This window comes from Stigmatopora argus, chromosome 2, assembly GCF_051989625.1.
Source record: "Stigmatopora argus isolate UIUO_Sarg chromosome 2, RoL_Sarg_1.0, whole genome shotgun sequence".
Classification (NCBI taxonomy): domain Eukaryota; kingdom Metazoa; phylum Chordata; class Actinopteri; order Syngnathiformes; family Syngnathidae; genus Stigmatopora; species Stigmatopora argus.
The window spans coordinates 22990748-23242983 of record NC_135388.1 but is presented as its reverse complement, the minus strand read 5'-3'; the positions used below and the strand labels follow the sequence as shown (position 1 = coordinate 23242983).

Below are 252236 nucleotides of genomic sequence, written 5' to 3'. Positions count from 1 at the left end.
TAATAATAGTAATAATAGTAATAATAGTAATAATAGTAATAATAGTAATAATAGTAATAATAGTAATAATAGTAATAATAGTAATAATAGTAATAATAGTAATAATAGTAATAATAGTAATAATAGTAATAATAGTAATAATAGTAATAATAGTAATAATAGTAATAATAGTAATAATAGTAATAATAGTAATAATAGTAATAATAGTAATAATAGTAATAATAGTAATAATAGTAATAATAGTAATAATAGTAATAATAGTAATAATAGTAATAATAGTAATAATAGTAATAATAGTAATAATAGTAATAATAGTAATAATAGTAATAATAGTAATAATAGTAATAATAGTAATAATAGTAATAATAGTAATAATAGTAATAATAGTAATAATAGTAATAATAGTAATAATAGTAATAATAGTAATAATAGTAATAATAGTAATAATAGTAATAATAGTAATAATAGTAATAATAGTAATAATAGTAATAATAGTAATAATAGTAATAATAGTAATAATAGTAATAATAGTAATAATAGTAATAATAGTAATAATAGTAATAATAGTAATAATAGTAATAATAGTAATAATAGTAATAATAGTAATAATAGTAATAATAGTAATAATAGTAATAATAGTAATAATAGTAATAATAGTAATAATAGTAATAATAGTAATAATAGTAATAATAGTAATAATAGTAATAATAGTAATAATAGTAATAATAGTAATAATAGTAATAATAGTAATAATAGTAATAATAGTAATAATAGTAATAATAGTAATAATAGTAATAATAGTAATAATAGTAATAATAGTAATAATAGTAATAATAGTAATAATAGTAATAATAGTAATAATAGTAATAATAGTAATAATAGTAATAATAGTAATAATAGTAATAATAGTAATAATAGTAATAATAGTAATAATAGTAATAATAGTAATAATAGTAATAATAGTAATAATAGTAATAATAGTAATAATAGTAATAATAGTAATAATAGTAATAATAGTAATAATAGTAATAATAGTAATAATAGTAATAATAGTAATAATAGTAATAATAGTAATAATAGTAATAATAGTAATAATAGTAATAATAGTAATAATAGTAATAATAGTAATAATAGTAATAATAGTAATAATAGTAATAATAGTAATAATAGTAATAATAGTAATAATAGTAATAATAGTAATAATAGTAATAATAGTAATAATAGTAATAATAGTAATAATAGTAATAATAGTAATAATAGTAATAATAGTAATAATAGTAATAATAGTAATAATAGTAATAATAGTAATAATAGTAATAATAGTAATAATAGTAATAATAGTAATAATAGTAATAATAGTAATAATAGTAATAATAGTAATAATAGTAATAATAGGAGGAGGAGGAGGAGGAGGAGGAGGAGGAGGAGGAGGAGGAGGAGGAGGAGGAGGAGGAGGAGGAGGAGGAGGAGGAGGAGGAGGAGGAGGAGGAGGAGGAGGAGGAGGAGGAGGAGGAGGAGGAGGAGGAGGAGGAGGAGGAGGAGGAGGAGGAGGAGGAGGAGGAGGAGGAGGAGGAGGAGGAGGAGGAGGAGGAGGAGGAGGAGGAGGAGGAGGAGGAGGAGGAGGAGGAGGAGGAGGAGGAGGAGGAGGAGGAGGAGGAGGAGGAGGAGGAGGAGGAGGAGGAGGAGGAGGAGGAGGAGGAGGAGGAGGAGGAGGAGGAGGAGGAGGAGGAGGAGGAGGAGGAGGAGGAGGAGGAGGAAGAGGAAGAGGAAGAGGAAGAGGAAGAGGAAGAGGAAGAGGAAGAGGAAGAGGAAGAGGAAGAGGAAGAGGAAGAGGAAGAAGAATGACGATGATGACGATGATGATAATAATGATGATAATAATGATGATGATAATGATGATGATAATGATGATGATAATAATGATAATAATGATGATAATAATGATGATGATAATAATGATAATAATGATGATAATAATGATGATAATAATGATAATGATAATGATAATCGGACATAGGCGTTTTCATCATCATTGACTCGACAAAAGCCTAATTGTCCTCATACCCAGCTGCGTATGACGAAATGTGAAGTGCTTCTCCACAAAGTGCGCTTTCCGACTTAGAAGCTTTTATTACAGAATATTCCGGGCGCAAGTTAACTACAGGCAAAGGCTGTCGTCTACAAATGCGCACCGACAGACAATCATCTTTATTCTCTCAAGAGGGTGGTACCGAGAATCTGCTGAGGTTGGGATTTTCCACTAAAACAGTACGCTATTGTTACTTCAATATGCAGACAATATTGTCAGAAGATTTAAATAGTTTTGTGTGGAGTAATGATAAACCAATAATCGGTTGGGGCAATTATCGGGGCCAATATTTGGACATCTGAGCTATCCGATGATAACATGTATACAGCTGTATCAGCCTTTTTTAAATCCAACCGGCCGATATGAAGAAATCAATTTAAAACGGTACAGACGCTCCCCTACTTACGAACATTCAACTTACGAACAACGGTACATACGAACATGTCTGTAAATTGCGTTTAAGTCGAAAAATGTTCGTAAGTCCAATTTTGTATTTTTTTCCGAGTAGTGCTTCTTTCCGCCGCTAATACCGACGCCTGGCGCTGTGAGGGCTCAGCTCACCCAGCATCTACCTTCTTCGTTGCAATGCGGAAGTGCGTGAACGTATCTCCAGTGGGCAAAGAACCTTTTTCATTTGTATCATTAAATATCTCGTGCATCCTTTATTGAATATGGTTGGTAAAAAGCGAAAGGCTTCTATTGAGGGAGTTGCAAGGAAGAGGCAAGCCATTTCATTTGAAACGAGTGGCAATAATAACGAAGCTTGATGCGCGTGAGAGTGGTGAGCGTTGCACGGTCAGTACCATTTATAAACATAAAGATCGAGCAGCAGGACCCAAATATTGAACGTTGCACAAAGTTTGCAAATCAATTGAATGATGCCATAGAGTGCTACCGCATCATTTATGATGAAAAAAAGAAGAAAACTGTGCAATCGTCGTTAGATCGCTTCTTTCGGCCAGTTTCTAATACATAAATCTCTCTCTCTCTCTCTCTCTCTCTCTATACAGTACTGTACATATTCTCTCCATTTTATTAAATGTTTTTTTCAGTACAAACCAATGCGTGTTACTTATACAAGCCTTAAACATACAAATGCACTTATATAAACCTTCAATATACTTATATAGGCCTTAAACATAAATTATAATACAAAATATAGCACTGAATCAACTTACAAACAAATTCAACTTATGAACAATCGCTCGGAACCTAACTCGTTCGTAAGTAGGGGAGCGTCTGTATACGTAACGTGGGGGTCAGGACCCGTGAGGTCTGTAGAAAAATACAAGCCGATGGTAAAAAATGCGGGGGCGTAGACCAATGTTCCCTCTAATTTTTTGTTTGTCTGAGCAGAAAGACAACCTCCCTGAGCACACGGAGTACCGGTGTGAGTAACATCATCATTGCTCGCTATGGGCACACACCAGTATCACACCTGCCATAAGCAGGTGTATGTCTACTACACAAATGATTTAGTAATAATAAAATGTAATGATTGATATCTATGAATGGGCAGCCCGGCGGATGAGTGGTTCGCACGTCGGCCTCACAGCTCTGGGGTCCTGGGTTCAAATCCAGGTCGGTCCACCTGTGTTGAATTTGCATATTCTCCCTGGGCCTGCGTGGGTTTTCTCTGAGTACTCCGTTTTCCTCCCACATCCCAAAAAGATGCATCGTAGGCTGATTGGACACTCTAAAATTGCCCCTAGGTATGGATCTAAGTGTGCATGGCTGTCCGTCTCCTTGTGCCCTGCGATTGGCTGGCCACCGATACAGGGTGTCCCCCGCCCCTGGCCCAAAGTCAGCAGGGATAGGCTCCAGCACCCCCCGCGAGTTTAGAAAATGAATGAAAAAATATCTATGAATAAAACATCTTCATAAATGCCATTAGAATATGCACAAATCCGACTTAAATGTGACCTTATTTTACACATCTGTCCTCACTTCTCATTCTTGTTCAAATGACTTTCCTGCTGAACGTGTCACTTGAGATAGTCAAGTTTCCATTTATATGCAATATTTTTCCATGATTTTGCTTTGATTTATTTAATAAGGGATAGCACATATTAATGAACATATTTATAGTCATGTTAATGAACATATATATAAGATTGTAGACAAGGGCTAATTTCCATTTACTATAGTCCATTGTGTAGGTTGAAGACAAACGATCACACACACTACTATTAATATCTATGAATGGGGGGCCCGGCGGATGAGTGGTTCGCGCGTCGGCCTCACAGCTAAAAAAAAAAAAAATTGGTATTTTATTTTGTGCGCTCCATATGATTTGCTGTGCGCAGAGAAGACGAGAGTAGTGCGCAATTGCACATGCGCGCAGCTTAGAGGGAACATTGGCGTAGACGTGTCGGAGATCAGGCAAAAAGAACAAGAAGTAACGCAAGAAGATACTGACAGTGAACTGCTTAAGACAATCCAGTGACATGGTCAAGCTTATCTTAAGTAGGTCAGTGAGGGTGATGAGTCACGCCTGGTGTTGCTTGACCAGGCAAACTGCGGCCCGGGGCCACATGCGGCCCGACAAATGTTTTAATCCGGCCCACTGAACTTGATAATATTACTTTAATAAATCTTGTTAAATTTTTATTTTCCCTGCAATTATATTTTTGTCCACTAAATATCACTGGACCAGGAGCAGATGGATGGATTGCTTTGGTAGCCCCACCTCATTGGAGAAAAAAAATACACATCTTGGGTTATAGAGAAAACGTGTGCTTTAATTTCAAATGAAAATGAAGATAAGCATTACAACAAAATATCTGACTTTGGAATGAGTTTTAAAACACTGAAAATCAAGTGAATAAAATGTGCCTTTTTAAAATTACTAACCATTTCTATTTTAAAGCACGGAAAGTTCTGTTGTCCTTTAGAGAAAACAGTGGCAGCAGGTCAATCACTGGAGTGGAATTATATTTGAGGTTTTCAGTTTATTGCGTTCATGGAGGAAACTGATGCGGATCATCAGCACCTGCTTTATCACTCCCGTGTGCGCCGGTTCAGAGCAGTGTCTTTGACATCATTGCTTTCATCCAGCGCTAAAGAATACAACGTGAATGACTCCATCTTTTTGATTAGGATGCTCTTGATATTTTCATCTATTAGTTCCACATGCCGAATCACTGTCCGCTGAGATAAACTGATTTTCTCAAATTTGTCTATGGTCTCTGGGCACAAAATACCTGCTGTCTCCACCATACATTCTTTTAAAAACTTGCCATCAGACAGTGTTTTGCTGGCCTTTGCTATTTTGAATGAATGTATAAAACTGGCCTTGGTACTTGACTCTTGAATGGCAGTCAGGCGATGAAAAAAACTTTGTTGAGCCTTTAAATTACCTGGCAACTTCTGAGCAGCAGCTTCCCTTTCTTTTGTTGACAGCTTGCTAGCATAGTTAGCATGCTTTGTAGCAAATATATATCAGTGGCGGGCCGTCAGGGCCTTCAAGGCCTTCTCTGCTGGCCTAAGAAATATCTGAATCATATTATATTTTGTCCATCAATATGTACTTATTATTCCAAATGGCCTGTTAGCTTCCTTTCATTGCTTTTCCCCCTGGTTGCACTGCTTCCCGATGTGTGTTTTCATATTGAAGCATTTAACCAATCACATTTCAGCCATTATTTGTTGCCAGATCAGATCTGCCTCAAAGCCTGCACAATCAGTTATTGCGGGCTCTGCTGCATTAAACTACACTGTTGCTTTTAACCAATCAGATTTCGAGTTGGCAACCCTACAATGATTTTTCATAGGCTTTAGCATTTTGCTGGCTGGGACATGTCATTGCTTTCACAAACTATGATTGGCTAGTAGGCGGGCCAAAGCAGTACCGAGGCAGCCGAGATCGCAAACTCCACCCACTATGGCCGACAGAAGCAAAAACAAATAGATTCTGTTTGCTCACAAAGCTATTTTCAAGACGGACTTTTTCAGGAAAAAATGGACATCATTAAGAAAGGGCGGTCAACTCCGAAGCTAGCAAGCCTGTTACAGCCGGGAAAATGGTGTGTGCGGCAGTGTGCTAACTTAGCTCCGCAAGCAAATAGTATATTGTTGTTTTGATTTAAAGCCATTTTCAAAACGGACTATGCCAGAAATATGACAGGACAGGCTCGACTTTCATCATTAGCTTCGATGGCGATAGGAAAGAAGGAAGAAAGAAAGGAGGATGGATATTGTGTAAAAAGGATTTTTGGTGAGTAAAATATTCCTAAATAATATTTCAATTGTGGGCCAAGTTCTGATATCTGAAAAGCTCCATTGTTTGTATTTAATCACAAAATGCTGCTAGGAAGTGGATTTTACCCGAGTTTAATTTTTGGCGTTTCACCGTTGACGTCCATCGCTGTCTTTTCCCAGGAAAAATCACCCCCCTGGCCTGGTTGTAATGTCTCAAAAGCTCCAGTATTTGTATTCAATCAATAAATGATGCTAGGAAGTGGATTTTACCTAATTTTAGTATTTTAGTGCATTTTTGTCATTTCATGTATGGACGTATCGACGTTCATCGCTGTCTTTTTACCGGGGAAATGATACTCCGGGCCCGGTTCTGATGTCTAAAAAGCTCCAGTATTTGTATTTAATCAATAAATGCTGTTTTCGGCTGGATTTTACCCCATTTTCGGGCAATGTTTGGACGTACGCCATTGACGTTCATCGCTGTCTTTTCCCGGGGAAATCACCCCCTGGCCTGGTTTTAATTTCTGAAAAGCTCCAGTATTTGTATTTAATAATGAAATACTGCTAGGAAGTGGATTTTACCCCATATTTGTGCATTAATTTATTGATTATTTTTTGTGTTGCAGCTGTAGCTGCAGTAGAGGTTTTATAGCCATAAAATAGTTTTTGAGGGTTGGTTTGATACGTTGAAGGCGCTACCAGAAACGTTGAAGGCGCTACCAGAAAATGCACCACCCGCCACTGATATATATATATATATAAATATTATAATATTAGCTTTATATATATATAGCAAATATTATAATATTGAAAACCTAAAGTTTCTTGGCATCATAGGCAAACAGCAGATGATCTGTGTTCAGTGAAAAAATATTTAGTTGTCCACTCCGTACTGAATACTCGACATTCTTTGTCCACTTTCTGTTTCTTAGGTCCGCTCATCTTTACCGAAGGGCTGATGGATCGAGATGTGTCTAAAGAGAAAAAACAAACATGGAGTAAAAAGCCCTACGCTTCACATCAACAAAGCCAATGCATCTACAATTCCATCTAGTGAACAAAACAGAATTGCATGGAAAATAAAAAAAATAACAAGGTTTATTAATGTAATATTATCAAGTTCGGCGGGCCGGATTAAGACGTTTATTGGGCCTGATGTGGCCCCCGGGCCGTAGTTTGCCCATGGCTACCCTAGACCAGTCTCCAGTCAGCCGTAAGGCACACAGATAGACAAACGATCATCCGCACTCCCAATCATACCACCACCAGTGCGAGCCAGCACTTGCCCGCACTGAAGTCAGGCGACCGAACCTTTATACCAGGGGTCACCAAACTACGTATCCGGCCCGCGGGCACATTTGGACCGGCCCTCTGAACAATACCAGAGACGCTATCGGATTTTTTTCCTATTTGGCCTTGAAGACTGGGACGTTTTACTCTTGTGTTTTGTTCATTGCACCCCTGCTGAGCCCACAAATCATCCCAGTGAAGCGGGCCTTCGCATTGCTCCTTTGGTGACACGCGCGGGGAGAGTGTTTGCCTTTGATGCATGCGGGCACTTCCACCGTTGCATGCGTGAGCAGAGTGTTAGCGAGACATCTGGACGATCGCAGGTGAGGGCGGAGCCCTGGTACCATCGCTATTGCGATGCTATTCAAGCATATAAAAACTGTGCAACCTGAACCTGTTTGAGAACGGAATAATGGCGAAAAGGTTAGTTAAGAGAAAAATTGATTCAGAATGCAGGGTATTTAACCTGCAGTGGACAAACGATTATTTTTTTGTTCAATGCAAAGAAAAGGCTGTTTGTCTCATCTGTCAAGAGACGGTGGCAGTATTCAAAGAATACAATCTTCGCCGGCACTATGAATCCCGTCACAAAGACAAGTACGATAGCGTGCAAGGCCAAATACGAGCAGACAAACTCTCAAAGCGAAAAGTTGGACTATTATCTCAGCAGACTACATTTCTACGTCAAGCTCAGCTGAAGCAGGCATCCGTTCGGGCCAGCTTTCGGGTTGCTAAACTGATAGCAAGCAACGGTAAGCCTTTCACTGACGGAGAGTTTTTTAAGAAATGTATGGATGTTGTCGTGGAGGAAGTGTCCCGAGAAGAAAGATGCATTTAATGCCGTAAGTCTGTCGGCGAGTACAATCACGAGACGCGTTGAAGAAATCTGGAGTAATGTATATGCCCAGCTGCAGCAGAAGACGAAAGAATTTGACTTTTTTTCATTAGCACTGGATGAAAGCACGGACGTGCAAGACACAGCGCAACTGCTCATTTTTATTCGTGGAGTTAGCGCAAACTTTGAGATATGCGAGGATCTGGCAGCCCTCCAAAGTCTCAAAGGGACCACAACGAGAGAGGATATTTTTGACAAAGTGTGCCAAACCATGGAGAAGTTGGACCTGGACTGGTCAAAGCTGGCTAGCATCACGACTGACGGGGCTCCTAGCATGGTGGGCGAAACTCGCGGTTTAATAGGACGCATGAACTGGGAGTTGGAAAAAAGGGGTCTCACCGCCCGGCTACGAGTCCACTGCCTAATTCACCAGCAAGCACTGTGCTGCAAAGTGTTGACGTGGGATTCTGTAATGAAGGTTGTGGTGTCGTGCATAAACTTCATCAGGGCAAAGGGAGAAGAGTGTGCATGGCACAACAGAAAGTTAATGTTCCATGGCTTTTTTTCTATGAAGAACCCAGAGAGAGTTATTTAGATATTATTTATTTCATAAATAGTGTTATTTCTTTCCTGTTTTTTCTGTGAAGAACTCAGAGAGGGTAATTTAGTTATTATTTATTTTATTAATATTGTTATTATTTGTTTCCTGACTTTTTCTGTAAAGAACCTGGAAAGGGTTATTTGGTTATGTGTGGCTTTCTGGAAAACAATAAATTTTTTAAGCTTCCCTACGATCGTCACACTTCTGTTACAAACTGACACCGCCGGCCCCCCATCAGAGAAGGGAAAAGTTATGTGGCCCTCACAGGAAAAAGTTTGGGGACCCCTGCTTTATACAATAAGGCGGCGTGTTAAAATATATTCAACCAATTTACTAACTCACAAAATTATACAATATAGGATTACATGAGACCAAAAATCAGGAGAGTTAATATTAATATATATTGGAGTGGAAAATGCACATAGTGAACGCATGATGCTGTCTGCCACAATAGGTGTTATCTAGATTAACGGACCCCTCAATATTCCACAATATATATACATAGTAAGTACATTTAAATGTAAATTTGATCTGAACTGAAAACTGATAAAATTTGTTTTTCCAACTGTAGGGCATTGTTGTTATTCCACAATGCTCTCCCATGCAAACGTGAAACTTTACCGGGGTCATGAATGAGTAGGTTTTGTCTTTGGTGGATGAGCTGCTCAAGATTTTGAAGATCAACTTGGTTATCGAAATTTTTATTTTATTTTTTTATTTAGATTAGATTAACCTTTATTTATCCCGTATTTGGGAAATTCAGTTTGTAGCAGTAGCAAGCACATATGCAGGAAAAGACAATGTAGACCTAGATAAAACTGGAACCACACACAGGAAGCCCACACAAGGTTGGGACGTTCTGCTGACTGAGGCTGAGGTTGAAAATATGCAGAATCCCTCTTCCAAGCTGATCTGCACAGTCCCGCAGTAGTCTGGAGCTGATCATCAGGACTGATAGCCTTCCTGGACTGAATGGTTCCAAAAAACATCCAGGACTAGCATAAAGAAACTAAGCTGATAGAAGAATGACTGCCTCTCACACGCAATGGCTGGAGTCGAGTCGTAAAGGTCATGAAAACATAAAAGTCAAAGGTATAAAGTACAAAGTAAAATATAAAGTAAAGTATTAAGAAATATCAAAATGTAATAAAAAAAGATAGAAAAACTATAAAATCAAAGAAACGAGTAAGAGCGGACGGAGCGACTGCCACCGGCTGCCACTTGAGCGACGCCATCTTGGTTGCAGTAGCAAGAATGGATACAGACACAAGAAAAAGAAATTGTAGAGCTAGATAAAACCACACACGGGAAGTCTTCCACAAGGTGGGGACCTTCTGCAAACTGAGACTGAGGGTGAAAATATGCAGAATCACTCTTCCAGGCTTATCCGCACAGTCCCTCAGTAGTCTGGAGCTGAAAAATCAACAGTAACAGAGTACAACACTCCTGATACTCCCTTTGCGGGCTGGTAAGCCCCGACAGCTCTTCCATATTATCGGGGAGGGATCTCACTTTCCCCATAATATTAGATGGAATAATTGGTCTGAAGCGTCGCTTCTTCTCCTGGCAGTTTTGTCCAGCTCTTGATTTCCAGTGGCATCGAGGTGTTGCTCTTTTTGTTGTGCATTGTTCACAGCTGATCCCATGTGTATGACAGCAGACGCATAGCTGAATGGTTTCAAAAAAGAACTAGCAGAAAGAAACTAAGGTAATAAAACAACGAAAGTTGTAAAAACATTAAAGTAAAAAGTATAAAGTACAAAGTAAGGTAGTATCATTTTCTCCTCCATGTGTTCGTATGTTCGCTTTTTGCCTTGTGTGTCCCTCCTCGCTTGCCCTTTCCTATTGTGTCGAGCTGCGCGTCATTGATAATTAATTTCGGTCTTGTCTATTTAAACCTTACGGATTGCTTTATTTGTCGGATAGTCTGATTTACACTGCTTTGTCTCCACGTGTCCACATTCGATATTTCTAAGTCCCCTCGTGTTTGCTCCGTCAGGTTTGAGTTTACTATTTGACGCCATGTCTTTTGTTACTTTCTTTGCCTCCTATTTAAATTATTAAAGTTTCATTTGAGCACTCATTCCTTCGTCCATTGCCTGCTTCCCTGCAATTGGGTCCAACTCTGCATTTCCACCCTACGACGTCGCTGAATAGACGTAACAACTTTTGTAAATGTTGAAAATTTAGTCATTTCTGTTTAAGTTTCTTTTAGTATTTTAAATCCTTTGTTTTTACTCATTCAATCTGGTATTAATCCTTCTGCCAGTGCACTGTACCTAAAAAACGAATTCTAGTATTGTTAGGACAAATGTCTCTGCTGCACAACTAATCACAATATACAACTCTTTTCATCAGTATCCTGTCTGTCATCCCGTCACAAAACAGGTATGATGTTGTTGTGAATGATTATGAAGTTACATCTATGATACACACATAGTGTATTAATTATAGTCTGAACATATATTATAAATATATAAAAAAGGTAATTGGGGAAGATAATTTTTTGGACTTTAATTTTTTTCCCGCATTAAAGACTTTCTGATCAACCGACCCCAGCATGTGAAGCTGGGTCGCCACCTCTTTGCACTGGCTCGCCCCAAGGGTGTGTGCTGAGTCCACTACTTTACTTGTTCTACACACAGACCCACGCACCCTGAGAACGTTTCTGTGAAATTTGCGGATGATGCAACGGTGGTGGGGATGATCACAGAAGGGAATAAGACGGCCTACAGAGATGAGGTCCTTAGACTCAGCAAGTGGTGCACTCTTGCGGCTGAAGATTTCCAGAACCAGATAACTCATCCTGGGCTTCCGGCGGAACGAGGCCTCTCTGTTCCCCCAGTATATCAACGGCGAATGTGTGGTGCGAGTGGAGACTTTCAAATTCCTGGGGTCCATATCTCTGCTGATCTTACTTGGGCAGCAAACACCACAGCACTCGTCATGAAGGCACAGTAGAGGCTAGATTTCCTGAGAGTACTCAGGAAGGAGGAACTAAACAACAACCCGCAGAGGGTGATCAACACAGCCTAAAAGATCCTCAACGGCCCCTACCTCCCCTGTCCACCATCTACGAATCCCGGTGCCTAGGAAGGGCAAAGAGCATCAATTTTTAAGTCCATCGGTGAAACTTCCTAGCAGCTACGACCATTCCCCTTTTGTTCCGGCACCCTTAACGATGCCAAAAAATGTACGCACAGATAGAGAAGGAGAGGTTGCCATCAGTTTGGGTTTATAAGACAGATAAATCCAGGGTTTTGGTTGTGTTCGATTACCAACTGACCATTAGCTTCGGTGCCGCTGATCAATACATATGATATTGATGAAGCGCCTTCGCGATGCTAAACACTTTTATTGTGTCTCATGAGATTTAAATTGACAGAGGAATATGTTTGTTCCGGTGAAACTGCCAGTGGAAGATATATTGTCGAGACACCCACTGAAGAGAATAGACAATCCAGAATGAGACAGTGACATTTAAGCTTACGTAAAATCAATTTTGAGGTGTAAGCCTATGAAATCAGCCCAAATTGAAGAAATTTGTAGAGCTATTCAGAATAATCTGAAGTGAAAGAAGTAATCTTCTACATTAGGAATGGCTAGCTACATATGTTTGGAGTGTCGTGACCCCTGCGGGCACTTCCCCTGGCCAGAGTCCATCTTTCAGAAACTGATGGTCTAGTGTGGTACCAAGATTTCATCGTGATCCACACGGAATTTAGATCAGACATTCTGGACCAGCCACCCAGGGGTTAACCAATTGCAAGCAAGCAAGAACTATGGATTAGTGGCCGGCAATAGAATTCCAAATCACAACAACGTGACTTACTGTGACTTCTGTATTGAGCATAAACATCGGGGATGAGTCCTCTGCCAGCTGGTTCGTGACAGAGGATTGCAACCAATTTGTTTGAGCTGGATGGGAAAAACTTTCTTTTGTGATGGATTATTACTTCAGAGACATTGAAATTGCTTTGCTTACTTCAACGTTTGAATTGGTAAGCGACAACACTACGCAATTCGCTTGTGGAAAATTTCTGGACTTCAGAAAACAGTATGGATTCTTCCCCATTACTTCCAGTTGTCATTGTTTTCCTCGTGTGCTTGACACCGAGAACCCAGGATGCGAGACAGGAAAAAGGTGACGAAAGTGCTAGTGCACAACTTAGGGTTTTTAATAACAAAAATGGTCAATACAGAAGTGACAAATACACAGAGAAAGACGCACACCAACAAAGAGGCAAAACAAGACTTACGCTTACTAGGGAAACACGAGGTACAAAAGGTAATCGAGACAAACGGTAATCCAAGGTACACAGGGTAGTCACGGTAACAATGGAATACTCCCACATGACGTCACAAAGCGTCATGTGTTAAATACACGTCACACGGGCTAATTAAAAATACGAGACATGTGGCTTTGAGAGGAACGGAAAACCGGGAGGGACACGAGGTGAGACGGACAAATCACCTAGAAATCACACACAAGGGGTACTCGGATGATTCGCCTAAAGACGTTTCGCAGACGGACGTTTGACAGACGGACAGGTCGCCAAATGGACGTTCCACCGAACGTTCATTCGGCCGAACGGAGGTTTCGCCGAAACGGGATTCGCGCGCTCGCCCCGCCCCTGGATGTACAATTTTTTCAACCTCGGCCCGCGGGCCATATACGGCCCGTTAAGATTTTTAATCCGGCCCGCCGCCGGCGTTGTCCAAATTATAGTAAAAATCAATGATTTATTTCCCTTTGCCACTCATAACTCTCATTTTATTAGTCTACCGTCAATGGCAGCCCGGGAATAAGCACTCTAGGGCGGGCATGTCAGCCCGGGAATAAGCACTCTTGGGCGGGCAGATGTAGCAGAACCAAGCCGTGAAATGACAGCAATCAGGTCAAATCCATCCTAAAACAGCATTTAATGATCAAATACAAATACTGGAGCTCTTTGGACATTAGAACCGAGTATTTCATACTAGTATTTTATTTAAAAGAAGACAAAGGAAATTCACATATTCTTCGTCGTCTTCCTTCTTTTTTTTGCTTGGTATTCCCATAAGTATCGTGTATACAGACTAGATTTCCGATGCGCGTTGTGAGGCAACGGAGCGAATGGACGTGTATAGACGTTTTTTTGCCTTATCGCGACATTTTACCGGGAAATTTACTTCCATGGGCTCGGTTCTAATGTCCAAAGAGCTCCAGTATTTGTATTTAATCATTAAATGCTGTTTTAAGATGGATTTGACCCGATTGCTGTCATTTCACGGCTCGGTTCTGCTACATCTGCCCGCCCAAGAGTGCTTATTCCCGGGCTGACATGCCCGCCCAAGAGTGCTTATTCCCGGGCTGACATGCCAGCCCAAGAGTGCTTATTCCCGGGCTGACATGCCCGCCCAAGAGTGCTTATTCCCGAATTTGCTAAAATTTGAAAAATGTCTGGAGCTGCAGAAATTCGGCGGGGCGTCGTCCAACCCAGTCCGCTCACGGTGCACTATTCTCGGATAGGCTCGGGGGGAACCCCCGTCGATTTTTAAAGTGCTCAAACTCGGGAAATAAATGGAGCTCGATAATGAAACTCAGCATGTGTCATTAAAATCCGCCCACGAAGCACAGTTCCCGGGGAGAAACCCCTCCGATGACCGTAGGGATATGATTTACCTACTCGGCGGGCCGGATTAAAAATCCTAACGGGGCGTATATGGCCCGCGGGCCGAGGTTAAAAAACTTGTACACACACGATCCGGGGGCGGGGCGAGCGCGCGAATCCTGTTTCGGCGAAACCTCCGTTCGGTGGAACGTCCATTCGGCGACCTGTCCGTCTGTCAAACGTCCGTCGGCGAAACGTCTTTAGGGGAATCATCCGGTCACGCACACAAGGAGAACACACACGCACAACTCCACCCAAAACCCCAACAAAACGTGACAGGAGTCCACACTATCACAGGCCAACTGTGCAGCAGAAAGAGCTGTTGAAACCGCAAAACGAATAGTGAAGCAGCCAGATCCTTGCCTGGCCCTAATGTGCTATCGGGCAACGCCGACAGCCGCGACTAGCGTCAGCCCGGTCCAACTCATGGTGGGACAACAAATTCGTACCACCCTTGCCTTGAAGCCATGTCCTGTTGATCACATCTTGGTCCGCCAGAAGGACAAGCTGACAAAGATGTATTTCTACAATTGACAACACAGTGCACGTCAACTTCCTGGCCTGCTTCCTGGTCAGAGCATCAGAGTCAAGATTGACGGGGAAAAAGAATGGAAGACACCTGATACAGTTGTTGCCAAGTCAGCTAAACTGAAATTTTACCAAGTTGAGACTGTTGAGGGGGCATCTATTACGTCGCAACAGACGACATCTGCAACTACTTCCAGGTCCACCTGTAACGAAAGAGGAACAACAGCAGACCAGATGCAGATATGTCACACCCCAACAGCTTTTCAGATCACAGATAATGGAAGGGGCAAATTCAACTGAGTCATCTGTGAGTCACTACCTAATTACGAGCTACTTTGGGAGCTGGTAACCCTGCCTATACCCTGAAGGAGAACGGCAAGTGGTTGGGATGTTGCCTCTCAAGTAATAAGACTGATGGGCAGTTCTGCCAAGGAATGTTCATGGGTTCATTCATTCATTTTCTGAACGGCTTATCCTCACAAGGGTCACAAGGGGTGACAGAGCCTCAAGCTTGAGACAACCAGAGCTTCAAAAGAAGAATTATGAGTCATAGAATAGGTTGAATTTGAAGAACAACGCAGCACTTTGTTGAGAAGCAGCTACAAAGATTAAGGATTAAAATATAAGTGTATATACATTTGTGATTTGAGTTATAATACAAACAAGATACATAATCAGTGTGAGTAAAGTGAAAGTATAAATTTAAATACATAACAAGAGTCCCCCATATACAGTTTGACCAAATGCTAATGGGGACCAGTTTATTCCAGTCCCTCTCCCCTTTATGCCATAAAATTTTATTTGGATCTAGATAATGGTTACCTAGATCCAAATGCAATTTAAAAAAATGATTGCCTGGCAATCAATTTTTTCCCACATATAAGCCGCACCCTTAAAATTGCCTTAAGATCGTTGAATTTTACAATTTCTCCCCCTAATTCACAATTTTCACATCCATATTCATAGTTTTAATAGGGAGTACAAATGTGTTACTTTGAAGGGAAAATATTAAGAAAAATCATCGCACATGGTATTTCTGAGATATTGTATGAATCAAAAGCACATTATTAGGGTCAATATCATAAGTTAATATTCCTGTCTTTGTAAATGCAAAATATCAAAATATTCAATTTGAAAAAAGAAATAAGAATGTTGATGATAACCTGATGCTTTTTAATGACAGAAATTACAATTTTCTTATCAGAAGTTTAAGATAGTGTGGCGACTGAATTGCTTCTGTCAAAATATCTAGATTTTTTCTATGCTTCATATTACTGCAATAGATGTCACTTTCGAACAAGACATAAAAAGAAAAAAATCTAAGCAGAATTTTGTTTTATTTCATAATCACAAATGTACAATCATTTCTTTTCTGTGTTCTGAAAGGGTGTTGCCTGCACGTAGACAAATTCAGAAAATAATTCACAAGTACATTCAGGAAGTGTCCATAGCGGTCTACTTTTCACCAAAGTTTGTGGGTGCAATAATAGCATGAGATACACATTGCGCAGGTATAGTGGGGCAAATAAGTATTTAGTCAACCACCAATTGAGCAAGTTATCGGACTTGAAAAGATTAGAGAGACCTGTAATTGTCAACATGGGTAAACCTCAACCATGAGAGACAGAATGTGGAAAGAAAACAGAAAGTCACATTGTTTGATTTTTAAAGAATTTATTTGCAAATCATGGTGGAAAATAAGTATTTGGTCAATACCAAAAGTTCATCTCAATACGTTATGTATCCTTTGTTGGCAATAACAGGCCAAACGTTTTCTGTAACTTTTTTTACACACTGTTGATGGTATTTTGGCCCATTTCTCCATGCAGCTCTCCTCTAGAGCAGTGATGTTTTGGGACTGTCATTGGGCAACACGGACTTTCAACTCCCTCCACAGATTTTCTATGGGGTTGAGATCTGAAGACGGGCTTCAGCAACCCAATCCGTCCTTGTGAGCCTATCCTCGGATAGGCTCGGTGGAAAACACCGTTGATGTGTGTGGTGCTCACACTTAGAAAAATTTCTGGAGCTCAGGATTTCAGCGAGGGCTTCAGCAACCCATATCCGCTCATGTGAGCCTATCCTCGGATAGGCTCGGGGAAAAACCCCGCCGAAGTGTGTGGTGCTCACACTTAGAAAAATTTCTGGAGCTCGGGATTTCAGCGAGGCATTACAAACCCATATCCGGCGAAACCTCCGCCGCCCAAACCTCCGGATGCCCAAACCTCCGGGCGGCGAACTATCCGGACGCCCAAACATCCGGGCGGCGAGCTGTCCGGCGCCCAAACGTCAGTCGCTCAAATGTCTTTCGGCGATTCGACCGGCCACGCAAGAAGTGCACTCAAAATTGTATGTGACAGTCCTTTGTCTTCATGTTTTTTTTCCTCCAAGTCTTCTCACAGCTGTAATCTGATGTCTGTGATGTGAGTTTATTTGTTGCTATCAAACTGGGCCAGGAGTCTTTCCCTCTATCATTATTGTTGTTGTTTCTCTTTTATCGTGCTTAAATCTGTGTGGTACGGGAAAGACGCAGGAGTGAAATGTATGACGGAAGAGGATTGTCATAATTCTTTACAAATTTATCTAATTGCGGAAACTCTTTTTAGCTGTGAATATTATTTATATTGGCATTACGGCAGATAAACCAACACACTGTGTTGTATGAGTTGGGTCAGGTTATGTTTAGGACGTCAGCACAAATTTAGTAGAGATTGTCTGTGGAAGTGAAATATGTGGGTGTCAGGAAGTAGAAATCAGTCCTCAAACAATTCACAAAGAAAAATCCCTTCCGTGAAAACATTACATCAAATGGTTCTAGACCAGGGGTCTCGAACTCAAATTACCTGGGGGCCGCTAGAGGCCGAGTCTGGGTGAGACTGGGCCGCATCAGGATTTCCACAAGAAAAGCACTGATAAAACATTCCAACGTTATCAAATATCTTTATTTTTTAACAAAAAATAATGAATTAAATAAATTAACTTAAAGATGAATAAAAAATAAATCAATCAGTAATACAAAACCAAATAATACTATTGAGCATACAGTAGATATACACTGGCTGGCTAAGTAGAGAAAATGAATTATTTTTATTCCGTTTCAAATGTCTGTATTAACAGCTCTTTAACCTTTAACTTTCTGAACTTGAATGGAACATTGAACATGAAATATTCTGAACACGGCTTCTCTTGCCTACTCCTTGCTGCTAGAGACCTGGCAGCGCTTCTTCTCACATAGTCACATTTGGCTTGAGGGAGGAAGCAGTGGAGACCCTCAGTAGAGCTTGAAGATGCTCATCAGTAAGTCTGGACCTGTACTTGGACTTATTGAAGTTCAAGGTGGAGAAGAGCTTCTCACACAAGTATGTGCTCCCAAAAAGGCACATGGTCCGCTTGAACCTTCGGGAAAGTTCAGGGAAGCTGGGGGTCAACTCTCTCAAAAATTGCCCAAGCTTGTCTGCTTCTCCACTCACCTCCCTGAACTTGGCTTTGAGTGCAGAGTTGCACTGCAGGTCAATGAGCTCCATTTGAAGCTCAGGAGGGGCATCTTGCACATCAAAGGAGAAGGGGTCCGCAAACATTTGAAATGTGGCTTTGTGTGTCTTGAAGTCTGCAAATCTGTGATCAAATTCCTCCTGTAGCTTCGAAATGGCCTCAACATACTTCTCACCACTGAATGGTGTGCCTGCATCCACGAGAGCCTTGCATGCTGGGAAATGGCAAAGGTTTGTCTGAGAGAGCTGGGCTTTCCATAACACAAGTTTAGTGCAGAATGCTCTCACGTTGTCATAGGCAGCACTGACAAGTTGCCCCTGGCCTTGTAGCTTCTTGTTCAGTACATTAAGCTCATGTGTGATATCAACAAGAAAAGCCAAGTCCATGAGCCATTTGGGATCACTTAGCACAGGATCAATCAACTCACAAATGGCGTAGCTAGCTTTGACTGCTGCATTACTGTCTTTGGTAGCCTTCTTGAAGAGATCCTGTTGCCTCAGAAGACGTGTTTTAAGACTGGCAACCTGGTTGGCTCTCTCATCTCCCTGGTATTTTTCGTACTCCTCAGCATGTCTCGTAGTACAATTACGTTTCAAATTGTATTCCTTGTGCACCACAACTTTTTCAGTGTAAATGAGACACGTCGGGGTGCCCCTGTGTTCAACAAAGAAATATTTCACTCCCCACTTTTCTTGAAACTGTCTGTGCTCATCACCGACCTTTCTCTTCACGGCAGGCTTTGAAAGAGACATCTCTGGGGCTCTGTAATATGTTTTTCCACTTGGAATGAGTCTCGGGTTGATCTTTCACATTCAGTCGCGCGGGTTTGTGGCGCATGTGCACTTTCGCTCTTCGTTTCAATCGCGGAGATGGCTACAGACACTGACACAGGCTGGATCACGGATCATAGCGCCTCATTCAGTTCTATGCTGAGAGCAGCGGAGGAGTGTGCGCGCCGAGCGGAGTGATCGGCCTCACGGCTTCTCCTCCGCCCAGCTGATTGGAGGAATGAATGAGTGAGTGAGCGAGGCACTGGACAGCCCGGCCGATGTCCCGCCCTCCAGAGCCGTATACCTCACCGTGATTGGTTCATTCAGCTCCGAACCAAAGTTCCCTCTAATTTTTTGTTGGTCTGAGCAGAAAGACAACCTCCCTGAGCGCACTGAGTACCAGTGTGAGCGACATCATCGGTACTCGGATGATTCGCCTAAAGACGTTTCGCCGACGGACGTTTGACAGACGGGCAGGTCGCCGAATGGACGTTCCACCGAACGTTCATTCGGCCGAACGGAGGTTTCGCCGAAACGGGATTCGAACGCTCGCCCCGCCGGATCGTGTGTATACAAGTTTTTCAACCTCGGCCCGCGGGCCATATACGGCCCGTTAGGATTTTTAATCCGGCCCGCCGCCGGTGTTGTCCAAATTATAGTAAAAATCAATGTTCGTCTACCATCAATGGCAGTCCGGGAGTAAGCACCCTTGGGCAGGCAGATGTAGCAGAACCGAGCCGTAAAATGACAGCAATCGGGTCAAATCCATCCTAAAACAGCATTTAATGATTAAATACAAATACTGGATGATATCGCGATGGAGGCAAAAAAACGTCTATAGACGTCCATTCGCCAAACGGCTCAAAATGCTCTCAAATTCGGTCAAATCCAGCTGAAAACAGCGTTTAATGATTAAATACAAATACTAGTATTTGTATTTAATCATTAAACTAACAAATACTAGTACGACCTGTCCGTCTGTCAAACGTCCGTCGGCGAAACGTTTTTAGGCGAATCATCCGGTCACGACATCATCATTGCTCGCTATCGGCACACCAGTATCACACCTGCCACAAGCAGGTGCATGTCAATGTTCCCTCTAATTTTTCATGTAAAACATGCTGTAAAACAAGAAAAACATGAGTGGACAGAGCTACTGCCACTGGCTGCCACTTAAACGGCGCCATCATGGGGAAAGGGGTAAAAAAAAAAAAAAAAAAAAAAAATCGATCTTTCATATTAAGAAGGGGGCCGCAAATTATCGTCCCGAGGGCCGCAGTTGGCCCGCGGGCCGCAAGTTTGAGACCCCTGTTCTAGACATTGCTAAAGCAACCTTGTGTGTGAAGAAAAAAAGTTTTTTGCTATGGAATAAAGTTGTGCTTGCAGCATTTTTGAGATTATGGATTCTCGGCAAATTAGGTGATGACGTTGGAAACCGGATGAGAATTTACCTTACTATGGACCAGTGGCGGTCCGTGCATTTTCTCGGAGCGGCTTCAACGTGTAAAATCCACTTCCTAGCAGCATTTAATGATTAAATACAAATATTGGACCTTTTCAGACATTACAACCGTGCCAGGGGGTGATTTCCCCGGGAAAAGACAGCGATGGACGTCAATGGCGAAACGGCAAAAATTGCACTAAAATGGGATAAAATCCACTTCCTAGCAGCATTTAGTGAATAAATACAAACACTGGACCTTAAATACAAACACTGGAGCTTTTCAGATATCAGAACTTGGCCCACAATTGAAATATTATTTACGAATATAGTCATATTTTACTCACCAAAAAATCCTTTTTCACTGTACACAATATCCATCCTCCTTTCTTTCTTCCTTCTTTTATATCGCCATCGAAGCTAATGCTGAAAGTCGAGCCTGTCCTGTCGAATTTCTGGCACAGTCCGTCTTGAAAATGGCTTTAAATCAACACAACAATATATTTGCTTGTGCAGCACCGCTACAGATACAGTTTGGTAGCTAATCATAGTTGGTGAAAGCGATGAGGTATCCCTACACCTGCGACAATACATTGTGGTGTTGCCAACTCGAAATCTAATTGGTTAAAGCAACAGTCTTATCGACACTTGTTTAATGCAGCAGAGCCCGCAGAACTGATTGTGAAGGCTTTGAGGCAGATTTCTCACCCTGGCAACAAATAATGGCTGAAATGTGATTGGTTAAATGCTTCAATATGAAAACACACATCTGGAAGCAGTGCAACCAGGGGGAAAAGCAATGAAAGGAAGCTAACAGACAATTTGGAATTATTTAATAAGTATTGATGGAGAAAATATAATATATGATTCAGATATTTCTTAGGCCAGCAGAGAAGGCCCTTAAGGCCCTGACGGCCCGCCACTGCTATGGTCTAATTGTAGTCTTCTCTAAAATGCAATACCCAGCTAAAAAAAATGGGATTTCACACACTCGCTGGAGAGGCATTTGTAAACAGAGAAAAACATCAAGGAATTTATGACAGATAAACTGTGTGTGAGAAGAAGTCTAAAGCTCACAGTTAGCGGCTAAGAGCGCGCTTCCGGGGAATATTTCAGAATAAGAGCAAAACATGATCTGCAGGAAATGCAGGGCCCTGCAGTTTAGCATTTCTCGGATTCTACACGAGAATATCTTTCAAGTTACTGTAATCAGTTATAAAACATTTAATTGGGGAATGACTGGTTAATTTGGCTTCTAAATTGGGAACAGAACAAGATAGTGCTTTTTTACCAATTTGTTGATTTCAAAGGGCGCTTAGAAGGAGTGAGCATAATTTACATTGGGTTTTTCACCTATTTCATATTTAATGACAAAAGTAGCTTTTGTGGATAAAATATTCATTAATATTGGTTTTGAATGGGAGGCGCCCCGGCGGGGAGTGGTTAGCGCGTCGGCCTCACAGTGGGAGAGCTGGGTTCAAATCCAGGTCGGTCCACGTCTGGAGTTTGCATGTTCTCCCCGGGCCTGTGTGGGTTTTCTCCAGGTACTCCAGTTTCCTCCCACATTCCAAGGACATGCATGGTACGCTGATTGGACACTCTAAATTGCCCCTAGGTATGAGTGTGAACAAACGTGAATGGTTGTTTGTCTTCTTGAGCCCTGCGATTGGCTGGCCACCATTTCAGAGTGTCCACCGCTTCTGGCCCGAAGTCAGCTGCGATAGGCTCCAGCACCCCCTACGACCCTAGTGAGGATAAAGTGGTTCAGAAAATGAGATTAAATGAGATTTTGAATGGGTGGTTTATTAAAAAAATACTTTAACATTAGTGATTAGTTGGTTAGAGAGAAAAGGAAGAGAAAATTTAAATTATTATCGCTTATTGGCAACAATTGGTGAGTCATTTCATCAAACACTAAATTTATCATTGGGACATGCCTAGTGAAAGGTTATTTTGCTCTAATTTGCTTATTGTTGGCTTAATTGTTGTAACAACGAGCTACAGAGTATGGCTCCTATCTTATGTAAACAGTCTCTTTGGTCAATCAATCAATCAAAAGCCTTTATTGTCATCATACACAGCTGCGAATAACGAAATTGGTGGTGCTACTCCACAAAGTGCGTTTTCCCAGTACAAAAACCCATAAATAAGTAATATAAAAATATAAAAAGTCAGATCCTGGCAAGGTGACTTCTGAAATATTGCACAATCTAAGATATTGCAGACACAATCTCAGAAGGGATTGTGTGTCGTGCTAACGCAAGTTCAGAGTCCTGATGGCTGTGGGTAAAAAACTGTCCCTAAGTCTATTTGTCCGTGCTTTGTGAGACCTGTAGCGTCTGCCAGCGGGCAGCAGCTGGAACAGGTTGTGACCAGGGTGGTATGGGTCCCTAACAATGTTCCCGGCTCTGCTGAGGTAGCGAGGGCTGGCAATGTAATCCAGTGAGGGCACAGCGTACCACACTGTAATGCAGTATGCCAGGATGCTCTCCACAGTGGCTCTATAGAAGGTTGCCAGAAGCTTAGTGTCCAAGTTTCTGATAACCTTCTATAGAGCCACTGTGGAGACCATCCTGGCATACTGGGTGGGGGTGAGACGACTCGGTTGCAGGGCAATTCAGCCAGTGATTTCCCACTCCTTGGGTAGGTCAAAACGTGAATCACAGCTACTGGCATTGCAGTCCTCGACTATTGAATCCCAGGTGGTTTCCAACCTTATAGTGTGGAGTATGCATGGTGTCCCCCGAGAATTTGTGGGTTTTCTCTAGGTACCAGTTTCTTCCCACAAACCAAAATTATGCATGCTAGACTGGGCTAGGCCTGTAGGAATGTTACCCAATAGAATGGGAGAAAAGAAATGAGGAGGTTAAACAGAAATCGAATTTTCAAAAATGCTGCCTGCTGGGTTTGTGGAGAATTGGGTCATATATCGCGTGATTGCCCAAACAAGAAGGCCTCTAAAAATGAGGCCCAATCAGCATCACTAGCCGGCATGCCTGCTCAAGAGGAATTGAACGAAGACTTTCAATATGAAGATGTTGAGCTAAATTTAGCGGAAATACTGGCATTTGATATGGTTAAACATGAGATTACATTGTTTGTACATTGTTTGTGAATGGAATTCGATTAGATTTTTTTTGTGTGATACTGGAGCTTGTAAAACTGCAATTAGAGTGGATATTCCAGGTGCTTGGCGTACAAAGCTCAGGGTTTTTGTGACAAAGGCGGGTGGTCAGGTTACCGCCGTTTCGGAAACAATTCCAGTTTGGATAAGAGATCCAGATGGAGAGACGTGTAAAATGTCTGTTAGTAGTACCTGAATGTCCTTTCAATTTACTGGGAAGAGATGGCCTATTGCAGCTTGGCCTGGCTTTGATCCCCTCCGCTAGCGGGAATATGGTGGTTAAAAGACGAAGAGAGATTCAAAACGGCCAATTAAATGTGTTGCAGAGTTGCCAGTTTGCGTTCTTTTATTATACTCTAGACTTGCCAAATAATACACCGACTGCGGTGGGGAGTGCCATGTTAACTGTGGCTGCTGATTTAATTGAGACGCAGGAGAGTGTTGAAAACCTGAACTCAAAATGACTGAGGGGCCTGATGAGGCCTATGAAGAAAAATTAGCTCGTAAATAATTTGGATCCCTTCCGTGAAGACATTACATCAATTGGCCCTTGGGGTTGCTGAAACGAACTTGTGTACAAAAATTGTTTTTTGCTATGGGATAAAGTTGTGCTTGCAGCATTTTTATCTTATTATGGACTAATGGTAGTGTTCTCTAAAATGCAATATTCACAGCTAAAAAGCGACATTTCAAACATGATACCTCGCTGGGGAGGCATTTGTAAACAAAGCAAAACAATGAATTTGTGACAGATAAGCTACAGTTGTGGTCAAAAGTTTACATACACTTGTGAAGAACATAATGTCATAGCTGTCTTGAGTTTCCAGTTATTTCTACAACTCAGATTTTTCTCTGTTAGTGATTGGAACAGACACTACTTTGTCACAAAAACATTCATGAAGTTTGGTTCTTTTATGACTTTATTATGGATGAACAGAAAAAAAGTGATCAAATCTGCTGGGTCAAAATATACATACAGCAGCGCTAATATTTGGTAACATGTCCCTTGGCCATTTTCACTTCAATTACCGTATTTCGCCGTTTAATATACCCGGGTATATTAAATTATTTTTGCTTTTTTGAGCCTCCCGTTTGTGCGCCATTTAATATACCCGGGTATATTAAATGGCAACTGAGCTTTTTTGGCAAGATTTGTATGGTTTTCATGGGGGCATAATTATAGATACTTAAGTTCATTAAAATTCCAAGTCAGACTTTATTCAGCAGAAAGTAGTAGTTACTTGTCGGACAAAGACTCCGAATCGCTGTCAGCAACAGACTGTCTCTTACCCCGTCACGTCATAAAGTGGATCACGTAGTGGATCGTACCTTGCCGTTTGTGCGCCATTTAATATTCCTCTGCCGTTTGATATACCCGGGTATATTAAATGGGGGGGGGGGCATATTAAACAGCAAAATATGGTAGGCACTTTTGGTAGCCATCCACAAGCTTCTGGTTGAATCTTTGACCACTTCTCTTGACATAATTGGTGCAATTCAGTTAAATTTGATGGCTTTCTGACATGGACTTGTTTCTTCAGCATTGTCCACAAGTTCTCAATGGGGTTTAAGTCAGGACTTTGGGAAGGCCATTCGAAAACCTTAATTCTAGCCTGATTTAGCCATTCCATTACAACTTTTGATGTGTGTTTGGGGTCATTGTCCTGTTGGAACAACCAACTGCGCCCAAGACCCAATCTTGGGGCTCATGACTTTAGGTTATCTTGAAGAATTTGAAGGTAATCCTCCTTCTTCATTATCCCATTAACTCTCTGTAAAGCACCAGTTCCATTGGAAGCAAAACAGCCCCACAGCATAATACTACCACCACCGTGCTTGACGGTAGGCATGGAGTACTTGGGGTTAAAGGCCTCACCTTTTCTCCTCCAAACATATTGCTGGGCATTGTGGCCAAACAGCTCGATTTTTGTTTCGTCTGACCACAGAAATTTCCTCCAGAAGGTCTTATCTTTGTCCGTGTGATCAGCAGCAAACTTCAGTCGAGCCTTAAGGTGCCGCTTTTGGAGCAAGGGCTTCCTTCTTGCACGGCAGCCTCTTAGTCCATGGAGATGCAAAACACACTTGACTGTGAACACTGACACCTGTGTTCTAGCAGCTTCTAATTCTTGGCAGATCTGCTTTTTGGTGATTCTTGGTTGAATTGTCACCCTCCTGAACAATTTTCTCTCAGCAGCAGGTGATAGCTTGCGATTACTTCTTGATCGTGGCAGTGACAAAACAGTTCCATGCACTTTATACTTGCAAACAATTGTTTGCACTGTTGCTCTTGGGACCTGCAGCTGCTTTGAAATGGCTCCAAGTGACTTTCCTGACTTGTTCAAGTCAAGGATTCGCTTTTTCAGATCCATGTTGAGCTCCTTTGACTTTCCCATTGTAGCATTTGTGGGCGTTTGCATCCAATGAACCCTATTTAAATGGCCTCAGAGAAGTCACCAGCTTTAGTCACTGATAATCACTCACAAGAAGTTAAGAGGCCATGCTATGAAGCTCATTTCACTGACACAACTTTATAAGTCACCAAAATTGCTAATTCGTGTTGCTGTATGTATATTTTTGACCCAGCAGATTTGATCACTTTTTCTGTTAACCCATAATAAAGTCATAAAAGAACCAAACTTCATGAATGTTTTTTGTGACAAAGAAGTATCTGTTCCAATCACTCTATCAGAGAAAAATCAGAGTTGTAGAAATAACTGGAAACTCAAGAGAGCCATGACATTATGTTCTTCACAAGTGTATGTAAACCTTTGACCCCAACTATGTGTGTGAGAGGAGAAATCCTGCTTTTGCAGCGAGTCTAAAGCTCACAGTTAGTGGCTAAGAGCGTGCTTCCATTAAACATTTCAGAATGAGAGCAAAACATGGTCTGCAGGAAATGCAGGGTTCTGCGGTTACTTTTGCATTTTTCGGATTTTACACAATAATGTCTTTCAAGGTGAGAGACAATCTGTTTGGTAAAAGATTGGTTAGTTTGGCTTCGAAATTGGGAATACAGCAAGATAGCCATTTTTGACCAATTTGTTCATTTTGAAGGGCTCTTAGATAAAGAAAACTAGCCTTTGGAGGATAAAAGATGATTAATAATGTTTTTGAATGGTTGGTTTGTTCAAAACACTTTTACATGAGGGTTGGTTGGTTAGAGAAAAAGGGACGAGAAAATTGACAATATTATGACATATTGGCAACAATTTGTGGGTCCTTTATTAAACACTGAAATTTGTCATTATTAATGCGTACTTTTGTCTAATTTACTTATTTTAGGTTTTAACTGTGGTAACAGTGAGCTACAGAAAATGGCTTTTATCTTAAGTAAACATCGTCTCCTTGGTTGCGGTGAGACGAGTCGGTTGCAGGAGGAACTCAGCCAGTGATTTTAGCTATCCTTGGGTAGGTTAGCAATATGGGGGTGATTTGCGAATTAGACCTTAAGTATTAAGAATTATTTGGTTGTTAATAATATCAAATATGAAAACAACAATGCATAAATGGCATTCATCCCAAAAAATAGGTAAATGGTACCTGGCTGGTTTAGATAAAATAATTGATTTAGGATAGGCATAATTTCCCTAGGACTGAAGAGGGCATGGAGTGTTTTCAGTGCACGGAAGTCATTCCCTGTTCTGTTCTGTCCTGGGCGGGTGGAATATTTGGCATGGATCATATTGATGACTATTAGAATATTATGTATTGCAAACATCCAGGGTACAGACATTGAAATCGTGGAGAATTTTAAGTACCAGGATGTTCACCTCAACAACAAACTAGACTGGTCCACAAACATAGATGCCCTGTATAAAAGGGGCCAGAGCCGCTTCTACCTACTGAGGAGTCTACGGTCCTTTGGAGTGTGCCGGGCACTGCTGAGGACTTTTTACGACACTGTGGTGGCATCTACAGTGTTTTATGCAGTGGTCTGTTGGGGATGCGGGAGCACGGAGAGGGACAGGAACAGGCTGAATAAGCTGGTCAGGAGGGCCAGCTTTGTTCTGGGCTGTCCTTTGGACTCTGTGGAGGAAGCGGGAGAGCGGAGGATGCTGACCAGGGTGATGTCCATCATGGACAGCACCTCCCAGCCCCTGCATGAGTCTGTAGAGTCCCTCCGAAGCTCTTTTAGCAATAGACTGTGGCACCCTCATTGCAGGAAGGAGCGCTTTCGTAGATCCTTCCTCCCATCAGCTGTCAGGCTCTTTAACAAAAAAATGGCTGAGTGTTAAGACCTACCGTATGCATGCATGTACATCTATGTGTATGTATATACATATGTGCTTGTGTGTGTATGTATATGAATAGGTGTATGTACACGTATGTGTATATGTATGAGTATGTGTATGTGTATATGTTTGTGTATATATATATATACTTCAGTGACATGCTTATTTATTTATATATTTATTCATGTATTTATTTATTAACTTACTTATTACCTATCTATTTATGTCTAAAATGCCTTTCCCATTTCTGCATCCTCACCCTCTTGCTACTGTGACAACGAAATTTCCCGAATACGGGATGAATAAAGTTATCCAATCCAATCCAATCCAATCGAACAATTGATGTCAACCAAATGACGTTGCTTTCTATTGCTTTAAAGGCATACAAATTAAGAGAACTTTCGCTTAAAACCTACAGACTTGGCCTTGCAATTATGGGGTTTAATTCAGTTAAATGTTAGAGTACAGAGATAACGATTGGCAAGGACAATCTTAGATAAGTGGGAAATGGACAATTCTCCAAGTTCCAAAGTCTAGCTAAGAAACAGATTATGTTTGTCGCTTTGGGTTTGACCAGTGGCGGGCCGTGCATTTCACACCTAGGCCTTCAGTAGTGCTACTTGTGAATCAATCCAACTTTAAATAAGTATTTTATAGCTATAAAACCTTTACTGCAGCTACAGCTACGGTGCCACTACACAACTTATGGGTTGTTTTCTGAGATTTTTGCAGACCATGCTTAACCTGTGCTCGGCATATCAGTGCACGATATGGAATTCCAAAGAACCATTGATTTATAGTGATAATGGCATCCAAATTTGTTAACAAAATAATTGAGGGGATTGGCAAAAGGTTCCATATTTCATTATGAAATCATTGTGCCTACATAACGAGTTCAACAACATTTGGAAATCCTATTTGAATTCCTATTTTAGACCATACAAAACGCCATTATTCACTGCACGATTGGAACTGGATGATGAGGCTAATCTAGCTGACTACATAAAAAGAAAAAATATTTAAGAAAACGCATTGAATTTGGGTTAGCAGAAGGAGACTGTGCTTCTCAACAGGAAATGGACTGGACCAACGGTGTTGCCAGGAGCCTGGGTGCTCAACCTGCAATATAAAGCACTAGCACGCCGAGAGGGGGATGTGGAGCCACCTTTTGCACTGTAAGAAGGTTATCTCAGTTGAAACGTTTGAGGAGACCGGTAAGATAAACTTTCTGACCTAATATAATGAAGCGGCAACCACTCCAATATTGATTGGAAAGATTATTGCTCAGGGACCAATGCCATTAACCATGGGGAACTTTTTGTATTGGTTTTATTGTCTCCATATGCAAACAAGGTGAAAGCGTTGCGTCGGACGGACGTTGCGTCGGACGGACGTTGCGTCGGAAGGACGTTTCGTCCCCGGATTTGCTCGCTCTCAAAATTATAATCATGAGAGAGAGAGACAGAGAGTTTACTGTTGAAAGCGATCAACCAGGTAATCTCTCACTCTCAAAATTATAATCATGAGAGAGAGTGAGCAGTGACTGCTGGGAAATATAGTTCTTTCACGCTACACCCACACGCTAAAAACATGTTTTAAAAAGGCAACGGAAGCAAAACTGAGTTCGGTTGTACTTTATTTAGACATTTTACAACTCACTCACATCATCATCACCTACAAATCCCTCAAAGTCCTCATTTTCTGTGTCCGAATTAAACAATTGCCCAAACGAGCCTTCCAAAAAGCCGGGTCCCCTCTCTTCGTTCTCAGAGTCACCGTCATTTCCATCAATCCATTCACAAATCGTAGCGTAAGAAGCCCGGCGCTGCCTGCCACTTTTCGTGAAGCCAGGCATGGCATATATATATATATATATATATATATATATATATATATATATATATATATATATATATATATATAATTTATGGAGGATTATCGAACCGTAATAGCGCTGTCTACGAAAGCAGCCACAGACGCTATTTCCGGTGCGCAGTGACTGCTGGGATAAATAGTCCTTTTGTCAATACACCCAGGTTGACGGCTGTGATAACTTTGCACTAATAATATCAATATACTACAACGGCGAACACACTAATTTGGTGCTACATGCACCAAATGCACGCTACTCCCGCACGCTAAAAACATGTTTTTAAAAAGGCAACGGAAGCAAGACTGAGTTCGGTTGTACTTTATTTAGCCATTTTACAATGTACTCACGTCATCATCACCATCAAAACCATCAAAGTCCTCATTATCTGTGTCCGGATTGAACATTTGTCCATCGAAAACGCTGTGTTTAATACGTTCGTCCAGGCGGCCACAATTCATTCCCAAATGGTAGCTAGCTAGTAGCTAGCGTAACTATTCCAAGGCTGTCTTCCATGCTTCGCAGCTGTGTTGATGGCGATCGCCAGGCCACAATTCGTTCACAAATAGTAGCTAGCTAGTGTTGATGCCGATCGGCAGGCCACAATCCATTGGCTGTATTGACAAAAAAAAACTACATATCCCAGCAGTCACTGCGCAGTACTTTATCTACGGGAAAAAGTAGAGTCGGGGGCTGATTGCCATAGTTGTACTATCGACAGATTTATTTTATTTTATCGTGATAACAATTTTAGTACTATTGGTCTATCTATAAAGAGCACTGGATTATAAGGCGCCCTGTCTATTTTGGAGAAAATTTCAGACTTTTATGTGCACCTAATAGTCGTGAAAATACGGTAGTTTTGGGTGGGTGATAGGTTCACCAATAGGCATTCCCAAATGCACGCACAAATAAAACAGACATCAGACCCATCTGAGGTGTTCTTGCGAGAGAGAATCCAACCTGACGCGTCTTCGTCCCGGTTCATCCTGCCGTTCGACGCCTCTCTTGCTTGTTTATTACATAAGATTTTACAACAGGCATCACAGAAGTCAAAACAATTGAGAGTCCTCCGGATCTTAGCAAGGGAGCGGTATGAACCACCCTGTGAGAAGTCAAAACAATTGAGAGTCCTCCGGATCTTAGCAAGGGAACGGTATGAACCACCCTGTGAGAAGTCAAAACAATTTAGAGTCCTCCGGATCTTCTCAAGGGAGCGGTGTGAAGAATCTTGTGCGAAGTCCAGCAGGAGAGAGGAGTGACCTTCCCGTTGTTTAGGCTAACTCAGGAGCGAGCATTTACACAGTTGCAAGCAGATGTACTAAAATGACTTTTCTAATGTTAATAAGCGAGCAAATATATAATAAAGTAAGACTAATAAGCTAAATAAAACAAAGCGTTCTTCATTGCCAGCAAATATATAATAATGTAAGACTAATAACCCTAACAGTGGGTGTGGTTACAGAAATCAATGAAGCCCCCTTGAATTTTTTCTTGCAATTTTGAACAGCCATAACTCGGCTGTAATGCAACGTATCTGCGCCTAATTTCCTTAACTAATGCAAAGTCAATTCCTGAACAGGCCTTATTTGCTAAAACTGCACATCAACTAGCCGCAACAAAAAGTCACTCTTTTTTTCCTTACGCAGGTCCTGATTTTCAATCATTAGGGTCAGAAAACGTTTGTCATATTACCTTTTGAAGACTGTGTCGGCGTCTGTTGTGATGGCAAGCCAGTGTTTGCCATGAACAGGAAGTAGTCTTTTCTGGCGGCCTGGTACCCCACTCCTGTGCGCCTGTCCTGGCGCCTCGCTCCATTGCGCCCATCCCGGCACCCCGCTCTTGTGCGCCCGTACCGGCGCCCCACTCCTGTGCGCCCGTCCCGGCGCTAGCCGGCGAACCAGATGTGGCGATTCTCAAGGCAGGGGGACCTTTGCGCTTCCCAGTCGAGGTGGCCTGCGACCATTCATGCTTCCCAGTCGAGGTGGCCTGCGACCATTCATGCTTCCCAGTCGAGGTGGCCTGCGACCATTCATGCTTCCCGGTCGAGGCGGCCTGTGAACCTTCATGCTTCCCGGTCGAAGCGGCCTGCGACAAAGCCGTCGTTCCACCAGAGATGGTCCAGGGTTAGGTGCCTGGCTTCTGCCCAGCGGGACTTCCCGGACGATCGCCAGACGAGCCAGCCAACAGCTTCCTAGCGGGTCAGCCGGGACGACTGCCTGATTGGCCAGCTCGCCTCTTTTTGCATTTGGACAATGCACTTGCCCTCCTCCGGGCCCCCTGCCGCTTTCCCTTTTTGATGAGAATTGTTTTGTTTTGGGACGCCTGGGACTCGTCCCTTTAGGCCCTTAAGATACTGTCACATTTTGTTGGGTTTGGTGGATGGATGTGGATGGGTCCCTTTTGGCTCTTCTTCCATCGTGTAACCCAGGTGTTTGCGATTATCATCAACCCATGTCTGTGTAATTAAACTCTGTGTTTTGGTATGTCTTTCCTGTTTCCTGTTCGTGTAAGTAATGTTTTCCTGTTCGTCGGTGTGCATCTCCCCTGTTTAGTTTGTATTTTGTTAATTTTGTCCCAGTTTTGATTATTTCTATGGTTATTCTTTCATCAAAAGTCTTAAGTTGTGCATCAGCATTTCCCTCTCGTTCGCCTCCTTCCTTCACATGGGCACTCTTTGGCACCAATTCTCATGATTTCTGTTGAGGTATAGCGTGGGATAGGTAAAATCACACCAAGGACCTTTATTCAAAAGAACAATGCTCAGGATCGGTTAAGCTCATTTAAAGAACCCATTCCCTTCATACCAGGGCTTTGCTGACTGCAATGGGTATGTATAACTACACCAACAACCACAGTGACACCCCTGCTCAAATTCAATGTTTGATTCTATGCCAATTTGTATCAATCGTGTTAATTCACTTTGACAGGATCCTAACCTTTTGTTTAATTTGACACTGTCAAAATGCTGAATTTACTGAGCTAAAGAACTGCAAACAGGAAACTGGAACTTTGTTTGGCTTTAAAGTAAATTCCTTTGCTTAGATCTTGGAAAAATGAAACAATATGCAGCAAGTCTATACATGTCTGTTTTAGAATGTCTAGCTCAACAAGTACTTGGTTCTAAAATGGAAATTGTGCAGTTGCAGGAATACAGTTAAATAAAATTATATATATATATATATATATATATATATATATATATATATATATATATATATATATATATATATATATATATATATATATATATATATATATATATATTTAAATGGTCCTACAGCAATATCCTTTAACAGTATGTTTAGTATGGCTTATTGTAGGACCTGCATAGTTTAGAATTGTTTAAGTGGAGTTTTATTTTCAGGCAAATATCCTCTGACATTTGGCCAATCAGCTACTCCCTTGCATAGTGCTGTGTATATGTGGGCGGAGTACTTTACTTGGGGAGACATGAAAAACTTCCTCCTCCACCCTGTCTGTTCCAGGCGAGGGAAGCGCTACAGGTAATAACCAGAAATATTGGCTTCATTTTTGTCCAATAATTGGAATCTTTTAGCCCTCCTTTGGGAGATGGTAAAGTCTCTGTTTACCTATTCTTAATCATCTTCTAAGTAAATTAATTATCATCTAAATGACATTTAAATGAAACAACATATGATCCATGAATTCTAACATAATGTTTTGATGAAGTTTGGTGATGTCAAATGATTGCATTCTGTATAATCCAATTGAAGAGTAACATTGTCATGTTCAAATAAGGACCAGAATATTACTGTGTTGACCATTAAAACATAATGTTACCAGCACAGAAGGGTGTGCTCTCACATTTCTTTCTTTGCTTCGTTCAAACACAATGAAGTTAGGTTTGGGGTGTTGAAGTTGAGTCTTGCCACAACCATCATTACCAAGCCTACTAACCACGCCGCACACACGGGTCATTGAAATGCTTTTTCTCCCCAGGATGTGTAGTCGACGTGAGAGCTTTTACACCTTGATGTCTGAAACACCCACACTTGCGAGGGCCGTGATGGTCATTCCGTTGTTTATATCATTCCCTATTGTGAGTGGGTGCCCTGGCTGGCGTAGTGATGCACACTGCAGCATTTCATTAGATAAAATACTACAAACACCTCCCATAATATTGATCTGATACTAATTTCTTTTCAAATACCCATGTTAGCAAATTACTGAAAGGTCTAGACAATTCCAACTTATTTTTTCCGGAGGGATTACTGTTATAATCATTATTCTCCTTACAAAAATAAAGTATTCACGGGCGGCCCGGTGGAGCGAGTGGTTAGCACGTCGGCCTCACAGCCCTGGGGTCCTGGGTTCTAATCCAGGTCACGTCCACCTCTGTGGAGTTTGCATGTTCTCCCCGGGCCTGCATGGGTTTCCTCTGGGTACTCCGGTTTCCTCCCACATTCCAAAAACGTGCATGGTAAGATGATTGGACACTCTAAATTTCCCCTAGGTATGGGTTTGAGTCTGCATGGTTAGCCGTCTCCTTGTGCCCTGTGATCGGGTGTCCCCTGCCTCTGGCCCGGAGACAGCTGGGATTGGCTTCAGCCCCCCCCCCCCCCGCGACCTTAAAGAGGCTAATGCGGTTCAGAAAATGAGAAATAAAGTAACCTTTCGAACATCAAAAATGTACTTGTTTCCCCCCCAAGAAGCAAGGACACAAGAAATTGTGTTACAACTATAATATAATTTGTGTCAGATTTTGGTAAATATAGGAATTCCCTTTTCCAATGTTGTCACATTTATATACTGTGATTATTATTATTATTATTGTTGTTGTTGTTGCAATTCATTGCATTGTTAACATTCATTGTGAGTCTGGTCTTTGCCATCTGACATCGTTGGTAGTAACCAGTCATGGGTGTCTGAGCAACAACGCAGGCAGTAACTTGTGTGCACATATGCAGTCTTCACATTACAGTTGAGGAATATTGATCTAGTTTGAGTCTTTGGTATAAAGATGAGAGCCTAATATTGCATGTGCAATAGATTGTCAGGCGGTGGAAAACTCAATTTGCCAAAACACAACAGAGGGTTTTGGTAACAGCACATTATAAAATATATTTTTTTAGGTTAAATTTCCGTTGCCTCGCTGATGGTGCAGTGGTTCATTCCCCAGAATTTGTTGTGCAACTCGCAAATATATGCTTTTTCTAGAGATAAACTTATTCAACTCTTCTAAATGTTGCAATGTTTGTGCAATAATTGTTGATCAGAAAAGGCTTTGTCCGTGGATACAAGATGAGGCATTTGAAATGCATTCAGGCTGGCTACGTTGTGACTCAAGAGACGGCCAGGAGACTGTTGAAAATAGTGAGCCAATACGCATGCCAATAAGAAGCTGGAATCGTGTACGGCAGCAAGTGTCCTCCAGTCTAGAATTTGCAGAACGCAGTTCGCACGAGACTTTTAAGTATCTTGATATAAGCTGTTTGGTTGAATTTTTAATATTTTTCTTTCAAGCTGGAAGCCACACACAGGAAAAAGTATAGAAAAAAATGTTTTAAAAATTATGAAAAAAAATTCTCAAAATAATTTAGAATCAGAAAAAAAGAGAGTTGATAAAAAATCATTAGAAAAACCACCCTAAAATGAATTACTCAGAAAAGTGGTCTGTTTTTTTTTTGTTCTGAAGTGAATGCAATACACTTCAATACATTCTCTTTTGGCCGACAAATTTATTTTGTATACAATCTTAAAACTGTTTTAGGGTAAACTCTAACCTCAAATTTCAGACAAGAGGGTTTTTTTCACCTTCATCTCATGTTTAGCCTACAATTGTTTAGAATATAAACAAATATTAGCATTTTGATTTCATGAATTAACTGAATAAACAGCAGAAAAAAACAAAATTACGTTTTGTATAGCAACAAAAAACGTTTTAACTCTGACAAAAAGACATTTTAGGTAAAAATAACAAAAACTCTATTCAGGTCAAGAAGGATGACCTATTGCCGCAAGTAGATAAGTATCTTGTGTTCTTGTTCATGAATGAGCAAAGAATGAAGCAGGGGTTTAACAGGCAGACTGGTCCACCAATAGCAATCATGATTACGTTCCTACCTTCACTTTATGTCACGAGCTGTGGGCCATGACAGAGAGAATAAGATCTCTGATACAAGTAGCCGAAATGATTTTACACAACGGGCTCACTCTTGGCAATTGGTCACCCAAAGTAGAGTTGTTGCTCCTTCTGCATTGATGGAACCCAGATTATCGAATCAGATTTGAGTAAAAAAAGATTCAAACAAAACTTTGTAATTGCAACTGAAGCAAACTAAGTTCTTGGAAAATTAAACATAACACTTACAATATTTCTGTTCGCTCTTTTTTTTACGTTCTCGCTGCCTAAACTTTCACTATCAATGCACGTCAGGCGGCAGCTGGTGGCAGTAGCTCTGTCCGCTCTTATTAGTTTTTTGTGTTTTACAGCCTTTCTAGCTTTGCGACTCGACCCCACCAGTCACGTGGCTTGGTCTGTGCTTGCTACTGTCCTGCTACTGTAACCAAGGAAATTTCCCGAATACTGGATGAAATAAAGTTCTAATCTAAAAATCTAATCTAAAACCTTGCCATTTGCACCAGCTGTCTTTTTGCTTGCGAAAAAGATTTTTCTCTCTTGCTGCCTCTTTTTTTCCCTCATGCGCTCCTACTTACTAGGAAGTGAGATAGAGAGAAATCCGTTTCGAAAGCAAATATAGACAGGTGGTGCAAGTGAGAAGTGTGGCATCAGGAGACAATGTAAGGTTTGAGTTTTAGTTTTCTGGTGTCTTTGTTTGCTTGAGTTTCTTTATGTTATTTAAAGTTTTGTTTTTTGGTTGCAACTAGCAAAGTTTTGTTTGATGCCCGAAGATTTGTTTGAAACTTCTTTGACACAAATCTTATTCCATAGCAGATGAGGTGACTCACCGATCCTTTTAGGATGCTTCCTGATCTGTTCCGAGCACGTATGGCCGAAGCAGGTCAAAGAAACGGCCGAGGATATGCCCTCAGCATGTCAGTTTTATTGGCTGGTCTGTGCATTGTGATCTTCCATGGTGGGTGGCTGGGGAGAGGGAAGTCTAGGCGTTACTGCTTAAGATGCTGCCTTACCTACACAGTGCTGTTGAGAAAGTGATTCATGGATATATTATAACAAACAGACAGAAAAGGGCATTGCTTAGCTCCTGTGGTTCTCATCAGCTTTATTACATGACACTTGGAAAAAAAATCCAGCAACAGCATATACCATCAACAAATAATTTGGGCCCAGTTTTCTGTGCTAAACTGGACATACCGGTGCAACAAGATTGTGTATTTGAAGACACACCCAGAGCAAGTGACAATGAGGTAGGCAACACTACCAAAGTGTGCAATCTTTAAAACGGGAAACCTTGCTCTTAATGGTTTTGACTAAAATTGCCGTATTCATGCAAAGAGAGGCATATGTCCCCCATATTACCGCTGATTGTTTAAAACACCCCTTTACTAGTGTTGGTCTTGATTTTCATTTTGTATTATTATTACATTCTGAAGGCCTGTCAAGGTGCCATTCAAATATTTATTTTTGTTGTTCTTGTGGAGACTAAAGTTAAGATCCTACTCTGCCATCAATCTTGAACTGATTGTCTTGAAATTTGACAGCTGTGCACTATGGGCCAGAATCTATCAACCCTTAGAGCCTGATATTTTGTATTGGGATGATTAATTAGTAATTGCATACTTTTGATGAAGATGCCTGTGTTTCCTCTAGGTTATGAGTTAGCCATGTGTGCGCAGCCTGTAGTGTCCTGACGCACACTTCCTTATTAGGGGTCTTTCGAGCAGTGCGGGTTCCTCCTGTAGTAATTGTAATAATTAAAAGTGACTGAAAAATATTGAGTTTAGTAATAATGGTACTGGAACCAGTTTCATGCTGTCTTCAACCAGAATTATTGAAGAAATTCAATATTGACTTAATTTCTTTGTGCAGTGTTTGGCAAAATACATTCCAAAGAATCTTGTTTTGTAAACCTTTATGCTGCCGTTTGTCCACGGACATTTCTTCATTTTGTGAATATTGCTCTGGGATCTGTATATACACACCTGTCAATCCATAATGATTTTCGTAATTCATACAGATTAGAAAGAAAAAATAAACACGACGGCCATAGTGCTAAAGTCATACGGATTCACATTTTTTTGCCAATGATGTTTATTTTTTATTTTTTTATTTTATTTATATCACTGTTGCCGTATTTTGCCAGATTTACCTAACTTCGCTTTGGTTTTCCACAAACTCACTTCGGTATGTGCACTCATGGCAATGTTGTGGTATACTTGGACCGGAAGTGAGAAAATTGCCAAACTAAAGGAAGCTCTTATAGACTCTATAAGAGCTTCCTTTAGTTTCGTAATTCCCCCACTTCCGGTCCTGGACTGAATGTTGCGTCCAAGAGTATTTAAATGCTCTTTCTTGTATGTGCTGATTCACATAAGGATACTGGAGTCCATATAAGGATTTTTGTAGCCAGTCATACAGATTTATGCAGTGGCGGGCCGTCATGGCCTTCAAGGCCTTCTCTGCTGGCCTAAGAAATATCTGAATCATATTATATTTTGTCCATCAATACGTACTTATTATTCCAAATGGTCTGTTAGCTTCCTTTCATTGCTTTTCCCCCTGGTTGCACTGCTTCCAGATGTGTGTTTTCATATTGAAGCATTTAACCAATCACATTTCAGCCATTATTTTTTGCCAGATCAGATCTGCCTCAAAGCCTGCACAATCTGTTCTTGCGGGCTCTGCTGCATTAAACTAGACTGTTGCTTTTAACCAATCAGATTTCGAGTTGGCAACCCCACAATGATTTTTCATAGGCGTTAGCATTTTGCTGGCTGGGACATGTCATTGCTTTCACAAACTATGATTGGCTAGTAGGCGGGCCAAAGCAGTACCGAGGCAGCCGAGATCGCAAACTCCACCCACTATGGCCGACAGAAGCAAAAACAAATAGATTCTGTTTGCTCACAAAGCTATTTTCCAGACGGACTTTTTCAGGAAAAAATGGACATAATTAAGAAAGGGCGGTCAACTCCGAAGCTAGCAAGCCTGTTACAGCCGGGAAAATGGTGTGTGGGGCACTTTCAGCGCGCTAACTTAGCTCCACAAGCAAATAGTATATTGTTGTGTTGATTTAATGCTATTTTCAAAACGGACTATGCCGGAAATAGGACAGGACAGGCTCGACTTTCATCATTAGCTTCGATGGCGATAGGAAAGAAGGAAGAAAGAAAGGAGGATGGATATTGTGTAAAAATGATTTTTGGTGAGTAAAATTAATTTATAATAAATAAATAATTAATAAATAATTTATTGATTATTTTTTATGTGTCGCACCTGTAGCTGCAGTAGAGGTTTTATAGCCATAAAATAGTTTTTGAGGGTTGGATTGATACGTTGAAGGCGCTACCAGAAAATGCACCGCCCGCCACTGGATTTATGTAGTCTTAGGTTGGCAGGTATGTGTACAGTTTTTGGAAGTTGAAAATATTTAATCTCTTGCATATTTTCTTAGTTAGCAAAATGTGTCATGTTATTGGCAGAAAGACAGTAAAGGGTAAAAACCTGGTATGAATGTCTACCACAATGACACTTTTGTCTGTTCAACAGTGGTGCAAATTATATTCCTGTCTTGAAAATATCACTTTTGGGTCCAGCCTCACAATGGGACATTTTTTAAATGCCATTTTTCTAAGTTTCCCATTGGTAATACACTGTTAATTTAAAATCATGTATAAATGACTCTGGGCGGCCCGGTGGGGCGAGTGGTTAGCGCGTCGGCCTCACAGCTCTGGGGTCCTGGGTTCAAATCCAGGTCACGTCACACCTGTGTGGAGTTTGCATGTTCTCCCCAGGCCTGCGTGGGTTTCCTCCATGTACTCTGGTTTCCTCCATGTACTCTGGTTCCCTCCATGTACTCTGGTTTCCTCCCACATTCCAAAAACATGTATGGTAGGCTGATTGGACGCTCTAAATTCCCCCTAGGTATGGGTGTGAGTGTGCATGGTTGGCCTTTGTCTCCTTGTGTCCTGCGATTAGCTGGCCACCGATTCAGGGTGTCCCCCGCCCCTGACCTGGAATCAGCTGGGATAGGCTCCAGCACCCCCCATGACCTTAGTGAGGATGAAGCGGTTCAGAAAATGAGATGAAATGAGATGAGATAAATAACTTGCATGTTTTATTAAAGCTGATAGTATTTTGGCCAATCATGTATAAGCATCCCAAATTGGCCACCCTTCCTCATTACTTCATTCATACCCATTATGACATGCACCTGTGTATGAGTTTATCAGTGTTTATGTCTGAGGGTATAACTAACATCATGAAATGGCTGTCCCTGTAAGTGGTGTTATATTCTGCTTAAACATAAAAAAATACAGACGCTCCCCTACTTACGAACGCAATTGGTTCCGAGCGATTGTTCATAAGTTGAATTTGTTTGTAAGTTGATTCAGTGCTATATTTTGTATTATAATTTATGTTTAAGGCCGATATAAGTATATTGAAGGTTTATATAAGTGCATTTGTATGTTTAAGGCTTGTATAAGTAACACGCATTGGTTTGTACTGAAATTTTTTTTTTTTAATAAAATAGAGAGAATATGTACAGTACTGTAGAGAGAGAGAGAGATTTATGTATTAGAAACTGGCCAAAAGAAGCGACCTAATGACAATTGCACAGTTTTCTTCTTTCTTTTATCATAAATGATATAGTAGCACTGTATGGCATCATTCAATTGATTTGCAAACTTTGTGCAACGTTCAATATTTGGGTCCTGCTGCTCGATCTTTCTGTTTATAAATGGTACTGAATGTGCAACGCTCACCACTCTCACGCGCATCAAGCTTCGTTATTATTGCCACTCGTTTCAAATGAAATGGCTTGCCTCTTCCTTATAACTCCCTCAATAGAAGCCTTTAGCTTTTTACCAACCATATTCAATATTGGATGCATGAGATATTTAATGATACAAATGAAAAAGGTTCTTTGCACACTGGAGATACATTCACGCACTTCCGCATTGCAACGAAGAAGAAGGTAGATGCTGCGTGAGCTGAGCTCTCACAGCGCCAGGCGTCGGTATTAGCGGCGGAAAGAAGTACTACTCCGAAAAAGGCGAAATACAAAATTGGACTTGCGAACATTTTTGGACTTAAACGCAATTTGCAGACATGTTCGTATGTACCGTTGTTCGTAAGTTGAATGTTCGTAAGTAGGGGAGCGTCTGTACCAACCCCATTAATTTATTAATGTTCACCATGCCTTGTTCAGATCAAGGTTGTGGGGTGCTGGAGCCTGTCCCAGATGACTTTGGGTGAAAGGTGGACTATACCATAGACCGGTCGCCAGACAGTTGCAGTGCACACATACGGACAGACAAATATTCACATTCATAATAGTTATAATACTGAAAAGTGACATAAAAATGCTGATTTTAGTAATATTGGGACTGGGTCTTAGCGAGTACAAAGTCATTAGCGAGTACCAAGCCAGTTATGAGCTCACTTGCTGATTGCAAACCAATTGGTTGTTGGCTAGCATGCAAGATGACCAACAAACCACGAGCACCAGCATGGTTGTGGTTTTAGTCAATAAGGGTTAATTATTTTCTTTTTACTGTAGAGAAAATCTGTTCATTGATCTTAACCGGTTAAATACATTCAATAGGCAACACGCACAGTTGCCCTTTATGATGTTAAATTCGTCTCATCTCATCTCATTTTCTGAACCGCTTTATTCTCACTAGGACTCGCGGGGGATGCTGTAGCGTATCGCAGCTGACTTCGGGCCAGAGGCGGGGGACACCCTGAATTGGTGGCCAGCCAACCGCAGAGCACAAGGAGACAAACAACCATTCACGCTAACAATCATACCTAGGGGCAATTTAGAGTGTCCAATCAGCCTAACATGGACGTCTTTGGAATGTGAGAGGAAACCGGAGTACCCGGAGAAAACCCAAACACGCCCGGGGAGAACATGCAAATTCCACACAGGTGGACCGACTTGGATTTGAACCCAGTTCTCGCACTGTGAGGCCGACGCGTTAACCACACCACCTTATCCGTTATTTTACTTTGAAAATATTGTCGCAGATGCATTGATTCTCGTTTTAGAAGCTCTCATTGGCTGTCTCACAACAACCGTCCATTTTCTTTAACCCATTGTCTGCTTAAATCAGTGGCGGGCCGTCAGGGCCTTCAAGGCCTTCTCTGCTGGCCTAAGAAATATCTGAATCATATTATGTTTTGTCCATCAATACTTATTATTCCAAATGGTCTGTTAGCTTCCTTTCATTGCTTTCCCCCCTGGCAGTGGCGGGCCGTCAGGGCCTTCAAGGCCTTCTCTGCTGGCCTAAGAAATATCTGAATCATATTATATTTTGTCCATCAATATGTACTTATTATTCCAAATGGTCTGTTAGCTTCCTTTCATTGCTTTTCCCCCTGGTTGCACTGCTTCCCGATGTGTGTTTTCATATTGAAGCATTTAACCAATCACATTTCAGCCATTATTTGTTGCCAGATCAGATCTGCCTCAAAGCCTGCACAATCAGTTCTTGCGGGCTCTGCTGCATTAAACTAGACTGTTGCTTTTAACCAATCAGATTTCGAGTTGGCAACCCCACAATGATTTTTCATAGGCTTTAGCATTTTGCTGGCTGGGACATGTCATTGCTTTCACAAACTATGATTGGCTAGTAGGCGGGCCAAAGCAGTACCGAGGCAGCCGAGATCGCAAACTCCACCCACTATGGCCGACAGAAGCAAAAACAAATAGATTCTGTTTGCTCACAAAGCTATTTTCAAGACGGACTTTTTCAGGAAAAAAATGGACATCATTAAGAAAGGGCGGTCAACTCCGAAGCTAGCAAGCCTGTTACAGCCGGGAAAATTGTGTGTGCGGCACTTTCAGTGTGCTAACTTAGCTCCACAAGCAAATAGTATATTGTTGTTTTGATTTAAAGCCATTTTCAAAACGGACTATGCCAGAAATATGACAGGACAGGCTCGACTTTCATCATTAGCTTCGATGGCGATAGGAAAGAAGGAAGAAAGAAAGGAGGATGGATATTGTGTAAAAAGGATTTTTGGTGAGTAAAATATTCCTAAATAATATTTCAATTGTGGGCCAAGTTCTGATATCTGAAAAGCTCCAGTGTTTGTTTTTAAGCTCCAGTGTTTGTATTTAATCACAAAATGCTGCTAGGAAGTGGATTTTACCCGAGTTTAATTTTTGGCGTTTCACCGTTGACGTCCATCGCTGTCTTTTCCCAGGAAAAATCACCCCCCTGGCCTGGTTGTAATGTCTCAAAAGCTCCAGTATTTGTATTCAATCAATAAATGATGCTAGGAAGTGGATTTTACCTAATTTTAGTATTTTAGTGCATTTTTTGTCATTTCACGTATGGACGTATCGACGTTCATCGCTGTCTTTTTACCGGGGAAATGATACTCTGGGCCCGGTTCTGATGTCTAAAAAGCTCCAGTATTTGTATTTAATCAATAAATGCTGTTTTCGGCTGGATTTTACCCCATTTTCGGGCAATGTTTGCCCGTACGCCATTGACGTTCATCGCTGTCTTTTCCCGGGGAAATCACCCCCTGGCCTGGTTTTAATTTCTGAAAAGCTCCAGTATTTGTATTTAATCATGAAATACTGCTAGGAAGTGGATTTTACCCCATTTTTGAGCATTTATTGATTGATTATTTTTTATGTGTCGCACCTGTAGCTGCAGTAGAGGTTTTATAGCCATAAAATAGTTTTTGAGGGTTGGATTGATACGTTGAAGGCGCTACCAGAAAATGCACTGCCCCCCACTGGCTTTAATGTATTTATCCTTGGGGGAGCTGTGGCTGAGTGCCTCGACCAGAACCGCAGCCTTAGGTGGGCGAAATTGTGTCGCGGGGGCAGGCGATGGGCCGTGTGGTCAGTAATAATGACGTTGACGAGTTAGTTGGTCGATGTGCACCAAAACGGACGCATGCGTAAGGCAACACACAAGGAATTCAACAAGAAGGCATCCGGGGAGGAAGCAGCCACCATTGCAACAGCACAAATCAGAAAAAAACGGGGGACAAACGAACTTTCCGACTTCGTGAAAAAACATCCTGAACGAACTCTCAACGGACGCATGAGTAAATGCAACTTTCTGCAATACACAAGGATTTCAACGAGAAGGCAGCCGAGGAGGAAGCAGCCACAATCGTAACAGCACAAATAAGAAAAAAACTGGGGAGAAACGAACTTTCCGACTTCGTGGAATAAACAGTCTGTATAGTTTTTTTTCTTCATAATGTTCGTCAACCAGCACTGCAGAAGCAGGGAAGAAACTGTTGTGACTTATAAAATGGGTGTAAAATTATATTTCAAAGAAATAATAAAATGTTAATATTTGTTGTTGATTAATGTTGTTGTTTGAATTCTTAATGCTGTGTTTATTAAATGTGTGTTCATGTTTGTGTGCTATCTCTATGTTGCATCCCGGTAGCTTTCTTAATAAATAATTTTATGATAATTTTCTCTCATTTTGCGTGTTTCTCACATCTTTCTTACAAAATTAGGACATGTTGACCAATTTAAAGGGTTTAGTTCGTAGTTGTGCGAGAACCGTGGAACGAATTAGAGAATTTACATATAAAGTACAGACGCTCCCCTACTTACGAACATTCAACTTACGAACAACGGTACATACGAACATGTCTGCAAATTGCGTTTAAGTCCAAAAATGTTCGCAAGTCCAATTTTGTATTTCGCCTTTTTCGTAGTACTTCTTTCCGCCGCTAATACCGACGCCTGGCGCTGTGAGAGCTCAGCTCACGCAGCATCTACCTTCTTCTTCGTTGCAATGCGGAAGTGCGTGAATGTATCTCCAGTGTGCAAAGAACCTTTTTCATTTGTAGCATTAAATATCTCATGCATCCAATATTGAATATGGTTGGTAAAAAGCTAAAGGCTTCTATTGAGGGAGTTATAAGGAAGAGGCAAGCCATTTCATTTGAAACGAGTGGCAATAATAACGAAGCTTGATGCGCGTGAGAGTTGTGAGCGTTGCACATTCAGTACCATTTATAAACAGAAAGATCGAGCAGCAGGACCCAAATATTGAACGTTGCACAAAGTTTGCAAATCAATTGAATGATGCATACAGTGCTACTGCATCATTTATGATGAAAAAAAGAAGAAAACTGTGCAATTGTCATTAGGTCGCTTCTTTTGGCCAGTTTCTAATACATAAATCTCTCTCTCTCTCTACAGTACTGTACATATTCTCTCCATTTTATTAAAAAAAAAAAATTCAGTACAAACCAATGCGTGTTACTTATACAAGCCTTAAACATACAAAGGCACTTATATAAACCTTCAATATACTTATATCGGCCTTAAACAAATTATAATACAAAATATAGCACTGAATCAACTTACAAACAAATTCAACTTATGAACAATCGCTCGGAACCAATTGCGTTCGTAAGTAGGGGAGCGTCTGTACTGCTATTCTTACAACATTTTCAAGTTACGAAAAAAGTTATGGCACCAATTAATTTTGTAATTTACGAAATTAATTGTCTCCTTGTGCCCTTCGATTGGCTGGCCACCAATTCAGGGTGTCTCCTGCGTCTGGCTTGAAGTCAGCTGGGATAGACTCCAGCACCCTCCATGACCCGAGTGAGGATAAAGCAGTTCAGAAGATGAGATGAAATTCATGTGGCTTGGCAGATGACTGATTACAGTTTTTTTTGTAATTGTATTTCATTGTCAAACACAATCCTTGAACAAGTCCAATATGAACTTTTTGTTGAGTAGTTAACTGACAAAATTCAAATTCCTGTTTTCAGTGTTCTGAAAAACATTGAGTCTTTTCAGCAAGGAAAGAATCACAGATGCAACTTTTTATTTTTTGAATAGTGAACTGTAACTTGCTTAAAATATTTAATTTGCACAATCTTTCTGTATGATAAATTTATTTTCTTAATATTTGCATTGAGAAAGGAAGGAAGGATTAGACAATGACACCTGATGTTATTCATTATGACTGGCAGTGGATAAAATGATTGCTTCTGATAGGTTCACCAATAGGCATTCCCAAATGCACGCACAAATAAAAGAGACAGGAGACTCATCTGTGGTTTTCTTGCAAGAGAGAATCAAACCAACCCGTCTTAGTCCAAGTTCATTCTGGCGTTAGATGCATCTTTTTCCTGTTTATTAGCCTCAAGGATCAAGGACCCTAGTTACAATAGACAGTTCTCAGACTCAGCTCTCAAGGGAGGGGTGTGAAAATAGGAGTGAGAAGTCAATAGAAGTTTTAGCTCTCAAACAAATGAAGGTCATGTTGAGCCGAAGGTTCTTGTCACCATTCCAGTAGTCCAAGATGATTCAACCTTCATTTGTTTGGTCTAACTAAGGAGCAAGCATTTACATGGTTGCAAGCAGATATTCTAAAATGACTTTTCTAATGTTAATAAGCTAAGTAAAGCAAAGCGTTCTTCATTGCGAGCAAATATATAATAATGTAAGATTAATAACCCTAACACTTCTTTAAAGCCATCAATTTTTAGAATACATGTTTGTAAAAATCCAACCCTAACTATTGATAGTAGAGATCAGCGGTTGGGAGATCTCTTCTCAGTTTGTTTATGCATAATATAACGTTTGCGGAACAAGAGTACATTGGCATACAATAGACCAAGTCCGCCAGTCTTCTCCATTTTTCTTGTGACCATCTTTTGGAGTCACTGTTATTTTTTTTCAAGTAAATTGTTAAAGAACAGTTGAGAGTATTGTTCACTAATGACCGTTTGTGCAGCATTCAATATTGCAACTTTTTTCTTTGAGTAGTGTACTGTATGATACGTACACAAGAGTAGCAAGGGAGACTGAAGTTCTGTGCACCCATACTTAAATACATATCTTGTCACATTATTTTTTAATAGCGTGAATGAAAACTATCTTCTTGTTGTTGAATTTTATCAAATAAATATCCTCAGGAAAGTTTGACTACTATTCAATGTGTCTTACCATATTTTCCGGACTATAAGTCACACTTTTTTTCATAGTTTGACTGGGCCTCCGACTAATACTCAAGTGTGATTGGTGTATAACAGCTTGTTATGCAATTTTTTAAAGATTATAGCTCTTTGAAAAATTTACATTAACAGCGGCCCAGTGGGTGATTGGTTAGGGTGTCGGGCTCACAATTCTGGGGTTGAGGGTTTGATCCCAGGTTGGTCCTCTCTATGTGGAGCCTTTGAGTCACCCTTGACTTAGGTTCAAGTACTCCCTGGCACCTCTTTTTTTTTAGACTAAACAAGGCTTTCGGGAACAAAGCAATGCAAGAAAGTAGTTGTACCTCTGCTTATGAGATGTAAGAAGCAGAAAAAAAATAAAGAAAATGATATGAAGATTATTTATTCATGTATGAAAATGAATAACGGCAGCCAGGCGGCTGAGTGGTTAGCTCCTTGACCTCACAGTTGTGGGTCCTGGTTTGTATATAGGTCGGTCCTCCTGTGTGGAGTTGCATGTTCTCCCTGAGTAGGTACTCCTGTTTCCTCCCATATTCCAAAGACATGCAGGGGAGGTTGTTTGAACACTCAAAATTGCCTATAGGTATGAGTGTGAGCGTGAATGCTTGTCCGTCTCTTCGTGGCCTGCGATTGGCTGGCCGCCAATCCGCATAGTGCCTGAAATCATCTGGGATAGTCTCCAATACTCCCCGTGACTCTTGTGAGAATAAAAGAATGAATAGCAAGCATGCAAAACATGTTCTATTCGTGCAGTAGTACAGTAGAGCAAGGAGGAAGCTAACGTTAGCACACGAACACATGCACATGCACACACATCTAAACAACTTCAAATTTGTCAGGAGCGGCCCGTTTGTGCCTCCTGGCGTGCCGTCAGGGCAGTGCGGCTGCGGTCAATCTGTTGATTGCTTCCTGAGTTGGTATTTAAGCACGAATGACTTTTAGTTTCAGTGTCGGATCGTTCCTGCATGCGTCCTGCATGCTCCTGCATATTCCTGCGTGACACCCTCCGTGTTACGGCACACAATCGCTACAAGGTCATATACCCCATGCTCCCATTTTGTTCCAAGCCTTTGTTGTTTTGTAAAGCCCTTTTGAGTTATTAAAGTTGTTGTTTTGAAGCTAATTGCCTCGTCCTCACATGCTTCCCCGCGACTGGGTCCTAATCCTTTCCCGATCGCGCCACGACGACGCGGCGCGATCAAAACAAAATTATGAATTCAAAACAACTTAGCATTAAATATAACTCCAAAGGACAAACAGTCTCTCCAACTCGTCATCAGTACAGAGTGGCAATGCCAAGGAGTCGTCGCTTTTAATGCTTCCTTCTGCATCAATAGCGTAGTGATGCTAATTGGTGGGTTACAGCCAACCTGTATTGCCTTGCAATATAAAGAACCACATGACGACAAATGGCCGCCTCGTGGTGTAGAGGTTCACTCGCCTGACTTTGGTGCGGGCAGGCGCTGGCTCAATTCTTGCTGGTGGCGGAATGATTGGGAAAGCGGATGGTCGTTTGTCTCTCTGTGTGCCCTGCGACTGACTGTTGACCAGTCTAGGGTGTAGTCTGCCTTTTGCCCCAAGACAGCTGGGTTAGAGTCCAGCAACCCTTTCGAGGATGGGCAGTATGGAAGATGAATGAATGAAGGACAACAAATGGCGGTCAAAAGATAGTTGTTCTTGTTGTGGGAGGCTCCAAGTGTGTTGCGGTCGTGGGTGGAGGGCTCCGAAGCAGGCAAACAGATACAAGCCAGACTTGGAGCTTTCTGTTTATTTTGAGTGTCAGGCGAAGGTTCAAGGGGAGAGGCAAAGTGGAGTCGTCTTGCGTAGCGTGTAGGTCGATAGCAGAGATGTCCGTACACGGGTCCAAAGCGAAGGTACACCCACACACACGCGCACACAGACACACAAGTACCAACGCAAATTAAATCCCTTCACCCTCTGTTGGTTGGATTGTACACTTAATAACACAGCAACATATGTTGTAAGAATATTCAATATATTTCTCAATAAATATAGGGGTAGAATTGATCATTTTGACTTCAGTTCAGGGCATGCATTATTAATTACCTATTTTCACACCATTTTTTACTCTTTTAATGCAAATGATTTATTAGCTTCAAATATCGGTCATCGCCTCCTCTAACTACTAATAATCGGCATCAGTCTTGAAAAACCCATATCAATCGATCACTAGTCTACCATCATGGCACAATTTTATTAAATATGTACTATGAAATTAAAACCTGTTCAGAAAGCGTTTTTGGCTTAAAATGAAGAAATTTTAGTCTAAATTACAATTAAGAAAACAAAGAAGTGTTTTCCAACCCTCCATGAGCTGAGGCATACTTTTGCAATGTAAGAAATCACATCACCAATCGAAAATCTTACGATTTTGAAACTATACCTTATAATGTCAATCAAATACAAGTATTTTAATTTATAATCCTTCACGACGGCCTTACGTTGTCAAAAGTTAAATCTGTATACTGCCGATAGACATCTGCTTGAGGTAACATAAAAATAAGGAATGTAACGATTTAATATATCTTATTTTTAGAATTTGCTTCCCCTAATACTTGTTCAATTTCCTAATATTACATAGGCCTAAAAAGTTGAAGCTTGTAAAATGAAACAACTTCCGGTTCATTCATTCTCATCTCTTCTCATTTTCTGAACCGCTTTATCCTCACTAGGGTCGTGGGGGTGCTGGAGCCTATCCCAGCTGACTTCAGGCCAGAGGTGGGGGAAACCCTGCCGATCGCATGGCACAAGCAGACGGACAACCATTCAAACTCACACCCATACCGAGGGGCAATTTAGAATTCCAATCAGCCTACCATGCATGTCTTTGGAATGTGGGAGGACCCAACCTGGATTTGAACCCCGGACCCCAGAGCCATAACCACTTAAGCCGCCGGGGTGCCCAACTTCCGGTTCATGTGACACAAAAAAACAACAAAACAACTTTAATCTGATAATTTTATAAGTTTTCTCTTTTATTATAATTTAAATCTTGTATTATGACAATGATTGACTCAATTCTCATAATATTACGACTTTAATCTTTTCTCACGGAATATTACAATGTATGACTTCTTGGGAGATATTTTCGCCAGGCACCAGATCATCTGTTGCAGATGCTGGGAAACAATGAAACAAACCACAGTACCTGAAGAAAACCAAACAGGCCTGGAAAGAACATGCAATCTCCAAACAGGTAAGGCCAGACCTGGAAGTGAACCCTCAATCTCAAAACTGTGAGGTGGATGAGCTAACTACTCTACTACAGGTAGATGAATGAATAGTTGTGTTGTGTTTGGGTGATCTTCATACGCATTTCATCAGGCTTTAAGGTTGGATGCAATTGATTTCTCAAGGCACTTATAGTGTTTGACATTGGAGCTCATAAATAGGGTTGTTGTTCTATGTACAACCATGATTGCTGTTCTCTGTTTATTGTACTAGGAGTATTGTATTTGGTATACTAAATAATAATGTTGTAAATTAGGTGTGGCGGCCTGGCGGATGAGTGGTTAGCGCATTAAACTCACAGTTTTGGGGTCCTGGATTCGAATCCAGGTCGGTCCACTGGTGTGGAGTTTGCATGTTCTTTATGGGCCTGCATGAGATTTCTAACGGTATTCCGGTTTCCTCCCACATTCCAAAAATATGCTAGGCTGGTTGGACACTCTAAATTGCCCCTAGGTATGAGTGTGAATGGTTGTCTGTTTTCTTGTGTCCTGCGATTGGCTGGCCACCGATACAGAGTGTCCCCGCCTCCAGCCCGAAGTCAGCTGGGACAGGCTCCAGCACCTGAATAAGCGGTTCAGAAAATGAATGCATTAATATATTAGGTGTGCCAAGCCTTCTGATTTATTTTTCTTTAAATTAAAAAGGCTTATTCTGTTTTCCTGATTCTTAAATAGAATTTTGAGACAGCTTAATCGAAAGCTTGAAATCCTTTTTTTGACTAGGTTTAAAAAGGGTAATCGAAAACAAATAATTTTTTGGGCAATGTTTTCATTTTAACTGTAACTGGTTGGTTTGCTGAAACGAGTCTCCTTACCAACATAGCACACCTAATTGAAGCTGTGCAACATGGATTATATATGCATGTTCAAAAAAAAGTGTGAGCATTGCGGTTGTACATTACAATGTCATTGTACAAACGAGATATTGTTCAGTCCTGAAGGAAACCTTACTCTCAGGTGATCTATCACTAGTTCCACGATCCTCACAAAACTACCCACTAAACCGTTTAAAATTAATCAAAATATCCCCATTTTGTAGAAAAGATGTGAAGACACTCAAAAATGAGAGAAAATGATCATAAAATGATGTAATAAGCCATTAAAATCAATAATAAACATAAAAAATCTATTCGTGTTGAAGTGCAACTGCACAAGTGTCAGGAAGCTAACAGGAAATGTATTGAGTTTTTGTAACCTGGATTATGTTTTCGCATCTTGAGGCACTCGTTTGCATCTCAAAAGGTTTCGTAACCTGAAAATTTCGCACCAAGAGGCATTCGTAAGTAGAGGTACGGCTGTATTTTGATATCTGTGTTCATTAGTAAAATTGGTGAATAATTTGCCTTTTGTATGGGATTCTTGCCTGTTTGCCAATATTCTGTATATATGGAGGAGATCCTTAATGTTGTCCACTAATTACTAGCATCACCAAATGAGTTTAGGAACATTCACACCTTGGAAATTGTCCTGCTATAACTCAAGATAGTTTCAGTGAAACATTTGTGAGTAGTTTCAAGATTCTTTTTATTTTTAGAATCAACGAGCTAATTTAATCACTCTTTGGAAAACACACTTTTTCAAAACCCATGTCTCTGTACCTTTCAAAGGTTGTCCTGCACAGAGGACTATCAGCCACAAAGAAGAGGACCACTGCATTATGAGAAAAAGTAACAACTATTGGCCAGTTCCTAGTGAGGAAAATCAGCTGGATATGGACAACACCAAGGACAATTCCATAGTAGGAAATTTCATTTGTCTTCACACAATATATTAATATGAAACTCTAAATCCTGGTAAATACTGATGACTAATATGAAATGTAAATAAACAATTTTATCATAATACGATATTGATTTTTTGGACAATTTTACGGTCAGCAATCAACATCCAAAAGACAACAATCCATTTCAATTTAAGTCTTCTATCAATTTAATAGGATATTATGCAGCAAAATTGAACACAATTTGTTAGACTATACCGAAAGTAATACAAAATACAGAGCAAATTTGACTTTTTTGTCAACTTTGTTACTCAAAGATTTTATAGAACTAAATGAAAACTGTCTGGGTTGTGCTAGTTTATTGAATCAGATTTGGGTCTGAACGATTCAAGCAAAACTTTTGGCATCAAACTAAATTTTGCAAGCAGCAACCAAAAAAATAAGACTAAGCAAATATAGAAACTAAAGAAAACCAAGTTATCTAAAAATTTAAACCCCACACTTTCAATGTTTAAAATTCCCCTTTTTACGTTCTCGTTGCTCAGACATTTGTCTTGATGCAAAATTTTGTCGGTTGCGCCACCTGTCTTGCCTACAAAACACATTTGTCTCTCTTTGCTACATCGCTTTTCTCATGCGCGCCCGTTTTTTGCGTTTAGAATATTGAAACAAACATTACCGGTGGGCGGGCTTTAAGGGAAGTCCTCATTGGTCAAGTATAGATTTTCCTTGCCCCCAGAGGTTATTATGGGCTTACAGCTCAGTTTTTTGTCCCCATATCTTTCTTAATTGCTTGGAAATGGGCAACAGAAGTTGCAATTACAGGGGTGTCTAATCTTTTCAAGTAAGAAAACTTGCATAATTGGTGGTTGACTAAATACTTATTTGCCCCACTATATATATATATATATATATATATATATATATATATATATACATATATATATATACATATATATATATATATATATATATATATATATATATATATATATACATATATATATATATATATATATATATATATATATATATATATATATCAGTGGCGGGCGGTGCATTTTCTGGTAGCGCCTTCAACGTATCAATCCAACCCTCAAAAACTATTTTATGGCTATAAAACCTCTACTGCAGCTACAGCTGTGACACATAAAAAATAATCAATAAATTAATGCACAAAAATGGGGTAAAATCCACTTCCTAGCAGCATTTCATGATTAATACAAATACTGGAGCTTTTCAGACATTAAAACCAGGCCAGGGGGTGATTTTCCCGGGAAAAGACAGCGATGAACGTCAATGGCGTACGGGCAAACATTGCCCGAAAATGGGGTAAAATCCAGCCAAAAACAGCATTTATTGATTAAATACAAATACTGGAGCTTTTTAGACATCAGAACCGGGCCCGGAGTATCATTTCCCCAATAAAAAGACAGCGATGAACGTCGATACGTCCGTACGTGAAATGACAAAAAATGCACTAAAATTAGATAAAATCCACTTCCTATCATCATTTATTGATTGAATACAAATACTGGAGCTTTTGAGACCTTACAACCAGGCCAGGGGGGTGATTTTTCCCAGGAAAAGACAGCGATTTACGTCAATGGTGAAACGCCAAAATTTAAACTGGGGTAAAACCCACTTCCTAGCACCATTTTGTGATTAAATACAAACACTGGAGCTTAAATACAAACACTGGAGCTTTTCAGATATCAGAACTTGGCCCACAATTGAAATATTATTTAGGAATATAGCCATATTTGTAATTTTACTCACCAAAAATCCTTTTTACACAATATCCATCCTCCTTTCTTTCTTCCTTCTTTCCTATCGCCATCGAAGCTAATGATGAAAGTCGAGCCTGTCCTGTCATATTTCTGGCATAGTCCGTTTTGAAAATGGCTTTAAATCAAAACAACAATATACTATTTGCTTGTGGAGCTAAGTTAGCGCGCTGAAAGTGCCCCACACACCATTTTCCCGGCTGTAACAGGCTTGCTAGCTTCGGAGTTGACCGCCCTTTCTTAATGATGTCCATTTTTTTCATTTCTTTGTGAGCAAACAGAATCTATTTGTTTTTGCTTCTGTCATAGTGGGTGGAGTTTGCGATCTCGGCTGCCTCGGTACTGCTTTGGCCCGCCTACTAGCCAATCATAGTTTGTGAAAGCAATGACATGTCCCAGCCAGCAAAATGCTAACGCCTATGAAAAATCATTGTGGGGTTGCCAACTCAAAATCTGATTGGTTAAAAGCAACAGTCTAGTTTAATGCAGCAGAGCCCGCAAGAACTGATTGTGCAGGCTTTGAGGCAGATCTGATCTGGCAACAAATAATGGCTGAAATGTGATTGGTTAAATGCTTCAATATGAAAACACACATTTGGAAGCAGTGCAACCAGGTGGAAAAGCAATGAAAGGAAGCTAAGAGACCATTTGGAATAATAAGTACGTATTGATGGACAAAATATAATATGATTCAGATATTTCTTAGGCCAGCAGAGAAGGCCTTGAAGGCCCTGACGGCCCGCCACTGATATATATATATATATATATATATATATATATACCGTATTTTCACGACTATTTGGCGCATCGTATTTTACGCCGCAGTGTCAGTAACGAGTGCTATTTCTGTATTTTAGACACACAAAGCACGCACCATTTCATTAGACGCATATATATTATATATTATATATGGATGAACCTCGAAACGCAATAGCGCTGGCTACCGGAAGCAGCTTATTTCCGGGTTCCGGTGCGCAGTGACTGCTGGGAAATATAGTTCTTGCGCGCAACACCCACACGCTAAAAACACGCTTTAAAAAGGCAACGGAAGCAAAACTGAGTTCGGTTGTACTTTATTTAGACATTTCACAACTTACTCACGTCATCATCACACACAAATCCATCAAAGTCCTCATTTTCTGTGTCCGAATTAAACAATTGCCCAAATGAGTCTTCCAAAACGCTGGGTCCCGCGGTTGTAGTTCTTAAGCCTCCGGGAATGACGGCAAGCTCCGAGTTATTATATATAATATATATACATAGTTCACAGTCTAGCTTTGAATGCTCTGTTGACGCCAACATTTAGCGGCAGGATTTCTTTTGTAAATACAGCCGAAATGACGGCCAGCACCAAATTTGTGTGGTCGCCATCATACTAACTGTATTGAAGAACTGGGTGTATTAAGAACTCTATATCCCAGCAGTCACTGCGCAGTACTTTATCTACGGGAAAATAGTAGAGTAGGGGGCTGGTTTCCGTAGTTGTCCTATCGACTGATTAATTTTATTTTATCGTGATAACAATTTTAGTATTGGTCCATATATAAAGCGCACTGGATTATACGGCACCCTGTCTATTTTGGAGATTTTTTTTTACTTTTATGCACGCCTTATAGTCGTGAAAATACGGTATATATATATATATATATATATATATATATATATATATATATATATATATATATATATATATATATATTGACAGTTGCTCCTTCCTGAGTACTCTCAGAAAATGTAGCATCTGCTGCGCCTTTCTGATGAGTGCTGTGGTGTTTGCCGCCCAAGTGAGATCATGTAGACTCCTAGGAATTTGAAAGTCTCTACTTGCTCCACACGTTTGCTTTTAATATACAGGGGCGACGGAGCAGCCTTGTTCTGTCGCAAGTCCAGGATGAATTCTCTGGTTTTGGAGACGTTCAGCGCCAAGTTGTTGAGAGCGCACCACTTGCTGAGTCTGAGGACCTCATCTCTCTAGGCTGTCTCATTCTCCCCGGCTATCATCCCACCACCGTTGCATCGTCTGCAAATGTTACAATGATTTTCTCAGGGTGCGTGGGTCTGCAGTCGTGTGTGTAGAGCGAGTAGAGGAGTGGACTCAGTACACAGCCTTGGGGCGAGCCGGTGCTGAGTGTTCGGGCAGGTGACAGGTGGCGACCCAGCTTTACGTGCTGGGGTCGGTTGGTCAGGAAGTCTTCAATACAGGAGCATGTGGAAGGCGGGATCCCCAAGTTGGCTAACTTGGGGATAAGAATGTGCGGTCTTATGGTGTTAAAGCAGGGGTCACCAAACTACGGCCCGCGGGCACATTTGGACCGGCCCTCTGAACAATACCAGAGACGCTATCGGATTTTTTTCCTATTTGGCCTTGAAGACTGGGACGTTTTACTCTTGTGTTTTGTTCATTGCACCCCTGCTGAGCCCACAAATCATCCCAGTGAAGCGGGCCTTCGCATTGCTCCTTTGGTGACACGCGCGGGGAGAGTGTTTGCCTTTGATGCATGTGGGCACTTCCACCGTTGCATGCGTGAGCAGAGTGTTAGCGAGACATCTGGACGATCGCAGGTGAGGGCGGAGCCCTGGTACCATCGCTATTGCGATGCTATTCAAGCATATAAAAACTGTGCAACCTGAACCTGTTTGAGAACGGAATAATGGCGAAAAGGTTAGTTAAGAGAAAAAATGATTCAGAATGCAGGGTATTTAACCTGCAGTGGACAAACGATTATTTTTTTGTTCAATGCAAAGAAAAGGCTGTTTGTCTCATCTGTCAAGAGACGGTGGCAGTATTCAAAGAATACAATCTTCGCCGGCACTATGAATCCCGTCACAAAGACAAGTACGATAGCGTGCAAGGCCAAATACGAGCAGACAAACTCTCAAAGCGAAAAGTTGGACTATTATCTCAGCAGACTACATTTCTACGTCAAGCTCAGCTGAAGCAGGCATCCGTTCGGGCCAGCTTTCGGGTTGCTAAACTGATAGCAAGCAACGGTAAGCCTTTCACTGACAGAGAGTTTTTTAAGAAATGTATGGATGTTGTCGTGGAGGAAGTGTGTCCCGAGAAGAAAGATGCATTTAATGCCGTAAGTCTGTCGGCGAGTACAATCACGAGACGCGTTGAAGAAATCTGGAGTAATGTATATGCCCAGCTGCAGCAGAAGACGAAAGAATTTGACTTTTTTTCATTAGCACTGGATGAAAGCACGGACGTGCAAGACACAGCGCAACTGCTCATTTTTATTCGTGGAGTTAGCGCAAACTTTGAGATATGCAAGGATCTGGCAGCCCTCCAAAGTCTCAAAGGGACCACAACGAGAGAGGATATTTTTGACAAAGTGTGCCAAACCATGGAGAAGTTGGACCTGGACTGGTCAAAGCTGGCTAGCATCACGACTGACGGGGCTCCTAGCATGGTGGGCGAAACTCGCGGTTTAATAGGACGCATGAACCGGGAGTTGGAAAAAAGGGGTCTCACCGCCCGGCTACGAGTCCACTGCCTAATTCACCAGCAAGCACTGTGCTGCAAAGTGTTGACGTGGGATTCTGTAATGAAGGTTGTGGTGTCGTGCATAAACTTCGTCAGGGCAAAGGGAGAAGAGTGTGCATGGCACAACAGAAAGTTAATGTTCCATGGCTTTTTTTCTATGAAGAACCCAGAGAGAGTTATTTAGATATTATTTATTTCATAAATAGTGTTATTTATTTCCTGTTTTTTCTGTGAAGAACTCAGAGAGGGTTATTTAGTTATTATTTATTTTATTAATATTGTTATTATTTGTTTCCTGACTTTTTCTGTAAAGAACCTGGAAAGGGTTATTTGGTTATGTGTGGCTTTCTGGAAAACAATAAATTTTTTAAGCTTCCCTACGATCGTCACACTTCTGTTACAAACTGACACCGGCCCCCCATCAGAGAAGGGAAAAGTTATGTGGCCCTCACAGGAAAAAGTTTGGGGACCCCTGTGTTAAAGGCTGAGCTGTAGTCGATGAAAACCATTCTGACATACCTCCCTCTTTTCTCAAGGTGGCTCAGTGCAGCGTGGAGGGCGGTTGTTATTGCATCTTTGATGGATCTGTTTGACCGATATGAGAACTGATGTGGGTCGTAGATGAGGGAAAGACAGGCGTTGATGTCTTTCAGTACCAATTTTTCAAAGCACTTAGTAATGATTGGTGTGAGAGCTACTGAGGTGGTGGCCCAGATTGTTAGTGGGTGACTTCTTGGGTACTGGGATGATGGTGGCCGATTTCAGACATGCTGGGACGGAGGCTTGTTCCAGTGAAAGGTTGGAAATGTCCGTGAAGATCTGCACCTCAGTCAACATGAATTGGACGTTTACCGCCGTCAATGGCAGCGTATTGATAATGTGTTTAATTTGGGACAATAATAGTATAAAAGAGGCAAGTTTGTCTATAGTGTAGACAAACTTGCCTCTTTGGTGGGCAAACTTTTTGACTTGCGGGCCAGAATGGATACTAAAATTTGACAGGGGCCGGCCGGGCCAGGAGCATTTCGACACGCAATTTAATTTATCAAACCTGGGGATTGAAATGTAAGAAAAAAGACACAATTGAAGGTGAAAATTTATTTTCAAATTTACTTTCAACATTAAGAACATATTATTATACAATGAAAGAAAGCAGTCTTTAAATTGAGAGTGATGAGTGGCATGTTGTTCTCCAGGTTACACTCCAACAAAGGTCTAGACTAGTGCGTCCTCTATCGGGGAAACGAGGGTATTGCAGGGCAAAGGGAAATGAATGAGGTCATTGATTTTTACTATAATTTGGACAACGTCGGCGGGCCGGATTAAAAAGCCTAAGGGGCCGTATATGGCCCACGGGCCGTAGTTTGAAAAACATGCACACACGCCAATACGAGCGAATCTGGGAGCGAGCGAGCGAATCCGGCGACGAATAACATGTACACACGCCAATAATATGCAATTTATTGATAATTTTGAAATAAGATATTTAGATATTAATGCTCTTACATTGTCAATGCAATTACAAACTCACTCTCTCTCTCATGATTATAATTTTGAGAGCGAGAGATTACCTGGTTGATCGCTTTCAACAGTAAACTCTCTCTCTCTCTCACGATTATAATTTTGAGAGCGAGCAAATCCGGCGACGAATTGTCCGTTCGACGAAATGTCCGGAGGCAAATCCGTCGACCAAACGTCCGTTCGACAAAACATCCGTTCGACGAAACGTCCGTTCGATGAAACGTCCTTTGGACGAAACGTCCGTTCGTCGAACTGTCCATCGACCAAACATCCGTCGACGAAACGTCCGGGTACCTAATCACAAAAGTGTGTGTGGGGTAAGAAAAGTATAAATGTTAATTGCATGCACAATTACTCAAATTCTTTCTTTTCCTTTCCTTTTCTTTTTCCCTTTTCCTTTCTTTCTTTTGCCAGGCAATGAAAAGTCTTAATGCTGATGACAGAGCGCTATTGTACCCTAAGTTAGGCCCATACTTTGAGGATGGGCAACGGCGAGTCGACTATGTGCTTACTTACCAAATAGCAAAACCCACAAATATTTGGCAAAAATCACCCAAAATGAAAGAGAACAACTTCATCCGCCAAATTCAACGTACTTTGAGCATGAGAGGTAGCCGTGCACCTTTACAGCCAAAAGAAGTCCCAGATATTACCTCCGATGAAGATGACAAGCAAAATAAGCGGGAAGAGTTTGAAAAAAACCTACTAGAGACTGGTTTGGAATTGGAAAAAGCTGACGAGGTAAGAACTTGTTTTAATGAGTTTAAAATTCACATTATGCATTATTGTTATATGTCTGATTCATATATATTAATTACAGATAAAGTATCAAATTGGCATCATTATAAAGGGGAGTGGACATATTATGGAAATTTGCCATTTTGTAGAATTGTTTAATGTATTAATATGCTTGTGTCTCAAATAACTGCCCAGCCATCAAGTGTGACATTAAACATCCATTCATTCATTTTCTCAACCGCCTTATCCTCACTAAGGCTGTGGGGGGTGCTGGAACCTATCCCAGCTGACTCCAGGCCAGAGGCAGGTGACACCCTGAATCGGTGTTCAGCCGATCGCAGGCTGGGTATGAGGAGACGGACAACCATTCATGCCCACACGCATACTTAGGGGCAATTTAGAGCGTCCAATCAGTTGGCTCCTGCTCATTGCTCATTGCCAGTTCCTGCTCTGTTCTCAAGCGTCAAACTCTTGTTCATTGTTCTCAAGGGCCAGTTCCTGCTAGTTGCTCTCAAACACTGTCTCCTACTAGTCGCTCTCAAGTGCCGGCTCCTGCCGGTTCCTCTCAAGCATCGTCTCCTGAACATATGTCCAACTCCGCTCCGCCACCCAGCTTCATAACACTTTATATCCATCTTTCAGACACAACCTACTTCTGGTGACCATTGGTGAGGAAGGTATATTGGCCGGTAAATAGCGATACAAAATCTGTTTCGTAGAAGGAATTCCACGTTCTTCCGGCCAACAACCAGGGTCTCAGTTTCGGAGGTTGTGATTCTCAACTAACAGCTTCACACTTAGCTGCGAAACACTAAAGTGAGAGTTGAAGATAGCGTCCTGATAAAGCCAACAGATCCACATTATCTGAAATAGATAGGATGTATTACTGAGTCACTATACCAAACAACCTTCATACCTCAGCTGCACGTGTATAGTCTGTATGTAAAAGTTATTAACATATTAGCTGACAAAGAGCACCATTGGTGGAGTACAACCTTTGTTGGAAACAAAACTTTGTTTACTGCCAGCAGTGAGGCCCAAACCCTTAGACCAGCCGTACAGTGACTGAGCCGCTCACATGAGGGGACCCGATACCCTATATTCCCAGAACACTCCCCACAGGAAGCCTTAAACACGTGATCGAAGTTGAGTCCAGAAAACAAGTGGTGACTGTTTGGGTGAAATTTTATGCCTTAACGAGTATCTTGCTGGGGGTGTGAAATTATGCTGAATATTGAGTAGTGAGGTAGAGCCTTCGTCCTATTCACATAAATATGGCAGTTGTGCTATGTAAACCTCTACCTACAATTTCATTACATAGTTAGTATTGTTGTAAATTCAACGTACAATGGGGCCCAACAAAGGATTTGGCAGATACCGAACAATTTGGAAAGATGAGAGAGCCTTGTTTCTACTGAGCAGTGCAGTACAGGTCAGGTAGTATTGCATAAAGTTTCCGTGCCATGTCCTAGAAATGTAATGCGTTTCCATCGCCAAAGTTTTACCATTTGGCTAGGTGGAGGATGTTGGCAGTTGCATTAGTTTGACGTAATGTAACTTCTGCTGAGACTGACAGATTTCAATTGACGAGTGTCTGGAGTGGCAGCCCTCACATCCAAATACGCTGCCTGACTTGCAACCTTTGCAGCCCACAGTTTCAAAGCTTTTATTATTTTGGGGCCCCCATAGTGAAGAATCACTCCCGTTGATCAATATGTAAATACTATAATTTGAGCATAACACAAAAATCTCTCTCATCTCATTTTCTGAACCGCTTTATCCTCATTAGGGTTGCAGGGGGTGCTGGAGCCAATCCCAGCTGTCTCCGGGCTAGAGGCGGTGGACACCGTGAATCGGTGGCCAGCCGATCGCAGGGCAGAAGGAGACGGACAACAATGCACACTCACACCCATACCTAGGGGCAATTTAGAGTGTCCAATCAGCCTACCATGCATGTCTTTGGAATGTGGGAGGAAACTGGAGTACCTGGAGATAACCCACACAGGCCTGGGGAGAACATGCAAACTCCATACAGGTGGACCGACCTGGACTTGAATCCAGGATCCCAGAGCTGTGAGGCCGACGCGCTAACCACTCGCTCCACCGGGCCGGCCCATTTCAAATTGTGTACGGCATATAACAATTTTTGTACAGAATTTTTTTTTGTAGGTTTTTTTTGTAAAACCGTTCTCGTTTTACCTATTTTACCTGCTAATATTGTCATGCTTTAAGCATGATATGCCCACCCGCATTCCCCTTTCACACGTCCGCTTTTGCACTATATAAATATAGCGCATCAGCAAGCAATGTACCCAGACAGTCAAGCTGTCAGCATCATACAGTGACCTCTACAGAATCTTGAATTTAGTGCACACTGATTGGGCACCCTCTCCACTTTGGAGAAAATTTGAGACTTTTTAATGCGCTCTATGTGACTAAATATGTGCCACGTTGCATTTCTACAATTTTTTACGCTTAATTAAGGGAATTGCAATCATTAATATGGGGAACAATTGGCGGAGGTTGACAGTTATGATAATATAAGACAGTAAAAATATACGTTCGTCTTGCAAATGTCACTGATTTTGAAATCAATTCCTTTGAAAATCTAAACAGTGTAAAATCGCCGGAATTGGGTTTTTGAAGATCCATGCCCCTTGGGCTGTTCTGTGTCGGGAAGCAGAGTTCATGAAGCTCAAGATGCCAACAAACAAGGTAGACACAAATAAGTCCATTTGCAATTGTTTATGCAAGCACCGATTTCGATCCTTATACATGAGTGTGTTTTGTTTCTTCGTTCTTGGTTATGTCCGATTATTATTATTATTATTATTGTTGGCTGGTTATCACATTACTCAGATTTCACCTTTTATCAGTCTTCAGAATTCAGCATGAATAAATTGTAAAATCAGGGGACTTATATGTAAATTCATGAATAATGAAAAAATGTTGTTGCTAAAGTTACATAACTCTTATCGTATCCTTGTAGGTTTTTGAAGTAAAACAAGCAAGTAATATTGTTGAAAAGATCCGGATGTTCATTCATAAAGTCACATCTCCTTTGCACCCAAAAGTGAACACCAACAAGCAAGAAAGTGTGAAATCACTCTGCCACCCTTTTTCAACAAAGAAAAAGCACCTGTGAGTAAAAGTTTCAGTTGTATTAAAATACTGAGAACATCTACAATAACATTTGGTTTAAAAACTGTGAGAAGTCAGAATTACTCAATTATTAGATTGGGCAAAAGAAAAAAAACAGCAACATTTTAATGAATGAAAACATTGCAAAACATCGAATAAAAATGAAAATGAAAGTGTCAAATGTCTGTCAGTAAACTTGGTTCGTGTCTGTCGGCAAGTAGCTTGTTTCCTATGTCCACAAAACTCATTATGGGGTTGTGGAGTTCTCGCATGTTATCGTAATAACTGCGGGCCATGGAGGCAACAGTGAGAGAGACCCGGAGTCCGGAGACAGGGAGTGGGCCAATGAACTGAATCAGTTCTTTAACAGATTCAGTCCTGCCCCTACTCCCCTGACCCCCCACACCAGAAGCAACTCTCCCCCCTCGTTCTCCTCCTCCTCCTCTTCCTCCCCCTCTTCCACCGGTCTCTGTTTTACTGTCGATCAGGTGATAAAACAGCTAAAGAAGATCGAGGCAAGGAAGGCTACCGGTCCAGACGGCCTCAACTCCAGACTACTGAGAGAGTGTGCGGATCAGCTTGGCAAAGTGATTCTGCATATTTTCAACCTCAACCTCAGTCTGCAGAAGGTCCCCACCTTGTGGAAAACTTCCTGTGTGGTCCCAGTTCCAAAGACTGCTAACCCCAGGGAGCCAAACCACTTCAGGCCGGTAGCATTAACCTTATCACCTGATCAAGACATTGGAGAGAATCATCCTCAATCACCTCAGCCCCCTGATGAATGCAGAGCTGGACCCTCTGCAGTTCGCCTATCATCCAGGCATTGGTGTGGAAGATGCTACCACCTACCTGATGCACAGGTCTCTTTCACACCTGGAGAACACTGGAAGCACGCTGAGAATGTTTTTTGACCTCCAGTGCGTTCAAAACCATTTAGTCGGTCCTACTGAGAGGGAAACTGGAAGAGGCTGGAGTAAGGAACCACCTAGCCGCATGGATCATCGACTTCTTCACTGACAGACCACAATATTTGAGACTCCAGGACTGTACGTCTGATGTGGTAGCTTGCACCACGGGGGCCCCACAAGGCACAGTGCTCTCCCCACTCATCTTCTCCCTCTACACATCAGACTTCAAACATAATACAGACACCTGCCACCTCCAGAAGTCCTCTGACGACACGGCTATTGTTGGACGAGTGACGGACGGGAACGACCTGGAGTACAGGGGAGTCATCACAGCCTTTGTTGACTGGTGTAGGCAAAACCACCTCTACATCAACACCAGGAATACAAAAGAAATGGTCATCGATTTTCGGAAGAATCCTCAACAGACCACTCAGGTGAACATCCAAGATGGCACCGTTCAAGTGGCAGCCAGTGGCGGTAGCTCTGTCCACTCTTGCTCGTTTTTGTGTTTTTGCTGCTTTTCTCTCTTAATGATTTGATTTGGTGATTCTTAATGATCCCATTTACTTTGATTTGCTTTGTACTTTGTGCTTTTGCTTTGTTGTTCTGTCTAATCACCCTCTTGCTACTGTCACAATGAAATTTCCCAAATACGGGATGAATAAAGTTATCCAATCCAATCCAATAAAACGCACCGTGTGATAGGGCGCAGTCTCATTTGGGGGTGTATTTTCTGTTTTTGTCAATAGATTGGGTGCTTCTTCAGAAAAGGCGCTAGCATGACACTAGGCTAGCGTATGTTATGCTAGCCGCTAGTGTACCTATGTTATAGTAGCTGCCAGCATATGTTATGCTATCCGCTAACGTATGTTATGCTAGCTGCTAGCGTAAGTTAGGCTAGCCGCTATCGTGTTTTTTTTAAGGACAGCACGAGCAAAACTAAGTTTGATAATGCTTTATTAAGGTAAAAGGTACACTGATATAAAGAGTTCGGCGTTCAACATGCTAGGCTCCAATGTCAGTCAGGGTTGTGTATTCTGGGAACTTGATTCCAGCTTTGGAAAAGCTCGAACAACAGTGCTTGCCGACACTTGAGCCCAGTCATCCACAATCCAATTTAACTCGTGTCATGCATCACACCCAAGCCTTTGATTCTCCTTGCTGTTATATCAGCATCGACAATTCATTCCCAATCATCACGTAACTCGTGCGAAACTGCCTGCCCGAACTACTACGTTGGCCATCCGATAGCAATCCATTAGCAAAGCTGTTAAATTGTGTTCGATCCATGGCTTCAGTCCATTTTCCAAGCGTTCACACCCGCATTCTATTGTCATTCATGTCAGGCATTTCCTCTGTATAGCTCAAATATGCTGTTTTGAGTATTGAGAGTGTTTTTGAGGGTTAAGAGCGCTGCGAGCACACAGATATCAGATCCCTTGCCACTCCCCTGGGATGTTTTGAATGGATTTACCCTAATGCTTGGAATGCACGGGGAGGCTATTTTTAGGGTGAACGTCTGCTTGGTTGATCGTAACATGCCGGCAAGAAATAAAACCAGTCACTCAAGCGGTCAGGGCCATACAAAAATTGAATTTAGTGCACAGACAAGGCGCACCGACCGTTTGGGCGCATCGACCATTTTAGAGAAAATTTTAGACTTTTAATTGCGCTCTATAGGTGTGAAAATATGGTAAGTTAAAAGTACACGCGTGCAAAATCGAGTTGCTAATAATACTACTAATACCGTATTTACTTGCATATAATCCGCCTGCGCGTATAAGCCGCACCCTGAAAATTGCCATAAATCTTTTTAATTTTACAATTTTTCGCATATAAGCCGTCCCGATTCCCAATTTTCACCTGCATATTCATGGTTTTAATAGGGAGTACAAATGTGTTACTTTGAAGGGAAAATCTTAAGAAAATCATCACAAGTGGTATTTCTGAGATACTGTATGAATCAAAAGCACATTATTAGGGTCAATGTCACAAAAGAAGTTAATATGCCTGTCTTTGTAAATGCAAAATATCAAATTATTCAATTTGAAAAAAGAAATAAGTCTATCTTGATGAGAACCTGATGCTTTCTAATTACAGAAATTACAACTTTCTTACCAGACGTTTTAGATGTAGTGGCAGCCGTATTGCTTCTAATGTCAAAATATCTAAATTCTTTCGATGGTCCATATTACTCCAATAGTTGTCACTTTCGAACAAGAAATACAACGAAAGAAAATCAAAGTGGAATTTTGTTTTATTTAAAATCAAGGCTATAAGCGTCTCGCCAGTCAGAGCATGTTTAACTAGGTTTAGACTGTGCCCCGAGCGAGCAGTGACGGGAAAGTGAGTTTTTTCACGTTTTATGCAATAAACATGCGTTTTTTTTCTTGAAATTCATAGACGTCAAAATAAATGTTGTTTATCGTTTTATCTGTTTATCTTTTCTCTATTTTGAAATAAAAGAAAGTATCGGCCGCATTCGCTTGCGTCATGACGTCATGGCGCCATTTTCCAACAGCATCAAACTTTGACTTCACTATTATAGTTCAATCAGCTCCATTTGGAGCTTGGTTGGTACTTTTTTGCCACATCCATTGCAAAGGGATTACTAAGAAGTTCAAATCTAAGTTTCTGGACATGAAAGTCGCCAAATCGCCAGCTAAACTCAGTGCCGAACGTTGAACTTTTCAGCAAACTGTGCACACGCGACAGTAGAGATCTGCATTTTTATGGTTTGTTACGGTGAGGCGAGTGCGCTAGCCAATCATCCACTGGGCCGCCCACAGATATGTGATTGATCAAAAATATCTTTCTTAACCAAACAAACATGCATCAACGCGCCGAGTTATGTCGTCATTCATATAGGCAAGTGGCATGTTACTTTGGGGTGCCGGCTTCTAAGTTACGTTCTCTGAAATTTGAAAAAAAAAGTGTATACACTAATCCATTAATTTTCACAGAATATGTAGACCAGACATGGGGATAATCGAAAAAATGCGAAGTAGGATTACCCCTATTATTAAGAGCATATTACATGTTTTCGTGCCTATGCAAAAATAAGAGTACTCAAGTACAATTATCAAGAAGTGTGATCTCCTTTTCTGAACTGCTTTATCCTCATTAGGGCCGCGGGGGGTGCTGGAGTCAATCCCAGCTAGCTCCGGGCCAGAAGCTGGGGACACCCTGAATCGGTGGCCAGCCGATCGCTGGGCACAAGGAGACACAACCATGCACACTCACACCCATACCTAGAGGCAATTTAGAGTGTCAAATCAGACTACCATGCATGTTTTTATAATGTGGGAGGAAACCGGAGTACCTGGAGGAAACCCACACAGGATCGGGGAGAACAGGCAAACTCCACACAGATGGCCATGACCTGGATTTGAACCCAGGATCCCAGAGGCCGACGCGCTAACAACTCGCCCCACCGGGCCGCCCTTTATCAAGAAGTGTATTTATTAAATATTACAGTTACAAATTAGCATATGAAAACACTGAAATGCATTAATATCTAAATCTAATGTACCGTATTTTCTCGCATATAAGCCGCCTCTGCGAATAAGCCGCCTCCGTGCATAGGCCGCACCCTTAAAATTGCGTAAAAATCATTGAATGTTACAATTTCTTTCGTATAATACGTCCCGATTCACAATTTTCACCTCCATATTCATGGCTTTAATAGGAGTACACGTGTTACTTTGAAGGGAAAATCATCGCACATTGTATTTCTGAGACACTGTATGAATCCAAACGATCGTCTGCTGGATTGCACATTATTTGGGTCAATATCATAAGGAAGTTAATATGCCTGTCTTTGTAAATGCAAAATATGAAATTATTAAATTTGAAAAAAAAGTCTATCTTGACAAGAACCTGTTGTTTCTTAATGACAGAAATTACAATTTTCTTACCAGAAGTTTAAGATGTTGTGGCGGCTATATTGGGTCTAATGTCGAAATATCTATTTGTTATTTTTTACAGTCTATTTGTTATTTTTTACAGTCTACAGACGCTCCCCTACTTACGAACGAGTTAGGTGCCGAGCGATTGTTCATAAGTTGAATTTGTTTGTAAGTTGATTCAGTGCTATATTTTGTATTATAATTTATGTTTAAGGCCTATATAAGTATATTGAAGGTTTATATAAGTGCATTTGTATGTTTAAGGCTTGTATAAGTAACACACATTGGTTTGTACTGAAAAAACATTTAATAAAATGGAGAGAATATGTACAGTACTGTATAGAGAGAGAGATTTATGTATTAAAAACTGGCCGAAAGAAGCGATCTAACGACGATTGCACAGTTTTCTTCTTTTTTCATCATAAATGATGCGGTAGCACTGTATGGCATCATTCAATTGATTTGCAAACTTTGTGCAACGTTCAAGATTTGGGTCCTGCTGCTCCATCTTTCTGTTTATAAATGGTACTGACGGTCGAACGATTGAAGTTGTATGCCCGTGAAACAATCACCACTCTCACGCGCATCAAGCAGCTTCGTTATTATTGCCACTCGTTTCAAATGAAATTGCTTGCCTCTTCCTTGCAACTCCCTCAATAGAAGCATTTCGCTTTTTACCAACCATATTCAATAATGGATGCACGAGATATTTAATGATACAAATGAAAAAGGTTCTTTGCCCACTGGAGATACGTTCACGCACTTCCGCATTGCAACGAAGAAGGTAGATGCTGGGTGAGCTGAGCCCTCACAGCGCCAGGCGTATTAGCGGCGGAAAGAAGCACTACTCGGAAAAAAAATACAAAATTGGACTTACGAACATTTTTCGACTTAAACGCAATTTGCAGTCATGTTCGTATGTACCGTTGTTCGTAAGTTGAATGTTCGTAAGTAGGGGAGCGTCTGTATTTGTTATTTTTTACAGTCTATTTGTTATTTTTTAGTCTATTTGTTATTTTTTACAGTCTATTTGTTATTTTTTACAGTCTATTTGTTATTTTTTACAGTCAACGGTTAATATAGCTTGTTCTTGGCCATGTACAAAGACCACACTCCTGTGAGTCTATTTCATGTCTATTTTAAGAAATGTGGTGAAGTTTGTTTCTGTTAATATTTATGCTTCAAGAGTTGAACCAGCCAAAGCGATGCTAATTTTTGTTTGCACTTGAACTATGGATTCCAGGGGTCGGAAACGTATTGCTCCGGAGATGCAGATTGTATGTAGGCATGCTTGAGAGCTTGCCTTCTGAAACTGAGCTTTTTAGCAAGAACTCATCAACTTCTCCTGTTAGCTCATTCTCAGTGGTGACTCAGTAACTTGCTGCCTGTAATAAAGTCAGGCTGAACAGCCACTGCACAATCGGGCAGCCTATCCCAGCTAACTACGGTTACTCTGCATGTTTTTGGGATGTGGGAGGAAACCGGTGGACCCGGAGAAAACCCACGCATGCCCGGGGAGAACATGCAAAGCCCACACACTGAGGACCGGATCGAACCCTTGACTCCAAAACTGTGAGTCCGACACTGGGCTGCCGGGTAGACATCTGAACTGCTATTTGTTTTGACTTTCATCTCTAGATTTGATTTATCTGACCGAGAACATTTCTTTGACAGCAAGACAAGGAGTTCAATAGTAAGTATGATCATCATCATCTAGTTGTAAGAAATTGTAAATTCACTCAAAATATTTTACTTACTATGCAAGCTCACATACCAACATAATGGTTTCCATCCATTGCCAGGTATATGAATTGCTTAAAAGGACAAAATGCACCCAAAAGGACCCAATGTACTCAATGGGTAAGAATTTTTTTCCCTACTACAGTAATACCTTGAATATTGCGGATAATGTACACCAGACATGACCGCGATAAACAAATGGTTAGCACGTCGGCCTCACAGTGGGGGACCTTGGTTCAAATCCAGGTCGGTCCACCTGTGGGGAGTTTGCATGTTCTCCCCTGGCCTGCGTGGGTTTTCTCTGGGTACTCCGGTTTCCTCCCACGTTCCAAAGACATGCATGCTAGGCTGATTGGACAGTCTAAATTGCCCCTATGTATGAGTGTGGGCGTGAATGGTTGTTTGCCTCCTTGTGCCCTGCGATTGGCTGGTCACCAATTCAGGGTGTCCCCCGCCTCTGGCCCGAAGTCAGCTCAGGACAGTCAGGACAGCTCCAGCACCCCCCACGATCCTAGTGAGGTTAAAAATTGTACTCTTTTCGGAGCGGAAAGCATGGTCAGTGGACGTTTAATTGCGGCGACTACGCATGGGTCCATAAAACAGTCATCTCCCCCTGTGTCAGTCAGAGCAGAAACTCTGAAATGATTCTCCCCAAACAGCACTACCCTATGTACTTGCAACCTAATACGTAGTCTCCTGTCGTCCTGATTCTTTTAACAAGCCGCGCTGGGATTCACATGAAGGGGTGAAGTCCTCAGTGGTCTTTGTCCTTTCTCCTCCATTGCGAGAAGCCTTGTGGGGAGTAGATAGAAGCATGGTGGCGCGAGGGCAGCGCGTCACAGGTGGCCACTCGGTGGCCCGTCAAGCCGCAATATAGGCTCACGCCAGCTCATCTCCTCCGCTCTCTGCCAATGAGAGACGTCCCCCCGCCGAGTTACATGGGCTCCCCTCTAGTCGTGTCTGGAAACCGCTCCATGGAGATGCGGCGGCGCCATCCACCCCCGCAGCCGTTGTGGAGCTCTCCGCAGGGGGGTCTCTGACGACTCCAGCGTTCCCCGGCACGCTCTCGCTCGCGCTCCCGTAGACGATTATCCAACCGGGTGGCCACCGACAGGCCTTCCCATTAGGAAGCAGAGCCAGGGAACTCTGGGGTGGACTCTCTTATCTCTAGGGTTGAAATCACTGAGGTGGTTAAAAAGCTCCTTGTTGGCAAGGGCCCGGGGGTGGATGAGATCCGCCCGAAGTTTCTAAAGGCTCCGAATGTTGTGGGGCTGTCTTGCTTGACACGCCTCTGCAACATCGCGTGGACATCGGGGACAGTGCCTCTGGATTGGCAGACCGGCGGGGTGTTTCCCCTTTTTAAAAAGGGGGACCAGAGGGTGTGTTCCAATTACCGGGGAATCACACTCAGCCTCCCCGGCAAGGTGTCTTCCGGGGTACTGGAGAGGAGGGTCCACCGGGAGGTCGAATCTCGGATTTAGAAGGAGCAGTGTGGTTTTCGTCCTGGCTGTGGAACAGTGGATCACCTCTACACCCTCAGCAGGGTCCTCGAGGGGTCATGGGAGTTTGCCCAACCAGTCTTCATGTGCTTTGTGGACTTGGAGAAGGCGTTCGACTGTTTCCCCTGGGCAGTCTTGTGGGGGGCTACTCTGGGAGTATGGGGTTCCGGAACCCCTGTTACGCGGGGTCCGGTCCTTGTATGACCGGTGTCAGAGTCTGGCCTGTGTAGCCGGCAGTAAATCGGATCCGTTTCCAGTGGGGGTTGGACTCCACCAGGGCTGCCCTATGTCACCCATTCTGTTCATCACTTTTATGGACAGAATATTTAGGTGCAGCCGTGGCGTTGAGGGGGTCCGGTTTGGTGGCCTCAGTATTGCATCCCTTCTTTTTGCAGATGATGTGGTTCTGTTGGCTCCATCAGGCCGTGATCTCCAACTCTCGCTGGAACGGTTTGCAACCGAGTATGAAGCGGTCGGGATGAGATTCAGCACCTCCAAATCTGAGACCATGGTCCTCAGTTTGAAAAAAGTAGCATGCCCTCTCCGGGTCAGGGACCAGGTCCTTCCCCAGGTGGAGGAGTTTAAGTATCTTGGGTTCTTGTTCACGAGTGAGGGAAGAATGGAGTGGGAGATCGACAGGCGGATCGGTGCAGCGTCTGCAGTGATGCGGACTCTGCACCGGTCTGTCGTAGTCAAGAGCGAGCTGAGCCAAAAGGCGAAGCTCTCTATTTACTGGTCGGTCTACGTTCCCACCCTCATCTATGGTCACGAGGTGTGGGTCGTAACCGAAAGAACAAGATCCCGGATACAAGCGGCTGAAATGAGTTTCCTCCGCAGGATGTCCGGACTCTCCCTTAGAGATAAGGTGAGAAGCTCGGTCATCCGGGAGGGGCTCGGAGTAGAGCCGCTACTCCTCCGGATCGAGAGGAGCCAGATGAGTTGACTCGGGCATCTGATCAGGATTCCCCCTGGATGCCTACCTCGGGAGGTGTTCCAGGCACATCCCACCGGGAGGAGGCCACAGGGCCGACCTCGGACACGCTGGGGAGACTATGTCTCCCGGCTGGCCCGGGAACGCCTTGGGATACTCCCGGAAGAGCTGAATGAAGTGGCTGAGGAGAGTGAAGTCTGGGCTTCCCTGCTGAAGCTGCTGCCCCTGCGACCCGACTTTGGATAAAGCGGAGGAAAATTAGATGAGATGAGATGGGGTTGCCAAAGCGAATAGCTCCTCCATCTTGGTTTTGTCATCCCGAGCAGCTGGAAGAAAGTCCACGACGAAAGATTCCGCATAGTGCCGCATCGTTAAATCCACATTTCACAGCCAATATTCGAAATTGAATCGTTAAGGCAGCCACTGTCAGATTTCCATGAATAAAGTCCAGCCAGTTCCCAGCTCCTGACCAAGTGATCAAAAACCTTGACAAACTCCGCTTTAAAAGCGTCAAACAAGTCACAGATGGTCGCTCGAGCATTGTTTACTGCAATGGCCCAAGTGGATGCCCTACCGTCGAGAAGACTCATCGGGCGCGATCAACCGAAAAGTTAAGTGACTATTGGTCAAATACCAAGGAGCACTTGTGCAAGAACTTTCTACAATTGCCGGGTTCTCCCTCGTAACGGCGGGGTTGCGGTAAGGTCGGCTCCCAAACAAGCGCCTGTGTGCTCAGAGGAGCTGTAGTGGGCTGGCTGGGTGCCGCAGGGGAGTTAGTCAGTTCCTCCAGGTACTCTACCACTATTCATGTTGACTACTTATCTATGTTGGCTACTTAGATATTTATTATTTATGTATTGATTGTTTATTTATTATTATTTATTGATTGTTTACTTATTATTATGTATTGATTATTTATCTGTTTGTTTTATTACTGTTATTTATGCCCTTCGTGGTGAAGCCTTAAATCTCATACTTGTATAATGACAATAAAAGCATTCAATTCAATTCAGTTCAACCTTCAGCACAGTATAGAAGTTTCTCCTTCCGTCAGAGAAAGGAAAGAAGGATGAAATGCTTAGAAGTGTGAGCAAAAGCCTGTCTTTGGCACCAACGAGCAGGCTTCTTTCCATTATTTTTAACTGTTTGCTGGCACAGTTCATTCTCTAATAATAATAACTGTGCCAGCAAACATTTAAAAATAATGGAAAGAAGCCTGCTCGTTGGTGCCAAAGACAGGCTTTTGCTCACACTTCTAAGCAATTCATCCTTCCTTTCTTGCAAAGTTCATGCTTGCGTTTGTCCATAAAATTAACAAAAACTAATCTAAAAGGCAGGCAGCCCGGCGGAAAAGTGGTAAGCGCGTCAGCCTCACAGTGGGAGACCTGGGTTCAAATCCAGGTCGGTCCACCTGTGTGGAGTTTGCATATTCTCCCCGGGTCTGCGTGGTTTTTCTTTGGGTACTTTGGTTTCCTCCCACATTCCAAAAAACATACATGGTAGGCTGATTGGACACTAAATATCCCCTAACTATGAGTGTGAGAGTGAATGGTTTTGCGTCTCCTCGTGCCCTGCAATCGGCTGGTCACCGATTCAGGGTGTTCCCCGTCTCTGGCCCGAAGTCAGCTGGGATAGGCTCCAGCACTCCCCGCGACCCTAGTGAGGGTAAAGCGGTTCAGAAAATGAATGAATGAATAATCTAAAAGGCCATTTTGCTTGGTACTAACTTATACTGGTTAAGATTTTGACAGCACAAGAAAATTGGCCCACAACATGCAGGCCATTGTTCAACACACTGACAACTCTATTTTTATTGACAACTTGAAATGCCATGTTTTGGATTATAATACTGATTTTCGCAGGTCTTTCCAGTCTGCTTGACAAAGATGTTTATACATCTGCTTATCCTCCTCATGATGTAAGTGTATCACCATCAACTTCTCTGTAGATGTAAAATGTACAACTCTACAGGCCTTATAAACTGCAAATATATCTAGTATTTTAGCCAATGTGTGCCATTTGAGGCCAGGAACTGTCGTGATATAGATTGAATTTAACAGTTTTTGAATGTTACAGGGAGATATAGAGGGTGTCCAAGCTGTACCCAATGACAGAAAGGTAACCAACACCCACGCCGATACATTTAATCAGTTTAATTTTACACTACTCTTTCTTGAGTACAATTTTTCGCTACTGTACCCAATTCTTGGTATAGAGCATTGACAATATGATTGTGATCTTAATCCATTACATGACCACACTCAAAACACAAAGGTTGAATCAAATAAACTAGACACATCTTGTTTGTTGAAGATTTTTCACCTTTAATATGAAAAGATGTTTTGCAGATAATAATAGTTGGATACAAAGAATTAAAGCTCTCAATTAAAATGTTTACTAAAAAGCCTTTTTTTCCAGATCTAACTCTCTTATATTTTAGTATTTTTTTTCTTGTTCTTTCTGTTTTTCTCGTGCAATTTAGCAGCAAGCCCTTGAAAACTTAATTCTGCTAATGTAGTGAAGGATAAAGCTGGTACATTCTATGATTATTGATGCAGCTTTTTGTCAGAAATCAGCTACTAATTGACATATTTGGTGTAACGCATGCCCAGATTGTCATGTATGTAACCACAATAGATAAACAACTTCAGTTGTAGCTAATACATCACACAATTGTATATTTTCATCTTTTCACTGAACATATAATTTAAAATAATATATTGTTACTTTTCGGGTGCGAGGTCGAGCGTGGAACGTAGTGTAGGACCCAAATGCAGGGAAGCAGTCAAGGACTTGGAAGGAGTGCGCTAACAAAACTTTAATTACTTAGCGCAGGAATCTTACAAAAATAACAAGGACTTAGAAATCAAATCACCAAATACAAACCTGACAGAAGACATGGGGAAAACGGGGAACATGGAACATGGCGTAGTAACATGGCATGGAGTAAACAAAGCAGAACGATCCGACAAAGACTAACAAACACACAGAGTTTAAATAGACAGACAAGGGGTTATTACCAAGTGCACGCAGCTGGTTACAAGAGAAAGGGAAGCCCTGAGGGACACAACCAAAACCCCAGCTAACCCTAACAAATATCAAAATACAGGCTGGAAAAAGTATGTGAACCCCTAGTTCAATACTTCTCCAAGCGCTAATTTGAGTGAGGTGTAATCTAATATGGAGTTCAATTCGTTTGGCAAGTTTGCAAGGGACGCATCAAGCTGCCCTGTCCTTTAACTGAGACACACTAGTTTCGAAATAGCTGTTCGGAGGGAGCATTGTCTGATGGGATCCACGCCCAGTACCAAAGAGCACTCTGAAGCCCTGCGAGCAATAATTGTTGAGCTACGTAAGGCTGGCAGGGGATACCAAAGTATCTCTAAAAGGCTTGATGTCCATTTCTCAACAGTTAGACAGATCATTTACAAATGGAAGGAATTCAAGACACTTGGCATTCTCTTCAGGCGTGGTTGTCCTGCAAGAATGAAGCAAGAACAAAGTCCAAAATGTGCTTTGGGGTGAGAAGAAATCCTTGAACATCAGCCAAGGACTCATTTTGGCATACCTCCACGATACATAGGTGTTAACACGGGAGGAGACCACGGAGGAAACCTGCTGATAAAAAAGATCAATTATGCACGTCTAAAGTTCGCCAAAGACCATCTTGATATTCCACATCAGTTCTGAGAAAACATTTTTGGGAAAAATGAAACAAAAATAGAGTTACTTGGAAGGAACATACAAAACTCAGTGTGGAGGAAAAGTGACACAACACACCAGCATCAGATATATGATGGAGGGAGCATCATGGTTTTGTGTTGTAGGGCTGTTGCCTTCGGGCCTTGACAGATTACAGTCATCAATTAAAATTTGAATTCAAAATGTAGCAAGATATCTTGCAGCATAACATAAACCCATCGGTCCAGCAGCTGAAGCTCAAACTAGGATGGGTGCTGTAGACAATAACCCCAAAGTAAATCAATAACAGAATGGATCAAACTGAATAAATTACACCTTCTGAAGTGGCCAACTCACATTTGTCAATCCAAAATATTGCTGAACTGAAACAATTCTGTGAAGAGGGATGCTCCCAAATTCCTCCTGGCTGTTGTCCAGATCTGATCTGCAACTATAAGAAACATTTTGTTGAGGTTATTTCTGAAAAAGAAGGGTAAACCAGTTACTAAATGTTAAGGTTTGCATACTTTATCTACCCTTTGATGGGATTGTTAAAAACTCCTGTTCAATAAACAACAATCGGAACTTTTTTGTCGAATATTACTTGAGGAGAATGTTCAATTGTATTTATGACCAGTTAATGCAGAAATCCAAGAAAGCCCAAAAGGTTCACATACTTTTTCTTACGACTGTATGAATGATGGTGACGATTGGTAATACATATAAAATTAGAATCACAAAACAAAAGGAGAGGGGTAACATATAGCTAATGATCAAATTGGTTAAAGCATTTTGTTATAATCGGCACGGTTCCGGAGCAGAGTGGGACCAAGATGCAGGAAAACAGGCAGACAAGGGAAAATGCTGGTGCCAGAATGTAAGGTTTCATAGTGAAACAACTACAAAATAAACATTACAAACTAAAAACTGGAAAAAATAAAGAAACAAACTGAATGGGGAAGCACGCAGATGGGGAGACGAACACTGACAAAAGGCAACATAACGGCAACAGAAAATAATTGCACGCCTGACATATGAAGACACAGGGTTTAAATACACAGGCAGGGGTTGATGAAAATCAAAAACACCTGGGTCACACAACCTCATTAAACACCACGAAAACAAAAGAAATAATCCTGGACTTTCGTAAACGCAGCACAGATCTGGCCCGACTCTTAATAAATGGAGTATGCGTAGGGAGGGTCCAGTCCTTCAAATTCCTGGGGGTCCGCGTCACGGACAACCTCTCCTGGTCTACCATCACCACGGCAGTGGTGAAGAAGGCCCAGAAGCGACTCCATTTCCTGAGAGGAGGGACAACTTGGGCACTAAGCTTCTGGTAACTTTCTATGGAGCCACTGTGGAAAGCATCCTGACATACTGCATTACCGTGTGGTACGCTGGAAGCACGGCAGCAGACAGAAAAGCCATGCAGAGAGTGATCAACACCGCCCAGAAGATCATCGGCTGCTCTCTGTCCTCACTGGATGACATTGCCAGCCCTCGGTACCTCGGCAGAGCCGTGAACATTTTCAGGGACCATTACCTCTCTGGTCAAAACCTGTTCCAGCTGCTGCCCTTTGGCAGACGCCACAGGTCTCACAAAACACGGACAAATAGACTTAGGGACAGTTTTTTCCCACAGCCACCAGGGCTCTGAACTTACATTAGCACGACAGACAATCCCTTCTGTGCAACAACAATGTGCAATATTTTAGAATGTGCAATATTTTAAAATATTCTACGTTTTTTTTTCTATTATCTTGCCCAGACGTGAGTCTTTTTAATTACTTATTTATGTTTTTATAGAGAAACACGCACTTGTGGAGTAACACCATTAATTTCATTATACGCAATTGTGTATAATGACAATAAAGGCTTTTGACTTGACTTTGACTTGACTTGGAAGGAGAGCCAGAAAGGACACAGCAGGTGACACCAAACCCCAACAAAACATGACAAATTTCTTTCAATAAAGCATTGAATCCCAAATGTATACACTACTATACTGAAACTGTTCACAGTCATACAATACTATGCCAAAAGCATAAAATCCTAAAACAAAATACCTGTTACTAGCCAGTGGCACGTTAGAGAGTGGTTAGCACGTCCATCTAACATTTCTGAGATCTAGAGTTTAATCCTGGGCTCTGGCCTTCCTGTGTGAACTTTGCATGGTCTCCCCAATGCCTGCACAGATTTTCTCCAGGTATTTCTGTTTCCTCCCACATTCCAAAGCTGCTATACTGATTGGACACTCCAAATTGTCTAGTGGTATGAGTAAATAGTTATTTGTGTAATTGTTTCCTGTGATTGGCTCGCAAACAATTCATTGTGTACCCAGCCTACAATCCACATTCCAATCACATTGTATGCAAGTATAACTTTGACGTCCAGAAGGTCATGAGTTTCTTCAGGTGTAGGTGTAGCACGATGGAACAACGGTTACAACAATGATTGCGTTTGCGCAACACAGATCTGGCCCCACTCCTCATAAATGGAGTATGCGTAGATAGGGTCCAGTCTTTCAGATTCCTGGGGGTCCACGTCACGCACAAGCTCTCCTGGTCTATCAACACCACGGCAGTGGTGAAGAAGGCCAAGAAGCGACTCAATTTCCTGAGTGTAGTCAGGAGGAACAACTTGGACACTAAGCTTCTGGTAACCTTCTATAGAGCCACTGTGGAGAGCAGACTGGCATACTGCATTACAGTGTGGTACGCTGGAAGCACGGCAGCAGACAGAAAAGCCATGCAGAGAGTGATCAACACCGCTCAGAAGATCATCGGCTGCTCTCTGCCCTCACTGGATGACATTGCCAGCCCTCGCTACTCAGCAGACATTGTTAGGGATCCATACCACCCTGGTCACTCACAGCCGTTTCCAGCTGCTGCCCTCTGGCAGACGCTAAAGGTCTCACTAAACACGGACAAATAGACTTAGGCACAGTTTTTTCCCCAGAGCCATCAGGGCACAGCTCTTAGGCCAGTAGCAGTCTTAATACAGTGGAATACTACTTATAAATATCTCTACATCTGAAATATTCTGATTAGAAAAAGCCTCAATTGGAAACTTTTGTCTCTACGTAAGAGAAATTCAAAGTTACGAAACATAAGGGCTAAAAAAATTCAAACTGACTCTTGTAGCATCTTGTATTTTATTTTGAAATTGCTGTGATAAGAGTTGCTCCCATTGGCTATTAGCAGAACAAATGTTAGCTTTTACTTTGAGAATTCGGGCTCCCGATGGTGCAGTTGTTCTTCCGCCTGACTTTGGCGTGGGCAGTCTGGGTTCGATTCCCACTCAGTGGCTGTGTGCATGGTTGTCTGTCTCTCTACGACTGACTGGCAACCAGTCTAGGGTGTAGTCTTCCTTTCGTCCGAAGACAGTTGGGTTAGGCTCCAGCAACCCTCGCAACCCTTTTGAGGATGGGCGGTATGGAAGATAAATGAATGAATGAATTACTTTAAAAATTCATGTTACAAAAACCACTCCTGGAACAAATTAATAACCTAAGTAGAGGTACCCATACCACTACAGTATATGGAAGACGAGTGAAGACAGTAGTTTAATCAGAACAGTAAACATTAAATGCTGTGTTCGGGAATGTAACAATATCTCAATTGTACAGTTATTAATGTTAATATGATTATTCCCATACACTCGTAATTATAATGGTAACTGATTTTCTCTTTTGGCAGACACTGTATGAGGAATGGGCCAGCTACTGTGTCTTCTATAAGTACCAGCCCATTGGATTAATTAGGTAAGTTTCATTTCTGTGGTGTAAAGATATACATTACATATATAAAATAATTTGGTCAACAGTTTAATTATTGAAATACAGTGGTGCCCGACTTCGCCGGTCCCACCTGCTTGTTTAGAACCAAAAGACAGTTGTTGTGCTATAAACATTTCTCTTTTGAAAAATGGGTTAGATGAGAAATGAAAGTTTCTGTTACACGCATAGCACAGCAAACATTTATATACAAATATGTACAGGTATGATACAGAAATTCATCATCTCAAATCAATCAAGCAAAATGTACAGATTAGATTAAAACTTTATTTCATCCCGTATTCAGGAAATTTCCTTGGTTGCTGTAGCAAGATCGAGTCGCAAAGGTCGCAAAAAAACAAAGCAAAATGCACAAATTACAAAGTAAAGTATATGGGAAAGTGTTAAGAAATATTAAAATGCAATTTAAAAAGATGGAAAAGCTGCAAAAACACAAAATGAGCAAGAGTGGACGGAGCTACCGCTACCGGCTGCCACCTGAGTGGCGCCATCTTGGTTCCAGTAGCAAGAACGGATACAGACACAAGAAAAAAACATTGTAGAGCTAGATAAAACCGTAACTACACACAGGAAGTCTTCCACAAGGTGGGGAACTTCTGCAGACTGAGACCGAGGTTGAAAATATGCAGAATCACTCTTCCAAGCCTATCCGCACAGTCCCTCAGTAGTCTGGAGTTGAACAATCAAGATCAACAGAGTACAACACTCAAGATACTCCGTTTCCGGCCTGGTAAGCACCAACAGCACTTTCATCTTAACAGGGAGGGATCTCACTTTCCACATAATAATACAGTCGTACCTCTACTTACGAAATTATTTGGTTCCAAGAATTTTTTCGTAACTTGAAAATTTCGTAAGTAGAGGTGTACTTTATATGTAAATCATCAAATTCCTTCCACGGTCCACACACAACTACCTACTAAACACTTTAAAATTGGTCAAAGTGTCCCAATTTTGCATGAAAGATGTGAGGAAACACACAAAATGAGAGAAAATTATAAGGAAATAATTTATTAATGCCTTAAAATAAATAGAGCGTATGAAAATGTGCCCTGCGCCGCTGAAATATCTCCCTCCGCGGCCGTTATTGATGTAATACCCGCGTTTGTCCGTCAGATAGCGGCAAGAGCCCGTTCTAACAAGGCCGAAAGCCGTCCACTTTGTAGTACATTTTAGACCTTTACGTGTGCCCTCTGCATGTGTGTGTGTGTGAAAATATGTGCCACGTTGTATTTGTACAGTTTTCAATCGATTAATAAGGGGAATTCAAAATAAAATAACGGATAAGGAAATGCATTTACTTTTTGTGGGATTTCGTAACTTGGATCTTTTTCATATCTCGAGTCAGTAATTTGCAGTGGTGGACCGTCAGGGCCTGCAAGGCCTTCTCTGTTGGCCTAAACAAATATCTGAATCACAGACCGATGTTAATTATGTTTTGTCCATGAATACTAATTAAATAATTCCAAATTGTCAGCTTCTTTTCATTGCTTTTCCCCTGGTTGCGCTGCTTCCAGATGTGTGTTTTCATATTTAAGCATCTAACCAATCACATGGAATGGTTGGTCTGAAGCGTCGCTTCTTTCCCCGGCACATTTGTCCAGCTCCGGATTTTCAGCGGCATCGAGGTGTTGCTCCTTCTGCTGTGTATTGTTCACAGCTAATCCCATGTGTATGACAGCGGAGGCATGGCTGAATGGTTCCAAAAAAGAAGTAGCAGAAAGAAGCCAGGCTAACAGAACAAAAAAGTTGTAAAAACATTAAAGTAAAAAGTATAAAGTACAAAGTAAAGTAAAAGGGAATGTATTAAGACATTAAAATGTAATTAAAAAAAGATAGAAAGGCTGTAAAACACAAAAAACAAATAAGAGTGGACAGAGCTACTGCCACCGGCTGCCGCCTAACGGCGCCATTTTAGGATGGCTATAGTTATATATAGATATATAAAGATATAGTCCACTTACGTGGGCGGGAAAACACAAGGTGCACGCGGTAATACTCCCACAAACAGTCCCCTTAAAGACACGGACAAGGGCTAATTATGAACACGCGCAGCTGGTTAACGAGAGGAAGGGAAGCCATGAGGGACACAAGAGGTGAAGACACACACATCACCCAGACAGCACACAAGGAAAACATGCACACACACACACACACACACACACACCTCCACCCAAAAACCCCAACAAAACATGATAGCTATAAACCCCAAATTAGTTGGGATAGGCTTATCCAACCCTGATGTGCATATGCAGTGTTGAAAATGAATTTTTAAACAACTAAAAAAAAGAACAATTAGCAAGGCATCGTTTTAAGTGTAATAGCTATTTTAAAAAAATGTGGTGTGGAATCCAAAACTAATTTGTTTGATTCTCTCCTCTATGTCAGGGTTTTTAATTATAGGATATCCATGTTCTTACAAAAAAAGAAAAAAAACATTGTACTCAACATGAACAGATTTCATAAACATTTTCAAACACTTAAATAAAAAAAACAGGACTGACTGCAATGTTTGCAATGTTTATCATTGGTACAGTTGTAGGCAGAGAACCCTGAAATAGAGAGAATGTGAAGAGAATGTGTGGAAATATAGTCTACTTGTAGTATAAGTACGTGTACTTGTACTAAAAACACATGTACTTGGCATGTACTAGTACTACAAGTACAGTGGTAACTCGACATACGAGTGGCCCAACATACGAGCAATTCGAGATACGAGTATAATTTCGGGCAAATATTTATCTTGAGATATGAGACAAATTTTGATATATGAGCAGACAGCGGACGCGAGATGCTGCTCATAAGAACATCATGGGCACTGTCTCTCTTCCCGCAACTCCCTGGTGTAATGTCTCTGGTAGCAACTCCCTCTTTGTGATGTCTCTGCGAGCACTGGGCGGAGGGTTGCATTTTTTAAGTGTTTTTTTTCCCCGTTAGTCAATGCGAATGGCGTATATACTACTTCTCGTTGGCAAGTGGTCATGCGTTATCCTATTGTGAGGATATTTGTGTGCATCATTTTGGGAATATTTTGAAGGAAATACAAAATCAAATAACCCTCGATATTGACTGAAAGTCAGTGTGGAGGTGGGGCAAAAAAAGCCAACCCGGGAGAAGAAAGGTATCAAAATGTCAAACAAAATTAGAATTAAGTTTAGTGTTATTGTCGTGCAAAATACAGTCCCCCCCCCTCTGTCCGTCTCTCTCTCTCCCCCTTCGAAATCCGTATAATTTTAGTACTATTAAACACATTTTAGTAATATTTAACCACTAGTTATGTGTTACTTTGTTAATAGATGGCGAATTAGAACAAATAAAACATTTTTTCCAATCCAATATCCTGTTTTTGGTGTTTTTTCAGAGGGTTGGAACAAATTAATTTGTTTTTAGTTCATTTCAATGGGAAACGTTCGTTTGAGTTACGAGAATATCGACATTTGAGCTCAGTCCCGCAACAAATTAAGCTCGTATCTCGAGGTACCACTGTACCTCTACTAAAAATATGTGTATTTGCATGTAATACAAGCGTACCAACCAGCATAGCAACGGTAGCCACGCTATTTCTACAGAAATTGCATTTTTTTTAGTTTTTGATTGAAACGAAACATTGGTATGATAACCCAGCTTGATTCTTCATTGTGAAGCACTCATCTGATACACCAAAGGGTAAGGGTATATTCTGTGCCTTAAGATAGTTATCCTGGTTGTTGGGCTTGGTAGTTGTTTTACTACGACCGCCAACAGTCCACAGAAGGACGAATGACCTGATGTCTGCTACACATGTTTGGCCACCAAATTCACTGGCACAGCACCGCCAGCGTTCTCCAGATGCTGAGGTGGCAGAATAAGTGCTACAAGTGGGGCCAGTCCAGTATGTAAGAAGGGCTTGAGGGACAAAGAGGTTAGATTGGGGACCCTCTCAACAGTCGGCTTACACAATGAGTGCCTCTTTGACCTTCGCCTCACTTTCCCACTCCATCCAAAGCAGGTCGGGAAGAAGTTGGTCGTGGGTTTTTCCTGGGATTGGCTTGGGTGAAACTGCCAGGACAAGTAATTTGGTTGTGTGTTTTTCGAATATGTAATGTAAGACAGAGTGAAATAAAGCTGACTAAAAACATGGCCCACCATGATAGTCACGGGTTGAGTCTTTTGGCAGACTTGAGATATTCAAAGTTCTTGTGATCATTAATAAGAGGAATGACAGTGTTGCTCACTCCAGGAGGTAGCCCCATTTCCCCAGGGCCAGTTTAACTACAAGGAGTTCTCTGTCACCAATGCTCTAATTTCGCTTGGAAGGTGGAGGAGCTTTTACCGAGGAAATATACTGGGAGTGGTTGCATTGCGTCTACATCACAACTTCGAAGACATCTCAGGGAGAAGTCCACCGGTTGTGAATGTTTGTGGCAATCAGACAGAGGAAATCATGAAGGCTACCACAAGAATGCTTGAATTCAGGCGCAATTTCGCAAGACAAGTCTTGGCCATTGAAAGCAGTGATTTGAAATAGCTCCGACAGAGGGTGCCTCAGCCGACGGGCCAATTCTGTGTCGATTGCATTATTGTCCGTTCTGCAGTCCTCAAGGGCAGTGATGTTGCATAACTGGCCCTTCCAGGAAAAGATAGCAGAGAGTTGAAGCCGACGAGTGGGAGCATTGCTCATATGACTCACAAATAGTAACCTCTGCTACTGGTAACCCTCATTTCACTGTTACTGCCTTCTAGCTTTTATCAGTATTGTGCTGGTTGCCTGAGCTTCAACTTCCTATTTTGCCCAAGGATCTCGTGATCGCCCAATCTTTCTGGTAACTTCATTCCCTGGTTAAGAACTCTCCGGCTCTCGACCTCCACGCCTGTTTCACCGCCCTGCTTGACCCATGCTTTGTACCTTTCGTCCAGCCTTGCTACAGACTCCACTGTTGTGTGTGCCATATCAATACAACAAATCTTGCTACGTGGCCTTTTGCAATTGTCAAAGAAATTTTAGTATTGGTTCATAAATTATTTCCCATATGCAATAATAACAGTTTTTAAAACCAATTTAACCACTAATGTGACAACATATTCTTATAAACCACACACTAAAATGCAATAAATGGTAATTCTTAAATGAAACACAGAAACTACATTAAAAATAATAAATAATTTTAATTTTAATTCATAACATGTCATTTAATAATTAGTTTAGTATTAAATATCAAATATGTAAAAACCCTAATGTCATTTTTTTATTCTCTGCTTATTAGAGCGCATGAAAAACATTAATTTGATCAAAAATAACTCATCTTGTCCTGCAAAGTGTGCATGTTATCAATTTTGAAGCCAAATTGTTTAATGTTTTGCTAATCTGATTTTTCAAAATGGCAGTCACTTGAAAGGTATCTTAGTGTAGAATCTGAAATATGTGAGTGTAACCGTATGTCTGTTGAACATAACATGCTCTTGTATTGAAATGTTTACCGGAAGTGTCTGCTCGCTGGTAGTTGTAAGCTTTACACGCACATTGTTACAAATGCTTTTTAACCAGTTAATTTTCATGTTTGAAGTGTCTCCTTTTAACTGCTAGGAATGGGTATCGGAGAAGATATAAAGCAATATAGCAATGCTAACGCTAAATACTGTGTAATGTAGATGGAATTTTTTGGGGCTGTCAGGTGACCAATTAATATAAACATGATATGAACGGAACTCTAGTAATAAATGGGCAAAGATACATGGGGTTAGCAGGAGATGCGCTTCCTGGCCTTACCTTTTGGAGTCCATGGAGTCCGTAGCAAGGCAAACATGAGCAAAGGTACAAAGCATAGATCGGGCACGACGGTGAAACAAGCATGGGGGTCAAGAGTTGTGATCTCCATAGCATGGAGGGCCTGAGCGAAAGGACAATGTTTAGACGTCAAGATCCTGAGACTAAGCAAAAGGCTGGAGATCTAAAACAGATATAAAAAATGTGAAGACACTAACAGTAAACTGAAAAAGAGACAATCCAACAACATTGTGAATCTCCGGCTGGCTAAAATAGGTAGGTGCTGACAAATGACAACACCTGCCTGGCCATAAAATAGGATGACACACACACACATTCCCAACCCGGGAGTTAACAACTATTATGGCTTTGCACAGATACGGCTTGTTGTGGGGTGGTGTGTAGTAATAAAATAGAATGTAGGTAAGTTATGAAGAAAAACAAAACATGACATATAGAGAAAAACTGTGATAAGTTTTGGATTCCACACCCAAAAATCATCTCTCATCTCATTTTCTGAACCACTTTATCCTCATTAGGTTCATGGGGGTGCTGGAGCATATCCCAGCTGACTCCAGGCCAGAGGTGGGGGACACCCTGAATCAGTGGTCAGCAAATAGCAGGGCACAAGGAGACGGACAGCCATGCACACTCACACGCATACCTAGGGGCAATTTAGTGTGTCCAATCAGCCTAAAATCCATGTTTTTGGAATGTGGGAGGAAACCGGAGTACCCGGAGGAAACCCATGCAGGCCTGGGGAGAACATGCAAACTCAATACAGATGGACATGACCTGGATTTGAACCCAGGACCCCAGAGCTATGAGGCCAACATGCTAACCACTCGCACCACTGGGCTGCCCAAAAGTCAATCAACCTAAATTGACCTTTTGGTTAGACTTTTTAAAATTACCAGTATATGCAGTACAGAAGGTGATTGATTGATTGATTATTTTTGACTTTTTTGCCAACAGAAAATATTTTGGGGACAAGGTTGGATTGTACTTTGCCTGGCTGGGAGTCTACACGCAGATGTTAATCCCAGCTGCCATCGTTGGAGTAATTGTATTCCTCTATGGCTGTGCCACTGTTGATGACAATATCCCAAGGTAAACAAATTATCATGGCTTGAGCACCCTGCATTGCGAAGGGCTCTATTGTAATTCTAAAGGTAACTACATAAAACTGCAAGCAGGACTGAACGGGCCTGAGCAACCCCTGGCGCCAAGTCCGACCCGGTGCAGCTTGAAGTGTCGCAAAATCGCTCGTTCGCACAGAGAGGCTTGTGGCACAAATTGAAGGAGGCATCACTGAGCTCTGTGGCCACGTCCAAACTCTTCCTGCAACAACCTGCACATATATCAGTCAAAAGAGTGACTTTTGGCGCTGTGGAGTTTTAGCAAATAACCCCTGCCCCCTGTTCAGAGCGTGACTCTCAATGAGCTCAGCAAGTTTGGCGCAGATACGTTGATCTACTGCCGAGTTATACCCGTTCATAACTAAATTAAACTTAAAATTTTCACACATGGATCCGGTCCACATGATAATTTGTGAGTTTGAAGGTCTATTTGTATCCCCTTCATTGTATGATCTTTATCAGTTGTCTAATTTTCCAGCAGAAATTAGAGAAGTCCAAGATTTCCATTCTGAGCCACTCTTAGCAACAAGACTTGTCCACTCTCTATTTTGAACAAATTAATACCACACATAATCTCTTCCATAATAGGATGGTTTAGTTGGATTTATAGGACCTAGTCCAGTAAAAGTTTCTAAGAACATTTTTCCCAAGGTGTAGTAAATGAAGTGGTAGCATTGTGTGCGAGACAAATCATTGTATGAGTAGTCATTGCCTTCAGAATGTCATCTCGTATACATGCTGAGAAATCACTTTCAGTCGATAAGATCAGTCGATAGCCTCCCTCGTCTTAGTCTCACTCATCACGTCGATCATTTCAAAGTGCTGTAATAAGGCTTATTCTCGCCAAAAACGCTTTCTGCTTTTTTTCCAATTAATATGGAGACCACAAATACCACATGGATAGGAATATTATCACTATAACTAATGACAAATAAGATACCCAACAAGCTATGGAACTTTTCAGCCATGTTGGAGTGGCCGTTTTGGTCATCAGTGACTTTGGTATTAGTCCCCTTTTTTATGTATAGATTTTTTGTCCTCTTTACCTTTAAGCATTTCAATTGAGATAACATTCTTACAATATGAAAGATGTATCCATGTCCCTCTTTCTTCTATTTTAATTGCTGTTGGTGTGGTTAGCCGCACTTGTTAGGGACCATAGGATGTCAACCCTGTTGTGATTGTTATATTGATGTGCAATTTCACTAGGTGGACGCATTGTGTCAATGGCCTTTTTGTTTGTCGTTAGTCCATTTTTTATTGTTCCATTCATCCGTTCTACCAATCCTACCAATTGGAGATGATAGGACCAATGATTTTGTAAAGACACTTGAAACACATGTCCATTTTTATTCAATTATCTTGTTTACAAAATGAGTTCCATTATCACTATATATAGTTTCTGGAATACCATCCAGCCATACATTTTCCATACAGCCCATCCTCGAAAGGGTTGCGGGGGTTGCTAGAGCCTAACTCAGCTGTCTTCGGGCGAAAAGCAGACTATACCCTAGACTGGTCGCCAGTCAGTCTTAGGGCACACAGAAAGTCAAACAACCATCCACACTCCAATCATACCAGCACCAGCAGGAATCGAGCCAGCGCCTGCCCGCACCGAAATCAGGCGAGTGAACCTCTACACCACGGGCGGCTTCTGGAATACCATACCAAGGAATAATGTCCTTACACAATGCTTTAGCTACAGTAAATGCATCTGGTTGATTTAATGGAAATATTTAAACCCATTATGAAAAAGCATCTAAGATGACTGAGCAATATTTTTCTCTTCACTTTTATTTAATTTAATAAAATCTATATGGATTTTTGGACTGGATATGTCGATTTAGGAAATTGACCACACTTTGGCCGTATATTGCCTTGGAGATGATGTCGGGCAGAGATCAAACATGTCTGCAAAACTTTTTTGAATACTGGTTAAATCCTTAGGTTGTATAATGGCCTTTGACGAGAGATACCATCCCCCTTGTTGAGACATGAGTTTTCCCATGGCTCAAGAGAGCCGCCCATCTAAAGAAAATTTTGGGTAAAATTGGCTTGCCTTCTTTGCTCACATATATGAAATTCTGCAATTTAGGTCCCTTTCTCTCCACCCTTTAAGTTCCAATTTTGGACTTTGTTGCTGCATTCTCATCAAAATGTCATCTGTTAAAATATATTTTTCATAATTTGTCCCTGCCATCCCAAGAAAAGGCTTCTTGGCACCTTATTTTGCTGTTTTGTCTGCAAAGGCATTTCCTAGAGATATAGGATCTGCATTTGAAATGTGTGCTGCACATTTACAAATCGCTATTTGTTTTGGCAGCTGGACAGCATCAAGGAGTTGTTTAAACAACTCCCCATGTGTCACTGCTCTGCTCATAGATGTCTTGTACTCCCTATTTTTCCAATATTGGGCAAATATCTATACATTTTCAAATATCAGTATACATTTTCACTTAATTGATAGGTTCACCAATGGGTATTTACAAATACACGCCTCAAAGAAACAGACATCTGACTCAAAACTGGGTTCTTGGAAGAGAGAATCGATCCACACGCGTCTCCGGTCAAGATCATTCTGATGAATCAAATCTTCTCCTGCCCATTTATTACATAAGATTTAACAACAAGCAAACATCTATTACATAAGGTTTAACAACAAGCAAACATCTATTACATAAGGTTTAACAACAAGTATCATCCATTCAAAACAATTGAGAGTCTCATAACAATTTACAGTCCTCCGAATCTTCCCAAGAGAGTTTTGATGTGAACCACCTTCAGAAGCCGATGCTTCTCAAAACAATTTACAGTTCTCCGAATCTTCCCAAGAGAACCATGTTTCGGTGTGAACAATTGTTTTGAGAAGTCCAGGTAACAGGGGAGTGACCTTCCCGTTGTTTATCACGGTTGCAAGCAGATGTACTAAAAATGACTTTTTTAATGTTAATAAGCTTCATTGCAAGCACATATATATAATGATTATATTTCAAGCACATTTTTAATAATGATAAAAATTCCTAATAAAGCAAAGCGTTCTTCATTGCCAGCAAATTTATAATAGTACCCATAATAACCCTAACAATTCTCCATTATTTTACATCCCTCTGTTAAAGCTATTAATTCCGCTGCTTGTGCAGAATAATGATCTGGTAGAGGCTCTGCTTTTAATACTTTAGTAGAATTCACTACTGCATATCCAGTTTGAGTTTTGCCTACTTCATTTTTCCTAGATGAACCATCTACAAAATGAATATCACCTTTTTCTAGAGGTTGATCTTTTAAATCTATTCTACACTTTGTTGTTTTCTCACCTTGATCTTGACAATCATGCCTTTCACCATCCTCAGGAGGCGGTATACAGTGTGGCTGGATTCAAAACAGTACACCTTTCTAGTGTAATGTGTAGTAGTGATAGCAAAAAAGCCATGCAAGATAAATGTCTCGCAGGACATAAAAACATCATGTTTGATTGTAACAGCAACACTGCTACTGCATGCGGAACCTTAAGGGTTAAACAATGAAAAAGCACAATAAAAGAACTGCAGCCCACTGCTATTGATGCTGCTACTATAGCCCATAGGCAGTCAGGAAGCACATATGCTACATTATCCAATTTTTATGAAGAATAGGCTTTCATCTTATGTCCAAATTCCTAAACCAGAACAGATGTCATATATTCTCCTTTACAGTCTGCCATTTGGACCTACATTTGCTATAATCAGGAAGTGCCAAAGTGGTACAAGATATAAGTGTTTGTTTAATCTGGCAAAATGCCTGTTCTGTTTCAGGATTCTACTCCAGTTGCGAATTCATTTTAAATCACCCTCATACATTACAAATTGAGATACAAGCTTAATGTTTCCAGGACCGAGCTCGAATGTCGATTTACTCGTATCTCAAATCAACTTTTACCATAGAAATGAACTAAATAAAAATTAATTAGTTCCCACCCTCTGAAAAAACACCAAAAACAGGGTATTACAATAGAAAAATATATTTTCATTGGTTCTAATTCACCATCTACTAACAGAGTAACAAATAACTATCTAGTGGTTATGATGCTCAATACTAAAATGAGACATTATTCACTACAACGCGGAGTGCGCGGAGGGTCAAGACACTTTTTGGACAGCAACGAGCTCATAACATAAACAAAATTTAGCGTCTCGGCTACCTGGCTGTCTTTTATGCTTGTAATCAAAAAATTTTCTCGTATCTCAAGGCAAATATTTGCTCGGAATTTTCTCAAATTTCTCGTATATTGAGTCAAGGTTTTACTGTATTTTTGAAAGTGGAGCTGGTTGTGGTGGTTGAAATTTTGCCATTCTCCCAGTCATTACTTGACAGTACGTAAATGGTAGGGCTCTCACAATATCCCTGTGGCAATCTAGTAAATGTATACTTTTTCCTTTCAAATGTAAACCAGTACTGACTTTCTTCATGCACTGGAACAGGAAAAAGGCCTTATGTCCATTACAGTAAAGACAGACACATCTGGGCTCAAATTATTCTAAAGAACATGCGGATCTAGCACGCATGCTTGCTGTATAACCGCTGAATTAACTGCTTGCAAATCTTGAACCATCCGCCATCCTACAGAAGGTGGCGCTTTTAACTGGAAAAATTGGAGTGTTACAAGGTAAATCATTACATTATACAATGACTCCTGCTTTCAACAAATCTTCAATCACTGGCTTTATACCCCTAGCACATCCAGTTTCAACGAATACTGTCACACACAGTCTATATTCAGTCTTTGGTCTAATCTGAATTAGTAGAGGCCCTTTTATTAGTCCTATATCAGAAGGATCGACCACAATTTAAGAGGAACTGTTTTTAAAGGTTCTTCCTCTTCTTTGTCCAGTAAGTGTTCGTCACTGTTAGCTTTTTCCAGTCAGCGCAGATGAACTCCCATCTGCACTTGCGCAGTGAGATATATCGGTCTTCTAAATGTCTCTTTATGTCAGTGGCGGTCCATGCATTTTGGGGTAGCGCCTTCTGCTATGGGAATCAATCCAACCCTCAAAAACTATTTTATGGCTATAAAACCTCTACAGCAGCTACAGCTGCGACACATAAAAAATCATCAATAATAACCTCATACAATTGAAATATTATTTAGGAATATAGCCATATTTTACTCACCAAAAATCATTTTTAACTGTACACAATATCCATCCTCCTTTCTTTCCTCCTTATTTTCTATAGGCATCGAAGCTAATGCTGAAAGTCGAGCCTGTCCTGTCGTGTTTCTGACATAGTCTGTCTTGAAAATGGCTTTAAATCAACACAACAATATATTTGCTTGTGCAGCTTGCTCCAAATACAGTTTGGTAGCTCTTTGTAGTTAGCGCACTGAAACTGGCGCACACACCCTTTTCCCGGCTGTAACAGGCTTGCTATCTTCGGAGTTGACCACCCTTTCTTTATGATGTCCATTTTTTCCTGGAAAAGTCAGTCTGGAAAATAGCTTTGTGAGCAAATCTGCAACAAAATCCATTTGTTTTGCTCTGTTGGCCATTGTGGGTGGAGTTTGCGATCTCTGGCTGCCTCACTATGGCTTTGGCTCGCCTACTCTCTATAGCTAGCCAATCATAGTTGGTGAAAGCAATGACGTATCCCAGCCAGCAAAATGGCAATGCCTCTGAAAAAGCATTGTGGTGGTGCCAACTCAAAATCTGATTGGTTAAAAGCAACATTCTTGTTTAATGCAGCAGAGCCCGCAGAACTGATTGTGAAGGCTTTGAGGCAACAAATAATGGCTGAAATGTGATTGGTTAAATGTTTCAATATGAAAACACACATCTGAAAGCAGTGCAACCAGGGGGAAAAGCAATGAAAGGAAGCTAACAGACCATTTGGAATAATAAGTATATATTATATATAAATATATAATATAAATATATGATTCAGATATTTCTTAGGCCAGCAGAGAAGGCCTTGAAGGCCCTGACGGCCCGCCACTGCTTTCTGTTCACTGTGATCAAAACCTATTTCTATCTCACCCACTCTGCTGCTCTCTGGGATCCCTGCACAAATTCCACTCTTGTACATATTTTTTGTTCACTGCTATGTGTGGTACTTCCCGCTCATAGTACAATGGTTTCAGTCTGTCAATCAGTTTTACTCCTGCTCTCACTGTAGAAATGCCATCTGGATACTGATAGTCCACAGCGATTTTTGTCGTAGTTGCTTGTGTCAGTTTCTTTCCATATAGTTTATCAGGCCCATCAGTCCTTTTAAACATGTAGTGAATCAGCTTCCATTTTGTCTTCCTGCTTGTCTATCATTTCTGCAGCAGCAGTGAACAAAAGGTTGACAAATTGGGTCCGATTCCTCGTGTCCTCGCCTCAACGTCTTGCCAAAGACGTAACAGAAACATTGAAATATAAAGATGATAAGAACTTTTGGAAGCACAGTTGAATGTCCCACAGAGCAGACAACCAATTTTTTCTTACTACACGCTTGGTGGTTTGTTCAAAATGCCTAGTGTGTCGTAAGAAAAATGTTGTTGTCTGCTCTGTGGGACATTCAACTGTGCTTCCAAAAGTTCTTATCATCTTTATATTTCAATGTTTCTGTTATGTCTTTGGCAAGACGTTGAGGCGAGGACACGAGGAATCGGACCCAATCGCAGGAAACAGGCGAGGACGAGGGAAGTGGTGCTCAAACGAAAACTTTAATAACTTAAGCAGGTGACAAGGAAAGTAACAGGGGATTTGGCGAGAAATAACGAAAATCAAACCTGACTAGGGAAAACACGGGGAAGCGAGGAACGTGACAATGTAGACACATGGCATGGCAAATAAAACAGATGATCCGACAAATGACATAACAATCAGTGGGGTTTAAATAGACAAAACAGGAACTAATTCTAAATGACACGCAGCTGCGCGAGAGCAACGGCCAGACAGTAGGGACAAACAAGAGTAGGGAAAAGAACATAAGAACACACGGAGAAAGCAATGGAATAGCAATAACAAACCAATCCTAACAGTTTCCATTAGGCAAAGGCACTAAAGCCAAGACTAGTTGGATCAAACCATTTCTTCCCAGCAAATTAACAGGGCAATCTGGCACCATTAATACAGGTTTTCTACATGTTTCACCCTCTGGATCTCTTATCCAAAAAGGAGTTGTCGCCAGAGCTACACTAATGCAGCATTCTGTAGTTCTCACAATGACCCTACAGTCTGTGGGCACTGATCCTGGAAAAGGCTCTTTACAGACAGTCGAGCGAGGTCTGCCCCGCGACCTGACCAGAACAGGCAGCGACACGGTATGTAGGGGAAGAGTTCCCTAACATAACTGAAGAAAATGGTTTTCTTCCGGAACAACTTTTTTGGAAGACACTCTTATTCAAATATGAACTGAAGGTGCAGATCATCATCAACATCACATGTGGGAATGCCGCTGGCTGGCTTCTTGGTAAAGCCAGCCTTAATCAACAAGATCGACCATCCTCATGCATTAAAATAACAAGAACAAAGCCTATGTTTTGACTGATTCTTTTATAACAGACAATGGTGCTTTTTAGGTCATTTTGTTACCTGACATGTTTTGATCCCACGCTTAGTCAGGCGAGTACAGTAATCCCTCGAATATCGCCAATAATGTAGACCTCACATGGCAACAAAATGAACTTAATACCATTAGGAACAAAGCCTTGCTGCCTGTAAACTGGATGAGCAACCGGAAAGCCTGGATAACGAATGCCTTCACAAACTGTTTCATCCCGAACACGAACCTGCTGCTTGAAAGGGGGCTCCCCTTCAATGACTTGGTCTCAAACTCCCATTTACCAGTTTTTTAAATTCATATCAAGCAGAGAGGAACTATTTTCACTGAGTACAGTATTTAAAGTATTTACATTTTTTTTATATATGCATTATAATTAGATATTAATACATCAGATTTTTTCATATGCTTATAAATGTCATAGTTAATAAATACACTTCTTTATAATTGTACTTCTGTTGTAGTGTTTTTATGAAGGCGCAAAAACGTAGAATGGTAGTTATAATGGGGATGAATTATTGTTAAGGTCTCATCAGGATCAAACTGTGGTGCTGACAGCGTCAGGTAATATATACAACATTTCACCTGATTGCAAAGGCTTTCATTTAATCTTGAACAGCTTCATTTCGGTGCTCTTTGTTGATAATCAGACGCGTCTGAGCTGCCCTCCTTCCAACCTCCGTGCCGATACCCCCCGGGATGTTGGTTGCTTGAACAAAGTAAATCGCAGGTTAGCTACTTGAAAATTAGATCTTGAAGCAAAAGAGTGTGAGCACCCCTGGTTTACATATTGCTCAAGAGTCCCCATCGGTCTATCTCCCCAATGCTTGTCTTTCCATTGCTTAATTGCATTATTTGAATGGGCATGAACAGTGATTTTCAATTGCTCCAGATATGTACAGCACTGACAGTGTGATCCTGAGGAATGCCACTGTTCGCTTTGAAACATCCCTCTCTTCAAATGGGTCATCATCTTTTTGTTTTGCTTTTCCAATAGCTGTAGCCAATTTGCTTTCGTTTAAAAAAATTCTGTGGTTCAATCTATAAGGTCACGCACTCTAACAGTTAACTCTCAACTGTCATGTGTTAGTGCTTCTCCTCCTTATTTTGGATCCCAATCTCCTCTTATGTTATGCCAACCTCTCTTTAATGTAGCCATCCAAATCTGTTGCGTTTCTACCCCATTCAGATGGTAAGATCTCCTCACGTCTTCCATCTCTTGGACAATTTATGGCACATCTACTTCATGAGAAGTGATGCATTCCACAGCTTTTTTCACATCTGTGTCCAAGTTCTATGTACCAAAATGGTAGTTGGCTGACCCTCTTCTATGTTTGGATTTGCAACTTTGATCATGGGACATTGTCCCATAAAACTATTATTCAATTCTTATTTTATCCTGCAGGGGCGGCCCGGTGGATCGAGTGATTAGCGCCTCGGCCTCACAGCTCTGGGGTCCTGGGTTCAAATCCAGGTCATGTCCATCTGTGTGGAGTTTGCGCCGGGTACTCCGGTTTCCTCCCACGTTCCAAAAACATGCATGTAGGCTGATTGGACATTCTAAATTGCCCCTAAGTATGGGTGTGTGTGCATGGTTGTCGGTCTCCTTGTGTCCTACGATCAGCTGGCCACCGATTCAGGGTGTCCCCAGCCACTGGCCCGGAGACAGCTGGGATTGGCTCCAGCACCCCCCGCGACCCTGATGTGGATAAAGTGGTTCAGAAAATGAGATGAGAGAGATTTTATCCTGCAGGTTTATTATTTTTTTGAATATTCAGCTGACCAGCAAAATCATATTTATTTATGTAGAAGTTTAGGTATTTAGTTTTTGATGTGCATTGGTTTTCCACAAACGTCCAGTATTTGCATGTTAGTTTTTGTTTTGGGTTGTTCTCATCAACTGTTTTGCTATTTGATTTCCCCATTTTTTAGAGCCAGTGTGTTACACTTTAAGTGTCTAAACTGACTTTCCTGGAACAGGGTGACAATCAATTTCCCACCTTTCGTAAACCCTAAGCTTCTACCACACTCTTGTGGTGGATTATTGGATCTGCTTCTAAATACAGTTGTCACTTTAAATTCCTATTCAATGAGACCCCACACACACATTTTACACATTCACTCTACGGAGTTTAAGCATGTGCAGGACAGCGTCGTCCGGTACTCGGACGTTTGGTCGCCGGACTTTTGGTCGCCGGACTTTTGGTCGCCGGACTTTTGGTCGCCGGACTTTTGGTCGCCGGATTTTTGGTCGCCGGACGTTTGGTCACCCGGAAGGTTATTGATAATTACCATTTAAAATTGTTGCTCAAATTCCCTAAATGCAAACTGTGAATTATTATTTAGTCATACTTAATGCCCTATTAATCATTAGGCTAAAGAAAAGCTCCAAATTTCCCCTACTTTTATTGTGTTTTGTTGGAGAACTTGTTAAGACCCTGACTGACGTCCCTTCCTAAGGGGACAACTCATGTACATACAAACTCTTATACACTCACACGTCCGCTCAGTGAAACTGCTCAGGGCCATTGTTGGCTTTTATTGATGCGTAGACCGTGTTGTTTTACCTTGTTTTGTCGCCGGACTTTTGGTCGCCGGACTTTTGGTCGCCGGACGTTTGGTCGCCGGTTGTTTGGGTCCGGGCGACCAAACGTCCGCGACCAAACGTCCGGCGACCAAAAGTCCGGCAACCAAACGTCCGGTCACGCCGTCATCCTAACCCAGTTTTAAAGACTTACTCTGTCTCTCTATACCTAACAGGGACTAGTATTGTTAGGTTTTTTTTATCGCCGTCCCATTTGATGCGACTCAGACATTCATAGCCCAATATGAATGTTTACTCACCACTGTCTTGGTCAGTCGTGAACCTTCAGTCCCCAGGTGCGGAGCCGAGGTCCAGCCCTGGAAAAATGGGTTTATGATTCTGTGGCCACTTTCCGCCTGGATGTCAACTCAGCGCCTGGAGAGCCTTGGGTCTTGACTTAGGCTTGAAGGACCATTTAAATGTCAGGTTTACCAATTGGACATTTGTAAGCATGCAAAAATAAAGACACAAAACAGTCTTAATTCTGTTCAGGGAAGATAGGCCATCTTCTTTTCTTCTTTCAATCTCCTGGCACTGACAAGCTTGGTCTCCCATTTATTATACTTTCTCGGGTTAGTTACAAGATCACCCGCCCCCCAAAAATGAAGGGTGGATGGTGTTTGCTTCGATCAAATATCTGGCTTCCATCCAAAGTCAATGTGATCAACAGTTCATCAGTTCCAATGTTCCTGGCCATCATCGCAGAACATTCTGCAATGGTCATCAGTTCAGTTGTCTATTGTTGTCCTCACTCGCCCTTGTATGTTGTCCAGAGTTCATACAACAGTACAAAAGATATACTTTGCAAAACAGCGCTGGCAAAAGCATTTGTAGATTGTAGCAAATGCATAATAACACTGATAAATGATATTTATGATTGTAATAAAATTAACACTTCACCTACAAAAGCCCAATGCTACAGCGCAGCTATCAGCACTCACTCAGATCGGACATGACGAGCAACTCGAGGAAAAAACAGCTTTGAATCTATGTGAATGAGTGATGGCGTAACAGCAATACCGTTCTGAATAGACATTGTTTCCTGGAACTTGAATTAATGTCGGTAGGATGCAGATCCAGTTTTTCCAGCCGGGGATCGGACCGCGAAGGATCCCTCCTTTGACTGCCGCCCGACTATCGACGCACCCGACCTCTTTCGCCTCTCTCACAGGTGGTGAGCCCATGTCAATGGGAACCCACATCGTCTCTTTGGGCTGTGCCCGGCCGGGCCCCATTGTGTAGGCCCGGCCACCAGGCGCTCGCCATCACGCCACTCCTCCAGGCCTGGCTCCAGAGTAGGGCCCCGGTGACCCACGTCTGGGTGAGGGAAGACATCCTTCAATAATGTAGTTCATTATAAGAGGTCTTCTGAGTCATACTTTGTCTGGTACCTCACCTCAGACAGGTTTGCGATGGGTGACCCTACCAAGGGCACAAGGCCCCAGACAACATAGCTCCAAGGATCACTGGGACACCAAACCCCACCACCACGATAGGTGATGTCTCAACTGGAGGTCGAATCTCTGATTCAGGAGGAGCCGTGTGGTTTTTGTCCTACCCGTGGAACAGTTGATCAGCTCTACACCGTCAGCAGGGTCCTCGGGGCAAATCTCAAAACCTTTTTGCCGAAATTTTACCAGCACGTGAAATGTCCAACAATAGAGGATAAAACTATGGATCATGTTTACTCTGCATACAGAGCCATACCACTCCCATACTTTAGATAGTCAGACCACCTCTCATTGTTCATGGCCCCAGTATAACCCCCATCAGCCGACAAACAGAGCCCAAAAGACGAACCATTATCACCTGCCCTGACGACACCCTCCCTCAACCCCAAGACTGGTTTGATCAGACACGGTGGGAAACTTTCCACCATGAGGACCTCGGCACATTCACAAACACAGTACTGTCTTACATCACATACTGCATGGCTTTGGTCACTATTGAGAAGACCATCCAGGTGTACCCAAACCGGAATCTGTGGGCCAGCCATGTCTCGTGATGTCGCGCCAACCTGAGGAGAGAACTCAAAGCTGCCAAAGCAGACTACAAGAGGAAGGGCAACTCGACAATTCCCGAACGATGTGGCAGAGCATACAGTCCCTCACCAACACAAGGACTATACTGCAACTCCTTTAGACTCAGGTGCGGCCCTATCAGAGGAGCTAAACATTTTTATTTATTTTTGCCAACTTTGAGTCTTAAACCCAGCATTCAGTCAAACCACCTCAACCTCCAACACATCCCACACCAACCTCTGAAACCACCCTACTCACCGTGGAGGTAGTGGACGTTAGACGTGCGCTCCGTGCTCCCAACCTCAGGAAAGCCACAGGACTACCAGGGAAATTACTCAAGGCATGTGCTGACCAACTAGCACCAGTCTTCACAGACATTTTCAACCTGTCACTAGAGCAAGCAGGCGGCACAGTGGAGCAAGTGGTTAGCGCGTAGGCCTCACTGCTCTGGGGTCCTGGGTTCAAATCCAGCTGTGTGGCATCCGTATGTTCTGCCCTGGCCTCCGTGGGTTTCCTCGGGTACTCCGGTTTCCTCCCACATTCCAAAGACTTGCATGGTAGGCTGATTGGACACTCTAAATTGCCCCTTTGTGTGCATGTTTGTCCGTCTCCTTGTGCCCTGCGATCGGCTGGCGACCGATTCAGGGTGTCCCCCGTCTCTGGCCCAGAGTCAGCTGGGATAGGCTCCAGCACCCCCCGTGACCCTAATGAGGATAAAGGGGTTCAGAAAATGAGATGAGACTAGAGCAGGCCACCATGCCAGACTGCCAGCCTCCATCTTCCCAGTGCCCAAGAAGTAACCCACAAATTGGATGACTACCACCTGGTAGCACTAACACCAATCGTCACACAGTGCTATGAAAAACTGGTACTGACACATAGCAAAGCCTGTCTTTCCCTCATATTTTTATTTTCATATTACTTATTTATGTTTTTACTGGGAAAACACACTTTGTGGAGTAGCACCACCAATTTCGTTATACGCAGCTGTGTATAATGACAATAAAGGCTTTTGATTTGATTTGATCCACAACCCGCATCAGTTTGCATATCGGCCGAATAGATCCGCTGAAGATGCAATAACCTCTGCCCTCCACCCTGCACTAAGCCACCTTGAGAAAAGAGGGAGCTATGTCAGAATATTCTTTATTGACTACAACTCAGCCTTTAACACAATACATTCTGACACGCTATGTCCTAAGTTAGCCAACCGCGGGATCCCATCTTACACCTGCTCCTGCATTAAATAATTTCTGGTCAACTGACCCCAGCACGTGAAGCTAAGTCGCCACCTCTCATCCACCCACACGCTCGCAACCGACTTGTTCTGTGTGCTGAGTCCACTATTTTACACACCCTGAGAACATCATTGTGAAATTTGCGGATGACATAACGGTGGCGGGGATGATCACAGAAGGTAATGAGATGAGGTGCTTAGACTCAGCGAGTGGCGCGCTCTCAACAACTTGGCGCTGAACATTTCCAAAACCAGGGAACTCATCCCAGAGTTCCAACGGAACAAGACCGCTCCTGCCCCCCTGTATATCAATGGCGAATGTGGAGCGAGTGGAGACTTTCAAATTCCTGGGGGTCCATATCTATGCTGACCTAACTTTGGCAGAAAACACCATAGCTCTACGCAAGAAGGCGCAGCAGAGAATACATTTCCTGAGAGTACTCAGGAAGGAGAAACTCAAAACCGACCTGCTGGTGAACTTCTACCGGTCAGCCATTGAGTGCATGCTGACCTACACTCTGTCAGTGTGACGCTCAAACTGTACAGAAGGTGACAGGAAAAGACTGCAGAGGGTGATCAATACAGCCATCAGCATTCCCACAGCGATTGATGACAACAACAATTTGACAATCGTCTTGACAGTGTCATGTCCTTGTACAAAAACATATTTGTGCAAAAAAAGAAACAGCGGTCAGAACTCCCATCACCATCTTCCTTGTGCACCGAAAAACTCTTGTAAAAGCTCCTCCTGCACCTCCTGAAGATTCCATCAATGATCCAATGCCTCTCGAATCTGACGAAGAGGACTTGGACTAAAGCTCACAATAACCAATTTCTTTTTTAAATCAAGCCGAGAGGAACTATTCTCACTGTGAGTACAGTACTTAGAGTAGTTTTTTAAAAAAAATTACAGATTATATTTAGATATTAATACTTTACAGTCTTTGCTTATGCCTACAATTGAAATATTTAAAAAAATATGCTTCATGATAAATGAATTGAATTGAATGCTTTTATTGTCATTATACAAGTATATTGAGATTTAAAGCTTTCACCACATAGTGCACAAATTACAACTGACAGACAAATAAATAATCAATGCAAAAGAAATGAATATATAAGTAGTCCAAGTGAGGTCAGTAGAGCGGAGCGGGCTTGTTTCCGTCTGGAGTCCAGGATGAGTTCCACTGTTCTGGAGACGTTCAGCACCACTCGCTGAGTCTACGGACGCTACAACAAACAAGCAAACACATAGAAAATCAATATATAGTAATGGTAAATAAATAATCACTAAATAGTTATGATGAATAATAATCACAAAATAGTAATAGATAAATAAGTGGTCATCATAAGAAGTATAAGTAGTAGTAATACGTCTTGAGTGTTGTTTTGTTCAGTTTTTTTCTGGCAATTAGGAAGCACATAGGGCCACGAAACGGAGTACATATGTTCCCGGTGGCCAGAATAGAAAATTGCTTCGGGTTTGGTAGGTGGGTGTGGTCCCAGAGCTTTGTAGCGACCCCTTCAATTTTATTTGTCATTTTGAACAGTCATAACTTGCTTTTAATGAATATATCTGCACCTTGGGAACATGCTTTTAGTTTATAATTTTGACCTTAATAGATTTTGTAACCACATCCACTACAATTAGTGGCAATCCCGTCGATATTGGGAAGGCCTATTTTAAATTTCCATTTCTAACTGTTAAGAAAAAAAATCGGCTTAGTTATTGGCAATCATCCCCATTTTTTTTAGATATCTGCATTGGCCTTTCAAAGTCACATATTGGTTGACTTCTATACTAAGGACATTCGGTTTCATTTATTATACACAAGCAGAAGGGCATGACTTCGCCGGTCCCACCTGCTTGGGCGAGGTTTTTACTGAGCGTGTTTTGTTAATCTATTTGTGTAAGGAGAAGCACAGTGGCTAATCCACACGTGGGCAGATCACAATAAAGGATGAAAGTGGAAAAGTCACGACAGAAAAAAAGTGTTTTGGGAAGCACCTAGAAACTCGCTGTCGGAAATTCAAAAAAAAAGACATTTGTAAATGACGTGGAAAGGCGTCCTACCTTAAAACTAAATTGGGTCAGCGCGGCCAGCACGAGTCTTCCCGTCACGACAGAAAAAAAATGTGTTCCGGGGAGCACCTGGAAACTCTCTGGCGGAAATTATTCTGAAAATGACGTGGAAAGGCGTTCTACCTTACAACTAAATTGGGTCAGCATGGCCAGCACCATCGTGTCTCGCCGAGTCTTCCAGTCACGACAGAAAAAAAAGTTTTGGGAGCACCTGGAAACTCGCTGGCGAAAATGACGTTTTTAAATGACGTGGAAAGGTGTCCTGCCTTAGGACCAATCTGCCACGCGGTGCGTTTAGGCACATCATGTAAAAACAATGATTCATACATCAACTTTGCTTTCAGCTTTAACAAATAAAAGATTGAGTTTACACCCTTAGAGAATGTGAAAAAATTCAATCACTCGTCTATTAGGATCCGACAGCTGTTTCTAGCCACCATAAAAAAAAATTCAACTCTACGATGCACGGTTTGGACAAATCACACATCCAGCCATAAATCACAAGTATTATAGATGACATGAGTCTTTTGGTTTGTTCTAATTTTGCCTTTTCTGGTATAGCATGGAAATTTGTGATCCAAGGAACAACATCACTATGTGCCCACTCTGTGATCGTGCTTGTGGCTACTGGAAACTTGTGGCAGCATGTGGTACTGCCCGAGCCAGCCATCTCTTCGACAACCCGGCAACTGTATTTTTCTCCATCTTCATGGCCCTGTGGGGTAAAGCATTTCAATGTTTTCTTCCCTTTATTAATAATAAAAACAATAATAAAAATAATTACACTTTTATGAAGTATAATTACAAGCACCATTCATGTGTGACAGTGTAGAACAGTTTTGTCATAACTTTAACTGTAAAAGGTTCCCTTCCACGGAATAGAAACTGAAGGTCGAGTAGTGAACCCAGACATGGTGGTGTTACTATTTATTATTATCCTTTGGAGGGAGACATGCAATGGACATAAGCATACATCATATCTTCTCTAACAACTTTAAATACATTACATTATTGAGTGCTTTTTTATTAGTCATGTAGGCACACAACTTGCAAGATGTTGAAGAGCAATGTGAACTTTCTATATATCAGTGGTGGACCGTTAGGGCCTGCAAGGCTCTCTGCTGGCCTAAAAAAATATCTCAATCACAGACTGATGTTAATTATATTTTAACCATGAATACTTAATTCCAAATTGTCTGTCAGCTTCCTTTCATTGCTTTTCCCCTGGTTGCGCTGCTTCCAGATGTGTGTTTTCATATTCAAGCATCTAACCAATCACATTTCAGCCATTATTTGTTGCCAGGGTCAGAAATCTGCCTTCAGGCCTTCACAATCAGTTCTGCAGGCTCTGCTGCATAAAACAAGTGTAGATATAAAACTGTTGCTTTAGCCAATCAGATTTTGAGTTGGCGACACAAAGGCCTTCTTACAGGCGTAGGGATACGTCATCGCTTTCACCAACTATGTTTGGCTAGTAATAGAGTGAACTAACCAGAGCTACCAAACTGTGTCTGGATCGAGCTGCACAAGCAAATATATTGTTGTGTTGATTTAATAGCGGTTTTGTCAACCCGCAATGGCGAAAGGAGAAGAAATTGATTTGTTTGCAGATTTACTGTCTTTTCAAGAAAAAAGCTGGACATCATTAAGAAAGGTCGGACAACTCCGCAGCAAGCAAGCCAGTCACAACCGGGAACTAACAATTTCAGCACTAATTCGAATAAAAACTTATGCCAGAAATACGACCGGACGGGCTCGACTTTCAGCATTAGCTTCGATGGCGATAGAAAAGAAGGAGGAAAGAAAGGAGGATGGATTTTGTGTACAGATAAAAAAGATTTTTGGTGAGTAAAGTATCGAGATACGGGCTTAATTCGTTCCGGGACTGAGCTCGTATGTCGATTTTCTTGTAACTCAAACGAACATTTCCCATTGAGATGAACTAAATACAAATTCATTCGTTCCAACCCTCTGAAAAAATACCAAAAACAGGATATTGGATTGGAAAAAAATGTTTTATTTGTTCTAATTCGCCATCTATTAACAAAGTAACACATAACTAGTGTTTAATATTACTAAAATGTGTTTAATAGTACTAAAATTATACGAATTTCGAAGGGGGAGAGAGAATTTGGATTACGATGCAGACACACTCAAAAATAAGTTTAATCGAACCTAACACTAAACTTAATTCTAATTTAGTTTGACATTTTGATACTTTCTTCTCCCGGGTTGGCTCTTTTTGCCCCGCCTCCACAGCGTCAATATCGAGGGTTGTTTGAGTTCGGATTCCCTTCAAAATATTCTCCAAATGATGCACACAAATGTCCTCACAAGAGGATAACGCACGACCACTTGCCAACGAGAAGTAGTATATATGCCATTCGCACTGACTAACGGGAAAAAAAACGAAAAAATGCAACGCTCCGCCCAATGCTCGCAGAGACATTACAAAGAGGGAGTTGCGACCAGAGACATTACACGAGGGAGTTGCGGGGCGAGAGACAGTGCCCATGATGTTCTTATGAGCAGCATCTCACGTCCGCTGTCTGCTCGTATATCAAAATTTGTCTCATATGTCAAGATAAATATTTGCCCGAAATTTTACTCGTATCTCGAATTGCTCGTATGTCGGGCCACTTGTATGTCGGGCCACTCGTATGTCAAGGTACCACTGTATTCCCAAATAATATTTCAATTGTATGAGGTTATTATTGATGCTTTTTTATGTGTCGCAGCTGTAGCTGCAGTAAAGGTTTTATAGCCATAAAATAGTTTTTGAGGGTTGGATTGATTCAGATATAGAATTGAAGGCGTCAGATTGAAATTCACGGCCCGCCACTGCTATATATATATATATATATATATATATATATATATATATATATATATATATATGCATATATATAGCTATATATATATATAGCAGTGGCGGGCCGTGAATTTTCTAGCAGCGCCTTCAGCGAATCAATCCAACCCTCAAAAACTATAAAACCTCTACTGCAGCTACAGCTGCGACACATAAAAAATAATCAATAATAACCTCATACAATTGAAACATTATTTAGAAATATAGCCTTATTTTACTGACCAAAAATCCTTTTTGACTGTACACAGTATCCATTCTCCTTTCTTCCTTCTTTTCTATCGCCATCGAAGCTAATGCTAAAAGTCGAGCCTGTCCTGTCATATTTCTGGCATACGTTTTTATTCTATTTAGTGCTGAAAATGTTCGTTCCCGGTTGCAACAGATTTGCTTGCTTTGGAGTTGTTCGACCTATTTTAATGATCCAGCTTTTTTTTTCTTGAAAGGTCCATCTTGAAAATGGCTTTAAATCAACACAACAATATATTTGCTTGTGCAGCTCGCTCCAGATACAGTTTGGTAGCTCTGGCTAATCCACTGTATCACTAGCCAATCATAGTTGGTGAAAGCGATGACGTATCCCTACGCCTGCGAGAAGGCAATGACGTATCCCTACGCCTGCGACAAGGCATTGTGGTGTTGCCAACTCGAAATCTGATTGGTTAAAGCAACAGTCTTATCAACGCTTGTTTAATGCAGCAGAGCCTGCAGAACTGATTGTGAATGCCTTGAGGCAAATTTCTGACCCTGGCAACAAATAATGGCTGAAATGTGATTAGTTAAATGCTTCAATATGAAAACACACATCTGGAAGCAGTGCAACCAGTGGGAAAAGCAATGAAAGGAAGCTAACAGACAATTTGGAAGTATTTAAGAAGTATTGATGGACAAAATATAATATATGATTCAGATATTTCTTAGGCCAGCAGAGAAGGCCTTGAAGGCCCTGAAGGCCCTGACGGCCCGCCACTGATATGTATATATATATATAACTAATCATATATATATCTAATATATATATATATATATATATATATATATATATATTTAATATATATATATATATATATATATATATATATATATATATATATATATATGTATCAGTGGCGGGCCGTCAGGGCCTTCAAGGCCTTCTCTGCTGGCCTAAGAAATATCTGAATCATATATTATATTTTGTCCATCAATACTTATTAAACACTTCCAAATTGTCTGTTAGCTTCCTTTCATTGCTTTTCCCACTGGTTGCACTGCTTCCAGATGTGTGTTTTCATATTAAAGCACTTAACTAATCACATTTCAGCCATTATTTGTTGCCAGGGTCAGAAATCTGCCTCAAGGCATTCACAATCAGTTCTGCAGGCTCTGCTGCATTAAACAAGCGTTGATAAGACTGTTGCTTTAACCAATCAGATTTTGAGTTGGCAACACTGTAATATATTGATAATGATAGTTGCCTCGGGTTATGGAAGTGTGTTTAACCACGCCACCTGGAGCCGTGGGGTAGCACAGCGTAACCCGGACGTAGTAGTGTTGTGTGTCCGGTCTGTGTGTGTGTGTGTTGTTGGAGAGTGGCAATAAAGAGCTACACGTGTGTTACCCTGGCTCCGCCGTCTATTGCTGTTATGGATATATTAACAGTTATATAACCTGCAAAGTTATTACAGTGGCGACGAGGATGGGATCCCTTTCCAGGCGGTAGGGATTAAAAGTTTCGGACGAGGAAATTAAGGCGTTACAAGGAGGTAACGTGACTTTGCAAACTAGCATTAGCAAGAGTTGCTAAGCTAACGGCGGCGCTGCATCATGGCCAGATTCTTTGGAAATCTCGGCGAATACGAAGAAGTTAAAGAAGATTTTGAATCTTACTTGGAACGTTTTGAGCAATGGATGATCATCAACGAAGTGGAGGAAGGTAAAAAATCCAACGTGTTCCTGTCTATAATAGGTGCAGAGGCCTACGGACTGTTGAAGGGCCTTTGCATACCAGAGAAGCCTAGTAGCCTCTCATATGAGGTGCTAAGTGGAAGATTAGCATCTCATTACAACCCGAAACCGCTGGTGATCGCGGAGCGATTCAAGTTTCAAAAGAGGAATCAGAGAGAGAACGAGTCTGTGTCGGATTATATTGTGGCGTTGAAGCAGCTATCCAGCCACTGCGATTTTGGTCTCCATTTGGACGAAGCAATGAGAGACAGATTTGTTTGTGGATTGAGAGTGGAAGCTATTCAGAGAAGATTACTCACGGAGCAAGATCTAACATTTAAAAAAACATGCGAACTGTCGTTATCCATGGAAATGGCATCAAAGAATACGTTGGAGTTCGCTAGCAAAATGGAAGAACCTGCCACATTAAATAAGATTGACCAGGAAAAGACAAGCAGAAGTGCGTGGAAATACCAACCAGCCACCAGCGATTGGAAAAGTAAAACCACAAGTGGAAAATTCAGACCACAGAGAAGAGAAAATCACCAACCCTGTTACAGATGTGGACTAAGCAACCACACCGCTCAGGAATGCAGCTATAAAGGAGAGACATGTTACAAGTGTTCAAAAGGAGGACACATAGCAAGGATGTGTAAAACGAAAAGTTGGCAAGGACACACACAGTATGTAAAAGGAAATCAAAATGAGACAACAGGAAGTGCGGATGATGAACGGTGGGAGTCATATCGCTTGAATGCCGTGTATCCCACAAATGCTGTCGGGAATTGGAGGAAGGAAATGACAGTACAGGTCATATTAGAAGGAACTCCTCTAGAGATGCAACTGGACACAGGGGCGGCTGTAACACTTGTTTCGGAAATAGTGTACAAGAAGCACCTCTCTCATCTGCCTTTGGAAGTAAGTAAAGTGCAGCTGTCAACTTTTTCCGGAGAGAACATTCCTTTGATGGGACAAGTGACGGCCAAGGTAAAATATGGGACCCAGGGTGGGGAGCTACCATTAGTGATCGTAAAAGGTGACAGACCATCCCTACTTGGCCGTAACTGGCTCAAAAACTTCAAACTGGACTGGGCACGCATCTTCTCAGTTATACCAGCAAGGGGCGGTAACGATGCAGATGAGGAGTATGGTGACTCAAAGCCCAAGAAAGTGCGTGCAGTACCCCGTGAGCAAAAGCACAAGCGCTCCAAGGATTCACAGGATGAAAGTGAGGACTCCGAGGAAAAACTCCCCAAAACCAAAAATGATTCAGCAGATGACTTTGGTAGTGATGACCAAGACAACGACTTTGGAGAGGAAGATGAAGACGGAGGAAGTGACTACAGTATAGAGTACAGATCGTCAGCAGAAAATGCCAACGCAGATGCGTTATCTAGACTGCCGGGGAAGGGGAAGGATAACACCGCGGAGGAAAACAGCATCTTCTATTTCTCAGTAGTAGATGAGCTTCCCGTGCAAGCTACAGAGATGGCACAGAGCACTCTCAAGGACCCAGTCCTATGCAAAGTACTGGAGCTGACTCGGTCTGGATGGCCAAGTCAAAACAAGGACGAGAGACTGAAACCATACTTTTCCAGGAAAAATGAACTGTCGGTGGAACAAGGTTGCATATTGTGGGGAATTCGAGTTATCATTCCACCAGCACACAGAGAGCGACTACTGCATGGTCTTCACCTAGGACACCCGGGAGGGTGCAGGATGAAGGCCTTGGCCAGGAGCTATTTGTGGTGGCCGCAGTTGGACAGTGACATAGAACATACAGTACAACAATGTGACGCCTGTCAGAGTGTGAGGAAACTACCTGCAACCGCACCTCTACACGTCTGGAAATGGCCGACTAGAGTTTGGCAGAGAATACATATTGACTTTGCAGAGAAAGACCAACACCACTTTTTAGTACTAGTGGACAGTCATTCAAAATGGCTGGAGGTCATCGCCATGGCAACAACCACAGCAGCCAAAATGATTGAGGTGTTGCGGAACATTTTTTCTTCCTACGGGCTTCCTGAGGAGATTGTTTCTGACAACGGACCTCAATTCACTTCGCAGGAGTACAAGACATTCCTGCTGAGCAACGGAATAACACAAACTTTGGTACCAGCTTACCAGCCCGCTTCCAATGGAGCGGCAGAGCGAGCAGTTCAGACAGTGAAAGCGTCACTGCTGAAACAAGTACTCAAGGAGAAGAAACAAAAGGTCACAATAACTATGCAGCACAGGCTAGCTAACTTCCTGATGACATACAGGAGTACACCGCACACTGTTACAGGATGTACACCAGCGGAACTGTTTTTAAAACGTCAAATCAGGACCAGGTTCAGCTTACTGAAACCAGATCTCGCTCGAGTGGTGGAAGCAAAACAAGGGAAGCAGAAACACTATCATGATAGGACCGCCTCCAAGCTGAGACATCTGTCTGAGGGTGACTCAGTCCTGATCCGGAATTTCCGTGGAGGGAAGGAGAGGTGGACAAAAGGAACAGTGGAAAAGAGACTCGGACCAGTCACCTACCTGGTGTGGAATGGTGTGAGCCGACGCCCGATCCACATTGATCATCTGCTGTACAACCAACCGTCCAGACCAGAGACATTGGAGCTTCCGGATGAGCAGCTGGACATCACAAACAAGTACCCTGTGGTGGTTCACGCAGATGTGGGGGGGAAAGGCACACCTGGAGCAGTAGGTGGTAGCCCGTACTCACCTGAAGAGACACGTGTAACATCTTCGCCAGGCTCAGTGGCCTGTGACAAGACAGTTACACCTGACAACCGAGCAGTCAGTTCCCCAGAGGTGTGTGGGCGCAGGTACCCAGTGAGAGATAGAGCACCTCCGAAGCGACTGAATTTGTGATCGGTCAGTTGTGAGGAACGTTGTTCCTAAAATAAAAGAGTTCCTGTTCATACAAAAATGTGAAAAGAGTTCCTGAGATTGGAATGTCAAAGACTGGAATATTGAGTCTAATGGTTGTGTTAGCAGTAATAATTTAGTTACAAGTTGAGAAGTAAAATTATAAAAAAGTTAATGAGGCAAAGATAATTGTTGGAGTTGAGTGCTAAGTCTAAATAGGAACTTCATAGTTAAAGGGGGAGGAGTGTAATATATTGATAATGATAGTTGCCTCGGGTTATGGAAGTGTGTTAAACCACGCCACCTGGAGCCGTGGGGTAGCACAGCGTAACCCGGACGTAGTAGTGTTGTGTGTCCGGTCTGTGTGTGTGTGTGTTGTTGGAGAGTGGCAATAAAGAGCTACACGTGTGTTACCCTGGCTCCGCCGTCTATTGCTGTTATGGATATATTAACAGTTATATAACCTGCAAAGTTATTACAAACACCACAATGCCTTGTGGCAGGCGTAGGGATACGTCATTGTCTTCTCGCAGGCGTAGGGATACGTCATTGCCTTCTCGTTGTCTTCTCGCAGGCGTAGGGATACGTCATTGCCTTCTCGCAGGCGTAGGGATACGTCATCGCTTTCACCAACTATGATTGGCTAGTGATACAGTGGATTAGCCAGAGCTACCAAACTGTACATACTGATATGTATGTATGTATGTATGTATATATATATATATATATATATATATATATATATATATATATATATATGTATACCTACTTACATATATACATATCAGTGGCGTTTTTTTTTTAAGGCCAAATTTAAATGACCTCTTTTTAACAGAAGAGTGATGATATGTGCCCAGCCATGTATTGGTTAGATCTATAACGTCATCAGTAACAACACAGTCAAAGTTAACACAGATTCTACATTTTTACATTCTACATGATTCTTCATTGCATACAGCCATTTTTATGCATATAAACTGATGTGCAACATACTACAGTATGGCATTGTACTTTTAATGAGTGTCACTTTTAACTGCATGTGCTTGTTTTCAGCTGTTCTCTTCATGGAGCACTGGAAGAGACGCCAGATGAGACTTAACTATGTCTGGGACCTGACTAGCTTTGGAGAGGAAGAGGAGGTGATATGACAGAGAAAAAAACCCATTCATAAATTCCTTTTGCAATGCCCATATTTACTTTTAAGTTCTGTGGGCACAAATTAATTTTGAAATGTGCAGTATATTTGCCTAGCACCACAAGAGTATGATATCATACAACACCATGTGTATTAGTTATTACATCAACTATGTTAGAAATTAAAAACCTTCACTTGCTTTTTGTAACAGGACCATTGTAACAATAAGACAATGAAGCTTTGACACAAAATTGATCGTGAGTCTTTTGTAGTGGTTACGAGGAACTTGGTGTGCAATAGTCCAACTGGATGAAAAAAAAGATATGATGATGCTACTTTAATAATATATACAGCATAGAGGAACCTGCTGTCTATTAGTATGATAATTTTGTATATATAAGCAGTAAGCAGTAAGTGGTGTACTGCACCAGTAGAAAATCCGAAGTACTATACTTTTATGTACAACAACAAATAACCTTGCTGAAGTTAGAGAATTTCTCCAAAATGTTGATATTTGTGCCGTTATTATAGCAGCTCACTATCTGAAGTATGAATGATTGTACATATGCATTTTACAAACACTGACATATCATCCCTTTTTTGTTTATGGTGTACTTTACAGGAGGAACACAAGGTTTGACTTGCTTTACCTTTTACCTTTAATAAAAGTTTTTAGCCTCACCACTTTGGTAATCTTGACATTTCCAGTTCTATTTCATCCCTGCTGACCACCAGAGGCGATGCTGAAAACACTGACTGATCCCTTCGCGCTTTGCAAGTATTAATATTAACAAAGGCTGCATCAAAGACAGAGTGGATGGTGTTTTTCGTTTGGTGTCAAGCACCCCCCGACTTCAAGTAACCGTGGTGACACAGGGGTTCTTACCAGCTTTTTTCGACAGTGTGGCTGCGTGTGATTGTGCACCGCTGGGCAGCTGCTGACGACCAGGGATGCTACAGGCGCAGTTTTTCCGTTGACGGTGCTGCTTGGCCATTTGCTGTGCACCGAAGTCCGGTGTAGTGTAGTAATCTGTTAAAAAGAACACTAAACCATTCTTCTGAACAAATCTTTTCAGTGGAAGTATTTTAATGGATTCATTCACTCAAGTGAACTGGTTCCTCCTTCCACTGGCTGCATGCACTTATGTACTGTTGGGCACCTGCTTCCTTTTTCTTCCGTGAGTAATTCTGGCTGACTCTATGCTTTGCATGGCCACTGGCTCTGTTTTCCTATAATTTTCTGTGGATGGCCCTGCCTTTAGCCACGGCTGTTTTCACTGGGTTGTCGTTGTCCTTTTCTTCTCGCTTGTGTGTGTTTCTGACGTTGAGTGTAAGCCATTTGGGCTAGCCTGACTGCGCTTGCTGTGTAGGTGACGTTTGCGATCCTACCCCTCAAATTTCCTTGCAATGGAAGGCTCCATTGTGTGGCCTGTGGTTCCCTTGTCGAGCCGTCCAATGCCCTGGATTGGTGCTCGGCTTGCCGTGGCTTGTGTGTCTCTGCTTGTGTAGGAAACTTCAGTGGTGCACCTGATTTGCTTGGGTTGCAGATTTGGGTATGCCCTTACCCCCTCTTGTGCTTGGAGATATGTCCCTTTCTGAGCCTTTGTCACTTCTTACCTTGGCGCTCGAAGTGTAACGGTGCGTCGGCCTCTGCGTGCCCAAAACAGCAAGAGCTGGTCAGCAGCTTGCCTCTGAAATTAAGCGGCTGCACATGGAATTGGTGGGATTGAGGTTCCATTTTGAGTGGCCATCTCCCTGTTGCTTCGGTGGCTGTTTCTGCCTGTTCGCCTGTGATGCCACTTGGGTTTTTGATGGCTGCTTCCGCTTCCCAGTTTCACGACTTTTGATTCAATGGCGTTAAGTTCCATGTTCTCGAAGCAGGGTTTGTCTTTCGGTTTTGTTATGTACGCTCGCTGGCGGAGCAGAATTGGGTCAAACTCCAGGGATCAGGCAGACAAACGGGAGTGTAGGTGCACAAACGTAAGGTTTTAATTGTAACTACCCAGTATACAAAATAACACTTTACGAACTAAAAATAAAAACAACCATACTGTCCGTGGAAGGAAGATGCACACTGACATAACCTCCAAACAAGCCAATACTCCCATACGGACTGACAAAGACACAGGGCATTGACAATAGAACAATTGCAAACACCTGGGTCACACAAGAAAAGGAAAATAGGCCCAACCACCAAACCTCGGGTGCGGAGTGGAGCGGGACCCAGAGAGGCACAAAGCTGGTGCACAAACCTAAAGGCCTTCATAAAACATAACAGAAAAGCCATACAAACTTAGGACTGGTAAAATTAACAAAGAAACAAACTTAACAGGAATAACAAATACACACACCGATGATCAGATGCCATGACCACACAAGCAATAATCCCACAACCAGACATACCAGAACACGTTTTAAATTCACACACAAGGGCTGATTCCAAAATACACGTAGCTGGACACACAAGGGAAGGGGAGCCCAGAGGGACACAAGAGGTGAAAAGCATATGACAAACACACGGACAGCACACAGAAGGAAAACACACACACATCCACCCAAAACACAGAAAAATTCCCCCCTCCCCACCCCTTAAGAGACGAATCCCAGACGTCCCAAAACAAATACACTATCACCAAAACAAAGGGAGAGCGGCAGGGCGGCCTGGAGGAGGGCAAGCGTGCTGTCTGAATGTGAAAAAAACAACACCTGAATGTCCAAAAAAAAAAAACTTGGGGAGGTCGTCCCAGCTGGCCCGCGAAGAAAGTGTGAGCTGGCCCAACAGGAGGTCGAGCACACGGAACTAGGGCGCCAGGGAGCGGGGTCCTGGGGCGGGCACACAGGATTTGGGCAGCACGCCAGCGTGGGCACACAGGAGAGGGACGCCGGAGCGGGCACGCAGGAACGGCTAGCTGGAAAGGTTACTTGCGGGAGGCCGCCATCCTCGTGCCACACCTGAAAACGGCCATTGTCGTCCTCTAACGCTTGAAAACGGCCGTCGTCCTCATGCCACGCTTGAAAACGGCCGCCGTCCTCATATAACGCTTGAAAAAGCCCGTCATCCTCATGCCACACTTGAAAATTGCCGTCGTCTTCATGCCACTCTTGAAAATGGTTGTCAGGGTCCGACGCTCGACCGTCAAAGTCCAACGCTCGACCGGCATGGCCTGGCCTGTAACCGGAAGGCTGGTCTCCCCAGCATCTCAAGGAGGATCACGCCACGGTGTTCCCGTCAACAGGGGAAAAAAGAATTCCTCAGCCGTTAATGGCCAAGAGTCTGTGACGGGGAGACGGCTCATGGGAGCTCTACTCCGCCGTAGATTAACGAGCTCTGGGCCATCCTCATATCCATCCATGTCCGAGTCCCATTCAAAAATGAAATGTTTTTCTATAGAGGGAGGGGGAAGCAGGGATGAATGTACCGTGGGGGATTAAGGAGGGGAAATCGCGAGCGGGCAGGCAGGCGGATGGTTGACGGCAGGTGGGTGATGGGCCGTTCACGCCGCTGCCGATGGCCTCCCGCTGACTGACTGTGAGAAGCCCAGTGAGTGATCCCACACCGTAGCCAATGGGAGCCTGCTGGGTCCAAATATTAATGGAATTATTCTGTACTGAGCCGTCCTCGGATGCGGGGTGGAGTGGGACCCTGAGAGCAAGAAAGAAGCGACAAAACAGTGCTGGTGCAAACAACTAAAGACTAAAACATAACAGAAAAGCCATACAAATTTAGGACTGGTAGAATTAACAAAGAAACAAATTTAACGGGAGTAACAAATGCACACATCGACGAGCAGACGACATGACCACACAAGCAATAATCCCACAACCAGACATGTCAGAACACACGGTTTACATTCACACACGGGCTGATTACAAAATACATAGCATACAACAATCACACGGACAGCACACAAGGAAAACACACACACACATCCACGCACAACCCCAACACAACGTAACAAACAAAAAACAGGTTCCCGTTTGCTGTCAACCTGAAATGCCTGCCTGGTATTGAACCTGCCATTGCGTCCTTCATCATGTCCCCTGAGAAATTGCTTTCTTAGACTTCCTTGCCGGATGGCTGTGTTGACACATCTGTGTTGGGCTTCAGCCATGTGGTTTTAAAGGATTTTACCGTGGTGGCAAGGGAGCTTAGGCAAATAATGTCCTACATTGCGCAGGCGTGACTCCCCTGGTGTTCCTTGCTCAGTCCCCCCTGACTGCTTAGAGAATGCTTCGTAGTGTTCTTGTGGACCCTGCCGGCTTTTTGGTACTGCTGCATTACTAGCCCTCGAGATAAATATTTTGTACCTAGAGCGACCTCTGCAGGGTACCGCTCTTGTCGTATGGCACTCTTTCTCTCTCCTGTTTGGAGTTCCCTGCAGGGCTGTGTGGTGCATGTAGCTGAAAGCTTTCCCAAACCTGGGGAAGTATATATGCTGGTGTGATTGTACCCTTTCACCCACCAGGAGGCTCAGCTGTTGGAGGGCATTCCGGTACCACATGGTGTGGGCTCCTTGTGTAAATCAGTCTGTGGGCTGTTTATCTTCCTAGTCACCTCGACTGTCTTGCAGATGCCTTGATGGGGTGTGCACTGTTAAGTGTTTTTTGGGGCAATTTTTCCTGGGGGGTCCTCCAGCAATCTGAATCTGGTTGTGCTGGCCGACCCTTGGCCTATGTGCATGCTCTGCGCTTCCCGCCACTCAGTTAGATCCATCTTGCACGTCAGAGGGTCCTTATAGGGAGGCCAACAGTGCTGCTTGCAGGTCAGTTGGTTTTTGCACCTTGATCAGTATTGCTCTTTTTGTAGGGTCAGGGACAGACTCAAGCTGTGGTGCAATAATGGGTCTGTGTATTTCTGTATATTGTGTTGCATATTTTTGCAGCTAAGCGCTCCCTCCCACCAGCCATCTGGAATGTGTTACATGTTTTGATGTTTGCCTCTATGTCATATCGGGAGGCTCTGATGCGTGGTTCAGCTTTAATTGCCTCTGGTGGTCAATAGGTTTGAAATAGAACGCAAGTTACAGATGTAACTATGGAACTTAGATGTCACCAGAACAGTTCTCGGGGTCAACCGGGGGTCACAATTGACTTCGTAGTAGACTTATGTTGGTATTAATACTCGCACTGTGAATGCGCAAACGGCCGTGACCGGACGATTCGCTGAAAGACGTTTCGCCGACGGACAGTTCGCCGAACGGACGTTTTGCCCAAACGGGATTCGCGCGCTCGCCCCGCCCCTGGATCGTGTGTGTACATGTTTTTCAACCTCGGCCCGCGGGCCATATACGGCCCGTTACAGATAACATTCATTTAGGAATAACAAGGGGATGTACTGCCCCCCGCTGGACATATTTCTAAATACAAGTACTTACTATAATGTGCTGCCAATTTTTTATATTTTATTTTATCCTTGTGTTTGAAGTAGTAGCCATTTGGACACGCAATGTAATTTATCAAAGCTGGGGATTGATGTCTGACACTGAGAAAAAACAACACTAGAAGACTTATGTGAAATTCTAAGTGCCTTGGACAGACTAGAGGGCTTAGAGAACAATACCTGAAAATGCCATGGAACACACTTTTACTTCTAGTTTAATTTTAAATAATTTCCCATTATTTTAGGAAATATATTCAAAATGATTTGCTGAGAACCTTAATTCAAAGATTAATCTCAACGTTTTCTGGAGTAGGATTTCTGGATTTACAATTTCATTACAGTAGTACTTACTGTTACTACTACTTTATTTTCTCTATTTCTTCTGTCACGTACTGTTCTGCGTGATCTCAAAATGGCTACTACTTTAAACGCAAGGATAAAATAAAAAATATAAAAAATTGGCAGCACATTGTAGTACGTACTTGTATTTAGAAATATGTCCAGCGGGGGGCAGTACATGCCCTTGTTATTCCTAAATGAATGTTATCTGTAATGGGCCATATATGGCCCGCGGGCCGAGGTTGAAAAACATGTACACACACGATCCGGGGGCGGGGCGAGCGCGCGAATCCCGATTCGGCGAAACGTCTTTCGGCGAATCGTCCGAGTACCGCAAACGGCTCATTCAGCGCTTACATTCAGCATTCATAGAACCATAGTTGCATGTGTAACTTCCGTTTTCTGCCAATGCCCTCATATTCTACTTGTACTCTGACTTCTTAGCTTTTTTATCTTTTGCCAAGCATTTTTTTTCTTTCCAAATTTCATTTGAAACTACAGTTGTTATATGTCCGCATGGCTACATTTGAACAATATGTTAACATGGAATTTCAACATTATTTTAATCTGATAAGAGAAACGGCTAGTTAAAATACAGAAACATTCATTCATTCATTCATTTTCTGAACCGCTTTATCCTCACTAAAAACCCATGCAAACCCGGGGAGAACATGCAAACTCCACACAGGTGGACCGACCTGGATTTGAACCCAGGACCCCAGAGCTGTGACGCTGACACGCTAACCACTCACGCCACCGAAGTTCTCATTTCCTATCGAGTTGGGAAAGGCGTAAACAGTCTGATGTGCTAATCACTCATGCCGCCAGGCAGCCCTTACAGAAACATGAAAATAGTTATTTATAGCACAGAGAAAATAGAGCATTGGTGTTCAAAACGCTTCTCAGTGGCCAAAGAGCGTGCAGGTTTTCATTCCAACTGATGAAAGGATACATTTTAACCAATCTGATGTCTTAAAACCTAACTCTTGTTTCAGAAGAAACCTAATTTGTTAACCTTTCTCTAATGGATCATTTGGAATAAAAGCTTGGCTACAGTACAGATTTGGGCAAAAATGAATGTGGCCCTACGCTGCCTCTTGTGAAAGAAGTGTTGATGATATGTCAATACTACCACATAGTCATGTAGGCAGTCTCAAAATTAAATGTTTTAACACAACTATATATTAAATAATGTTGTTTACCATGTTCTCCATTTTGATCGTTGATTGGTTGTTCTTTACATTTCTCTTCTCTTTTTATTATGCTTGGTGGTGTTTGTATGTGGCTATAGTTAAAATATATGTATTTTTAGACCTGTAGATCTTTTTCAGGGTTAACTTCCTAAAGCAACGTCTTTTCCAGGACAACAATCGAGCTGAATATGAGTTGCGTGTCATGCAAAAGGCAATGAGACGAGTGGATACAGACTCTAAGGTAAAATAAATGTTTAAATGTTTTCTTCTACTGATGACAGATTAAATAATACACTATACTCAACGAAGCCAAAAGCCTTATCTTCCTTATGGTCTTAAAACAGAGCTGGAGTATTCAATTTCACTTGAGAATCTGAAGGGAAAAGCCAAAAGTCCACCACCAATTCACTCGAGGTTACAGTTAAGTCAAACTCTAGCCCCTGGGCCAAATTTGGGCCATAGTTTTACTATATTTGGCCCCCAAGGCAATTTCAAATTAATATTCGAGCTGGCCCACCCGTATTACAAGGCGGCAGCGCTGTGATGCCACATTCACTGCTTATACTCCAAATCGCATGATGTTCTACTGTTGTTTTGGCGCATCAAACAATGCGACACAGGCATACACGCCCCCTCCTCTGTGCCAGGAGCGTCTGTGCCAGGAGCGTCTGTGCTAGCGGTCATGGATGTATTAAGAAGGTAGTGATTTGTTTTCGTGTACACATCTTCGGCTAAAACCCCCGGTGGACTCCGTATTCCCCTGTCATTGTGTTACCCTACCAAGAAATGGCGAAAAAAAGGCAGAAAATATAACTCTTTTGTGTGAGACGCAATATTTGTTTACATATGGAAAAGACAGACCATTTTGTCTTGTTTGTTGAGCGAACGTGTCAGTAGACAAAGAGAACAATATTATACGACACTAAGAAAACAAAACACCGGGACAAATATAAGGACATGGACATGACTCAAAGGAGCCAGAAGATAAAGGAAATGAAAAGAACTATGTTTTCACAGCAGAAAATGTTCACAAAAGCCACAACACAAAGTGAGGCTGCTGTAAAGGCAAGTTATATCGTGGCAGAAAAAAACATGGCCCAATAAGCCCCACCCTTTAATGAGGGAGAGTTTGTAAAAAAAATGCATGATGAAGTTTAGTGACCAAGTTGCCCAGAGAAGAAGCAAGCCTTTGCAAAAGTAAGCTAGAGCAGAAACACAATATCTGAGCGCACATGCGAACTTGCCACCAATCTACATGTCCAGTTGATGGAGGAGGGAAACATTTTTGTTTATTTTCCCTTGCTGTGGACGACAGCACTAACGCGTCTGAAACTGCGGAGCTTTCAGTCTCCATCCGTGCCGTGGACTCAAATCTCTGTGTTACAGAGGAGCTTTTGAGATTTAAATCCATTCTTGGCACAACCACAGAATAAATCTTTGAAGAGGTTTCTGTCAGTGAGATAAATCTGCCGTGAGATAAACTTGTGGGATTAACCACTGATGGTGTACCAGCGATGAGTGGTTAAAAAACAAAACAAAACAAACTGGTGGGCAGGATTCCTGAAAAGATACTTAAAGAGAACTGTTCGGGTGAACTGTCTGTTTATCGCTGCATTTTTCATCAGGAATCCTTGTGGTGTAAAGCACTAAAGATGGAGGATTTTGTCAGCAAAGTGACACAAGTTGTTAACTTCATTAGAGACAAATGTCTCAATCATCGCCAGTTTAAGTGTTTTCTGGAAGTGTGGTTCAGAACACTACCAATTTCGTCATACGCAGTCTCTGGGTGTGATGACAATTAGGCTTTTTGTTGTTGATGATGACGACAGGGCCTATGTCCGATTATGATTATGATATAGGTGCCGTATCACACAGAGCTGAGATGTTTAAGCCGCGGAAAAGTGCTAAACAATTTTTTTGAACTGCATGAAGAAATAGGTCAGTTTCTGGAAAGCAAAGGGTAGGGCATAGCAGAGCTCCGGGAGCGAAAGTTTCTGTGTGAGCTCGCCTTTCTCTGTGACATCTCATCCCACCTTGATGCCCTGAAGCTACAGCTGCATGCACAGGGACGTGCATCACAGATATGTATTCGTCAGTGAGAGCTTTTAAAACTATGATGTGCCTGTGGGAGAAGCACATGCTACAAGCGCATTTTAGCCATTTCACTTACTGCCAAACCATAAAAACGCAGATCTCTTCCGCTGTGTGTGCACAGTTTGCTGAAAAGCTCAGTGTGCTCAACGCTGAGTTTAGCTGGCGATTTGGCAACTTTGATGTCCAGAAACTTAGATTTGAACTTCTTAATAATCCCTTTGCAGCTGATGTGGAAAAAGCACCAACCAAGCTCCAAATTGAGCTGATTGAACTCCAGTGTAATGCAATGCTGAAATCAAAGTTTGATGCTATCGGGGCCGCACAGTTTCTGCAGTTCATCCCTGACACGATGCTTCAGCTCCACACCAAAGTTGGTCAATTGCTCTCCATGTTTTGTAGCGCTTACTTATGTGAGCAACTTTTCTCTTCAATGAAGATGACGGAAACATGTTGCAGGAGACGTCTGACTGACAAACACCTTTGTTCAATAATGAAGGTTTCCTTAGCTCAAACCCTGAGTCCAAGAAAAGATGCGGATAAAGTGGAGATGCAGTGACAGGCCAGGGGTTAACTTCTGCTGCCAATGCATGATGATCCACCAACAACTGCAAACTTTGACCCACCTGCTGGATATGATGAGCCACAATCTTAGCTTTTCGACCTCGGCTGAGTCCATATTGGCCATTGCGTTCTGTCTCAACGGGGAGGTGAGCACACAGCTGGAGTCAAAAGCACGGGGCTGGGTAAGAGGCAGTTTAAGGATCAAGGTGTATTGACCTGGGGAAGACCTCAGGTTGGGTCAAGGAAGCAACACAAAATCACTTGTTTCCAAAATGTGGACAGAGCAGTAAAATCCAGAAAGCAATAAGGTCATCGTGGCTCAGTTCCGTGACACACTGGCAGCAAACACTAACATAGAGCGATATGCTATATAGTTGAGGGCTAGGCAAATCACACATAGGTGTAGACATTTAGATGATTAACAGACAAGCAGGCAGGAACCCACCAAAATAAAACAGGAAAATACATAAATACATCACTTCAGTAATAGCAGGTCATTTTGTATTTTGCCCGACGTCCCACTAAACACTTTAATAGTGGACAGGTGGTAATGTAAATCCGTGTTTCTCTCAGCAATAAGAGAAAGAAGCTCCAAATAGTTTCCTTTGTATTTGGATCCAGTACTTTCATCGTGTCCCTGACATGAAACTTCCTGCTTGCCCCAAAAAATGACACATTCTATCAGTCTTTTCAAGATTTACCTATTTTTCTTCAGCTTTTCGTTGTGGAGTTCCATTTCCCTGAGCACTTTCTCGCTGAGCTGTAGCTCCACTCGACACTCTAGCTACGGGGTTGTCCGACCGTTCTTAATTATGTCCATCTTTTCTTGAAAAGTTCATCTTGAAAATGGCTTTGACAGTAAATTTGCACCCAAATCAATTTCTTCTCCTTCAGCCATTGTGGGTTGACAAAACCGCTATTAAATCAACACAACAATATATTTGCTTGTGCAACTCGCAACAGATACAGCTTGCTAGTGCTGGCTAGTACACTATCACTAGCCAATCATAGTTTCTGAAAGCGATGACGTATCCCTATCCCTGTGAGAAAGTCTTGGTTTCACCAACTCGAAATCTGATTGGTTAAAGCAACTGTTTTATCGACGCTTATTTTATGATGCAGGCCCTGCAGAACTGATTGTGAAGACCTCCAGGTAGATATCTGACCCTGGCAACAAATATTGGCTGAAATGTGATTGGTTAAATGCTTAAATATGAAAACACATCTGGAAGCAGCGCAACCAGGGGAAAAACAATGAAAGAAAGCTGACAGACAATTTGGAATTAAGTATTCATGGACAAAATATAATTAACATCAGTCTATGAATCAGATATTTTTTGGCCAGCAGAGAAGGCCATGCAGGCCCTGATGGTCCACCACTAGTGGGACATTATGTTTTGTTTCATTATTCATCACCTGATAGCTCCTCAGAGTGGGGATGACATTGCCCTGTCGCTATTTATATAGATATCCAACTTCATATTGAGATCTGATGTATCTAATATGTTTCTTAGAGCAAGCAGGTCAATGTGATTTTTTGTATTTAAAAAAAATCCAGTGTACTAAACCATGTGAAGTGTATAACATATTTGGTGTCTGGAATCATTATTCATAGTGCTTTTATGTGACTGTATTTTTTTGGATTGGATAACTTTATTCATCCCGTATTCGGGAAATTTCATTGTGATAGTAGCAAGAAAAGGCAAAGGTATTTACTGAATGTATTTTCTTTTTTCAGAATGAGAAAGTGAAACTGACATGTACTGACAGATTACCATTTTACTTGAATACTGCTGCTATGATGGCTTTCATGGTGAGTAATTGTCTCCTTAAATTTCATCCTTTAACAACCTATTTGCCAAAGCTTCTTTGGACAATATTCAGTCTATCATTTTCTAACAACGATTCAAATTTTAAAGCCATTTTGCATCGTACAGCTATGTATCATGGCTTCCAAATTAACAATCCCTGCAATATGTAGTGTAATTAGAAAGATTTCTCTTAATATGCCACCACATTTTTTTATTGTAGTAGTAGTATTTATACACTATCAGCATGTTCAGTGAAACCTCCAAATCAAAGGTGGCACCTATGATCTTCATAATCCGAAAATAAAATCATATATTGGGTCCTTATGGGAGTGTCACAACTCTTTCTACATTGCTCTTCTATAGTATAATGTTTTGAAATGTGTTAGGTTCATCCAATTGTAGGTTTATCCTTAGGTTTTTCCAATTCAGCTTTCAATAAAAAAGGCATCTGTAGTCACATCTCACCATTTAATTCTTGCAAGAAGAGAATACATCCGGCCGTTCGGCCGACCAAGATTATACTAAAGAGCGGCATTATGTCCTGCCCATTTAAGGCTTCAAATCAAAACAATTACAAGGTTATGGATTCCATTTGCGTAAGCAAGAAACAAAACAATTCTATAATCAAGCAAACCTAGCGTCATACTAGCGTCACAAATTAAAACAATATGCTTGATAGCCATCCGCTGACCCAACAACAATTTAAGCGTCCTTCACAGATCTTCATTGCGAACTCGCATCTGGGGAAAAGGTTGAGGTGTATCTTCCAGTACTCAGTCCTCGGAGCAAGGACTCGGTGTATTGTTTTATGTCTTTGCGAACTTGTATCTCTCGCTGGACCCAGCTGTCCTGGAGAGCGACCTTGGCGTAAGCGTTTGTCTTCGTTGAAAGCGATCAACACATATAACTATATTGTTTAATATAGTTACACATTTAGGATGAGCATTACTATTCCTAATAAGCAAATATATTGATTAATATAGTAAGCATGTATATTATAAGGCTTTATATTCATTGCAAAAACATTTATAATAATGATAACTCCAACATTCCCCCCTATATTATAAATTTGCACATGATCCCCTTAATAAAACTTCCTTTCAGCTTTATTCCATTAATTCCAAATGAACATATAGTAACATCCCAGAATGAACCCAACAAAATGTCTGTACTGATTATCCTCTAACTCAACTAGAACTGTCACAATAACGATTATTGTATGATTTAGTAATCATCGGATGGTAAAAACTATAATTCGGCCATTATAATAATCCACTTCTAAAAGCACTAATGGACGATATCCACTATGCCTAAAGAGAGGGGGGAACGCAACACGACGGCAAAAGAAACTAGCCCCAAGCACAATTGCATTTATTAATGCTATTACTTGGCTGTACTTTAAAGTATGTGGCCCAAACTTACTGGACTTAATGATTGTTCCACCCTAAAGGGTTCTTTAGGGCTCTTTAGCGAAAACCCAACTAGTGGTGACAAAAAGTATTTCTCTTTACCTGTTCCTGTCTTGTCCCTACTAGGTTGGGAATTTTGACTTGATTTTTATTCTTATGTTAAAAAGAAGTTGTCCACGGGTTGTTGCTTTTTTGGTGTGGCGACCTCGTGTTCGCCAAAACCAGGAAGTACTTCAGTCTGGATCTTAGGAAATACGTACAGTCATAAAATTTGGCACACGTTTCCAGTAGTCCCAAAAACCTTTCATTTGCGTTATGGGAAAATTGTAGAAAAATCTCAACAGCGCCCCCTCTAATGTTTAAAAGCTATGACATTTGGTGTGTCGATAGTTGGTGTGAAACTACACAAAAATGCCACAGGTTTCCTCAGTCGGCCATCTTAGTTGAACAAACTCGCCCTAGGGACTTTTGCCGATCCGCCTCAAAATTGATAGTTCTGTTGATGGGTTACATGAATGGATGTGGAGAAGATGAAAGGGGGAGGTTACTGTTTCAACGAGGGAGTTTCCCCTCTCAGGATGAGGCAGATTAATATGCCTTCAAGGGCTGCTTCTCCTCTCTCATATTTGGAGGCAAACCTGGCTTATCATCTTATCTCTTCTCTTTAACAACAATTATGTCCCTTGTGAATTGCTTCTTCTTGGGCATTCTTTCTCTAAAGTGCGCCGTGGCATTGTCATTTAAAATGGTAACAGCATTGTTTGTTACTTTTGTGGCGCCAGGACGAGTCGGAGGCAGGGTCTAACTAATACAGATCTTATGTTTGCAACAGCACATACAAACAACAGGAAGGAAGTGCCCCAATAAGTGTTTTCCATAGCTGTGTCTGGCTGGGACGGAAAAGCATGAATTAAGGTTCCTCGACACTGCTTTCAATAGTTGTCCTTATGTGGTGTAATATCCTCAAATACTGGAGTAGGGAGCAGAATCAATGATTGACCAATCTTGGGTTCTCGGGCATCAGGAGGTGATGACGGTGCCAATTGAGCTAGAGCATCAGTGACATGAATATTGGGTTCTAGTAGGAGTGATGAAGTGGAGTTTCCACGTTACTGAGTGGCTGGCTCACCTGAGCCAGCAGCTGTTTGAAATAAATAATCGGACATAGGCCTGGTAGTGCTTCTCCATAAGGTGCGTTTTCTCGGCAAAATACCTAAATAAGTGATAGTTACGGACTCGTAATTTGGCAAATCTTTTGTTAGTGCTGCTAAAGTTGTCAATGATGCTCACAGCTGATCTGGATTACAGATGCTATGTGCTATACATCTAGGTGACTTCCCAACCTGCCCAATAAAGATGGCCCAGGCCAGAGGGTCCACACACTTGTTCCATAATGGTCAGTTCTTACTCTCAGGAAGGTGACTGGAGAACCAGAAGTGATCACAAATGCCAGACGATTTAATTGGCCTGAGGAGAACATGCAAATTCCACACAGGTGGACTGACCTGGATTTGAACCAAGGTCCCCTACTGTGAGGCCGACGCACTAACCATACACCCACCGGGCCGCCTGAATCACAGACTAAGTGATAACATTTTACAAAAGCATATCATATGGATAATGTTGGTGTCAGCTTTCTTAAAAAGTTGGAAGAGTTCTTATTGGTTCAAATCAAGTTCAAACTCCATGATAAAGCGGCTCCCATTACTCAGAAAACACAGCACATGGATGCATCTTGGTCTCCATTCATATAGGATTAACTGAATGGTAAATATCTTACATTTACGACCCCTTGTGTCTAAACCAAACCAGGCGATTGAAAATCGGATGTTTCATCATCTCATCTCATTTTCTTCCGCTTTATCCAAAGTCGGGTCGGCAAGGAAGCGCAGACTTCCCTCTCCCCAGCCACTTTATCCAGCTCTTCCTGGAGTATCCCAAGGCATTCCTGGGCAAGCCGGGAGAAAGAGTCTCCACAGCGTGTTCGAGGTCGGCCCTGTGGCCTCCTCCCGGTGGGACGTGCCCAGAATACCTCCTGAGGGAGGTGTCCAGGGGGCAATCTGATCAGATGCCCGAGCCAACTCGTCTAGCTCCTCTCGATCCAGAGGAGCAATGGTTCTACTCCGAGCCCCTCCCGGATGACCGAGCTTGTCACCTTATCTCTAAGGGAGAGTCCGGACATCCTGCGGAGGAAACTCATTTCAGCCGCTTGTATCCGGGATATCGTTCTTTCAGTCAAGAACCACAACTCGTGATCATAGATGAAGGTGGGAATGTAGACCGTCCGGTAAATAGAGACCTTCGCCTTTTGGTTCAGCTCCTTCTTCACCACGACGGACCGGTGCAGATGCCGCACCGATCCGCCTGTCGATCTCCCGCTCCATTTTTCCCTCACTCATGAAAAAGACCCAAGATACTTAAACTCCTCCACCTGGGGAAGGACCTGGTCCCTGACCCGGAGAGGGCATGCCTTTTTCCGACTGCGGACCATGGTCTCAGATTTTGAGGTGCTGATTCATCCCGACCGCTTCACACTCGGTTGCGAATCGTTCCAGCAACAGTTGGAGATCATGGCCTGATGAAGCCAACAGAACCACATCATCTGCAAACAGCAGCAATGCAATACTGAGACCACCAAACCGGACCCCCTCAACGCCACAAGTGCGCCTAGATATTCTGTCCATAAAAGTGATGAACAGACTCGGTGACATAGGGCAGCCCTGGAAAGGCCAACCCCCACTGGAAACGGATCCGACTTACTGCCGGCTACGCTGACCAGACTCTGATTCCGGTCATAAAGGGACCAGACCCCACGTAACAGGGTTTCCGGAACCCCATACTCCTGGAGTACCCCCCACAAGACTGCCCGGGAGATATGGTCGAACGCCTTCTCCAAGGCCACAAAGCACATGAAGACTGGTTGGGCGAACTCCAATGACCCCTCGAGGACCCTGCTGAGAGTGTAGAGCTTATCCACTGTTCCACGGCCAGGACAAAAACCACACCGCTCCTCCTAAATCCGAGGTTCGACGTCCTGGCGGACCCTCCTTTCCAGTAACCCAGAATAGATCTTCCTGGGGAGGCTGAGGAGTGTGGAGGAACCACTGTACAAGAAAAATTGAGTCGCAATTCACAGAAAATAACCCAAAGAAGATGTGGTAGGGAATACGACACATTGCCAATAACAATGACAATAATTTGTCTGTTAACACAGATGCCTTACGAGCAGAGGAACTGAACCGTTTCTTTGCCCGCTTCGAGACTGACAAATCAGATTCAGTCTCAACACATCCACCAACCTTGCAGCAGTAGACTGAAGCTTTGGGAACAGGAAGTGAGACAGGTACTGAGGACTGTGAACACCAGGAAGGCCGCTGGCCCTGACAGAGTACCTGGGAAAGTGCTCAAAGCCTGTGCTGACCAGCTGACTGGGGTTTTCACAGAGATTTCCAATTGTTCCCTCCAAAAATCCATCATCCCCTCCTGCCTGAAATCTGCCACCATTATCCCTGTCCCTAAAAAGCCAACCATTGACAGCCTGAATGTTTACAGGCCTGTTGCACTTACGCCTGTGATCATGAAGTGCTTTGAAAAGTTGGTTGCCCGCTACATCAGGGACACAAATGTATAATAATAATATGAAATAAAATCCGGACAGACTGCTAAGAAAATCCATGCCAAGTCATTGCTCTAAATCAGGGGTCACCAAACTACGGCCAGATACGGCCCGCCGGCACATTTGGACCGGCCCTCTGAACAATACCAGAGACGCTATCGGATTTTTTTCCTATTTGGCCTTGAAGACTGGGACGTTTTAATCTTGTGTTTGGTTCATTGCACCCCTGCTGAGCCCACAAATCATCCCAGTGAAGCGGGGCTTCGCATTGCTTCTTTGGTGACACGCGCGGGGGGAGTGTTTCCCTTTGATGCACGCGGGCACAGTGATACCGAGACATTTGGACGATCGCAGGTGAGGGCGGAGCCCTGGGACCATCGCGGACTATTCAAGCATATAAAAACTGTGCAACCTGTTTGAGAACGGAATAATGGCGAAAAAGTTAGGTAAGAGACAAATTGATTCAGAATGCAGGGTATTTAACCTGGAGTGGACAAACAATTATTTTTTTGTTCAATGCAAAGAAAAGGCTGTTTGTCTCATTTGTCAAGAGACGGTGGCGGTATTCAAAGAATACAATCTTTGCCGACACTATGAATCCCGTCACAAAGACAAGTACGATAGCTTGCAAGGCCAAATACGAGCAGACAAACTCTCAAAGCGAAAAAGTGGACTAATATCTCAGCAGAACCAGGCATCCGTTCGGGCCAGCTTTCAGGTTGCTAAATTGATAGCAAGCAGCGGTAAGCCTTTCACTGACGGAGAGTTTGTTAAGAAATGTATGGATACTGTCGCGGAGGAGGTGTGTCCCGAGAAGAAAGATGGATTTAATGGCATAAATCTGTCGGTGAGTACAATGACCAGACGCGTTGAGGAAATCAGGAGTAATGTATATGCCCAGCTGCAGCAGAAGACGAAAGAATTTGACTTTTTTTCATTAGCACTGGATGAAAGCACGGACGTGCAAGACACAACGCAACTGCTCATTTTTATTCGTGGAGTTAGCGCAAACTTTGAGATTTGCGAGGATCTGGCAGCCCTCCAAAGTCTCAAAGGGACTACAACGGGAGAGGATATTTTTGACAAAGTGTGCCAAACCATGGAGAAGTTGGACCTGGACTGGTCAAAGCTAGCTAGCATCACGACTGACGGGGCTCCTAGCATGGTGGCCAAAACTCGCGGTCTAATAATGGGACGCATGAACTGGGAGTTGGAAAAAAGGGGTCTCACCGCCCCGCTACGAGTCCACTGCCGAATTCACCACCAAGCACTGTGCTGCAAAATTTTGACGTGGGATTCTGTAATGACGGTTGTGGTGTCGTGCATAAACTTCAGCGAAAAGGGAGAAGATTCTGCATGGCACAACAGAAAGTTAATGTTCCATGGCTTTTTTTCAATGAAGAACCCAGAGAGAGTTATTTAGTTATTATTTATTTCATAAATAGTGTTATTTATTTCCTGTTTTTTTCTGTGAAGAACTCAGAGAGGGTTATTTAGTTATTATGTATTTCATTAATAGTGTTATTATTTGTTTCCTTCCTTTTTTTCTGTAAAGAACCTGGAAAGGGTTATTTGGTTATGTGTGGCTTTCTGGAAAACAATAAAAAATTTAAGCTCCCCTACGATCGTCACACTTTTTCTGTTACAAACTGACACCGGCCCCCCATCAGAGAAGGGAAAAGTTATGTGGCCCTCACAGGAAAAAGTTTGGGGACCCCTGATCTAAATAGATACTGAGAGAAACAGATATGAACAGCTTCATGGTCAAATACTATTTAATGCAAAACTGAATACAGTAATACCTTGATATAAGCTTAATCTGTTCTGGTACTGAGCTTGTATGTCAATTTACTCGTATCTCAAATCAAATTTTCCCATAGAAAAAAACTTTAATACAAATTAATCAATTCCCACTGTCTGAAAAAACACTAAAACAGGAAATTACAATAGAAAACATCTTTTTATTTGTTCTAATTCACCACAAACTAACAAACAAATACCTATCTAGTGGTAATGACCTTCAATGTTAAAATGTAACATAATTCAGTAAGGAGGAGGGAGAGAAAAGGATGAGAGAGAGAGAAAGCTCGTAACATAACATTAACTTTAAATTTAACTTAACTGAACTTAGATTACTATGCACACACTTTAAGTTTTAATCTTACATGACCCTAAATTTATACCTTCTTGTGCGATAACCAAGGCAAAGATGTTAATGTATTCCACCGCGACTTTCAAGTCGGAACTTCCTGTTTCTCCATGCCTCAGAACCGAGTGTATCCCAGTTTGTTTTTGTTTTTTATAAATTATCGAACCAGCCACGACTCGCTCTGAAGGGTGGTGCCTTTTTCAGATGCTTGGTTTGCTTCATGTAGTCCATGTAGATTCCCCTGGCTTTTTTGCAGATTGACTCGGTCATGCTATCTCCAGTAAAAAAGGCAACCCGTCTGGTCCGGTGCTCGTAGATATCTTCATGCAAGGGAGATGGGGCGAGAAAGACAGAGTGATGCTGTCCTCATTGCTTTCAAGTCCATGTAGATTCCCCTGGCTTTTTTGCAGATCGACTCGGTCATGCTATCTCCAGTAAAAAAGGCAACCCGTCTGGTCCGGTGCTCGTAGATATCTTCACGCAAGGGAGATGGGGCAATAAAGACAGAGTGATGCAGTTCTCATTAGCAGCTTCTCTCATAATCGGCCACCGGGACGGCAGCATCGGGAACCATCTTGTATCTAAAATGTGTCTTGTATTTTCAAGGGAAAAATTTGCTTGAAATTTTCCTCGTACCTCAAATTTCTCGTATGTTGGGACACTCGTATGTCAAGGAATTACTGTACGTGCTTTTTTGCATTGACTCCAGTGAAATAAATGTTTTCTCTTAAAAGAATAAAACCGACAAACCTTTCTTTCTTTGAAGCTCATTTATTATGGCCATGAGCATTGTGAAAATGAAAATAAAACCAATGAAAAAATATGGGTAAAATATAGCGTTTAAGCTGTCCAAAATTTGTCAGATAAACAGTGAGCTGTGAACTCAAAATTATTTTTGGCTTTTGTCCGAAGATATCAAACTGGTTTTGTCCTCTTTCTCTTTACTTATAGATCACAGTGACATTCGTCATTGTCTTTGGGGTTGTCCTCTACAGGATTAGTATCAAGACAGCCTTAGAAATCAGCACCTCTGCCGGAGCAGGGTATAATGTTCGAGCTACCGTCAAAACCACAGCTGCCATAATCAACCTCATTGTTATCATCATCTTGGATGAAATCTATGGCGCAATTGCACGCTGGCTCACAAAACTTGGTAAAAAAAGAAATATATACATATATATACAGTTGTGGTCAAAAGTTTTACATACACTTGTGAAGAACATAATGTCATGGCTCTCTTGAGTTTCCAATTATTTCTACAACTCTGATTTTTCTCTGATAAAGTGATTGGAACAGATACTTTGTCACAAAAACATTCATGAAGTTTGGTTCTTTTATGACTTTATTAAGGGTGAACAGAAAAAAAAGTGATCAAATCTGCTGGGTCAAAAATATACACACAGCAGCGCTAATATATGGTAACATGTCCCTTGGCCATTTTCACTTCAATTAGGCGCTTTTGGTAGCCATCCACAAGCTTCTGGTTGAATCTTTGACCACTCCTCTTGACAGAATTGGTGCAGTTAAGTTAAATTTGATGGCTTTCTGACATGGACTTGTTTCTTCAGCATTGTCCACAAGTTCTCAATGGGGTTTAAGTCAGGACTTTGGAAAGGCCATTTGAAAACCTTAATTCTAGCCTGATTTAGCCATTCCATTACCACTTTTGATGTGAGTTTGGGGTCATTGTCCTGTTGGAACACCCAACTGTGCCCAAGACCCAATCATCGGGCTGATGACTTTAGGTTATCTTGAAGAATTTGAAGGTAATCTTCCTTCTTCATTATCCCATTTACTCTCTGTAAAGCACCAGTTCCATTGGCAGCAAAACAGCCCCACAACATAATACCACCCCCACCGTGCTTGACAGTAGGCATGGTGTACTTGGGGTTAAAGGCCTCACCTTTTCTCCTCCAAATATTTTTATTGCTGGGCATTTTGGCCAAACAGCTCGATTTTTGTTACGTCTGACCACAGAGTTTTCCTACAGAAGGTCTTATCTTTGTCCATGTGATCAGCAGCAAACTTCAGTCGAGCCGTAAGGTGCCGTTTTTGGAGCAAGGGCTTCCTTCTTGACACCTGTGTTCCAGCAGCTTCTAATTCTTGCCAGATCTGCTTTTTGGTGATTCTCGGTTGAATCTTCACCCTTCTGACCAATTTTCTCTCAGCAGCAGGTGATAGCTTGCGTTTTCTTCCTGATCGTGGCAGTGACAAAACAGTGCCATACACTTTATACTTACAAACAATTGTTTGCACTGTTGCTTTTGGGACCCGCAGCTGCTTTGAAATGGCTCCAAGTGACTTTCCTGACTTTCCCATTGTAGCGTTTGTGGGCGTTTGCATCCAATGAGCCCTATTTAAATGGCCTCAGAGAAGTCACCAGCTGGAGTCACTCATAATCACTCACAAGAAGTTAAGAGGCCATGCTATGAAGCTCATTTCACTGACACAACTTTCTAAGTCACCAAAATTGCTAATTCGTTTTGTTGTATGTATATTTTTGACCCAGCAGATTTGATCACTTTTTCTGTTAACCCATAATAAAGTCATAAAAGAACCAAACTTCATGAATGTTTTTTGTGACAAAGAAGTATCTGTTCCAATCACTCTATCAGAGAAAAATCAGAGTAGTAGAAATAACTGGAAACTCAAGAGGGCCATGACATTATGTTCTTCACAAGTGTATGTAAACTTTTGACCACAACTGTATATACATATTATTGATATTATTGACATCTGTGTGAACACAGATATTTTCTTATTCTTTCTCTAATGGAATTTTTTCAAAGGAGAAAAAAAGCCACATTCACTTGATGTTACAAAGTTGTCTTCAAATTTTTTACACTTTTTTTACACTTACTCTTTTGCAGAGGTTCCAAAAACTGACAAGAGCTTTGAAGAGCGGCTTATCATCAAGACATTCATTTTAAAATTTGTCAACGCTTTCACTCCTATTGTCTATTTGGCATTTTTCAGGGGGAGGTAAGAAATCATGTACATATACACACACACAAACATATATATATATATATATATATATATATATATATATATATATATATATATATATATGTATGTGTGTATATATATATATATATATATGTGTGTGTATATATATATACATACATATATACACATATACATATATATATGTATATATATACATATAGTATACACATACATATATATATATATATATAAACACATACATACATACACATAAACATATATAAATATATATATATATATATATATTATATAAACATATGAAATGTTTTGTTTCATAGGCTTGTTGGGCGGCCAGGAAACTACTTGTATGTTGTAGGATCATATAGAATGGAAGAGGTAACTTTGCTTTTATATACACATTAATACCTTGAAATACGAGCCTAATGCGTTCCGGGACCGAGCTCGTATGTCAATTTACTTGTATCTCAAATGAATAACTAATTAATTTGTTCGCACCGAAAACACAGAAAAAACAAGACATTACAATGGAAAAAACATCTTTGTATTGGTTCTAATTCACCACCTACTCACAGAGTATTAGAGAGAGAGATAGAGAGAGAGAGAGAGAGAGAGAGAGAGAGAGAGAGAGAGAGAGAGCGAGAGAGAGAGGGAGAGAGGGAGAGAGAGAGAAGAGAGAGAGAAGAGAGAGAGAAGAGAGAGAGAAGAGAGAGAGAAGAGAGAGAGAAGAGAGAGAAGAGAGAGAGAAGAGAGAGAGGAGAGAGAGGAGAGAGAGGAGAGAGAGAGAGGAGAGAGAGGAGAGAGAGAGAGGAGAGAGAGAGAGAGAGAGACGGACATGCTCGTAACATAACATAAACTTAAAATCTAACTTAAATTAACTTAATTTACTATACACACACTTAAAAATAAGTTGTAATCTCACGTTACACTAAATTTAAACCTTCTTGTGCAATAATCGAGGCAAATATGTTAATCTATTCCACCGCAGCTTTCAAGGCGGAACTTTTTGGTTCTCCATGCCTCAGAACCGAGTGTTCGTTTCGTCCAGTTATTAGTTTTTTTAATTATCAAACCAGCACAGACTCGCTTTGAAGGTTGCTTTTCTTTCAAGTCCATGTAGATTCCCCTGGCTTTTTCGCATATTGTCGACTTGGTCATGCTATCTCCCGCTAACTGATTATCTTTTATCCATATTAAAAGAAGGCTATCCATCTAGTTATGAATTTCACTGCGCAGCTTGGAAATTAAGGGCGACCCGGTGACGCGAGTGGTTAGCGCGTCGGCCTCACAGCTCTGGGGTCCTGGGTTCGAATCCCGGTCACGTCCACCTGTTTGCATGTTGCCTGCGTGGGTTTCCTCCGGATACTCCGGTTTCATCCCACATTCCAAAAACATGCAAGGTAGGCTGATAGGACACTCTAAATTGCCCCTTGGTATGGGTGTGAGTGTGCATGGTTGTCCCTCTCCTTGTGCCCTGCGATCGGCTGGCCACCGATTCAGGCTGTCCTCCGCCTCTGGCCCGGAGACAGCTGGGATTGGCTCCAGCGACCCTAAAGATAAAGCGGTTCAGAAAATGATATGAGATGAGCTTGGAAATTATGCTTAGTCCTTTGGAAGGCTTGATATCCTTCTGCTTAAGGATGGTACATATCGTCGAAGTACTCCTCTCGTATTGGCGAGCCAGCTCAGTCACTCGTACAGCACTCTCATGTTTTTCGATTATTTCGTGCTTAATATGTCATCATTAAAATGTCATACGCTTTTCCTTCTCACTACTCTTCATTGCACCGGCTTGCTGTTTTCACCCTTAATTATGCACTGATTAACGCAAAGAACATGTAAAAAATGCAACATGTATGCCCAGTGCTCGTAGATATCTTTACGCGAGGGAGATGCGGCGAGAAAGACAGTGCGCTGTTATCATAAGCAGCCTTTCGCGGACTCGGCCACCAGGCTGTCTCGTATGCTCGTATCTCAAATTTGTCTCGTATCTAAAGGCAAATATTTGCTTGGAATTTTCCTCGTGTCTCAAATTTCTCTATGTTGGGGCACTCATATGTCAAGGTATTACTGTATATTAAAATGTATTTTCATTTTTAAATTGGTGGCCAAGTCCGGTCCTGGGCGAGCCCCTATCCGGTGTGATTTCCATACCTCCCCCCACCAACACACCTGAATCAAATAATCTGGATCGGTATCAAGCCTCTGGACAGCTTGGTGACTCAGGTGTTGTAGAGGAGGGAGATATGGAAAACAGACTGGATAGGGGCTCTCGAGGACCGGACTTGGCCACCCCTGTATTAGAAGATAACCCAGGGTACGAGTGGCTAGTGTGTCGTCCTCAGAGTTCTGGGGTGGAAGGTTCGAACCCAGGTCGGCCCTCACTGTGTGGAGTTTGCATGTTTTCCCTAGGATTTTGTGGGTTTTTCTGGGTACTCCGGTTTCCTCCCACATCCCAAAAACATGCGAATTAGGCTGTTTGAACACTCTTTATTGCCTCCACGTATGAGTGTTAGCGTGAATGGTTCATCCTTTCCTTGTGCACTGCTATTGGCTGGCCACTGATCCAGGGTCTCCCCGCCTGGTGGCCATAGTTAAATGGGATAGGCTCCAGCACCCCCTTCACCCCCTGTGAGGATAAGCGGTTTAGAAAACGAATGAATGAATATTCTCTTCAAGTGAAGTAATGTTTTAAAATATTGGTTAGTACGTAACACATTCAACACAGTATTGAGAGAGACTTCATGTTCTGCTTTTTCAGTGTGCCCATGCAGGCTGCCTAATGGAGTTATGCATCCAGTTATGTATTACGATGCTGGGCAAGCAGCTCATCCAAAACAATCTATTTGAGATTGCCAAACCGTAAGTGCTCAAACTTTGATCTGCTTTGAAATTTTAAATTGTAAAGGCTGACTTAAAATCAATCACAAAAAGGATTTGTGCAATTTTACCTACGACAAAACTCAATTTTCTTGTCAAAATCTGGTTCTGTATGTCAGACTTGGCGTGAGTCCGATATAATCCAGGGGTGCTGCGCTTGGGAAACCAATTTATAGGCTTGTGGAAACCGAACTCTGATGTAGCAGGGGAACAACAGTCATTTTATTTTTGTACATTTGCCAATAGAAAGCTGAAAAAAATGCTGCGTAAGAAAACCTCTGAGCTGGACAAAAACCAACAAGAGGAGCTGGACAAAAACCAACAAGAGGAGCTGATCAAAACCTTGCAACAACATGAGAAAGACCACTTCCTTGGCACTTTTGTTGGTCTTAACCCAGAGTACATGGAAATGAGTGAGTTTTTTTCTTAACTTTACTATATACTGTTAAACATGACATTATACTGCAGGGGTGCTCAAACTTTCTTTGCTAAAGATCTATTTTATAAGAGCCCACCTGTACCTTTTTTCCTGGGATGCCAACAATGGTCAGCAGTTGTCTGTGATCAGGGGTGCTCACACTTTTTCAGCATACAAGCTACTAAACAAATAATGATCATGAATTGGAATGGTAAATGTATAAATCATTTGCCCTGTTGATGAAAGATTGTATGAATTTCTCAGACTTGATAAATGAATGTTCTTCATATGTTTAATATCGGCAATAATCTTTGTAGGTTTCAAAACTTTTCTACTATTAAACAATTAACCTTCTTGTGTTTCTCTAGTCATCCAATTTGGGATGGTGACTCTTTTTGTAGCCTCATTTCCCCTTGCTCCACTTTTTGCTCTTCTGAATAATATCATTGAAATACGCCTCGATGCCAAAAAGTTTGTAATGGAATTCCGACGACCTAATGCAGTCAGAGCCAAAAACATTGGTAAGTCATCTTTTTGGGACAAAATCTTTGATTATAATTGTGACTATGATTAGATAATCTACCTTTTCTTCATTTTCTTTGGAGAAAAATGACCTGTGTTATTAAGCCCAAATGACTAAATCTCTCATCTGATGCTACATGAACACACCATAACACTGTAAATTTCAATTACCAAGTGAGTTGCGGGAGGATTGAGTATACTTATTGTGTTTTCTCAAATCAAGACACAACATTATGACTACCGTATTTTCACGACTATAAGGCGCACCGCATTATAAGGCGCACCCTCAATGAATGACACTTTTTCCCTATATATAAGGCGCACCGCTCCGCATTACACTGGTCTACGGCACATCATTATACGGGTATACAGTGGAGGCAGGGGTTACGTTATACATCCACTAGATGGTGCTGCGCTAAAGGGAATGTCAACAAAACAGTCAGATAGGTCAGCCAAACTTTATTAATACCTAGATCACTAATCAGATTTCTGACAAGCCTGAAAGCTCGGACAACAGTTGAGACATCCACTGGGAATGACGGCGAACATAGAATTAATGTGCTAGATCGAGCTCAACTGAAATGAAACGCCGTTTTATATATCTCAGCATTCACCGCGCACCGGAAATAGAGTCGGGGGCTGCTTGCCGTAGTTGCGAGAGCTGTTGCGGCTCAATATTGATCCATATATAATATATATATATATATATATATATATATATATATATATATATATATATATATATATACAGTTCGCAGACTAGCTTTGAATGCTCTGTTGACGCCAATCTAAAGGCTGGAGTTCTTGTGTCAATCCACCCGGAATGACGGCGAGCACCACATTAGTGTGCTTGCGTCATACTGGGTGTATTGACAAAAGAACTACATCTCCCGCATGAACCGGCCACGGGGGGAAATGAAGTCGCAGGCTGCTTACCGTAGTTGCGAGAGGATGGTGTACCCTATCGACTGATTTATTTTATTTTATCATGATAACAATTTTAATATTGGTCCATATATAAGGCGCACTGGGTTATAAGGCGCCCTGCCTATTTTGCAGAAAAAAATTATAACTTTTAAGGGCGCCTTATAGTCGTGAAAATACGGTACTTACAGAATCTAATAAAAAAATACCAGAGGGTCTGTAGGCATTACACTGAAAAGAGACAGTTTTAAAATGGAAATATGGTTCCCACTAGTGGTAATATCTACGTTTTATTAAATTTATTTTCATATTTCTGTATTGATTTATCTTAGCTCACAAATGTGCACTTCTGTTACGGACGGGGATGGAGGACCCCAAAGCAGGCGAGGGTGCGAGTCTGGTTCGTTCAAATCTTTATTTCGATCGTCCGCGAGGCGGGCGAGCACAAGAGGTGATGGCGCAGGCGGGTCTATAGCCGTAGCGGGAAGGTCGGTTGCCGTGGAGTCCGTGTGGCGTGTACTGGTTCGAAGGCGTAGTCGTTGTCCGTGGTCCGTGATCTGTGGTCGTTGTCCGTGGTGCGTGATCCGTGGTCGTTGTCCTTGGTCCGTGATCCGTGGTCGTTGTCCTTGGTCCGTGATCCGTGGTCGTGGGGGGCAGAGCGTGGTCGGAATCCTGGGTGTAAACAAGAGGTCGAGTATCAATAAGACAGGCAAGGAAAACGCGAGAGGGTACCTCACAGTATTCTGTTTTGACGATCAGGCAGCATGGTCATGTTTGGTGGCCTTAAATCATACCTGTGAACCTCAGCCGATAACTGCCCTTATAAATGATTATGATTCCCCTTACAAACCCCCAAAAAACCTTACAAACACCGTACGAGTCGTACCTTGTTTGTAAGGTTTTTTGGGGGTTTGTAAGGGGAATCATAATCATTTATAAGGGCAGTTATCGACAAAGGTTGACAGGTATGTTAAATACTCCTTGTAGGGTAATGACTCGCACCTGGCAGCACTCGAGTCATTAGGGGCTTGACCTGTGATTGGGTGACAGGCGCAACCAGCCACCAGTCTAGTCTGGGGCCTGACAACTTCAGAGTTTACATACTTAAGTTATGTTTGAAGAAGGTGCTATTGTAAGCAGACCTACGAGTGCTTGAAGTAGGGTGCTGCTGGGGCTTAGTGTCCCCATGTTGAAGACGATGTGACTCTCACTATATTCAGCAAAAAATTGCCACTCTTTACGGGCAATAAGTTTAAATTTAAACGGTTTATAGGGATTAAATTCAGTCCTAACAATTATACAGATTTCGAGTGTCCCAACATGCGATAAATTTGAGATACAAGGAACATTCCGAGCAGTTTTTTTACTTCAGATACGAGACAAATTTGAGATACGAGCATAAGAGATGGTTCCCGATGCGACCCTCCAGGGGGCCGAGTATGCGAGAGGCTGCTTATGAGAACAGCATCGCTTTGTCTTTCTCGCCGCATCTCCCTCGCATAAAGATATTGATAGGCACACCAATAGACATTATCAAATGCACGCACAAATAAAGAGAAAAGACAATCTTCTGGATTTTTTCTTGCAAGGAGAAAGCAAACAGGTGAGGTCAAGTCCCCGCTTCGTTCTGGCGTCACACGCTTCTTTTCTTGTCTATTAATAATTTTATTATTAAATTATTAAATTTAATCCTTCAAGGACCGTAGTTACAATGGACGTCTCAACTCTCAAGGGAAGGGTGGGAAACAGAACTGAGACGTCAATATAGTCAAAACAAATGGAGGTTTGAAAGTCATATGCAGCTCAAGGTGTTTTGAATCTTCTTTGTTTAGTCCACTCCAAGCAGTCCAGTCCACTCCAAGCAGTCCAAGGTCCAAGGCGTTTTGATGTTTAGTCTTCCTAAAGTTCTCAGAAGCAAAGCATTTACTTTGTTGCAAACAACAATATTATAATAATAATATGAAACTAAGTTTAATAGTAAAGCAAAGCATAGTCTTCATTGCAAGCAAATATATAATAATGTAGAACTATTAATCCTACGAGCACTGGGCCGTACAGGTTGCATTTTTACTAGAGGTTGCGTGACCGAGTCGACAATCTGCGAAAATCCAGCGGAATCTACATGGACTTGAAAGCAAAGCAAGCATTTAAATAAGACAACAGCGGAACCCTTCCAAGTGAGTCGTGGATGGTTAGATAATATTAAAAAACGAACTAAGATACATTCGGTTCTGAGGCATGGAGATGCAGTAAGTTCCGACTCGAAAACCGCGATGGAATACATTAATATATTTGCTTCGGTTATCGCACAAGAAGGTTTAAATTTAGTGTAACATAAGATTAAAACTTATATTTCAGCGTGTATAGTAATCTAAGTTAAATTAAGTTAAATTTAAAGTTTATGTTATCTTATGAGTGCATTGCTGTCCGTCAAGTGTCTCTTCTGTCCTTTCTCGCTCTCATCCGCACACTCCACACGCGGTAAGAAGCTACCGTCTGTCTGTACTGAGTAATGTGACATTTTACTCTTGAGGATCATAACCACTAGATAGGTATTTGTTATTTTGTGAGTAGGTGGTGAATTTGAACAAATAAAAAGGTGTTTTTCCATTGTTATATCCTGTTTTTGGTGTTTTTTTCCGAGCGTGGGAACGGATTAATTTGTATTTAGTTATTTTCTATTGGAAAAATGATTTGAGATACGAGTAATGACATAAGAGTTCGGTCCCGGAACGCATTAAGATGTTATCTCAAGGTATTACTGTAGTAAGGATTCAAAACCACACCCTTTAAACTATCTAATAAATCAGTCCACTTCGTGCAGAACCATAGGCAATGACTTAATAAGGGTTCAATCACCAGTGGGTTCTGACTTTCTTGTGTGGAGTTTGCATATTCCTCTTGTGCTTGCGTGGATTTTTTTCTAGGTACATAGTAGGCTGGTTGAGACACTCTAAATTGTCCCTAGGTATGAGTGTAGGCAAAAATGATTGTTCTTCTCAATGTGCCCTGCGATTGGCTGGCAACAGATTCAAGTTGCCACCATCACGTGCTGCCCACAGTCGGCTATGGTAGTTTCCAGCAATCCTTTGAGGATAAGTGGTGCGGAAATGAATTGTTTGGATGTGTACTAGAGTCTCATCTCATCTCATTTTCTGAACCGCTTTATCCTCATTAGGGTTGCGGGGGGTGCTGGAGCCAATCCCAGCTGTCTCCAGGCCAGAAGCGGGGGACACCCGGAATCGGTGGCCACCCGGGCACAAGGAGACGGAGTGTCCAATCAGCCTACCTTGCAATTTTTTGGAATGTGGGAGGAAACCGGAGTACCTGGAGGAAACACACACAGGCCCGGGGAGAACATGCAAACTCCACACAGATGGACATAACCTGGATTTAAATCCAGGACCCCAGAGCTGTGAGGCCGACACGCTAACCACTCGCATACTGGAATATACCTTTCAAATATAGTCAAGATATTTTATGACCTGGGCGACCCGGTGCCTGAATGGTTAGCGCGACAGCTCACAGTTCTGGAGTCCTGGGTTTTAGTCCAGTTCGGTCCACCTGTGTAAGGTTTGCATGTTCCTGCGTGGGTTTTCTCCGGTTACTCCGGTTTCCTCCCACATTCCAAAAACATGGATGGTAGGCTGGTTGGAGTGAGCGTGACTGGTTGTTTGTCTCCTCGGTCAAATTACAGTGAGCCTACCATGCATGTTTTTGGGGGGTGGGAGGAAACTGGATTACCTGGAAAAATTTCACGCAGGCCTCAGAAGAACATGCAAATTCAAACCCTCGATCTCTGAATTGTGAGGCCAACGCACTAAACATTTGCCCACAGAACCGCCACAATATCCATTTCATGTGTAAATATCTAGAAGACATTCCATCTCGTCATCACTCCATTTCGAACCTGACTCATGTAAACCGATGTCATGGTAACCAAACAACATTTCCATGTGTTTTTGTGTGTTTGTAGGCATTTGGTACAAACTGCTAAGGGGTCTCAGCAAGGTGGCAGTCATTGTTAATGTGAGTTTTCAAGTCAGACAATAAAGGTGGCTATGTAAAATGTTTTGTAAATCTTGCAAGAAGCTCAACAGTATCACCTCATTCTCATGTCTTTAATGTAAGTAGTAATACATAGTTTTGGTTCCCAGGCTTTTGTCATTTCCTTCACATCTGACTTCATCCCACGGCTTGTGTACCAATACATGTACAGCCCTGATGGCACAATGCATGGCTTTGTCAATCACTCTCTGTCCTACTTTAATGTGAGTGACTTTCAGCCCGGCACTGGGCCTACTCAACCAACAATCCAAGGCCAGAAGGTAGAATTATGCAGGTAAGGCTATGTTTTAAAGCTCGTCTATTATTCCTAATACTTACATAATATAATGCATAAGCCAATGTCCATATAATAAAATGTGTTAAGATGTGAACTTCTGGTAGATCATTTTAGTGTGTTTTTATGTGGCATAAGGTATAAAGACTACAGAGAGCCTCCCTCTTCCAGTACACCATATGATTTCTCCAAGGAGTTCTGGGCCATCCTCGCTGCTCGCCTGGCTTTTGTTGTTGTCTTTCAGGTTTGGAACACTACACTACAGCACACTGCTTCTTGGTCGTGCTGCTCAAGTACCAACTTGGATATTTGGGTCATTTCAGAATTATAGGACATTTTAGGCCCCCCCCATCAAATTTTAAATGATCGAAAAACAAACTATTGAAACATGCAGTAAATCTACTTCTGATATCAGATATTTCATTCCTTCCATCCATCGATCAGTATATGTATACATGGTTGATCTTTTTATGAAAGAAGAGCATGAAAGGAAACTTGCTCCACAGGAAATTCACAACCGTAAGAGTTGAACCGCATTATATATATAAATATATATATATATATATATATATATATATATCAGTGGCGGGCGGTGCATTTTCTGGTAGCGCCTTCAACGTATCAATCCAACCCTCAAAAACTATTTTATGGCTATAAAACCTCTACTGCAGCTACAGCTGCAACACATAAAAAATAATCAATAAATTAATGCACAAAAATGGGGTAAAATCCACTTCCTAGCAGCATTTCATGATTAAATACAAATACTGGAGCTTTTCAGACATTAAAACCAGGCCAAGGGGTGATTTCCCTGGGAAAAGACAGCGATGAACGTCAATGGCGTACGGGCAAACATTGCCCGAAAATGGGGTAAAATCCAACCGAAAACAGCATTTATTGATTAAATACAAATACTGGAGCTTTTTAGACATCAGAACCGGGCCCGGAGTATCATTTCCCCGGTAAAAAGACAGCGATGAACGTCGATACGTCCATACATGAAATGACAAAAAATGCACTAAAATACTAAAATTAGGTAAAATCCACTTCCTAGCATCAATTATTGATTGAATACAAATACTGGAGCTTTTGAGACATTACAACCAGGCCAGGGGGGTGATTTTTCCTGGGAAAAGACAGCGATGGATGTCAAAGGTGAAACGCCAAAAATTAAACTCGGGTAAAATCCACTTCCTAGCAGCATTTTGTGATTAAATACAAACACTGGAGCTTAAATACAAACACTGGAGCTTTTCAGATATCAGAACTTGGCCCACAATTGAAATATTATTTAGGAATATTTTACTCACCAAAAATCCTTTTTACACAATATCCATCCTCCTTTCTTTCTTCCTTCTTTCCTATCGCCATCGAAGCTAATGATGAAAGTCGAGCCTGTCCTGTCATATTTCTGGCATAATCCGTTTTGAAAATGGCTTTAAATCAAAACAACAATATACTATTTGCTTGTGGAGCTAAGTTAGCACACTGAAAGTGCCGCACACACCATTTTCCCGGCTGTAACAGGCTTGCTAGCTTCGGAGTTGACCGCCCTTTCTTAATGATGTCCATTTTTTTCCTGAAAAAGTCCGTCTTGAAAATAGCTTTGTGAGCAAACAGAATCTATTTGTTTTTGCTTCTTTCGGCCATAGTGGGTGGAGTTTGCGATCTCGGCTGCCTCGGTACTGCTTTGGCCCGCCTACTAGCCAATCATAGTTTGTGAAAGCAATGACATGTCCCAGCCAGCAAAATGCTAAAGCCTATGAAAAGTCATTGTGGGGTTGCCAACTCGAAATCTGATTGGTTAAAAGCAACAGTCTAGTTTAATGCAGCAGAGCCCGCAAGAACTGTGCAGGCTTTGAGGCAGATCTGATCTGGCAACAAATAATGGCTGAAATGTGATTGGTTAAATGCTTCAATATGAAAACACACATTGGGAAGCAGTGCAACCAGGGGGAAAAGCAATGAAAGGAAGCTAACAGACCATTTGGAATAATAAGTACATATTGATGGACAAAATATAATATGATTCAGATATTTCTTAGGCCAGCAGAGAAGGCCTTGAGGGCCCTGATGGCCCGCCACTGATATATATATATATGAATACAAATGAATGAATAGGTAAATAACCCATAATAGTTCTTTGTTGAATTCTCAGTGCAAAACAACATTGACAGTATCAATTTCCTCCCTCTGAATACCTCATGTTTGTAATCTCTTCTATTTGCTCTCTTTTGCAGAATGTAGTGATGCTCATGAGGGACTTTGTGGATTGGTTAATCCCTGACATACCAAAGGACATCAGCCTCAGGATCCACAAAGAGAAAGTCCTCATGGATGATCTTATGAAAGAAGAGCATGAAAGGAAACTTGCTCCACAAGAAATTCACAACCGTAAGAGTTGAACCGCATCTTCGTCGAACCAGAGCCCGCAACATTGTTAAAATCTTACATTTCTATCCCTACAATGTCTGGATTAAAGTGATCTTCGACTTTTATGTTTCTTGTGTGAAAATAAAAGGACACATTTCACAATTCCTTTGATCTACTAGTCCACAATAGATAAAAATCATGTTTCAGCACCGATGTGTTAGCATTAGAGGAAAATGGGTGGGAATGCACTGCTGCATTTTTTTTTATATAATTAAAAACATTTTCTTAACCTTTTAAATACATGGAATAAATTATACTCTGTGTCTAGAATAAGACCCAGGTACTTCATAAATTATGTTTTCGTACTTTTGGTAAAATTGAATCTCTCCCATTAGTGGGTGAAATTTCCACTTAGTTAATTTCAATTGTAGCAAAAATATATAGCAAATTTATTGTGACTTTTTTTTGTTCTCAAGTAGTTTTTTACTTTTTTCCCAAATAATTTCTACTCATTTGTAAGGTTAAAGGAATTTCTTGGGATCTATATCTTTGGATTTACATATACTACATATGATATGCTTTAGTCCTAACAAAAGTACCACACCTTTAGGCCACACCGAGTGCAATTTCGGTTTGTTACCCATAGAAAAAGGCGGCCCGGCGGCTTGAGTGGTTAGCATGTCGGCCTCACACCTCTGGCGTCTTGGTCTAAAATCTAGGTCGGCCCACCTGTGTGGAGTTTGCATGTTCTCCTCGGGCCTGCGTGGGTTTTCTCTGGGTACTCTGGTTTCCTCCCACATTCCAAAGCATTGCATGGTAGGTTGATTGGACACTCTAAATTGCCCCTGGGTATGGGTGTGAGTGTGAATTGTTGTCCGTCTGCTTGTGCCCTGCGATCGGCTGGCCACCGACACAGGGTGTCCCTCGCCTCTGACACGAAAACAGTTGGGATAAGCTCCAGCACCCCCCGTGACCCGAGTGATAATAAAGTGGTGCAGAAAATGAATAAATCCCCATAGAAAAGGCATTTCATCTCAATGGCCGCAAGCATGACACACGCGCTAGGATGCATGCTCGTGTATTTTATGCTATCATATGTTATGCTATCATATGTTATGCTATCATATGTTATGCTACCATATGTTATGCTATCATATGCTATGCTATCATATGTTATGCTATCATATGTTATGCTATCATATGTCATGCTATCATATGTTATGCTATCATATGTTATGCTACCATATGTTATACTATCATATGTTATGCTATCATATGTTATGCTATCATATGTTATGCTATCATATGTTATGCTATCATATGTTATGCTATCAAATGTTATGCTATCATATGTTATGCTATCATATGTTATGCTATCATATGTTATGCTAGCATATGTTATGCTATCATATGGTACGCTATCATATGTTACACTATCATATGTTACGCTATCATATGTTACGCTATCATATGTTATGCTATCATATGTTATGCTATCATATGTTATGCTATCATATGTTATGCTATCATATGTTATGCTATCATATGTTATGCTATCCTATGTTATGCTATCCCATGTTATGCTATCCCATGTTATGCTATCCTATGGTATGCTATCCTATGTTATGCTATCCTATGTTATGCTATCCTATGTTATGCTATCATATGTTATGTTATCATATGTTATGCTATCATATGTTATGCTATCATATGTTATGCTATCATATGTTATGCTATCATATGTTATGCTATCCTATGTTATGCTATCCTATGTTATGCTATCCTATTTTATGCTATCCTATGTTATGCTATCATTTGTTATGCTTTCATATGTTATGCTATCATATGTTATGCTATCATTTGTTTGTGTCTGAACAAAAGAGAAGCCGAATCCACTTGGACTGCTGCAATATGGAGAAGATCCTTTGGCTGCACATGACCTTCAGTTGTTTTGACTATTTGACGTCTCACTTCTGTTTCCCACCCCTTCCTTGAGAGCTGAGACGTCCATTGTAACTAGGGTCCTTGAAGCTAATAAACAAGGAAAAGATGCGTGTGACAGCAGAACGAACCCGGGCAGAGACCTGAAAAGTTCGATTCTCCTTGCATTAAAACCCAGAAGATTGTCTTATCTCTTTATTTGTGCGTGCATATGGGAATGCCTATTGGTGAACCTATCATATTGGTCCTATGAGCCTGGGAGTCAATATACCAAAGGAATCCGAGTCGACATCTGGGAAAGACCGTGGCCACGGCATCTAAGACCCTTTGTGGGCTGGAGTTCAGCTGAGCGCCTGGGTTCCCGACAGTTGAAGACTCAGCCTAAAAGAGTTGAAGACATCTCTGGTAAGTCCACGTGAATGTTTGCATTTATGAGGCGTTTCCGAATGTGGGGGAAGCATTCATGTGAAGGTCAATTTGCTAAATGGATAAGATCGCGTCCGACGGACGACGACAGTAAAACCCTGTAAATACTAGTCCCTAACAGGTGAAGAGACAGAGTATTCGTCTATAATAATAATAATAATCGGACATAGGCCCTGTTGTCATTATCAACAACAAATGACACTGAAGGGCGTCGGTGTCCTGTACCTAAGCCGGGCAGTACTTAAACTCCGAGAGTATACTTGTGTGTTGCGTGTGTAGTGATAACCTAACAGTTGTGGGCCGTCAGGGCCTTCAAGGCCTTCTCTGCTGACCTAAGAAATATCTGAATCATATATCATATTTTGTCAATCAATACTATATACCAGTGGTCTCCAAACTATTCCACAAAGGGCCGCAGTGGGTGCGGGTTTTCATTCCAACCCATAAAGAGGACACCTTTTCACCAATCTGGTGTCCTACAAGTGCAATCAGTGGATTGCAGTCAGGTGCTTCTTGTTTTCTGCTGAAATCTCATTGGTCAAACTGTTTATGATAGAACGGTTGGAACAAAAACCTGCACCCACACCAGCCCTCGGGGACCGGTTTGGGGACCCCTGCTATATACTAATAAATAATTCCAAATTGTCTGGTAGCTTCCTTTCATTGCTTTTCCCCCTGGTTGCACTGCTTCCAGATGTGTGTTTTCATATTGAAGCATTTAACCAATCACATTTCAGCCATTATTTGTTGCCAGGGTCAGAAATCTGCCTCAAGGCCTTCACAATCAGTTCTGCAGGCTATGCTGCATTAAACAAGCGTCGATAAGACTGTTGCTTTAACAATCAGATTTCGAGTTGGCAACACCACAATGCCTTGTCGCAGGCGTAGGGATACGTCATTGCCTCCTCATAGGCGTAGGGATACGTCATCGCTTTGACCCACTATGATTGACTAGTGATTAGCCAGAGCTACCAAAATGTATCTGTAGCGAGCTGCACAGGCAAATATATTGTTGTGTTGATTTAAAGCCATTTTCAAGACGGACTATGCCAGAAATACGACAGGACAGGCTCGACTTTCAGCATTAGCTACGATGGCGATAGAAAAGAAGGAAGAAAGAAAGGAGGATGGATATTGTGTACAGTTAAAAAGGATTTTTGGTGAGTAAAATATGGCTATATTCCTAAACAATATTTCAATTGTGGGCCCGGTTCTGATATCTGAAAAGCTCCAGTGTTTGCATTTAATCACTAAATCCTGCTAGGAAGTGGATTTTACCCAATTTTAGTGCAATTTTTGCCGTTTCGCCATTGACGTCCATCGCTGTCTATTTCCCGGGGAAATGATACTCCGGGCCCGGTTCTGATGTCTAAAAAGCTCCAGTATTTGTATTTAATTAATAAATGCTGTTTTCGGCTGGATTTTACCCCATTCTCGGGCAATTTTTGCCGGTACGCCATTGACGTTCATCGCTGTCTTTTCTCGGGAAAATCACCCCCCTGGCCCGGTTGTAATGTCTGAAAAGCTCCAGTATTTGTATTTAATCATTAAATGCTGCTAGGAAGTGGATTTTACCCCATTTTTGTGCATTGATTTATTGATTATGTGTTATGTGTCGCAGCTGTAGCTGCACTAGAGGTTTTATAGCCATAAAATAGTTTTTGAGGGTTGGATTGAGTCGTTGAAGGTGCTACGATAAAATGCATGGACCGCCACTGTAACCTAAGGAAAACAAACGAAGGTGGAAGGAAAAATAAAAATAACAGGGAAATTACTGCCCTGATTACACACCTATTTCATAATGGGGAGATTAAATAGCAAGAAATTTTTCGAAAATCAAAGCGGTTCAATGGTTAAACACCTAAACTTATGGATAAACAAATATGGGTTTGCTGGCCAGCTTAATATACATAAAATAGTAGACCTTCAGGATAAAATTCGCACTAAGCGGAGGGGTGATCTATATAAAATGGAGAAGAAAGGATATGATTATACCAATTATGGGAAAAATATTTCGTCAAATGAAATTTTTGATGAAAATGCAGACGCAGTACTCCAAATTTGAAACTTGACGTGGAGGAACAAATAACCTGCTCTGCAAAATGGGGAATTTGGGAGCACTGAGAAAAAAAACAAAAAACGAATTTGTACATCAGCTTACTTGAATGAGCTGCCATATTGAGTCATGTGGAGTCCTGTGTCTCGACAGGGGGATGGTGGCCTTGGTACAGTGCCACTACACAACTTATGGGTTTAAGTTCTTTACGGAAATTTTTACATGCTTAACCTGTGCTCAGCATATCAGTGCACGATATGGAATTCCAAAGAACCATTGATTTATAGTGATAATGGCACCCAAATTGTGTTAACAAAATAATTGACGGGATTGGCAAAAGGTTCCTTATTTCGTTTGGAAATCACTGCGCCTACATAACGAATTCAACCGGACAACAACACATGAAAATCCTATTTGGTAGACCATACAGATCGCCATTATTCACTGCACGATTGGAACTGGATGATGAGGCTAACCTGGCTGACTTAAAAAAAATACTTTAAGGAAACGCATTGAATTTGGGTTAGCAGAAGGAGACTGTGCTTCTCAACAGGAAACGGACTGGACTTAAGGTGGTGCCAGGAGCCTGGGTGCTCAACCTACAGCAAAAAGAAGCACTAGTACGACCCAAAGTGGGAACGTCCATACCAAGTGTTGCTGACGAACCAGCAGACATGAAAGTAGCCAAGAGGGGGATGTGGATCCACCTTTTGCACTGTAAGAAGGTTCTCTCAGTTGAAACGTTTGAGGAGAAAGGTGAGAACAACTTTCTGACGTAATAAAACGAAATGACAACCACTCCAATATTTATTGGAAGGATTATTGCTCAGGGAGCAATGCCATAATCCATAGGAAACTATTTTATATTGGTTTTATTGTCTCCATGTGCAAAGAAGGGGTTAAAACAAAAGGCCAGACGACGGAAAATACGATTGGCTATAACAGCAACTCCCTCAATCACCACTCTTTGGGGAAAGTGTTTTTACAAAAGAAAAAAATGTGTCCTTCTTGTAAAGAAAAGGAAAAATATTGAAACGTTGTCTATCCTGTTGCGAAAGCAGTGAATGAAAAGTCAATTTTTCCACTGTGCTAACTTTACCTGTTTGAACCTTACAGGGCATGGTCTGAATCTGGGTGCGGTAGATGAGGCATGGTGTGTCCATTGTCCAAGACAAACTGCGCCACTGATTCCATGTTTTGACCTATGGTGGTGAAGTGGTGCAAATAAATTATATAACTCCTGTCAAAAAGAAACAGGACTATGTGTTTTGGTTTCACTGTTTTTATCAGTATCTGTTTTACAGTCGAGGAGATACAATTGGCGGCACAGAATTTCGGTGCGGCGGCTGGCCTCTCTCGACAACGTTGAGCCTCATCGAGGGATGGTGATCCGACTTATGGGTTGGTTGGCCAAATTGCAGCAGGAGTCTATTTTTTCTTTGGGTTACGCCAAATAGAAATATGAATAGGGTGAACAACATCCATTAAAATGCCCCCCCCTGTCAAAGCTGGATTGCCTCGACAATAATCTTCATACAGAGGAAGCAGCAAAACACGTGGTAGTTTTTGACTCCCGGCCGGTGGAGGTTATCTGGAAGGGAGGCCTCATCTCGACCGCTCTCAAAATGGCTGCTGCCCGCTCCGCTTCCTTTGTTCTTGGCTAGCCCCCACCCATCCTAAGAAGGGGGGAGCGGACGGACAGAGCTAGCGTCCACGTCGAGGTCCCCCAACCAGATACGCGTCCGCTCGGTCGGTGATGGTATTTAATAGAAGTTAGGCGGAGACAAACTTTAGGCGGGAACACGAAAGGGGTGTGTTATATACAAAGTGATGACAGGCCTTGACCTGTAGGTGTCAGTAAAAATTCTATTCTAGTGACTTTAAATTCATAAGAGTGCAGAAGGGTGCAAGATTAAATATAAGAATACAATTCATATTTCACATTTCCCCCCTGTTGTGACTTGAAAGAATTTTCATTAAACATATCAATTTGTATCCCTCCCCTCCAGGTTCTAGAATACAAATATCATTGACAGTTACTCAACAGGGTATGGAAAATAACAAAATCACATGTCAAGGCAGAGGCGAGAAATGATGTATTCAGTGGTAAAAATTCCTCTACGTCCCTCTTAATGAGCGAACCCAATTTTTAAATCAAGACAAGTACATTTGCAAAGAGGACTCGTCACACGCTTTGAAAGAATGCGATAATCTCCAGTATGGTCTGTCATGCGGTGATACTGTGTCACTATAACCTACTAGCGTGTGCTGGATTGTGTTTTGAATCATAATTTTCATACAGGGGATTACACACAGAAGAAATACAGAACAGTAACAAAAACCGCAAGGTTGCAATTTTAAACAGAATTGAGAATCATGACCCGGTTATTAACCACGACCACAATGATACACCCACGGCTGAATGATCCTGGGCCATGGTGTTGACTAGGGCCTTTATTTCAGCTTCGGCACGAGTAATGTACTGGTTTCATCTGGGATGAAGGTGCAGCAGTGTTCTCCCATCATGGCACACACATCTCCATCTTTGGCTGTTATCAGATCCAGGACTATCGGTCCTGCAACTTCCCTAAGGGCTTTTAAATCATCTGCTATACCCTGTAGGGCCTTGACAGTTTGATTAATGAACACTCATGTAACAGCTCAATGTCTTTACACATGATTTTCTGGGGGGGTGGACAACAACCTTTGGTCAACAGGAACATCATCGCCCCAGATTGAATCACGTGGTTTGAATTGCACTGATTTTTCACTGATTTTGATCTCTTACTGTTATGTTCACTCTCCTTAAAAGGAATGCATCTTAGACCATCTGCACCACTGCAGATTTAAATGTGACGCCTAGACCCAGTGAATTCAGGATGTCAGGATCTGTGGAAATGGGTATACGGCTACACACATAACAACTTTCATTCGCAACAATCAGTTTTTTCTGGAACACCATGAAATTATACCACACATCTTCTTCATAGTAGTTCTCCAGATTGTTCTTTCCATACCACTTCACTCTCCTCTGTGATAGGAGTATGTCACATCTTGGTTTCCAGCTTGAGTCTTTGTGGGTGGGGCGTTCAGACACGCCCAGGTTGTCACTGACAGTGCAGTCACTGACAGTCCAGTCACTGTGATGTGGGTGGCAACAGCTTTCACTGTGGCTTCTGTATAGAGGTGCAAAGTCTATGGGAGGTCAGGGTTAAGTGAGGGGTGCTCGTGGCAGGTGAGTAGACATCAGATGAGTTTTTCACGGACAAGGGTTTTGACACCGTCCGACTTACAGTCTACTCTAGAGTCACCTGTGTCTCGAACTACCTTGACCTGAGGTTGGTGAATCGACTTTGACTTTTCAGTGATCTTTGCTGCTGTGGAGGTTGGTGAGTTTGGCCATGAATGGGTCTTCCCATCGTGGAGAGAACCAGGACTTCCTTTTATGACTCAGATCAGGATCCAGTCACTTGGCTTCACCACCTCCTGCAAGATAGACAAAAGGATCACGGCAGCTTACATGTTCTTTGGATAAGTTTCTCTCCTTCCTTAGTCTCTCGTCATGGTTCATCTTCCCATAGAGGAAGTTGGAATGGTCTTCCATGAACTATCTCAAAAAGGTGTTAATCCCGAGCTAGTTGGTACTATCTTCATATACGTTTTGGCCAGTGTTAGGCGTTCTGGCCATGGCTTATTTATCTCCCCCATGGTTTTTTTTAAGCCTTGGTTTTATCATACCATTTGTTCGCTCTACTTAGGTGTTTTGCCATGTTTTGCACTATGCTGTTTGCAAAATGAGCTCCATTGTTACTCCAGATGATTCTGGAAATCCCATGTTCTTTACAGATCAATAAAATCCATGTGTATAATTTCAAATGGGTAGGTACCTTTTGGACGTTGTCCTGGTTTGGACCTGAGGTTACCCTGCACATTATATCTGTAACAAATTAAACAGTTCCTACAAAAAAAATTAAAGTAGGTATTTCGATGTCCATCAAATCATCCTCCTTGTTGAGACATTTATGGCTCAATTTTGGAATAAATTTTTGGTAGGCACAGTAGGCCTTTAGCTGTGTACAGTTCGTCTGCAGACTGTTCTGTGTCTTCATGTATCCATGCATCTTTTCCTTCTGTGGTGCAATGTTTTGCGTATCAATTAATACCGTTTTTGAGATCGACTCAGTTTTTGTTGTTGTGTATGCTATGCAGTAAGTGTTTGCGCTGCTGCTTTAGCTGCTGTGTTCTGTCGTTGTCTTCAACACGTGCTTAACATTTGCTTACAGCTATTTGGTTCGGCTTAATACCCCAATGAACAAAAATCACAACAATCTTACTTATTCCATCACTATAGTTTGTGAAAATTTAAGAGCCTTATCAGTCAAAATCAAATATGCTAGCTGGTATTCTATTATGATCACTGCTTCCTTGTTAAGATCAAGAACCCTATTTGTTTTTCCCTTTCCTGTAATTACACAAATTAACTCATCATACTAAAAATAGGAAAAATACAAAAAGCAAACCAGGGTGCTTTCTCCTCAGGAAAACAGCTTTCCCGTTCTCTGTAACAGTTAAATTCCCGTCAATTAATATCCAGAAACAAAATGCACACATTTATAATTCTGAATAGAATTGAACCCACTAAATTGTAATCACCCCTTGTTTGTCAAGGTTAATATTTTAGCATAATTGTATCCTTTAAAGCAATTAAAACTCATTACTTATAAAATGCATACTAATCAAGTCCCAATTCCTTCAATAATGTGTATTGCTTTGCATATTAAACTCAGTTGTTTGAAATTCAAAATATCCCAATCTAGTAGTCTTTTTATCAAATGTAACATTCCATTGTCTTTGGAGTTTGTCAATCATCTCCTATAAAACTTTATTAATCAATATTTTTCAATAGTCAGGCATAAAATTAAAATCTAGTTACATTTCTATCCATTGTAGTTTCTTTTCTCTCTAATTGTTGACTTTAAAAATCTGAAAGAAGATCTAGTCTCAATTGTTTACTTTAACTATCTGTAAGAAGGTTTAGTCTCAATTGAAACGCTTTCACTGTTTTATGGAGACAATAAAACCAATATAAAAAGTTCCTTATGGCTTACAGCATTGCTCCCCGAGCAATGATCTTTCCAATCAACATTGGAGTGCTTGCCATTTTGTCTGATTACGTCAAAAAGTTTATCTTACCTGTCTCCTCATACGTTTCAACTGAGAGAACCTTCTTACAGTGCACAAGATGGATCCCGCTATTTTCATGTCTGCTGGTTGGTCAGGAACACTTGTGTTGAGCACCCAGGCTCCCGGGACCGCCGTTGGTCCAGTCTGTTTTCTGTTGGGAAGCACAGTCTCCTCCTGCTAACCCAAATTCAGTGTGTTCCTTTAAAGTTTTTTCTTTTATGCAGATAGCCAGATTAGCCTCATCCTCTAGTTCCAATCGTGTAGTGAATAATGGCGTTTGGTATGGTCTACTAAATAGGATGTCCATATTTTGTTGTCCGGTTGACCTCGTTATGTAGGCGCAATGATTTCATAACGAAATATGGAACCTTTTTTCAATTCAGTCAATTATTCTGTTAACACAATTTGGATGCCATTATCACAATAAATCAATAGCACTTTGGAATTTCGTATCAAGCACTGTCTTTGTTTTTTGTTTTTCTCAGTGCTCCTAAATTTTGCATAGCAGATTTGTTTCTCCACTTCAAGTTTCACGTTTGGAGCACTGCTGCTTTTTTCACCAAAAATTTCATTGGACTAAACAATTTTCCATAATTTTCATCAAAAATTGATTTCAAATTTCTAAATCGTTTTCCACCTTGATATCTGATTGATTATATATCTTGGTGGTTGGCCAATTAGAAACACAAAAGGGACAAAACCATTCACGCTCACACTCATTTTCAGACATCAGTGGTCTGCAATTTTTTTTATCACTGGTGAAGAGCGCCATCCCCAGTCCTGGGGCTTCTTGGCAGCTAACCACCTTTCGCTGTGTCATGGCAAGTCATTCTAAAAGGAAATAGGTCAATGTTGTTTGGTTGGCATGAATTGTTTGATTCTTAGGTGATCCGTGATATTCTAATCGTTATTAATATGACTCACGCTAAAGCATATTTCATCTGTTGATGGGCAAAACAATGAAATATCATCCGTGCACTGATGACATCTCATGATGTTTATTGCATCTCAGGGAAATTATGCCTATCCTGAATTAATTATTTTATCTAAACTTGTCAGGTACAATTTACCTAATACTTTGGATAATTCTTAATACTTAAGTCTAAATCGCAATTCACTCTCTTTTTGCTAAAATAGCTAAATTGCACTTGTTGAATTGCTATTCTGCTCCAAGACTGTGTTTATTTAATATAAGAGCCATTTTTTGTAGCTCACTCTTACCACAATTAAAATTTAGAGAAACTAACCTTCTACTTAGCAATTTCTTAATCATTTCCTAATGATAAATTTCAGTGTTTATTAGAGGACCCATAATTTGTCATTAATATGTTATATTGTCAATTTTCTGTCTCTAACTCTCTTCTTTTCTTTCTATTACTCTCTCTGCTCCACCTTGCTTCATCGTGTGGAATGTGAGATGTAACCTGAGATTTCTTGCATTCCAGCCCCCCCCCCCCTCGTGCTCCTGGCTTGCGAGTGGAGCCTGGCACAAGGAGTGGGCTGAACAGGGGGGGCACTGTTTCTTAACAGGCCTAATATATATATCTTCTCCGCCATTTTATCCTTTGTTTCTGGGCTCGGCCATTTTTTCCTCTCACATGTGGTCTGCTTTTCACCCCCCCCATCCTGCCCCAATCCACCATCTCTTAAATACTTATTTTTATCCGTCTAAGTATTCTTTTTCGCCGATTAAACTCCTATTTTTCGCGGCAATCGTATTTATATATCGTTTATGAACGCGTCATAGCGTACTTATATATATATATATATATATATATATATATATATATATATATTCATATGAAGATTACTTGCATGCGTTTATAGTTTTATTCTATTTCTTTTTTTCTTTATATCGAGCTCTTTCATTATCTTGGCACTGTATAACAATATATTTCTTCTATATTTTTAACACAACCCTCGAAGTCCCTTGGCGGGGAGGTGCAACCTCCTCCTAGGTCTGCTTTTCAGGCAGATAGGCCGACACACAGCCTTTTATCCTGCTGTATACTTTTATACATCAATCCGACACACCGAGAGAAGCCTCCCCGACACACAGGGAATAGTATACGCAACTTTTTTTTTCTCTGACAAATGGAGCATTTCCCTTCCTCGAAGGGAAACGGGGCCTTATGCTGGGTTGGATTCTACAAATTAATTTTAAAAAGTGCCTTACCGTTTTTTGGTGCCTCCTCTGTACGAAAGGATAATTCGTAATCTGTTCCCGGGCCAGCAGGCCAGATCACCCTCTCTCAAGGCTGGAGTAGCCGACGTCAAGCCATCCATCCTTCTATCGATCTGCCGTGGCCGGAAAGCAGAGAAGAATCTCGGGTTCTCGGCACCAAAATGTCAAAGCTGGATTGCCTCAACAATAATCTTCATACAGAGGAAGCAGCAAAACACGTGGTAGTTTTTGACTCCCGGCCGGTGGAGGTTATCTGGAAGGGAGGCCTCATCTCGACCGCTCTCAAAATGGCCGCTGCCCGCTCCGCTTCCTTTGTTCTTGGCTAGCCCCCACCCATCCTAAGAAGGGGGAGCGGACGGACAGAGCTAGCGTCCACGTCGAGGTCCCCCAACCAGATACGCCGTCCGCTCGGTCGGTGATGGTATTTAATAGAAGTTAGGCGGAGACAAACTTTAGGCGGGAACACGAAAGGGGTGTGTTATATACAAAGTGATGACAGGCCTTGACCTGTAGGTGTCAGTAAAAATTCTATTCTAGTGACTTTAAATTCATAAAAATCCAGAAGGGTGCAAGATTAAATATAAGAATACAATTCATATTTCACCCCCCCCCCCCAAAAAAAAGAAATTGGAAATTATACTGAGCAGGGATTTGCAGCAATGAAGGAGCAGCTGGCAGCCACCAGTGTCATGGCTTTCCAGGACCGCAAAGCAGTTAATATACTTCTGACGGTTGATATGCTCTTGCCAGAGCAGGGTGTGTGTGCAATGTTTGGAAATGTTGCACTCAACGACACGTCACCTAATGGGTCCCTAACCAGAGCCGTTGAAGGTCTGAAGACCCTGAACCGGAAATGAAGATGAACTCTGGAGTGGAACTGTCCGCCTGGGAAGACTGGTGGGATAAGACCTTTGGCAAGTGTAAAAAATTGGCCTTCACTGTGGTGATATCAATGGCTGTTTTGCTACTACTTTGACAATGTGTGGGTGTTGTGTTATCCCTGCTTACGCTCTTTTGTTACAAAATCATTGCGCCTACGATCCACAATTGATGAGCCTTGTAGAATGAATGAATGGTACTATAAAAGATAGACTGAAGAAACAAAAAGACCATGGACAAAATCTGTTGATTTGGTAAAATTTCACATTAACAAAATGAGTTCAACCGGACAACACCATATGAAATCCTATTTGGTAGACCAAACAAATCGCCATTATTCACTACACAATGGGAACTGGATGCCAAGGCTAATCTGGCTGACTACATGAAAAAACATCTTTAGAGAAACGTATCGAACCAGAGGGAGATTGTGCTTCTCAACAGAAAACGGGGTGGACCAATAGTGGTGCCAGGAGCCTGGGTGCTCAGCTGCAGCATAAAGAAGAAGCACTGGCACGACACAAAGTGGGAATGTCCATACCAAGTATTGCTGATCAACCAGCAGATATAAAAATAGCCAAGAGGGGGATGTGGATCCACCATTTGCACCATAGGAAGGTTAATCTAGTTGAAACATTTGAGGAGACAGGTGAGAAAAATGTTCTGAGGAAAAAAATAATAATGAAAGGAAATTAACGACCATCTTACTCCAATATTGATTAGAAGGATTATTACTCAGGGAGCAATGCCATTAACCAACCATAGGGATCTCTTCTATATTGGATTTATTGTCTTCATGTAAAAAGGGTGAAAGCATTTCAATTGAGACTCAACCTTCTTACAAATGGTTAAGACGAATGGCTAGATGAATAAAATTCGGGGGAAAAAATACAATCGGGTATAACAACACCTACTGAATCTGATTTCTGAACGTGCACTCGAGATGACATCCCCAAAAGACTTAGCACACAAATTATGTTTTGCCTTCCACACAACAAGGCTACGGAAATTTTCCTTCCTTGGGAAAAATTCCTTTTAGAATCATCAAATGCAGTTCCATACACAGCATCAGACTATGGTAGAGAATACGTATGGTACTTGACAGTCCTAAATTGGGGAAATCTTGTTGTAGAAACGGATAAAATTAACTCCTTCTGTGATCCTAAAAAGATCCTTGTCTGACGTTTTTTCTAAGCCCATGGTCATGTGTGGAAGACCCTTTTTACAAATTTTACATCTGTGTCTCAACTACCATGGCAATGCCTATGGAATCTATAAGCAAATATGAAAAGCCTTCTGACAAGAAAAACATTGTAAAATTATAATCTAAAATAACCGCAGATGATGACTTTTTTTCTGTAACAGGGATTTCCCAGACTGGCAATAATTGATTGCTGTTAAAGGAAGATGCAGCAACTGCTGACAATCAAACCTGCATAACATGTATGGGCCCCGATCTCTCTTACGGGTGATACCTGCGCAAACTACACCAGAATGTTTAATGGAAATAATGACAAAATAGAAATTGAGTCCAAATTGTGAAAAATGGAATGATATCCACCCTTGTGAAGGCAGTAAAAGACAAACCTATTTTTTCGACACAAATTGCCTTTGCTAACTTTACTTGTTTGAACTTTACAGGGCATGGTCTGAATCTGGGGGCAGTAAATAAGATATTGTGTGCCCACGTTCTAAGACAGACTGCACCACTGATTCCACATTCTAATCTATGGTGGTGGTGTAGGGGAAATAAATTACTGTATTTTCACGACTATAAGGCACACTTAAAAGTTTTAAATTTTCTCCAAAATAGACAGGCACCTTATAATCCAATGCGCCTTATATATGGACCAATATTAAAATTGTTATCACGATAAAATAAAATAAATCAGTCGATAGGGTACACCATCCTCTACAGGTCTCGCAACTATGGTAAGCCTGCGACTTCATTTCCCCCCGTGTGTGGTTCATGCTGGGAGATGTAGTTCTTTTGTCAATACACCCAGTATGACGGCGAGCACACTAATTTGGTGCTCGCCGTCATTCCGGGTGGATTGACAAAAGAACTCCAGCCGCTAGATGTTGGCGTCAACAGAGCATTCAGAGCTAGACTGCGAACTATATATATAAATATATTATATATGGATCAATATTGAGCCGCAACAGCTCTCGCAACTACGGCAAGCAGCCCCCGACTCTATTTCCGGTGCACGGTGAATGCTGAGATATATAAAACGGCGTTTCATTTCAGTTGAGTGCTCGTAGGATTAATAGTTCTACATTATTATATATTTGCTTGCAATGAAGAATATGCTTTGCTTTACTATTAAACTTAGTTTCATATTATTATTATTTTATTGTTGCTTGCAACGAAGTAAATCCTTTGCTTCTGAGAACTTTAGGTAGACTAAACATCAAAACGCCTTGGACCTTGGACTGCTTGGAGTGGACTGGACTGCTTGGAGTGGACTAAACAAAGAAGATTCAAAACACCTTGAGCTGCATATGACTTTCAAAACTCCATTTGTTTTGACTATATTGACGTCTCAGTTCTGTTTCCCACCCTTCCCTTGAGAGTTGAGACGTCCATTGTAACTACGGTCCTTGAAGGATTAAATTTAATAATTTAATAATAAAATTATTAATAGACAAGAAAAGAGGCGTGTGACGCCAGAACTAAGCGGGGACTTGACCTCACCGGTTTGCTTTCTCCTTGCAAGAAAAAATCCAGAAGATTGTCTTTTCTCTTTATTTGTGCGTGCATTTGATAATGTCTATTGGTGGGTACTCGGATTATTCGCCTAAAGACGTTTCGCCGACGGATGTTTGAAAGACGGACAGGTTGCCGAATGGACGCTCCGCCGAACGTTCATTCGGCCGAACGGAGGTTTCGCCGAAACGGGATTCGCGCGCTCGCCCCGCCCCTGGATGTACAATTTTTTCAACCTCGGCCCGCGGGCCATATACGGCCCGTTAAGATTTTTAATCCGGCCCGCCGCCGGCGTTGTCCAAATTATAGTAAAAATCAATGATTTATTTCCCTTTGCCACTCATAACTCTCATTTTATTAGTCTACCGTCAATGGCAGCCCGGGAATAAGCACTCTAGGGCGGGCATATCAGCCCGGGAATAAGCACTCTTGGGCGGGCAGATGTAGCAGAACCAAGCCGTGAAATGACAGCAATCAGGTCAAATCCATCTTAAAACAGCATTTAATGATCAAATACAAATACTGGAGCTCTTTGGACATTAGAACCGAGTATTTCATACTAGTATTTTATTTAAAAGAAGACAAAGGAAATTCACATATTCTTCGTCGTCTTCCTTCTTTTTTTTGCTTGGTATTCCCATAAGTATCGTGTATACAGACTAGATTTCCGATGCGCGTTGTGAGGCAACGGAGCGAATGGACGTGTATAGACGTTTTTTTGCCTTATCGCGACATTTTACCGAGGAATTCACTTCCCTGGGCTCGGTTTTAATGTCCAAAGAGCTCCAGTATTTGTATTTAATCATTAAATGCTGTTTTAGGATGGATTTGACCTGATTGCTGTCATTTCACGGCTCAGTTCTGCTACACCTACCCGCCCAAGAGTGCTTAATCCTGGGCTGACATGCCCGCCCGAGTGTTTATTCCCGGGCTGCCATTGACGGTAGACTAATAAATTGAGAGTGATGAGCGGCAAAGGGAAATGAATCATTGATTTTTACTATAATTTGGACAACGCCGGCGGCGGGGGCCGTATATGGCCCGCGGGCCGAGGTTGAAAAAATTGTACACACACGATCCGGGGGCGGGGCGAGCGCGCGAATCCGGTTTCGGCTAAACCTCCGTTCGGTGGAACGTGCATTCGGCGACCTGTCCGTCTGTCAAACGTCCGTCGGCGAAACGTCTTTCGGCGAATCATCCGGTCACGCTATTGGTACTCGGATGATTCGCCTAAAGACGTCCGAATGAACGTTCGGCGGAACGTCCATTCGGCAACCTGTCCGTCTGTCAAACATCCGTCGTCGAAACGTCTTTAGGCGAATCATCCGGTCACGCTATTGGTGTACCTATCAATATCTTTATGCGAGGGAGATGCGGCGAGAAAGACAAAGCGATGCTGTTCTCATAAGCAGCCTCTCGCATACTCGGCCCCCTTGAGGGCCGCATCGGGAACCATCTCTTATACTCGTATCTCAAATTTGTCTCGTATCTGAAGTAAAAAAAACTGCTCGGAATGTTCCTTGTATCTCAAATTTATCGCATGTTGGGACACTCGTACGTCAAGGTATATTGTACATCAAATTCCTAGGTAATCAGGTTTCCTCTCACATTGAAATCTGTATAATTGTTAGGACTGAATTTAATCCCTATAAACCGTTTAAATTTAAACTTATTGCCCGTAAAGAGTGGCATTTTTTTGCTGAATATAGTGAGAGTCACATCCTGTCATCAACATGGGGACACTAAGCCCCAGCAGCACCCTACTTCAAGCACTCGTAGGTCTGCTTACAATAGCACCTTCTTCAAACATAACTTAAGTATGTAAACTCTGAAGTTGTCAGGCCCCAGACTAGACTGGTGGCTGGTTGCGCCTGTCACCCAATCACAGGTCCAGCCCCTAATGACTCGAGTGCTGCCAGGTGCGAGTCATTACCCTAAAAGGAGTATTTAACATACCTGTCATCCTTTGTCGATAACTGCCCTTATAAATGATTATGATTCCCCTTACAACCCCCCAAAAAACCTTACAAACAAGGTACGACTCGTACGGTGTTTGTAAGGTTTTTTGGGGGTTTGTAAGGGGAATCATAATCATTTATAAGGGCAGTTATCGGCTGAGGTTGACAGGTATGATTTAAGGCCACCAAACATGACCATGCTGCCTGATCGTCAAAACAGAATACTGTGAGGTACCCTCTCGCGTTTTCCTTGCCTGTCTTATTGATACTTGACCTCTTGTTTACACCCAGGATTCCGACCACCCTCTGCCCCCCACGACCACGGATCACGGACCAAGGACAACGACCACGTATCACGGACCAAGGACAACGACTACGCCTTCGAACCAGTACACGCCACACGGACTCCACGGCAACCGACCTTCCCGCTATGGCTATAGACCCGCCTGCGCCGTCACCTCTTGTGCTCGCCCGCCTCGCGGACGATCGAAATAAAGATTTGAACGAACCAGACTCGCACCCTCGCCTGCTTTGGGGTCCTCCATCCCCGTCCGTAACAGAAGTGCACATTTGTGAGCTAAGATAAATCAATGCAGAAATATGAAAATAAATTTAATAAAACGTAGATATTACCACTAGTGGGAACCATATTTCCATTTTAAAACTGTCTGTTTTCAGTGTAATGCCTACAGACCCTCTGGTATTTTTTTTGTTAGATTCTGCAAGTACCGTATTTTCACGACTATAAGGCGCCCTTAAAAGTTATAATTTTTTTCTGCAAAATAGGCAGGGCGCCTTATAACCCAGTGCGCCTTATATATGGACCAATATTAAAATTGTTATCATGATAAAATAAAATAAATCAGTCGATAAGGTACACCATCCTCTACAGGTCTCGCAACTACGGTAAGCAGCCTGCGACTTCATTTTCCCCCGTGGCCGGTTCATGCGGGAGATGTAGTTATTTTTTCAATACACCCAGTATGACGCGAGCACACTAATGTGGTGCTCGCCGTAATTCCGGGTGGATTTACACAAGAACTCCAGCCTTTAGATTGGCGTCAACAGAGCATTCAAAGCTAGTCTGCGAACTATATATATATATATATATATATATATATATATATATATATATATATATATATATATATATATATATATATATATATATATATATATATAAATATATATATATATCAGTGGCGGGCGGTGCATTTTCTGGTAGCGCCTTCAACGTATCAATCCAACCCTCAAAAACTATTTTATGGCTATAAAACCTCTACTGCAGCTACAGCTGCAAAACATAAAAAATAATAAATAAATTAATGCACAAAAATGGGGTAAAATCCACTTCCTAGCAGCATTTCATGATTCAATACAAATACTGGAGCTTTTCAGACATTACAACCAGGCCAGGGGGTGATTTTCCCCGGGAAAAGACAGCGATGAACGTCAATGGCGTACGGGCAAACATTGCCCGAAAATGGGGTAAAATCCAGCCGAAAACAGCATTTATTGATTAAATACAAATACTGGAGATTTTTAGACATCAGAACCGGGCCCGGAGTATCATTTCCCCGGTAAAAAGACAGCGATGAATGTCGATACGTCCATACGTGAAATGACAAAAAATGCACTAAAATACTAAAATTAGGTAAAATCCACTTCCTAGCATCATTTATTGATTGAATACAAATACTGGAGCTTTTGAGACATTACAACCAGGCCAGGGGGGTGATTTTTCCTGGGAAAAGACAGCGATGGACGTCAACGGTGAAACGCCAAAAATTAAACTCGGGTAAAATCCACTTCCTAGCAGTATTTTGTGATTAAATACAAACACTGGAGCTTAAATACAAACACTGGAGCTTTTCAGATATCAGAACTTGGCCCACACTTGAAATATTATTTAGGAATATTTTACTCACCCAAAATCCTTTTTACACAATATCCATCCTCCTTTCTTTCTTCCTTCTTTCCTATCGCCATCGAAGCTAATGATGAAAGTCGAGCCTGTCCTGTCATATTTCTGGCATAGTCCGTTTTGAAAATGGCTTTAAATCAAAACAACAATATACTATTTGCTTGTGGAGCTAAGTTAGCGCGCTGAAAGTGCCCCACACACCATTTTCCCGGCTGTAACAGGCTTGCTAGCTTCGAAGTTGAAGGCCCTTTCTTAATTATGTCCATTTTTTTCCTGAAAAAGTCCGTCTGGAAAATAGCTTTGTGAGCAAACAGAATCTATTTGTTTTTGCTTCTGTCGGCCATAGTGGGTGGAGTTTGCGATCTCGGCTGCCTCAGTACTGCTTTGGCCCGCCTACTAGCCAATCATAGTTTGTGAAAGCAATGACATGTCCCAGCCAGCAAAATGCTAACGCCTATGAAAAATTGTGGGGTTGCCAACTCGAAATCTGATTGGTTAAAAGCAACAGTCTAGTTTAATGCAGCAGAGCCCGCAAGAACTGATTGTGCAGGCTTTGAGGCAGATCTGATCTGGCAACAAATAATGGCTGAAATGTGATTGGTTAAATGCTTCAATATGAAAACACACATCTGAAAGCAGTGCAACCAGGGGGAAAAGCTAACAGACCATTTGGAATAATAAGTACGTATTGATGGACAAAATATAATATGATTCAGATATTTCTTAGGCCAGCAGAGAAGGCCTTGAAGGCCCTGACGGCCCGCCACATCATCCTGTTAAGGTACATATTAAAATATTACCTAATCTAAGATATTATTACTATCCACGGAGATCCCGGTGGTCTCGAGATGTCCTCGGGGATATTGTAGGTTCGTTGGTAGTCTGTTGTGATGGATATATCGCATCTCCTCCCGAGAGTAATTAAATCCTGGTGACTGTAGAAAACGTTTGCCTCACAGATGTTAGTAAATAATGATAAGATTGAGGAAACAAAAACACCAAACTGGAGAGCAAAGAGCCGCTGCACCCGTATGCGCCGCCATCTTGGATCACTTACCTCCTCACTTACCTTCAATCAGCCAGCAGGAGGCAGATCACCGCCCAATGTCTTTCATGTTACCTGACCCCGAAGTTATTGCACAGAAGGGATTGTGTGTCGTGCTAACGGAAGTTCAGAGTCCTGATGGCTGTGGGAAAAAAAACTTTCCTTAAGTCTATTTGTCCGTGCTTTGTGAGACCTGTAGCGTCTGCCAGAGGGCAGCAGCTGGAACAGGTTGTGACCAGGGTGGTCTGGGTCCCTGACAATGTTCCCGGCTCTGCTGAGGTAGCGAGGCCTGGCAATGTCTTCCAGTGAGGGCAGAGAGCAGCCGATGATCTTCTGGGCAGTGTTGATCACTCTCTGCATGGCCTTTTTGTCTGCTGCCGTGCTTCCAGCGTACCACACTGTAATGCAGTGTGCCAGGATGCTCTCTACAGTGGCTCTATAGAAGGTTACCAGTAGCTTAGTGTCCAAGTTGTTCCTCCTGAGTACCCTCAGGAAATGGAGTCGTTTCTGGGCCTTCTTCACCACTGCCGTGGTGTTGGTAGACCAGGAGAGTGGGGCCAGATCTGTGCTGCGTTTGTGAAAGTCCAGGATTGTTTCTTTAGTTTTTGTGGTGTTCAGTGTGAGATTGTTCACCAACCACCACAAAGACAGTTTGTTGACCTAATATCTGTAGGCAGACTCATCCCCTCCTGAGATGAGTCCGACCGCAGTGGTGTCATCGGCAAATTTGATGATCGAGTTAGACTGGTGGGTCGGTGTACAGTCGTATGTGTACAGGGAGCACAGAAGAGGACTCAGTACACAGCCTTGAGGGGAGCCAGTGCTCAGTGTAATGGAGGAAGAGAGGTGGGGACCAAGTCTAACAGTTTGTGGACGGTTAGTTAAAAAGTTCTTAATCCAGGAGCAGATTGAAGAGGATAGTCCAAGGTGGGAGAGTTTGTCAGCCAGAATGTCCGGTATTATAGTGTTGAAGGCTGAGCTATAGTTAATGAAACGCATCCTCACGTAGTTCCCATGGTGCTCCAGGTGGCTCAGTACTGTGTGTAGAGCTTCGTCGATGGCGTCCTCAGTGGACCTATTTGCTCTATATGCAAACTGGTGAGGGTCAACTGAGGGAGGGATTGTATCCCTGATAGGACGGGCGACCAACTTTTCAAAGCATTTCATGATCACAGGCGTAAATGCAACAGGCCTATAAACATTCAGGCTGTCAATGGTTGGCCTTTTAGGGACAAGGATAATGGTGGAAGATTTCAGCCAGGATGGGATGATGGATTGTTGCAGGGAACAATTGAAAATCTTTGTGAAAACATCAGTCAGCTGGTCAGCACAGGCTTTGAGCACCTTCCCAGGTACTCCGTCAGGGCCAGCAGCCTTCCTGGTGTTCACAGTCCGCACTACCTATCTCACTTCATGTTCCTGAAGCTTCGGTGTACTGCTGCAGGGTGGTGGTGGATGTGTTGAGACTGGGTCTGATTTGTCAGTCTCAAAGCGGGCAAAGAAACATTTCAGTTCCTCTGCTAGTGAGGGATCTGCGTTAACCGACACATTATTGTCATTGTAATTGGTAATGTGTCGTATTCCCTGCCACATCTTCTTTGGGTTATTTCCTGTGAAGTGCTCCTCAATTCTCCTTGTATATGCGTCCTTGGCCTTTTTAATGCCTCTCTTCAGCTCTGCTTTGGCAGCGCTGTATTGTACCCTGTCCCCTGACCTGAAGGCGGTGTTACGGCATTTGATGAGTGCCTGTGTCTCACTGGTCATCCATGGTTTTTGGTTAGGAAAAACCCATATCCGTTTATTAACAGTGATGTCCGTGCAGTTTTTGATGTAGGAAAGTACAGTGTCCGTGTGGTCCTGGAGGTTGTGGTGTTCAAAGAGTTCCCAAATGGTGCGGGAAAAACAGTCCTGCAGCTGAGAAAGGGCGCCCTCGGGCCATGTTTTTATTATCTTTATTTGTGGCCTTGTTAGTCTCCGGAGTGGGGTGTATGAGGGGGTGAAGGACAGGCAGAGATGGTTGGATCCAGCAAGGTGAGGGAGGGGTGTGGCTCTATAAGCATGTTTGATGTTAGAATAAACATGGGCTAGAGTTTTATCTCCTCTGGTGTGACACTTCACGTACTGGATAAACTTAAGCAGAATCGTCTTTGAACATGCATTGTTTAAGTCACCAGTGACAATAAAGACTCCAGCGGGGTGGTCAAGCTGCTGTTTGTTTACAGTCGCTAGCAGGAGGCTAAGTGCCGTGCTAACGTTAGCATCCGGTGGGATGTAAACAGCCTATACAATGACAATCGTCAGCTCTCTAGGTAGATAGAAGGGCCTGCACCGTACTGCCAAGAGCTCTAAATCAGGGGAGCAGTGAGTGTTAGTGATCCTACTGTTGCAACACCAGTCGTTGTGTATGTACCCGCAAAGTCCCCCCTTGCTTTTCCCTGATTCTTTCGAACGATCGTGTAGGTGTAGTGTACAGCTAGCTAGCGATACCGCGGCGTCGGGAATTTGCGGGCGTAGCCACGTTTCCTGACAAAGCTGTTGGTAGCAAGCTGAAGTTCCAAATCGTCCATTTTGTGGGTGATGGATCTGGCGTTGGTCAAGAAGATACTCGGAAGCGGTGCTCTGTATGGTTGTCAGCACATGCCAATAGTTGTTAAGTCTGATCAAAGGTCTTGCGGTTTTATCATTAAAATATCAACCTTGATACCTGCGTAATGGAGAGCGGTCAACTACCCCGGAATTTCCGGGGTGTACCCGGAAATGCAACACAAAATCCAGGACCCTGGACAGCCTCCCTAAAGTCTGGAAATCCCAAAAAATTGTCACTTTTTTTTTACACCATTTCAGAAAAGTACCAAATTTCCAATTTAAATGCCTTGAAATTCAGGCCATCGCTACGGCTTCTGCCATCTTGATTCAAACCGGTAGAATTTGGTAGAATGAGTCCATTGGGAATCATCCGAGTTACAAGCTCTGACAAATGATTCGGAATCGATTTGATTTTTATTTTTGTTTCTTTCACAAGGGAAGTAAGAATTAGTATTAAGGCCAGCTGTCGCCAAACTATGGCCCGCATGGCCCTGAACAATACCAGAGAAGTTTTTTTTTCCTTTGTATATTTGTATTTGATAATAAAGTTGGCCATTTGCAATAAAATATTCCTTAGTTATGAACTATTTTCATTATTAACTATTAGTTAGTAACTATTCTAAACACGCATATAACATGACATTGTGTTCCACCATTCTGTGCCCCTATCCGGCAACCCCCAGAAACAAAATCCTAAACCTGCCCCTCTCAAGGAGAGGGCAGATTGATGGCGAAAAGATTAGGGAAGAGAAAAATTGATTCAGAATGCAGGGTGTAAAGGACCTAATTCAGGATTTAAATTTGTTTTAATTCAAATGTATTTTGTTACACTTTTTAACAGTGTTTTGGTGTCATTAAGAAGAATTCTGTAAATGTATATATGTATATGTCCATATTCCGTGTGTGACTTTTATTGTGAAGGTCACAAACTTAAAAGAAACAGCTGACGCTTGAACCACGGAAGAGTTTGTCAGTCTTTTAGTATACATCTTAGCACCGGCCGAAGTGGCACAATTTCTCGCGGTGGTTGGATGTTTTTAAAAGGGAGTGGAATATAATTAAACGAACTGAAAACCATGAGTTAAGAGTTGACCATCTTTCGGCTGGTACGCTACAAGGGCATTTAACCTACAATAGACAAACGATTATTATTTTTGTTAAATGCAAAGAAAAGGCTGTCTGTCTTATCTGTCAAGAGGCGTCAATGATGTTCAAAGAATACAATCTGCGGCGACACTATGAATCCTGTCACAAAGACAAGCATGATAGCTTGCAAGGGCAATTGCGAGCAGACAAAATCTCAAATCTAAAAAGTGGACTGTTAGCTCAGCAGAATACATTTATATCCAAATATCAGCTGAAACAGTCATCTGTTCGGGCCAGCTTTCGGGTTGCTCAACTGATAGCAAGCAGCGGTAAACCTTTCACCGATGGAGAGTTTGTCAAGAAAGGCATGAATGCTGTTTCAGAGGAAGTGTGTCCCAAAAAGAAAGATGTCTTTAATGCCATGAGTCTATCAGCGAGTACAATCACCAGGCACATTGAAGAAATCGGGGGTACTTTATGCCCAGCTGGAGCAGAAGACGAACAAATTTGAATTTTTTTCATTAGCACTGGATGAGAGCACAGACGTGCAGGATACCGCACAGATGCTCATTTTTATTTGTGATGTTAGTGCAAACTTTGAGATGTGCAAGGAGCTGGCAGCCCTCCTAAGTCTGAAAGGGACTATGACGGGGAAGGATACTTTCGGCAAAGTTTACCAAACCATGGAAGAGTTGAACCTGGACTGGTCAAAGCTGGCTAGTATCACAACTCATGGGGCTCCTATTATGGTGGGCATGTCTCAGGGTCTAATAGGACGCATGAACTGGGAGATGGAAGAACGAGGTCTCACCGCCCCGCTACAAGTCCACAGCCTAATTTAGCAGCAAACACTGTGCTGCAAAGTGTTGACGTAGGATTATGTCATTAAGGTTGTGGTGTCATGCATAAACTTCATCAGAGCAAAGGCACTTAAACACAGGCAGTTCCAAGAATTCCTGTCTGAACTGGAATCTGCGTATGGAGATGTGCTGTACTACACAGGTCCGATGGTTGAGCTGAGAGTTTTGATGCGTTGTTATGAATTGTTGCCTGAAATTAATGCATTTCTTCATTCACAAAACAAAACGGTGCCAGAGGTGATCCAGAATGGAAATGGCACCTCACATTTTTAACAGACATGACAGAAATGCTGAACAGCTGTTTATGCAACTACAAGGCCCAGGGAAACTCATTTGCGAGATGTATTCCCACATGAAAGCATTTGAGGTGAAACTAGAGCTGCTTTTGCGACAAGAGAAAAAGCACGGCTTCATCCATCTCCCTACTATACAAAACCTCTCTGCAGAGAACCCACCAGTCTCGTTTCCAGCTGAAAAGTGTTTGGAAGCACTGGAAATGCTGAAGGCAGAGTTCGGTGTGCGATTCCGTGAACTACATATTTATGACAAAAGAAATACGTTTTTTTCCACTACCCATTTATTGCTGACATTTTATCAGTTTGATTTGGCCGAGTTATGGAACTGTGATGCTCTGAAAAACGCATTCAAGCCTGATAGGTTCACCAATAGATACGCTTTAAGATAAGGAAGACATCGGAGGCATATTCTGCTTTATCTTGCAAGAGAGAATCGATCCTGACTCGCCTTCGTCCCAAATCATTCTAAAGAACCGAATCCTCTCCTGCCCATTTAATTGCATTAGAGTCAAAACAATTAAGATTATCTATTCAAAACAATTGCAATTAAGGTCAGAAATAAAAAACAATTGCATAAGAGGTAAACCAAGCGAGCCTCTATTTAAAACAATTGCGAGTATTTTCGTAGGTCGATTCGATATCGCCACCTGATGTGGAATCCAAGTCAAAACAATTAAGAGTCCTTCCCGGATTTTCATTGTGAACTTGCGACTGGGTGAGAAGTCGAGGTTTCAAAACAATTTTGATGAGTCCAACTTGATAGAGACCTTTCAGGGTTGCAAGCTGATGTACTAAAGTGACCCTTTTTAGTGTTACTAAGCTTCATTGCAAGCACATATATATAATGATATTTCAAGCACATTTATAATAGTACCCAAAATAACTCCAACATTCCCCGCTGTTATTATATATTCGTACGAAATCCCATAATCATTTTTTTTAATGACAAATACAAATACACTTGGGGGAAGTCCGTTGTCTCGACCTTTACCAGAATTAACCTTACTTGCATATCTGGCTGGAAATAGGAAGAACAAAATCATTCTCGTTCAACTCATTTTCATAATTTGCATAATCCGGGACATCAATGTTATCACCAGTAGGCTGTCTAATAAACAGATACAATCCTTGCAATTTGGAATTTGTTAGAGCAATTGCACCAACCATAAGTTGGTCTAGCAAAGAGGGTAAGCAGGGGATAGGAAAACACCCACACATTGTCAAAGTATTAGCCAAAACAGCTGTTGATATCACCTCGTTGAAAGCCAATTTTTTACATTTGCCGAAGGCCTTATCCCACCAGTCTGCCAGAAGGTGGACAGTTCCACTCCAGAGTGCCTCTTCGTTACCGGTTCAGGGTCAAGCCTTCAACGGCTCAGGTGAGTGACCCATTGGGGGGCGTGTTGTTGAGTGCAACATTTTCAAACATTGCCTACGCCCCCCTGCTCCATCAAGAGCACATCAACCGTCAGTCATGAGACTGGTGGCTGCCAGCTGTTCCTTCATTGCAAATCCAATTTCTTTTTTTGGACATTGTAATGGATGTTGTTCACCCTATTAATATTTTTATTTGGCATTACCCAAAAAATAGACTCCTGCTGCAATTTGGCAAACCAACCCATAAGTCGGATCGCCATCCCTTGATGAGGCTCAACGTCGTCGAGAGAGGCCAGCCGCCGCACCGAAATTCCGAGCCGCCAATTGTATCTCCTCCACTCTAAAACAGATACTGGTAAAAACAGTGAAACCAAAGCACATAGTCCTGTTTCTTTTTTGACAGGAGTTAAATAATAATTTATTTGCCCCACTTCACCACCATAAGCCAAAACGTGGAATCAGTGAGGCCGTTTGTCTTGGACAATGGGCACACCATGTCTCATCTACCGCACCCAGGTTCAGACCATGCCCTGTAAGGTTCAAACACGTAAAGTTAAACAGTGGAAAAATTGGCTTGTCATTCACTGCTTTCGCAACAGGATAGACAATGTTTCAATATTTTTCCTTTTCTTTACAAGCAGGACACTTTTTTTCTTTTGTAAAAACACTTTCCCCAAAGAATGGTGATTGAGGGAGATGTTATATCCGATCGCATTTCCCCTCATCTGGCCGTTTGTTTTAACCCTTTGTAAGAAGGTTTAGTCTCAATTGAAACGTTTGAACCGTTGAAACCATATGGAGACAATAAAACCAATATACCAAGTTCTTTCCAATTACCGTATTTTGACGACTATAAGGTGCACCGCATTATAAGGCGCACCCTCAATGAATGACACATTTTATTAATTTTTCATATATAAAGTACACTGGATTATAAGGCGCCCTGTCTATTTTGGAGAAAATTTAAGACTTTTAAATGCACCTTATAGTCATGAAAATACGGTAATATTGGAGTGGTTGCATTTTATTGGGTCAGAAAGTTTATCTTACCCATCTCCTCAAACATTTCAAACTGAGGGAACCTTCTTACAGTGCAAAAGGTGGCTCCACATCCTCTTCTCGGCGTGCTAGTGCTTTTTCTTTATACTGCAGGTTGAGCACCACCGTTGGTCCAGTCCGTTTCTTGTTGAGAAGCACAGTCTCCTTCTGCTAACCCCAATTCAATGCGTTTCCCTAAAGATTTTCTTTTTATGCAGTCAACCAGATTAGCTTTATCATCCAGTTCCAATCGTGCAGTGAATAATGGCGTTTTGTGTGGTCTACTAAATAGGATTTCTATATGTTGCTTTCCTGTTGAACTCGTTATCTAGGCAGTGATTTCATAACGAGATATGGAACCTTTTGTCCATCCGGCGGTAGACGTCCGATTCATGTTGACTGCTGCGTTAGTCAAAATGAATCGGACGTCTACCGCCGTCAATGGCAGCTTATTGATAATGTGTTTAATTTGGAACAATAATAGTAAAAAAGGCAAGTTTGTCTATACAAGGGGTGGGCAAACTTTTTGACTTGAGGGGCAGAATGGATACTAAAATTTGACAGCGGGGCCGGCCGGGCCAGGAGCATTTGGACACGCAATGTAATTTATCAAACCTGGCGATTGAAATGCAAGAAAAAAGATACAATTGAAGGTGAAAATTTATTTTCAAATTTACTTTCAACATAAAGAACATATTATTATTCAACGAAAGAAAGCAGTCTTTAAATTGAGAGTGATGAGCGGCATTTTGTTCTCCAAATTACACTTCAACAAAGGTCTAGACTAGTGCGTCATCTATCGGGGAAACGAGGGTATTGCAGGGCAATGGGAAATGAATGAGGTCATTGATTTTTACTATAATTTGGACAACGTCGGCGGGCCGGATTAAAAAGCCTAACGGGCCGTATATGGCCCGCGGGCCGTAGTTTGAAAAACATCTACACACACGCAATACAGCGAATTCGGGGGCGGGGCGAGCGAGCGAATCTGGCGACGAATAACATGTACACATACGCCAATTATACGCAACTTATTGATAATTTTGATATTAGATATTTAAATATTAATGCTCTTACATTGTCAATGCAATTGCAAACTCACTCTCTCTCTCATGATTATAATTTTGAGAGCGAGAGATTACCTGGTTGATCGCTTTCAACAGTAAACTCTCTGTCTCTCTCTCTCATGATTATACGCAATTTATTGATAATTTTGATGTTAGATATTTCGATATTAATGCTCTTACATTGTCAATGCAATTACAAACTCACTCTGTCTCTCTCTCATGATTATAATTTTGAGAGCGAGAGATTACCAGGTTGATCGCTTTCAACAGTAAACTCTCTGTCTCTCTCTCTCTCATGATTATAATTCTGAGAGCGAGCGAATCCGGGGACAAAATGTCTGTTCGACGAAATGTCCGGCGGCGAATCCGGGGACAAAATGTCTGTTAGACGAAATGTCCGGCGGCGAATCCGTCAAGGAAACGTCCGTTCAACAAAACGTCCGTTCAACGGAACGTCGGTTCGACTGAATGTCCGTTCGACGAAATGTCCGGCGGCGAATCCGTCGAGGAAACCTCCGTTCGACGAAATGTCGGTTCAACGAAACGTCGGTTCGACGAAACGTCGGTTCGAAGGAGCGTCGGTTCGACACATGCAACAATCCATACCCCAATCTGACCCTGATATTGCGTTACTGTCTGATACTGATTAATATGTCTTTCCTATTCTGAGACACCAGACCATGAGGCGATCGTCCCAACCGGGAGGTCAAGGGTAGCAATTTTCCCTCAACTGCGTGAAGGTTCTCGCCCCCTTCTGGTCGGTCTGAAATCCAGTTCGAAGTAATTTGTGAAGAATTTCGTTCAAAAGTAGCGTCGCTAACAAACGAGGTTCCGATGTTTTTATATTCACAAGCGGAGGGAATTGTAAGATCCGATTGTAAGATAAAATGACAAAGTCGCTTGGCAATTGCTTGTTCATATTGTATCAGTTTTTGTAAGTATAGAAACATCATTGTCATAAGAAACTTGCCCAGAGTTTGTTAGTTGTCATGGAGACCTGACACTGATTAATCAGACTTTGCCCAAAGTTTGATCGTTGTCATAGGAACTATACTATACCCTGTTTTCCTATATAAAGACTGACCCACTGTTCATTCGGAGAGTTGCAAGGACAACAGACTGTGAGCGGTTCACAGCTGTTCGAGCTCTCTCCCCATCCTGCAGTCCGGTAATAAACCTATTTCCTATTACATTGATCTCACTCTTTCTTGACCTGCTCCTGCAGTTGTATTTTCAGATCTATCAGAAAATGTGGTGCAAAATGACTGAGGGGCCTGATGAGGCCTATGAGAACAAATTAGCTCGGGACACTCCGGCCAAAATTACGATAGACTACCTGTATACAGATGGTATTCCTACAGTTGTGGGGGGAGGGGTTGGGGGTTGAGTTGCCTGAGGTGTATAAAACATTTTTTCTTGAGTGGTCAACCATCCCAGTAGATCGGGACAGTCAATATTGGTTTGCCTTGACGTTTGGAAGAAAAAAATGTACTTTTACAAGTTTGCCACAAGGATACTGTGAGGGCCCCACAATATAAAAATTACAGCTTTGTAGAGAACAGGTAAAATATTTCGGACATAATCTAGTGAAGGGTGGAGGGAAATTTTTCGAAGACCGGAAAAAGGTGGTCTTGGATGCGCCTAAGGCGCTCACTAAAAGACAGATAATGTCATTTTTGGGTTTCACTAATTACTATAGGGTGTGGATTCCGAATTATGCAGAAATTGTTTCTCCCCTTACTAAATTAATGAATGACGATTGTTTAAAAATGTCCTCAGCTCTAAATTGGACAGCGGAGGCTGATAAGGCATTTTGTACCTTAAAACAGATGCTAGTGTGGTGCCTTGAGACTGGGTGCTGAAACGCAGCATAAAAAAGAAGCACTGGAGCAACGCAAAGTGGGAGGGCCCATACCAAGTGTTGCTAACCACACCAACACCTATCAAGATAGCTGCGAGGGGAACATGGATCCACCTTTTACACAGTAAGAAGGTTATCTCAGTTGAAACATTTCAAGAGTAGAACTCCCTAAACAAAGACAAAAAGAAATGGTAAAAACAATTATTGCCCTTCGGGCAATAGGATTAATGATTGTGACTCTATTCCTCTCCACAATAGGGCTATTTTCTCCAGTTGGAGAAAAATATGGAAGCGTTTCAATTAAGGATCCACCTTCTTACGGAAGGGTAAAGCGAGCAGCATTGACATGGGGAATAATACAGTCAGAGATAACATTACCTACTGAATCTAATTTCCGAACATGCACTCGAGATGACATCCCCAAACGATTAAGCACACAAACAATATTTTGCCTTCCATACAATAAGACTACAGAAATGTTTCTTTCTTGGAAAAAAATATTTTTAGACTCATCAACCTCCCTGTTGCCATACAAGGGATCAGACTAGGGTAGAGAGTATGTGTGGCACTTGACAGCCCTGAGCAGGAATTGGGGAAGCCTTGTTGGGTCAAGATTGGCAAGCTTGGATGACACACGCTTGCGCAAAAGCCATCAGGCCTCTGATAAAATTAACCCATACGGTGGGGGGATTGCAAATTGTTATTCAGAATTACAAATTGTCTGACGTTTTTCCTAAGTCCATGGTCAGGTGGAGAAGACCCTTTTTACAAATTTTACATTTGTGTCTCAACAGCAATGACAATGCCTATGGAGGCTGTGAGAAAACCTTCAGAGAAGGAAACACCCGGATCTGCCATTTTAAAATTGAAATCTGAGATGACCAGGGATGAAGAATTCCTTTCTGCAACAGGGATTTCCCACACAGGCAATAATTGGTTGCTGTTGATAGAAAATGCAGCTATTACTATAAATCAAACCTGCATAACATGTATGGAGCCCCGACCTCTCTTACGAGTAGTGCCCGCGCAAATTACACCTGATTGTGTAATGGAGATAATGATAAAAGAAAATTTAAGTCCCAATTGTGAGAAATGGAATGATGTCTACTGTTAGGTTCAAACACCAGACATTTGTTTCACCAACCTGAAAAGAAGGAAATCACAGAGAATTTGAGTTAACTTTATTTAAAAAATGAGAGGTTCAGAGACTGCCCCTGTCACAGCCCTCCAAAAACACTCTGAAGAAAATCTTCCCTCGCCTAGTCTCTTATTGTGTTTTGGGAGTGTCCAAGTTACAGGAAGTTTCAAGCTGATCACAGGAGAGCGAGATCTCTCCCAGTTACAAAAGGTTCTTTGATCATGACCATATGCCCCTTCAAGATAACATCTTTACAGTCTCCTGCAACTCTCACACAATAGACAAACAGACAAGCAGGCGTCGGCCCCCCTGGGTAGTTCCTCTTTGTTGAATAAGGTGAAAACTCCCCAGGGCCCAAGACACTCTCATTCTATTAACTAACATTTCAACAGTCATACCAGAATCAGGATAACTTATATAAAATAATTCCAACATAACCCTCCTGTTTATCCGGATTCTGCTATAAAATATCATCACCCATAACCTCTTCTTATCCGATTTTCACATTACAGGATCACAAAAATAACAGAAAAAACATTACACTCAAAAGTCAACAAGGCATAGTGTTTAGCATCTGGGAACATGTCAGGCAGTCCTATGAACTGCATTTCCTCCTCATCCCCAGATGCGTCGGCGTCGTCGTCATCCCGTGGTTCGCCTCCAGATGTCAATAAGGCATACATTTCGGATTTGACTGGTTCTATGGCATTTGTTATTAACCTTTCACATAACGCACGAATACAGGGAATGCAGCAACATCCACAAGTTGTGAGAATGGCAGCAAAAACAGCGATTGACATTAAAACTGATACAATCAACTGTTTGTACTCGCCAAACATGCTACCAAATTCGCCCCACATTGAGGTGTCGACTCCAGAATGTTCTTTCATCTTGCTGTTGAGGGATCGAAGGCCCTCCAGGGCCTTGGTTAAACTCCCGTCAGCTGCTGTATTGTTAGGGATGAACGTGCAGCATTGGTCGCCAAAGATGGAGCACACGCCACCTTCCTTTGCCAGGATCATGTCAACAGCAATTCTGTTCTGGAAAGCCATCAAAGAGGTAGCCGACAACTGTTCATGGATGGCTGCAAACCCTTCCTCCGTCCTGTTCTGGAGTCGTGCAATTTGGTCAGCGAGTTTATACTCATCTGGTACGCTGCAGGGAACCCCGATGTTGTTGATGTAGATTGGGTCCCCGTCCAAGAGCGGACCGCTTGGCTCTGCCTTTCCAGTGTTGAGGCAGGACGTTTCCCGCACTTGTTTTCCAACTCGAGTCTCTGTGGGCGGGGCGTTCAGATACGCCCAGGCTGTCACTGACAGTCCAGTCACTGTGATGTGGATGGCAACAGCTTTCACTGTGGCTTCTGTATAGAGGTGCAAAGTCTATGGGAGGTCAGGGTTAAGTGAGGGGTGCTCGTGGCTGGTGAGTAGACGTCAGATGAGTTTCTTCACGGACAAGGGTTTTGAAACCGTCCGACTTGGTCCACTCAGAGTCACCTGTCTCGAACTCTTGACCTGATGAATCGACTTTGACTTTTCAGCGATCTTTGCTGCTGTGGAGGTTGGTGAGTTGGGCCACGAATGGGTCTTCCCATCGTGGAGAGAACCAGGACTTCATTTTTATGACTCGGATCAGGATCCAGTCACCTGGCTACACCACCTCCTGCAAGATAGACAAAAGATCACGGCACCTTACATGTTCTTTGGATGAGTTTCTCTCCTTCATCTTCCCATAAAGGAAGTTGAAATGGTCTTCCAATAACTATCTCAAAAAGTGTTACTCTCAAGCTAGTTCTACCAGTTGTTTTGCCATGTTTTGCACTATGCTGTTTGAAAAATGAGCTCCATTGTCACTCCAGATGATTCTGGAGATCCCATGTTCTTTACAGATCAATAAAATAACAAATTAAACAGTTCCTACAAAAATTTTAAAATAGGTATTTATACCTCTTTACCATACCTCCCCCTGTTGAGACATTTATGGCTCAATTATGGAATACATTTTTGGTAGGTACGGTAGGCCTTTAGCTTTGTACAGTTCGTCTGCAGACTGTTCTTGAGATCGGCTCAGTTTTGTTGTTGTGTATGCTGCTGTGTTCTGTCGTTGTCTTTAACACGTGCTTAACATTCATCATTATGTTTGTGAAAATTTAAATACCTTATTAGTCAAAATTAAACATGCTAGCTGATATTCTATTTTAAACACTGCTTCCTTGTTAAGATCAAAAACCCTTATTTGTTTTTTCCTCTTTCCTACAATTACACAAATTAACTAATCATACTAAGGATAGGAAAAATACAAAAAGCAAACCAGGCTGCTTTCTCATCAGGAAAACAGCTTTCCCGTTCTCTGTAACAGTTTAGATTCACATCAATTAATATTCAGAAACAAAATGCACACATTTATAATTCTAAATAGAATTGAACCCAGTAAAATGTAATCACCCCTTGTTTGTCAGGGTCAATATTTTTAGCATAATTGTATCTTTTAGAGCAATTAAAGCCCATTACTTTTAAAATGCATACTAATCAAGTCCCAATTCATTTAACAATGTGTATTGTGTTGCATATTAACCTCAGTGTTTTTTAATTCAAAATATCCCAAACTAGTAGTCTTATTATCAAATGTAACATTCCATTGTCTTCGGAGTTTGCCAATCATCTCCTATGAATCTTTCTTAATCAATATTTTTCAATAGTCAGGCATAAAATTAAATTCTAGTTACATTTCTATCCATTCTCTTTCTAATTGTTTACTTTAAAAATATGTAAGAAGATCTAGTCACAATTGTTTACTTTAACTATCTGTAAGAAGGTGTAGTCTCAATTGAAACGCTTTTTTATATGGAGACAATAAAACCAATATAAAAATTTCCTTATGGCTTACAGCATTGCTCCCCGAGCAATAATCTTTCCAATCAATATTGGAGTGCTTGCCATTTTATCTGATTACGTCAAAAAGTTTATCTTACCTGTCTCGTCATACGTTTCAACTGAGAGAACCTTCTTACAGAGCACAAAATGGATCCGCTATTTTCATGTCTGCTGGTTTGGTCAGGAACATTTGCACTCTCATCCCGGGTTGCTCATCATGTTTCCTGTTGAGAAATGCAATCTCCCTCTGCCAACCCAAAATTAATGCGTTTCCTTAAAGTTTTTTCTTTTATGCAGACATATGTTTAGCCTCATCCTCCAGTTCCAATCGTGTAGTTAATAATGGCGTTTGGTACATTCCACTAAATTAGATTTCCATTTTTTTTTTTTTTCGGAACGAAATATGGAAACTTTTGTCAATTCAGTCAATTATTCTGTTAACACAATTTGGATGCCATTATCACAATAAATCAATAGTACTTTGGAATTTGGTATCAAGCACTGTCTTTTCAGTGCTCCTAAATTTTGCATAGCAGATTTGTTTCTCCACTTCAAATTTCACGTTTGGAGTACTGCTGCTTTTACCATTAAAATTTCATTTGACTAAACAATTTTCCATAATTTTCATCAAAAATTGATTTCAAATTTCTAAATCATTTTCCACCTTGATATCTGATTGATTATATCTTGATGGTCGGCCAATTAGAAACACAAAAAGACAAACAAACAACCATTCATTTACACTCAGTGGTCTGCAATTTTTTCATCACTGGTGAAGAGCCATCCCCAGTCTGGGGCTTCTTGGCAGCTAACCACCTTTTTGCTGTGCTATCAGCCTAATCATTCTCAAAAGAAATAGGTTAATGTTGTTTGGTTGACATCAACTGTTTGATACTAATGCAATTAATATTATCTAAATTTACCTAATAATTTGGATAAATGCCATTTCTGCATTGTTTTCATGTTTGATATCATTAATAATTTGGATGATTCTTAATACTTAAGTCTAAATCGCAAATCACTCTCATATTTCTAAAACCAATAGTTAAAGCTCTGGCTGAATTCCTATCCGCTCTAAGAAGGCAGTTTTATTTAAAATGAGAGCCATTTTCTGTGCTCACTATTACCTCAATTACAATTTAGGGAAAATAACCTTTCACTAGGCATTTCCTAATATAAATTTTAGTGTTTAATAAAAGACCCATAATTTTTCCTAATATATCATAACACTATCAACTATCTCTGTCTCTCTTGTGGTAGTCTTTCCTGCCCTTTGTTTTTGGTGTGAAGGGAGCAGTAAACTGTATGGGCGACCCCCCCCCAGCCCCCCTCTCCTTTTGTTTGCAAAGAGTGTTTAGCTTGAGGGGGGTCCGCATCTGTGAAGGGGGGGCTTCATCACCTTTTTTATCTATCTATCCCCTTACTTTTGTTAACCATTTGTTTTGCTACCTCCTGTTTTAGTCGTGCGCTATCATGTCGTCGCTGTGCGCGGGGAGGGTTGCCCCCGCATTCCCTGGCTATGTGGCCCTCTTTGCCGCACGACCAGCAGGCCCCCTTTCCCCCCCCTCGTCGTCGTGCTCCCCGCTTGCGTGTGGAGCCTCGCACGAGGAGAGCTGAAGAGGGACCACTGTTTTTTAACAGGCCTAATATAGTTATCTCTTCTCTTTTTTGTTTAGCTACTTTCTCAACCTCTTCTATTTGCCCTGCTATTCGCAACCACGCTTTGGTTTGATCATAACCTTGTTTTTGCATTTTACTTCGTTTTTTGTTACACGATTTTTCGATTTTTTGTTGTAATTCACAGATATCTTTTATTATTAGTCTACCAGTGAACCCATATATATTTTTTTTTACCCAATAATGCAAGGATTCCACCGCATCGGGATCCTCTCTATGGACTATCTTCCAGTCTTTAGACGCAAGTTCCGAGAGGAATTCCTCTTTTTTACTTGTTTTACTTTGTACTTTACCCATTTTTGAATAAAATTTAGTCCCAGTGGGTCTTTGCACCTATAGTGCACTAACACTGGGTTTAGACAACAGGATGTCGATAAATTCCTTTAGTGGTAAACTCACTTCAACCTTTTCAGGCGGAGTTTCGCGTCTACATACATCCACTAGAGGTCGACATTTGTCTCCTGTTGTTTGATATGAGATACAAATCACCAAATGGTAAAATGTATTTCCAAACACACTTTTAACACGTTCACTCCTTTTAATTCGCAACCAAGGCTCCGCAAACCTTTACAGAGTTTAATTAGTCTTTTGCAACTAAGGGGGTCTGTTACGCCACGAATTTCTGGTTATTGTTTGTTCAATACAACTTGGACTCCGATATCCTTTACAGAGTTTAATTAGTCTTTTGCAACTAAGGGTGTCTGTTACGCCGCGGATGTTTGTTGTTTGAATTTTACCTGATAGGGCCTAGGATTCTCAGGGCTTTTATTTCTTTAATCAGGACTCCGCTATCCTTTACAGAGTTTAATTAGTCTTTTGCAACTAAGGGTGTCTGTTACGCCTACGGATTTAATTTTACAGAGTTTAATTAGTCTTTTCCAACTAAAGGGGTCTGTTACGCCTTCATTCATTCCTTTTTTCTCATTCATTCCTTTTTTAAATAAAATTCACTCACGATTCTCTGCGTCCTTGGTATCCCTTCAACCTTTGGACCCCAGCCCGTAAGGAAGAAACAGTCCTGGAAAAGGATCTTTATGCTGTGGCCACAGACTTTTCTGGATCTTGCTCACCCGCTGGGATCCTTAGGTCGCTGGTTCAAATCCGGCTCGAAGGACCAATTAAATGTTAGGTTCAAACACCAGACATTTGTTTCACCAACCTGAAAAGAAGGAAATCACAGAGAATTTGAGTTAACTTTATTTAAAAAATGAGAGGTTCAGAGACTGCCCCTGTCACAGCCCTCCAAAAACACTCTGAAGAAAATCTTCCCTCGCCTAGTCTCTTATTGTGTTTTGGGAGTGTCCAAGTTACAGGAAGTTTCAAGCTGATCACAGGAGAGCGAGATCTCTCCCAGTTACAAAAGGTTCTTTGATCATGACCATATGCCCCTTCAAGATAACATCTTTACAGTCTCCTGCAACTCTCACACAATAGACAAACAGACAAGCAGGCGTCGGCCCCCCTGGGTAGTTCCTCTTTGTTGAATAAGGTGAAAACTCCCCAGGGCCCAAGACACTCTCATTCTATTAACTAACATTTCAACAGTCATACCAGAATCAGGATAACTTATATAAAATAATTCCAACATCTACCCTGTTACAAGAGCAGCGAAAGACAAACCTAACTTTTCAACACATTGCCTTTGATCATTTTACCTGCTTAAACCTTACAGGGCATGGTCTGAAGCTGGGGGCGATAAATGAGACGTGGTTTGCCTGCATTCTAAAACAGACTGTACCCCTGATACCATGTTCTGACCTATGGTGGTGGTGTGGTGGAAATAAATTATACGACTCCTGCCGAATTGCGGCAGGACTATGTCACTTGGTCTCACTGCTCTTACCAGTGTCTGTTTTTCCATCTACAGTGGAGGAGATACAATTGGCTGCTCAGAAATCCAGTATGATGGTGGGCCCCTCCCGACAGCATCGATCGGCACGGAGAGAGGGTGATCCAACATACATTGATGTGATTGGCATCCCCGGGGCGTACCGTATGAGTATAAGCTGGCTAATCAGGTTGCAGCAGGATGGGAGTCTATTTTTCTTCTAATAACCCCAAACAAAAATGTTGATTGGATAAATTACCTGCATTACAATGCCCAAAAACTTGGAAATTATACTGAACAGGGATTTGTGGCAATAAAAGAACAACTGGCAGCCACCAGTCTCATTGCGTTCCAGGATCGCATAGCGGTTGATATGCTTCTTGCGGAGCAAGGGGGGGTGTGTGCAATGTTTGTAGATCAATGTTGCACCTTTATACCGAACAACACGTCACCCGGAGGGTCCCTCACAGAGCCATTGATGGCCTGCAGACCCTAAACCGAAATGTGAAAAAGCATTCTGGAGTAGAATTATCCGCCTGGACACACTGGTGGGATAAGACCTTTGGGAAATACAAGGATTTGGCCCTATCTGTTGTGATCTCTGTAGCCAAATTGCTTCAGCCTTGACATTGTGTGGGTGTTGTCTTATCCCCTGCTTACGCTCCTTGCTAAGCCGACTTATAACTACTGCGATTGCCCCTACAAATTCTAAATTGCATGAATTATATCCTCTGATTATGAAATGTGCTGAAGAGAGCAGTGATTTCCAGTAGGACAATTCTGAGAACGAATTGGGCGGAAATTATTTTGTTTTTCCTTTTTCAGACCAGCCATGCAAGTAAGGAGTATTCAGATAAAACGCAAGCCAATGGACATTCCCCCATTTGTATTTGTCACAAAATGAATTAATAGAATAAAGCCGAAAGGAAGTTGTATTAAGGAGATCATGTGCAAATATATAATAACAGGGGGGAATGTTAGGGTTATTAGTTTTACATTATTATATATTTGCTTGCAATGAAGAACGCTTTGCTTCACTTAGGATTATTAGTCTTACATTATTATATATTTGCTTGCAATGAAGAATGTTTTGAGAACCATCGACTTCTCACACTTGTTCACACTGCTCCCTTGGGAAGATCCGGAGGACTCTCAATTGTTTTGACACATCATAGTGTGGTTCACACCGCTCCCTTGGGAAGATCCGGAGGACTCTCAGTTGTTTTGACTTCTCACAGTGTGGTTCACACCGCTCCCTTGGGAAGAGCCAGAGGACTTTCAATTGTTTTGAGAACTGTGATGCCTGTTGTAAAATCTTATGTAATAAACAAGCAAGAGAGGCGTCGAACACCAGAATGATCTTGGATGAAGACGCGTCAGGATCAATTCTCTCTTGCAAGAACACCAAAGATGGGTCTGATGTCTGTTTTATTTGTGCGTGCATTTGGGAATGCCTATTGGTGAACCTATCAATGTATGTATGTATACATATGTACCGTATTTTCACGACTATAAGGCGCACATAAAAGTCTTAAATTTTCTCCAAAATAGACAGGGCGCCTTATAATCCAGTGCGCTTTATATATGGACCAATACTAAAATTGTTATCACGATAAAATAAAATAAATCAGTCGATAGGACAACTACGGCAAGCAGCCCCCGACTCTACTGTTTTCCCCTAGATAAAGTACTGCGCAGTGATTGCTGGTATATATAGTTTTTTTGTCAATACACCCAATGGATTGTGGCCTGGTGATCGGCCTCAACCCTAGCTAGCTACTATTTGCGAATGGACTGTGGCCTGGCGATCGGCATCAACACAGTTCCGAACCATGGAAGACAGCCTTGGAATAGTTACGCTAGCTACTATTTTCGAATGGATTGGGGCCTGGCGATAGGCATCAACACAGTTGCAAACCATGGAAGACAGCCTTGGAATAGTTACGCTAGCTACTAGCTAGCTACTATTTACGAATGGATTGTGGCCTGGCGATTGGCATCAACACAGTTGCGAACCATGGAAGACAGCTTTGGAATAGTTACGCTAGATACTATTTTCGAATGAATGGATTGTGGCCTGGCAATCGGCATCAACACATTTGGAAACCATGGAAGACAGCCTTGGAATAGTTACGCTAGCTACTAGCTAGCTACTATTTTTGAATGAATGGATTGTGGCCTGACAATCGGCATCAACACATTTGCGAACCATGGAAGACAGCATTGGAATAGTTACGCTAGCTACTAGCTAGCTACTATTTGCGAATGGAATGTGGCCGCCTGGACAAACGTATTAAACTCAGCGTTTTCGATGACTAATTTGGACAATTGTTCAATCCGGACACAGATAATGAGGACTTTGATGGTTTTGTGGGTGATGATGACGTGAGTACATTGTAAAATGGCTAAATAAAGTACAACCGAACTCAGTCTTGCTTTTGTTGCCTTTTTTAAAACGCATTTTAGCGTGCGGGTGTAGCGTGCATTTGGTGCATGTAGCACCAAAATAGTGTGTTCGCCGTTGTAGTATATTGGTACTGTTAGTGCAAAGTTATCACAGCCGTCAACCTGGGTGTATTGACAAAATGACTATATATCCCAGCAGTCACTGCGCACCGGAAATAGTGTCTGGGGCTGCTTCCGTAGCCAGCGCTATTACGGTTCGATATTCATCCATAAATAATATATATATATATGCAATGTCTGGCTGCGTCTAAAAGAACGGTGAGTCCTTTGTGTGTGTAAAATACAGAAATAGCACTCATTATTGACACTGCGGCTAAGAATACGATGCGCCGAATAGTCGTGAAAATACGGTATGTATGTGTATATATGTATGTATGCGTATATATGTATGTATGCGTATATATGCGTATATATGTATGTATGCGCATATATGTATGTATGCGTATATATGTATGTATGCATATATATGTATGTATGCGTATATATGTATGTATGCGTATATATTGAAGGAATAATAGTTTAAAGCTTAAGGTATTTCATTAGATATTGCTACATTCTGTGTGTGAGATTGTAAAGTGCTGAGCGTATGAACAAGGCAGAATGTTGAGTGGGGGCAAAGGTCAGAGCACAGGATGTGGGGGTTGGAATGGACTGTTTTCAGGTGCCGAGACGAGATAAGACAGAGGCAGTTGCTGGAGCGGAAAAGTACAACTGGGCGGGACCGCGAGGAGATTCTTCAGGAAATAAAGACCAATGAGCAAGCTAGAGTTAACTGCATTTTACACATAACCAATAGTATAGTGCGAGGATGCCTTTGTGTTGTGTCATTTGCATATTGTGTAGTATAACTAAGTTCACGGGCAACCCAGAAAAAAGAACTACGTCGACTGGTGTCAGATAAGACGTATAGAGTGTACTGAGAGGGACCTGGACCCCGGGTGTGTGTATTAGATTGGTGTGGTAAGAATAAATCCACTCGTGTGTGAAACTGCTAGCTTCCTGATATCTCTCTATTGCAGAACGAGCGCGCAAATTGTTGGATGATTGAAAGTCGGGTAAGGTTGCAAATTGGAGTCAGATTATTAACTTAACTTTAATATAATTATAGAGAAATATATTCCAACAATATGTATGTATGCGTTTATATGTATGTATGCGTAGATATGTATGTATGTGTATATATGTATATATATATATATATATATATATATATAATGGTCTGTTAGCTTCCTTTCATTGCTTTTCCCCCTGGTTGCACTGCTTCCAGATGTGTGTTTTCATATTGAAGCATTTAACCAATCACATTTCAGCCATTATTTGTTGCCAGATCAGATCTGCCTCAAAGCCTTCACAATCAGTTCTTGCGGGCTCTGCTGCATTAAACTAGACTGTTGCTTTTAACCAATCAGATTTCGAGTTGGCAACCCCACAATGATTTTTCATAGGCGTTAGCATTTTGCTGGCTGGGACATGTCATTGCTTTCACAAACTATGATTGGCTAGTAGGCGGGCCAAAGCAGCCAGAGATCGCAAACTACACCCACATGGCCGACAGTGGCAAAAACAAATGAATTCTGTTGCAAATTTCTCTCACAAAGCTATTTTCCAGACGGACTTTTCCAGAAAAAAATGGACATCATTAAGAAAGGGCGGTCAACTCCGAAGCTAGCAAGCCTGTTACAGCCGGGAATATGGTGTGTGCGGCACTTTCAGTGTGCTAACTTAGCTTCACAAGCAAATAGTATATTGTTGTTTTGATTTAAAGCCATTTTCAAAACGGACTATGCCAGAAATATGACAGGACAGGCTCGACTTTCATCATTAGCTTCGATGGCGATAGGAAAGAAGGAAGAAAGAAAGGAGGATGGATATTGTGTAAAAAGGATTTTTGGTGAGTAAAATATGGCCATATTCCTAAATAATATTTCAATTGTGGGCCAAGTTCTGATATCTGAAAAGCTCCAGTGTTTGTATTTAATCACAAAATGCTGCTAGGAAGTGGATTTTACCCCAGTTTAATTTTTTCAAAAATCACCCCCTGGCCTGGTTGTAATGTCTCAAAAGCTCTAGTATTTGTATTCAATCAATAAATGATGCTAGGAAGTGGATTTTACCTAATTTTTGTGTTTTAGTGCATTTTTTGTCATTTCACGTATGGACGTATCGACATTCATCGCTGTCTTTTTACCGGGAAATGATACTCCGGGCCCAGTTCTGATGTCTAAAAAGCTCCAGTATTTGTATTTAATCAATAAATGCTGTTTTCGGTTGGATTTTACCCCATTTTCGGGCAATGTTTGCCCATACGCCATTGACGTTCATTGCTGTTTTTTCCCGGGAAAATCACCCCCTGGCCTGGTTTTAATGTCTGAAAAGCTCCAGTATTTGTATTTAATCATAAAATGCTGCTAGGAAGTGGATTTTACCCCATTTTTTTGCATTAATTTATTGATTATTTTTAATGTGTTGCAGCTGTAGCTGCAGTAGAGGTTTTATAGCCATAAAATAGTTTTTGAGGGTTGGATTGATACGTTGAAGGCGCTACCAGAAAATGCACCGCCCGCCACTGTATATATATATATATATATATATATATATATATATATATATATATATATATATATATCCTTATGCTACCAACAGCTTTTTAGGAACTGTAATATTATTCACATCACAGAAACGTGGCTACACCCGCATATCCCCGACGCTGCGGTATCGCTAGCTAGCCGAACGCTTTTTCGGAACGATCGTTCAAAAGAATTAACAGGCAAAAGCAAAGGAGGAGGACTGTGCATGTTTATACATAATGAATGATGTTGTGACAGTAGGATCATTGACACTCACTGTTCCCCGATTTAGAGCTATTGGCCATACGGTGTAGGCCCTATTATTCACCGAGAGAGCTAACGGTCGTCATAGTAACGGCGATCTATATACCTCCAAATGCTAACGTTAACACGGCACTTAACCTCCTGCTAACGGCTGTAAACAAACAACAGCTTGACCACCCCGATGAAGTTTTTATTGTCGCTGGTGTGTTCAACAAGGCGTGTTTAAAGACTGTTTTACCCAAGTTTATTCAATACGTAAAGTGTAATACTAGAGGAGACAAAACTCTTGACCATGTCTATTCTAACATCAAACATGCTTATAAAGCCACTTCCCTCCCTCACCTAGCTGGATCAGATCACCTCTGCCTATCTCTCACCCCAGCTTACACTCCACTCCGGAGGCAAACAACGCCACAAATAAAGATAATAAAAACTTGGCCCAAGGACGCACTTTCTCAGCTGCAGGACCGTTTTTCCCGCACCAACTGGGAACTTTCCGTACACGACAACCTCCAGGACTTCACGGACTCTGTACTTTCTTACATAAAAAACTGCATTGACAACGTCACTATAAATAAACGAATCCGGGTTTTTCCTAACCAAAAACCCTGGATGACCAATGAGACACAGGCACTCATCAAATGCCATAACACCGCCTTTAGATCAGGGGACAAGATAAAATATAGAGTTGCCAGAGCTGAGCTGAAAAGAGGCATTAAAAAGGCCAAGGCAGCATATACTAAGAAAATTGAGGAACACTTCACAGAAAATAACCCAAAGAAGATGTGGCAAGGAATACGACATATTACCAACTACAATAACAATAATTTGTCTGTTAACGCAGATGCCTCACTAGCCCACTTTGAGACTGACAAATCAGACCCAGTCTCAACACCCCCACCACCACCCTGCAACAATACACTGAAGTTCCGGGAACAGGAAGTGAGACTGGTAATGCGGTCTGTGAACACCAGGAAGGCTGCTGGCCCAGACGGAGTACCTGGGAAGGTGCTCAAAGCCTGTGCTGACCAGCTGGCTGGAGTCTTCACAAAAATTTTCAATTGTTCCCTGCAACAATCCATCATTCCATCCTGTCTGAAATCTGTCACCATTATCCCTGTCCCCAAAAAGCCAACCATTGACAGCATGAATGACTATAGGCCTGTTGCACTCACGCCTGTGATCATGAGTGCTTTGAAAAGTTGGTAGCCCGCCATATCAGGAATACAATCCCTCCCTCAATTGACCTTCACCAGTTTCCTTATAGAGCAAACAGGTCCACTGAGGATGCTATTGCTATTGCTCTACATACAGCACTGAGCCACCTGGAACACCATGGGAACTACGTGAGTATGCTCTTCATTGACTATAGCTCAGCCTTCAACACCATAAAACCGGACATTCTGACAAACTCTCCCACCTTGGACTATCCTCTTCAATCTGCTGCTGGATAAAGAACTTCTTGACCAACCGACCACAAACTGTTAGACTTGTTCCCCACCTCTCTTCCTCCATTACACTGAGCACTGGCTCCCCTCAAGGCTGTGTACTGAGTCCTCTTCTGTACTCCCTGTACACATACGACTGTACACCCACCCACCAGTCTAACGGCATCATCAAATTTGCTGACGACACCACTGTGGTCGGACTCATCTCAGGAGGGGATGAGTCGGGCTACAGAGATGAGGTCAACAAACTGTCTTCGTGGTACTCGGTGAACAATCTCACACTGAACACAACGAAAACTAAAGAAATAATCCTGGACTTTCGCAAACACGACACAGATCTGGCCCCACTCCTCATAAATGGAGTATGTGTAGACAGGGTCCAGTCCTTTAAATTCCTGGGGGTTCAGGTCACAGATAAGCTCTCATGGTCTACAAACATCACGGCAGTAGTGAAGAAGGCTCAGAAACGACTCCATTTCCTCAGGGTACTTAGGAAGAACAACTTGGGCACCAAGCTTCTGATAACCTTCTATAGAACCACTGTAGAGAGCATCCTGGCGTACTGCATCACAGTGTGGTACGCTGGAAGCACGGCGGCAGACAAAAAGGCCATGCAGAAAGTGATTAACACTGCCCAGAGGACCCTTACCACCCTGGTCACAATCTGTTCTAGCTCCTGCCCTCTGGCAGACGCTATAGGTCCCACAAAGTACGCACATTCCCTTCTGAGGTTATATGAAAAGATGTTTGGGTGGTGATCTGCCTCCTACTAGCTGACTGAAGGTAAGTGAAAGACAGTGAGAGGTAAGTTACCTGTATCCATAACAGCAGAATGCCAAATTACAAGTCCGTAACTATCACTTATTTAAGTCTTTTGCCGAGTAAACGTAGCTTATGGAGAAGCACCACCAATTTCGTCATACGCAGTTTCTGGGTGTGATGACAAGTAGGCTTTTTGTTGTTGATGATGACGACAGGGCCTATGTCCAATTATTATTATTATTATTAAGAGATACTGAGTTAACTGGTGATTTTAAATGCAGGGTTCCAATAGATGGCAACCCCGATGTGACCCACAAGGACTTTAGTTAGAAGGACTGAAGAGTGGACAAGGATTCAGGTGGACTGTGATCTCCCGGGTGCATCGCCAGGAAAAGGTGAGCAGAAGCCTGTTTGATAAATTCACACAATTCTGCTAAAATTTAAGTAGGGGAGACTTCGGGTACAATTGTGTAATTTTCATTTGGTAAAGATTTTGTTCTATTTAATATGTCAGGGTAACATAGTTCCTGACCCAGGGTAACACTGGACCTGGAAAGGTGGTGTAACGGGACCCACCAAGTAGGGTAACACATCTCATCTCATCTTCCACTTTATCCGAAGTCGGGTCATGGGGCAGCAGCTTCAGCAGAGAAGCCCAGACATCTCTCTCCCCAGCCACTTCATCCAGCTCTTCCGGGAAGACCCCTAGGCTTTCTCGGGCTAGGTGGGAGACTTGGCCTCCCCACCGTGTCCGAGGTCAGGTCCGTGGGACATGCCCAGAACACCTCCCGAGGGAAGCGTCCAGGGGGCATCCTGATCAGATTCCCGAGTCAACTCATCTGGCTCCTCTCAATCCAGAGGAGCAGCGGCTCTAACCCGAGTCCCTTCAGGATGACCGAACATCTCACCTTATCTCTAAGGGAGAGTCCAGACATCCTACAGAGGGAACTCATTTCAGGCGCTTGTATCCGGGATCTCGTTCTTTCGGTCACGACCCATAGCTCGTGACCATAGATGAGGGTGGGAACGTAGATTGACTAGTCGATAGAGAGCCTTGCCTTTTGGCTCAGCTCCTTCTTCACCACGACGGACCGGTGCAGAGTCCGCATCACTGTAGACGCCGCACCTATCCGCCTGTCAATCTCCCACTCCATTCTTCCCTCACTCGTACACAAGGCCCCAAAATACTTAAACTCCTCCTCCTGGGGGAGGACCTGATCCCTGAGGGCATGCCACCTCTTTCCGACTGAGGACCATGGTCTCAGATTTGGAGGTCCTGATTCTAATCCCGACTGCTTCAAACTTGGTTGCGAATCATCCCAGCGAGAGTTGGAGATCACGGCCAGATGATGCCAACAGAACCACCAAACTGGACCTCTTCAAAGCCACGCCTGCACCTAGATATTCTGTCCATAAAAGCTATGAATCAGTGACATAGGGCTGCCCTGGCAGAGTCCACTGGAAACGGGTCTGACTGACTGCCGGCTACGCGGACCAGACTCTGACACCGGTCATAATGGGACCGGACCCCGCGTATCAGGGGTTCCGGAAGTACCCCCCACAAGACTCCCGGGGGACACGATCGAACGCCTTCTCCAGGTCCACAAAACACTTCCATGCCTCCCCTAGAACCTTGCTGAGGGTATAGAGCTGATCAACTGTTCCACGGCCAGGACAAAAACCACATTGCTCCTCCAGAATCTGAGATTCGACCTCCCAGCGGACCCTCCTCTCCACCACCCCAAAATAGACCTTCCCGGGGATGCTGAGGAGTGTGATTCGCCTATAATTGGAACACACCCTCCCTCCGGTCCCCCCTTTCAAAGAGGGGAACCACCACACCAGTCTGCCAATCCAGAGGTACTGTCCCCAATGTCAACGTGATGCTGCAGAGGCGTGTCAACCAAGACAGCCCCTCAAAATTCAGAGCCTTTATAAACTCCGAGCAGATCTCATCCACCCCCGGGGCCTTGCCACCGAGGATCTTTTTAACCACCTTGGTGATTTCAACCCCAGAGACAAGACAGTCTGCCCCAGAGTCCCTCGACTCGAGGAGGTCTTCAAAATATTCGGCCCACCGATTCACAATATCCCGAGTCGAGGTCAGCAGCGCCCCATCCTCACTATAGACTGTGTTGGTCCTGCACTGTTTCCCCCTTCTGAGATGTCGGATGGTGGACCAAAATTTCTGTGAAGCCACCCGGAAGTCGTTCTGCATGGCCTCACTGAACTCCTCCCATGCTTTGCATGTTTTGTCCCCGGAGACGACCAAAGCCGCGTGGCGCTTGGCCACTTTTTTTTCAAGATGGCGCCGTCAGGCGGAAGCCGGTGGCAGTAGCTCTGTCCACTCGTCGTTTTTCGTGTTTTACAGCCTTTCGATCTTTTTTTATTACATTTTAATATTTATTAATACATTCCTTTTTAATTTACTTTGTAATTTATACTTTTAACTTTAATTTTTTTACAACTTTCTTTGTTCTAATAGCTTGGTTTCTTTCTGCTAGTTCGTTTTTGGAACCATTCAGCCATGCCTCCGCTGTCATACACATGGGATCAGCTGTGAACAATAAAAAGCAGAAAGAGCAACACCTCGATGCTGCTAAAAATCCGGAGTTGGACAAAAGTGCCGGGAGAAGAAGGAACGCTTCGACAAATCATTCTATTTATTATTATGGGGAAAATGAGATCGGTCCCCGATAAGATGTAAGAGCTGTCGGCGCTTACCAGGCCGCACATGGAGTATCAAGAGTGTTGTACTCTGTTACTGTTGATTCTTTGGCACAGACTACTGTGCAGATAAGCTTGGAAGAGTGACTCTGTTTGTGGTTCCAGTTTTATCTAACTCTACAATGTCTTTTTCTTGTGTCTGTATCCGTTCTTGCTACTGCAACCAAGATGGCGCCGCTCAAGTGGCAGCCGGTAGCGGTAGCTCCGTTCGCTCTTCCTCGTTTTGTGCTTTTGCTGCTTTTCTATCTTTTTTAATTGCATTCTAATATTTCTTATTGCTTTCCCATATACTTTGCTTTGTACTTGTGCTTTTTCCTTTGTTGTTATGCGACCTTTGCGACTCGACCCCACCCGTCGTGTGGCTCGGTTTCTTTGTGCTAGTCCTAGACGTCTTTGGAGCTGTTCAGCTGTGCCTCCGCTGTCATGCACATGGGATCAGCTGTGAGCAGTGGACCATAGTGCCGGGAGAAGAAGCGATGCTCCATTCCGAGCATTCCATCATTGTTATGGGAGCGTGAGATCTCTCCCCGGTCAGATGGAGGAGCTGTCGGTGCTTGCCGGGCTGCAACAGGAGAGTTGTTTGCTTGTGTGGTTTGAAGCCCCCCACCGGCCTCTCCGCTGCTGATCAGATAAGACAGCTTATGAGGATCTCGGCAAGGAAGATGATCACTTCCAGACTACTGAGGGACTGTGTGGATCAGCTTGAAAGAGTGATTCAGCATATTTAACCTCAGTCTCAGTCTGCAGAAGGTCCCCACCTTGTGGACTTCCTGTGTGTGGCTCCAGTTTTTACCTAGGTCTACAATGTCTTCTGTGTCTGTCTTGCTACTGCAACCAAGGAAATTTCCCAAATACGGGATGAAATAAAGTTCTACCCTAACCTACCCGTCAGCTGCCTTCGGAGTCCCATGGGCCAAAAGGGCCTGGCAGGACTCCTTACCACCTGTGTCCATCAGCGGGTTCTGGGGTTGCCGCCACGACAGGCACCGATCACCTTGTGGCCGCAGCTCTGGTCTGCCGCCTCAGCAATAGAAGCGCGGATCATGGTCCACTCGGACACAATGTCCCTCGCCTCTTCCCGGACATGAGAGAAGATCTTTTGGAGGTGGGAATTGAAACTCCTTCTGACAGGTGACTCTGCCAGGCGTTCCCAGCAGACCCTCATGAAACGTTTGGGTCTCCCGGGCTGCACTGGCATCTGCCACAACCACAAAGTCAATCATCGAACTGCGGCCTAGGGTTCCTAGTGCCAAGTGCACATATGGACACCCTTATGCTTGAACATGGTGTTCATTATTGTCAATCCAAGACGAGGGTAGAAATCCAACAATATAACACCACTCGGGTTCTGATCAGGGGGGCCGTTCTTCCCAATCACTCCCCTCCAGGTCTTGCTGTCATTACCCATGTGAGCATTGAAGTCCCCCAGCAGAACGAGGGAGTCACCCAAAGGAGCATTCCCCAGCACCCCCTCCAAGGACTCCAAAAAGGGTAGGTACTCTGAACTGCTGTTTGGTGCATATGCACCAACAACAGTTAGGTCCCATCCCCCCACCTGAAGACGGAGGGATGTTACCTTCTCGTCCACCCGGGTAAACCCATAAAGGCACTGAGTCGGGGGGCAACACCTGCTTGGCGCCTCTCACCGTGAGCAACTTCAGAGTGGAAGAGTGTCCAATCCCCGTACCAGAAGCAAAGCTGTGCGCAGGGGTGAGCCTGACTTCATCAAGCCGGAATTTCTCGACCTCACGCACTAGCTCAAGCTCTTTCCAAACCAGAGAGGTGACATTCAACATCCCAAGAGCCAGTTTCTTGGGCTGGGGATCAAGCCACCAAGGATTCCTCCTTTGGCTGCCGCCCAGCTTTCGATGCACACTACCTCTGTGGCCCCTCTCATAGGTGGTGAGCCCATGTGAAGGGGAACCCACATAGCCTCTTCGGGCTGTGCCCGGCCGGGTCCCATTGTTGTAGGCCCGGCCACCAGGCGCTTGCCATCGTGCCTGACTCCAGAGTGGGGCCCCGGTGACCCGCGTCAGGGAGAGGGAAATCATAGTCCATCATTCTTTCTCGTCATAAGAGGTCTTCTGAGCCGTTCTTCGTCTGGTCCCTCACCTCAGACCAGTTTGCCATGGGTTACTCTACCAGCGGCACAAGGCCCCAGGCAAAATAGCTCCAAGGATCGCTGGAACACACAAACCCCACCACCTCAATAAGGTGATGACTCGTCGGGGGTAACACAGTTCCTACTTAATACGTCAGGGTAACAGTTCCTGACCCAGGCTAATGATGGAACTATAAGGTGGGGCAACAGATGACCCACCAAGTAGGGTAACACAGTTCCTGCTAGTCTCGTCGTAACTGATGCAAAGCCAGACGTGGCAGAGCACTGTAACATTTTGGTATCCGTTGGAGATTTTGGGACCCTCAAAAGCCAGTACTAGAATAATTGTAGATTGTCCAAAAATTAGGATTTGTGTACTTGCTTGTATTTATTGGATGAATGTAGAGATGAGTGAGCCACTAAAACAGTGAAGTGTGATTTGGTCAGGAGACTGTCGACATAATGAACGTGATAAAAATCCTGCAGACCATCAAAAATCATTGGAGGATTTGTGGATGGAGATAGGTCAATTGTTGGGTGGAAATAAGAAGGAAGGCCAGAAAAAGAAAGGATTAATCCCCTGTTAATGGATTGATACCATCATTCCCCTCCTTTTGCTGTACTTACAATGGGAGTGCATGCATGAGGAACTGACCCCCTAGGCCAGATTATTATCAACTGGAAGCAATCTGTTAAAGTGTATAATGATGAAATAATGAGGCAGGCATATGATTTGGCTGTTCCTGAGAATGCGGTTCTCATTATTTTTCACACCCCTAGACTTGAATAATGAACTAGTCCAAAAAGGAGTTTATAAATGCACATTTCAGGAGGCAAAAGGTAGTATAGCTGGCATTAATTAATTTGTGGCTTAAGGAGATTACTGCGGATGTTAAGGATGCAGTTGAGTTATATCAGCAAAATTGTCTTGTGTGTGGTACTATGAGTAATTTGAACTGGGTGGTTAATCCTGTGGTCCAAGAAACTGTTGCTGTTAATACTAGGTTTGAGTCGACCTGCGCATATCAGTTGATGACCAGAGATAATCTGGAGGGTGACTGCCAACGGTGGGACCATGTATACCCATTAACGAAGGCAAAAGGGGCTTCCTCTGTGACGATAAAATGGTTCCAGCTCATCCTTGTATTTCCCAAAACAAGACCGATGTAGGATTTGGACCAGTTAATGAAAAACCTTTGTCAATTGGCCACTTGGACCAACAGTTCTGTAATGTTACTATCTCAATTGACATTGTTACAGCAGCCAGTCTTAGAAAGGCTAGGTCTGACCTATGGTGGATGTGTGGGGAAGGTCTGTTGTGGGACTTCCTGCCAAGAGGATAGACAGGAACTTGTGCATTAATCTCTATGATAACTCCAATTGGGATTAAACCTCTTTCTGAGCAGGAAATTGAGCAGATAGGTGACTTCACCTGGGATCAGGCTTGGTGGGCCAGTTTGTCTCGGTACCAGCATGTGATAAGTGGCTTCCACATGGTAGTGGTGCCTGGGCGAGTGAGGAGGACCCAACCTACCTCGACGCCATCGGAGTACCCAGAGGCGTCCCGGATGAGTTTAAAGGTCGTGGTCAAATTGCGGCTGGGTTTGAGAGCATTTTTATATGGGTTACGCCCAACAAAAATGTCTATTTCCTTAATTACCATTTCATTTTCTGAACCGCTTTATCCTCATTATGGCCACGGGCGGTGCCTGAAAGTTGTTAACTTCCAGAAGAGCTGTGTCTGTCAAGCATGGAATCTCGACGCTTAGGTCACTGTTGATGGCAGGAGAGGCCATAAAAATGCGGTGATAACACAAACACAGGATGGCCCTGTAAGCAAAATGACTAAAAGCACGAGGCAGGACACTCCTTTATCTTCTCGGAGGAAGGCATGGCTGGGGACCGAGTCTCCCATGCCCTGGGACAAAGGACACGAGATGATGGGCGGCTGACAGGATGGGATAGGATGGGCCTTTCCTTTGTCCTCAAGTTTTATAACGGTGCTTGCAGGAGAGGGAGACTTCAGCATTATATTAAAATCTCTGCTAGGACTAGGATCGGATAGATTTGCTCCAGCACGTTGTTTGTGACTCCTCTGTCAGGCTAATAAATTCTGTTGACTGAGAACAAATGGGTCTTGCTGAAGTTCTCAAATGGGAATGAACACGCATGGAACCTTAAGAAATAAGGAGTTAACAGGTCATTTTAAATGCAGGGTTCCAATAAACCAAAATGGGTAAAACGAGATCGGTTTTCCTAAAAAACGCAGTTAAAAAACCCGTACAAAAGTTGTTATAAGGCGTACACAATTTGAAATGATCAAAAAACGTATAAAATACGGGAACAACGTATAAGTTGACAGGTATGTAAGTGATATTTTGAGAGCATGGTCTCGTTTTTTCATTAATGCCTGTATGTCTTCATTTATCCATGGGAGGTGATTATTTCTGATGGTTTTTTTTTTTTAAATTGTGAATGCAGACTGTGTTATGGATAATGGTCATGAAAGTATTGCAGCTGTCAATAGTATAGTTATGGTGGAGATAATTGTCCCAATTGATATTTTTCAATGCCTGTGTCAGATTTGGGATCTCCCTTTTTGGTACTCTCATCTGCTCTGATATGTTATTTTGAATGGATGAGTATCCATTTATAGCAGGGGTCTCGAACTCAATTTACCTGGGGGCCGCTAGAGGCCGAGTCTGGGTGAGACTGGGCCGCATCAGGATTTCCACAAGAAAAGCACTGATAAAACATTCCAACGTTATCAAATATCTTTATTTTTTAACAAAAAATAATGAATTAAATAAATTAACTTAAAGATGAATAAAAAATAAATCAATCAGTAATACAAAACCAAATAATACTAATGAGCATACAATAGATATACACTGGCTGGCTAAGTAGAGAAAATGAATTATTTTTATTCCGTTTCAAATGTCTGTATTAACAGCTCTTTAACCTTTAACTTTCTGAACTTGAATGGAACATTGAACATGAAATATTCTGAACACGGCTTCTCTTGCCTACTCCTTGCTGCTAGAGACCTGGCAGCGCTTCTTCTCACATAGTCACATTTGCCTTGAGGGAGGAAGCAGTGGAGACCCTCAGTATTGCTTGAAGATGCTCATCAGTAAGTCTCGACCTGTACTTGGACTTATTGAAGTTCAGGGTGGAGAAGAGCTTCTCACACAAGTATGTGCTCCCAAAAAGGCACATGGTCTGCTTGAACATTCGGGAAAGTTCAGGGAAGCTGGGGGTCAACTCTCTCAAAAATTGCCCAAGCTTGTCTGCTTCTCCACTCACCTCCCTGAACTTGGCTTTGAGTGCAGAGTTGCACTGCAGGTCAATGAGCTCCATTTGAAGCTCAGGAGGGGCATCTTGCACATCAAAGGAGAAGGGGTCCGCAAAAATTTGAAATGTGGCTTTGTGTGTCTTGAAGTCTGCAAATCTGTGATCAAATTCCTCCTGTAGCTTCGAAATGGCCTCAACATACTTCTCACCACTGAATGGTGTGCCTGCATCCACGAGAGCCTTGCATGCTGGGAAATGGCAAAGGTTTGTCTGAGAGAGCTGGGCTTTCCATAAAACAAGTTTAGTCCAGAATGCTCTCACGTTGTCATAGGCAGCACTGACAAGTTGCCCCTGGCCTTGTAGCTTCTTGTTCAGTACATTAAGCTCATGTGTGATATCAACAAGAAAAGCCAAGTCCATAAGCCATTTGGGATCACTTAGCACAGGATCAATCAACTCACAAACGGCGTAGCTAGCTTTGACTGCTGCATTACTGTCTTTGGTAGCCTTCTTGAAGAAATCCTGTTGCCTCAGAAGACGTGTTTTAAGACTGGCAACCTGGTTGGCTCTCTCATCTCCCTGGTATTTTTCGTACTCCTCAGCATGTCTCGTAGTACAATTACGTTTCAAATTGTATTCCTTGTGCACCGCAACTTTTTCAGTGTAAATGGGACACGTCGGGGTGCCCCTGTGTTCAACAAAGAAATATTGCACTCCCCACTTTTCTTGAAACTGTCTGTGCTCATCACCGACCTTTCTCTTCACGGCAGGCTTTGAAAGAGACATCTCTGGGGCTCTGTAATATGTTTTTCCACTTGGAATGAGTCTCGGGTTGATCTTTCACATTCAGTCGCGCGGGTTTGTGGCGCATGTGCACTTTCGCTCTCCGTTTCAATCGCGGAGATGGCTACAGACACTGACACAGGCTGGATCACGGATCATAGCGCCTCATTCAGTTCTATGCTGAGAGCAGCGGAGGAGTGTGCGCGCCGAGCGGAGTGATCGGCCTCACGGCTTCTCCTCCGCCCAGCTGATTGGAGGAATGAATGAGTGAGTGAGCGAGGCACTGGACAGCCCGGCCGATGTCCCGCCCTCCAGAGCCGTATACCTCACCGTGATTGGTTCATTCAGCTCCGAACCAAAGTTCCCTCTAATTTTTTGTTGGTCTGAGCAGAAAGACAACCTCCCTGAGCGCACTGAGTACCAGTGTGAGCGACATCATCGGTACTCGGATGATTCTCCTAAAGACGTTTCGCCGACGGACGTTTGACAGACGGGCAGGTCGCCGAATGGACCTTCCACCGAACGTTCATTCAGCCGAACGGAGGTTTCGCCGAAACGGGATTCGAACGCTCGCCCCGCCGGATCGTGTGTGTACAAGTTTTTCAACCTCGGCCCGCGGGCCATATACGGCCCGTTAGGATTTTTAATCCGGCCCGCCGCCGGTGTTGTCCAAATTATAGTAAAAATCAATGTTCGTCTACCATCAATGGCAGCCCGGGAATAAGCACTCTTGGGCGGGCATGGCAGTCCGGGAATAAGCACTCTTGGGCAGGCAGATGTAGCAGAACCGAGCCGTAAAATGACAGCAATCGGGTCAAATCCATCCTAAAACAGCATTTAATGATTAAATACAAATACTGGATGATATCGCGATGGAGGCAAAAAAACGTCTATAGACGTCCATTCGCCAAACGGCTCAAAATGCTCTCAAATTCGGTCAAATCCAGCTGAAAACAGCGTTTAATGATTAAATACAAATACTAGTATTTGTATTTAATCATTAAACTAACAAATACTAGTACGACCTGTCCGTCTGTCAAACGTCCGTCGGCGAAACGTCTTTAGGCGAATCATCCGGTCACGACATCATCATTGCTTGCTATGGGCACACCAGTATCACACCTGCCACAAGCAGGTGCATGTCAATGTTCCCTCTAATTTTTCATGTAAAACGTGCTGTAAAACACGAAAAACATGAGTGGACAGAGCTACTGCCACTGGCTGCCACTTAAACGGCGCCATCATGGGGAAAGGGGTAAAAAATAAAAATAAAAAAAATAATAAAAAATAAAAAATAAATAAAAAAATCGATTTTTTTTTTTGTGCGCGCCATATGATTGTTACTGCGCAGAGAAGACGAGAGTAGTGCGCAATTGCGCATGCGCGCAGCTTAGAGGGAACATTGCTCCGAACACAAGTGTCATTCATATCAATTTTGCGGGCCCACGAACATTAATCTTTCATATTAAGACGGGGGCCGCAAATTATCGTCCCGAGGGCCGCAGTTGGCCCGCGGGCCGCAAGTTTGAGACCCCTGATTTATAGGAAGCTTTCTTGAGAATAGGATGAGGTTATGGTCTGATTGACCTGTAATCATGTTGAACGTCTTTTGGATCCTCTCACACTTAGTGGAAAAGATCAGACTTATGCATGTTTCGGAAGAAGCAGTTAGTCTAGTGGGAGTTTTAGTTAACAGTTGACAGGTTCATTAGATACACTTTAATTAAGGGAAAGACATTGGAGACATATCCAGTGTTGACTTGCAAGTGAGAATCGGTCCTGGCTCGTCCTCGCCACGGATCATTCTAAAGGACCTAATTCTCTCCTGCCCATTTAAGACATCAAATCAAAACAATAAGGCATCGGGCACATCTCCAGCATTATCTTATTCAAACAATTGAATAAGCTAACCGAAAAACACAATTAAGGTCAAAAAACAACTGCAACAACATTTGCATATCAGGTCGGAAACCAAAAACAACTGCGTAAGAATTTGCACAAGTAAGCAAAACAATTTCCATAAAAGGTGAAACAAGCAACACTATTTTAAAACAATATGCGAGTATTTTCGGAAGTTGATTCGATTATCGCCATCTGCTCCGGAATCCAAGTCAAAGCAATTTAAGAGTCCTTCACAGATCTTCATTGCGAACTCAGATCAACAGTCCTCGGCCCGGGACTGGGTGATCTGTCAGGTCAATAGTCCTCGGAATAGTGCAAAACAATTAAATGTCCTCGGGGCCAGCTGCAGGGGGAAGTGTCCTTGGTAACCGTTATACTGAGCTTTCGTCTGCTTATAATGATTAATATTTCACATATACATAAAATGATTATTATTCCACACACATATAATGATTAATGCGCACATATATAATAATATCCCAGAATAACCCCAACAACAGTGATCACAACTGTCTCTGATTTGATTTGTCGAGCCAGCAAATTTCCAAGCAAACTTCATTTTTTAATGTCGCATTCCCTAAGTAGGGCCCGAAGCTCCGTATAGGATGTAGTAGAGGTGGAAGGAGGTATATATACAGTGGGGCAAATAAGTATTTAGTCAACCACCAATTGTGCAAGTTCTCCTGCTTGAAAAGATTAGAGAGGCCTGTAATTGTCAACATGGGTAAACCTGAAAATCACATTGTTTGATTTTTAAAGAATTTATTTCCAAATTAGGGTGGAAAATAAGTATTTGGTCACTTACAAACAAGCAAGATTTCTGGCTGTCAAAGAGGTCTAACTTCTAATGAGGTCTAACGAGTTCTAACGAGGTCTCCACTCGTTACCTGTATTAATACCATCGGTTTTAACTCATTATCGGTATAAAAGACACCTGCCCACAACCTCAGTCTCTCACACTCCAAACACCACTATGGCCAAGACCAAAGAGCTGTCGAAGGACACCAGAGAAAAAATTGTAGACCTGCACCGGGCTGGGAAGACTGAATCTGCTATAAGCAAAACGCTTGGTGTAAAGAAATCAACTGCGGGAGCAATTATTAGAAAATGGAAGACATGCAAGACCACTGATAATCTCCCTCGATCTGGGGCTCCATGCAAGATCTCACCCTGTGGCGTCAAAATGATGACTTATGAATAGAGCATTTTGGTAGAAACACAGGTTCTCGTGTTTGGAGAAGAAAGAATACTGAATTGCATCCGTAGAACACCATACCCGCTGTTTTTCTGCAAAGGGACCAGGACGACTGATCTGTGTAAAGGAAAGAATGAATGGGGCATGTATCGAAATATTTTGAGTGAAAATCTCCTTCCATCAGCAAGGACATTGAAGATGAGACGTGCCTGGGTCTTTCAGCATGACAATGATCCCAAACACATAGCCAAGGCAACAGAGGTATGGCTTCCTAAGAAGCATTTCAAGGTCCTGGAGTCCTCTAGTCTGTCCAAGGCACTTAGATTTTCACATAAGTCTTCTAGTGTTGTTTTTTCTCAGTGTCAGACATCAATCCCCAGCTTTGATAAATTACATTGCGTAAAACAAGTCTCTAGCCAGTCTCCAAATCACAACCCCATAGAAAATCTGTGGAGGGAGTTGAAAGTCCGTGTTGCCCAATGACAGCCCCAAAACATCACTGCTCTAGGGGAGATCTGCTTGGAGGAATGGGCCAAAATAACAGCCACAGTGTGTGAAAAGCTTGTGAAGAGTTACGGAAAACGTTTGGCCTCTGTTATTGCCAACAAAGGGTACATAACAAAGTATTGAGATGAACTTTTGGTATTGACCAAATACTTATTTTCCACCATGATTAGCAAATAAATTCTTTAAAAATCAAACAATGTGATTTTCGTTTTTTTTCACATTCTGTCTCTCATGGTTGAGGTTTACCCATGTTGACGATTACAGGCCTCTCTAATCTTTTCATGTAGGATAACTTGCACAATTGGTGGTTGACTAAATACTTATTTGCCCCAATATGGGTTATTGCAAATGTTTTATTAGAGTAAATATTTCCAAGGAACAATTCGAACATAACTATCAAAGGATTGTTTTCTTTTTATAAATTTTCGTCACGATTTCCAAGTTAATAATTTATAAGGACAAGGTGTAATATATTGATACTAGAAATGATAATTGCCTCAGGTTATACAAGTGTGTTTAACCACGCCACCTACTGACCGTTGTGTAATACAGCGTAACCCGGATGGAGTGGTGTTGTGTGTGTGTTCTGGGTGTTGCAATAAAGAGCTACACGTGTGTGAACCCTGGCTCCGCCGTCTATTGCTGTTATGGTTATATTAACAGTTATATAAAGTGCAAAGTTATCACAGTGGTGACGAGGATGGGATCCCTTTCAAGACGGTAGGGATTAAAAGTTTCAGAACGAGGAAATTAAGGCGTTACAAGGAGGTAACGTGACTTTGCAAACTAGCATTAGCAAGAGTTGCTAAGCTAACGGCGGCACTGCATCATGGGCAGATTCCTTGGAAATCTCAGCGAATACAAGGAAGTTCAAGAAGATTTTGCATCTTACTTGGAAAGGTTTGAGCAATGGATGACCATAAACGAAGTGGATGAAGGTAAAAAAGCCAACGTGTTCCTGTCGTTAATCGGTGCAGAAGCTTACGGACTGTTAAAAAACCTCTGTTTACCAGATAAGCCGAGTAGCCTCTCGTATGATGTGCTAAGCGGAAGATTATCATCTCATTACAAACCGAAACCGCTGGTGATCGCGGAGCGATACAAATTTCAAAAAAGGAATCAGAAAGAAAACGAGTCTGTGTAAGATTATATTGTGGCGTTAAAGCAGCTATCCAGCCACTGCGAATTTGGTCTCCATTTAGACGAAGCAATGAGAGACAGATTTGTTTGTGGATTGAGAGTGGAAGCTATTCAGAGAAGATTACTCACGGAGCAAGATCTAACATTTAAAAAAAACATGCAAACTGTCGTTATCCATGGAAATGGCATCAAAGAATACGTTGGAGTTCGCCAGCAAAATGAAAGAACCTGCCACAGTAAATAAGATTGACCAGAAGAAGACAAGCAAACGTGCGTGGAAATACCAACCAGCCACCAGCGATTGGAAAAGTAAAACCACAGGTGGAAATTTCAGACCACAGAGAAGAGAAAATCATCAACCCTGTTACAGATGTGGACTTAGCAACCACGCCGCTCATGAATTCAGGTATAAAGTAGAGACATGTCACAAGTGTTCAAAAGTAGGACACATAGCAAGTATGTGTAAAACTAAAAATTGGCAAGGACACACACAGTATGTAAAGCAAAATAAAAATGAGACAACAGGAAATGTTGATGATGAACTGTGTGAGTCATATCACTTGAATGCCGTGTATCCCACAAATGCTGTCGGAAATTGGAAGAAGGAAATGACAGTACAGGTCATATTAGAAGGAACTCCTCTAGAGATGCAACTCGACATAGGAGCTGCTGTAACACTTGTTTCTGAAATAGTGTATACGAAGCATCTCTCTCATCTGCCATTGAAAGTATGTAAAGTGCAGCTGTCAACTTTTTCCGGAGAGAACAATCTTTTGATGGGACAAGTGACGGCCAAGGTAAAATATGGAAACCAGAGTGGTGATCTACCACTAGTGATCGAAAAAGGTGACAGACCAGCCCTACTTGGCCGTAACTGGCTCAAAAACTTCAAACTGGACTGGGCAAGCATCTTCTCAGTTATACTAGCAAGGGGCGGTAACAACGCAGATGTGGATACAGTGTTGCAGAGACACAAAGCAGTGTTTGCTGAGGAGTTAGGCACGATTCGGGATTTTAAGGCCAACATTACAGTAAAGCCAAATACCAAACCAATCTTCAGGAAGGCCAGACCAGTGCCGTATGCATTAAAGAATGCAGTTGAGACTGAGTTAAATCGCCTAGAAAAAGCTGGCATTATCTCAAAGAAAGAACATAGTCAGTGGGCCGCGCCCATAGTAGTGGTACCCAAAGCAGACAAGTCAATTCGTATCTGCGGAGACTATAAGGTCACAGTAAATCAGTGTGGAAGAGGAGACCTATCCACTACCAAACGTTGAAGACCTTTTTGCCACCCTAGCTGGAGGCACTCTTTTCAGCAAGTTAGACTTGTCACATGCTTACCAACAGTTGGAGTTAGAAAAAGACTCAGAAAAGTATTTGACAATAAATACTCACAAAGGACTGTATGTGTATCATAGACTTTCATACGGAGTGTCCAGTGCTCCTTCTATGTTTCAGAATGTGATGGACCAGATCCTCAAAGACTTGGAGCACGTGACCTGTTTTTTAGACGACATTTTGTTCACAGGAAAAACAAGAGCTGAACACCTGAGGAATCTAGAGGAGGTACTGAGCCACCTGGAGAGCTACGGGGTAAGAGTGAAAAGAGCAAAATGTGACTTTATGCAGGAAAAAGTAGAATTCTTGGGGCATCTGATAGATAAGGAGGGACTGCACCCCACTGAGACAAAAGTTGCAGCCATCGTTAATGCACCCCAGCCTACAAACGTCACAGAGCTACGGACTTTTCTAGGACTATTAAACTATTATGGTCGGTTCATGAAAGACCTGTTGACGGTGCTGCAGCCGCTACATCAACTACTGAAGAAGGAAGTTGATTGGAAATGGACTACTAAATGTGCAGCAGCATTCAAAGATGCAAAAGAACAGTTAGTAAAAAGCTCAGTAGTAGTGCACTATGACACCAAGAAACCCCTGAGATTAGCTTCAGATGCATCCCCTTATGGAATCGGGGCTGTCATGTCTCACATAATGTTCAAAAATGGAGATGAGAAACCGATCGCATTTGCATCGCGTACATTGACAGAGGCAGAAAGCAAATACAGTCAGATAGAGAAAGAGGCTTTGGCCATAATTTTTGGCGTGACCAAATTTCATAAATATTTATATGGCCGCAAGTTCAGTTTAATAACTGACCACAAGCCCCTTTTTGCTATTTTGGGACCCAAGTCTGAAATTCCCACTTTAGATGCTCTGCGAATGCAGCGCTGGGCGCTGAGACTGATGGCTTATGACTACAGTATAGAGTACGTCAGCAGAAAATGCCAACGCAGATGCGTTATCTAGACTGCCGGGGAAGGAAAAGAATAACACAGCGGAGGGAAACAGCATCTTCTAGCTACAGAGATCGCACACTCAAGGACCCAGTCCTATGCAAAGTACTGGAGCTGACTCGGTCTGGATGGCCAAGTCAAAACAAGGACGAGAGACTGAAACCATACTTTTTCAGGAAAAATGAACTGTCTGCGAAACAAGGTTGCATATTGTGGGGAATTCGAGTTATCATTCCACCAGCACACCGAGAGCGACTACTGCATGATCTTCACCAAGGACACCCTGGGGGATGCAGGATGAAAGCCTTGGCCAGGAGCTACTTGTGGTGGCCGCAGTTGGACAGTGAAATAGAACATACAGTACAACAATGTGAAGCCTGTCAGAGTGTGAGGAAACTACCTGCAGCCGCACCTCTACACTTCTGGAAATGGCCGACTAGAGTTTGGCAGCGAATACATATTGACTTTGCAGAGAAAGACCAACACCACTTTTTAGTACTAGTGGACAGTCATTCAAAATGGCTTGAGGTCATCGCCATGGCAACAACCACAGCAGCCAAAATGATTGAGGTGTTGCGGAACATTTTTTCTTCCTACGGGCTTCCTGAGGAGATTGTTTCTGACAACGGACCTCAATTCACTTCGCAGGAGTACAAGACATTCCTGCTGAGCAACGGAATAAAACAAACTTTGGTACCAGCTTACCATCCCGCTTCCAATGGAGCTGCAGAGCGAGCAGTTCAGACAGTGAAAGCATCACTGCTGAAACAAGTACTCGAGGAGAAGAAACAAAAGGTCACAATAACTATGCAGCACAGGCTAGCTAACTTCCTGATGGCATACAGGAGTACACCGCACACTGTTACGGGATGTACACCAGCTGAACTGTTTCTAAAACGTCAAATCAGGACCAGGTTCAGCTTACTGAAACCAGATCTCGCTCGAGTGGTGGAAGCAAAACAACGGAAGCAGAGACACTATCATGATAAAACCGCCTCCAAGCTGAGACATCTGTCTGAGGGTGACTCAGTCCTGATCCGGAATTTCCGTGGAGGAAAGGAGAGGTGGACAAAAGGAACAGTGGAAAAGAAACTCGGACCAGTCACCTACCTGGTGTGGAATGGTGTGAGCCGACGCTCGATCCACATTGATCATCTGCTGTACAACATTTAATGTAATTAAATTGGCCTGGCAATTAATGTTCAAAGTTAACTGTAAATTGTCTTTATTTTATTGATGTTGAAGTGGATAATTGGTAGAAATTTAACTACATTTTATTTTATGTCTAACTATTGAAAAAAAACATTGATTAAGAAAGTTTTATCGGAGATGATTGACAATGTACAAAGAAAATGTAATGTTTTTTTTTTAAAGCTACTAGATTTGGGTATTTTTAATTTCAAACAACTGTTTATATATATATATATATATATATATATATATATATTTTATATATATATATATATATATATATATATATATATATATATATATATATATATATATATATATATATATATATATATATATATATATATATATATATATATATACTACGCGACACACTATCGAATGAATTGGGAGTTTTTAATTAACATGCATGCATGTGGTTTAATTGCTGTAAAGGGCACAGTTATGTAGTCAGGCTTAAAATATCAAGCTTGACAACAGGGGGAGTGGGTTCAATTCTATTTAGAAATATAAATGTGTTATTTTTTTCTGAATATTGATGTGAATAGAACTATTGCAGAGAACCAGAGAACTGTTTTTCTGTGCCTGGTTGGAGAGGAGGTTTTGAACTCCTGGAAAGGGTCCAGCCCAGTCCCGGTTTGCCTTAATTTGTACTTTTTCCATATCTTTAGATTACACCATTTTTGTTTGTATCATTTTGGTGTATTGGAACAAAGTCTGTTTATCTTCTGTTCATTGAAAATTAAGGTGTATTTACACGAGGAAGACTTCCTGACTATTTATTGCAGTACACAAAAATTATAGCATCCTCGACATCATACAATAATAGGAAGACAGTTTTGATTAGTGCAGGGGTCCCCAAACCGGTCCTCGAGGGCCGCTATGGGTGCAGGCTTTTGTTCCAACCGATCCAGCACAGACATTTTGACCAATGAGATTTCTGCAGAAAACAAGAAGCACCTGACTGCAATCCACTGATTGCCCTTGTAGGACACCCGATTGGTGAAAAAAGGTTTCCTCTTTCTGGGTTGGAATGAAAACCCGCACCCACTGTGGCCCTTTGTGGAATAGTTTGGAGACCACTGGATTAGTATATTCAATGAGCTCTGTTTTTAATTCACCTTATCTGAACAGTTTGTTGTCCGAGAATACAGAGCGCTGGAGCAATTCTACACAATCCTATCATCCACAGTCCTTCATCCTAGGCGTGGGAGACCTGGCTTATCTTGCTTCCCCCGTTGCCCCTGACACAGCAGACTCAGCTCCTTTGATAATTAACAACTTTAATGTTTGTGTAAGATAAGATAACAAAGTCACTTTGCAATTCCTTGTTCATATTGTATCAGTTTTTGTAAGTATAGAAACATCGTTGCCATAGAGACTTGACACTGATTAATCAGACTTTGCCCAAAGTTTGGTCGTTGTCATAGAGACTTGACACTGATTAATCAGACTTTGCCCAAAGTTTGGTCGTTGTCATAGAAACTATACTATACCCTGTTTTCCTATATAAAGACTCACTGATAGGTTCATTAATAGTTATACTTTAATAAAAGAAAGACATCGGAGCACATAATCCAGCGTTACTTGCAAGTGAGAATCAATCCTAACTCGTCCTCGTCACAGACCATTCTAAAGAAACAAATTGTCTCTTGCCCATTTACTTGCATTAGAATCAACACAATTAAGGTTATCTTATTCAAAACAATTGCATAAGTGTCAACCCGAATAACACAATTAAGGTCAAAAAACAACTGCAACAACAATTGCATATCAGGTATTCAAAACAACAATTAAGGTCGGAAATCAAAACACAACTGCATAAGAATTTAAACAAGCAAGCCTTCATTCAGCAAAACAATTCCATATTAGGTGAACCGAGCAACACTATTTAAAACAATTTGCGAGTATTTTCGGAGGTCGATACGATATCACCATCTTCTCTGGAATCCAAGTCAAAGCAATTTAAGAGTCCTTCACAGATCTTCATTGCGAACTTGCGACTGGGTAAAGGGTCGAGGTTTTAATCCGAGTCAACAGTCCTCGGGCAAAACAATTAAACGTCCTCAGAGCCAGCTGCAGGGGGACGTGTCCTTCGGTAACAATTACACTACGCATTTGTCAAGCTTATAATGATTAATATTTCACAAATACATATAATGATTAATATTCCACACATACATATAATGATTAATATTTCTTTGTTGTACACACATATATAATAGTAACCAAAATGGTACTCGGACGATTCGCCGAAAGACGTTTCGCCGATGGACGTTTGGCCGAGGGACAGTTTCGCCAAAACGGGATTCGCGCGCTCGCCCCGCCCCCGGATTGTGTGTACATGTTTTTCAACCTCGAACCGCGGGCCATATACGGCCCGTTACAGATAACATTCATTTAGGAATAACAAGGGCATGTACTGCCCCCGCTGGACATATTTCTAAATACAAGTACGTACTACAATGTGCTGCCATTTTTTTATTTTTTTTATTTTATCCTTGCGTTTAAAGTAGTAGCCATTAGGAGATCACGCAGAACAGTAGGTGACAGAAGAAATAGAGAAAATAAAGTAGTAGTAAGAGTAAGTACTACTGTAATGAAATTGTTAATCCAGAAATCCTACTCCAGAAAATTTAAACCAGGATAGAAAACGTTGAGATTAATCTTTGAATTAAGGTTCTCAGCAAATCACTTTGAATATGTATTTCCTAAAATAATGGGAAATTATTTAAAATTAAACTAGAAGTAAAAGTGTGTTCCATGGCATTTTCAGTTATTGTTCTCTAAGCCCTCTAGTCTGTCCAAGGCCCTTAGAATTTCACATAAGTCTTCTAGTGTTGTTTTTTCTCAGTGTCAGACATCAATCCCCAGCTTTGATAAATTACATTGCGTGTCCAAATGGCTACTAATTAACCGTACCTCACCGAAGTCCAAAGTGGGCGTCAGTTTTGAATATAAGTGGGTGTGTTTCGTTTACCTATTTGGACCATTAGAGTGTAGTAGTGAGTAGACTGTGTTTATAGATAAGCACACACATTATATATATTATATATATATATATATATATATATATATATATATATATATATATATATATATATATATATATATAATATATATATATTATATATATATATATATTATATATATATATAATATATATATTATATATATATATATATATATATATATATATATATATATATATATATATATATATATATATATATATATATATATATATATATATATATATATATATATATATATATATATATATATATATAATATATAATATATAATGTGTGTGCTTATCTATAAACACAGTCTACTCACTACTACACTCTAATGGTCCAAATAGGTGTAACGAAACACACCCACTTATATTCAAAACTGACGCCCACTTTGGACTTCGGTGAGGGGGACCTTTAAATGGAGCCAGAACACGAAAGTATTTTCTCTTGCAAACTAACGATGTACTGAGAACTGACCTGTAATAACATTTCTTTTTTCCGTGTCTATATCAAATAAAAACTCCTGGACAAAAAAAGAACACGTGGCGTTGTAAGTACGAGGTCGAAAAGAAACAAACGCCATAGTGTTTGAGAGAGTGGGTTTTGTGATGTCTCGTGACTGTGATAACAACAAAACATTTTCTGAGGGTAGTTATTGCAGGTTGAAAACAATCTGTGGTTGTTTACGATGTTGGCAATGGACAGTTAAGTCGCGGGGGGTTGACTACATGAAATGTAGCTCGCTGGACAAAAATGTTCGACACTACTCCTATAACACTTCGCGAAGGGGGGTTCATTGGTCAGTGGGGCTTACTTCGACAAGCGAGCTCAACTCGTCTGAACACCGCCCCTTCACCTTTTCCGTCTAGCATGGCGTACCCACGTGATCTGGTGACGTCAGCGCAAAGGGTCGACTCTGACTCACATACGTAAGCGAACGTTGAATGTTTGTACGTGTCCAAGATGAGCACTTCACATTTTAAGGCACTTCTACTGGACATTTCTAGAGAGCTTACCACGGAACAGCTAGAATGTCTCAAGTATCTATGTGTGGACAAAGTTGGACGAAGAGTGTCGGAAACGATCGACAGCGGAGTCAAACTTTTCCAGTGTTTGACCGAAAGAGGTGAACTCAGACAAGACAAAAGAGAGATTCTGTCGGAACTTCTCAAAGAAATTCAACGACAAGATTTGTCGGAAAAGTTAATCAGCTTCCAGTCTCAACCACACGAATGTGCGGGCACCCACCTTTGTGACGCAAAGAGAGGTAGTTTTATTTGATTAACTTAATAAATGTAATTCTTCTAGGCATTTCATGTCGTTTAAACGGCTGCTTTTTTGACATTTATTGTTTCCCATTCATCTTCATAAAGACCTGGCGTCCACACACATGAACAGACATCTCAAGTTACAAAAACTCATTTCAGTTTATCGGACCAGTAATTCAGATATTTATTAGTTCATAATAATGTAACTTTAAAATTAATTCAGCCTAAGTTTACATCCGAACTCAAAATATATATGCAGTAATACCTAAACATACGAGTGCCCCGACATACGAGCAATTTGAGATGTGAGACAAATTTTGATATACGGGGCAAATAGAGCCAACCCGGGAGAAGAAAGGTATAAAAATGTAAAACAAAATTAGAATTAAGTTTAGTGTAAGGTTAGATTGATATAGATATTTTTGAGTGTGTGCATCGCAATCCAATTTCATTTAAATTTGTTTGTTATGTTACGAGCTCTCTCTTTCTGTCCCTCTCTCTCTCCCTTTCGCAAAATCTGTCAAATGTTAGTTATTAAACATCATATCCACTAGTTATTTGTTACTCTGTTAATAGATGGCGAATTAGAACAAATAAAAATGTTTTTCCATTCCAATATCCTGTTTTTGGTGTTTTTTCGGAGGGTTGAAACAAATTAATTTGTTTTTAGTTCATTTCTATAGGAAACGTTCATTTGAGTTACGAGTAAATCGACATATGAGCTCAGTCCCGGAACGCATTAAGCTCGTATCTCGAGGTACCACTGTACAGTCGTACCTCTACTTACAAATGCCCCCAGGTACGAAATCTCCAGGTTACGAAACCCGTTGATATGCAAATGACCATCCCAACCATTAAGTTACGAAATACTCCAAAACGTAAATGCATTTCTTGTTTCCGTTTTTTTACTTTGAAATTGTCCCTGTAACATTGCGGCCTGCTTTACTTCCACTTGGAGCCTCCCACCACAACACCAACCCTCTTTTGACAGCCGTTTGTCATCCATCAGGCAGGTCTTTTTTTTTTAATTCTTGGCTCGAATGTAATGACTAAGTGGGTCCTGTTATTCATCGAACAACAGATAAGTGTCGTGCGGTTGACTGACATTGCAAGGCAATACTGCTGTTAGCCATTTACTATCTTCGCAATGCTATTGAAGCACAAGGAAGCATTAAAAGTGACGACTCCTTGGCATTGCCTCTCTATACTGAATAACGAGATGGAGAAACATTTAGTCCGTTGGAGTTTTGTTTAATGCTAATTTGCTTTCAATTCATAAGTTGAAGTTGTCCAGGTACAGACCTTCCTGTGTGGAGTTTGCATGCTCTCCCCTGTCTTGCGTGCGTTTTCTCCAGGTACTCCAGTTTCCTCCCACATCCCCAAATAAGCATACTAGGCTTGTTGAACACTCTATATTGCCCCTAGGTATGAGGGTGTTGTTGATCTTCTTGTAGCTAGGTTTCCCATACCTCCTGCCCATAGTTGGCTGGGATAGGCTCCAGCAACTCTCCAACCCTTGTAAGGATAAGGGGAATGGAAAATGAATGAATGAAGAATGAAAAAAATGGTTTTCTAAGATGCCCATATTTAGACTTTTAAAAACAATAGTCTGAAATTATTTCAGATTTACACCTGCTGGTAATTTCTCTGTGCTTCCTATTACTCAAACTGGATCCAAGCGAGCGGTTTGCCCCTACTTTGAACAAACCTCTTGGACACTTCGCAATCCCTGCTTAGAATGTGCATCGAGCACGGACAATTTATTGAATGCCAAGGAGCAAGATTTCCCCGCAGGAAATATAATATTGCTAAAATACTCACAAAGTAGTAGTCTGCTCAACTTGTGAATGTAACCTGCGGTTATGGACCATAGGAGTTCAAGACATTGTGTTGTATTTTATTGCACCCCTGAAAATTCACGTTTGCTCTTAGTTTGTCTCACCTGCATTTTTAAATAAAAATAACCTGCATGACAATAGTCATTTGACCGAAGTCATAATCGGACATAGGCCCTGTCGTCATCATCAACAACAAAAAGCCTACTTGTCATCACACCCAGAAACTGCGTATGACGAAATTGGTGGTGCTTCTCCATAAGCTGCGTTTACAGACGCTCCCCTACTAACGAACATTCGAGTTACGAACAACGGTACATACGAACATGTCTGCAAATTGCGTTTATGTCGAAAAATGTTCGTAAGTTCGATTTTGTATTGCGCGCCTTTTTCCGAGTAGTACTTCTTTCCGCCGCTAATACCGACGCCTGGCGCTGTGAGCTCAGCTCACCCAGCATCTACCTTCTTCTGCCCACTTCGTTGCAATGCGGAAGTGCGTGAACGTATCTCCAGTGCGCAAAGAACCTTTTTCATTTGTATCATTAAATATCTCGTGCATCCTTTATTCAATATGGTTGGTGAAAAGCAAAAGGCTTCTATTGAGGGAGGTGCAAGGAAGAGGCAAGCCATTTCATTTAAAATGAGTGGCAATAATAACGAAGCTTGATGCGCGTTGAACGGGAATACAACTTGAATCGTTCGACCGTCAGTACCATTTATAAACATAAAGATCGAGCAGCAGGACCCAAATATTGAATGTTGCACAAAGTTTGCAAATCAATTGAATGATGCCTTACAGTGCTACCGCATCATTTATGATGAAAAAAAGAAAACTGCAATCGTCATTAGATAGCTTCTTTCGGACAGTTTCTAGTAAATCTCTCTCTCTCTCTCTCTCTCTAATGTATGTATACAGTACTGTATGTATTCTCTCCATTTTATAAAAAAAAAAAAATCAGTACAAACCAATGCGTGTTACTTATACAAGCCTTAAAGGCTTAGGCCTTAAATATAAATTATAATACAAAATATAGCACTGAACAACTTACAAACAAATTCAACTTATGAACAATCGCTCGGAACCTAACTCGTTCGTAAGTAGGGGAGCGTCTGTACTCGGCAAAAGACCTAAATAAGTGATAGTTACGGACTTGTAATTTGGCATTCTGCTGTTATGGATACAGGTCACTTACCTCTCACTGTCTTTCACTTACCTTCAGTCAGCTAGTAGGAGGCAGATCACCACCCAAACATCTTTTCATATTACCTCAGAAGGGAATGTGTGTTGTGTTACCGCAAATTTAGAGTTCTGATGGATGTGGGGAAAAAACTGTCCTTAAGCCTATTTGTCCGTACTTTGTGGGACCTATAGCGTCTGCCAGAGGGCAGCAGCTGGAACAGATTGTGACCAGGGTGGTATGGGTCCCCTATGATGTTCCTGGCTCTGCTGAGGTAACGAGGGCTGGCAATGTCTTCCAGTGAGGGCAGAGAGCAGCCGACAATCCTCTGGGCAGTGTTAATCACTTTCTGCATGGCCTTTTTGTCTGCCGCCGTGCTTCCAGCGTACCACACTGTGATGCAGTACGCCAGGATGCTCTCTACAGTGGTTCTATAGAAGGTTATCAGAAGCTTGGTGTCCAAGTTGTTCTTCCTAAGTACCCTGAGGAAATGGAGTCGTTTCTGAGCCTTCTTCACTACTGCCGTGATGTTTGTAGACGATGAGAGCTTATCCGTGACGTGGACCCCCAGGAATTTAAAGGACTGGACCCTGTCTACACATACTCCATTTATGAGGAGTGGGGCCAGATCTGTGCCGTGTTTGCAAAAGTCCAGGATTATTTCTTTAGTTTTCGTTGTGTTCAGTGTGAGATTGTTCACCGAGCACCACGAAGACAGTTTGTTGACCTCATCTCTGTAGGCCGACTCATCCCCTCCTGAGATGAGTCCGACCACAGTGGTGTCGTCAGCAAATTTGATGATGGCGTTAGACTGGTGGGTGGGTGTACAGTTATGTGTACAGGGAGTACAGAAGAGGACTCAGTACACAGCCTTGAGGGGAGCCAGTGCTCAGTGTAATGGAGGAAGAGAGGTGGGGACCAAGTCTAACAGTTTGTGGTCGGTTGGTCAAGAAGTTCTTTATCCAGCAGCAGATTGAAGAGGATAGTCCAAGGTGGGAGAGTTTGTCAGTCAGAATGTCCGGTTTTATGGTGTTGAAGGCTGAGCTATAGTCAATGAAGAGCATCCTCGCGTAGTTCCCATGGTGTTCCAGGTGGCTCAGTGCTGTATGTAGAGCAATGGCAATAGCATCCTCAGTGGACCTGTTTGCTCTATAAGCAAACTGGTGAGGGTCAATTGAGGGAGGGGTTGTATTCCTGATATGGCGGGCTACCAACTTTTCAAAGCACTTCATGATCAAAGGCGTGAGTGCAACAGGTCTATAATCATTCATGCTGTCAATGGTTGGCTTTTTGGGGACAGGGATAATGGTGGCAGATTTCAGACAGGATGGAATGATGGATTGTTGCAGGGAACAATTGAAAATTTTTGTGAAGACTCCAGACAGCTGGTCAGCACAGGCTTTGAGCACCTTCCCAGGTACTCCGTCTTGGCCAGCAGCCTTCCTGGTGTTCACAGACCGTATTACCAGTCTCACTTCCTGTTCCCGGAACTTCAGTGTATTGCTGCAGGGTGGTGGTGGGGTGTTGAGACTGGATCTGATTTGTCAGTCTCAAAGCGGGCAAAGAAACGGTTCAATTCCTCCGCTCGTGAGGCATCTGCGTTAACAGACATATTATTGTTATTGTAGTTGGTAATATGTCGTATTCCTTGCCACATCTTCTTTGGGTTATTTTCTGTGAAGTGCGCCTCAATTTTCTTAGTATATGCTGCCTTGGCCTTTTTAATGCCTCTTTTCAGCTCAGCATTGGCAGCTCTATATTTTATCTTGTCCCCTGATCTAAAGGCGGTGTTACGGCATTTGATGTGTGCCTGTGTCTCATTGGTCATCCAGGGTTTTTGGTTAGGAAAAACCCGTATTCGTTTATTTATAGTGACGTTGTCAATGCAGTTTTTTATGTAAGAAAGTACAGAGTCCGTATAGTCCTGGAGGTTGTCGTGTACGAAAAGTTCCCAGTTGGTGCGGGAAAAACAGTCCTGCAGCTGAGAAAGTGCGTCCTCGGGGCAAGTTTGTATTATCTTTATTTGTGGCGTTGTTTGCCTCCGGAGTGGAGTGTAAGCGGGGGTGAGAGATGGGCAGAGGTGATCTGATCCAGCTAGGTGAGGGAAGGAAGTGGCTTTATAAGCATGTTTGATGTTAGAATAGACATGGTCAAGAGTTTTGTCTCCTCTAGTATTACAATTTACGTATTGAATAAACTTAGGTAGAACAGTCTTTAAACACGCCTTGTTGAAATCACCAGCGACAATAAAAACTCCGGGGTATGACCCGAGCTCTGTTTTCCTCCGAAGGTGGGAGGATATTCCTCATGGTTTAATCCATCAATTAAGAAGAAAACTTCCATTGAGTGTTTTTGTCAGGGTTGTGGATGCCTGGACTAATGTGTTGGCTAGCAAGGTGAGCTTTCGCCTAAGCCAGTTGGCATCACTTTTAAGAAAGCTCACAGCCCCAACTCAGACTGATAATGAGATGGAAGCACGTGTGGTGGACGGCAAACTCACTTTGTCAAACTCTGTCTCGGATACAGAAGATGAGGACTTTGACAGATTTGTAGATGCTTGAATGCTTTGATAATATTATCGTGAGTACACTTAGTCAATAAACCACAATCAAACTCAGTCTTACTCATGCTGCCTTTTTTAAAAACATACTCTACCTGGGTCTTTCTCGTGCTAGCACTACCATATGTTGCACCAATTGAGCCGAAGTGCCTTGTGTATAGGCAAAACACAGAAATTGCACCCGCAACTGAGACAGTGCCCGTTAACTCGGTTAAATCCAAGTTGTAAAACATCTGGAAACAATTGGACTATTTTAAAATATCCTATTTGGTGTGTTTTCGTTTTTTCTCTTAATTGTCAAAGTTCATTGCCTTTTATGTTTATAATATTATGACACCAATCTTGTAAGATTAGAACTTTTCTCTCAGAATATTACAATACAGACGCTCCCCTACTTACGAACATACGACTTACGAACAACGGTACATACGAACATGTCTGCAAATTGCGTTTATATCGAAAAATGTTCGTAAGTTCGATTTTGTATTTTTTTCCCTGTAGTGCTTCTTTCCGCCGCTAACACCGACGCCTGGCGCTGTGAGAGCTCAGCTCACCCAGCACCTACCTTTTCTGTCCAATTCGTTGCAATGCGGAAGTGCGTGAACGTATCTCCAGTGCGCAAAGAACCTTTTTCATTTGTATCATTAAATATCTCGTGCATCCATTATTGAATATGGTTGGTAAAAAGCGAAAGACTTCTATTGAGGGAAGTGCAAGAAAGAGGCAAGCCATTTCATTTGAAACGAGTGGCAATAATAACGTAGCTTGATGCGCGTGAGAGTGGTGAGCGTTGCACGGGCATACAACTTGAATCGTTCGACCGTCAGTACCATTTATAAACAGAAAGATCGAGCAGCAGGACCCAAATATTGAACGTTGCACAAAGTTTGCAAATCAATTGAATGATGCCATGCAGTGCTACCGCATCATTTATGATGAAAAAAAGAAGAAAACTGCAATCGTCGTTAGATCGCTTCTTTCGGCCAGTTTCTAATACATAAATCCCTCTCTCTCTCTCTCTCTCTCTCTCTAACCTTCAATATACTTATATAGGCCTTAAACATAAATTATAATACAAAATATAGCACTGAATCAACTTACAAACAAATTCAACTTATGAATAATCGCTCGGAACCTAACTCGTTCGTAAGTAGGGGACCGTCTGTATATTACCGTAATTACTCGAATATAACGCGCACTCGAAAATAACACGCAGGTAATTTTGGGCCAAAAATATCTGGTAAAACGCAGTAATCGAATATAGTGCGCACCTAAAATTTCCCGCTGACGAAAATCAGAAATCTTACCTTTTTTTCTTCGTTTCACGATTGTTTTGTTCAAACAAATTTATTCATTAGAATCCTTCAAATGAAGAGTTCCTCTCTCTCTTTGTCTGTCCTCTTGTTATGATCGCGCCGCGTCGCTGGGTCGTCGCAGCGCGATCGGGGGCATCTGTTACGGTCGCGCCGCGTTGTGCGACGCGACCGTGGATGTAGGTAGACCCAAATGCATGAAGCAGGAGAGGACGAGGCATTCAGCGTGATACGGAGTCCTTTAATGAATCAACCAAGGCGTGGAAACAAACGTGGCCGCATGCGGCGCGCATACGGACAGAGGCAACAGAATAACGACAGCTAGCGACTGCTAGCAACCGCTAACAACAGTCAATGATAGTCAACGATAGTGAACGATCCGGCGACGTGTGATGACGCGTCGCTACTTAAATACAGGAAACGAAAGCAATCAATGGATTGGCTACAGCCGGTATGCGTCAACTTCCTCTTCCTCCCACAACACATCATCCGATTGGCTTTACGAGATGACGTAAAATCCGTGCGTCGGCTGCACGAGATGACGTAAAATCCGTGCGTCAAAGTGAGTTTGACAATGCTTTTTTCGATCGAAAATTTGTAATTTATTTTAGTTATTGATTATAACACGCACCCCCAACTATTGGAATTAATTATATAGCAAAAATCTGCGTGTTATATTCGAGTAATTACGGTACTTTCTGGGAGACAATTTGCCATGGTAAACTAGAAGGTTGGGCAACGTGGAAATAAACAATCTAAAAAAAATTGTGATAAAATTGAGATTTTGATTTTATTTGTTAAAAATATATATATATTGATTATCTTTTTGCCATGTCACCTACCCACCTTCCCCTCAGCCTATGCTACATGAATACAATCCTCATGGTCAATCAACTAACGTCTTCCCAAATAGAGCTATTGAAATCATCAGATTAAAAGTTTTCAATTTTTAATATCATAAACACAAAAAATCAGAATGTCAGTTTTTTTCCAATACCAAATATACAGTGTCTTGTGAAAGTAGTCGGCCCCTTGAACTTTTCAACCTTTTGCCACATTTTAGGCTTCAAACATAAAGATATAAAAAATATAAACATTTTTTATCAAAAGTCATCATGTGGGACACAATTGTGAAGAGGTACGAAATGTATTGGATATTTTAAACTTTTTTTACCAAATACAAACCAGAAAAGTGGGGTATGAAATAGTATTCGGCCCCCTTGCATTAATACTTTGTAGCGCCACCTTTTGCTGCAATTACAGCTGTAAGTCGCTTGGAGAATGTCTCTATCTGTTTTGCACAGAGTGACTGTAATTCTTTCCCATTGTTTCTTGCAAAACAGCTCAAGCTCAGTGAGGTTGGATGGAAAGCGTTTGTGAACAGCAGTCTTCAGTTCTGCGATTCTCGATTGGATTCAGGTCTGGACTTTGACTTGGCCATCCTAACACCTGTATTTTGTTTATTTGTGAACCATTCCATTGTAGATTTGGCTTTCTGATTTGTATCATTGTCCTGTTGGAAGATAAATCTCCATCCCTGCGTTAGTTCTTAAGGAAACTCCAACAGGTTTTCTTCTAGAATGGTCCTGTATTTGGCTCCATTCATCTTCCCATCAATTTTAAACATCTTTCCTGTCCCTGTTGAAGAAAAGCAGGCCCAGACCATGAGGCGGCCACGACCATATTTGCCAGTGAGAATAGTCTGTTCAGATAGATATGCTGTGTTACTTTTATGCCAAACATATCGTTTTGCATTGTTGCCAAAAGGTGCGATTTTGGTTTCATCTGACCAGAGCACCTTCTTCCACATGTTTGGTGTGTCTCCCAGATGGGTTGTGGATAATTTTAAAGGAGTCTTTTTATAGATAACTTTGAGAAATTGCTTTCTTTTTGCCACTCTTCTATAAAGGCCAGAGTTTTGTAGTGTACGACTGATTGTTGTTCTATGGACAGACTCCCACCTTAGCTGTAGATCTCTGCAGTTAAGCCAGAGTGATCATGAGCCTCTTGGCTATATCTCTGATCAGTGTTCTCCTTGTTCGAGGTGAAAGTTTAAAAGTGTCGGCTAGGTCTTGGTAGATTTGCAGTGGTCTTATACTCCTTTCATTTCAATATGATTGGTTGCACAGTGCTTCTCTAGATGTTTAAAGCTTGGGAAATCTTATTGTATCCAGACCCGGCACACTTCTCTACATCAGTAACTCAGACCTGCCTGGTGTTCCTTGGTCTTCATGATGCTCTCTGCACTTTAAACAGAACCCTGAGACTATCACAGAACAAGTGCATTTACACGGAGACATGAATACACACAGATGGATTGTATTCACCATCATCACTCAACATTGGATCATTCAGAGATACTGAAATTCTGGAGTGAGTTTGCTGCACTGAAAGTAAAGGGGGCAAATACTATTGCACGCCCCCACTTTTCAGTTTTTTTTTTTATCTCTTTAAAAAAAATCATAAAATATCCAATATATTTCATTCCCCCTCACGATTGTGTCCCACTTGTTGTTGATTTTTCACAATTTGTTTTTATTTTGTATCTTTGTTTGAGGCCTGAAATGTGAGGAAAGCTTGGAAAATTCAAGGGGTCTGAATACTTTCACAAGGCACTGTATATATAGTATATATTGTATATATTATATACACTCCTATTTGGTGGTCCGTCCGTTGCGTTGTACGCGTAGGGAAAATTAAACCACAATAATGGACTGTGTGGTATCCCTAGTCCCTCACAAACGACAGAATCCACGCGATCAATTTAGTTTTCAGAAACCATGACTTTTTGGTCTGTCAAATTGGCACCATTTGCAGGAGAGCGAGGCACACAAAAACACTACCTTGGGAGGCTCAAGTTGTCTCGGTTGCTGTGAAGCGCAATTCTCCCTGGTTTCACATCTAGTAATAATGCACAACACCACATGTTTCTATTAGCTATTAGCCAAGTGATTTGTGCACTACATTAAAATTGATTCTAGATGAAAGACTTCAAAAAAATTAATACCGGCATTTCCCTTCCTGTTTCAGTTTTCGTGTCTGCAAAATCCTGAGGATCATCAATATTGTAGCTTCCCAAGGAACGATGTTGGGCTTTTGTTTTTTCTTTTTGAAAATTGATTTCAATTACAACATGGCAAATGCTTACAAAAGAAAACTTCGGGATTGTCAGATGGGAAAGATAGTTTTGAGTCCATTTACACCGTAAAATCCGCCCAATTCAATAAAAAACAGCCCAAATTCCTACCTCCCTCTCAAGGTGAGATGTTTCCCCTAGCGTACACCACTTTATGTATCTGGTTATGTAATTGAAAATCGGGCAAATTACTTCGATTACGATTACGATTTTTTTCCGAATGAAGTGGGAAAAGATCTCAGTTTAATATTTTTTTTCTATCATTTATTTTTATTCTCTACCTGTGCTAACTGCTCTTGTTGTCTGAACTTGAATTGTGCTTTAGGTGGATTTTTTTCATCTTCCTCACAAATGTTGAATAGTATTTAGATCAGGGCTCATGGAAGTCCATTTCAGAATAGTATAATGATTTTCTGTTTCCATTCTTGGATATTTTTTGTGTTTTGCACCAGGATTCTGTTGCAAGACTTTGGCGTGCAACTGAGACCAAACTTTTAAATTATTAAACTATTTTCCTCTTTTGTCTTTCTATTCCCTTTCAGCCAAACTGGACATTGCCACAGACATTATTGCGGAAAATCTGGGCCGTGACTGGCGTAAATTAGGACGAATGCTGTGTATTAAGGAAGTTAAACTGGATTCTATCTCAATGAGCCATCCAAACAATCTGGATGAGACAGTCCGAGAGCTGCTGAAGGAATGGCGTGAGCGCCGTGGATCCGAAGTCCGCACCGAAGAGTTAATTCGTGCCCTCAGGGCATGCCAGCAAAATCTCACAGCTGATAAAGTGGAAGATGCCTGGATTATACCTCAATAGTGAGCTGGTGACATTATAATATTCAACCCAAGTGTATAATGCAGTGGATATATCTTCATTTATAAAATGTTTTCACATATATCTCTAATTTCTGTGCATATAATACAGTCTTAGATTGTTAGACAGTGTATTTACAATATGTACAGGGTTAAGTTTTTTCAATTTTTCTGTCTGTCACAATTGAATTTTTTTTACATGGTGAAATCATCAAAACACGAACACATTTTCTGTCTTATTTAGTTTTTTTTAAATGTTTACATAATTAATCTTAATGTTCTGGTCTAATAGACTAGTACATGGTTTCAAAGCCAGATTTAAAAACGCATTTACTGGAGGTGTTAAAGTGAACCAATGTCATGCATGAGATATGACTGCATTAGATTTAAGGCCCTGCAGCACCAATAAATCTATAAGGACTTGTTCAGACTGGCAGCCAAAATCAGTTTTTTTTAGCCCCTCCAGATTAAAACTGGACGGTCTGAACAGTCACAAATATGGCGTATTAACACCTGCCATGTTTGGACTTGGCCCATACCTAAAAAGTCTGGTCCACACATTTTGATCCGGTGTGAATACAAAACAGTGAACTCTGGTGCAGACCATAAAGCTGAACCTAGCACCTGTGTTTCGCAACAAAGCTGAAATCATACACATACAGTCATACCTCTACTTACAAATGCCCATATGTACACAATTTTCAGGTTACGAAGCTTTTATATGCAAATGAGTGCCTCACGATACGAAACTACATCCAATCCCCCCAAAATTAAATGCATTTCCTTATCCGTTATTTTATTTTGAAATTGTCGCGGATGCATTGATTCTCACTTAAGAACCTCGCTACACTCTACTGGGCTCTCATTGGCTGTCTCAAGATTCTCTTCTGTACTATTGACTACCATTCGCAGTCATGGAGTTCTGACGATGTATTTTGAGTTTTTTTCCAAGTGTGGATAAAGCAACTTCTTCTGTTTTTATCATCATGCCTCCCAAGAAAATTACCAGTGTGAATGAAAAGTGGTCAGCGATGAGGACATTGACAAGTTGGTCGAGGTGGATAAAACAAATTCTCTAGAGTTAAAGGAACACTCGGCAATACAGGAGGAATATAACAAGAAGGCAGACAAGGAGGCATACCGATAGCAAAAATCAAAGAAATGCTGGAGAAATTTCACCAACTTTCTGTCTGCGTAGAAAGAAACATCCAGAAAGTGTTCATGTGTCATGCGATTGCTGACTTTGACGACGCTTGTTTGCAGCATTATAGAAAAATTAAAAGTCATCAAAGGGAATGTCTTAATGTTGTTAATGTTGCGTTTATGACATGTTTGTGTGCTCTGTTTCTCTGTTGCCTACCATTAGCTTCCGTTCGATAATCGACTTTGTGGCCGTATAGACCACATAGATCGAAGATGGCGGCGCGTACGGGGGCAGCGGCTCTTTGCTCTCCAGTTTGGTGTTTTGTTTTCTCAGTCTTATCATTATTTACGAACATCTGCGAGGCAAACATTTTCTACAGTCGCCAGGTTTTAATTACTCTCGGTAGGAGATGCGATATATCCATCACAACAGATTACCAACGAACCTACAATATCCCAGAGGACATCTCGACCACCGGGATCTCCGTGGATAGTCAGCCCACTCAGAGTATGACGGAGGCGGCGATGGGAAAGAAAGCAAAAGCGAGGATGCTGGGCGGGCCTAGCTGCTAAGCTAAGGAAACAACCGCACAGAGCACCGCTTCCGAGTATCTTCTTGACCAACGCCAGATCCATCACCCACAAAATGGACAATTTGGAACTTCAGCTTGCTACCAACAGCTTTGTCAGGAACTGCAACATTATTGTCATCACGGAAACGTGGCTATACCCGCAAATCCCCGATGCCGCGGTATCGCTAGCTAGCCGCACGCTACACCGGCAAGATCGAACAACTGAATCTGGAAAAGCAGGGGGGGCTTTGCGTGTAAATACACAACGACTGGTGCTGCAACAGTAGGATCATTAACACTCACTGTTCCCTTGATTTAGAGCTCTTAGCAGTTTGGTGCAGGCCCTTCTATCTACCTAGAGAGCTAACGATTGTCATTGTAATGGGTGTTTACATCCCACCGGATGCTAACGTTAGCACGGCACTTAGCCTCCTGCTAGCGACTGTAAACAAACAGCAGCTTGACCACCCCGATGGAGTCTTTATTGTCGGGAGACATACACACAATGTCTTCTCAATCCAAGTGCTAACCAAGGGGCAAATATCTATTGGCTGAAACTATGTCCCGTGAATGCACGAAACTGCAAGGTGACAAAGACGAAACACCATAACGCAAGACATTGCGGCCGATACGGTCATTTATTTCAAAATAGAGAAAAAATAAACATAAAACGCTAAACAAAATTTATTTGGACGTCTATGAATAAAATTCAAGAAAAAACATTAAAAAACTCATTTGTGCCTGTCACTGGTCGCTCAGGGCCCCGCCATCTTACCTAGGGCGCTGCTGTCTTACCTAGTTATACGTGCTCTGACTGGCCAGATGCGGGTAGCCTTGATAGATGTGTTCGTAGCATTTACCATGTCAGCACATCCCAATAGTTGTTAAGGCTGATGGAAGGTCTTGCGGTCGATCACTAAAATATCAGCCTTGATACCTGCTTAATGTGCATCTCTTGCTATTATTGCACCCAGAGACTTGGTGAACACTATACCACTACGAACAGACTTCCTGGTTGTGCTAACGTTACTTCCTTTTTGAAATGAAATGATTGTACATTTGTGATTATGAAATAAAACAAAATTCCCATTGTTTTTTTTTGTTTCTCTTTCAAAAATGACAACTATTGCAGTAATATGAACCATCGAAAAAAATCAAGATATTTCAACATTAGAAGCAATTTATTCGCCACATCTTAAACTTCTGGTAAGAAAATTATAGTTTCTGTCCTTAAAAAGCATCAGGTTCTCATCAAGATAGACTTGTTTATTTTTTCTAATTGAATAATTTTATATGTTGCATTTACAAAAACAGGCATATTAACTTCCTTATGATAGTAACCCGAGTGGACAGCATGAAGCCAAATAAATTAAAGCATCAATTAAAGCCGGGGTGTCAAACTCATTTTTTTGTCATGGGCCACGCCGTAGTTTCACTTTCATTGATTAAGGAATTGACACCTTAACTGTACGTGCTGATCGATAGATCATTTTTTAACTATACATTTAGTACAAATCTTTTTGAGCGTCTTAATAGCAAATATTCTCGTAGTGCATTTTTATAACATTTATTTCCATTTTTTTAAATCAGAAAAGAGGGCAAATATTAAATCAATATGTTTTAATGTTTAGGCTTTTTCAAAAGAAAAAAGTAAATATTGCGTTTTTAAAAACAATGATAGATACTGTATTTAGATATTTAAAAAAGAATTGGATCAAAAGCCCTAAATGTTCAGTTTATTATAGATCTAAAAAATATTTGAGCTTTTATTTTCTTAGTAAGGGAAAATATCTTGTAATCATTTATTTTTTATTTCAAAAGGATACAATTATTTTTAATTGTTAGGATTATTAGTTTTACATTATATATTTGCTTGCAATGAAGAACACTTTGCTTTACTATTAATTTTAGTTTCTTATTATTATATGGTTGCTTGCAATGAAGTAAGTTCTTTGCTCCTGAGAACTTTAGGCAGACTAAACACCGAAACGCCTTGGACCTTGGACTGCTTGGAGTGAACTAAACAGAAGATTCAAAACATCTTGACACATGACTTTCAAACCTTCATTTGTTCTGACTATATTGACATCTCACTTCTGTTTCCCACCCCTCCTTTGAGAGTTGAGACATCCATTGTAACTAGGGTCCTTGAAGTTAATAAACAAGAAAAGAAGTGTGTGACCCCAGAACGAATCGGTGACTTGACCTCACCGGTTCGCTTCTCTTTGCAAGAAGAAATCCAGAAGATTGTCTATTCTCTATTTGTGCGTGCATTTGGGAATCCCTATTGGTGAACCTATCATATTGGTCTTTCAATCCTGGGAGTCAATATAACGAAGGACTCCAGGCGCTGAGCTGACATCTGGGAAAGACCGTGGCCACGGCATCTAAGACCATTTGCGGGCTGGAATTCAGCTGAGCGCTGAGATGGCAGCCACCACTCTCATGGCTTTCCAGGACCGCAAAGTGGTTTATATGCTGTGTGCAATGTTTGGAGATTAATGTTGCACCTTTATTCCCCCAACGACACGTTACCCAATGGGTCCCTGACCACAGCTGTTGAAGATCTGCAGACCCAGAACCAAAAATGAAGAGGCATTCTGCAATTGCCCTAACAAATTCCAAATTGCAAAAATTGTATCCACTTACGAGACAGCCTACTGGTGAGGGCATTCATGTCCATAATTATGCTAATTATGAAAGTGACCTTGGACTAGAATGATTCTGTTCTTCCTTTTTCAGACCAGACAAGTCAGGTGAATTCAGGTAAAGATTGAGCCAACGGACTTACATCAAGTGTATTTGTATTCGTCATCAAGTATGGATTAATGAAATACAGCCGAAAGGAATTTTTATTAAGGAAATGGGATTATGTACAAATATATAATAACAGGGGGGAATGTCAGGATTATTAGTTTCACATTATTATATAGTTGCTTGCAATGAAGAATATGCTTTACTTTACTATGAAACTTTGCTCGTTATCATTAGAGGATGATTAGTTTCACGTTATTATATATTTGCTTTCAAAGAAAAATATGCTTTGCTTTACTATTAAACTTAGTTTCATGTTTGCTTGCTCATGAGAACCATAGTTGGACTCAACAAAGAGACTAAACTAGTTTCCTTGAATTTATCAAACAACAAAAAAGGTGTAAGTGGGCAGACTTGACATCAACGGTTCGTCCGCATCTCATTTCATCTCATTTTCTGAACCTCTTTATCCTCATTAGGGTTGCAGGGGGTGCTGGAGCCAATACCAGCTGTCCTGAATCGGTGGCCAGCTGACCGCAGGGCACAAGGAGACGGACAACCATGCGCACTCACACCCATACCTAGGGGCAATTTAGAGTGTCCAATCAGCCTACCATGCATGTTTTTGGAATGTGGGAGGAAACTAATATTCCTCAAAACTGCTTGGTCACCATTCACAACACATCCTTATCCGGCTGGATTAGTTAGGGATTGTGTGTAAAAGGTGCATTTGTGATTTACTCATTTTTGGTAAGTTGTCTTATTGATGCTATCGTTAGCATTAGGCTGTTCATTACGGTCGCTAATCAGTGGCGGGCCGTCAGGGCCTTAAATGCCTTCTGCTGGCCTAAGAAATAACTGAATCATATATTATATTTGTCCATCAATACTTATTAAATAATTCCAAATTGTCTGTTAGCTTCCTTTCATTGCTTTTCCCCCTGGTTGCACTGCTTCCAGATGTGTGTTTTCATATTGAAGCATTTAACCAATCACGTTTCAGCCATTATTTGTTACCAGGGTCAGAAATCTGCTTCAAGGCCTCCACAATCAGTTCTGCAGGCTCTGCTATATTAAACAAGCCTCGATAAGACTGTTGCTTTAACTAATCAGATTTTGAGTTGGCAACACCACAATGCCTTGTCGCAGGCGTAGGGATACGCCATTGCCTTCTCGCAGGCGTAGGGATACGTCATCACTTTCACCAACTATGATTGGCTAGTGATCGAGTGGATTAGCCAGAGCTACCAAATTGTATCTGGAGCGAGCTGCACAAGCAAATATATTGTTGTATTGATGATTTAAAGCCATTTTCAAGACGGACTATGCCAGAAATACGAAAGGACAGGCTCGACTTTCAGCATTAGCTTCAATGGCGATAGAAAAGAAGGAAGAAAGAAAGGAGGATGGATATTGTGTACAGTTAAAAATGATTTTTGGTGAGTAAAATATGGCTATATTCCTAAATAATATTTCAATTGTATGAAATTCCCGGTGATATCTGAAAAGCTCCAGTGTTTGTATTTAATCACTAAATGCTGCTAGGAAGTGAATTTTTAGTGCAATTTTTGCCCTTTCGCCATTGACGTCCATCGCTGTCTTTTCCCGGGGAAATCAACCCCCCCCCCCCCTGGCCCGGTTGTAATGTCTGAAAAGCTCCAGTATTTTTATTTAATCAATAAATGCTGCTAGGAAGTGGATTTTACCCCATTTTAGTGCAATTTTTGCCGTTTCGCGTATGGACGTATCAACGTTCATCGCTGTTTTTTTCCCGGGGAAATGATACTCCAGGCCCGGTTCTGATGTCTAAAAAGCTCCAGTATTTGTATTTAATCAATAAATGCTGTTTTTGGCTGGATTTTACCCCATTTTCGGGCAATGTTTGCCGGTACGCCATTGACGTTCATCGCCAATGTTCCCTCTAATGTTTTCTTTGTCTGAGCAGAAAGACAACCTCCCTGAGCACATTGAGTACCGGTGTGAGCAACATCCTCATTGCTCGCTATGGGCACACACCAGTATCACACCTGCCTTAAGCAGGTGCATGTCTACTACACATAAATGATCTAGTAATAATAAAATGTAATGATTAATATCTATGAATGGCCAGCCCTGCGGTTCGCGCGTCGGCCTCACAGCTCTGGGGTCCTGGGTTCAAATCTAGGTCGGTCCACCTGTGTTGAATTTGCATATTCTCCCTGGGCCTGCGTGGGTTTTCTCTGAGTACTCCGTTTTCCTCCCACATCCCAAAAAGATGCATTGTAGGCTGATTGGACACTCTAAAATTGCCCCTAGGTATGGGTCTGAGTGTGCATGGCTGTCCGTCTCCTTGTGCCCTGCGATCGGCTGGCCACTGATACAGGGTGCCCCCCGCTCCTGGCCCAAAGTCAGCAGGGATAGGCTCCAGCACACAGGGTGTCCCCCGCCCCTGGCCCAAAGTCAGCGGGGATAGGCTCCAGCACCCCCCGCGAGGGATAAAGTGGATAAAGCGGTTCAGAAAATGAATGAAAAAATATCTATGAATAAATATCTTCAAAAATCCCATTAGAATATGCACAAATCCGACTTTAATTTTACCTTATTTTACACGTCTGTCCTTCTCACTTCTCATTCTCGTTCAAATGACTTTTCTGCTGAACGTGTTACTTGAGATAGTCAAGTTTCCATTTATATACAATATTTTTCCCTGATTTTGCTTCGATTTATTTAATAAGGGATAGCACATATTAATGAAACTATTTATATTCATGTTAATGAACATATATATGTAAGATTGTAGCCGAGGGCTCATTTCCATTTATAGTCCATTGTGTAGGTTGAAGACAAACGATCACACATACTAGACACACACGCACGCACACGACCACACACACAGCAGATTTAGACAGTTCTCACCCGATATCACCGCTGTTCTATTTGCACAGTAAAGTAAAAAGGAATGTATTAAGAAATATTAAAATGCAATTTAAAAAAAGAGAGAAGGGCTGTAAAACACGAAAAACATAAGTGGACAGAGCTACTGTCACTGGCTACCGCGTGAACGGCGCCATCATGGGGAAAGGAGGGGGGAAAAAAAGTTTGGATTTTTTTTGTATGATTGCTGCTGCGCGGAGAAGACGAGAGTAGTGCGCAATTGCGCACGCGTGCAGGTTAGAGGGAACATTGTTCATCACTGTCTTTTCCCCGAGGAAATCACCCCCCTCGCCCGGTTGTAATGTCTGAAAAGCTCCAGTATTTGTATTTAATCAATAAATGCTGCTAGGAAGTGGATTTTACCCCATTTTAGTGCAATTTTTGCTGTTTCGCGTATGGGCGTATATGGACGTATCGACGTTCATCGCTATCTTTTTCCCGGGGAAATGATACTCCGGGCCCGGTTCTGATGTCTAAAAAGCTCCAGTATTTGTATTTAATCAATAAATGCTGTTTTCGGCTGGATTTTACCCCATTTTCGGGCAATGTTTGCCAGTACGCCATTGACGTTCATCGCTGTCTTTTCCCGGGAAAATCACCCCTCTGGCCCGGTTGTAATGTCTGAAAAGCTCCAGTATTTGTATTTAATCATTAAATGCTGCTAGGAAGTGGATTTTACCCCATTTTTGTGCATTGATTTATTGATTATTTTTTGTGTCGCAGCTGTAGCTGCAGTAGAGGTTTTATAGCCATAAAATAGTTTTTGAGGGTTGGATTGATTCGTTGAAGTCGCTACGAGAAAATGCACGGACCGCCACTGACGCTAATACTAGGTTTTCGAATAAAACTGTTAAGATAATGGTCTTATGTTGATGTATAGATAATTGAAGGAAACTGGAGGTAGAGGAACCCTTTTGAACCTTCTTGGTGAGTTGAATGTGCCAACTATAGTCAAGTGTAATAATGTTGCACTCACGGGGTCTGTAGTCTCTACTATCTACTCTACATATACCATATTGGCCCGGATATAAGACCATCTTGATTATAAGACAACTCCCTCTTTTTTCACGGCTCAAGTTTGAAAAAAGACTTTTTGAACACTGTCACATACTCAAAATATATCCTCACCAGCCTATAACCCTTTTGACATTACTCACACTACATCATGTATTCTGTTTGTGTTATCACTCCAGTCTTGTATGTATTCTCATAGAAGCTTACTTGTTCTACATTTTCCACACTTATCTTGAGACTCATAATTCGCCCTGGCTGTCAATGAAGGTAGGATATATTTCAACTCTAGCTTGAAGGATCCTGCCAGTATTCTCAAGGCCTTAGTGCTAAATCAAAAAACACTCACTAATATTCAAATTAACACCCACTTTCTCCTGTTGGAAAATAGTTTATAAACGGGAGTGTTGAGTTTATTATCATCATGTGTATCATTTATCGGTGTTGTCATACATTTGCTACCATACATGGATGTTTTAATAGAGTTGAAGTACGCATACAGTATTCTTTTGCTTGCTATGAACTCTTTGTGAGGACAACAAACTCTGGGTGACTTCCAACAACTCCTGAGAGGCTGGAGAAAGGAGATCAACATTCTGGGAGGCCATCTTGGATCAAGGATCTTGCTATGGGATAATGAGCTTTTTTATAGCAAAAAGAAAAATCCAAGGATGACCAGGAGAGAAAAACGTTGTACCATTTTGAAGTGGTGTTCATTGAGCCTTATTTAACTCAGATTATTCTCTGGAAGAAACTCAAGTTTGCTCATATAAAATTGCTAAACACTGAATAAATTGAATAACTTGGTTAAAAGTCACAATGAATGACTTCCTGTTTTTTTTTTCTTCTATAAAAATAAGAGAGACAATTCTGTTTCCCACAGTTGTACCTATAATAGAATTACCGACTACTTAAGAGGGATAACCTGCATAGTTGATGGCTGCCAAATAAGTGTATGAGTGCTCTATAATCGGTAGACGTCCGATTCATGTTGACTGTGAGGATTTTTCTTTTTGCTATAAAAAAGCTCATTATCCCATCGCAAGATCGGTACCCGGAAGTCCGGCCGCCATTGACGGCGGTAGACGTCAGATTGATGTTGACTGTTGCATTATATATCCACTAGACGGAGCTCTAATAACAGAAATAGCATCTGGACCTCAGTCCACATGAATCGGACGTCTACCGCCGTCAATGGCAGTTTATTGATAGTGTTTAATTTGGGACAATAATAGTATAAAAGAGGCAAGTTTGTCTATACCAGGGGCCAGGCCAGGAGCATTTGGACATGCAATGTAATTTATCAAACCTGGATATTGAAATGTAAGAAAAAAGACAATTGAAGGTGAAAATTTATTTTCAAATTTACTTTCAACAACAAAGGACTAGTGCGTCAACTATCGGGGAAACGAGGGTATTGCAGGGCAAAGGGAAATGAATGAGGTCATTGATTTTTACTATAACTTGGACACCGTCGGCGGGCCGTATATGGCCCACGGGCCGTAGTTTGAAAAAAAATGTACACACACGCCAATAATACGCAACTTATTGATAATTTTGATATTAGATATTTAGATATTAATGCTCTGACATTTACAAACTCTCCTCTCTCATGATTATTTAGGTCTTTTGCCGAGTAAACGCAGCTTATGGAGAAGCACCACCAATTTCGTCACACCCAGTTTCTGGGTGTGATGACAAGTAGGCTTTTTGTGTTGTTGATAATGACGACAGGGCCTATGTCCGATTATTATTATTATTATAATTTTGAGAGCGAGAGATTACCTGGTTTATTGCTTTCAACAGTAAACTCTCTCTCTCGTGATTATAATTTTGAGAGCGAGCGAATCCGTCGACGAATTGTCCGTTCGACGAAATGTCCGTTCGACGAAATGTCCGGCGGCGAATCCGGCGATGAATTGTCCGTCGATCAAACGTCCGTTTTGTCTACGAAACGTCCGGTCGACGAAATGTCCGGTCGACGAACTGTCCGTCGACCAAACGTCCGTTTGACCAAACGTCCGTTTGACCAAACGTCCGGGGACGAAGTGTCCGTCGACCAAGTGTCCGTCGACCAAGTGTCCGTCGACCAAGTGTCCGTCGACCAAGTGTCCGTCGACCAAGTGTCCGTCGACCAAGTGTCCGTCGACCAAGTGTCCGTCGACAAAACGTCCGGTCACGGGACGGTTCGCTGCGCCCCTGCGTTGACTACCGAGGCCTGAACGAGATCACGGTCAAGAACAGGTACCCTTTACCGCTCATCGACTCGGCCTTTACCCCGCTGCACGGTTCCTGCATTTTTTCAAAGCTAGACCTCCGCAATGCCTACGATCTTATCCGGATTCGGGAGAGGGACGAATGGAAGACGCCCTTCTCCACCCCCCTGGGACATTTCGAATACCTAGTGATGCCCTTCGGCCTCTGCAACGCCCCAGCAGTGTTCCAGTCGCTGATTAATGACGTGCTCCGAGATATGCTCAATCAGTTTGTATTTGTCTATCTGGACGATATCTTGGTTTTTTCACGTAGCCTTGAGGAGCACGAGCAGCACGTGCGCAAGGTGTTGCAACGCCTCCTGGAAAACCGCCTATACGTCAAGGCTGAGAAATGTGAATTCCATGTCCCTCAGACCACCTTTCTGGGGTTTGTGGTGGCCGACGGGGAGGTGTGGATGGATGCCACAAAGGTGGCAGCCGTAGCTTAGTGGCCCAGGCCCAAAGGGAGAAGGAGCTACAACGCTTTTTGGGGTTTGCAAATTTCTACCGGTGTTTTACCAGGAACTATAGCCGCGTTGCCGCCCCCCTAACAGCACTCACATCCACGAAACTCCTGTTCCGTTGGTCAGACGCAGCGGAAGCGGCGTTCATTGATCTGAAGTCCCGTTTTACCTCTGCTCCCGTCCTCGCCCACCCAGACCCTGAATTGCAGTTCCAAGTGGAGGTCGATGCCTCGGAGGTGGGGGTCGGCGCTGTCCTCTCCCAGCGCAAACAGGTGGATGGGAAGTTGAACCTGCACCTTCTTTTCTCGTAGACTGTCTCCAGCGGAACACAACTACGGCATCGGGGACCGGGAACTGCTCGCGGTGAAGATAGCTTTGGAGGAATGGCGGCACCACCTGGAAGGGGCTAGGCAGCCTTTCACGGTTCTAATGGACCACAAGAACGTTGAATACCTCAAGTCGGCCCGGAGGCTGAACCCTCGCCAGGCCAGGTGGACCATGTTTTTTAGTAGGTTTAATTTCACGCTAAACTATATCCCAGGTTCCAGGAACGGGAAGCCTGATGCGTTATCCCGCGTTTTCCATCCCCCAAACTCGGAGGAGGAGCCCCCAACTATCCTACCTCCCTCCTTCATTGTGGCTATTATGAGGACGGGGCAGGAGGCCGAAGTACTGAGTGCCCAAGATTCGGAGCCAGACCCAAGACGAGGTATGCAGAAGGAGCTTTATGTTCCGACCCCAATGCGTTCCAAGATGCGTGAATGGGCCCACACCTCCCGCCGACCTGCCACCCGGGTGTTGCGCCAACGCTTTTCGTGGCCCACGTTAAAGGCAGATACACGATCCTTCGTGTCTGCCTGCCACGTGTGCGCATGCAACAAGTCCTCCACCAAGCCGAGCTCCGGTCTACTCCATCCACTCCCAATTCCTAGCCGTCCCTGGTCTCACATTGCAATCGACTTTGTTGGAATAAAGATTCAAACCTTTTAAATCATTATTAGTAATATTTAATTAAAAAAGGAAGAACATCTTTCAACAAATTCTGCTTACAACTTCGAAGGAGATGCCTTGTGACGTCGTCTCAGTCCACAGTGCATTCTGAATTGCAGTAACTGAATCATTGTATTTAATCGCGACATTCGAAAAACATGGTTATGTAATCAGTACAATAACACTCTCGCTGGTTAGAAAAACAACAGTGTGAGGAATGCTTTCAAGGTAAACAAAGCAGTATTATAATGTAAGCAAAGCCGTATTTTCAAATCTGCTGGTGGAGTCTCGTCATAATTTTTGGTAGAAGTGTCCGTAACGCCGTGACCTCTTTTTCTTTGCCCTTGAGGAGTAGAATGTGGAGGAAAAAGTCCATCTTCCCATGACTTGATTTATAGCCTTACTACTTATTGAAAAATGCTTACAACACATATAGAATATTCCATAATAATTCTAACATTCCCTCCTTTTACTATATGTTTGTTATTCATTTTATGACAAATTCAAAATGAGAGGGATATCACCGTTGGCTGTTTTAATTTTACCCGCTTAGGCTCTACTCGTTCGGCAGGTCTGAAAAGCAGAAAATAAGATCATTTTCGCCCAATCCATCCTCGGGATTACCATGCTCCTGGAATTCACTGTTGGTGTCAGCACGTTTCATCAGTAGGGGATATAATTCATGCAATTTAGAATTTGTAGGGGCAATCGCAGTGGTTATAAGTCGGCTTATCAAAGATCTTAAGCAGGGAATAATACAACACCCACATAATGTCAAAATCGTAGCAAAAAGGGCTACGGAAAATGCCACAAATTAGGCCAAATCATTATTAGTGAGGCCACAAATCAGTCAGCGGACATTATTCTACTCCAGGATGCTTTTTCATCTTGCGGTTTAGGGTCTGCAGGCCATCGTTGGCCCTGGTGTGGGACCCAGTGGGGGGCGTGTTGTTGAGTGCAACATTTTCAAACGTTGCATACGCCCCCTGCTCCTTCAAGAAGCATTTCAACCGCTGCACGATCCTGGAACGCCATCAGACTAGTGGCTGCCAGTTGTTCCTTTATCGCCACAAATCCCTGTTCAGTATAATTTCCAAGTTTTTGGACATTGTAATGCAGGTAATTTATCCAATCAACATTTTTGTTTGGAGTAATTAAAAGAAAAATATACTCCCAACCTGCTGCGATCTGATTAGCCAACTTATACTCATCTGGTACGCCCCGTGGATGCCAATCGCATCAATGTATGTCGGATCACCCTCTCTCCATGCCGATCGACGCCGTCGCGAGGGGCCCGCCATCATACCGGATTTCTGTGCAGCCAATTGTATCTCCTCTACTGCAGATGGAAAAACAGACACTGGTAATAGCAGTGAGACCAAGGCACAAAGTCCTGCTGTCATTTTGGCAGGAGTCGTATAATTTGTTTTGACCCCACCACCACCATAGGTCAGAACGTGGAATCAGGGGTGCAGTCTGTTTTAGGACGTGGGCACACCACGTCACATTTATCGCTCCCAGTGCCGGACCATGCCCTGTGAAGACTAAGCAGGTAAAATGATTAAACGCGCGACATGTGTTGAAAAGTTAGGCTTGTCCTTTGCTGCCGTTGTAACTGGGTAGACATTATTCCATTTCATACATTTTGGGCTTACATCTTCTTTTGTCATTATCTCCTTTACACAATCAGGGGTAATTTGCGCGGGTACTACTCTTAAGAGAGGTCGGCCCCCCATACATGTTATACAGGTTTGATACAGGTTTGATTTATAATAGCTGCATTTTCCATCAACAATAACCAATTATTTCTTACCGCCTCCCGTTTGGGAACTCCCCGTTGCAGAAATGAATTCTCTGGTCATCTCAGATTTTAATTTTACTATGGCGGATCCGGGTGTTTCCATCTCTGACGACCTTCTTACCCATGGACTTAGGAAAAACGTCAGACAAAGATCCACAAGTTAATTTGTCAGTCTGAATTATGATTTGTAATGCCCCACCGTATGGGTTAATTTTATCGAAGGCCTGATGGTTTTTTCACGTGTGTCATCCAAGCTTGCCAATCTAGACCAGTTTCTGCAACAAGGTTTCCCCAATCTGTTTTAGGACTGTTATGTACCACACATATTCTATAAAATCCATGTGTATCCTTTGAAATGGATATGTAGCTTTTGTAGCTTGACATAAGGGGGAATCGCCCGTGTTTTGGCCATATATCTGCATATAGATTGAATATATAACCTCCCCCTTTTTTGAGGCATGAAATTTACCATGACTCAAAATGGTAGCCCTCCTAGATAAGACTTTTGTTTTTGTTTAGTCCCCCAGGTTCCCAAAATTTTGCATTGCAGAAATCAAAAAATTTCATTTGGCGAAATTCTTTTCTTTTTGTTTCTGTCCTCGTAGCTTCTCCTACTCTGCCACCACCGTCCTTGAAAGGCTTATCAGCGATTTCAGAAATATTCCACCTTGATATTAGAATATTGATATATCTTGGTGGCCAGCCAATTAAAACACAAAAGACAGACCCTCATCCACGCTCGCACTCATAATCAAGGAATTTGCTTTGAGTGCTCCCCCAATCATCCACAATTTTGGTTTGTTGGAGTAAAACTGGAGTACCCAGAGAAAACCTACGAATTCTTGAGGACACCAGGAATACTCCACACTCCGGAAGATCTGGATCCATTCCGCATTAGTAGATCCTTGAACCGCAAGATTGATGCCTGAAGAAACTAGATAATTAATGTATTAGATTCACATGCCACATATCTAAAAATAGAAATTTGTTCAATTGCCACCGCCCCTTACCCCAGTCAGTCAGCATGTAGACTGCCATGCGAGTGACTGTGATTAACTATCTATTCGCCAATAATGCAATAACGGAAAAGTTGTGACACATTGAAACACACACACACACCCTTTTAGTATTTTAACCGTTTGTAAAAACTTTATCTCCATGTTCTGGATTAAGTTACACCCCCTTTCAATGTTATCGAATTTTGCCCATTCTAGTCAACCCATCTACTTAAAGCATTTCTCCAAGGTTGATATTTTATAATTTGGAGATGTTATTTTTAAAACATAGACATTATTTCATCACTTGTTTCCCACCACGAAAGGCCCCACCTGAATTTAGATTTTTTTGTAGATATTCCCCTTTATCTAAGCTTGTTATTGCCAATCGTTATCACCGTAACATTCAGGTGTATTAACCCCATAATTGCAATGCAGTAAGTTTTGGCTAAATTCTTAATTTGTATGCCCCTAAAGTAATAGACAGTAATAACGTCCCAATAGTCATCAATATGACCTATACCAAAGCATACGCCCCCTCTAGGTCAAACAAGGAACGTCTTTTGTGCACTTAAAGACGCTCCATGTTTCTTCTAGGGAAACTATGCCTATCCTTAACCAATTATCTTATCTACCCCAGCCAGGTTCAATTTACCTAACAATTTGGACGAATGCAATGAAATTTCTCATGCCATTTCTGCATTGTTAAATTCATGTCTGATTCCTTTAACAACCAAATAACTCTTAGTACCTAAAACATAATTTGTAAATCACCACATACTATGTTTACTTAAGATAAGAGCCATTTCTTATAGCTCCCTGTTACCACAAGAAAAATCTACAATAATTAAGTTAGAGAAATCCACCTTTTACTAGGCATTTCCTAATTACAATATTCAATGCTTAATAAAGGACCCACAAATTGTCACCAATATGCCATAATATTGTAAAAAAATCCTATATTAAAGTATTTTGAAGAATCCAACCATTCAAAAACAGTAATAATATCGTTTTATCCTCCAAAACTAGCTCTCTTCAATTAAGAGCCCTTTGAACTTCACAAAACAAAAAATAAAATAATAATAATAGTATTATTCCCAATTCCAAAGCTTTTACCAAATCAATCTTTGCCAAACAGATTTTCTATCACCTCGAAAGACATTTCTGATTAAATCCCAAAAATAAATGCGAAGATAATCGCGGAACCCTGCATCCCTTGCAGACTATGTTTTGTTCTTATTCTGAAATGTTTAAACGGAAGTGCGCCCTTAGCCGCTGACTGTGACCTTCACGCTCGCTGCAGAAGCAGCATCCTTATCTTTTGTTTACAAATTCCAAAATGCTCTCTTTTCTTTGTGCCCAATGCTTCGCCTCCTGTGCCTCCTGTGAGCAATTATTTTTTAGAGAAGACTAAATTAATAAACTAAATTAATTACTCTCCCGATATCCAACTATATCATCATATCATCATAGTTTGCCAAGACCCCATAATCACAATATGCTGCAAGCACAACTATATCATAGCAAAAACCCATTTCTGCCCTCAAGTTTGCTTCAGCACCCCCAAGGCCAATTATTGTAATATTCAGCCGCACCAAAACAGAGCGCTCCCCCCGCAATCAAAGCATTATTCGGCAAGTTTAGAGTCTGACCAAAACGCAGTTTTGGCAACCCCGCTAAACATTTAATTGGCTGTTTTGTATTTCTGTTAACCAAAATATTCCCGCTAGCAGACGGGAACGAAACCAGGATAAGCCACAATAAGCCATTTCATTCCAGTACATTGACAGTACATTTAGTTACTATTAACAAGTATGCCTAGCACTTTGAAATAACCATTTTAATTGCCATTTTACAACTTTGAGCATCACACAAAAAAATCCAATTGAATTCATTCCCAAAGAATGTGATCTCTGGTTTAAAATTAGCTCAACATCCTCATGTTCAAAATCCTCATTCAAATCATTTTGAGCAGGCCTGCCTTGTTTTTAGAGACCTTTTTGTCCAGGCAATCAAGCGATATATGTAATATATATAAGTATAATTTGAATGAGCATGCAACACATTTGAATGAGCATGCAACACATTCTTTAGCTGCTCCTGATAAATGCTGCCCACCGCGTGGTCTTCAGCGATGCCGCTGTTGGCCTTAAAACAAGCCGTCATCCTGATTTGATATTCTGCAAAAGGCTCACCATCCCTCTGCTTAGCTCTGCTGATCAAGGTATAATTAACTTTTGTTTTAAACTTCCCCGTAACCCGATCAATCAGTTCATGCACTCTCAAATTCAAATTACGACCGTCATGACACAACGGGCCACCATCAGCTTTTGGATTCGAACATCCAAATTTAGTAGGAGCCTGCTCCTTGCACACATTAGTATTAGCAACTTCGATCATGGGATATTGTTCAATAAACACATCACTCATTGGCGGCGCCCCAGGCTGGGGAGATAGCGTTTTCTCCCCATGTCCCCCACGGGCCCTCCCGACCTGGTCATGTTTGTCGGAGGGAGCCCTCCTTTTTAACAACAACAACAACACACTTCTTCCCCACCGGGCTAGTCGTCCTCTTTTCTGTGGAATAACACAGCCTCTGTGTTTCCAGTCCCACGGTTATCAACTGATTTAACCCATGTATCATAAACCAATAATAGGTATCATTATATCCCTCCTGCTCCATTTTGTTAAGATTTCCCCCATGCTTAGCACGTATTTTATCCTGCAGTATCAATATCTTATGCATATTAAGCTGGCCAGCAAATCCATATTTATTTATCCATAAGTTTAGGTGTTTAACCCTTGTAGCGCTTTGATTTTCAACAATCCAATCTTTACACGGCAGACGTCAATAGCCGCATTACTGTTTGCACCACCCATTTTTGGAGTGGATTTGTGTGTATCCCCGTAGTACCTTTTTTTCTTTTTAGGTTTTTTTAACAACTACACACACACCCAAACACCGTCGGCATTTATAGACCACACCGTGTCTACCTGCTAGTGACTAGTATTCGCAGGGTTTTAAAATCGCTAATCCCCAGGACGCGAGCCTTACTTCTCAAAATAAGGCCTTCGCGTGTGATGCCCTTCGCGCATTTGGATCCCGTCAACAATATGCAGCCATCACACGCGGACTCGGCAGAAATGTCGAAAGATGCTTACCCAGAGGATAGTCGTCAACCGATTAGAAAACAGGCGCTGCTGAGAAATAATCCAGCCTGGAAAAGGGATTCTCGCCGTGCACGGTCACTCCAGATATTAAACTGCAGCGTCTGGATTCCTTATCGGTGTGTTGACCCCGGCTACTCGAAGGACCAAATGTTGGAATAAAGATTCAAACCTTTTAAATCATTATTAGTAATATTTAATTAAAAAAGGAAGAACATCTTTCAACAAATTCTGCTTACAACTTCGAAGGAGATGCCTTGTGTCGTCGTCTCAGTCCACAGTGCATTCTGAATTGCAGTAACTGAATCATTGTATTTAATCGCGACATTCGAAAAACATGGTTATGTAATCAGTACAATAACACTCTCGCTGGTTAGAAAAACAACAGTGTGAGGAATGCTTTCAATGTAAACAAAGCAGTATTATAATGTAAGCAAAGCCGTATTTTCAAATCTGCTGGTGGAGTCTCGTCATAACATTTGGTAGAAGTGTCCGTAACGCCGTGACCTCTTTTTCTTTGCCCTTGAGGAGTAGAATGTGGAGGAAAAAGTCCATCTTCCCATGACTTGATTTATAGCCTTACTACTTATTGAAAAATGCTTACAACACATATAGAATATTCCATAATAATTCTAACAGACTTCATCACAGGCCTTCCTAAATCCCAAGGTAACACCGTCATACTAACCATCGTTGACCGGTTTTCCAAAGCTGCACACTTCATCGCCCTCCGCAAACTACCTTCAGCCCAGCTGACAGCCGCCCTCCTTACACAGCATGTTTTGGATTGGATTGGATAACTTTATTCATCCCGTATTCGGGAAATTTCATTGTGACAGTAGTAAGAAAAGGCATAGTTATAAGTTAGACAGTACAGTCGCAAAGGCAGCAGAACAACAAAGCAAAAGCAAAAAGTACAAAGCAAATCAAAGTAAATGGGATCATTAAGAATCACCAAATCAAATCATTAAGACAGAAAAGCAGCAAAAACACAAAACGAGCAAGAGTGGATGCCTGCATGGAATCCCGGCCGACATAGTCTTGGACCGGGGTCCACAATTCACCGCTCACGTCTGGTCTGTGTTCTGTTCAGCCCTTAAGATCACAGCAAGCCTCTCCTCGGGTTATCATCTGCAGACTAACGGTCAGTGTGAGCACACCAATCAGCAGTTGGAGGCAGCGATTCGCTGCGCCACCCATGCCAACCCAACCACCTGGAGCGACCAGCTGCCCTGGATTGAGTATGCCCACAACTCCCACCCTAACTCCTCCTCCAACCTGTCCCCTTTCGAGTGTTCCCTTGGCTATCAACCCCCCTTGTTTCCTTCCCTGTAGGGCCTACAGTGTAGGCAGATATTGCCGTGCCCTCCGTCCAGGCACACCTGACCAGATGTGGCCGTGTCTGGGAAAAGGTCCGGGCTGCGCTTCAGCACGCTTTCACCCGTGCCCAAAGGCAAGCCAACCGCCGTCGTGCCCCCGCACCAGCCTACGTCGTCGGTCAAAGGGTATGGCTGTCCACCCGAGACCTCCCCCTAAGGACCGAGTCCCGTAAGCTGTCCCCCCGCTTCATCGGCCCCTACGAGATCGAACGGGTAATAAACCCATGCGCCGTGTGCCTCAAGCTCCCAATCCCCTCCGCATCCACCCCACCTTTCACATTTCCCAAGTCAAGCCAGTCACGACGAGCCTGCTGGAGATGCAGGCGTGTTGTGTCAATATGTATGCTACAAATAAATAAAATTAAATTCTAGTGAGGTCCACCAGCGTGGTGAAGAGGTCGGAGATGTAGTGACTGGTTGCCATGCTCCACGTTGCAGCAACCGTTCTTCTCCACGGAGCGCTGCCGTTTTCGCTTGGCCACTGGTGCGCACGAAGCTCGCATCTTCAGAGGCTGCAAATTCTTGTGTGGACTAAGACAGCCCGACCCGACTCTGAGGAATACAAAAAAAATGAACCAGAATTACGAGGGATTTGCTTCCTAGATACGACCGTGAAGCTGGCATGGCGACAGGATGTCAACACACTACATGGGGCCACTCAGAAGAAAACTGAAGACACTGTCAATACAACAACAGCAATATTTGTACAAGAAAAATGCCTCGAATCTGACGAAGAGGATTGGACTAAAGCTTCAATAACCTGTTTTTTATCATTTAAATCAAGCGCAGAAGTATTTTCACTGTGAGTACAGTACTTAAAGTATTTACATTTTTTTTTAATGTATAGATTATATTTACATATTGCCCTGCGATTGGCTGGCCACCAATTCAGGGTGTCCTCTGCCTCTGGCCTAAAGTCAGCTGGGATAGGCTCCAGCACCCCCCGCCACCCTAGTGAGGATAAAGCAGTTCAGAAAATGAGGTGAGAGATGAGGTATTTAGATATTAATACTTTGTGGTCTTCATATGCCTGTAACTATGATATTTGATATATACACTTCTTGATAATTGTATTTGTTGGAGCCATATTTAGGTTTCTTTGATTTCTTTATATTGAAATTCGATTTGTAAGTTTTTTTTAAATAATTCGGAAGAACAAAAAGTGTTTAATTTATGGTCATAAGGATTACTGTTATATATCTACCTGTTGAACCTGAGCATACTTTGACTTACCTGAGAGGGTCATGTGATGTGAAACTCCGCCCTTTGACATGCCCTGGTGGCGTGAAACCAGGATTTGAATGGTTCATTCATAAAAGCCAGGGGACAGGTGACAGTGTGGAAAGGGAAACAGTTTTCGACCGCATACTTTATCACATACTGAATTTCTCACTTAGTTTGGTTTAGTTTATTCTTCGATCATTATTTGAAAGTCAGCCGGATTGTTTAATAATTTCTTTTGGATTTTAATTTGGACAACTGTTAGAATTATTATGGAATATTCTATATGTGTTGTAAGCATTTTTCAATAAGTAGTAAGGCTATAAATCAAGTCATGGGAAGATGGACTTTTTACTCCACATTCGACTCCTCAAGGGCAAAGAAAAAAGAGGACACAGCGTTACGGACACTTCTCCCGGCAGGACCAAATGAGACTGTTATGACGAGACTCCAACAGCAGATTTGAAAATACGGCTTTGCTTACATTATAATACTACTTTGTTTACCTTATAATGCATTCCTCACACTGTTGTTTTTCTAACCAGCGAGGGTGTTATGGTACTGATTACATAAACATGTTTTTCGAATGTCGCGATTAAATACAATGATTCAGTTACTGCAATTCAGAATGCACTGTGGACTGAGACGACGTCACAAGGCATCTCCTTCGAAGTTGTAAGCAGCTATGTTGAAAGATGTTTTTTCCTTTTTTAATTAAATATTACTAATAATGATTTAAAAGGTTTGAATCATTATTCCAACATTTGGTCCTTCGAGTAGCCGGGGTCAACACACCGATAAGGAATCCAGACGCTGCAGTTTAATATTTGGAGTGACCGTGCACGGCGAGAATCCCTTTTCCAGGCTGCACTATTTCTCAGCAGCGCCTGTTTTCTAATCGGTTGACGACTATCCTCTGGGTAAGCATCTATCGACATTTCTGCCGAGTCCGCGTGTGATGGCTGCATATTGTTGACGGGATCCAAATGCGCGAAGGGCATCACACGCGAAGGCCTTATTTTGAGAAGTAAGGCTCGCGTCCTGGGGACGGCGATTTTAAAACCCTGCGGATACTAGTCACTAGCAGGTAGACACGGTGGGGTCTATAAAAATGTGGTGGTCGACGTCGGTTGGTTGTGTGTGCGTAGTTGTTAACGGGGATACACACAAATCCACTCCAAAAATGGGTGGTGCAAACAGTAAAGCGAATATGCATAAGATATTGATACTGCAGGATAAAATACGTGCTAAGCATGGGGGAAATCTTAACAAAATGGAGCAGGAGGGATATAATGATACCTATTATTGGTTTATGATGGCAAGCAAACGGATACATGGGTTAAATCAGTTGATAACGGTGGGACTGGAAACACAGAGGCTGTGTTATTCCACAGAAAAGAGGACGAGGAGACTGGCCCGGTGGGGAAGAAGTGTGTTGTTGTTGTTGTTGTTAAAAAGGAGGCCCCCCTCCGACAAATATGAACGACCGGCTGACCAGGTCGGGAGGGCCCGTGGGGGACATGGGGAGAAAACGCTATCTCCCCAGCCTGGGGCGCCGCCAATGAGTGATGTGTTTATTGAACAATATCCCATGATCGAAGTTGCTAATACTAATGTGGGCAAGGAGCAGGCTCCTACTAAATTTGGATGTTCGAATCCAAAAGCTGATGGTGGCCCGTTGTGTCATGACGGTCGTAATTTGAATTTGAGAGTGCATGAACTGATTGATCGGGTTACGGGGAAGTTTAAAACAAAAGCTAATTATACCGTGATCAGCAGAGCTAAGCAGAGGGATGGTGAGCCTTTTGCAGAATATCAAATCAGGATGACGGCTTGTTTTAAGGCCAACAGCGGCATCGCTGAAGACCACGCGGTGGGCAGCCTTTATCAGGAGCAGCTAAAAAATGTGTTGCATGCTCATTCAAATTATACTTATATATATTACATATATCGCTTGATTGCCTGGACAAAAATGTCTCTAAAAACAAGGCAGGCCTGCTCAAAATGATTTGAATGAGGATTTTGAACATGAGCTAATTTTAAACCAGAGATCACATTCTTTGGGAATGAATTCAATTGGATTTTTTTTGTGTGATGCTGAAAGTTGTAAAATGGCAATTAAAATGGTTAATAGTAACTAAATGTACTGTCAATGTACTGGAATGAAATGGCTTATTGTGGCTTATCCTGGTTTCGTTCCCGTCTGCTAGCGGGAATATTTTGGTTAACAGAAATACAAAACAGCCAATTAAATGTTTAGCGGGGTTGCCAAAACTGCGTTTTTGTCATTCTCTAAACTTGCAGAATAATGCTTCGATTGCGGGGGAAGCGCTCTGTTTTGGGGCGGCTGATTTGACGGTGTTAGACATTATAATACAGTATAGTAGGCGCGCGGACCGCACAAGCGACTAAAATTTTTGGGGGACCCCTTCCGTGGAGAATATTACAATAATTGGCCTTGAGGGCGCTGAAGCAAACTTGAGGGCAGAAATGGGTTTTGCTATGATATAGTTGTGCTTGCAGCATATTGTGATTATGGGGTCTTGGCAAACTATGGTGATATAGTTGGATATCGGGAGAGTAATTAATTTAGTGTAATTAATTTAGTCTTCTCTAAAAAGCGTTATAATTGTGTGCACAGGAGGACAAAAAGAGAAAAGAGAGCGTTTTGGAATTTGTAAACAAAAGATAATAATGCTGTTTCTGCAGCGAGCGTGAAGGTCACAGTCAGCGGCTAAGGGCGCGCTTCCGTTTAAACATTTTAGAATGAGAACAAAACATAGTCTGCAAGGGATGCAAGGTTCCGCGATTATCTTCGCATTTATTTTTGGGATTTAATCAGATATGTCTTTCGAGGTGATAGAAAATCAGTTTGGCAAAGATTGATTTGGTAAAAGCTTTGGAATTGGGAATAATACTGTTATTATTATTTTATTTTTTGTTTTGTGAAGTTCAAAGGGCTCTTAATTGAAGAGAGCTAGTTTTGGAGGATAAAACGATATTATTACTGTTTTTGAATGGTTGGATTGTTCAAAATACTTTAATATAGGAGATTGGCTGGTTAAAGAAAAATGAACGGATTTTTTTTACAATATTATGGCATTTGGTTACAATTTGTGGGTCCTTTATTAAGCATTGAAAATTGTAATTAGGAAATGCCTAGTAAAAGGTGGATTTCTCTAATTTAATTATTGTAGATTTTTCTTGTGGTAACAGGGAGCTATAAGAAATGGCTCTTATCTTAAGTAAACATAGTATGGGGTGATTTGCAATTTATGTCTTAGGTATTAAGAGTTATTTGGTTGTTAAAGAAATCAGACATGAAATTAACAATGCGGAAATGAGAAATTTCATGGCATTGGTCCAAATTGTTAGGTAAATTCAACCTGGCTGGGGTAGATAAGATAATTGATTTAAGATAGGCATAGTTTCCCTAGAAGAAACATGGAGCGTCTTTAAGTGCACAAAATGCGTTCCCTGTTTGACCTAGAGGGGGAATATGCTTTGGTATAGGTCATATTGATGACTATTGGGACGTTATTACTGTCTATTACTTTAGGGGCATACAAATTAAGAATTTAGCCAAAACTTACTGCATTGCAATTATGGGGTTAATACACCTGAATGTTACGGTGATAACAATTGGCAATAACAAGCTTAGATAAAGGGGAATATCTACAAAAAAGAAAATTAAATTCAGGTGGGGCCTTTCATGGTGTGAAACAAGTGATGAAATAATGTCTATGTTTTAAAAATAACATCTCCAAATTATAAAATATCAACCTTGGAGAAATGCTTTAAGTAGATGGGTTGACTAGAATGGTCAAAATTCGATAACATTGAAAGGGGGTGTAACTTAATCCATAACATGGAGATAAAGTTTTTACAAACGGTTAAAATACTAAAAGGGGGTGTGTGTGTGTTTCAATGTGTCACAACTTTTCCGTTATTGCATTATTGGCGAATAGATAGTTAATCACAGCCACTCGCATGGCAGTCTACATGCTGACTGACTGGGGTAAGGGGCGGTGGCAATTGAACAAATTTCTATTTTTAGATATGTGGCATGTGAATCTAATACATTAATTATCTAGTTTCTTCAGGCATCAATCTTGCGGTTCGAGGATCTACTAATGCGGAGTGGATCCAGACCTTCCGGAGTGTGGAGTATTCCTGGTGTCCTCAAGAATTCGTAGGTTTTCTCTGGGTACTCCAGTTTTACTCCAACAAACCAAAATTATGGATGATTGGGGGAGCACTCAAAGCAAATTCCTTGATTATGAGTGCGAGCGTGGATGAGTGTCTGTCTTTTGTGTTTTAATTGGCTGGCCACCAAGATATATCAATATTCTAATATCAAGGTGGAATATTTCTGAAATCGCTGATAAGCCTTTCAAGGACGGCGGTGGCAGAGTAGGACAGAAACAAAAAGAAAAGAATTTCGCCAAATGAAATTTTTTGATTTCTGCAATGGGAAATTTTGGGAACCTGGGGGACTAAACAAAAACAAAAGACTTATCTAGGAGGGCTACCATTTTGAGTCATGGTAAATTTCATGCCTCAAAAAAGGGGGAGGTTATATATTCAATCTATATGCAGATATATGGCCAAAACACGGGCGATTCCCCCTTATGTCAAGCTACAAAAGCTACATATCCATTTCAAAGGATACACATGGATTTTATAGAATATGTGTGGTACATAACAGTCTTAAACAGATTGGGGAAACCTTGTTGCAGAAACTGGTCTAGATTGGCAAGCTTGGATGACATACCCGTGCGAAAAAAGCATCAGGCCTTCGATAAAATTAACCCATACGGTGGGGGCATTACAAATCATAATTCAGACTGACAAATTAACTTGTGGATCTTTGTCTGACGTTTTTCCTAAGTCCATGGGCAGGTGGAGAACCATGTCTATGGAGACGGTAAGAAGGTCGTCAGAGATGGAAACACCCGGATCCGCCATAGTAGAATTAAAATCTGAGATGACCAGAGAATTCATTTCTGTAACGGGGAGTTCCCAAACGGGAGGCGGTAAGAAATAATTGGTTGCTGTTGATGGAAAATGCAGCTATTACTATAAATCAAACCTGCATAACATGTATGGGGCTCCGCCCTCTCTTAAGAGTAGTACCCGCACAAATTACCCCTGATTGTGTAAAGGAGATAATGACAAAAGAAGATGTAAGCCCAAAATGTATGAAATGGAATAATGTCTACCCAGTTACAATGGCAGCAAAGGACAAGCCTAACTTTTCAACACATGTCGCGTTTAATCATTTTACCTGCTTAGTCCTCACAGGGCACGTCCGGCACTGGGAGCGATAAATGTGACGTGGTGTGCCCACGTCCTAAAACAGACTGCACCCCTGATTCCACGTTCTGACCTATGGTGGTGGTGGGGTCAAAACAAATTATACGACTCCTGCCAAAATGACAGCAGGACTTTGTGCCTTGGTCTCACTGCTATTACCAGTGTCTGTTTTTCCATCTACAGTAGAGGAGATACAATTGGCTGCACAGAAATCCGGTATGATGGCGGGCCCCTCGCGACGGCGTCGATCGGCATGGAGAGAGGGTGATCCGACATACATTGATGCGATTGGCATCCACGGGGCGTACCAGATGAGTATAAGTTGGCTAATCAGATCGCAGCAGGTTGGGAGTATATTTTTCTTTTAATTACTCCAAACAAAAATGTTGATTGGATAAATTACCTGCATTACAATGTCCAAAAACTTGGAAATTATACTGAACAGGGATTTGTGGCGATAAAGGAACAACTGGCAGCCACTAGTCTGATGGCGTTCAAGGATCGTGCAGCGGTTGAAATGCTTCTTGAAGGAGCAGGGGGCGTATGCAATGTTTGAAAATGTTGCACTCAACAACACGCCCCCCACTGGGTCCCACACCAGGACCAAAGATGGCCTGCAGACCCTAAACCGCAAGATGAAAAAGCATCCTGGAGTAGAATAATGTCCGCTGACAGATTTGTGGCCTTACTAATAATGATTTGGCCTAATTTGTGGCATTTTCCGTAGCCCTTTTTGACATTATGTGGGTGTTGTATTATTCCCTGCTTAAGATATTTAATGAGCCGACTTATAACCACTGCGATTGCCCCTACAAATTCCAAATTGCATGAATTATATCCCCTATTGATGAAACGTGCTGACACCAACAGTGAATTCCAGGAGCATGGTAATTCCGAGGATGGATTGGGCGAAAATGATCTTGTCTTCTGCTTTTCAGACCTGCCGAACGAGTAGAGCCTAAGCGGGTAAAATTAAAACAGCCAACGGAGATATCCCTCTCATTTTGAATTTGTCATAAAATGAATAACAAACATATAGTAAAAGGAGGGAATGTTGGAATTATTATGGAATATTCTATATGTGTTGTAAGCATTTTTCAATAAGTAGTAAGGCTATAAATCAAGTCATGGGAAGATGGACTTTTTACTCCACATTCGACTCCTCAAGGGCAAAGAAAAAAGAGGACACGGCGTTACGGACACTTCTCCCGGCAGGACCAAATGAGACTGTTATGACGAGACTCCAACAGCAGATTTGAAAATACGGCTTTGCTTACATTATAATACTACTTTGTTTACCTTATAATGCATTCCTCACATTGTTGTTTTTCTAACCAGCGAGGGTGTTATGGTACTGATTACATAAACATGTTTTTCGAATGTCGCGATTAAATACAATGATTCAGTTACTGCAATTCAGAATGCACTGTGGACTGAGACGACGTCACAAGGCATCTCCTTCGAAGTTGTAAGCAGCTATGTTGAAAGATGTTTTTTCCTTTTTTAATTAAATATTACTAATAATGATTTAAAAGGTTTGAATCATTATTCCAACAACAACTCTCCGTGCGTGCTAAATAGGTTCACCAATAGGCATTCCCAAAGGCACGCACAAATAAAGAGAAAGGACTATCTTCTGGATTTTTCTTGCAAGGAGAACAGAACCGGTCATGCCAAGTCCCCGCTCTGTTCTGGCCTCACACACCTCTTTTCTTGTTTATTAACTTCAAGGACCCTAGTTACAATGGACGTCTCAACTCTCAAGGGAGGGGTGGGAAACAGAAGTGAGACGTCAATATACCGTATTTTCACGACTATAAGGCACACATAAAAGTCTAAAATTTTCTCCAAAATAGACAGGGCGCCGTATAATCCAGTGCGCTTTATATATGGACCAATACTAAAATTGTTATCACGATAAAATAGAATAAATCAGTCGATAGGACAACTACGTCAAGCAGCCCCAGACTCTACTATTTCCCATAGATAAAGTACTGCGCAGTGACTGCTGGGATATAGAGTTCTTCAATACACTCAGTATGAGGGCGAGCACACTAATTTGGTGCTTGCCGTCATTTTGGCTGTATTTAGAAAAGAAATCCTGGCGCTAAATGTTGGCGTCAACGGAGCATTCAAAGGTAGACTGCGAACTATATATATATATCAGTGGCAGGCCGTCAGGGCCTTCAAGGCCTTCTCTGCTGGCCTAAGAAATATCTGAATCATATTATATTTTGTCCATCAATACGTACTCATTATTCCAAATGGTCTGTTAGCTTCCTTTCATTGCTTTTCCCCCTGGTTGCACTGCTTCCAGATGTGTGTTTTCATATTGAAGCATTTAACCAATCACATTTCAGCCATTATTTGTTGCCAGATCAGATCTGCCTCAAAGCCTGCACAATCAGTTCTTGCGGGCTCTGCTGCATTAAACTAGACTGTTGCTTTTAACCAATCAGATTTCGAGTTGGCAACCCCACAATGATTTTTCATAGGCGTTAGCATTTTGCTGGCTGGGACATGTCATTGCTTTCACAAACTATGATTGGCTAGTAGGCGGGCCAAAGCAGTACCGAGGCAGCCGAGATCGCAAACTCCACCCACTATGGCCGACAGAAGCAAAAACAAATAGATTCTGTTTGCTCACAAAGCTATTTTCTAGACGGACTTTTTCAGGAAAAAATGGACATCATTAAGAAAGGGCGGTCAACTCCGAAGCTAGCAAGCCTGTTACAGCCGGGAAAATGGTGTGTGGGGCACTTTCAGCACGCTAACTTAGCTCCACAAGCAAATAGTATATTGTTGTGTTGATTTAATGCAATTTTCAAAACGGACTATGCCGGAAATATGACAGGACAGGCTAGACTTTCATCATTAGCTTCGATGGCGATAGGAAAAAAAAGGAAGAAAGTAAGTGTTAGAATTATTATGGAATATTCTATATGTGTTGTAAGCATTTTTCAATAAGTAGTAAGGCTATAAATCAAGTCATGGGAAGATGGACTTTTTTCCTGCACAGTCGACTCCTCAAGGGCGAAGGAAAAGAGGTCACGGCGTTACGGACACTTCTACCAAATGTTATGACGAAGACTCCAACAGCAGATTTGAAAATACGGCTTTGCTTACATTATAATACTACTTTGTTGACCTTATAGTGCATTCCTCACACTGTTGTTTTTCTAAACCATCGAGTGTTATTGTACTGATTACATAACCATGTTTTTCGAATGTCGCGATTAAATACAATGATTCAGTTACTGCAATTCAGAATGCACTGTGGACTGAGACGGCGTCACAAGGCATCTCCTTCGAAGTTGTAAGCAGCTATGTTGAAAGATGTTTTTCCTTTTTTAATTAAATATTACTAATAATGATTTAAAAGGTTTGAATCATTATTCCAACATTTGGTCCTTCGAGTAGCCGGGGTCAACACACCGATAAGGAATCCAGACGCTGCAGTTTAATATCTGGAGTGACCGTGCACGGCGAGAATCCCTTTTCCAGGCTGGACTATTTCTCAGCAGCGCCTGTTTTCTAATCGGTTGACGACTATCCTCTGGGTAAGCATCTTTCGACATTTCTGCCGAGTCCGCGTGTGATGGCTGCATATTGTTGACGGGATCCGAATGCGCGAAGGGCATCACACGCGAAGGCCTTATTTTGAGAAGTAAGGCTCGCGTCCTGGGGATTAGCGATTTTAAAACCCTGCGAATACTAGTCACTAGCAGGTAGACACGTTGTGGTCTATAAACGTCGACGGTGTTTGGGTGTGTGTGTAGTTGTTAAAAAAACCTAAAAAGAAAAAAAGGTACTACGGGGATACACACAAATCCACTCCAAAAATGGGTGGTGCAAACAGTAAAGCGGCTATTGACGTCTGCCGTGTAAAGATTGGATTGTTGAAAATCAAAGCGCTACAAGGATTAAACACCTAAACTTATGGATAAATAAATATGGATTTGCTGGCCAGCTTAATATGCATAAGATATTGATACTGCAGGATAAAATACGTGCTAAGCATGGGGGAAATCTTAGCAAAATGGAGCAGGAGGGATATAATGATACCTATTATTGGTTTATGATACATGGGTTAAATCAGTTGATAACGGTGGGACTGGAAACACAGAGGCTGTGTTATTCCACAGAAAAGAGGACGGCTAGCCCGGTGGGGAAGAAGTGTGTTGTTGTTAAAAAGGAGGGCCCCCTCCGACAAATATGACCAGGTCGGGAGGGCCCGTGGGGGACATGGGGAGAAAACGCTATCTCCCCAGCCTGGGGCGCCGCCAATGAGTGATGTGTTTATTGAACAATATCCCATGATCGAAGTTGCTAATACTAATGTGGGCAAGGAGCAGGCTCCTACTAAATTTGGATGTTCGAATCCAAAAGCTGATGGTGGCCCGTTGTGTCATGACGGTCGTAATTTGAATTTGATTGATCGGGTTACGGGGAAGTTTAAAACAAAAGTTAATTATACCGTGATCAGCAGAGCTAAGCAGAGGGATGGTGAGCCTTTTGCAGAATATCAAATCAGGATGACGGCTTGTTTTAAGGCCAACAGCGGCATCGCTGAAGACCACGCGGTGGGCAGCATTTATCAGGAGCAGCTAAAAAATGTGTTGCATGCTCATTCAAATTATACTTATATATATTACATATATCACTTGATTGCCTGGACAAAAAGGTCTCTAAAAACAAGGCAGGCCTGCTCAAAATGATTTGAATGAGGATGTTGAGCTAAATTTTAAACCAGAGATCACATTCTTTGTGAATGAATTCAATTGGAATTTTTTGTATGATGCTGAAAGTTGTAAAACGGCAATTAAAATGGTTATTTCCAAGTGCTAGGCATGCTTTGTTAATAGTAACTAAATGTACTGTCAATGTACTGGAATGAAATGGCTTATTGTGGCTTATCCTGGTTTCGTTCCCGTCTGCTAGCGGGAATATTTTGGTTAACAGAAATACAAAACGGCAAATTAAATGTTTAGCGGGCTTGCCAAAACTGCGTTTTTGTCATATTCTAAACTTGCCAAATAATGCGTTGATTGCGGGGGAAGCGCTCTATTTTGGTGCGGCTGATTTG

General features: G+C 41.9%; 2 protein-coding genes and 2 long non-coding RNA genes across 10 annotated transcripts; 3 read left to right on the top strand and 1 right to left on the bottom strand.

Annotated features, from left to right (window-relative positions):
* The first annotated feature begins 33593 nt into the window (after positions 1-33593).
* ano1a (anoctamin 1, calcium activated chloride channel a) lies at positions 33594-145533 on the top strand. 7 transcript variants are annotated; one of them, XM_077594561.1, is made up of 27 exons: positions 33620-33632; positions 50317-50417; positions 52059-52189; positions 59381-59707; positions 62321-62419; positions 62694-62845; positions 69300-69354; positions 69464-69521; positions 73694-73749; positions 73908-73949; positions 79214-79278; positions 86030-86164; positions 102201-102361; positions 110353-110438; positions 111057-111068; positions 117516-117587; positions 121740-121814; positions 129938-130139; positions 131857-131968; positions 132274-132331; positions 134715-134815; positions 135080-135246; positions 135620-135772; positions 140674-140726; positions 140855-141039; positions 141178-141283; positions 143280-145533. In XM_077594561.1, exons 2-27 carry the CDS (start codon positions 50351-50353, stop codon positions 143442-143444), a joined length of 2895 nt encoding a protein of 964 aa, XP_077450687.1. In that variant the 5' UTR covers positions 33620-33632; positions 50317-50350; the 3' UTR covers positions 143445-145533. The 7 variants fall into 7 exon arrangements, with proteins under 7 accessions (XP_077450705.1, XP_077450714.1, XP_077450687.1 ...); XM_077594579.1 differs by lacking the exon at positions 50317-50417 and having other exon boundaries at positions 33594-33632; XM_077594588.1 differs by lacking the exon at positions 50317-50417 and having other exon boundaries at positions 33619-36891.
* LOC144069326 (uncharacterized) lies at positions 100545-114677 on the bottom strand. Its single transcript, XR_013298445.1, has 4 exons — positions 114424-114677; positions 111321-114077; positions 101631-102354; positions 100545-100786 (listed from the first exon to the last, which is right to left on the bottom strand). It is a non-coding gene; the product is annotated as an uncharacterized LOC144069326 (long non-coding RNA).
* Positions 145534-148402: 2869 nt separating the features above from the next.
* On the top strand, positions 148403-161264 carry LOC144069329 (uncharacterized). Its single transcript, XR_013298448.1, has 2 exons — positions 148403-149236; positions 161043-161264. It is a non-coding gene; the product is annotated as an uncharacterized LOC144069329 (long non-coding RNA).
* A 48584-nt stretch (positions 161265-209848) lies between these two features.
* fadd (Fas (tnfrsf6)-associated via death domain) lies at positions 209849-223977 on the top strand. The gene is made up of 3 exons (XM_077589650.1): positions 209849-209994; positions 210073-210332; positions 220898-223977. Exons 1-3 carry the CDS (start codon positions 209936-209938, stop codon positions 221170-221172), a joined length of 594 nt encoding a protein of 197 aa, XP_077445776.1. The 5' UTR covers positions 209849-209935; the 3' UTR covers positions 221173-223977.
* Positions 223978-252236: the final 28259 nt, after the last annotated feature.

Coding starts and splice junctions, on each gene's coding strand:
- ano1a (XM_077594558.1), top strand. CDS start 50,285: ATGTATGACTTCTTGGGAGATATTTTCGCCAGGCACCAGATCATCTGT. Junction 73,950..79,213: donor CTGTACCCAATGACAGAAAG/GTAACCAACACC, acceptor CTCTTTTGGCAG/ACACTGTATGAGGAATGGGC. Junction 141,040..141,177: donor CAGAAGGTAGAATTATGCAG/GTAAGGCTATGT, acceptor ATGTGGCATAAG/GTATAAAGACTACAGAGAGC.
- fadd (XM_077589650.1), top strand. CDS start 209,936: ATGGCGTACCCACGTGATCTGGTGACGTCAGCGCAAAGGGTCGACTCT. Junction 209,995..210,072: donor GTCGACTCTGACTCACATAC/GTAAGCGAACGT, acceptor GGACATTTCTAG/AGAGCTTACCACGGAACAGC. Junction 210,333..220,897: donor CCTTTGTGACGCAAAGAGAG/GTAGTTTTATTT, acceptor ATTCCCTTTCAG/CCAAACTGGACATTGCCACA.